This window comes from Coregonus lavaretus, assembly GCF_964263955.1.
Source record: "Coregonus lavaretus genome assembly, chromosome: 2".
Taxonomy (NCBI): Eukaryota; Metazoa; Chordata; class Actinopteri; order Salmoniformes; family Salmonidae; genus Coregonus; species Coregonus lavaretus.
Genome location: NC_139989.1, coordinates 7242856 through 7489870, shown reverse-complemented (window position 1 = coordinate 7489870; position 247015 = coordinate 7242856). Strand labels below are relative to the sequence as shown.

The 247015-nt window shown below is 42.9% G+C and overlaps 2 protein-coding genes across 5 annotated transcripts; one reads left to right on the top strand and one right to left on the bottom strand.

The window, feature by feature from the left end:
• Positions 1-20129: 20129 nt before the first annotated feature.
• Positions 20130-176914, bottom strand: LOC311100152 (sodium channel protein type 2 subunit alpha-like). Its single transcript, XM_084140932.1, has 25 exons — positions 175225-176914; positions 171546-171674; positions 166575-166666; positions 156005-156247; positions 150179-150242; positions 136597-136738; positions 136128-136325; positions 135776-135949; positions 135130-135468; positions 131403-131523; positions 128383-128621; positions 101833-102006; positions 100025-100381; positions 75728-75868; positions 75153-75479; positions 57375-57498; positions 43857-44011; positions 39770-39943; positions 33076-33198; positions 30623-30895; positions 26418-26471; positions 25988-26129; positions 25769-25869; positions 25274-25544; positions 20130-23504 (listed from the first exon to the last, which is right to left on the bottom strand). Exons 1-25 carry the CDS (start codon positions 175443-175445, stop codon positions 22240-22242), a joined length of 5643 nt encoding a protein of 1880 aa, XP_083997058.1. The 5' UTR covers positions 175446-176914; the 3' UTR covers positions 20130-22239.
• Positions 176915-233294: 56380 nt separating this feature from the next.
• wdr48a (WD repeat domain 48a) lies at positions 233295-245097 on the top strand. Of its 4 annotated transcripts, none has more exons than XR_014614616.1 (20): positions 233295-233374; positions 235760-235900; positions 236290-236368; positions 237081-237163; positions 237368-237497; positions 237925-238013; positions 238209-238310; positions 238568-238792; positions 240761-240835; positions 241029-241131; positions 241329-241426; positions 241524-241631; positions 241727-241823; positions 241945-242037; positions 242162-242267; positions 242535-242622; positions 242756-242832; positions 243027-243219; positions 243316-243610; positions 243966-245097. XR_014614616.1 is itself a non-coding variant. In XM_084181844.1 (19 exons), exons 1-19 carry the CDS (start codon positions 233327-233329, stop codon positions 243409-243411), a joined length of 2031 nt encoding a protein of 676 aa, XP_084037970.1. In that variant the 5' UTR covers positions 233303-233326; the 3' UTR covers positions 243412-245097. The 4 variants fall into 4 exon arrangements, 2 of the variants coding, with proteins under 2 accessions (XP_084037970.1, XP_084037969.1); XR_014614617.1 differs by having other exon boundaries at positions 233301-233374; positions 236293-236368; XM_084181844.1 differs by having other exon boundaries at positions 233303-233374; positions 243316-245097.
• The last annotated feature ends 1918 nt before the right edge of the window (positions 245098-247015 follow it).

The window sequence follows — 247015 nt, the reverse complement described above, 5'->3', positions numbered from 1 at the left end:
ATAGTCCAATATTGTGTGTGTGTGTACACAATTGTCTACTGTGTGTATTGTGTATTGCGCATTGTGTGTACATACTGTATACATGTACGTGTGTGTGTGTGTGTGTGTGTGTGTGTGTGTGTGTGTGTGGTGCGGTTCGTTGTCATCTCTGTCTGTGTACGACGGGAGACAAACAGGAGGATTAACCCTGGGAGAGTGAGGTCAGAGCCTTCCACCGGGGAGAACACACTCATCTTCCCGGGCCATCCTGAGACCTCATCAGGACCTGGGTTGTCATGGCAACGCCATACAGCAACACACTGCTCCCCCGGGACCCACCGCAGACACATATCTCTGAACACATGGAGAGAAGGAGGGGAGGGAGGGAGGGAGGGAGGGAGGGAGGGAGGGAGAGAGAGAGAGAGAGAGAGAGAGAGAGAGAGAGAGAGAGAGAGAGAGAGAGAGAGAGAGAGAGAGAGAGAGAGAGAGAGAGAGAGAGAGAGAGAGAGAGAGAGAGAGAGAGAGAGAGAGAGAGAGAGAGAGAGAGAGAGAGAGAGAGAGAGAGAGAGAGAGAGAGAGAGAGAGAGAGAGAGAGAGAGAGAGAGAGAGAGAGAAGAGAGAGAGAGAGAGAGAGGAGAGAGAGAGAGAGAGAGAGAGAGAGAGAGAGAGAGAGAGAAAGAGTCTGACTACTGCTCTGTTCTGCTTCAGCCTGTGTTGGATGGCAGGTTTAGTCAGCTTATTTCAGTTGATTAAGGGTTTTGTATTGACACAGCCAGTTTTAGCTCATGTTTATGGCCATTTGTTTGTTGTAGTGACTTCTTATTAAATCCACAATGCTTTTTGTTGACTTGATATGTTCTGTGTTTATATGCTGATATCGTAATGTATTTGACCCTCAGCTTGGAGTAAGTACTATTCAAGCCTAATCATTGCTGGAGCAAGAGAATAGAATTACATGTCTGGAATAGAATAGAATAGCTAGAATGATGATCAGTTTATGTATAGTAGGATCTGTAACCTTCCCATGAGTTAGACCAGGGGTGTCAAACTCATTTTAGCTCAGGGGCCACATGGAGAAAATCTATTCCCAAGTGGGCCGGACCGGAAAAATCATGGTATATATAACTTAAAAACAACAACTTCAGATTGTTTTCTTTGTTTTAATACGATCAACATACAACATAAAGCTGGAGCCTGAGGACAGTGTGTCCAAAATAGTACAAGCACAACATCACTATTAATCATAAAACACGTCAAGTTTATTTGAAAATTCTAAAGAAAAAGAACACACAAACACACAATGCCTCAGTGATTAACAGAACTGTTTCACAGATCACAGAACTATATCAGGGTGTCATTTCTCAGGCAGAAATGTAGATAAAAATAATGAAATCCTGTTCCCCAAACAAGTGCAAGAACCACAGAGTCAAGAATAGGTTAAATATACAAATAAAATAAAATCAATTAAAAACAATAGCACATCAACATAAAAACATATAAACATAAAGCTGGAGCCTGAGGACAGTGTCCAAAAGCACAACATCACTATTAATCATAAAACACCTCAAGTTATTTGCAAGTTCTGAGGACAAAGAACACACAAACACACAATGCCTCAGTGATTCACAGAAGTATATCAGGGTGTCATTTCTCAGGCAGAAATGTAGATAAAAATAATGAAATCCTGTTCCCCAAACAAGTGCAAGAACCACAGAGTCAAGAATAGGTTAAATATACAAATAAAATAAATTAAAAACAATAGCACATCAACATAAAAACATATAAACATAAATCTGAAAGCGTTGCTCAAACTCCCGTAACAGTCCCGTTATTTTATCTTTGAACCGCTTCATGTCTGCCACATGTTGGGTCGCGCACACATTTTTCAGACAGGGGAAGTGAGCTGCATCACCACCGGCAAGTTGCGTCTCCCACAATGACAGCTTCAACTTGAAAGAACGTATGCTGTCATAATACTGCGTGACAACTTTGTTGCGCCCTTGCAGCTGTTTGTTCAAGTTATTCAGGTGCTCTGTAACATCCACCATAAATGCAAGGTCCTGCATCCATTCTGCGGAATGAAATTCTAACACTGATTTGCCCTTTTCTTCCATGAACTGTTCAATTTCTTCTCGTAAATCAAAGAAACGCCTCAGCACAGCACCTCGGCTTAACCATCTTACCTCAGTGTGGTATGGCAGGCCATAGATGTGGTCTTTCTCTCTGAGAAGGCTGTCAAACTGACGGTGATTCAGGCTTCTGGATCGGATGAAATTAACAGTTTGGATGACCACCTTCATGACGTTATCCATCTTTAATGACTTGCAACACAAAGCCTCCTGGTGCAAGATACAGTGAAAAGTCAAAAAATCACGTCCTCCATTTGCAGATTGCACTTTCTCTCTGAACTTTGTCACAACGCCTGCTTTTTTCCCGATCATTGAGGGCGCACCATCTGTAGCCAGGCTGACAGCGCGGGACCAGTCCACTCCGACCCTGTCCAGCGCGCCGACGAGTGCGGTAAAAATATCAGCTGCTGTCGTTGTATCTGTCATCGGCACCAACTCCACAAACTCCTCGGTGACGGTCAATGTGTCATCAACTCCGCGGATGAAAATGGCCAGTTGTGCAACATCTGTAATGTCCGTGCTTTCATCAATTGCAACCGAAAACGCAATAAAAGACTTTACTTTTTGCTTCAACTGGCTGTCCAAATCCACTGAAAGATCGGAAATCCTGTCTGCAATTGTGTTTCTTGTCAGGCTGATATTTGCAAAAGCCTGCCGCTTTTCAGGGCACACAATCTCCGCTGCCTTCATCATGCATGTTTTTACAAATTCACCCTCACTAAATGGTTTTGAAGCCACTGCGATTTCATTAGCAATGAGGTAGCTAGCTTTCACTGCAGTGTCACTGATGTCTCGGCTGTGAGTAAACACAGACTGCTGTTTCTTCAGACTCGCCAACAGTTCATTCACCTTCTCTCATCTCCGCTGTCCTTGAAAGTTGTCATATTTGTCGGCATGAAGACTCACATAGTGGCGACGAAGGTTATATTCTTTCAGCACTGCAACATGCTCTGAACACACCAAACATACAGCTTTCCCATTCAATTCCGTGAATAAATAGGATGACCATTTTTCTTGGAACACTCTGCACTCTGCGTCCACTTTTCTCTTTTTTGACAGAGACATATTGGGGCAATGAGGGTGCCAAAGCACATAATGTTAAAAGTAGAAGCCGTAATAAATATCGCGGGCAAAACAAAGTAGCTCATTGGCTGCACGTGCTTGACCTACTTGCTCTGCCCCGGTATAAACAGTTTGCTTGCTTAACACAATTGCTATTGCGCCATCCAGTGGACGCAATTGGAACAGCAGTTTATTTTATTGAAAAATTGCAGCGCATTTTTATACTTTACAAAAAAAAATTTTTAATCATCTCGCGGGCCGGATTAAACCCGTTTGCGGGCCTGATCCGGCCCGTGGGCCGGACGTTTGACACCCCTGAGTTAGACTCTACTGTGTGGCCAGCTGTTGCCGTGTGAGCTCCCCATGCCGTGAGGTCTCTCTAACCTCCCCTCCTAACCAACACTAACCTCCAATGTATGAATGTATCTCACCGGAAAAAGCACCCGAGCGACCGAAACAGCGTCCCTCTGTCTCTGTAGTCCATCTATCTGATGCTGTCTGGTCAAGGAGGGTATGATATTGTTGACACCCGTAGCTTTGAATGCAAGGGAAGCCAGCGAGCATTTGGCCTCCCTTTATAAAAAACAGAGCTAAACTGAGCGAGTTCAACTATGAATGGTCCTGCCGCACCAAAAAAAGTGGGAAGCCAGTGGATTTGTCTTCACACCAATCACACAGATAGATATACTTATTTTCCACCATAATTTGCAAATAAATTCATTAAAAATCCTACAATGTGATTTTCTGGATTTTTTTTTCTCAATTTGTCTGTCATAGTTGACGTGTACCTATGATGAAAATTCCAGGCCTCTCTCATCTTTTTAAGTTGGAGAACTTGCACAATTGGTGGCTGACTAAATACTTTTTCCCCCCACTGTATCACAGTGACAAGGCAAATGAACTAACAGGTTATAGAGCAAACAACGCAATTTTCACAACACATAGGTTGTAATATGGCATTTTTTCCTGGCTTCCCCTGTGATTTTAACCCACGCACCGCTACTGCTCATCCCTGCCCGCTACCCTCGTCTCCTCAATCCTTAAATCCCCTTATATTACTGTCCCTACCCCTATCTCCTACCCCTATCTCCTACCTCCTAACTCCTACCTCCTACCCCTAACACCTACCCCTATCTCCTATGCCCTCGGGCAGCGGGCAGCAGGCAGCAGGCAGCGGGCACACACTGGATGAGGCTGGCAGAGCCATGGCAGAGGCATTTAACTGATGCCAATTTAACACCATGGCGCGGCAAGTAGTGACGCGAGGGTTGACTCATATCCATGGGTTGAACAAAGAGAAAACAATACCTTAAAAAATCCATAAATGTATAATTATTGTGCAATTTATATCTATAGGCAACATTGAGGTTTTCTTTCATTATTTTAGGCTATCAGGCATTAGTGCATAAGCCTATAAGCTAGGGGCCTAACTGTATGCGCGTCAAATAGCCGACACGCCTATCTCCAAATGCTTTTGGGAACGCCAGAAAAAGTTAACATTGATCCACTGAGGCAAAAAGGACAATGTCAGAGTTTAATTCAATAAAAGAAAATCTGCAAAATGGAAAGTTGAAAATAAATAGAAGGGAGGGCCAGAAAAGTAATGTTTGGGAAAGATTTGTCAAAGTGGTGAAAGAGGATGATAGCAGTGCCTGCTATGTTGTGTGATGATTGTGAGGTGCTATACAAATTTGACAGTCACAAGATGGAGACTTCAAATAGGCCTATGGAATGTCAAGGGAACTGTAGCCTACTGTTCAGATGGGTTAAATGGAAACAGAAATCGGGACACTGACTGTAGGGCTATAACCTCTCACATAGCCTTAATATTAACTCCTGCAGAATTAAGCATTTCTTGCAGTAAAATGATACACCAAATGTAGGCAAAATTTGGATTCGGGAACCGAAGTGGAGAAATATGATTTCTTTCATTCAGCATCTTGAGAGAATGTGAATGCCAGTTAGATACCATCTGTAGGTGGTATCTTTATCAGCATCATAAAAGCTAATTGTATTTCAACCACATAAAATATGCATCCAAGCCGAACTGAAATCTTATCAGAAACATGTTGGGTCATTTTCACAGCTTACTATTTTCTTACAACCGGTCAAACTGATGTCATTTGCAAATTTTGCACAGAAAATCTTTCCCGTTTTTTTTTTTTTACAAATTGCATTTTCTCCATTGTCCCTAAACATCTTTAGTCCACGAAAAAAGCAGATGACAGAGAAAACTTTACCGATGTCAATTAGATTGAAGCATTCATTCTATCGATTTATGACATTATTCTGGTGAGCAAGGGTTTATTTAGTATTCTAGGGCAACATATAATGACAGAAGAGAAGCTGCATGAGCAGTCATGGTCAAACGTTTTGAGAATGACACAAGTATTGGTCTTCACAAAGTTTGCTGCTTCAGTGTTTTTAGATATTTTTGTCAGATGTTACTATGGTATACTGAAGTATAATTACAAGCATTCCATAAGTGTCAAAGGCTTTTATTGACAATTACATTAAGTTTATGCAAAGAGTCAATATTTGCAGTGTTGACCCTTCTTTTTCAAGACCTCTGCAATCCGCCCTGGCATGCTGTCAATTAACTTCTGGGCCACATCTTGACTGATGGGAGACCATTCTTGCATAATCAATGCTTGGAGTTTGTCAGAATTTGTGGGTTTTTGTTTGTCCACCTGCCTCTTGAGGATTGACCACAAGTTCTCAATGGGATTGTCTGGGGAGTTTCCTGGCCATGGACCCAAAATGTTGATGTTTTGTTCCCCGAGCCACTTAGTTATCACTTTTGCCTTATGGCAAGGTGCTCCATCATGCTGGAAAAGGCATTGTTCGTCACCAAACTGTTCTTGGATGGTTAGGAGAAGTTGCTCTTGGAGGATGTGTTGGTACCATTCTTTATTCATGGCTGTGTTCTTAGGCAAAATTGTGAATGAGCCCACTCCCTTGGCTGAGAAGCAACCCCACACATGAATGGTCTCAGGATACTTCACTGTTGGCATGACACAGGACTGATGGTAGCGCTCACCTTGTCTTCTTCGGACAAACTTTTTTCCGGATGCCCCAAACAATCGGAAAGGGGATTCATCAGAGAAAATGACTTTACCCCAGTCCTCAGCAGTCCAATCCCTGTACCGTTTGCAGAATATCAGTCTATCCCTGATGTTTTTCCTGGAGAGAAGTGGCTTCCTCGCTGCCCCTCTTGACACCAGGCCATCCTCCAAAGGTCTTCGCCTCACTGTGCGTGCAGATGAACTCACACCTGCCTGCTGCCATTCTTGAGCAAGCTCTGCACTGGTGGTGCCCCGATCCCGCAGCTGAATCAACTTTAGGAGACGTCCTGGCTCTTGCTGGACTTTCTTGGGCGCCCTGAAGCCTTCTTCACAACAATTGAACCTCTCTCCTTGAAGTTCTTGATGATCCGATAAATGGTTGATTTAGGTGCAATCTTACTAGCAGCAATATCCTTGCCTGTGAAGCCCTTTTTGTGCAAAGCAATGATGACGGCACGTGTTTCCTTGCAGGTAACCATGGTTAACAGAGGAAGAACAATGATTTCAAGCACCACCCTCCTTTTAAAGCTTTCAGTCTGTTATTCTAACTCAATCAGCATGACAGAGTGATCTCCAGCCTTGTCCTCGTCAACACTCTCACCTGTGTTAACGAGAGAATCACTGACATGATGTCAGCTGGTCCTTTTGTGGCAGGGCTGAAATGCAGTGGAAATGTTTTTTGGGGATTAAGTTCATTTTCATGGCAAAGAGGGACTTTGCAATTAATTGCAATTCATCTGATCACTCTTCATAACATTCTGGAGTATATGCAAATTGCCATCATAAAAACTGAGGCAGCAGACTTTGTGAAAATTAATATTTGTGTCATTCTCAAAACTTTTGACCACGACTGTACAGTATCTAATTATAGACAAGTTTAATGACAAATAGCCTACCAAAATGTCGAAAAGACAAAAAAAAGGCTAAATAATATCCTGCACCCCTGTCAAAAAATCGCTCCGCTGTCTCTGACTGTAGCCTATAGCGTATTTTCTATATTAGTGGGTTAGGGTCGGATGTGGGCCTCAGATTTTCACTTTATCACATATACAGTGGCTTGCGAAAGTATTCACCCCCTTGGCATTTTTCCTATTTTGTTGCCTTACAACCTGGAATTAAAATTGATTTTTTGGGGGTTTGTATCATTTGATTTACACAACATGCCTACCACTTTGAAGATGCAAGACAAGAAAACTGAAAACTTGAGCGTGCATAACTGTTCACCCCCACAAAGTCAATACTTTGTAGAGCCACCTTTTGCAGCAATTACAGCTGCAAGTCTCTTGGGGTATGTCTCTATAAGCTTGGCACACCTAGCCACTGGGATTTTTGCCCATTCTTCAAGGCAAAACTGCTCCAGCTCCTTCAAGTTGGATTGGTTCCGCTGGTGTACAGCAACCTTTAAGTCAGGGGTGTCAAACGTCCGGCCCGCGGGCCGGATCAGGCCCGCAAACGGGTTTAATCCGGCCCGCGAGATGATTTTGTAAAGTATAAAAATGCGCTGCAATTTTTCAATAAAATAAACTGCTGTTCCAATTGCGTCCACTGGATGGCGCAATAGCAATTGTGTTAAGCAAGCAAACTGTTTATACCGGGGCAGAGCAAGTAGGTCAAGCACGTGCAGCCAATGAGCTACTTTGTTTTGCCCGCGATATTTATTACGGCTTCTACTTTTAACATTATGTGCTTTGGCACCCTCATTGCCCCAATATGTCTCTGTCAAAAAAAGAGAAAAGTGGACGCAGAGTGCAGAGTGTTCCAAGAAAAATGGTCATCCTATTTATTCACGGAATTGAATGGGAAAGCTGTATGTTTGGTGTGTTCAGAGCATGTTGCAGTGCTGAAAGAATATAACCTTCGTCGCCACTATGTGAGTCTTCATGCCGACAAATATGACAACTTTCAAGGACAGCGGAGATGAGAGAAGGTGAATGAACTGTTGGCGGGTCTGAAGAAACAGCAGTCTGTGTTTACTCACAGCCGAGACATCAGTGACGCTGCAGTGAAAGCTAGCTACCTCATTGCTAATGAAATCGCAGTGGCTTCAAAACCATTTAGTGAGGGTGAATTTGTAAAAACATGCATGATGAAGGCAGCGGAGATTGTGTGCCCTGAAAAGCGGCAGGCTTTTGCAAATATCAGCCTGACAAGAAACACAGTTGCAGACAGGATTTCCGATCTTTCAGTGGATTTGGACAGCCAGTTGAAGCAAAAAGTAAAGTCATTTATTGCGTTTTCGGTTGCAATTGATGAAAGCACGGACATTACAGATGTTGCACAACTGGCCATTTTCATCCGCGGAGTTGATGACACATTGACCGTCACCGAGGAGTTCGTGGAGTTGGTGCCGATGACAGATACAACGACAGCAGCTGATATTTTTACCGCACTCGTCGGCGCGCTGGACAGGGTCGGAGTGGACTGGTCCCGCGCTGTCAGCCTGGCTACAGATGGTGCGCCCTCAATGATCGGGAAAAAAGCAGGCGTTGTGACAAAGTTCAGAGAGAAAGTGCAATCTGCAAATGGAGGACGTGATTTTTTGACTTTTCACTGTATTTTGCACCAGGAGGCTTTGTGTTGCAAGTCATTAAAGATGGATAACGTCATGAAGGTGGTCATCCAAACTGTTAATTTCATCCGATCCAGAAGCCTGAATCACCGTCAGTTTGACAGCCTTCTCAGAGAGAAAGACCACATCTATGGCCTGCCATACCACACTGAGGTAAGATGGTTAAGCCGAGGTGCTGTGCTGAGGCGTTTCTTTGATTTACGAGAAGAAATTGAACAGTTCATGGAAGAAAAGGGCAAACCAGTGTTAGAATTTCATTCCGCAGAATGGATGCAGGACCTTGCATTTATGGTGGATGTTACAGAGCACCTGAATAACTTGAACAAACAGCTGCAAGGGCGCAACAAAGTTGTCACGCAGTATTATGACAGCATACGTTCTTTCAAGTTGAAGCTGTCATTGTGGGAGACGCAACTTGCCGGTGGTGATGCAGCTCACTTCCCCTGTCTGAAAAATGTGTGCGCGACCCAAAATGTGGCAGACATGAAGCGGTTCAAAGGTAAAATAACGGGACTGTTACGGGAGTTTGAGCAACGCTTTCAGATTTATGTTTATATGTTTTTATGTTGATGTGCTATTGTTTTTAATTTATTTTATTTTATTTGTATATTTAACCTATTCTTGACTCTGTGGTTCTTGCACTTGTTTGGGGAACAGGATTTCATTATTTTTATCTACATTTCTGCCTGAGAAATGACACCCTGATATAGTTCTGTGATCTGTGATATACTTCTGTGAATCACTGAGGCATTGTGTGTTTGTGTGTTCTTTGTCCTCAGAACTTTCAAATAACTTGAGGTGTTTTATGATTAATAGTGATGTTGTGCTTTTGGACACTGTCCTCAGGCTCCAGCTTTATGTTTATATGTTTTTATGTTGATGTGCTATTGTTTTTAATTGATTTTATTTTATTTGTATATTTAACCTATTCTTGACTCTGTGGTTCTTGCACTTGTTTGGGGAACAGGATTTCATTATTTTTATCTACTTTTCTGCCTGAGAAATGACACCCTGATATAGTTCTGTGATCTGTGAAACAGTTCTGTTAATCACTGAGGCATTGTGTGTTTGTGTGTTCTTTTTCTTTAGAATTTTCAAATAAACTTGACGTGTTTTATGATTAATAGTGATGTTGTGCTTGTACTATTTTGGACACACTGTCCTCAGGCTCCAGCTTTATGTTGTATGTTGATCGTATTAAAACAAAGAAAACAATCTGAAGTTGTTGTTTTTAAGTTATATATACACCATGATTTTTCCGGTCCGGCCCACTTGGGAATAGATTTTCCTCCATGTGGCCCCTGAGCTAAAATGAGTTTGACACCCCTGCTTTAAGTCATACCACAGATTCTCAATTGGATTGAGGCATGGGCTTTGACTAGGCCATTCCAAGACATTTAAATGTTATCCCCTTAAACCACTCAAGTGTTGCTTTAGCAGTATGCTTAGGGTCATTGTTCTGCTGGAAGGTGAACCTCCGTCCCAGTCTCAAATCTCTGGAAGACTGAAACAGGTTTCCCTCAAGAATTTCCCTGTATTTAGTGCCATCCATCATTCCTTCAATTTTGACCAGTTTCCCAGTCCCTGCTGATGAAAAACATCCCCACAGCATGATGCTGCCACCACCATGCTTCACTGTGGGGATGATGTTCTCGGTGTGATGAGAGGTGTTGGGTTTGCGCCAGACATAGCGTTTTCCTTGATTGCCAAAAAGCTCAATATTAGTCTCATCTGAACAGAGTACCTTCTTCCATATCTTTGGGGAGTCTCCCACATGCCAAGCGTGTTTGCTTATTTTTTTCTTTAAGCAATGGCTTTTTTCTGGCCACTCTTCCGTAAAGCCCAGCTCTGTGGAGTGTACGGCTTAAAGTTGTCCTATACTCCAATCTCCGCTGTGGAGCTTTGCAGCTCCTTCAGGGTTATCTTTGGTCTCTTTGTTGCCTCTGATTAATGCCCTCCTTGCCTGATCCCTGAGTTTTGGTGGGCGGCCCTCTCTTGCCAGGTTTGTTGTGGTGCCATATTCTTTCCATTTTTTAATAATGGATTTAATGGTGCTCCATGGGATGTTCAAAGTTTCTGATATTTTTTTATAACCCAACCCTGAGCTGTACTTCTCCACAACTTTGTCCCTGACCTGTTTGGAGAGCTCCTTGGTCTTCATGGTGCTGCTTCCTTGGTGGTGCCCCTTGCTTAGTGGTGTTGCAGACTCTGGGGCCTTTCAGAACAGGTGTATATATACTGAGATCATGTGACAGATCATATGACACTTAGATTGCACACCGGTGGACTTTATTTAACTAATTATGTGACTTCTGAAGGTAATTGGTTCCACCAGATTTTATTTAGGGGCTTCATAGCAAAGGGGCTGAATACATATGCACGCACCACTTTTAAGTTATTTTTTTAATTTCACTTCATCAATTTGGACTATTTTGTGTATGTCCATTACATGAAATCCAAATAAAAATCCATTTAAATTACAGGTTGTAATGCAACAAAATAGGAAAAACGCCAAGGGGGATAAATATTTTTGCAAGGCACTGTAGTTGGCCGTTGCAGATGGGTTATTAGCAATTGCGGGTGGGTGTGGGTGAACAAACTGCTGACCCGCGCACCACTAGCGGCTAGCCATCCCCCCTTTAAAATGGCCAACCCTCCTATCCCCAATTCCACCCACATCAACCTTCACTGACAGCCCAAATGAGGCACACAATTTCTCCTAGTCCCCATCCAGTCTCTGACCAAGACGCCACCTCAGTCATATCTCTTTGACATGAGAAAGGACTCCGAGACTGACACAGTGCAGTATGGGATAGATGGCACGTACTGCAGGCCAGCTCTTATGCTATGCAGGCCTACATAATGTAGCCTGAGGCCTTCATGGTTTCTGTTGTCTAAGGTTCATGTTAAAGCATATCACTATATGAAACGCGCACAAATTATTTTGATTTAATGACCATTCAGAGATTAGAACTGACAGGTTGACTTATAATGGAGCCTCATTGACTTGTTAAGCATTTTAACCATCACAGTCATACACAGACTGGTTGGTATGTCAAGTGGGGATACATTTAAATATTGAGATGTTCAGCTATATCCGCTGAGCCCCTCATGCCCCCATTGCTGATTGGTTAAACTCACTGCTCAAGTTGAAATACCCGCGCCATCGAATTGCTAGCTTTCTGTGGCGCAGCTGGCTACCGGTATTTCAAGAGTCACGTGTGTTTGCAAGAAAGATGACCCAAGATCTTGTCTCAGTGCGAGCTCGTGAGGGAGGAAGCTATACTGTTATACTATAGATATTTTATACTGTGGCAGCACGACGCCGGTTACATATGCATGTATGTGTTGTGCGTGGGTGGGGGCGGGGCGATGTTTAGAAACCTGACATAACGAGGATGCATTGTCCTGACTCGTGCTGTGGCAGAGTGTGTGCGACAGCACTGTCTGATTGATAGGAATGAGCCGGGGCAGGTATGGTAATAAGCACCGCGTCTTAACCATAAGACAAACAGGTTACACACTGAGCCAAAGTGACAGCTGTCACTGTGTTTTAATGACAGACACAACCCAAGGTGACCACCAAACAGTCAGGTGAGATGACTACATGGGTAGTGTTTACATTACACACACAAATACGTCATATATACACAGGGCCTGTTTCCTGGACCCAAATTAAGTTTAGTCCTGCATTAAAACGCATTCTCAAGTGAGAATCTGCATTTAAAATGTATTTTAGTCCAGGGCACAAAGTGTCTCATAACATGGTCCTGCATGTGTTTAGAACGTATTGTTTTGACCATTGAAAATGCCTATGAGTGCTGATATAGAATCAGTTTTACCTTTCAGATCATAATGAATAAGACTGGGGGAGCGGTATTAATACAGGTTAATTATTTTATCATTTCATTTCACCTATAGTTAAATAAAGTTGAGTAAACCCGAAAGGGCTTTGTCCTCAGATGATACCAGGTCATCGTGGAGGAACAGCTGATCTCTCTCCTGTACAAACACTAATCTAATAGAAAGCATCAAAGCAACTTCCTTCCCAACGACACTGATGAGGACATACAGTGAGTGGGTTGCCAGGCTAACGTCAACATTTCCGCCTCTGTCTGTCACTTGGCAAGGCTACGCTACATGTCTCCCGTACAGTGTGTGTGTAAAACAGTAATTAAAGCCAGTGATGTTTACTGTAAGATCTTTTAGGTTCAGATTATCCCTGTGGGTGCCATCTGCTCCAGGTTGTGAATCTGGGTATGGGGGCCTTTCTCATTCACTGGAAAACACCCTACACAGGACAATATCTAAATCCCTTTGGGGGTGTTCCAAACTGGGTATTAACCACAGTGTGTGTGTGAGTGCGTGTGTGTGTGCGTGCATGAGTGCATGTCTGTGTGCTTGAATTTCCTGTCGGTTTCTGTGTCTGTGTCCTGCCAGTGGTTGAGTGTGTCATGTACATTCAGTCAGTTCACACAGAGCCCATGTGTTGATGTTGTCCAGGGCATTTAGACATTTACCAGGCCAGGGTCAGATTAGGGCACAGCCAGTCCTTCACATCTTTATTGCAGGGGTGCGTCCAAGCCCTAAGCGAGATTTGGTTGCTCCCCTCCCCACCACCTCGAGGACAAAACATTTCAGTGTTTTTATAACAAATTTCATGCAATTCTACTCATTTTGCCATGGGGCAGAGAGAACATTTTTTGCTGTTTTACAGCTAATTTCCTGCAATTATCCCCATTTTGCCATGAGGGTGGAGAGACATTTTGTAAAAGTTTTGAAGCAATTTCCTGCAATTCTACATATTTTGCCATGACGTATGCTATGTTAATGATATCTGAGTGAGATTGACTAACAAAATCAATGGTGGCCCACTGAAGGTCAGGGCCCCTGGGCACGTGCCTTGCGTACCCGGTCGATATTCGGCCATGATTTCTACAAGTTTAGATAGCTGGCTAGACTAACTTACCAATCAAAACATTGTTAGCTGACATGGCTAATTGAGTGACTGTCAGTGACTGACATAACAAGATACAAATTGCTGATGCACAACCAAATTTTGAACTTGCACCTTGTGTGTTCTACTATTCTAGCTCTCAACAGTAAGTTTCTTTTAAAAAATACATATATACAGTGGGGAGAACAAGTATTTGATACACTGCCGATTTTGCAGGTTTTCCTACTTACAAAGCATGTAGAGGTCTGTAATTTTGTTAATCATAGGTACACTTCAACTGTGAGAGACGGAATCTAAAACAAAAATCCAGAAAATCACATTGTATGATTTTTAAGTAATTAATTTGCATTTTATTGCATGACATAAGTATTTGATCACCTACCAACCAGTAAGAATTCTGGCTCTCACAGACCTGTTAGTTTTTCTATAAGAAGCCCTCCTGTTCGCCACTCATTACCTGTATTAACTGCACCTGTTTGAACTCGTTACCTGTATAAAAGACACCTGTCCACACACTCAATCAAACAGACTCCAACCTCTCCACAATGGCCAAGACCAGAGAGCTGTGTAAGGACATCAGGGATAAAATTGTAGACCTGCACAAGGCTGGGATGGGCTACAGGACAATAGGCAAGCAGCTTGGTGAGAAGGCAACAACTGTTGGCGCAATTATTAGAAAATGGAAGAAGTTCAAGATGACGGTCAATCACCCTCGGTCTGGGGCTCCATGCAAGATCTCACCTTGTGGGGCATCAATGATCATGAGGAAGGTGAGGGATCAGCCCAGAACTACACGGCAGGACCTGGTCAATGACCTGAAGAGAGCTGGGACCACAGTCTCAAAGAAAACCATTAGTAACACACTACGCCGTCCTGGATTAAAATCCTGCAGCGCACGCAAGGTCCCCCTGCTCAAGCCAGCGCATGTCCAGGCCCGTCTGAAGTTTGCCAATGACCATCTGGATGATCCAGAGGAGGAATGGGAGAAGGTCATGTGGTCTGATGAGACAAGAATAGAGCTTTTTGGTCTAAACTCCACTCGCCGTGTTTGGAGGAAGAAGAAGGGTGAAAAAAACCTGCAAAATCGGCAGTGTATCAAATACTTGTTCTCCCCACTGTATATATATATAAATAATAATTGGGGGGGGTTCGAGGGCCCCCTAGCAGCCTGGGGCCCTAAGTGACTGCTCATGTCGCTTATGCCTGGAGCCGGCTCTGGGCGCATCTCAATAGTCTACAGTGGCTTCCTCCAATTTACTTCAACTGCACTGATCTGAAACTACAGGATAGGTGAAAGCAATATGATTGATGCCTTGTAAGGAGTTGTTTTTACCTCACCTGTTCTTTCCCAGCAGTGGAGATTAATGAAAAGAGAAAGGGAGAAGAAACTATTTTTGACTATTGAGATGCACTCCTGGATTAGCCATGGCCTCAAACTAGAAATTGGATCACTGTTGAATTACAAAACTGTCATAATAGTACAATAACAACATAATAATTGATTACACAATTATGCATTCTACAATAACTCCTGTCCTACAGTTAGTTGACAACTCATTATAGACGTCCATGTTCAGACAAATAGATTATTTTAAATATGTTCTCCTCATAACACACCTTATTGCAGAAGACGTGAACATGCTCTGAGAAGCCGACTGCATCAAGGGCATTGGTTTATTTACCTTGGTTGCACAACTAGGTTTCAGGCAAAGAGAGACGCAGATTACTTCACGCTCACAGTGTTTTTTTCTCTGCTCATATGTTGAGGACATCTGCCGTTCTTTAAAAAAAAAAGACCGGGAGAAAGAGAGAGAGAGTTTCTGTGCACTCTTTCTATTGCTTTTTGGGTCTCCATCTCTGTAGAAACAATAGGTGGTGCGTCTGATTTGGCACCATATTCCCTAAACAGTGCTACTTTGGAAGTCCCTCAATCCAGACAAAATACTCCAAGCTCTGTCCCCAGTGGAAGTTGACAGCTGTGTGTATGCATGTGCGTGTGTGTGTGTATCTGCCTGCATGTGTGTAGGGCTGTAAAATTGACAGGACTAGCACACCATAATAATCCTAATTGGATTGTTATAATCCATAATAGTCCTAATTGTCCATCAGATTAGTGCTCAGGGCTATGATCATATCCACCCGCAATTTTTCACCCAAGTTGATATTTAATTGGTATTGACATAGTTTAAAGAAATAAATGGCCAAAAATAGGACCTTACAAAATTGCTGTAAATTATTTATACAAGCTTATTGTGCATTGTAAGATATTACAATTTACTTGCAACCTTTGTGATTTATGTTTGAACTTTGATTCCCAAATCATGAGTTGAAATTCAAATTGAATTTGCAACACCCCACAGGATGTAGAATTTGAATTTGAGTGACAGGAAGTAGAATTTAATTCAGTCCAATTCTAAGAAATTCCACTCAGTACTAGAACATAAGAGTTTCATTGAATCTAACAGGTCACACTTCCAGATACCAAATAATATCTAACTTTTCTCTGGAAACAATGTTCATATACTCTTTTAACCTTCGTGCTTAGAATAGCCAATTATATTTCCAATAACCATTTGATTTGTTTGCCTCAGGGTCAACTTGGTGTCCTGTGGGTTCTTAGGTATGCTCCCTCTAATTCTCCTCTCTCTCTCTCTCTCTCTCTCTCTCTCTCTCTCTCTCTCTCTCTCTCTCTCTCTCTCTCACCTGCTGTCTCGACCTCTGAATGCTCAGCTATAAAAAAGACAACTTTACTCCTGAGGTGCTGACCTGTTGCACCCTCTATAACCACTGTGATTATTATTTGAACCTGCTGGTCATCTATGAAAGTTTAAATATCTTGAAGAACAATCTGGCCTTAATGGCCATGTACCCTTACAATCTCCACCCGGCAGCCTGGTTAGTCTCTAGGTTTCTTCCTAGGTTTCCGTCTTTCTAGGGAGTTTTTCCTAGCCACTGTGCTTCTGCATCTGCATTGCTTGCTCTTTGGGATTTTAGGCTGAGTTTCTGTATAAGCACTTTGTGACAACTGCTGGCTTTATAAATACATTTGATTGATTGATTGATTAAACTAAAGCATTCTGGGAAATGTAGTACTTCCCCCCCATATTGAATACAATTAATTAAATATAATATCTTAGAATATTCGCATACAGGTTTTGTTTTTCTTGATAATTTATAGTTTCAACAATATTGTATATGCATGTATATTATGACAAGTTTGATGTTTTATGTACAAGATGTATACTACCGGTCAAAAGTTTTAGAACACCTACTCATTCAAGGGTTTTTCTTTATTTTTACTATTTTCTACATTGTAGAATAATAGTGAAGATATCAAAACTATGAAATAACACATATGGAATCATGTAGTAACCAAAAAAGTGTTAAACAAATCAAAATATATTTTATATTTGAGATTCTTCAAAGTAGCCACCCTTTGCCTTGATGACAGCTTTGCACACTCTTGGCATTCTCTCAACCAGCTTCACCTGGAATGCTTTTCCAACAGTCTTGAAGGAGTTCCCCCATATGCTGAGCACTTGTTGGCTGCTTTTCCTTCACTCTGTGGTCCGACTCATCCCAAACCATCTCAATTTGGTTGAGGTCGGGGGATTGTGGAGGCCAGGTCATCTGATGCAGCACACGATCTGGAGGTGTGTTGGGTCATTGTCCTGCTGAAAAACAAATGATAGTCCCACTAAGCCCAAACCAGATGGGATGGCGTATCACTGTAGAATGCTGTAGAATGCTGTGGTAGCCATGCTCGTTAAGTGTGCCTTGAATTCTAAATAAATCACAGACAGTGTCACCAGCAAAGCACCCCCACACCATAACTACCTCATGAAGCTGGTTGAGAGAATGCCAAGAGTGTGCAAAGCTGTCATCAAGGCAAAGGGTGGCTATTTGAACTCTGTGTCTTTCTTTCCTGTGGTGGTCCTCATGAGAGCCAGTTTCATCATAGCGCTTGATGGTTTTTGAGACTGCACTTGAAATTTTCCGGATTGACTGGCTTTCATGTCTTAAAGTAATGATGGACTGTCATTTCTCTTTGCTTATTTCAGCTGTTCTTGCCATAATATGGACTATCTTCTGTATACCACCCTTACCTTGTCACAACACAACTGATTGGCTGAAACGCATTAAGAAGGAAGGAAATTCCACAAATTAACTTTAAAAAAGGCACACCTGTTAATTGAAATGCATTCCAGGTGACTACCCCATGAAGCTGGTTGAGAGAATGCCAAGAGTGTGCAAAGCTGTCATCAAGGCAAAGGGTGGCTACTTTGAAGAATCTCAAATATAAAATATATTTTGATTTGTTTAACACTTTTTTGGTTAATACATGATTCCATATGTGTTATTTCATAGTTTTGATGTCTTCAATATTATTCTACAATGTAGAAAATAGTAAAAATAAAGAAAAAGCCTTGAATGAGTAGATGTTCTAAAACTTTTGACCGGTAGTGTATATTTGTATAGACTACACCTAATATAGAATAGAACAGGCATTTGAATTTCATTGAATTTCACTGAATTCAATTATATTTCCTTTAATTGAAATTCGAATTGCAATTCTGTATTCTCTTTGCAACTTCAGTTAATGCAAACATTTTATTGGAATGTATGAGGCATTCTAAATTCAATTCTGAATTGAGCCCAACCCTGGTGTAAACACAGCCAAAGTGTCAGGGAACGTCTCTGTTGAATAGTTGTCAGGCAATATTTTGTTACCCCCTCTGTAAGGTAAAGTGGAACACTGTGAGAACATTCACTCAGAGCTGCACAACAAACCCATCTGCTCCCTTTTGCTTGGCCTCAATCCAAAGTGAATTAACTTACAAAAATGACTACTATGTGCTTACAAACATCCATTATAGAAGTAACAAACAAAATTCATCCGTTTTGACGAAATGAAAATTGTGTGCATTTACGGCAGTGTTACTATAGGCCTTGATCATATAAGGTGTATGCTCTCATGTTGCACAAGTTACTACTCTTCATAAACATCCACATATTACATATATTTTTTAAGAATGGTAATTGTTTAAATGAGAAAAACATAAACAGTGAATTCCTGGTCTCCTTGACTGCAAAGGAAAGAAGTGGAGCCAGAGCGATGTGCTGTTTAACAAAGCAGAAGGGGGCCTTTCTGCCCTGCGTCCAGGTGTCAAAGTCGATCTGCTCCTCTTCTCCGGCACAGAACCCATCTGAAAGCATCAGATCACAGAACCAGCAGCATCGCTCCGCTTTTGTCCTGCTGCACAGACGCAGCGCTGTATACCATGGTACGGTGAAGTCCACATACACAAGCACCTGCAAATGCAAGTACACGAACATACAAGCAAACACAACCACACACACACAACACCCAATACACAATATATACACATACTGTATACTCTTAAAGCACACACCTGAGTGCATGCACATCAGCTCACACACATAATCACACACACACACTTACATAATGAAAGCTCAGGTTGTGTGCGATAGCAATAAGACTTCGGGCTGAATCCAGTCAAACATGCCATGTCTTGCAGTATAAAATCACTGTCCAAACACACGTGTATCGTACTCGGAAAACCATAAGCAATGACGTGTGAAGGTTTTTATTTTGACAGTAATTACAGATGTGCATTCTTATTATCCTCAGAGAACCTCAGAGTCATCCTCTGGCATTAGCCTACATTACATGATAACCGTTCTATGAAGTTTCTGACTACAGTATGAATACTGTGTTTTAAGCTTGATTGAATTGAGCCCGAAGACAGGTTTAGGATCCATTTTGACTGTCTCCTTCTTGTTGCACATAGCAATATGCACAGCACAATGAAAATAGGCTTAGACATTTCCTCTACTGTTTTTAACATCCATGCATGACCAGACTTTAATGTAATGTTTTTTTCTGCATTTTCTGTATTGTTGGCCCTACCTTAGGATTTGATCATCTTAGGTAGCCTAAGTAGGTCCCTTTCAATCTGTGTTGGAAAAAAATGTATTACCAAATTACTGATGCCAGAATTAACCCAACTGATTCCAAATTACATCATCTCTTTTGAGGGTTGGTGGGACATCTGCATTGCAGCACTGGTGGGGTTTCCGTTTCAGTAGCCAATCTTCCTTGTATAACCAAATAGGCTGCGTTTAGACAGGTAGCCCAATTCTGATATTTTCTAAACTAATTGATATTTTGAGTGGCAGGCGGGTTGAATAAAGAGAAAACAATACCTTATAAAAATCCATAAATGTATCATTCTTCTACAATTGATATCTATAGGCAACATCAAGGTTTTCTTTCATTATTTCAGACTATCTGGCACTAGTGCGTAAGCCTATAAGATTTAGGGCCTAACTGTACGTGTGCCAAATAGCCTACACGCCAATCGCCAAATGCTTTGGGAACTGGCAGAAAACGTCGATCCATAGAGGCAAAAGGACAATGTCGGAGTTTAATTCAATAAGAGAAAAGCTGTGAAATGGACAGTTGAATATAAAGAGAAAGGAGGGCCAGAAAAGTAATGTTTGGGAAAGATTTGTCGAAGTGGTTAAAGAAGATCATAGCAATGCCGGCTGTGTTTTGTGTGATGATTGTGAGGTGCTATACAAATGTAACAGTCACAAGATGGGGACTTCAAATAGGCCTATGGCACATCTAGGGAACTGTTCAGATTGGTTAAATGGAAACTGAAATCTGGACACTAGATTAATAATATTTACTGCAATGGGGGCTTTACTGAGGCACTGCATTGTGGTTGAGCAGTGAGAAATGCTCTGAGAATAATCATTATAACAACAAAACAATTATATACTGACTGCTGAGAAGATACCTGTTGTAGGCTATTGCATTTCTGACAGTTTATAAGAATGAAAAATAAGCGTTTTCTGTGCATGTCTTGGTTGTTTTTATGATTAAGCAGCTCTCGTTATGATGAAAACAGTACATTTATGACAGAGATGTGCAGAGTTGACTTTTCACCATGACATTTTTGTGTAAAAATGTCCCACCCAAAAACGAATAGGATTTTAAACATGTTCCCCAATGTTCTCAATACAAAGCATGCAATCAGAAATGTCTTTAGAAAAGTCCCCGTAGACACTGGTAAATAGCAGTGCGATCCCAGTCACACCCATGGAATCTAATGGGGGAACGATGTGAGTAGAGGTCCATTTAGAAACAGGACAGGGGTATATACCAGGCACACACTGGATCTATTGCTACAGAAAACAGCCCTTCAACACACCTGCAACCATAACCTGAAAATATATTTCCTATTAAAGTTGAGCGGTGTCCTTATTATTATTTGAGTAAAATAGAAACCAGTGTCAGTTATATAGTTGAGAGTAGGCCTAAGCTATGGGTAACCAAGAGAAGCTGAAAGGTCTGTAGAGTTCAAGCAAAATAAATGCTATACAAACTTTGACACTTTTATCTTAAAAAGTAGTAAATTATTGCTAAACACAGTTTGTGCAAAATTGATAAATAATTGTTTTTCAGTCTTGAGCGCATCTATATGATGCAGTCAAAACATGCAAAACACACTTTAAATAAAACATAAATAGGACGATTATCCGTCCGATTAATAGTGAATATGATCTCTGATGCTCATATAAAATATGCAGCCATTGGGGCAGTTTTAATCCTAAAGAAGTTATGGAGAAAGAAAAATCTGTCAATCGTAACCATGAGATAGATGTAGGTTTGATTGTCACATACAGATCATGGTTACTGCACTGCTTCTTAGCTTTGTGTAACTAGGACCAGATCGTTATGAAAGAAAAATAACTAAAATGCAGGGCCTCCGGATATCCCGGGACTTCTTTACGTGTAAAAGCAAATGCAAAAATGCTAAAAACTGTTCAAATACAATGTTATTTTAATGTGAAAAGTAATTACCTGCCCTTTCATCTTGTAACAATGTGGTAGTACTGCAATTCAGAAGAGGCCATGTTTTTTTTCTTACTCTAAAAATATAAAAAATAGTAATAATTGTACTGCTATGAAAGACTGGTAACATCAACCATGTTATACTTTACTACGAAATGCTTTATCCCTTTGTTTTTTTCTTTCTCACATCTCACATTTTGAAAACTATTTATTATAAGTAATCACACCAATAATAGTAAGACCTTTAATGAACTCATACTTTGTAAATATTGATAAACTGTATTTCCTTCAGTCTAATAAATTATTTTTACATCAGTGATATAATTGTCGTGACCCTGCAGAGGTCATTCATGCATATTAACTGTGAAGCAAAGTTGACATGAGCAGGGTCAAAGGACATCTAGGATTTACACACGCCACCTTTGTGTACTCCCTCAAAGCATGTTCTCCAAAAATAAATAAATAGTTAGCCTTTTCTCTATGAAAACCCCTGCAGTTTCTCTGGACAACCACAAGTACTAAACCAGTGTCATTTGAGCTATGTTACATTCGGTAAACAAAAAAAGAGGAAAAAAAGCATTTCCTAGTTGCCGTTACAGAAATGTCTCGCAGTCTCTATCTGGTTCTCTGTCGGGGGCGGGGCAATGTTCCCTCAGGTCAGTGTTCCTTGACTGTTCGGAAATCAGAACTTGGAAAAGTTCACTAGTCGCCCGTGTGACACTGTCGTAAGACGGCGGAGAGGAGGTGGAGGACAGGGTCTCCATCAGCTCCATCTCAGGCCCCCCGTAGTTCTCCTTGATCATGGAGGCTATGAGGCCCTCTTTCTCTGGAGCGGTGCCCCCGTCGCCCGTGGGGCTCTGCGTCAGATTGATCTGCATTGATCTGTACAGGAAGGAGGCTTGCTTCATTTGCCTCCGCACCAGGTGCCTGCGGTAGCACCTCTGGATGACAGCGGCTGACACATCCTCCTGCTTGCGCCTCAGCGTGGTGGTGATGGGCTCGTAGGAGATCTTGGACGGATTGGCCATCATGAACTTCTCCTCCATCTGCTGTTTGAGAGCATCCATCTCGCCCGACTCGCCCAGCACGCGCTTGGTGAAGGCGAACAGAATGTCCAGGCAGTGGATCTTATCACCGCTCACCATGGGCAGGTCCATGGAGATCAGCTTGATCTTGTTGGGCTTGCCGATGCGCAGCGGCTCCGACAGCGTGTCTGCAAAGTCTGACAGCTTGGCATACTCGATAAACTGCGTGGCTTCTGGGTCAAACTTCTCCCACACCTCGTAGAACATCTCAAAGTCATCCTCACTCAGCGGCTCCGTGCTCTCCTCGGTGGCCACGCTGAAGTTCTCCAGGATGATGGCGATGTACATGTTTACCACTATGAGGAAGGAGATGATGATGTAGGTGACGAAGAAGGTGATGCCCACCGAGGGGTTGCCACAGTTTCCCCGGGCGTTTGTGCCTGTGTGGATGAGGTTGGGGTTGCACTCTTCCGGAGAGTTGTTGAGGATGGGGCTGAGCAGGCCGTCCCAGCCTGCCGACGTGGTGATCTGGAACAGACAGATCATACTGTTGCCGAATGTCTCGAAGTTGAACATGTCGTCGATGCCTGCCTGCTTCTTGACGTAGGCAAAGTTGGCCATGCCAAAGATGGCGTAGATGAACATTACAAGGAAGAGCAGGAGGCCGATGTTGAACAGGGCAGGAAGGGACATCATTAAGGCAAAGAGTAAGGTCCTTATTCCTTTGGCTCCGCGGATGAGTCGCAATACTCGTCCGATCCTGGCTAATCGGATGACTCGGAACAGAGTGGGCGACACAAAGTACTTTTCTATGATGTCAGCGAGAACGATACCTGGAAGAAAGGAGGGGAAAAAAACATGAATGAGATCTCTGTACTTCTAATAGACCATCATGAACCATTAAATGGCATAGAGTAAGGTCAGCTCTTTCACGTCATTTAGCAGATGCTCGTATCCAGAGTGACCTACAGGAGCGATTAGGACTAAGTGCCATGCTCAAAGGCGATTCGACAGATGTTTCACCTAATCAGCTCAGGGATTCGAACCAGTAACCTTTTGGTTACTGACCCAACACTCTTAACCGTTAGGCTACCTGCCGCCACTTCACACTATGTACACAATATCTTATGGAATTAGGTTGACAATTGGTAACCAGGAGTGAATTAGGCTGAAGGAGAGGGTCTCCTTGCCATCAATATTAAGCTGCCTTCTCCTCCCTGTAAATTCCAGCTTCCTCAATCTCACTCACCAATGAGCCCATGATAAAGGCTTCCACTCTTACTACAGAGTCTGTCTGCCCTCAAATGACATTCATGTTGCCTCCCAGCCCTCTCACCCCCACAACCAATTTACCATCTGTCCCTGATTTGTGACCCTACTCTCCCCATGGAACTAGACTCGCACCTGAGATGGATTGGGGAGGGCGGTTGGGAGCCACCCTTGAGAGCCATATGACAAGACCCCAGCCCTCCCACCATCTACAGTCAGCTGATGCAGCACCTCAATCACGCCCAAATCACCCCCACTGACAGCCCTGATTGCTACAATTACCTTCACCTCAACAGGGGCATCCTTGCCCACACACGTCAGTTAGCATGGGGGCAGCTACTTAGATTCGATCTATGTGCTGGCCCTTTGGTTCGCTTGAGTTCCCCACCGGGGCAATGCAGGACGTATATGTTCACAGAAAGGGAAATCCGTTTGGCGGATACTGAACAGAGGCTATTACCTAGTGTAAGCACAGTGCCCCTGGTTCATCAGATATATTCCCACTTACTTTCAATGACTTGATTGACATGATAGATAACCTTGCCAAATGGACCCTAAAATATTGGATGATGGCCAAGGTATATTGTCCATTGCATTGAAAAACACAATTAAGATTCTGAAATGTGTTCTTTGAGCATGACATTTTTTGGAACTAAATGAAAATAATTTGTAATCTGTTGATTAGATTTTTGTTGGTAAATTTCAAGGTCCCAAGCTAAATGTCATAATCTGTGTACGGGCCAGCTAGTGACATGGAATACCTTGCTTATAGACAAGTTGGTTGTTTAGCAACAAAATCGATGTGTGCGCAAGTATGTGGCAAAACAGTCGGGGTTGGCTTAGATTGTTGACAACTATATTTAGTCTCCAAATGTTTATTGAAAACATAAATACATTTGCACAAGGAGCACTTGTTGTCCCTCAAATACATTGTTACAGTTGTTGGTTAGCTAGCTAGCTAATTTTAGCCATATTAGCGTTGACATGAAATCAGTCAAAACACCACAAAACAAGACATGGTATCAAGAACAAGATAAAACTAGCTGAAACGAGCCACCTACAATTCCCCACATGGCAGCTTCTTGTCATTATTGCTAGCTATCTGACCGTTCAGAATCATAACAAAGCACAGCTTCTGGCCCCATTAATGCGCACACATTATTTTCGTGACATTGTCAGCCAACCCAAGGTCAAACCGTTGGCCAGCCATCAGGTACAAATAGCTACATATAGCAACCTTATTCCAGTATAACTGCCAGTTGACGAACCCATGTAATTACATTGTAATAAGAATAATTGAAAAACCCTGATTAAGCCCAAGCAACAGACTCACCAACGATGGAGAGGATGACCACCACAAAGTCGAAGATGTTCCAGCCAATGGTAAAGAAGTAGCAGCGCAGCGCCACGATCTTGATGAGGCACTCGCAGGAGAAGATGATGATGAAGGCCAGGTTGATTTTGTTGAGGATGTACTCCATATGGGCCGGCTGCTCGTCCGTCTCCACCATCATGGTAATCATGTTGAGCAGGATGAGGACCATGATGATGATGTCGAACGCCTGCTTGCCCACCAGGTCAAAGAAGAAGCCCTGCACTTGGTTCTGGGAGAAGAGAAGTGGAGTGAGGAGTGGGTGAAAAGCTCTTTTGGAACGCAAGACGCTAATACACTAGGGCGAAGAAAATTAAAGGAATAGTTCACTTTTTTTAGGTTTTAACCTATTTTCGACTTATCTGGGGTGTTATCGAAAATAAGCTAATACTTTCAAAAAATGAGCTATCCCTTTAATAAGATCAAGAAAGTAGGGTTCAATTAGCTCCAGCTTACCACTGGCCTTGGAATCGGTTTCTGAGGCTTTTTAGACCCTAGCTTCTTCATGGCGTTGTAATACTTTTTCTGTTCCTCTGTCATGAAGATGTCTTGCCCACCTAAGTAAAGAGATGTCCCTTTTCTGTTATTTTCACTGTGAAAATAACACTTTTTTTTCATGGCAGGTATCTGGTTTGTTCACATCAAACCATTTGTTGGCCATGATGCTTTTGATACTTATCTTTCGTTTCTGCTGGTTGAAGTTGTCGATGATGACCCCGATGAAGAGGTTGAGGGTGAAGAAGGAGCCAAAGATTATGAAGATGACGAAGTAGAGGTACATGTACATGTTGACCTCTCTGATAGGCTGTTCCTCCACCTAGTTCAGCCAGGGAAAAACCATGTTAGAGCGATACATCATTCAGCTACATTTTTATCAGTTGAAATCTGTGTTTTCTGGTAAATGTTATGGTGATATTGCATCAAGGCATGGTTATGACAAAGACAGCCATTAATGAAAATACCAAAGCTCTAAGTACTAAACCCGTTCCAAAATGTTATAAATCAAATCAAATCAAATGTTATTTGCCACATGCGCCGACTACAACAGGTGTAGACATTACAGTGAAATGCTTTCAAAACAAGTACATTGATGTTTAATACTTACAGCACGAGAATCCACTGCTGCATACATGATGTCCATCCAGCCTTTGAATGTAGCCTTGTAACAAAGGACATCAACTTAAATGAGCATGAGGAGGTTATTAGAGGTGGTGTGCCACTATTATCGCCATATAAACACATGCAGAGGACAAAGGATGCATTTGTATAGACAACGTTCATGCAGTAAAAGTTGTTTGGTTTTGAAATCAAATTTGAAGATACACTTCATTACCAAAAGTATGTGGACACTTGCTAGTCGAACATCTCATTCCAAAATCATGGGCATTAATATGGAGATGGTCCCCCCTTTGCTGCTATAACAGCCTCCACTCTTCTGGGAAGGCTTTCCACTAGATGTTGGAACATTGCTGCGGGGACTTGCTTCCATTCAGCCACAAGAACATTAGTGAGGTCGGGCACTGATGTTGGGCGATTAGGCCTGGCTCGCACGGGGCATTGTCCGTTGCATTGCCAGATGGTGAAGCGTGAATCATCACTCTAGAGAACACGTTTCCACTGCTCCAGAGTCCAATGGCGGCAATCTTTACACCACTCCAGCCGACACTTGGCATTGCACAAGGTGATCTTAGGCTTGTGTGCGGCTGCTCGGCAATGGAAATCCATTTCATGAAGCTCCCGACGAACAGTTCTTGTGCTGATGTTGCTTCCAGAGGCAGTTTGGAATTCGGTAGTGAGTGTTGCAACTGAGGACAGACGATTTTTACAAGCTACAGGGTTCAGCACTCGGCGGTCCCATTCTGTGAGCTTGAGTGGCCTACCACTTCGCGGCTGAGCCGTTGTTGCTCCTAGACATTTCCATTTCACAATAACAGCAGTTACAGTTGACCGGGGCAGCTCTAGCAGGGCAGAAATTTGACGAACTGACTAGTTGTAAAGGTGGCATCCTATGACAGTGTCACTGAGCTCTTCAGTAAGGCCATTCTACTGCCAATGTTTCAAATCAATTTATATTTGTCACATGGGCCGAATATAACAGGTAGACCTTACGGTGAAATGCTTACTTACAAGCCCTTAAACAACAATGCAGTTTTCAGAAAATAAGAGTTAAGAAAATATTTACTAAATAACTAAAGTATAAAAAGTAATACAATAAAATAACAATAACGAGGCTATATACAGGGGGCACCGGTACCGAGTCAATGTGCTGGGGTACAGGTTAGTCGAGGTAATTGAGGTAATATGTACAGTACCAGTCAAAAGTTTGGACACACCTACTCATTTGTCTTTATTTTTTACTATTTTCTACATTGTAGAATAATAGTGAAGACATCAAAACGATGAAATAACACATATGGAATCATGTAGTAACCATTTATTTGGGCTGCAATTTCTGAGGTGCAGTTATCTCTAATGAACTTATCCTCTGCAGCAGAGGTAACTCTGTGTCTTTCTTTCCTGTGGTGGTCCTCATGAGAGCCAGTTTCATCATAGCGCTTGATGGTTTTTGCGACTGCACTTGAAATTTTCCAGATTGACTGGCTTTCATGTCTTAAAGTAATGATGGACTGTCATTTCTCTTTGCTTATTTGAGCTGTTCTTGCCATAATATGGCCTATCTTCTGTATACCACCATTCCCTTGTCACAACACAACTGATTGGCTGAAACGCATTAAGAAGGAAAGAAATTCCACAAATTAACTTTAAAAAAGGCACACCTGTTAATTGAAATGCATTCCAGGTGACTACCTCATGAAGCTGGTTGAGAGAATGCCAAGAGTGTGCAAAGCTGTCATCAAGACAAAGGGTGGCTACTTTGAAGAATCTCAAATATAAAATATATTTTGATTTGTTTAACACTTTTTTGGTTACTACATGATTCTATACAGTGAGGGAAAAAAAGTATTTGATCCCCTGCTGATTTTGTACGTTTGCCCACTGACAAAGAAATGATCAGTCTATAATTTTAATGGTAGGTTTATTTGAACAGTGAGAAATAGAATAACAACAAAAAAAATCCAGAAAAACGCATGTCAAAAATGTTATAAATTGATTTGCATTTTAATGAGGGAAATAAGTATTTGACCCCTCTGCAAAACATGACTTAGTACTTGGTGGCAAAACCCTTGTTGGCAATCACAGATGTCAGACGTTTCTTGTAGTTGGCCACCAGGTTTGCACACATTTCAGGAGGGATTTTGTCCCACTTCTCTTTGCAGATCTTCTCCAAGTCATTAAGGTTTCGAGGCTGACGTTTGGCAACTCGAACCTTCAGCTCCCTCTGGCTGGCTAGGCCACTCCAGGACCTTAATGTGCTTATTCTTGAGCCACTCCTTTGTTGCCTTGGCCGTGTGTTTTGGGTCATTGCCATGCTGGAATACCCATCCACGACCCATTTTCAATGCCCTGGCTGAGGGAAGGAGGTTCTCACCCAAGATTTGACGGTACATGGCCCCGTCCATCGTCCCTTTGATGCGGTGAAGTTGTCCTGTCCCCTTAGCAGAAAAACACCCCCAAAGCATAATGTTTCCACCTCCATGTTTGATGGTGGGGATGTTGTTCTTGGGGTCATAGGCAGCATTCCTCCTCCTCCAAACACGGCGAGTTGAGTTGATGCCAAAGAGCTCAATTTTGGTCTCATCTGACCACAACACTTTCACCCAGTTATCCTCTGAATCATTCAGATGTTCACTGGCAAACTTCAGACGGGCATGTATATGTGCTTTCTTGAGCAGGGGGACCTTGCAGGCGCTGCAGGATGTCAGTCCTTCACGGCGTAATGTGTTACCAATTGTTTTCTTGGTGACTATGGTCCCAGCTGCCTTGAGATCATTGACAAGATCCTCCCGTGTAGTTCTGGGCTGATTCCTCACCGTTCACATGATCATTGCAACTCCACGAGGTGAGATCTTGCATGGAGCCCCAGGCCGAGGGAGATTGACAGTTATTTTGTGTTTCTTCCATTTGCGAATAATCGCACCAACTGTTGTCACCTTCTCACCAAGCTGCCTGGCGATGGTCTTGTAGCTCATTCCAGCCTTGTGTAGGTCTACAATCTTGTCCCTGACATCCTTGGAGAGCTCTTTGGTCTTGGCCATGGTGGAGAGTTTGGAATCTGATTGATTGATTGCTTCTGTGGACAGGTGTCTTTTATACAGGTAACAAGCTGAGATTAGGAGCACTCCCTTTAAGAGTGTGCTCCTAATCTCAGCTCGTTACCTGTATAAAAGACACCTGGGAGCCAGAAATCTTTCTGATTGAGAGAGGGTCAAATACTTATTTCCCTCATTAAAATGCAAATCAATTTATAACATTTTTGACATGCGTTTTTCTGGATTTTTTTGTTGTTATTCTGTCTCTCACTGTTCAAATAAACCTACCATTAAAATTATAGACTGATCATTTATTTGTCAGTGGGAAAACGTACAAAATCAGCAGGGGATCAAATACTTTTTTCCCTCACTGTATGTGTTATTTCATAGCTTTGATGTCTTCACTATTATTCTACAATGTAGAAAATAGTAAAAATAAAGAAAAACCTTGGAATGAGTTGGTGTGTCCAAACTTTTGACTGGTACTGTATACTGTATATTTTTGCATTTCCAGCCTCTGGATTTTTCCAAACTCTGAGGCAGAGTGCGGGTATCTATTGTTCCTTTAAAGGAAGACCACATACAGTCTCTACAAAATAAATACTGCACGTGTGCCATGTTAGAGATATATTTTTATGAATGGCAGCAGAAAGGACTTATATGGGCTTCCTCCTGACTGCATGGAGTGTCTTTCTAGAGGGAGGAAAAAGGAGAGTGAGCGGGGAGCCCTACTTCAACACAAGTGAGTTCTTATCAGCGAGAAATCACGGAGGTGGGCCTTTTTGCTTTGGTTACAGGTTATTACTGGCTTTTGTTGAATAACAGAGGTCCAGACTATTTCCAGATGCAAATGGGAGGTTTGCATGGAGGCAAGTCACAAGAAGGTGACAGAAAGGAGTTAAGTGAATTGTTGCTAGGCTACCGCACCAACTAAGTTAAAACGAAGAATGAAGTGCATGCACTCTCGCTGAGCACCCAATTCTCTGTAATGGCCCCCGTTGCTGCTAAAAATAAGAGCCTAGCGACTTGTTGATTGATTCGGGGCTCTCTGGACAGACAAGGTGGGCAGCGACAAAAAGTATAAAGTACAAGTGGGAGGAAAGAACGTCTCAAACTGTGAGGAAAACTTAAAGGAAAGGGAAAAAAATGCCAAACTCACAACTTGTAGGAGTGCAAGGTAACCAGCGCCCACGTTGTCGAAGTTGACCTTGACTTTGGTCCAGTAGAACTGCGTGTCGTTCATGGCCAGGCAGTCGGTCTTGTTGTTGACCACAGACACGTTGTGGATGTAGCCCGTCCGGTTGACGCAGCGGCCGTACTTGCCGGCGAACAGGTTGACCCCCATGATGCTAAAGATGAGCCAGAAGATTAGGCACACCAGCAGGACATTCATGATGGACGGGATGGCGCCGATCAGGGCGTTCACCACAACCTGTTGCCATGGAAACACACATCAAGTCAGGTATCCATCCAGAACCCTTTTGCTGTCACGTGCCACACACGACAGTCAGTCAATCAGAGAAACTCAGTGTCTACATGCTTGTGGTTCAATTCACCTACCCTAAGTGCTTACCCAATCCATATCCCCCCAAACACAAAATATCAAACCACTCAAACAAAAGAGATCCTAATATAAATATAATAATCAAACCCCAAATGTCCAAAGTTCATGCAAACTAGTGAATCTGGCAAATGAGATTATTAAGAGCATGTCTTATATTCAATCAGGAGCAGCAGCATCTTTTCAAACCACCCTGGTAAGAGATTTCCTGGTTGAGAGGAAATGAGTGCTGAGCCAGGAGTTCCTGAGTGTCACAGCTCTAATGGAACCAGTTGATAGGGGGTTTAGCCCCGCACATCCCTCAAGAGGGTGTCACAAAGAAATCTGCTGCTCACACAGACTCGGTGCCTCTGTATAGCCGGGTTGCACTTCCACTTTGTGTTTACCACCGAGTAGCGGACCCAGCCATTTTAAAGCAGCATGACGCCTAATCCCATTTTCCAGATTTACAGTGGCAGAGAGCAGCGAGCTCGGCGGACATCAGCCCCCCATTTCCGACAGCATGCAAATTTCATTGGCAGGAATTCAAATTAATTCCAGTGGAAGTCAGGGGAAATTATATACATATTAGAGGCCACAAGCTAGGCTGACAGGTGTTGACTTAGAAAACGAACACTGTGTAATGGGAGGGAACAATAGCCCAAAATCTTAACTACAGTGTGCATGAAATGTTCAAGAGGGTTTAAGGATGTGCTTTAGGGAATGAATAATGATTATGGAAATGTTACGGGCTAAACATTAATCGGAATATCTGAACACGGGGATGCATGCAAGAGAACGTAATAAGAAAATCAACAGCTAAAACAAACAGTGGAATAGCAAGGAGAATAATATTAATACTGTCAGAAGTGAGCAACAACTTGTAATGTAATATCACAGATGAGTAAAGACAGATTGGAATGAGATAATGGAAATACTCCATACTAAGTGGATTAGGTATGTACATGCATAATACTGTCATATTTATCAGCTTTTCTGATAACACTACATGTATTTGTCCATATTCCTGTGTAATGAGGCTGTAATTTCCTGTAAGAACATTGATTTAGTAAGAACTGGTCTTTGTAACTGAAAACTTGTAATTACAGAAAATGCTCAATTCCATTACCAAGCAACTACTATGTAATTACACTGTTTTTTTCGTTAGACACATACATGTGCAATTTCTCCTTTCAAAAGAATCTATCAAAGAATCTGAAAATAATTTAAGGAAGAAATCGTGTCATGATGTTACATGTTAGAGCCTAGGGTTGAAGAATTTACATGAAATGTAATACTGCTGGAGAGCTCTAAGACTACAGTTGTAGTTCAATCTATTTACTTTATCTACTCTACTCAGGCACTTCAGTCTATTTGGCCATCCTCATAATGATGTGAAGCATTATGTATAGTTAGACATGATAGAACTAGACATGATTTGGTGGATCGAAGATCATGAAAGATTCTAAGGATCCAACACAAATGGATGCTGATGCTGTATTTGACATAAGTGGTACAACAGGTATCTGTCAAGTATTTACTTGGTAATTATGTGGTAACAATAGGCAATTTTCTGTTTTAACTTCAGTATGTTGTACACATTTTATGGTACCTGTTTTGATGATTACAAATGATGATGTAGGGCCTAATTATCATTTCACCATGAAAGCTCTATGTAAATAACAGGTAGAAAAGACTGCAAAATAAAGCTTAATATGAAATAAATCTTATCCAAAGTGATAAGTCAGATAATGAGGTATCATGTCAGGCTGAGGGGAGAGTTGAGGGGAAATATCTCTTCGCGCTAATATTGCCACTTTGTGCTAATATTGCCACTGCCGGCTCCAAGGGAAAGTTTGTTAATGGATTAGTGGCATTAGCTGGAGAATTGGATTTGACAGCATTATAACACTATAAGTGGAGAGATAAAGTGGGAAAATATTTGGAGTATTCTGAATAGAAACTGCTGGTAAGGGAAAGAAAGGGTGGCAACAGAGGTAGAGAGAGTGACGATGAAGATGGTTAGAGGACAATCGGGAGTTGATGAGTCAGAGAGGAGAGATGACTCTTACCCGCATGCCTTCAAATCGGGACAGTGCTCTTAGTGGCCTCAGAGCTCTGAGGGTTCTAAGTGATTTGATGGCAGCGAAGTCCGAGTAGCCCAGCGTGTTAGCTACTAGACTCACCAAAGACACCTAGGTGGGGACAGAAAGCGCAAGGACCCACATGGTTAGCGGAGCTGCCACAACCTATTCAAAGAAATCGCGATACACAGAACCTGAAAGGGAACACTGGACCACCCTGGTGAGTTCCTCCTGTTAGCAACTGCCCTAAGGGAAAGACGGGTAGTAGCTCATTAGACTCAAAGGTGTGTTGATGTCACCCATCGAGGTCGTCCATCTGCTATTCAAGGGGATATAATGTTAAAATGAGTTTATTTCATAGCAGAACAAATTAAGAGGCCTGTTAACAGACTTAGAAATAGAAATTGGACTATTAAGAATAGGTCACAAAACCTCTTCTTGGATCTATGTAAGAGAGGGAGGAAGAGAGGTCAATGAAAAGCCAACCGCAAAGCCAACCAGAAACTACAGCTTAGGTGTCTACTGTGGACGGTCGGTGGCGGTGGTCAGCAGTCAGATCGGGCCTTACCCTTATGCCGGCAAAGCGGGCCACCGCTCTCAGCGGGCGCAATGCTCGCAGGGTCCTGAGGACTCTCATGGTGCCAATTTGCTCTATATTGATGGCACTGGCCAACAGGCCAATCACTGATATCTGTGTGAATCAAATTATAGTTAATTCAGTGAAAACAGATACAGTGAGGGACAAAAGTATTTGATCCCCTGCTGATTTTGTACGTTTGCCCACTGACAAAGAAATGATCAGTCTATAATGGTAGGTTTATTTGAACAGTGAGAGACAGAATAACAACAAAAAAATCCAGAAAAACGCATGTCAAAAATGTTATAAATTGATTTGCATTTTAATGAGGGAAATAAGTATTTGACCCCCTCTCAATCAGAAAGATTTCTGGCTCCCAGGTGTCTTTTATACAGGTATCGAGCTGAGATTAGGAGCACACTCTTAAAGGGAGTGCTCCTAATCTCAGCTTGTTACCTGTATAAAAGAAACCTGTCCACAGAAGCAATCAATCAGATTCCAAACTCTCCACTATGGCCAAGACCAAAGAGCTCTCCAAGGATGTCAGGGAAAAGATTGTAGACCTACACAAGGCTGGAATGGGCTACAAGACCATCGCCAAGCAGCTTGGTGAGAAGGTGACAAATGGAAGAAACACAAAATAACTGTCAATCTCCCTCGGCCTGGGGCTCCATACAAGATCTCACCTCGTGGAGTTGCAATGATCATGAGAAGACCAGAACTACACGGGAGGATCTTGTCAATGATCTCAAGGCAGCTGGGACCATAGTCACCAAGAAAACAATTGGTAACACACCACGCCGTGAAGGACTGAAATCCTGCAGCACCTGCAAGGTCCCCCTGCTCAAGAAAGCACATGTACAGGCCCGTCTGAAGTTTGCCAATGAACATCTGAATGATTCAGAGGAGAACTGGGTGAAAGTGTTGTGGTCAGATGAGACCAAAATGGAGCTCTTTGGCATCAACTCAACTCGCCGTGTTTGGAGGTGGAGGAATGCTGCCTATGACCCCAAGAACACCATCCCCACCGTCAAACATGGAGGTGGAAACATTATGCTTTGGGGGTGTTTTCTGCTAAGGGGACAGCACAACTTCACTGCATCAAAGGGACGATGGACGGGGCCATGTACCGTCAAATCTTGGGTGAGAACCTACTTCCCTCAGCCAGGGCATTGAAAATGGGTCGTGGATGGGTATTCCAGCATGACAATGACCCAAAACACACGGCCAAGGCAACAAAGGAGTGGCTCAAGAAGAAGCACATTAAGGTCCTGGAGTGGCCTAGCCAGTCTCCAGACCTTAATCCCATAGAAAATCTGTGGAGGGAGCTGAAGGTTAGAGTTGCCAAACGTCAGCCTCGAAACCTTAATGACTTGGAGAAGATCTGCAAAGAGGAGTGGGACAAAATCCCTCCTGAGATGTGTGCAAACCTGGTGGCCAACTACAAGAAACGTCTGACCTCTGTGATTGCCAACAAGGGTTCTGCCACCAAGTACTAAGTCATGTTTTACAGAGGGGTCAAATACAGTGGGGAAAAAAATTATTTAGTCAGCCACCAATTGTGCAAGTTCTCCCACTTAAAAAGATGAGAGAGGCCTGTAATTTTCATCATAGGTACACGTCAACTATGACAGACAAAATGGGAAAAGAAAATCCAGAAAATCACATTGTAGGATTTTTAATGAATTTATTTGCAAATTATGGTGGAAAATAAGTATTTGGTCAATAACAAAAGTTTCTCAATACTTTTGTTATTGCTTGTTTGTAGGTGACCAAATACTTGCTTGTTTGTAGGTGACCAAATACTTATTTTCCACCATAATTTGCAAATAAATTCATTAAAAATCCTACAATGTGATTTTCTGGATTTTTTTTTCTCAATTTGTCTGTCATAGTTGACGTGTACCTATGATGAAAATGACAGGCCTCTCTCATCTTTTTAAGTGGGAGAACATGCACAATTGGTGGCTGACTAAATACTTTTTTTCCCCACTGTACTTATTTCCCTCATTAAAATACAAATCAATTTATAACATTTTTAACATGCGTTTTTCTAGATTTTTCTTTTGTTTTTCTATCACTGTTCAAATAAACCATTAAAATTATAGACTGATCATGTCTTTGTCAGTGGGCAAACGTACAAAATCAGCAGGGGATCAAATACTTTTTTCCCTCACTGTATTTATTTACTTACTTACTTGCTTACTTACTTTTAAATTAATATACAGTACAGACTTATCCAATACATACAGGTTTCTACACAAGCAAATGTTGCATGGAGCAAAGCGGGTTGTTTTGTACTTTCAGCCCCCCAAAACCCCTCACAACTTCACATTCAACTGCCCTCCAGACACTATCTGAGACTAATATCACAATCAGATAAATAATATTCTCAAAGGTTCACAGACATCTGCACTTCGTCATGTTATTTTAATGAATCACCAACACAAGAGCAGGGTCTTTTTGTGCTTTTATGCCTCGGCGTGTAAGAAAATTAAAACTTCATGACACTTGTAATCATTTGTTGAACATGACCGGCAGAGCACACTGAGATAAAGGGGATAAACTCACTGGTTATCCTCTTGCCAAAGGGGTTTGGTACTTCAGCACTTGGAGACCTTTTTGCATTACACATGCTATTTCAGGATGCATTAAAACACTTTGTTGAGGCTTTCAAAAGAGTCAGCGAGCGCATGTACACATTGTGATTCCCCCTTCACTTGTCACATCTATATCAGCAATTTAGAATACTGAATCACTTCACTCAGGAGGTAAACTATACAGATGTAGGATCTCAATTTGATCACCCTGTTGCAGGAGAACTTTCCTGCAATGCAGGAAATGTTAAACATGTAGTGAGTTTTAAAAAGGCTTCTAAAATGTGTAATTTCCACTTTAAAATGTCAGACTTGATTTGCTCTAGCGAAAAATGTATCAACCCCTACCAAAATGTACAGTTGAAGTCGGAAGTTTACATACACTTAGGTTGGAGTCATTAAAACTTGTTTTTCAACCGCTCCACAAATGTCTTGTTAACAAACTATAGTTTTGGCAAGTCGGTTAGGACATCTACTTTGTGCATGACACAAGTAATTTTTCCAACAATTGTTTACAGACAGATTATTTCACTTATAATTCACTGTATCACAATTCCAGTGGGTCAGAAGTTTACATACATTATGTTGACTGTGCCTTTAAACAGCTTGGGAAATTCCAGAAAATGATGTCATGGCTTTAGAAACGTCTGATAGGCTAATTTACATCATTTGAGTCAATTGGAGGTGTACCTGTGGATGTATTTCAAGGTCTACCTTCAAACTCAGTGCCTCTTTGCTTGACATCATGGGAAAATCAAAATAAATCAGCCAAGACCTCAGAAAGAAAATTGTAGACCTCCACAAGTCTGGTTCATCCTTGGGAGCAATTTCCAAACGCCTGAAAGTACCACGCTCATCTGTACAAACAATAGTACGCAAGTATAAACACCATGGGACCACGCAGCCGTCATACCGCTCAGGAAGGAGACGCGTTCTGTCTCCTAGAGATGAACATACTTTGGTGCGAAAAGTGCAAATCAATCCCAGAACAACAGCAAAGGACCTTGTGAAGATGCTGGAGGAAACGGGTACAAAAGTATCTATATCCACAGTAAAACGAGTCCTATATCGACATAACCTGAAAGGCCGCTCAGCAAGGAAGAAGACACTGCTCCAAAACCGCCATAAAAAAGTCTGACTACGGTTTGCAACTGCACATGGGGACAAAGATCGTACTTTTTGGAGAAATGTCCTCTGGTCTGATGAAACAAAAATAGAACTGTTTGGCCATAATGACCATCATTATTGTTTGGAGGAAAACGGTGAAGGCTTGCAAGCCGAAGAACACCATCCCAACCGTGAAGCACGGGGGTGGCAGCATCATGCTGTGGGGGTGCTTTGCTGCAGGAGGGGCTGGTGCACTTCACAAAATAGATGGCATCATGAGGAAGGACAATTATGTGGATATATTGAAGCAACATCTCAAGACATCAGTCAGGAAGTTAAAGCTTGGTCGCAAATGGGTCTTCCAAATGGACAATGACCCCAAGCATACTTCCAAAGTTGTGGCAAAATATTGGAGTGGCCATCACAACGCCCTGACCTCATTCCTATAGAAAATGTGTGGCAGAATTGAAAAAGCGTGTGCGAGCAAGGAGGCCTACAAACCTGACTCAGTTACACCAGCTCTGTCAGGAGGAATGGGCCAAAATTCACCCAACTTATTGTGGGAAGCTTGTGGAAGGCTACCCGAAACGTTTGACCCAAGTTAAACAATTTAAAGTCAATGCTTCCAAATACTAATTGAGTGTATGTAAACTTCTGACCCACTGGGAATGTGATGAAATAAATAAAAGCTGAAATAAATAATTCTCTCTGCTATTATTCTGACATTTCACATTCTTAAAATAAAGTGGTGATCCTAACTGACCTAAGACAGGGAATTTATACTAGGATAAATGTCAGGAATTGTGAAAAACTGAGTTTAAATGTATTTGGCTAAGGTGTATGTAAACTTCAGACTTCAACTGTACATGAAGAAAAGGCAATGTATAGCCCTGAAGAAACACAGACAACATGGCAGATTAAATAGAACAACATCTGCTGCAAATCCAAAACAAAGACAAATTAAGGCATAATCTATCATTAGAAATAGACCCAACTAGCTATGTATAGGGAATATGTATTGACTGGGCAGTTTTCATGGCAATAATAAAACATGAAGCCATGCGGGAGACATTTAATTATGTATGCATAGTCACTTTAACTCCACCCACATGTACATATTACCTCAACTACCTCAACTAGCCGGTGCCCCTGCACATTGACTCTGCACCAGTACCCCCCTGTATATAGCCTCCCTACTGTTATTTTATTTTACTTCTGCTCTTTTTTTCTCAACACTTTTTTGTTGTTGTTGTTTTATTTTACTTTTTTATTAAGAAATAAATGCATTGTTGGTTAAGGGCTGTAAGTAAATATTTCACGGTAATGTCTACACCTGTTGTATTCGGCGCATATATAGCCTCCCTACTGTTATTTTATTTTACTTCTGCTCTTTTTTTCTCAACACTTTTTTGTTGTTGTTGTTTTATTTTACTTTTTTATTAAGAAATAAATGCATTGTTGGTTAAGGGCTGTAAGTAAATATTTCACGGTAATGTCTACACCTGTTGTATTCGGCGCATGATTTCCCGGGGAGAAACTGCTGTTTACATCTGTCTAGTCTGCTCTCTCTCTCTCAATTATTTTTCTTCCCTCCCCTGCCTCCCTGTCCCCTCTCTCTCCCTCCCTTTGTGCGGTGTGTCTGTGTGCAGAGAGCAAACACTAATTGCTCAAACCTCTCTCTCTCTGCCCAAAGATTCTCTGCCACAGACCAATATGTCCAAACTACTGACGTGAACTCAGCTCTCATGTTTCTCCCTGAGGATAATGTGGTAACAAACATCATGTAAATAAGTGACGTATGAACCCAGGGCTTTGTGGGGTCGCTAGACTCGCTACAGGGCTGTGCTGTTTGGACAAAGCATTTTTGAGAACCGCAGTAGGTCGGGTGAGAATTCACGAAATGCATCTAGTCCTGCCCAGACAGTATCTACCAGTATACTGTACATTATGAAACGGTTTCCAGCACACAGATTAAGTCTATTCCCGGAAAAGATTCTCCATTGAGCATCCTTATTCGTTCGGGATTAGGCTTCATCTGAATCCGGGAAAATGACCCTATGTCTGTTTGACAAGACAGCTAAACCACCCAGAAAGTGAAGTGGCTCAATAATGTTCAATGTTTTGGAAAACTATTATTGACAAAGTAAGACAAAGACAAATCAGGATTCCACATTGTCCATGTCTCAAAACTAATTCACAGTTTTCAGAATACACAAGACTAACAGATCAAGTTCGATTGATAATGCCTGGACAGATTACACACGACAAACTGATCAAGCTCAATTGATAATGCCTGGACATATTATACAACACAATCAAGGGAAGTGGGCCGCTGCTTAAGCAAATGACATCATCATCTCATCATCATGTCTGAGGGGTTGTAAATAAACGTTGCACTTACATCCACAATCAGGAAATCCAGCCAGCACCAGTAGTTAGTGAAGTACTTCTTGAATCCGTAGGCGATCCACTTAAGGAGCATCTCCAGGATGAAAATGTAGGTGAAGATCTTGTCGGCGTACTCCAGCACCACTTTGATCACTTTTCTCTGTTCGATGTAGATGTCCTCAAAGGCCTTGTGAAAGATACAAGAGAGACGAGTCATGATTAGGGACTGCTTTTTAAATAGTAAATTAGTCTCATATTGTAATACAGTGGAACGCCCCTAGACTCGTATTTACTCGGCAATCAATCGTACATAGCAATCGTACCCATGAGGGAATTTTACATGTTATTGTCCCAAAACCCTTTCAGTGATTTCGGGAAAAAGGGTATGTTTATATGCTACAGTATATAATAATGCTGCAATGTTTGCATCACAATTATAAACATTATTACCTAGATAATAAAGTTGGATGAAAACAGGGTATTTTGCTTATAATAACATTTCACGAATGAGGGACTTTGACCTCTAAAATGTCCAATAATGTATAATGACTCATTTCAAACATGGTGTATGCACATCCAATGACTTGCAGGTGCTGGGTACAAAAATAAACTCATGGTGTAATAGATGAACGCTCCCGTTGTTTATTATGCAACGTTTCAACCCAAAGGTATTTGTCAGGCTTATCCCACATGGAAAATGCAGTGATATTTATAGTTTCAACATAAGCAGGTGATACAGGGTGTGTCATTAATTAGATATTTGTCATATACACACACGTTGCACAATAAAACAACAGGAGCATTCATCAGTGTGTGGCTATTCTTTATATTATAACGACTAACATACTTTATACATAGAATATGCCTCTGCATGGTTTTCTGTAACAGAAGGAAAGTGTTTTCAGAGAGGGGAAAACAACAAGCAAACAAAATTGAGGGATTTTGCTGAACAAGAGCCCTATCCAGCTAGACGCGTCGTCGGAAACTGTTTGCTTTGCTCTCGTGAGCTCGGCCACCACGTGCCCTATATTAACGTCACACGGGCACAGACCGGGCAATACCCAAGAGGGTGAAGGGAGAGGTGGGGAGAGGCAGGCACTGGTAGAACAGCTGAGGTTTGAGCACACGTCTCCCCCCTGGGCTCTGACCAATCCGCTGCTAATTAGGAGGAGAACTGAGAAGGCTTGACCAATCATTGAGCTGACTCCACAATTTGTCTTATATATTTCAATTTCACCTGCTTTAAATTATCAGCTAATTCTACCATGTTGGGCAATTCATGCCTGCCAACCTTGGTGTTAGATTGTAATGGCAGGTGAAAGAGTCATTGACCTTGTTTGTGAGCTGCACCCTGGAACAAATGCTGTCAGTGTTAGTCCTTGGAGGGTTGTAGGGTGCTGTCAGGGAAATAGTGTACGAGGGCTCATGCAAAAACACCCATCAGTGTTAGTGTTATTACAACCTAAGACCAAGGTTGGCACATCACACAAGCTGATCAAGAGTTAGCCATCCATGTTAGCATCCTCCCGACATCAAATATGGGATTTTGTGACTATTATTATTTTTATTGGCTAACCTTCTTTTTGATGAGATTATCTTATTATTATCTTATTTAATAGCCTGGATCTTAGAGTAAATCAATGACTGTGGAGACAAAGAGCAATAAAAAAGAGATGAAGTAACAAACAATGTGCCCTCAATTTTTTTTGTCACTGAGCATATTTCAAGTCTTCTCGCGTTTACTGTGAACACTGAGGCTGTACCTGCTTTAAGTTACAGTTTTAACAGTGGCCAAGTAGGCTACTGTGGCTATTTGATCATAATGTAGGCCTACAATGGAGAAAAACGCATCCCATAACATTTTAACATAGAAATAGCTGTTCTATCATTCAGCCTACAGTAGCAGCCAATGTGTGGTGTTCAATGCCTACATACCATTAGACTTTTGAAAAAAACATGCAGGGCTTCACATTAACCTGTTTATCCACTTGTCCTTCAGATAAGGAGGTGACTGAAAATGTTGTGTTTGATGCAAGAAACCACTTTACAAAATACAATTCATTATTATTCCCATGCCATTATTACAGAGAATCAGACAAATTATGCTCTGCCTATTGGCTACTTAGCTTATTCAAGACTGTCTCAAAATACAACACTTCCACTTTAAGACATAAAAAAGCTCTCTACCTGACTTGCTTTTCAAAGATGGCTAGAAATGTACCCATTTTGTGCTCTTGTTGGAAGCAACCAGTGGCGATTTTAGCATGTAAATCTTGGGGCGGCAAACTCAGATTTTTTTTTAGATGCATGCCAGCAAAGCCACTACACAACACAACACAACACAACACAACACAATACATTCACAATACATTCACTAGTTAGCCAATGATTCCTTCCAAATCACACATGGTTACATTTGCAATTTACAACTTGTTGTGTAATGTTTATGTCCAATGGCCGATGAGCACAATACTTTTTTGCGATTTACAACTTGTTGTGTAACGTCTATGTCCAATAGCCGATGAGCACGATACATTTTTTCTATAATTTCTCTTCATATGACAAGGATTGAAAAGGATTTGCCAGTAGATTGTCGACTTGATTCATGATGATGACTGCTTGTCTAGCTTGCTAGCTAAGATTTTGAAAGTATGATGTTGACATGATCAGTCCAATCAAAGCTACGGTAGATATAACGTGATTTGACGTCATTTTATTTGTGGCCAATGACCTTGAGCCTTTTTGGATGGGCACTTCTAATGTAACTCTATGGCAGCACCAAAGGGGATTTAATTTTTGAGCTCTCCCCGTAGATTTTCGGTGATGTAGTGTCCCCATGAGTGACAGAACACTGAGCCAATCACGGCGCAACTAGAGAACATTACCAACCCCTACGCTCCGCATTTTTCGCTGGCTGCCCCACCACCACAGAAAGCACTGAGCTAGGCTGAAACACCTGCATTTTGGAGCTGCCTTACTCAAGAAAGCAAAAAAGAGACCATGTTTGTATGCGGCTTTATGAACTCAAAGATTTTTTTTTTTACATTGTTTGCAAACTGATATTTTTGATAATGCCAAAATAACATGCAAAACAGGCAACAACAAAACATTTATATATAAAAAAACAAATATATATATATATTTTTTGCTAAAGAGGTGGGGCTCAAAACAGGTGGGTCACCACTGGAAGCAACCACTCCCCCATTGTTGACTAGAAATTGGCTACTTAGCTTATTCAAGACCGTCTCAAAATACAACACTTCCTCTTTAAGACATAAAAAGCTCTTTATCTGACTCGCTTTTCAAAGCTAATAACTCACTAACTAGCAAAGAATATGAACAAATGTACACACGTGGCCACATACAGCTTTCACTTTGAACTCAAAACAAGCGCATCTACTCGCGACCGCTCATACTGTAACCTAAACACAGTCCAGTTCAAAGTGAATGGCACAGATCCATATATGGCAATTACTATTTGCATATAAGCCTACTGCAGCTCTGATTGGTTATGGCGCACCGGTCTGTGTAGAGTACGGGACTGAGTCGTGCCTGTCAATGCAATAGAATCCTACTCCGATGTGCTCTGCCTACAAGAAAATCTCTTGCACAGGTAGTTTTGCATACTAAATCTTGCATACTTCGTTTTGTTTCGGTATATTACATTGAATGTGGCTAATATTGCGTTGATTCGATTACAAATCCCACAGTAGAGCGAAACTAAAGGGGAAAACTGTAGAAAGTTGGGTGAAGTTCAATCTCGTGCTTATGTGCGGGGGCTCATATTTCTTCTGCGCGGCAGTCCAAGGGGAGCTGGGCGCCCATGGATGCACGCAGCTTAGAGGGAACATTGGTAACAAACAACTTGTATGATCAGAGAGATTATTCCTAAGCATCTCACACAGCCTGAAGCCTCTACTTACTGCATATTACAGTGGCCGTCCGTGTCAGACTTCTCTGTGCCAACCTCTCCCCCTGTTTCTTCCCCAGTCTCACCCCACACTGAGTAGCCTAGCCTGGCAGATTTACCAGTCAGCAGGCAGAGCCGACCGCCCGGCGCCACTTCCACACGACCCCTACCCAGCATGCACACTGCTCACCAGAGCGCCGCTGCTCAACAGGATCATGAAGATGATGAACGACTCGAACCAGCTGTGCTCCACGATCTGAAAGCAGGTCTTCCTCAACCGCCACCATGCCTGGCCCAGGCCCTCCGTGGTTTGGATATCACAGCACTGGAAATGACGTACGCACACTGGGGGAGAGAGAGAGAAAAATAAAGAGATAGTAGAGAGATAGAGATAAATAGAAACATCAATGTTTTAAAGAAAGAATGTAAAGTTAATGACAAGTGTAGTGACACGTCATGTCTCTTTCTTCCAATTTGTATTCAAGACTAACATTTTCCAGATGCATTTAAAGTAACTGTCCAGTGAAAATCTGTTAACTCACAATCAAATAATGTTGTTGACAAGTCCTATACTCATATTCGTGGCCAAAGCATAAATTGGAGAAGAGCTGACCAATCAGCGGTCTACTGAATATTTGACCGGTATACGCCCACACCATTCTGTTGTTGTGGTACGTCCACACCATTCAAACACAGAAAAGTTGCTTTTTAACATACTTAATTACAATTTTTGGGAAGGAAAACTATTTCATTTCTAATAATGAATTAATTATAGGTCATATTTCATAGAAATCTGGAAATACTGGACAGTTACTTTAAGATGAGTTTGCATAAATACTAATTGAATCAACCCATTTATTAATACACATGAAGCAGGAAGTAATGCCAGGAAGTAGTGAGCATACAGAGATCATAGCCCCTGCGAGCGTTAGCTAGCACAACTTGCACTACTTATCCATGCTACTGCTTCAGCCTAGCCAGGAGGATAAGGACCCGATGTCTTTGCTAATCACTCGGTAAGAGACTGTGTCTTTGGAGCAACATATTCCTGGTATCAATGACTCTTCAAAAGCTTTCCAGCCAGAACAATGGCTCAGGCTGGCTGCTATGAAATCGCATTTGAGAAGTCGACCCATAATGTCCGGCGAGTCGACCCGGACTCCTCCATTACAGTCATCTGAGCACCCCGTCCAAATGAATGTATTGCCTGTAAACTTAATAATGATGGGATTATGGTAACGGACCACTTGCAACTCAATTTGTAACGACGCTCTCAGGGTCTTTCTTGGAAGCCGCAGACGTTTTAGCACCCTGGCGCTGACGTCTGCCAAGCAATTAACAGCCATCAAGAAGAAATCAAGAGGCCCTATTGACTGTGCATTTACAGTTATCGGCCTGTCGATATACAGTTAGACCTCGGATTAGAGGCATTTCCTATGGGATGTAGATTTTCTGATCTTTGAGCGTACAAAGAATGCAAAATGCCTTTGCTGAAATGCTGCTACCTCTTCTCTGAGTGTATGAAGGGTCCTTCTGGTGATTTAGTCCCTCAAACTATCATTAGACAAGTCCAGAGAGTTGTGGTTTGTTAGGTTGGCGGCCATTTTGTATGAGAAGCCATTAGTCATGGCACTGAGAAAGAGAGACAAAGCTTGACATAACCAATGTGACATGAGTTTGCCTCAAGTGAACGCCTTAAATGAAAACATGGGTCCTCATGTACAGTGGCTTCAGAAAGTATTCACACCCCTTGACTTTTTCCGCATTGAGATTTTTTGTCACTGGCCTCCACACAATACCCCATAATGTCAAAGTGGAATTATGTTTTTTTGAAATATTCACAATTAATACACATTTTAAAGCTGAAATGTCTTGAGTCAATAAGTATTCAACCCCTTTGTTTAACACGTCACATAATAAGTTGCATGTACTCACTCTGTGTGCAATAATAGTGTTTAACATGATTTTTGAATGACTACCTCATCTCTGTACCCCACACATACAATTATCTGTAAGGTCCCTCAGTCGAGCAGTGAATTTTAAACACAGATTCAACCACAAAGACCAGGGAGGTTTTCCACTGCCTCGCAAGGAAGGGTACCTATTGGTAGATGGGTAAAAAAAGCATACATTGAATATCCCTTTGAGCATGGTGAAGTTATTAATTACACTTTGGATGGTGTATCAACACACCCAGTCACTACAAAGATACAGGTGTCCTTCCTAACTCAGTTGCCGGAAAGAAGGAAACCACTCAAGGATTTCACCATGAGGCCAATGGTGACTTTAAAACAGTTGTAGAGTTTAATGGCTGTGATAGAAGAAACTGAGGAGTACCATTGTAGTTACTCTACAATACTAACCTAACTGACAGTGAAAATAAGGAAGGCTGTACAAAATAAAAAATATTCCAAAACATGCATCGTATTTGCAACAAGGCACTAAAGTAATACTGCCAAAAATTCAGCAAAGCAAATTAACTTTTTGTCCTGAATACAAAGTGTTATGTTTGGGGCAAATCCAATACAACACGTTACTGAGTACCACTCTCCATATTTTCAAGCATAGTGGTGGCTGCATCATTTTATGGGTATAAAATAATAAATAATATGCCATTTAGCAGACGCTTTTATCCAATGCGACTTACACTCATGCGTGCATACATTTTTAGGTATGGGTGGTCCCAGGGATCGAACCCACTACTCTGGCATTACAAGCGCCGTGCTCTACCAGCTGAGCTACAGAGGACCACAATGCTTGTAATTGTTAAGGACTGGGGAGTTTTTCAGGATAAAAAATAAACGGAATGGAGCTAAGCACAGGCAAAAACCTGGTTCAGTCTGCTTTCCACCAGACACTGGGAGATTAATTCACCTTTCAGCAGGACAATAACCTAAAACACAAGGCCAAATCTACACTGGAGTTGCTTACCAAGAAGACAGTGAATGTTCCTGAGTGGCTGAGTTACAGTTTTGACTTAAATCTACTTTAGAATGGTAAGACCTGAAAATGGTTGTCTAGCAATGATCAACAACCAATCTGACAGAGCTTGAAGAATTTTGAAAATAATCATTGGCAAATGTTGCACAATCTAGGTGTGTAAAGCTCTTAGAGACTTAGCCAGAAAGACACACAGCTGTAATTACTGCCAAAGGTGCTTTTACAAAGTATTGACTCTGTGGTGTGATTAAGATCCACAATATATACAAAAGTATGTGGACACCCATTCAAATTACTAGATTTGGCTATTTCAGCCACACCCGTTGCTGACAGGTGTATAAAATCGAGCACACAGCCATGCAATCTCCATAGACAAACATTGGCAGTAGAATGGCCTTACTGAAGACCTCATTGACATTCAACATGGCACCGTCATAGGATGCCACCTTTCCAACAAGTCAGTTCGTCAAATTTCTGCCCTGCTAGAGCTGCCCCGGTCAACTGTAAGTGCTGTTATAGTGAAGTGTAAACATCTAGGAGCAACAATGGCTCAGCCATGAAGTGGTAGGTCACACAAGCTCACAGAACGGGACCGCCGAGTGCTGAAGCGTGTAGCTTGTAAAAATCGTCTGTCCTCGGTTGCAACACTCACTAACGAGTTCTAAACTGCCTCTGGAAGCAACGTCAGCACAAGAACTGTTCATCGGGATCTTCATGAAATGGGTTTCCATGGCCGAGCAGCCGCACACAAGCCTAAGATCACCATGTGCAATGCCAAGCAGGCTGGAATGGTGTAAAGCTCGCCGCCATTAGACTCTGGAGCAGTGGAAATGCGTTCTCTGGAGTGATGAATCACGCTTCACCATCTGGCAGTCTGACAGACTAATCTGGGTTTGGCGGATGTGCCAGGAGAATGCTACCTGCCCCAATTCATAGTGCCAACTGTAAAGTTTGGTGGATGAGGAATAATGGTCTGGGGCTGTTTTTCATGGTTCGGGCTAGGCCCCTTAGTTCCAGTGAAGGGAAATCTGTCATAAAGAGCACATGTTCAACTTGATAAAAACCTAGTTTTCCCATCTCAAGAGGTTAAATTAAAAAAATGCTATAGTAAGTGCCTATTAAGTGCCGAATAAAGTAACACTGTTGTCCGTAACAGGGTTGACGATAATCACACTTCATAAATAATAATCTTCAGAAATGACTTTGTCAAAGCAACAAAATAACTAGGGCTTTACAATAATAATAATAATAATAATAATAATAATAATAATAATAATAATAATAATGTATTACATTTCTAAGGCACTTTTTATAGAATTTCAAAGTGCTTCAAGAGCACAAAACTAAGACGCAATATATCATGACAACCAATAGAGGCCAAGTCTCTGAAAGCTGCATCCTACGAAGAGCATGGCGTTTGCAACTGAATGTCTATGATTTTGCTGACGTTTGCAAATGGTGTGATAGATGAACTTTTCTCTGCTTTGCTGAAACATCTGGAAAGCATTACTACATAGGCTTCTTGGAATAGAGGACATTTGGAGATATGGGGAGGCCAGGGATTGGTCTATCAAAAACCACCCATATTATGTTACATAGGATATAAATACCATGTTTTGAACAAAGGACGGGGAGAATAACATATTAGAGATTGGGTCAGTTGTTCTCCAGATTTCTGCAGGAGTCTGTAAATTGATACTGTAATCTTTGATGTAATAAACCATTATAATCAAGGACAGTGTCAGCGGATTTCTTGTCATCACAGCATATCAGCATCGTTGTCTCGACACCACACTCACTAACTGTAAGTCGCTCTGGATAAGAGCGTCTGCTAAATGACTAAAATGTAAATGTAAAATGTCAGTTCATGGCATGAGCGGAGAGAGCTGGTCAGAGGATGGTAGATGTGTTTTGTTGTGTTATTTTGAGGGTTTTATGTCAGTGGGGTGGGGGGACGTTGTTTGCCTTCATTAACCATTTGATTGTTACATATACTACTTCAACAGTATTTTTCGGTACATGCTTTTTCTTTTGTCACAGGATATGATTGGTGGTCTTATACAGGGTTTTCATCTCTATTCCAGTTATAATTTAGTAATCTACATTTTTTATGACTGACAATTCAGATATTGGGGTGGGAGTTGGGGGGTCAGCTATTAGGTTTACAAGCTGGAACGTCAAGGCAATGAACGGTCCGGTTAAATGGGCTAGAGTATTTGCTCATCTTAAGAATTTTAAAACTGATATAGCATTCTTACAAGAAACACATCTGTGTACAGCAGATCATGGTAGACTCCGTAAAGCTTGGGTAGGACAAATATTCCATTCAAAATTAAATGCTAGGGCAAGGTGAACAGCAATACTTATTCATAAGAAAGTACAATTTACTGCTGCTGATATAATATCAGATCCACAGGGGCGTTTTGTTATGGTATCTGGTTCTCTCTTCACACCTCTGTTTTGCTTGTAAATGTGTATGCTCCCAATTGGGATGATGTTGAGTTTATTAACAAATGTATTTCTTTGCTGCCCAATCTTAACTCACACTATTTCATCTTTGGAGGCGACTTGAATTGTGTGATCCACCCACACTTGGACCGCTCGAACCCTAGATCATTATCTCCCTCAAAAATGTCCAGCGCTTTGTCTGCGTTTATGAGCCAGGCGGGATGTGTCGATCCATGGAGATTCCTTTTTCCCAGTCCTTTTCACATGTGCACCACTCTAATTCTACAATAGACTACTTTTTCGTAGATAAAGCCCTTCTCCCCTCTGTTAAGAAGGTAGAATATTAGTGACCATGCTCCTCTGTCGCTCAACCTCTCATTCACATTGAACTATACAGATCACCCCCCCATGGAGACTTAACTCATCTTTACTTTCAAACAATTCATTCTGCACCATTCTATCGAATGCAATTGATGTCTTTATTGAGACAAATAAAACAGAATCGATCTCTCCATCTACACTTTGGGAAACACTTAATGTTGTTCTTAGAGGCGAAATAATTTCCTATTCCTCTCTTCTCAATAAACAAAGGAAAATTAAACAACAACAGCTGATCGACGCAATTCTGGAATTAGACCAACAATACTCCACCTCTCCATCACCAGAACTTTACAAAGAAAGGCTGAGTCTTCAATCTCAGTACAATTTACTATCCACAGATAAGGCTGAGCAGCAGCTACTCCGCGCACACGGTTTTGTTTTACGAACATGGAGAAAAGGCTGGTCGACTTCTAGCTCAACAACTCAAGTGCAAATCTGCCTCGCAGCTGATCCCTCAAATTCACAACACCTCAGGTGTCTTAACAGTTAGTCCCACTGAAATCAATCATACTTTCAAACATTTTTATTCAGATCTTTACACGTCAGAATCACCTGAAGACAATTCAATTATGAATGATTTTCTTGACAACTTGGAAACTCCTACCATTAGTACAGAGAAGAGAGAGGAAATTGATCAACCTTTGCAGTTAGGGGAGATTATTAATTCAATTACAGCAAAGCAAAGTGGGAAATCCCCTGGCCCAGATGGCTACCCAATCGAATTCTACAAGAAGTTTTCTGCCAAAATGGCCCCACTCCTACTTGAAATGTTTGAAAACGCACTGGACCAGGTTGTTTTACCCAAAACCCTGATAGAGGCGTTGATCACACTTTTGTTAAAACCCGGCAAAGATGCGACTGAGTGTGGCTCATACAGACCAATCTCACTTTTAAATGCAATGTTAAAATATTAGCGAAATTGCTTGCCTCTCGAATAGAGTACACTATGACAGACATCATATCGACTGATCAGACAGGGTTTATTAAGGGTCGCCACTCCTTTTCTAACATTCGACATCTGCTTAATGTCATGCACTATCCTGCATCTTCGGATGTTCCTGAAGTAGTTATCTCTTTATATGCGGAGAAGGCATTTGACAGGGTAGAATTTGAATATTTATTCTCTGTACTGGGAAAATTTGGCTTTGGTGCAAACTTCATTTCCTGGGTCCGACTGTTGTACTCATCACCCAAGGCATCACAAACAGACTTCGTTCACAGTATTTCCCATTATCAAGGGCCACACGCCAGGGAAGTCCAATGTCCCCTCTGTTATTTGCCCTGGCGTTAGAACCCCTTTCTATTATGCTGAAGGACACACCCTCAATACATGGTATCTACAGATGGGGACTGGAACACAAAGTTTCCTTGTATGCAGATGATTTGCTTTTATATATCTGTGTCCCTGAGGTAGTGGACCTACTGCGTAGGTTTGGTGAGTTTTCGGGTTATACATTTAATTTCTCAAAAAGTGAATGTTTTCCTATTAATGAATTAGCATAAAAAATTCCAGGGGATACTATTCCATTTCATATGTACAAGTCTGGCTTTAAATATTTAGGGATCAATATCACCCGTTCCTTGTCTTCCCTCCATGATGAGAACTTTACTCCCCTAATTAGCAAACTTAAAGTGGACTTTCAGAGATGGAGTATTCTCCATTTTACTTTAGCTGGTAAAGTGAATTGTATCAAAATGACTGTATTGCCCAGATTTCTGTATTTGTTTCAATGTCTCCGTCTTTTTTCACTTCAGTGGATAAGCTTATATCTTTTATTTTTTTATGGGGCGGTCGGAATCCAAGAATACATCAAGTATTCCTCCAGAGAGATAGAACACACGGAGGACTAGCCCTTCCTAACTTTATGGATTATTACTGGGCAGCAAATATACAAAAGATTGTTTACTGGCTTCACACCCCAGAAACTGACTGGTGTCAAACAGAAGCCAACTCCTGTTTCTCTTCCTCTTTGTCAGCTTTAGTCACCTCCAATCTCCCTCTTTCAGCTTCGCTCTACACATCCAATCCAATTGTTGTCAATACTCTTAAAATTTGGACTCAATTCCGTCAACATTTTAAACTCTGTGATTTCTCTATTCAAGGACCTAATCACCTCTTCCTTCCAGGCAAATTGGATTCAGCTTTCAGGCTGTGGCAGAGGAATGGCCTTACTAAGTTTAATGACCTTTATATTGATGGCACCTTTGCCAATTTCGAAGACCTCGCTATCAAATTTAATCTACCCCATTCAAGTTTATTTAGGTATTTCCAAATCCGCCAGTGTATTCGCACTCAAAGCCCAACCTTTCCAATTCTATCACCCGGATCGGGTCTGGATGCCCTTTTGAAAACACCTTTTCAACTAAAGGGACTCATATCCCGTATTTTTGAGATTATCATGTCCCTTGATAACCCGTCACTCAATAAAATCAGATCTGAGTGGGAAAGGGAACTTGGTGGAGAGATGTCTGATGACGTCTGGAATGGTACCTTACTGAGGGTAAATGGAAGCTCCTCTTGTGCCCGGCTCAGCCTTATACAGTTTAAGGTACTTCACCGTATCCATTTCAGTAAGGCCAGATTGTCCAAATTCTACCCAAATATTGATGGTACATGTGACAGGTGTAAAGGCTCCTTGGGGGACTTGACCCACATGTTCTGGGCCTGTCCCTGTCTGGCAGATTATTGGTCCACTACCCACCACTGTGACCTGTACGCTCTTGTTGGCTGGTCCTCACTACATGTTCGTCGTCAAACCCACTGGCTCCAGGCCATCTATAAATCACTGCTAGGCAAATCCCCGCCTTATCTTAGCTCATTGGTCACCATAGCAGCACCCACCCGTAGTCTGCTCTCCAGCAGGTATATCTCACTGGTCATTCCCAAAGCCAACACCTCCTTTGGCCGCCATTCCTTTCAGTTCTCTGCTGCCAATGACTGGAACGAATTGCAAAAATCTCTGAAGCTGGAGACTCTTATCTCCCTCACTAACTTTAAGCATCAGTTGTCAGAGCACCTTACCGATCACTGCACCTGTACACAGCCCATCTGAAATTAGCCCACCCAACTACCTCATCCCTATATTGTTATTTATTTTGCTCTTTTGCACCCCAGTATCTCTATTTGCACATAATCTCTTGCACATCTAGCATTCCAGTGTTAATACTATTGTAATTATTTTGCACTATAGCCTATTTATTGCCTTACCTCCATAACTTGCTACATTTGCACCACTGTATATATATTTTCTGTTGTATTTTTGACTTTATGTTTTTTTACCCCATATGTAACTCTGTGTTGTTTTTATCGCACTGCTTTGCTTTATCTTGGCCAGGTCGCAGTTGTAAATGAGAACTTGTTCTCAACTGGCTTACCTGGTTAAATAAAGGTGAAATAAAAAAAATAAAAAAAATAAAAACCCTTTCTGAAGCATTTGATATAAAGTTGCAGCCTAGTGCAGAAATTGCTATTTTTGGAGTACCAAACAACAATCCTTCTCTGACCAATGGAGAGCTGGATGCCATTGCCTTTGCCTCCCAGTTAGCCCGCAGAATGATTTTATTTGATTGGAAATCTGTCAATTCTCCCTTAGCCTCTCTTTGGCTCAAAGATCTGATGCTGTACCTCTTGAGATTACTGCTATAGGCCTATAAGATCACCTAATCACCTGAAATTGTTAGGCTAAGGGGGACAGAAAGGGGGAAAAATGTACAATGTCTTTAAATGTTATCTTTCATTCAAATATACAAATATTATATAAAAAAAAGAAAAGAGGATGGTAGATGATGGTGATGGAGTCTGCTAATGATCTTGTATGATAGTGATAATGATAGTAAAACTTAGAGACATGTTTGGGTTAAGTAGGTTAAAATCTTCCTAGAAGTGACAGAGAGTGCACGGAGGGACATTTCAAAATGCAGATGTTTTGCACTTTAGTAAGTCTTTATTCATATAAAAAATCGGATTTATTGAATTCTCCATGTAGTCTATATTAAAATGCACTTCATTTAATATAACAGGCTTTTCAAATTCATATTGTTTCTACTTAAAATACCAAAGGGAACCAAAAGGCACTCTTTTAATGGAATGACCCACATAGCTCCATGATTTATCTATTTTGATTTAATTTGTGTATTATGGCGAAGTGCCGCCATTTTGTCCTTCTTACGCAACCCAGAAATGTGTGAAATATGGCCATGTAAATATGGCCTCTTCATCTACGCTCCAGTGACAGTACTCCTGCTCCATTCCAGGACAGTTTTTCCATTTTGGGGAAGCACAGGAACATGTAGTGTTCTTAGTATTGCCATGGAGACCGTAACAATGGTGTGGAAACAGAATCGCAACCTACTACCTGCCTTTATTGGGCATAACTATACTATATTTAAGCAATAAGGCCCGAGGGGCTGTGGTATATGGCCAATATACAGTGGGGGAAAAAAGTATTTTAGTCAGCCACCAATTGTGCAAGTTCTCCCACTTAAAAAGATGAGAGAGGCCTGTAATTTTCATCATAGGTACATGTCAACTATGACAGACAAAATGAGGAAAAAAAATCCAGAAAATCACATTGTAGGATTTTTAATTAATTAATTTGGAAATGATGGTGGAAAATAAGTATTTGGTCAATAACAAAAGTTTCTCAATACTTTGTTATATACCCTTTGTTGGCAATGACACAGGTCAAACGTTTTCTGTAAGTCTTCACAAGGTTTTCACACACTGTTGCTGGTATTTTGGCCCATTCCTCCATGCAGATCTCCTCTAGAGCAGTGATGTTTTGGGGCTGTCGCTGGGCAACACAGACTTTCAACTCCCTCCAAAGATTTTCTATGGGGTTGAGATCTGGAGACTCGCTAGGCCACTCCAGGACCTTGAAATGCTTCTTACGAAGCCACTCCTTCGTTGCCTGGGCGGTGTGTTTGGGATCATTGTCATGCTGAAAGACCCAGCCACGGTTCATCTTCAATGCCCTTGCTGATGGAAGGAGGTTTTCACTCAAAATATCATGATACCTGGCCCCATTCATTCTTTCCTTTACACGGATCAGTCGTCCTGGTCCCTTTGCAGAAAAACAGCCCCAAAGCATGATGTTTCCACCCCCATGCTTCACAGTAGGTATGGTGTTCTTTGGATGCAACTCAGCATTCTTTGTCCTCCAAACACGACGAGTTGAGTTTTTACCAAAAAGTTCTATTTTGGTTTCATCTGACCATATGACATTCTCCCAATCCTCTTCTGGATCATCCAAATGCACTCTAGCAAACTTCAGACGGGCCTGGACATGTACTGGCTTAAGCAGGGGGACACGTCTGGCACTGCAGGATTTGAGTCCCTGGCGGCGTAGTGTGTTACTGATGGTAGGCTTTGTTACTTTGGTCCCAGCTCTCTGCAGGTCATTCACTAGGTCCCCCCGTGTGGTTCTGGGATTTTTGCTCACCGTTCTTGTGATCATTTTGACCTCACGGGGTGAGATCTTGCGTGGAGCCCCAGATCGAGGGAGATTATCAGTGGTCTTGTATGTCTTCCATTTCCTAATAATTGCTCCCACAGTTGATTTCTTCAAACCAAGTTGCTTACCTATTGCACATTCAGTCTTCCCAGCCTGGTGCAGGTCTACAATTTTGTTTCTGGTGTCCTTTGACAGCTCTTTGGTCTTGGCCATAGTGGAGTTTGGAGTGTGACTGTTTGAGGTTGTGGACAGGTGTCTTTTATACTGATAACAAATTCAAACAGGTGCCATTAATACAGGTAACGAGTGGAGGACAGAGGAGCCTCTTAAAGAAGAATTTACAGCTCTGTGAGAGCCAGAAATCTTGCTTGTTTGTAGGTGACCAAATAGTTATTTTCCACCATAATTTGCCATAATAATAATTAAAAATCCTACAATGTGATTTTCTAGATTTTTTTCTTCTCAATTTGTCTGTCATAGTTGATGTGTACCTATGATGAAAATTACAGGCCTCTCTCATCTTTTTAAGTGGGAGAACTTGCACAATTGGTGGCTGACTAAATAAAAAATTTCCCCACTGTACCACGGCTAAACCGTGAGGTACCTTATTGCTATTATAAACTGGTTACCAAAGTAATTAGAGCAGTAGAAATACATGTTTTGTCATAACCGTGGTATACGGTCTGATATACCATGGCTGTCAGCCAATCAGCATTCAGGGCTCGAACCACCCAGATTATAATGTCTGATATACCACGGCTGTCAGCCAATCAGCATTCAGGGATGGAACCACCCGGTTTATAACTCCCCTTTTGGGCCTTCCATGTTGCCGTGTCAAAGTAGTCTGTGTTGGGGCCACACCTAGCAAACAAGCAGTGACTCATGAAGCATAATGTGAGTATCATATGATTGATAATAAATCATTGTGTCACTAAGAGCCTGCGGTAATGGCGGGATCAGAGTCCTGGTCGCGTCCAAGGAACACAAATGGATTTCCCTGGTGAGGTACCCAAACCATGAGGCTTGCATTTAGGATATTATTATGTAACCTTAAATAAAGCCCCTGTGTACGACCATCCACCATCCACACCCCTGTGTTTACTAGCGTTATGAGGTATTACATTGAAAGGGATAGAAGGTTTCAGCCTCTATTGTAGTCCACATTATTAAAGGAGTTATGGTGCAATGGTTGTTTCTATGGATACTTATGCTCCCTGTGTAGTCAAATGAACACGTACACATAGTAATATGATACCCCATACACAACTCAGACTCTATTCAATAAAAACCTATCAGTGTCAGCATTCAGGAAACACCTTTAAACACGAACCTAGAAACACTAAGAACTAAATTACTTCCCCACCACAACCAGTCAATACGTGTGTAAAAATGGATGCGTCATCAAAGAGCGTGATCCCTTAATCCAATCTTGATTCAAAATATTAGTCAACGTTCACAAGACCTTCAGTAATGATCTTAACGCTCTAACATAAACATGTCAAAAGCTTTTTAGAACAACCCCCAACGACGCTGACCCTTTCAATGTACACTCAGCCACTGCTGACTGTTTCAGTGTACACTCAGACATTTACCACGATTGTCTCGGAGACATCACGTGATTGGTCTAAGTTACCTCAGACCGTCTGAGGGGGTTGATTAGTTGCGACCAAATTTAATTCAGGTAGTCAGTCATCATCAAATTAACCAGAGTCCATTTAGTGCCTGACACGCCTTTTCAAATCTCTGCTGACACAGGACATTCAATTTAATGCGCCATTACCCTTTCAAATGTCACTTAATTGTTTAATGTTTTATATCAAATGGCCTCCACTTGAAGCGAAAGCCAAATGTTTGGGCTAGCCCAGTGTAAATGTTTAGATTCAGGCTTGCAGTGAGAGTGATCCAAACCCTATACTAACGTAAGCTGTTAAAAATATACAAATGTTTAGGCTGGACTGGAAAGTTATCCCCGCCATCATGGCATATTATTATACACATTTAAAGTATGATAGAAACTCATTCATTGACCTGTTTGACCTGTATCTTTCTCTGTTTTCATTTCCACATACAGAATTAATAGAGTAACTTCAGGTCTAATTCCCCATCTTATTTTTTTCTCTCTAAACATGACATTAAATAATATTCCTGAAATGTGCTTGCTTATACATGTATTTTACTTGGTCACGTGTATCATTAGTAATGCATTACTAGTGCATGTATATTGTAAGCTGTATGATTGTTCATGCTGCTACCTCTTGGCGCCACGACTCCCTTGAAAAATAGATTAATTTCTCTGGAGCATGATGTAGTACCGTACAACGTATCCATTTTTATTTTAGTAAAGATGTTCTGAAGCAAACTTAATGGTGTTCTGTCTACTTACCGACATTTGGTGTCAGAAGTGGGATCTAAACCCACCGTTTACCAACACAATCTCCATCGGACTCGCCTAACAGTAATGTAACAATAAAGTCAAATAAACGTACCATCAGGGAAGCAGTTGTCAGGATCCATGGTCTCTTCAGCCATCTCTGAATACTCATCCTCTTCCTCCCCTGGCTTCCTCAGATCCACCGTGCTGCCCTCGGATAGGCTGATGTCATCCTTCACCTGAGGAAAACAACCAATCAGAGACATGCTAGATTAAAATAGTTATTATCAGGTGATTGATGACTGGTGTATTGATATATTGGTGATTTATTGACAATAGAAGGTGATCTGGTAGATATGGAATGAGAAACATTCAGAAGGTCATAATTCTCCCAGTAATAACTACTGCTGTTCTGGTGCATATAAAGCCTGGGTGCAAAGTCTCATATAGAACCTAACCTGGTATTACCTTTGTGGCATTTACCGTATTGTATTTTACAGCACATCTTAATCTTATGCCTGGAAAGCGATCATCTGCAGCATTTGTTTCAATCAAATCTGGCAAAATGAAATCAAACAATCAGCGATCTGGAGTGATATTATAGCATGATAGACACAAGAGGTGTAGTCGGCTGGATATTTAGACAGAATTCAGGCAAGATCCCTAGACTCTTTAGATGGGGATTAATTGTGATATTTGTTTCTCCACACGTACTGTATACTGTGTAAAGCTAGAGGTTACAGTATTCGCCTGTTATAGTAAGCACTGAGGCAATACATCACCAAGCTACTTGAAGACACACTTCAGTAACCCTGCTTAATAATATGCCATCCATTTGACATTGTGTGTCTGTTATGTAATCAGTGTTGGGACTGTGACCCTAAGGGGGCTGAGTGGTGAGAGGGGAGTCGGTGTTGGGACTGTGACCCTGGGGGGGCTGGGTGTGTGTGTGTGTGTGTTGGGACATCTACCCAGAATATTCTGTCTGGTCTCTGGCTCTAGCTCTTCCTTCCTGTTGATGACGCCCTGCAGGCTAACATGTGATCATACTCTGGGTCCTGTCAAGGTGGGGCAGGGGGATACGAGTTCATATTGCCATATGTGTGTATGTGTGTGTGCACACGCGCACACACACACGCAGGGTCACAGTCCCAACACCGACTCCCCTCTCACCACTCAGCCCTCTCAGGGTCACAGTCCCAACAACGACTCCCCTCTCACCACTCAGCCCTCTCAGGGTCACAGTCCCAACACCGACTCCCCTCTCACCACTCAGCCCTCTCAGGGTCACAGTCCCAACACCGACTCCCCTCTCACCACTCAGCCCTCTCAGGGTCACAGTCCCAACACCGACTCCCCTCTCCCCTCTCACCACTCAGCCCCCCCAGGGTCACAGTCCCAACACCGACTCCCCTCTCCCCTCTCACCACTCAGCCCCCCCAGGGTCACAGTCCCAACACCGACTCCCCTCTCACCACTCAGCCCCCTATGGGTCACAGTCCCAACACCGACTCCCCTCTCACCACTCAGCCCCCTATGGGTCACAGTCCCAACACCGACTCCCCTCTCACCACTCAGCCCCCCCAGGGTCACAGTCCCAACACCGACTCCCCTCTCACCACTCAGCCCTCTCAGGGTCACAGTCCCAACACCGACTCCCCTCTCACCACTCAGCCCCCCCAGGGTCACAGTCCCAACACCGACTCCCCTCTCACCACTCAGCCCTCTCAGGGTCACAGTCCCAACACCGACTCCCCTCTCACCACTCAGCCCTCTCAGGGTCACAGTCCCAAAACCGACTCCCCTCTCACCACTCAGCCCTCTCAGGGTCACAGTCCCAAAACCGACTCCCCTCTCACCACTCAGCCCTCTCAGGGTCACAGTCCCAACACTGACATCCATGGCATGATAAAAAGCAATGGACAGTAGTGACAAGTAGTTTGCTGTACAGTACTGAGGTAACAGAAAGAGTGAGAAATGGGGGGTGGTGGGGGTGGAGAGACAATGGAGCGAACCAGAGAGAGAAAGGAAATCTAAGACAAAGCAGATCTCTCTTGACAAGTGGCTGCTGTGCCTTACTTTCAGAGAGACTAACTGTTTAAATGCGTCCTGTCTGGTGACAGCTCTGCACTGAGGAGAAGAAAGCCTTCGCAATTAACCTTCAAATACCACATCTGACCAAATACAAAAGCAAGGCACTGGATGTGAGGAGCGAGAAAGAGTGAGAGAAAACCCCCTGTTTACTTCAAAGGCTCATCTTTGCCAAGCTGTAACATCTCAATTTACCGTAAGAAGCAAACCACAAGGATGTGACCCTATGCCATTGATATTTTGATTAATGTTTAGACCGATTTACCTCCATAAAGATCATGATAATAAATGCATTTAGAGAATATAATGCTCAATTGCACTTGTTTTCAATATGTCTCGCTGCAATTCATTGTTGTAAGGGTAACTCAACCCCATCCAATACTGTATCAAACCGTCCCAAATGTAGGGAAAGTGATGAATATTTCGACAATAGAAAATAACTAGACACTGTTAAATGCTCATGTATACTTTTCAACCAGGTTTTCAGTCTTCAATAGTGTGTGTTTATACACAGAGTATACAAAACATGAGGAACACCTGCTCTTTCCATTACATAGACTGACCAGGTGAAACCAGGTGAAAGATATGATCCCTTATTGATGTCACCTATTAAATCCACTTCAATCAGTGTAGATGAAGGGGAGGAGACAGGTTAATTACGCACCCAATCTAAGTAACATAATAAAAAAATCCCCATCAAAACCTGTCAGTTTCAATCCACCGCAGTCCACCGCATACGCCTTCTGCATCTGCGGTGGAAGGTGGCCGAGCTACAGCGGTGTTTGTCAGACCATGAGACATCCTGAAAATCGGTCTTCTCACGAAAACGTACAGTTGAAGACGGAAGTTTACATACACTTAGGTTGGAGTCATTAAAACCCGTTTTTCAACCACTCCACAAATTTCTTGTTAACAAACTATAGTTTTGGCAAGTCAGTTAGGACATCTACTTTGTGCATGACACAAGTCATTTTTCAAACAATTGTTTACAGACAGATTATTTCACTTATAATTCACTGTATCACAATTCCAGTGGGTCAGAAGTTTACATACACTAAGTTGACTGTGCCTTTAAACAGCTTGGAAAATTCCAGAAAATGATGTCATGGCTTTAGAAACTTCTGATAGGCTAATTGACATCATTTGAGTCAATTGGAGGTGTACCTGTGGATGTATTTCAAGGCCTACCTTCAAACTCAGTGCCTTTGCTTGACATCATGGGAAAATCAAAATAAATCAGCCAAGACCTCAGAAAGAAAATTGTAGACCTCCACAAGTCTGGTTCATCCTTGGGAGCAAATTTCCAAATGCCTAAAAGTACCACGTTCATCTGTACAAACAATAGTACGCAAGTATAAACACCATGGGACCACGCAGCCGTCATACCGCTCAGGAAGGAGACACGTTCTGTCTCCTAGAAATGAACATACTTTGGTGCGAAAAGTGCAAATCAATCCCAGAACAACAGCAAAGGACCTTGTGAAGATGCTGGAGGAAACGGGTACAAAAGTATCTATATCCACAGTAAAACGAGTCCTATATCGACATAACCTGAAAGACCGCTCAGCAAGGAAGAACCACTGCTCCAAAACCGCCATCAAAAAGCCAGACTACTGTTTGCAACTGCACATGGGGACAAAGATCGTACTTTTTGGAGAAATGTCCTCTGGTCTGATGAAACAAAAATAGAACTGTTCGGCCATAATGACCATCATTATGTTTGGAGGAAAAAGGGGAAGGTTTGCAAGCCAAAGAACACCATCCTAACCGTGAAGCACAGGGGTGGCAACATCATGCTGTGGGGGTGCTTTGCTGCAGGAGGGACTGGTGCACTTCACAAAATAGATGGCATCATGAGGAAGGAAAATTATGTGGATATATTGAAGCAACATCTCAAGACATCAGTCAGGAAGTTAAAGCTTGGTCGCAAATGGGTCTTCCAAATGGACAATGACCCCAAGCATACTTCCAAAGTTGTGGCAAAATGGCTTAAGAATAACAAAGTCAAGGTATTGGAGTGGCCATCACAAAGCCCTGACCTCAATCCTATAGAACATTTTTGGGAAGAAGTGAAAAGGCGTGTGTGAGCAAGGAGGCCTACAAACCTGACTCAGTTACACCAGCTCTGTCAGGAGGAATGGGCCAAAATTCACCCAACTTATTGTGGGAAGCTTGTGGAAGGCTACCCAAAACATTTGACCCAAGTTAAACAATTGAAAGGCAATGCTACCAAATACTAATTGAGTGTATGTAAACTTCTGACCCACTGGGAATGTGATGAAAGAAATAAAAGCTGAAATAAATAATTCTCTCTACTATTATTCTGACATTTCACATTCTTAAAATAAAGTGGTGATCCTAACTGACCTAAAACAGGGACTTTTTACTAGGTTAAAATGTCAGGAATTGTGAAAAACTGAGTTTAAATGTATTTGGCTAAGGTGTACGTAAACATCCGACTTCAACTGTATGTAGCGTCCGAACGGTTTGGCCTACAAACTAATATGACCATATGATCTATGAAAGATGAGACTCTCACGAACACGATGGTGCTATCACAAGTGTCACAGGACTCCTGTGAACGTAACCCATACAAATTAAGGTAGTTTTGTGCCAACAAAAATAAGGGGTTAAAAATGTGTAAAAAATATATATATATTTCCTAAGCTTTCGTATATCTAGATATAGGACAGACTCTTCAAAACCTTATTCCTTATGATTAATTTTTTGACTGTCTTTTTTGCCATTTATGAATGTGTTATTCAATGCGTTTCTATGGGCTATAGTAGTAAAGGCCAAATTCAATATTTTATCAAATCATTTTTTACTATATATTTTTTCTACCTAAAGGGTTCCTAAAATGCTAAAACAAATAGCTAAATGATCCATGGTATGACCATCTTAAAACAATTCCATATGTTAACTTAGATTTTTAAGCCTGGAGACAATTGAGACATGGATTGTGTGTGTGTGTGCCATTCAGAGGGTGAATGGGGAAGACAAAATATGTAGGTGCCTTTGAACGGGCTATGGTAGTAGGTGCCAGGCATACCAGTTTAAGCGTGTCAAGAACTGCAACGCTGCTAGTTTTTCACACTCAACAGTTTCCCGTGTGTATCAAGAATGGTCCACCACCCAATGGACATCCAGCCCAACTTGACACAACTGTGGGAAGCATTGGAGTCAACATGGGCCAGCATCCCTGTGGAACACTTTCGACACCTTGTAGAGTCCATGCCCTGACGACTTGAGGCTGTTCTGAGGGCAAAAGGGGGTGCAACGCAATATTAGGAAGGTGTTCCTAATGTTTTATACACTCAGTGTATATCCATTTATTTTCTATTATATACTTTTGGTACCTTGTACATGGAAAAATGCTGCTTCTACTTTTGAACTAAATATTTGCACTGTAGTAACTCTAGTGTCTGTGCAAAAGGTGAGGTGACAACACCAGAGTCAAGAAGACAGTCATGCATAAACACAGAGTAAAGTGTGGGTAGAGGAAGTTCCAGGGTGATGAAAGTCAGCCTTGGGCATAATGAACCCTCAACGTTCTCCATCTTTAAACCATTATTTAATGCATATCCTTCATGTCCATGTGTCATTTAAAAGGGATGGTGCACCCCAAAACTGAAGTATGACTGATGTTTTCATACTTGTAAAGTGGGCTAAAGTGGAGCTCAATCCATACCTTTATTCATCTATTCTGTAAATTAATTTGGAATTTTGGAATTCTGTATGCATTCCCTCCAACTTCAAGAATGCTAGCGTTGGAGAGCACAGCTGAGAGAGAGAGGGATGACTTAACAATACAGTAGATCCTCTCAACTGTCCATCACCAATACAGTCATACAGCCATTCTGTGCAGACAATACAGCAAGGGGGTCCTTCAACAAACAACCTTTACTCCAATTTCACTTTTACATTCTCTTGGCTTTAGAGGATCAGTATCCTATTACCGCAGTCAATAAACCCACAAATGCCCTACGAGAACAATGACATCAATCTAAAGTCTCCTGAGTGGCGCAGTGGTCTAAGGCACTGCATCGCAGTGCTAGCTGTGCCACTAGAGATCCTGGTTTGAATCCAGGCTCTGTCGCGACAGGGAGACTCATGGGCGGCGCACAATTGGCCTAGCGTTGTCCAGGGTAGGGGAGGGAATGGCCGGCAGGGATGTAGCTCAGTTGATAGAGCATGGCGTTTGCAACGCCAGGGTTGTGGGTTCGATTCCCATGGGGGACCAGTTTGAAAAAAATATATATATATGTATTCACTAACTGTAAGTCGCTCTGGATAAGAGCGTCTGCTAAATGACAAAAAAAAAAAAAAAAAACAATACAGTCATTGTCCTGGTCAACTTGATGATTATAAAGCTTTCTTTTGCTGTTCCTTCTAGATACACAGATAAACCTTTTATGTAATCTCATGTCATCTGTTGAGTTTTACTGGTCATACCATACCCATGTCAGGCTTATAACAACATATAATCAGATGTACAGTACCAGTCAAACGTTTCGACACACCTACTCATTCCAGTGTTTTTCTTTATTTTAAAACATTTCTACATTGTAGAATAATAGTGAAGACATCAAAACTATGAAATAACACATATGGAATCATGTAGTAACCAAAAAAGTGTTAAACAAATCAAAATATATTTTATATTTGAGATTCTTCAAAGTAGCCACCCTTTGCCTTGATGACAGTTTTGCACACTCTTGGCATTCTCTCAACCAGCTTCATGAGGTACTCACCTGGAATGCATTTCAATTAACAGGTGTGCCTTGTTAAAAGTTAATTTGTAGATTTCTTTCCATCTTAATGCGTTTGAGCCAATCAGTTGTGTTGTGACAAGGTAGGGGTGGTATACAGAAGATAATCCTATTTGGTAAAAGACCAAGTCCATATTATGGCAAGAACAGCTCGAAATTACTTTAAGACATGAAGGCCAGTCAATACAGAACATTTCAAGAATTTTGAAAGTTTCTTCAAGTGCAATCGCAAAAACCATCAAGCGCTATGATGAAACTGGCTCTCATGAGGACCGCCACAGGAAAGGAAGACCCAGAGTTACCTCTGCTGCAGAAGATAAGTTCATTAGAGTTAACTGCACCTCAGATTGCAGCCCAAATAAATGCTTCACAGAGTTCAAGTAACAGACACATCTCAACATCAACTGTTCAGAGGAGACTGTGTGAATCAGGCCTTCATGGTCGAATTGCTGCAAAGAAACCACTACTAAAGAACACCAATAATAAGAAGAGACTTGCTTGGGCCAAGAAACACGAGCAGTGGACATTAGACCTGTGTAAATCTGTCCTTTTGATTTTTGGTTCCAACCGCCGTGTCTTTGTGAGACGCAGAGTAAGTGAACGGATGATCTCTGCATGTGTGGTTCCCACTGTGAAGCATGGAAGAGGAGGTGTGATGGTGTGGGGGTGCTTTTCTGGTGACACTGTTTGATATTTATTTAGAATTCAAGGAACACTTAACCAGCATGGCTACCACAGCATTCTGCAGCGATACGCCATCCCATCTGGTTTGCGCTTAGTGGGACTATGATTTGTTTTTCAACAGGACAATGACCCCAAACACACCTCCAGGCTGTGTAAGGGCTATTTGACCAAGGAGAGTGATGGAGTGCTGCATCAGATGACCTGGCCTCCACAATCACCCGACCGCAACCCAATTGCGATGGTTTGGGATGAGTTGGACCGCAGAGTGAAGGAAAAGCAGCCAGCAAGTGCTCAGCATATGTGGGAACTCCTTCAAGACTGTTGGAAAAGCATTCCTCATGAAGCTGGTTGAGCGAATGCCAAGAGTGTGCAAAGCTGTCATCAAGGCAAAGGTTGGCTACTTTGGAAAATCTCAAATCTCAAATATATTTTTATTTGTTTAACACTTTTTTTGGTTAATACATGATTCCATATGTGTTATTTCATAGTTTTGATGTCTTCACTATTATTCTACAATGTAGAAAATAGTAAAAATAAAGAAAAACCCTTGAATGAGTAGGTGTGTCCAAACTTTTGACTGGTACTGTATATTACTGCTCCGCCTGTCGAGCGGGCATCCCATGAGTCTTTGTGTTTTACAGGCCCGTTGTGCTCAGCTAAGGGGGTGACAGGGGAGTTGGCATGTCTCGTATCCCTGAACCAATAACACTGGTGGTATACTCCGCCCATGGTCCCAATACACAAATACACTTACATACACCACGCACACACAGTCACACCAGCCTTCGCTTTGGCTCCCCCTCCTGCCTACTCCTCTCTACACCAGTGACACACACCCACCCACCACTTATGGTTCTGACATACTGTTTACTATTATTACAATTTGTATTATTATTATTATTATAATTTGTATTATAATTTGTATTATTATTATTTATCCTGCTACCAGTCACTTTCTCCAGATCCCTGCCTACATGTACATCCCTGCACATTGTACATTTGGTACTGGCACTGACCCTGTACATAGCTTACACTCTTTTGTTATTTTAGTTCTCTCTCTTTCTTATTTCTTGTGTTTTTTTTATGTTGTTTTTGTCATACTATTTTGATATTGAATACTGCCCTGTTGGGAAGGGCTTGCAAGTTAAGCATTTCACTGTACTTGTGCATGTGACAAATTAAACTTGAAACTTGAGACTATCACACATACCAGATGCATTGTCCCCCATATGACAGACCTATAAATAGCCCCTCTGGGGAGAGAATGGGGCACTAAGCAGTGTTGCACAAACACAGACACACACAGACATAGACACACACACAGACACACACACACACACACAGACACACACACACACACACACACACACACACACACACACACACACACACACACACACACACACGCAGGCAGGCAGGCAGGCAGGCAGGCAGGCAGGCAGGCAGACACACACACACACACACACACACACACACAGGCAGACACACACACACAAACACATCTCAAACTCTATGAATCAGGACTCCTTTGAATGCATATACTGTATAACCAGTCCCTCCAGGATTATGCAGATTTTTTTTATATTTGAGGACAAAAATGTTATATTTTGCTGCGAATGTCCTGTGAATGTCCCGCAAAACCATCCTGTTGTCCCTCATTTGGGTATTTTAAACGTGGTCACCCTAGGTTAAGGGTCAGGGGTAATGGGTGTAGTGGCAGACGTTAAGGGTTTCAGGTATTCAAGGAGTCGCAAAGAGCAACACAATAAGCTTGATGAGAAACTCAAAAAGTAATGTGTCACTGCTCGAGTGACACCATCCTTGACCTGGCTAGTCGAAATCGGAGGTGTATGTTTTATAGAACATAAACAATAGGGAGATGTCTGAAAAGTGGCTATAGATGGATGATGAGTAGGTATCTGTAAATGTCTATATGAATGACAACCGTTTTTGTCATCACTGCCCATCTGGGGTGCATAGCAGCCCTTCTTACCGATCACTGCACATGTACACAGCCCATCTGAAATTAGCCCACCCAACTACCTCATCCCTATATTGTTATTTATTTTGCTCTTTTGCACCCCAGTATCTCTATTTGCACATAATCTCTTGCACATCTAGCATTCCAGTGTTAATACTAATTGTAATTATTTTGCACTATAGCCTATTTATTGCCTTACCTCCATAACTTGCTACATTTGCACACACTGTATATATATTTTCTGTTGTATTTTATGACCTTATGTTTTTTTTACCCCATATGTAACTCTGTGTTGTTGTTTTTATCGCAATGCTTTGCTTTATCTTGGCCAGGTCGCAGTTGTAAATGAGAACTTGTTCTCAACTGGCTTACCTGGTTAAATAAAGGTGAAATAAAATAAATAAATAAATAAATTCTCCTGGGGAGCTACCCTCCTGCAGGCTCTCTCCCAATGCTAATCTAGCCCACCTGATTCTGGTTTTAATTAGCTGTTTACCAGGATCTTGATTAGCTGATAAGATGAATCAGGTGTGTTACAGCAGGGTTTGAGGAAAAGCCTGCATACCCATTTCTCCAAGAGGAGGCTTGGCTTTCACCCTTATTTAGACATTATATTAGAGCCATTGATATGCTAGGAGAAAATCCCTGCCAAAACAATTTCAAGCATGTTTTCAGTCAATAAATTATAAATCATGTATCCCATTTCCTCATCAGTCTCAGAGCCTCTGGGATCTGAGGTGGACCCAGTTGTTGCCGTGGCAGCATTGTCGCGGTTGCGCTGTGCACCGCTCGGACACAGCTGTGTGGCGTTACACAACCGTTGGTCCCTGGAGATCCCGAGCCTCTGAGCCTTCCCACCAGCCGCCTGGCTTCTCCCACGGATCACTTCCTGCTCTTCTCCAAGTCCCACAACGTCACTTTGTTGCCCGAGATGTTCTTATCCATACTATTATGACACTTAGAATGCAAGCATCACAACACATAAAGTACAGTAGCTTCATGCTGTGCTATTACTTTCAGAAAGTTCTGAATGACTCAACTGTGAATTTCCAATAACATGCAAATCACATAATTTACTTGTAATAAAATAAACATGCCCAAATTGTCTTTCAAATGAGTTTCATAACAAACCACATGTTGTGGAGTATGCTGAGTTATTCCCTCTAGGATAAAGGCAACTATAAACACATTGGCAGGATGTGTAGCACTGTAACATGAGCATGGTCTCTCTATGTTTAGCTCCACGCTCATCTGAACAAGATTAGCCTTGCACAATAACCCTGTTAGTGGGATAATCAACATAGGCCTCACGCTAAAACAATATCAAGTCATTAGCGACAGAGTTTACTTTACAGTTAGCTTATGATGTACAATGGCTCAATTGCACAATGGTGTGAGGAATGGTCAACAGCAGCTAGGGTTCCAGGCTCCACAAACACTGTACACACACACACGCACATGCACACACACCCTTCCCTCCAAGGTGTAAAAATGGTCCGGGCCTTGGCCCCTGTAGTGATGAATCAGACAGACAGGCCGTTGACTGAAGAAGAGGTAAGGTGGGGGTCAGAGGTGAAAATATCCCATCTAAATTTCCCCAGTCTTTCAGCTGGCGGTGGCATTACAGCTTGTATGGGAGATTTGTCCCGCGTGCGAGCTAACGCAGAGTGCTGCTTTTCCTATCACACCCCCCCAGCCACACTTTGACATTAAGGTGTTGTGAAAGGGACGTGCCCGTGTCTGCCTCGGCTGCACAGTCTCTTCATAGTAAAAACAAGAGCAGAGACGCTTTTTGCCTGCTGCCGTTTGTCCATTCGTTCGTATGTTAGTCACACGCAATATCTCAGACAGTACTGGCCCGATTTTGACGAAACTTGGGTGAATGATGCATCTTGCCATAGAGCTCCGGCATTTACAAAATTACACTGATTAGCCCAAGGCGGAAGCTATAGTAATTAACTGACATTTGTGAGTCAAACCAGAGAGGAAGTGTGTGTGTGTGTGAGCTCCTGAGTGGCGCAGTGGTCTAAGGCACTGCATCGCAGTGCTGACTGTGCCACTAGAGATCCTGGTTCGAATCCAGGCTCTGTCGCAGCCGGCCGCGACCGGGAGACTCATGGGCGGCGCACAATTGGCCCAGCGTCGTCCAGGGTAGGGGAGGGAATGGCCGGCAGGGATGTAGCTCAGTTGATAGAGCATGGCGTTTGCAACGCCAGGGTTGTGGGTTCGATTCCCACGGGGGGCCAGTATAAAAAAAAAAATGTATTCACTAACTGTAAGTCGCTCTGGATAAGAGCGTCTGCTAAATGACTGAAATGTAAATGTAAGAGGCGAAGTGAGAGGGATAACTGGGCCCAAAATCTATCTTCTCCAGCAGGTGGCGTTTTTTTGTGTTTGTATGGAGGTCAATGAGAGAGTGTCTAATTGAATGGCTTTTTTTGTTAGGTGTGGCTTATTTGATCAAATAGAAGTTTCGCAATAATTAGGTTGTCATGAGTGTCCTGATAAGTAGGGCACGTGATATCCAAGCAACTTTAAGAAAAAAACACTTTATATTACGGATTTCACGCATATCTGCCCTCTCATTGGCTAGAATGGTCCCACCTGATCTTGCCTCCTTCCGACTGCCTTCTAGTGAGGGAGTTATTTTATGCTGGCCCAGTTGAAAGTCACGCCATCGGGCAAAAGCAGAGAGGGAAGCGCGGCCTTCTCAAATCGAACAGTAATCTGCGCAGCTCTGTCATGTTGTCAACAAGGCAGAATGGTACATTGTCCAAAAACACGAATGCAATCAACTTTAAGTCGGTGCAAAACACACCTACATGGGCGCCCGGGCGAAATTAATCGAACCCCCTCAGTCTGAGTACCACTCTCTTTAACTAACATTCCACTCCTTGCCACTCGATCCTTGTCATTTCCAAAGAGACTGGCCTTTCGGCAATCTCAACGTTCAATATGCGCTGGATTTACGGCAGAGTTGCTCATTGGTTGTTGGAAATAACATTAATATTTTCCATGACAACATGTGGAGACTCGAAAATAGAATTAGAATTTATAACAAAGTCAAAAACAAACATTAACTATTAGCTAGGCAAGTGGCGGCATGTAGCCTGTGGCGACAGGTATGGTATCTTAGCGGTTAGAGCGTTGGGCACGTAACCCTTGCTCCAGGGGAGCTGTACTACTATGGCTGACCCTGTAAAACTACACAATTCACTGCACCTATCCTGTGTATGTGACAATAAAACATATTTTATTGTTGTTGTATTTTGTGGCTTGAAAACGAAGATGTTTTGTGGTTGGAATTGCAGTATGTATTTACTTTGAGATTATACATCGGGTGGGTCTAATCCTGAATGCTTACTGGTTAAAACCGCATTCCAGCCGGTGTCTATTCCACAAGTTGCCACCGGCTAAATCTATGACGTTAAAATGGCTATTTACTCTGTTCGATCTGACTGCGCAATCCACTGTCTCATCAGCCCAGCCAGGCAATTTATAAACTTGATCTCCACTATAAAAAGCATCTAGACATCTCACATTTATTTTAGACTAACATTTCGTATTCAACAGCGGAGATTTGTATAAACCTTGCTATCTGTCTCTCCGACATTTGCAACATTGTTTCAATATTCAAATTTGATCTCCTACAGTCCCATAGTAATGAATGTGTCGGGAGTCGGGACGAGACAGACAGGCAGCGTTTTTCAGCCAGTCAAAATCATTAATCAGCTGGCATAATTTCTATGGATATATACAAAAAAGTCTCAATTGAAAAAAGGTAAAACGAAACGCAGCTAATTTGCAGTCTTTCCAGCTTCAGTTTGAAGTGATTGTGTTACCGTAGCTGTGTTGTTGGCTAGCTCCTCTGAACAACAGTGTCCTGACGAGTGAGCACATTTTCTATGCCAGGCAAAATCGCGCCTCATTGGCTCATTGTTATGGATGTATCCAAATAAATGTCAATAGAAAACAGCTTAAACAAATGCAAATGAGGCTACTTTGCTGTTATTCTGGCTGCACTTTTTGACGTGACTTAGCAAGCAAGGGACAAGAACGTTGCCAGCCAGTATGGCAATGGAACATTTAGAATGAACGACTGGGTCACGTCCATAGATATAGAACAAAAAGACTGAATGACTGGGTTGCGTCCATAGATACAGAACAAAAAGACTGAACGACTGGGTCTCGTCTCTAGCAACCCTAGATTTGTGTCGGGACTATATCTTGTGGAAGGATGAAATAGTATGAATAAATTAATCAAAATAACATTTTTTTATGAAAATATGTCAATCATTATTTAAATACAGTGGGGAAAAAAAGTATTTAGTCAGCCACCAATTGTGCAAGTTCTCCCACTTAAAAAGATGAGAGAGGCCTGTAATTTTCATCATAGGTACACGTCAACTATGACAGACAAAATGAGAAAAAAAAATCCAGAAAATCACATTGTAGGATTTTTAATGAATTTATTTGCAAATTATGGTGGAAAATAAGTATTTGGTCAATAACAAAAGTTTCTCAATACTTTGTTATATACCCTTTGTTGGCAATGACACAGGTCAAACGTTTTCTGTAAGTCTTCACAAGGTTTTCACACACTGTTGCTGGTATTTTGGCCCATTCCTCCATGCAGATCTCCTCTAGAGCAGTGATGTTTTGGGGCTGTCGCTGGGCAACACAGACTTTCAACTCCCTCCAAAGATTTTCTATGGGGTTGAGATCTGGAGACTGGCTAGGCCACTCCAGGACCTTGAAATGCTTCTTACGAAGCCACTCCTTCGTTGCCCGGGCGGTGTGTTTGGGATCATTGTCATGCTGAAAGACCCAGCCATGTTTCATCTTCAATGCCCTTGCTGATGGAAGGAGGTTTTCACTTAAAATCTCATGATACATGGCCCCATTCATTCTTTCCTTTACACGGATCAGTCGTCCTGGTCCCTTTGCAGAAAAACAGCCCCAAATCATGATGTTTCCACCCCCATGCTTCACAGTAGGTATTGTGTTCTTTGGATGCAACTCAGCATTCTTTGTCCTCCAAACACGACGAGTTGAGTTTTTACCAAAAAGTTCTATTTTGGTTTCATCTGACCATCTGACATTCTCCCAATCCTCTTCTGGATCATCCAAATGCACTCTAGCAAACTTCAGACGGGCCTGGACATGTATTGGCTTAAGCAGGGGGACACGTCTCGCACTGCAGGATTTGAGTCCCTGGCGGCGTAGTGTGTTACTGATGGTAGGCTTTGTTACTTTGGTCCCAGCTCTCTGCAGGTCATTCACTAGGTCCCCCCGTGTGGTTCTGGGATTTTTGCTCACTGTTCTTGTGATCATTTTGACCCCACGGGGTGAGATCTTGCGTGGAGCCCCAGATCGAGGGAGATTATCAGTGGTCTTGTATGTCTTCCATTTCCTAATAATTGCTCCCACAGTTGATTTCTTCAAACCAAGCTGCTTACCTATTGCAGATTCAGCCTTCCCAGACTGGTGCAGGTCTACAATTTTGTTTCTGGTGACCTTTGACAGCTCTTTGGTCTTGGCCATAGTGGAGTTTGGAGTGTGACTGTTTGAGGTTGTGGACAGGTGTCTTTTATACTGATAACAAGTTCAAACAGGTGCCATTAATACAGGTAACGAGTGGAGGACAGAGGAGCCTCTTAAAGAAGAAGTTACAGGTCTGTGAGAGCCAGAAATCTTGCTTGTTTGTAGGTGACCAAATACTTATTTTCCACCATAATTTGCAAATAAATTCATTAAAAATCCTACAATGTGATTTTCTGGATTTTTTTTTTTCAATTTGTCTGTCATAGTTGACGTGTACCTATGATGAAAATTACAGGCCTCTCTCATCTTTTTAAGTGGGAGAACTTGCACAATTGGTGGCTGACTAAATACTTTTTTTCCCCACTGTATGTTGGTAACCCGCTGTATAAAAGTGATAATGCCCTCGAAGCCGGTGTTTGGAGGATATATTGGCTTCGTCCCGGGCCTAACAACACCCGTGCCAAAATATCCTCCAAACACCGGCATATCGGGCATTATCACTTAAATGTACACCTGAGCTAGCAATTTTTTACTGGTTTAATCTGGACAAACAAAAAACGGTTGCTTAGCAACCAGATACCAACTGTGTTCTGTGGAGTTCCAATATTTGCATAATCGTTGTGATTGGAGGATAGCTGTGAGGGTGATCGAATCAGGATCAAATCCTCTGTTCTCCTCGAGCTCATTAATGATAGAATGTTCATATTTGAAGATGGCAGAAAGGCCAGTCTGTTTGGCACATGACATGGAGTACAGGGAGAGGATTAGCTAAAGAGACTGGTACAGTCTAACTGTCTTCCATTTTTGAAGACATTTATTTTCATTGTTAGAGTGGCCACTTGAGTATCTGGTCAATATAATGGATAATATGTGGTCACACACAATAACTGAAATTGGCTCAATCATTCGTGGGGGACAACATGTTTACTGTTGCCTTGTTTTCAATGTACTGAATGTTTCGAATGAACTTTTAGGTGCTAACTAATGTTTCAGGGCAATGTTCTCTTTCGCTGCCCTTTTCCCGATAAAGGATAGCGACCATAATGCATCTGAGGCCACGGTTAGCTGGATAGATGCAGATGGCCGCTCTGTACGGGAGACTGGCTAGGGAAATGGAACCCTGTGTGTACTTCCTGATTATCTACACAGTGAGCTACAGCAAACCTGATACAGCCTCCATGGGTGACATGCATATAACAGGTTGTCTTAAAACAGAGAAAAAGAGAGAAAGAGAGAGAGAAAGAGAGAGACTGAGGGATGAGACAGGGACAGGTGTAGGGATAAAGATAAAACAGAGTGAGTGCGTGGACAGGCAGGTGTACAGAGATGGAGTGTGAAGAGATAAAAGAGAGAAAGAGAGAACAAGGGAAGGTGAGAAGACAGGTGCATAGTAAGATTAAAGCGGGTGGGCAAGACGTGACCGCTCTCTTAAAACTAATTGGAGCACAGGTGTGCAAAGAGACAAACTGACACAGATAAGTCAGCTCTGTTTAGAGGGGCGGAGGGAGAGAGAGAGACAGAGAGAGGGAGGCAGAGGGAACGGAAGAGAATACAGATGTAAACAACTGCTTTTTCTCTCTCTCTCTCTCTCTCTCTCTCTCTCTCTCTCTCTCTCTCTCTCTCTCTATATATATATATATATATATATATATATATATATTTTAACAACCTGTTCTATACATGTTGAGAATGCTATATCATGTTTCCATAAACATTTGCAAAACGTTCCATAAACATTTGCAAACCACGTAGTAGACACTGGTGGTGTGCCAAGCCCGCTCTCCTTCTCCCAGCGCCTCAACCATTTCAGCTTTAACAAAGTTTTACATTTATTCAAGTTTTACATTTATTCATTTCACGTCTCCTCATCAACATAGATTAATCTTTGAAACTAACCCTAACCCCCAGACAACAACGTAATGGCACACGATCTAGCTCAGTTCAATTCAACTCATTTTAATGGATGCAGACAGAGACAGTTAGGTGAAAGACAAATGCAGGCAACAAAATGCACTTTAACCTGAAGGATCTAATTCCATATTCCTGATTGGGCGGCAATATACAGGGCCATTGTTACCAAGTGGAAGAGGGACCCAACTGCAGAAACAGTGGTATAAATCTTTACAAGGGGTAAAATTGGACAGGGCATCCATTTTGGGAAGAGTCCGCTCAGGGCCAAATTGCTCTGGAGGAAGTGAGAAAACAAAACAGGGCATGAAAATAGCCCTTGTGCGTGGGCTTGGAGCGGCTCACTTCAGACGGAGAGAGAGGGAGAGGGATAGGAATGGAATGAGAGAGAGAGAGAGAGAGGAGGGTGGAGGGTGAGAGAAAAAGAGAGAGGGAGATAAGGGCTCTCTTTCCAGTCTGCCCAACAGGCAGTTATTGGACTGCTAAGCAACCTCTCAGGCCAGAGAGAGAAAGAGAGAGAGAGAAAGAAAAAGATGGGGGGAGAGAGAGAGAAGAGAAAAGAGAGGGTGGACCAGAAGACTAGAAGAACTCATACATCAATCGGACCCACATTTAGTAGACACAATGAACAGCACAGTTCTAACATTTCATGAGGGAGACAAGCACACATGACAATGCCTACAGTGTGAGACAAGACCAAATCTGTCATGATTCCGTACCTAGTAGCAGTCCGCCGTCTGAATTCAAACACTAAGTAATGTAGAAAATATTAGCCTCTATGATGTAATGTTTGGGGATAGCAATATCTGATATCTTACGGTGCACATTAATGGCTTGTATCACAAAAATGCGACTGATATAGACTTTCCATATTGGTACCCTTCAATTCCACCAACCCAAACTCCCATCCTACCTGCTTGCTCTCTTCCTCCTCCTCTGAGCTCTCGCTCTCCCCCTCTTCCTCCTCATCCTCATCCTCGGGGAACTCCACGTCCGACTCGCCAGGAGCGATGGGCACACTGATGGTCAGGTTGGGGTTGGTCATGTAGCTGTCGTCCACCTCCGGGACCATAATCTTCTCCCCGTGGTGCCCGAACCCTCCCCCCACCGCCACCGCTGTCCCGTTGCCCACCTCGCCAAGCGGAGCGCCGTGGCTCAGCCTCTTGAGCTTCAGCATTGCCTCGGCTTCTTTGCTCTTCTGCTGCCGCCGCTTGAAGTTGCCGTTGAAGAAGTCGCAGATCTGCAATGAAGTAACAAACTATGTTTAGAAGACGTGATTAACTTTTTTTGCATGTGTTAACATTTTTTGTGATTCATTTGGTTGTTTGGGTGATATTGGTTGTTTAATTTTGACTCATAGCCCATACTACATTTCATGCCATATATTATTTTGAATCTATGTAATTGTCTATGCTAAATAGTCAAAAAAAAGTATAGAATAAATATTAAATAAAACAATGAATAGCTGTTTAAAAACAAGTGCCCGACCTGGCTTCGGAGCCAGCCCATGCCGCTTTTGATGCGGCCAATGGCAATCTGCAGGTTGTTCATCTCGCCGTCATCGTCGGGTGCCGAGAGGTTGTCCGAGCTGAACGAGCTCAGCAGCAAGGCTAGGAAAAGGTTGAGCACCTGGGAGGAGGAGAGAGGGAGACGAGTTTTAATAAAGCCTTGTTGGACAACTAAGATGTTCTTACTTTCACGTTGATTAAAAAGTTAGTGACAAACAACATCTTACAGTACACCAGACTGCTAGATCCAATAGCTAGAAAAACCTAGCCTGCAGGTCTGGTTCCTGTAAGCGGCAGAGTGTGGACGGAGAAGGGCCCTGATGTGTAACACTAGAAATGTAAACAGCAGGTGTGATTTGGACCTGGTTTTAAATGTCAGCCTCCAACAGGAACAGAAGCTCTCCATGTCCATGTTAAACAAGAGAACCTGCTCCTCTGGGCTGTAGGGCTGTGTGTGTTTAGTGTGTGTGGGGGTTGTGAGTGTGTGTGCGTCCGTGCATCCGTGCATCCGTCCGCGTGCCTGCATGCGTGCATGCCGGAATTTGCACACAGCAACCGTAGCCCCTTGGACACAGGGCCACTTTTCCTCAGTTTAGTAAATGTCAACTGTGCATGCAGTTTCATGATGGAATTTCATTACCATCGTGTAATGATTACAAACACCATTTTGTAGTCAAATTGAGATTCTTTCCACATCCTAACACGAGCTTCATAAATTAAACACTGTGATTTAATAGGGCCTATAATAACGAAGCATCCTAGACCTAAAATGCATGTTTTGGGTTTACCTGAGACTGTTCTCTCTGTGTTTCTCCAAAGGCTTATAGTTGTTGTACCAACGCATCAATCATATCAATCCAAATCAATTAATTATCATGTCATTCATCTGTTTCTTGATAACCATCCATTTAATATATCTATGCAGCCAGCATCAATCTATGGTTCTGAGATTTCACACTACTTTTGGCAAAGGGAAAAACATATGTTACGTGTGAGTGTCTAGCGTGTCCCCATATCACCCAGGGGAACAAACTGTCATAGTGCATGTATGCGTCCATACGTGTATGTGTGTGTGTGTGTGTGTGTGTGTGTGTGTGTGTGTGTGTGTGTGTGTGTGTGCATGCGTGCATGTATGTGTGTGTATGTGTGCATGTATGTGTGTGTATGCGTGCATGTGTGTGTTTGAGGATGGGAGTTGGAGGCGACACAGCCCTGGACCCCCTTTGCCAGTTGCGCCACGCTTGGTGCCCGCTGTGACAGGTGTAATTAGGTGCCCGCTGTGACAGGTGTAATTAGGTGCCCGCTGTGACAGGTGTAATTAGGTGTCTGGATTTTCTATTTTCTGCCCCGCTACACTTGTCCTAAAAACACACCACCATGCCATCCTGCCATCTCAGAGAGTGATACAGCAAAACACCAAATTGTCCACTGAATCACCATATTCATCTTGCTTACGCCCATTCAATTATTAAACACCTTGTGGAAAGAGGGTTTCTTCCCATGGGATGCTCTTCATCTGGTGATGAGTCAGTCAGTCAGTCAGTCAATCAGTTAGTTGTCTGTGCAACTAATGACAGAGAGTATATAGGCTTCCCCTGTAGGAGGAGCACTTGTTCAATGCCAAATGTGTATGGATGGACACACACGCACACACACACACACACGCACACACACGCACACACACACACACGCACACAGAGTCCTTGTCTTCAGACCCAGATCTCTCATTAGACTTCCTCCATCCCAGTGTTTTCTTTAACTTCATTATGCTGTAATTATGTTAATCATGTAAGGGCCCTCTTGTTGGCTCTTTAATAATTCTAAGTGTGGTGCTCTTAGCCAAATTGACTGGGAGGTGTGTCCACAGCGGGATGATGGTAGGCGACTGAGTCGAGATCAAATAGCTCAGCTGGCTTCCTCTAACTGTCTAATTACATGTGATGTTATACTGTAGATACAGTAGGTCTGGTAGACTTTACAGACTGTATGCTACTGTTCCTGTATCTCCAAGCATGCTGTTATGAGAGTTATATGATATACTTGGCCCTGTACGGGTGCTTCAGAATGGGATTTACACACACAGAAAAATAAATAAAAAGGCATATATGCATACAGTATACATACGTGTGCACACACACACATTATTATTTTTTATTTTATTTTTTGCATTTGACCTTTCACTTGAGGGCTTTTACCAAATTGGCTATTATTTTTCTCTGACATAACATCAGTCAAACCATTAGCAGTCTACCACGTTATAGTGTCATCTCTAAGAACATAGAAGGCAGCAAATCAATTACAAACCAGGGGGAGTTCATGTTATGGCGTCAACTCTGCCATTACAGCAGTGACATATTTTGTCACATGTAGCCAGGTCAATGACAGATCAATGCCAGGTCAACGACAGGTCAATGCCAGGTCAATGTCACAACATCACTGGTGGTGTACATCACCTCATTGCATAATAACAGAGGGACCAGCCAGAATAAACTGTGCCACTGGGTCAATAACAAAATCACTTCCTGAAATAATCTGATGCTCAGCGTTGGGCCTGGTGCGCCCGTATCTGATTCATTGATATGTTTTTGGATTTGCCTGCGGTGTGTGTGTGTGTGTGTGTATGTGTGTGTGTGCTCTATACATTTTTATAGTGTGTGATCTGTAGTAAAGATCTAGGATGGGTGTCAGTCAGCATCCATATGACCCCTTATTGTTCCCACTATCCTGGGATCTGATTGGTTGTCGCACAAGTTCAACCAGTAACGGATCAATGTGTCACACCATGACCTGACAGTGCCGGGCGGATGATCTCATTCACAGATTTTTTATATCCAATTGTTACAGTCAACCATGCTGCAGCTACTGTACGGGAACAGCACCTCGTCCATCGTTGTAAAATATATATATAAATACTGGGCACTTGATTTATCTTGGAATTTCAACCCCTGGATCCATCTTAACACAAAGGAACAGAAGCTGTCAAATAAGGGACCCTCCCACCCATGTCCTGCCATAGGATGGACACCAGATTTCACAAAACTATTAGCTAAATGTCAACTTTTCAAGTTAATTTCGTTGATCTATCCAGACAGAGAAGAGATTTTGACGTGAGGGGTGTCTGCCAGGGGAAAACAGCAGGGTTTTGATGATAAATGCTGAAGTGGAAGGGGAGGGTGCAGTACTGTTACCTGCAGTAAGGGCCACAGTGAATGACATAGAAATGCACCTTACGTGTGTGTGTGTGTGTGTGTGTGTGTGTGAGACTGTGTGTGACTGTGTGTGTGTGTTTCTGTGTGTGTGGTGGGGGGGGGGGGGAGTTTTGTATGTGTGCGTGTGTGTTTGTGTCATTTTGCATGACAAACACACACACACACACACACACACACACACACACACACACACACACACACACACACACATTGAACCAACATTCCACCTGAAACTGCACCCATCATGTCAAGGTACTGCACTCATAACAACAACAACTTGATGAATTTATGAAATTGCTCCTTCCAATTATTGATAAACATGCACCTGTTAGGAAACTGACTGTTAGAACTGTTAAGGCTCCATGGATTGATGAGGAATTGAAAAACTGTATGGTTGAAAGAGATGGGGCAAAAGGAGTGGCTAGTAAGTCTGGCTGCACATCTGACTGGTTGACTTACTGTAAATTGAGAAATGTTGTAACTAAACTCAACAAAAAGAAGAAGAAATTGTATTATGAAGCCAAGATCAATGATATAAAGACTGATGGAAAAAAAACTTTGCAATACTTTAAATGAAGTTATGGGTAGAAAGACAAATTCAACTCCATCTTTCATCGAATCAGATGGCTTATTCATCACAAAACCATTTGATGTTGCCAATTATTTTAATGATTACATAATTGGCAAAGTGGGCAAACTTAGGCAGGAAATGGCAACAATGAACAGTGAGCCATCGTATTCATGCATAAAAAAACAAATAATGAAAGAAAAGCTTTGCAAGTTAGAATTTTGTAAAGTTAGTGTGGGAGAGGTGGAAAAATGATTGTTATCGATCAATAATGACAAACCTCCTGGCATTGACAACTTAGATGGAAAGCTATTGAGGATGGTAGCTGACTCTATAGCCACTCCTATCTGTCATATATTTAATCTGAGCCTACAGGAAAGTCTTTGTCCTCAGGCCTGGGGGGAAGCCAAAGTAATTCCACTACCCAAGAATGGTAAAGCGGCCTTTACTGGTTCTAACAGTAGACCTATAAGCTTGCTGCCAGCTCTTAGCAAACTATTGGAAAAAATTGTGTTTGACCAAATAGAATGCTATTTCTCTGTAAACAAATTAACAACAGACTTTCAACATGCTTATAGGGAAGGGCACTCAACATGTACAGTGGGGAAAAAAAGTATTTAGTCAGCCACCAATTGTGCAAGTTCTCCCACTTAAAAACATGAGAGAGGCCTGTAATTTTCATCATAGGTACACGTCAACTATGACAGACAAAATTAGAAAAAAAAATCCAGAAAATCACATTGTAGGATTTTTTATGAATTTATTTGCAAATTATGGTGGAAAATAAGTATTTGGTCAATAACAAAAGTTTCTCAATACTTTGTTATATACCCTTTGTTGGCAATGACACAGGTCAAACGTTTTCTGTAAGTCTTCACAAGGTTTTCACACACTGTTGCTGGTATTTTGGCCCATTCCTCCATGCAGATCTCCTCTAGAGCAGTGATGTTTTGGGGCTGTCGCTGGGCAACACGGACTTTCAACTCCAGCCAAAGATTTTCTATGGGGTTGAGATCTGGAGACTGGCTAGGCCACTCCAGGACCTTGAAATGCTTCTTACGAAGCCACTCCTTCGTTGCCCAGGCGGTGTGTTTGGGATCATTGTCATGCTGAAAGACCCAGCCACGTTTCATCTTCAATGCCCTTGCTGATGGAAGGAGGTTTTCACTCAAAATCTCACGATACATGGCCCCATTCATTCTTTCCTTTACACGGATCAGTCGTCCTGGTCCCTTTGCAGAAAAACAGCCCCAAAGCATGATGTTTCCACCCCCATGCTTCACAGTAGGTATGGTGTTCTTTGGATGCAACTCAGCATTCTTTGTCCTCCAAACACGACGAGTTGAGTTTTTACCAAAAAGTTCTATTTTGGTTTCATCTGACCATATGACATTCTCCCAATCCTCTTCTGGACCATCCAAATGCACTCTAGCAAACTTCAGACGGGCCTGGACATGTACTGGCTTAAGCAGGGGGACACATCTGGCACTGCAGGATTTGAGTCCCTGGCGGCGTAGTGTGTTACTGATGGTAGGCTTTGTTACTTTGGTCCCAGCTCTCTGCAGGTCATTCACTAGGTCCCCCCGTGTGGTTCTGGGATTTTTGCTCACCGTTCTTGTGATCATTTTGACCCCACGGGGTGAGATCTTGCGTGGAGCCCCAGATCGAGGGAGATTATCAGTGGTCTTGTATGTCTTCCATTTCCTAATAATTGCTCCCACAGTTGATTTCTTCAAACCAAGCTGCTTACCTATTGCAGATTCAGTCTTCCCAGCCTGGTGCAGGTCTACAATTTTGTTTCTGGTGTCCTTTGACAGCTCTTTGGTCTTGGCCATAGTGGAGTTTGGAGTGTGACTGTTTGAGGTTGTGGACAGGTGTCTTTTATACTGATAACAAGTTCAAACAGGTGCCATTAATACAGGTAACGAGTGGAGGACAGAGGAGCCTCTTAAAGAAGAAGTTACAGGTCTGTGAGAGCCAGAAATCTTGCTTGTTTGTAGGTGACCAAATACTTATTTTCCACCATAATTTGCAATTAAATTCATAAAAAATCCTACAATGTGATTTTCTGGAGAAAAAAAATCTCAATTTGTCTGTCATAGTTGACGTGTACCTATGATGAAAATTACAGGCCTCTCTCATCTTTTTAAGTGGGAGAACTTGCACAATTGGTGGCTGACTAAATACTTTTTTTCCCCACTGTACAGCACTGACACAAATGACTGATGATTGGTTGAAAGAAATTGATAATAAGAAGATTGTGGGAGCTGTACTGTTAGATTTCAGTGCAGCCTTTAATATTATTGACCATAACCTGTTGTTGAAAAAATGTATGTGTTATGGGATGTAGCTCAGTTGGTAGAGCATGGCGTTTGCAACGCCAGGGTTGTGGGTTCGATTCCCACGTATGAAAAATAAATAAGAATAATGGATGCAGTCGCTCTGGATAAGAGCGTCTGCTAAATGACTAAAATGTAAAAATGTTATGGCTTTTCAACCTCTGATTCAGAGCTATGTATCTAATAGAACTCAAATAGTTTTCTTTAATGGAAGCTTATCTAATGTCAAACATGTAAAGTGTGGTGTATCACAGGGCAGCTCTCTAGGCCCTCTACTCTTTTCTATTTTTACCAATGACCTGCCACTGGCATTAAACAAAGCATGTGTGTCCATGTATGCTGATGATTCAACCATATACGCATCAGCAACCACAGCTAATGAAGTCACCGAAACCCTTAACAAAGAGTTGCAGTCTGTTTTGGAATGGGTGGCCACTAATAAACTGGTCCTGAACATCTCTAAAACTAAGAGCATTGTATTTGGTACAAATCATTCCCTAAGTTCTAGACCTGCCATCCAGGACCTCTATACCAGGCGGTGTCAGAGGAAGGCCCTCAAAATTGTCAAAGACTCCAGCCACCCTAGTCATAGACTGTTCTCTCTGCTACCGCACGGCAAGCGGTACCGGAGTGCCAAGTCTAGGTCCAAAAGACTTCTCAACAGCTTCTACCCCCAAGCCATAAGACTCCTGAACAGCTAATCATGGCTACCCGGACTATTTGCACTGCCCCCCCACCCCATCCTTTTTACGCTGCTGCTACTCTGTTAAGTATTTATGCATAGTCACTTTAACTCTACCCACATGTACATATTACCTCAACTACCTCAACTAGCCGGTGCCCCCGCACATTGACTATGCAACGGTACCCCCCTGTATATATAGCCTCCCTACTGTCACTTTATTTTACTGTATATATAGCCTCCCTACTGTCACTTTATTTTACTTCTGCTCTTTTTTTCTCAACACTTTTTTGTTGTTGTTTTATTCTTACTTTTTTGTTTAAAATAAATGCACTGTTGGTTAAGGGCTGTAAGTAAGCATTTCACTGTAATGTCTGCACCTGTTGTATTCGGCGCATGTGACCAATAAAATTTGATTTGATTTGATTTGATTTGATTTGACCTCAGCTGAATCTGGTAATGAATGGTGTGGCTGTTGAACAAGTTGAGGAGACTAAATTACTTGGCGTTACCTTAGATTGTAAACTATCATGGTCAAAACATATAGATTCAATGGTTGTAAAGATGGGAAGAGGTCTGTCCGTAATAAAGAGATGCCCTGCTTTTTTGACACCACACTCCAAAAAGCAAGTTCTGCAGGCTCTAGTTTTGTCTAATCTTGATTAATATCCAGTCGTGTGGTCCAGTGCTGCAAGGAAAGATGTAGTTAAGCTGCAGCTGGCCCAAAACAGAGTGGCATGTCTTGCTCTTCATTGTAATCAGAGGGCTGATATAAATACTATGCATGCCAGTCTCTCTTGGCTAACAGTTGAGGAGAGACTGACTGCATCACTTCTTTTTATAAGAAACATGAATGTGTCGAAAATCCCAAATTGTTTGCATAGTCAACTTACACACAGCTCTGACACACACACTTACCCCACCAGACATGCCACCAGGGGTCTTTTCACAGTCCCCAAATCCAGAACAAATTCAAGAAAGCGTACAGTATTATATAGAGCCATTATTGCATGGAACTCCGTTCCATCTCATATTGCTCAAATGAACAAAAAACAGATAAAGCAACACCTCACGGCACAACGCCTCTCCCTTATTTGACCTAGATAGTTTGTGTGTATGTATTGATATGTAGGCTACGTGTGCTTTAAAAAATTTGTTTATGTAGTTCTGTCCTTGAGCTGTTCTTATCTATTAATGCTCTGTATTATGTCATGTTTCATGTTTTTTTGTGGACCCCAGGAAGAGTAGCTGCTGCTTTTGCAACAGCTAATGGGGATCCTAATAAAATACCAAAATACCAAACAACAAACAGGTTTTTGTCTTTCCGAGCCAAGGCCTGTGTGAAGGATTAAACCCTGTGTTCAGAATAAATCACCTTTAACAGTCAACAGCCACAGCTTCATTAGGAAATGCATTGGTGACTTTGTCCCCACATTGAAGGTTCACTGCTTTCCCAATCAAAAGCCCTGGATTAACACTGAGGTTGGGACAGGGCTACTGCTCACAGTGCTATCACAGACAACCCTGAGGCTACAGCTGAGCACAGGAACAAGTACAAGAAGTTCAGCTACGACCTCCGCAGAGTCATCAAACTAGCAAAAGGACAATATAGGAATAAGGTGGAATCATATTACACAGGCTCCGATGCCCTCCGCATGTGGCAGGGGCAACAGTCCATTACGGATTACAAAGTAAGACCCAGCCGTGATCTGCCCAACTATGCCTCTCTACCAGATGAACTCAATGCATTTTATGCACACTTTGACAATAACAATACCGTGCCATGCGAGAGGGCTCCCACCGACCCAGAGGACTGGGTTGATCTCGCTCTCCGAGGCCGATGTGAGAAAGGTCTTTAATCAGGTCAAAACTTCCAAGGCCGCGGGGCTGGACAGTATTCCAGGGTGTGTTCTCAGAGCATGCGCAGATCAGCTAGCAGACTTATTCATAATAATTTTTAACCTCTCTAATCCCCACATGTTTTAAGCTGACCACCATCATTCCTGTTCCCAAAAACTCTAAGGCTTCATGCCACAATGACTACATCCCTGTAGCACATATGTAATCATGAAGCAATTTGAAAGCCTGGATATGGCACACATCAACTCCATCATCCCAGACACCCTAGACCCACTCCAATTTGCTCACAACCCCAACAGATCCATAGACAACGCAATCTCAATTTCACTCCACACTGCCCTCTCCCACCTAGATAACAGGAATACAGTGCCTTGCAAAAGTATTCATCCCCCTTGGCGTTTTTCCTATTTTGTTGCATTACAACCTGTAATTTAAATTGATTTTTATTTGGATTTCATGTAATGGACATACACAAAATAGTCCAAATTGGTGAAGTGAAATGCAAAAAATTACTTGTTTCAAAAAATTATACAAAATAAATAACAGAAAAGTGCTGCATGCATATGTATTCACCCCCTTTGCTATGAAGCCCCTAAATAAGATCTGGTGAAACCAATTACCTTCAGGCTCACATAATTCGTTAAATAAAGTCCACCGGTGTGCAATCTAAGTGTCATATGATCTGTCACATGATCTCAGTATATACAGTGAGGGAAAAAAGTATTTGATCCCCTGCTGATTTTGTACGTTTGCCCACTGACAAAGAAATAATCAGTCTATAATTTTAATGGTAGGTTTATTTGAACAGTGAGAGACAGAATAACAACAAAGAAATCCAGAAAAACGCATGTCAAAAATTTTATAAATTGATTTGCATTTTAATGAGGGAAATAAGTATTTGACCCCCTCTCAATCAGAAAGATTTCTGGCTCCCAGGTGTCTTTTATACAGGTAACGAGCTGATATTAGGAGCACACTCTTAAAGGGAGTGCTCCTAATCTCAGCTTGTTACCTGTATAAAAGACATCTGTCCACAGAAGCAATCAATCAATCAGATTCCAAACTCTCCACCATGGCCAAGACCAAAGAGCTCTCCAAGGATGTCAGGCACAAGATTGTAGACCTACACAAGACTGGAATGGGCTACAAGACCATCGCCAAGCAGCTTGGTGAGAAGGAGACAACAGTTGATGCGATTATTCGCAAATGGAAGAAACACAAAAAACTGTCAATCTCCCTCGGCCTGGGGCTCCATGCAAGATCTCACCTCGTGGAGTTGCAATGATCATGAGAACGGTGAGGAATCAGCCCAGAACTACACGGGAGGATCTTGTCAATGATCTCAAGGCAGCTGGGACCATAGTCACCAAGAAAACAATTGGTAACACACTACACCGTGAAGGACTGAAATCCTGCAGTGCCCGCAAGGTCCCCCTGCTCAAGAAAGCACATATGCAGGGCCGTCTGAAGTTTGCCAATGAACATCTGAATGATTCAGAGGAGAACTGGGTGAAAGTGTTGTGGTCGGATGAGACCAAAATCGAGCTCTTTGGCATTAACTCAATTCGCCGTGTTTGGAGGAGGAGGAATGCTGCCTATGACCCCAAGAACACCATCCCCACCGTCAAACATGGAGGTGGAAACATTATGCTTTGGGGGTGTTTTTCTGCTAAGGGGACAGGACAACTTCACCGCATCAAAGGGACGATGGACGGGGCCATGTACCGTCAAATCTTGGGTGAGAACCACCTTCCCTCAGCCAGGGCATTGAAAATGGGTCGTGGATGGGTATTGCAGCATGACAATGATCCAAAACACACGGCCAAGGCAACAAAGGAGTGGCTCAAGAAGAAGCACATTAAGGTCCTGGAGTGGCCTAGCCAGTCTCCAGACCTTAATCCCATAGAAAATCTGTGGAGGGAGCTGAAGGTTCGAGTTGCCAAACGTCAGCCTCGAAACCTTAATGACTTGGAAAAGATCTGCGAAGAGGAGTGGAACAAAATTCCTCCTGAGATGTGTGCAAACCTGGTGGCCAACTACAAGAAACGTCTGACCTCTGTGATTGCCAACAAGGGTTTTGCCACCAAGTACTAAGTCATGTTTTGCAGAGGGGTCAAATACTTATTTCCCTCATTAAAATGCAAATCAATTTATAACATTTTTGACATGCGTTTTTCTGGATTTTTTAGTTGTTATTCTGTCTCTCACTGTTCAAATAAACCTACCATTAAAATTATAGACTGATCATGTCTTTGTCAGTGGGCAAATGTACAAAATCAGCAGGGGATCAAATACTTTTTTCCCTCACTGTATACAGTGGGGAGAACAAGTATTTGATACACTGCCGATTTTGCAGGTTTTCCTACTTACAAAGCATGTATAGGTCTGTAATTTTTATCATAGGTACACTTCAACTGTGAGAGACGGAATCTAAAACAAAAATCCAGAAAATCACATTGTATGATTTTTAAGTAATTCATTTGCATTTTATTGCATGACATAAGTATTTGATCACCTACCAACCAGTAAGAATTCCGGCTCTCACAGACCTGTTAGTTTTTCTTTAAGAAGCCCTCCTGTTCTCCACTCATTACCTGTATTAACTGCACCTGTTTGAACTCGTTACCTGTATAAAAGACACCTGTCCACACACTCAAACAGACTCCAACCTCTCCACAATGGCCAAGCCCAGAGAGCTGTGTAAGGACATCAGGGATAAAATTGTAGACCTGCACAAGGCTGGGATGGGCTACAGGACAATAGGCAAGCAGCTTGGTGAGAAGGCAACAACTGTTGGCGCAATTATTAGAAAATGGAAGAAGTTCAAGATGACGGTCAATCACCCTCGTTCTGGGGCTCCATGCAAGATCTCACCTCGTGGGGCATCAATGATCATGAGGAATGTGAGGGATCAGCCCAGAACTACACGGCAGGACCTGGTCAATGACCTGAAGAGAGCTGGGACCACAGTCTCAAAGAAAACCATTAGTAACACACTACGCCGTCATGGATTAAAATCTTGCAGCGCACGCAAGGTCCCCCTGCTCAAGCCAGCGCATGTCCAGGCCCGTCTGAAGTTTGCCAATGACCATCTGGATGATCCAGAGGAGGAATGGGAGAAGGTCATGTGGTCTGATGAGACAAAAATAGAGCTTTTTGGTCTATACTCCACTCGCCGTGTTTGGAGGAAGAAGAAGGATGAGCACAACCCCAAGAACACCATCCCAACCGTGAAGGTGGAAATATCATTCTTTGGGGATGCTTTTCTGCAAAGGGGACAGGACGACTGCACCATATTGAGGGGAGGATGGATGGGGCCATGTATCGTGAGATCTTGGCCAACAACCTCCTTCCCTCAGTAAGAGCATTGAAGATGGGTCGTGGCTGGGTCTTCCAGCATGACAACGACCCGAAACACACAGCCAGGGCAACTAAGGAGTGGCTCCGTAAGAAGCATCTCAAGGTCCTGGAGTGGCCTAGCCAGTCTCCAGACCTGAACCCAATAGAAAATCTTTGGAGGGAGCTGAAAGTCCGTATTGCCCAGCGACAGCCCCGAAACCTGAAGGATCTGGAGAAGGTCTGTATGGAGGAGTGGGCCAAAATCCCTGCTGCAGTGTGTGCAAACCTGGTCAAGACCTACAGGAAACGTATGATCTCTGTAATTGCAAACAAAGGTTTCTGTACCAAATATTAAGTTCTGTTTTTCTGATGTATCAAATACTTATGTCATGCAATAAAATGCAAATTAATTACTTAAAAATCATACAATGTGATTTTCTGGATTTTTGTTTTAGATTCTGTCTCTCACAGTTGAAGTGTACCTATGATAAAAATTACAGACCTCTACATGCTTTGTAAGTAAGAAAACCTGCAAAATCGGCAGTGTATCAAATATTTGTTCTCCCCACTGTACACCTGTTCTGAAAGGCCCCAGAGTCTACAACACCACTAAGCAAGGGGCACCACCAAGCAAGCGGCACCATGAAAACCAAGGAGCTCTCCAAACAGGTCAGGGACAAAGTTGTGGAGAAGTACAGATCAGGGTTGGTTTCTAAAACCGCCCACCAAAACTCACGGACCAGGCAAGGAGGGCATTAATCAGAGAGGCAACAAAGAGACCAAAGATAACCCTGAAGGAGCTGCAAAGCTCCACAGCGGAGATTGGAGTATCTGTCCATAGGACCACTTTAAGCCGTACACTCCACAGAGCTGGACTTTACGGAGTGGCCAGAAAAAAGGCATTGCTTAAAGAAAAAAATAAGCAAACACATTTGGTGTTCGCCAAAAGGCATGTGGGAGATTCCCAAAACATATGGAAGAAGGTATTCTGGTCAGATGAGACTAAAATTGAGCTTTTTGGGGGGGTTTGCGCTATGTCTGGCGCAAACCCAACACCTCTCATCACCCCGAGAACACCATCCCCACAGTGAAGCATGGTGGTGGCAGCATCATGCTGTGGGGATGTTTTTCATCGTTAGGGACTGGGAAACTGGTCAGAATTGAAGGAATGATGGATGGCACTAAATATAGGGAAATTCTTGAGGGAAACCTGTTTCAGTCTTCCAGAGATTTGAGACTGGGACGGAGGTTCACCTTCCAGCAGGACAATGACCCTAAGCATACTGCTAAAGGAACACTCGAGTGGTTTAAGGGGAAACATTTAAATGTCTTGGAATGGCCTAGTCAAAGCTCAGACCTCAATCCAATTGAGAATCTGTGGTATGACTTAAAGATTGCTGTACACCAGCGGAACCCATCCAACTTGAAGGAGCTGGAGCAGTTTTGCCTTGAAGAATGGGCAAAAATCCCAGTGGCTAGATGTGCCAAGTGTATAAAGACATACCTCAAGAGACTTGCAGCTGTAATTGCTGCAAAGGTGGCTCTACAAAGTATTGACTTGGGGGGGGGGGGTGAATAGTTATGCACGCTCAAGTTCTGTTTTTTTGTCTTATTTCTTGTTTGTTTCATAATAAAAAATATTTTGCATCTTCAAAGTGGTAGGCATGTTGTGTAAATCAAATGATACAAACAATCCATTTTAATTCCATGTTGTAAGGCAACAAAATAGGAAAAATGCCAAGGGGGGTGAATACTTTCGCAAGCCACTGTACCTATGTGAGAATGCTGTTCATTGACTACAGTTCAGTGTTCAACACCATAGTCCCCTCCAAGCTCGTCACCAAGCATAGGACCCTGGGACCGAACACCTCCCTCTGCAACTGGATCCTGGACTTCCTGACAGGCCGACCCCAGTCGTTGAGGGTAGGCAACATCACCTCCGCCACGCTGACCCTCAACACGGGGGCCCCACAGGGGCTTTGCTTACCCCCCTCCTGTACTTCCTGTTTACCCACAACACGCATGACTCCAACACCATTATCAAGTTTGCTGATGAGAAAGCCTACAGGGAGGAGGTCAGTGACCTGGCAGTGTATTTGTATTTGTATTTATTAAGGATCCCCATTAGGTCCTGCCAAGGCAGCAGCTACTCTTCCTGGGGTCCAGCAACATTAAGGCAGTTATATACAATTTAAAATATTACATGACATTATGTTTCATAAGACTTTTAACAACACATTAAGTGTGTTCCCTCAGGCCACTACTCTACTACCTAATATCTACAATACAAAATCCATGTGTACGTGTGTGTAGTGTGTGTGTCTTATCATGTGTATGTGTGTCTGTGCCTGTGTGTGTCTCTTCACAGTCCCTGCTGTTCCATAAGGTGTATTTTTATCTGTTTGTTAAATCTAATTGTACTGCTTGCATTAGTTACCTGATGTGGAATAGTGTTCCATGTAGTCATGGCTCTATGTAGGTCTGTGCGCCTCCCATAGTCTGTTCTGGACTTGGGGATTGTGAAGAGACCTCTGGTGTCATGTTTTATGGAGTATGCATGGGTGTCCGAGCTGTGTGCTAGTTGATTAAACAGATACCTCGGTGCATTCAGCATGTCAACACTTCTTACAAAAACAAGTAGTGAAGAAGTCAATCTCTCCTCCACTTTGAGTCATGAGAGATTTACATGCATATTATATTAGTGTGGTGCCAGGACAACAACCTCTCCCTCAACGTCAGTAAGACCAAGGAGCTGATCGTGGACTACAGGAAACTGGTAGGGCGAGCACGCCCCCATCCACATTGACAGGGCTGCAGTGGAATGGGTCGGGAGCTTCAAGTTTCTCGGTGTCCACATCAATAAGGACTTAAAATGGTCCACACACATGCACAGTCGTGAAGAAGGCGCGACAGCGCCTCTTCCCCCTCAGGAGGTTGAAAAGGTTTGGCATAGTCCCTCAAATCCTCAAAAAGTAATACAGCTGCACCATTGAGAGCATCTTGACTGGCTGCATCACTGCTTGGTATGGCAACAGCACCGCCCTTGATCGCATGGCACTACAGAGGGTGGTGCGGACAGCCCAGTACATCACTTACGTCGAGTTCCCTGCCATCCAGGACCTCTATATCAGGCGGTGTAAAAGGAAGGCCCAGAAAATTGTTAAGACTCCAGCCACCCAACCCATAGACTGTTCTCTTTGCTTCTTCACGGCAAGCGATTGACTCTTGTATATTTTGCACTGTCTCTATGCATACTCACAGGACTCTACACACTAACGCACACTGACACTCCAACACACACGCGCACGCACACACACACACTTAATTTTCTCACACACACATAACATTTATACTGACTCTACACACACACACACACTCACATACAATCATCATATATGCTGCTGCTACTCTGTTTATCATAAATCCTGATGCCTAGTCACCTTACCCCTAGACATACTGTATCTACCTCTATCACTCCAGTATCCCTGCACATTGTAAGTATGGTATTGGAACTGACCCTGTATATAGCTTACTTACTTCTTGTGTTCTTCTTATGTCTTCTTTTTATTTATTGTGTGTGTTTGTTCTACCTTATATTATTTTTAGTACTACATTGATATTGATTACTGCATTGCTGGGTTTAGAGCTTGCAAGAAAGGCATTTCACTGTACTTGTGCACGTCACATTAAAACCTGAAACTTGACATTTTCAATATGAACGGTGCCCTTCCCCTTTCCCCAGCCTGCAACCTTGGACCCCTGACACTGTTCGAGACCAGAGGCAATATCGCCAAATGAAGACCTCAACCCACAAACGCTCACAGAACACCGGGGTAAGGCACGGAAACTGTGATGCATTCATCCCACCTGAGCCCAACTCATTTAGTACCAATTAGTTTAGATCGGGTCCGGCATTTGCTCTAGATCATCAGTTCCCAAAGTGGTACAACACAATGGTATTCCCCAGAAATGTTGTTTTGAACATAAATGCACTGTAATTTAAGCTCCAAAACTGCAACATTTTCTCTCTGGCCCATAGCCAAATGTATAGAATTGCACAGAATTAGCTTTAAAACCGCTAAAAAAAAAGATTTGAGAGGGGCCTTTACACTGCAGAAGTAATAGTAAAACTGCTTGTATGCTATTTGTATGGCACTCTTAAAGGAAAACTCCACCCAAAAACTATATTTCGGTATTTGTTTCATTAGTCCATTGTTGACATAGTCCCCAAATGTTTTACTTGTCAGCAATGGACTAATGAAACAAATACCAAAAGATCGTTTTTGGGTGGAATTTTCTTTAAGTAGGAGTTGTATTCTGATATTATGAGGGGGTCCCTGATGAATTTGCTATCACAAAAGGGGTCCCTGACGCCAGGGGTGGACTTGCATTTCTAACACACTGGCCCATTGTCACGTTCGTTTAAGGACGGGTCAGACCAAGGCGCAGCGTGAAATGCGTACATGTTTATTTAAATGATAAACACACGACAAAACAACAAACCAACGAAACGTGAAGTCCTAAGGCTACACACAAAACAAGCCTACCCACGGAACAAGATCCCACAACTAACGAGTGCCAATAGGCTGCCTAACTATGATCCCCAATCAGAGACGAGTGACAGCTGCCTCTGATTGGGAACCACACCGGCCAACATAGATCTACACATACTAGAACATACACATAGATATACACAACATGGAAAACCACACCCTGACTCAACATATAAAGAGTCCCCTGAGTCAGGGCGTGACACCCATTTTTTTCTTGAGGCCCCCATTATTAGCTAAATAATGATAATTGTGCAAAAATTTTTATAAAATAGTTAGACAGGCTCACTGGGCTAAAAATGGACCAGCCCATCTAGCATTTACCAGAAATGCCAGATGGCCAGTCCGTCCCTGCCCGACACAAAAAAGTTTGGATTAGCTACATGGATACTCTCATATAGACCCTAAAACATTCTGTATAACAACAAACTGGGGCTCAAACCAAACCACTTACTTGCTGTATTGGGGCAAAGAAACAGAACGAACCAAGCAAGGACCGTGCATCACAAGAGGTTAGCTCAGGACTAGGCAAGAATACAGAGAAAATAGACATGTTGTGGTAGCCTTCGAGGCCTTGGAGGTGCTGAGGCCTGAACGACAAGGCAGCAGTGTAGCCCCATAGCTCCCTAAGGAAGCAGCAGTCAACACTCTTAGAAAAAAGTGCTGGCTAGAACCTAAGAGGGTTCTTTGGCTGTCCCCATAGGATAACCCTTTTTGGGTAGAACCCTTTTTGGTTCCAGGTAGAACTCTGTGGAAAGAGTTCTACATTCAACCCAAAGGGGTTTTCCCTGGAACTAAAAGTGTTCTAATTGGAACCAAAAATGGTTTTTCAAAGGGTTCTCCTATGGGGAGACCTTACCTGGAACCCTTTTTTCTAAGAGTGTAGCCCCATGCCTGCCTGCTACCCTCTCTGAGACCCAGGGCCTCCCTGCTTCCCTCTCTGAGACCCAGGGCCTCCCTGCTTCCCTCTCTGAGACCCAGGGCCTCCCTGCTTCCCTCTCTGAGACCCAGGGCCTCCCTGCTTCCCTCTCTGAGACCCAGGGCCTCCCTGCTTCCCTATCTGAGACCCAGGGCCTCCCTGCTTCCCTATCTGAGACCCAGGGCCTGCCTGCTACCCTCTCTGAGACCCAGGGCCTCCCTGCTTCCCTCTCTGAGACCCAGGGCCTCCATGCTTCCCTCTCTGAGACCCAGGGCCTCCCTGCTTCCCTCTCTGAGACCCAGGGCCTCCCTACTTCCCTCTCTGAGACCCAGGGCCTGTCTGCTTCCCTCTCTGAGACTCAGAGCAGCATAAATATCACCTGAACTAATTCGCTCATCACAGCGTGCAGTCATGCTTCCCCACCACAAAACACTTTGACTGGATCATGTTAGAAATATATGTTAGAAAGACCTTAAATAAACCCTGATTTACCAAGGCAGAATATTTAAGGTTGTCTGACTATAAAGACATGACTTGTATCTTTCTGTTGTATCGATGTTGCTCAAAATTGGCCATCTGTTGAGTAACAAGCTACCAAGCTAAAGCTCACTAGCCCTCTTGTCAGTTCTCTCTCTCTCTCTCTCTCTCTCTCTCTCTCTCTCTCTCTCTCTCTCTCTCTCTCTCTCTCTCAAAGACTGAAACAACTCTCCATAATTTTATTTAGAATAATCAGTGAGCTCAATGAGCTCAAACAAAGTCATAACATAAAAACTTTTCATAACAGAAAACATGAACATTGTCATATCATTATAGTTCAGGCCACATGACAGTGAATAATGTGTGTGTCACAGTACTAACCATATCCCATCCTTTTTTGGGACACATCCCTCTGGATATTGTGGTCATGTTCTTGCTATATCATTCATGCAATGCTTATTGCATTACACACACTTGTGTCTCCAGTCCACACCGACTCTGGAGCAATGTGACTCAGGGCGCCTAGGGCATCCGTGTCTGCTCCGAGATACAGGGCACACAAGGCCTTGATGGTCACACACACAGGCGTGTGTGCTGTGTGTGTTTGTGTATGTGTGTGTGTGTACAGCATGTTTAGTGTGTGTGTGGTGTATGTGTGTGTGTGTGTGGGGGGGGGGGGGGGGGGTAGGAAAGGTTGCCTTGCGCAACCCGAGTGAACCTAGCCAATATGAAAGAGTGACGATGCGCTGCTTACCTCACGGATGACTCTGGGTTGAACCTGTTTAGTCACAGGACTGACATTTTACCTGTTTAGTCACAGGACTGACATTTTACCTGTTTAGACACAGGACTGACATTTTACTTGTTTAGTCACAGACATCATAATTATAAGCAAGACATTTTCGCCTTAAAGCTTTATTTTAAGCTTTCATTAAACAGTGCTGTTTTGTTTTTCAAGATTCAACATTTTCTTTGAGTTCTTTGTAATTAATTAAACCAAATACAATTCCGGGGATTTGACACGTATTATGTGTAAAATGCTAGCTCTCTCTTGACAAAGAGGTTCTCAACCTCAAGAGGTTACACACAGGCACAACCTCACATCCTCCCCCACCATCACCTCCGCCAACACCCACCGATACACACGTGCGTTCTAAGACCTAAAAATAGGTGAACATGTATTGATCCGTGTTCATTAGTGTCCAGTCTGCAGCACCCAGTGGGTATTATAATACCGTATTAGTATTAAGACCCAGCCACCACCACAGTCCCAGCCACCACCACAGTCCCAGCCACCACAGCCACCACCTGGGTCCAGGCCTTCAGGAGATTTACGTCCTAACCCTTATTAGACGCAGACGGGGACATTTAATTAGCGCTTTAATAATATCCCATACACTTCGCCAGTCCTCACCCCTCCACCTCTCCCTGTCCCACTCTCATTCTCAACTGTCTGTTTACCTTCACCAAGTACATCAATGTATAGTGAAGCAAGCGCTCAATGTAGAAGATGCTCCTATTACCACAGGTCTAGAGTCATATTACTCTACTCTCAACCTTTACCATTATGGGAATAACAAATATCTGACAGTGTATCAGTGGTCAGGCAACTAAGGGCAACTTCCACCTACTCTGAAGCCTGGGCGGCCATCTTGGATGAGGTCAGATTAGTATGAGCTCACTGAGCAGGTAGCTCTGGGGTCATAGTGTCATCTGTTCTGCATAGCTAAATAGCTGAATACCTCCCCTGGCTCTAGGTGGGGAGCAACATGAGTTGACTACTCACTATAAATAGACCATTGTCTCTACAGGCCCAGCACACACACACACACACACACACACACACACACACACAAATATCTCACCCTTTGTCAACATAGAAAAAGCCTTTTGTGTTCTCTTATTTATATTATATAAAGCCTTAAACCAACAGAACTGGAGCAAATATTGTTTTCATGCCTCCCACTCTCTCGATGGCTAGTGGCATCTTGACAGAGAGGAGAAACAGCAAAATGTCAAGGGCAAAATACCAAAAGGGTTGACTTTCATGCACTGTTGATTGGTATTTCATCAACTCATACATAGTCCTCTACGTCCAGACACTGTCTAGCCAATACGACCAACCAATACCTTTGACCACAGACATTTTAGGATATCTTGCCAAACTAAATCTCAATATTGTGTTTGATAACGTTTGACGTTTGACATTTGACTTGACATTTAAAGCTGCTCCCGAGTCCAAAAAATAGTCAGAAACCCTGTCGTCTGTATCCAAGCAAAGACTGTTATGGCAACTGAATATGAAACTGCAACCAAATGCACACGCACGCACACCCAAGCGCACGCACGCACACCCGCGCACACACTAACCTTCACACCCTGCGTGGTTACATTGCCCATCCATGCAAAATGAGAGCATTTTTGTGTGGATAAATCACATGAATGGTGGAAGGCATAAGCCTCAGGACAGTGTGGCCCACATTCTCACTGATTAACAGAACCCTTTCTATCCAAAACCTCCTCAAAACAGGACTAGTTCTACTATGAATCCTACCGTTACAGTGAGAACCAGTCTTAGCCTGTGGCTAGCCTATGGAATGATTTGAGACACATGATTCAGGATCAAAGTTATTCAAATACCTTTCGCCAATGAATTTCAATGCTTTATTTGGTAGTATTCATTAAACCACTGTGTTATTTGATTAGACTATAGTGAGACTACACTGGCAGTACATTCTCACAGTAGTTAAATTCTAATTAAAATTTGGTAATTACTTGGTGAGGGCTTTTTCTACTCTATTATATTCTGCTTGGATCAAAACACAACAACAACAACAACAACAAATCCCCTGAAACTATTACCATCGGAGGCTTGCGTGTAAAGGAATAAAGGAATTTGGAACGAGAGCGGTGTACTGTAGCAGGCTCCTGGTTGTTACACAGTTAGTGAGGTGCTAACTGCTGCCAGTTGTGCCTAGGTATTAACACCTGGCATGCTTAAGTTAAACAGTGCAATGGTCCAATGGAAGGGCACCACCTGACATGGAGCTTTAAAAAGAGACACTGGAGTCACACACATACATAAAGTAGCAGCCAGGTCACCTGTGATACAAGTCAGTATCGACGTCGGGAGATGACATGGAAATCGGCCACTAGGGGCAACAGTGAGCATTGTTACCTTCATGTAGGTTTTGGTTTTGCTAGGGCATTGTGGAAAGGGATGGACGTAAGCATCTGCCTCTGATTTCAAAGGTTACAAGTTCAAATCCAGCAATAGAAAGTTGTTTTTGAGATTTTTGTTTTAAGCCTATCCCAAACCTTAACCCTTACGTTAACCATTTGGAGTTAATGCCTAAACTTAACCCTAACCATAAAAACGTGGAGTTAATGCCTGAACTTAAACTTAAACACTTGAAATTTGACCCTTGCAACATTATCTCTACTCCAAATAGCTCGTTCCATCTCATCCCACAGATGCTCAATTGGATTGAGATCTGGTGACTGGGCAGGCCACTGCAGTAAACTGAATTCACTGTCATGTTTGTGGAACCATTCCTGGACAATCCTAGCCTTGTGGTATGGGGCATTATCCTGCTGAAAAAATCAATTTGCAGATGGATACACTGCTGCTATGAAGGGATGCACCTGATTGGCAATGATGCCATGACCCAGCCAGGCTTAAAGATTAAGAGCAACCTGACCCAGACCCATGCAGGTCTTGTCCATGGTCCGACACACACACACAGCCCAGGCGAAATATCCAAATAAATGTCACTAGAAAACAGCTTAAACAATCGCAAATGCAGCTACTTTGCTGTTATTTTGGCTGCACTGTTTGACCTGACTGTAAGCCGTTGTTGGCTAGCTAGCAAGCAAGGGAAAATAATGTTGCCAGGCAGCATGGCAACAAAACATTTAGAACGAACGACTGGGTTGAGTCCATAGATTTAGAACAAAAAGCCTTCAAGACTGGGTCGCATCTCTGGCAACCTAACCGATAGAATGAATGATCCAGACAGCTTGGTAGCAACCCTAGATTTGTGTCGGGACTATATCTCGTGGAAGGATAACTTAGTATGAATAAATTCATCAAAAGAAAGTTTGTTATGAAAATATGTCAATCATTATTTGAATATGTTGGTAACCCATTGTATAAAAGCGACAATGCCCTCAAAGCTGGTGTTTAGAAGATATATTGGCACGGTTTGCCGGCCCGAGATGCTAATAACACCCGTGCGAAAATATTCTCCAAACACCGGCTTTGAGGGCATTATCACTTAATTAAGTATAAAATGTTTCTCCCCTATTTATCCCACGATGCTATGCAATCATAATAATGCTTAGTCATGCATCTGGATCCGTTAACACGCCGTCCCACATCAGACATTCAGCAGCCATGTTATTTTACACAACACGACATCTCACAGCCCAGGCAGATTTCAGTCTCAACCGACTTCCTTTGACTGCTCAGCCAAAATAAATAAGACAGGGGACGCAGAAGGAGAGAGAGAGAGAGAAGAGGAGGTGGAGGGGGAAGGAGGGGGGTAGGAGCAGGGATGGAGGAGGGAGAGAAGAGGATGGGGAAGAGGAAGAGGAGGAGGGAGAGAGAGGAGGAGAGGGAGGAGGCCTCTAACACAAGTGTGTAAGCAAATGACAGGCACTGACTTGACTGACTTGACTGAGGGACTGGGGCGACCCTGCAGAGAAAGATAATATTAGCGGATGTATTTAGCTGGGGCAGGCTGGGTAATTGCGACTTCATCGCTTGTCTGCCCCGCGGATTAGAACAGTACTGGCGCATGTAGTGAAGGACAGAGATGATACTGTGTGTAGAGAGTGTTACTGGCAAGGCTGAGTACCACTCCATATAGTAGAGCTCCTCTACCCATTCAGTCTCTAATTAAGTTGCTCAGTGGGTTGGGGTAGGGCACCGGCAGTGGCAAGAATGTAGGTTCCCCTCCCGCACAGGAATCATGAGACATTTTGTATTTCAACATCCCTAACACATACAGTAAGGAGACTTATGCAGTAACCCTCAGTATGTCATCGTGCTGCCCAACAATGCCAGTGTAAACTACAGCATGTGTCTACGTGTCAGTTAGTGTGGAAAACCCCTCACCCCTGACAGCCTTAAGGACATGGCATTATGTCTGCCAGGACAAAGTGTGTGTGTGTGTGTGTGTGTGTGTGTGTGTGTGTGTGCGCGTGCATGCATGCGTGTGTGTGTGTGAGAGCAGAAATACAGACAAGGAAGACAGTCTTGGAAGTGTGCAAATATCCCCATAACCTAGCAAAACTACTGAAGTGTCATGACATGCAACCATGCAACACAGCTCAAAAACACTGCATAGGTTTCTTTGACAAACGGTATCTAGACCAACTGGGGCCCAGGACCCTGTTTCCTTCATTATCACGGTTAGTTTCACCAGCTGACCACCTGACCTGGCCCACAGTTCAACACTACCAGTCTTGAACTAATCAATAAACAGCTTCATTCTAAAATGATATAGGATGTTAAGGGCGTCTTTTAATTACTATACATGCCTAGGGGGACCCGTTACATCTGTAGAATCTATAGGGAGCAGGACCGTAAAACTCGATCCATTTCTAACGGACACAAAACGGTCCCAAAACAGAACTGTGTGACATTCCAACAATTCGTCCCTGTGTGTTCTTTTTGCCAAGGCTAACAAGGCTAAAGTGGTGGACGGTGGGGCGTACAACGAGGGCCACCATCAGGGTCATGTTGTCATTCCACTACCAAAACAATTCATGGAGATTAGCTCGCCCCCCATCTCCTCCCACCCACATAAATCCCCATATACCACTGCCCACCCTGCCAAAAGCTCCAATCATGGCAGATATGGAGGCCATTGGCAGGAAGGGGGTAAAGTGGAAGGGCAGAGAGCTAGAGGAGGAACTCACCCCCCACACCATCCCTTCTCCCAGCAAACCCCCACCACCACAGTGGGCTCGTGACAGACATGAATGAACCATGCTTGTGTCCTGCTCAAAACTGAGCTAAGTTGACGTAAGGGGGGGGGGGGGGGGGGCAACCTTTTACAGGGTCAAATAGCAGAGGGAAATGTTCAGCTTAATACATTTGATTCCTAATTTCACAATTTTAAGACAGGATTACACACGTTGATTTTAAATTTGAGTAGCCTCTAAGCACTGAAATTACACAAAATATAGAGGCCACACACACTTTAGTGGTGCATGCAAAAGTCAAAATTATAGTTTCAGTCTGAAAAGCAGTTTTTCGTCAACAGCAACCAAAACATAAACCTTACTGCCCACACTACCCAAGAGTGAGAGTGGAAGAATGACTTACCACCAGGTTCCCGATCACCATGACCTGCATGAAGACCAGTAGGCAGAGAGGCTGCCCTGCCACCTCCATACAGTCCCACATGGTCTCGATCCACTCGCCGCACAGCACCCGGAACACAATGAGGAACGAGTGGAAGAAGTCCTTCATGTGCCAGCGCGGCAGCGTACAGTCCTTGGAGATCTTACACACGCAGTCCTGGTAGTTCTTGCCGAACAGCTGCATGCCCACCACGGCAAAGATGAAGACTATGATGGCTAGCACCAGGGTCAGGTTTCCCAGGGCGCCCACTGAGTTGCCGATGATCTTGATGAGCGTGTTGAGGGTGGGCCATGACTTGGCCAACTTGAACACCCTCAGCTGTGGGAGGGGGGAGGGGGGGGGGGGTGGTATAGTGAGACCTGCTGTTTGTTCGTTATCTGAGACATGGTCAGTATGTGTGTTTTAGAAATTAATGTTATCTATAAGTTATCAATGTATTCTTCCATGTTGTTATTTATTTGACTTTATCCTATTCTCATCTTTAAGTTTAAACCTTTAAAGTGAATAAATGTCTATTCAAAATAAAGAAGTGGCTACTGGCTACAATTCAAATAATTGTGTCAATGGAGATTATGTACTAAGAAGGGGTTAACTCAATCAGGCTGGTTTAGGGTCTATTCTCATTGTCGAGAATTAAGGAGAATTTCAAGAGATTCTCGAGAGGTATCAATTCTCGAGAGACATAACTGTAATGTAAACTTGCGTATTTCTCACGTCTCGAATGCTACCTCCAGAGGTCACACACAACATTTGCCCGACAGTTGCCCCCCTCTAAGCAGGGCAGTGTAAACAGAATTGTCTCGTTGAGCCCAACATTCGTACAGTAAAAATACTAATAGCAGAGCAGTGTTTTTGAAACAGCTTAAATGTATAGACCTTTTCATTATATTTTCAACCTATTTTTATTGAGTTTTCACCTGAAATTGCAGTTACAGCCTGTTACATTCTGAAATTGTCTCCGTAGCTTTAAGAAAGGGAAGCTCAAAGATGGTGAGCCACCATCTAGGCACGAAGAATGCAACAAGAAGCTGATCAACTCATCAGGGAAATTATCAACGTTTTCAGTCGAGATTTTGCGTTTACCTCATATAATGACTTCCATGATATTGATAAAATGAAACCTGGTTTGTTCTAAGGTATCTTTAATATGCTGAAACTATATTTTTATATAATCGTATGAGAGGGGAAAAACGTTCATGTTTGATATGCTAACATTACTAGCTAGCATAGATAGTGGTGTTATTGTGTGTACGAACAAGAAAATAAACCCTTTAACGGTCAGCACATGCTTGTGAATTGTTGCATTATTTAAGAGTGTAATATGATTTGGTTACATTATTCAAGAGTATATCTAATATGTTTTAGAGGAAAAGTTGCTCGCATTGTTGAATAGTTTGCAAGCTTACTGGCTAGTGGCTACTGTGATACTGGTATTTACTGTACATTTGGAGTTGCAGAGCAATAGTGTCATGTAAATTGAAAAGTTTATGTACATTAATGTACATTTAAATCTCATCGCGCTGCCTCACCTTAAATGTTCGTCAATAGGAATAGCCTCTAAGTAACTGTTGAGAAGGACTTGCCAAGCTCACAGTTAGGGGGACTTACAGTATTCGTACATTAGCATCGGGAGAGCGAGCTAACCAGTCACACTGTCAAACAGTGCAGCCAGCAACACTTACATCCAGACAACCATCATCTACTAACACACAGACAGCACACAGAGAGACAGATAGGCCGGAGAGGCGACATGCTTAATGCTTAAATACCAGTCTGAAGGATCGGAGAACAGACAGTCCTTCCACGTCGGACAGGCCCAGCTCCATGAGGCTGAGGCACACGATGATGCTGTCAAAGATGTTCCAACCTTGCTGGAAATAGTAGTAGGGGTCCAGAGCGATGATCTTTAAGACCATCTCAGCTGTGAAGATCCCGGAGAATACCTAGGAAACGCAGACACACACAGACACACAGAGAGAGGGAGTGCTTAGCCTGGGGGTAGGACACTTAGAGTCAGAATCAGGCCCGGCTTCCCTTGCACATGAAGCATTGCAATAGAACAAGGCTGTCTGTCGCTTTGCCTCCCAATCTACTGATGTTATCCACGTGGAACTATCTGGAAGGCAGGGCTGTACAATGTTTCCACTTAAAACTAACTTGAAGGACTAATGGTAGATGACGATAAACTTTTTGAAATAAGATCTAAGGTATTGTAGACGTTGCCCAAAACCATCCTTCTAGAAAACTCTGTTGACTTTTTTGCCAATACCTACCCATACTAACACAGCAGCTCTACTTGGGCTGGGAATTAATAAAATGTGCATTGCTGACAAGCAAACTACAGTTGTCCTGGTAATTTACGCTTGAGCGTTAACCGTGAATGGGATTTCAGCGAACTTCAGGGAAATTGCCAGTGCAGTGCGCTTGTCAACAATGCACTTTTGATTCAATCCCTGTCTTGGTGTTTTCTTCATTGGAGTGTCTGGAACTACGACTGCAATGCTTATGAATCAGTTTTCAGATGCTGTTTAGGGAGCATCCTCATCTCTTTCTATTTCTCCATTCGCTGGACTCCTGTGGAGATGGTCTCTTGCTCTGTGTTTGTGTGGTAAAAGCTGAAGCAGCTGACAGGTCTGCAGTTTAGGTGTGTGTGTACGTGCGAGTGTGTGTGCTTCAGTAATCTGGTGTTTTCATCTTGCAGCTCCAGAAGTGCCTCTCTGCTAGTTGTTCCTGGGAGACGCGCTCCTCGATGTGACACGGAGTACGTGACACACAGGCGGGAGGCGAGAGGGTGGTGGGACAAGGCGAAAGCGTCAGAGTGCGCGTCTGGGTAGCCTTTGCGGTGACACCAGGCCACTGATGTCCATTTTTTTTGTCCCCATGCGACCGGGGACTCTTGAAAGGATCTGATCTGGAGTCTGTTTAGACTCGTAGGCCATGTCCGCACACACACACACACACAAACACACACAGTGAGTAGTTGAGTGAGCGGGACAGCGTGATTACAGCTGGGATATTGACTGGCACTTTCAGCTGCCTGGAGTGGCCCAATGTCAGTGTGTGTGTGTGTGTGTGTGTGTGTGTGTGTGTGTGTGTGTGTGTGTGTGTGTGTGTGTGTGTGTGTGTGTGTGTGTGTGTGTGTGTGTGTGTGTGTGTGTGTGTGTGTGTGTGTGTGTGCGTTTGCGTGTGTGTGTGTGTGTGTGTGTGCCTGCTGCTTTGGCGTGTGTCTCCATTCTCATTTACATGGGGCTCATTAGGCTCGGCTCACAGCTCGTTATCGATGATGAGGTTCTTCACAATCATACCGTTATTACGCTGTCAGGACCCGAGGACGAGACGGGCCGCTCATTATGATTGGGCGGAGAATTTATCGCAGAGATCATGTGACAACATTGACATGGCACAGCCCCAGAGAAGGACAAGACATGGACATACACTACATGAATTGACTGGGTTTGTGTACTGCACTGTGCAGTACTGGTTTGCGGGGAGATATGGTGCAGGAGACCATTATTTAATGTATTTAGGAAGATGTTGATGATGTTGATGTTGCCCAGAGTGATGCAAAAGTTAATGTGAGTTAATAGTTCCGGTTTACTTAATTGAGTGGTCTATCGCACAGCATTGGGTGTGTTGAAAAATGAATTTATTGTGTTGCAATGTAATTATAATGTCTGTACTTCAGCAAACACAACATTTTCAGTTTGTAAGTTGATCTCAAGTACTTTATTGGAAATATATTTTCCATTCAGCATTGGAATGCAAATTCAACTTATTATCACAAGTACTTTATTGGAATGCAAATGCAACGTATTAATCTTGTGTGAAATTTTCCATAGGGTCAGTATGGTCAGCATTATTTTTTATGAATGTGTTTCATATCAAATGAAATTAGCATCTCTGTAATTCTAATTCGGATAGTGAGCAGCACACTGTACTAACACCTGTGTGGGCAAACCTTAAAAAGGGGAAGGCTACATCAGCACTGGGTCAGTCAGTATGGTACACAATATCACACCAAACTGTGTCACAAATGGCAACCTATTCCCTCTATAGTGCACTACTTTTGTCCAGGGCCAATAGGACTCTGTTCAAAAGCAGTGCACTATTCGGGAGTAGGGTGCCATTTGGGACAAAGGCATGCTGGGTAATTATTTTTGTCAGGCCAAAGCATAAGTAATGAGTAAGCGTTTGGGATCCCCAGGCAAACATGGTAATTGAGGAATCCTTATGTGTTGGTCTGAGCATGTCACGGCATCATGGCAACACGATTCATATCTCCAGTGATAATCATAAGAAAGTGTCCAGGTTGTGTGTGAAGTCTATTCTCTTCAGCGTATGAGCTGCTCCAGCTAAGTAAACTGAGGCACGACTGAATAGGTTAAGCGAAACACTGAAATGGCACCCTATTCCCTAGGGCAGAAGTGCTCTATTTTTGACCAGGCTCTGGTAAACAAAAGTACACTACACTCTATATGGAATAGGATGCCATTTCAGATGCCCCCATTCTGTTTTCTGTAGAAAACAATATTGTTACTGGGTAGGCCTATACTGTATTGAATATCCCACAGCTTCTAAACAAATTAGCTTGGTTTCCAGACAAAATGGGATTATTAAAAGTATATATTCCAACAGATGAACCCAACTAAAAGACAGAAAGAACACAAATATGTGTCGCCCAACAGTGTAAATACAAGCTAGTAGAGAGTCTGAAAATGCTTATCTGCTGATTACTCACATATTATTAATCTAACCGCTGCCTTAGACGACCTGTCTGTCACCCTCCCACCCCAAACTTGTCTGTCACTCTCCCACTCCAAACCTGTCTGTCACTCTCCCACTCCAAACCTGTCTGTCACTCTCCCACCCCAAACCTGTCTGTCACCCTCCCACCCCAAACCTGTCTGTCACTCTCCCACCCCAAACCTGTCTGTCACTCTCCCACAACCAAACCTGTCTGTCACTCTCCCACCCCAAACCTGTCTGTCACTCTCCCAACCTAAACCTGTCTGTCACTCTCCCACTCTAAACCTGTCTGTCACTCTCCCACTCCAAACCTGTCTGTCACTCTCCCACCCCAAACCTGTCTGTCACTTTCCCACTCCAAACCTGTCTGTCACTCTCCCACTCCAAACCTGTCTGTCACTCTCCCACCCCAAACCTGTCTGCCACTCTCCCACCCCAAACCTGTCTGTCACTCTCCCACTCCAAACCTGTCTGTCACTCTCCCACTCCAAACCTGTCTGTCACTCTCCCACCCCAAACCTGTCTGTCACTCTCCCACTCCAAATCTGTCTGTCACTCTACCACTCCAAACCTGTCTGTCACTCTCCCACCCCAAACCTGTGTGTCACTCTCCCACCCCAAACCTGTCGGTCACTCTCCCACCCCAAACTTGTCTGTCACTCTCCCACTCCAAACCTGTCTGTCACTCTCCCACCCCAAACTTGTCTGTCACTCTCCCACCCCAAACCTGTCTGTCACTCTCCCACCCCAAACCTGTCTGTCACTCTCCCACCCCAAACCTGCCTGTCACTCTCCCAACCTAAACCTTGTCTGTCACTCTCCCACCCCAAACCTGTCTGTCACTCTCCCACTCTAAACCTGTCTGTCACTCTCCCACTCCAAACCTGTCTGTCACTCTCCCACCCCAAACCTGTCTGTCACTCTCCCACCCCAAACCTGTCTGTCACTTTCCCACTCCAAACCTGTCTGTCACTCTCCCACTCCAAACCTGTCTGTCACTCTCCCACTCCAAACCTGTCTGTCACACTCCCACCCCAAACCTGTCTGCCACTCTCCCACCCCAAACCTGTCTGTCACTCTCCCACTCCAAACCTGTCTGTCACTCTCCCACTCCAAACCTGTTTGTCACTCTCCCACCCCAAACCTGTCTGTCACTCTCCCACTCCAAATCTGTCTGTCACTCTACCACTCCAAACCTGTCTGTCACTCTCCCACCCCAAACCTGTCTGTCACTCTCCCACCCCAAACCTGTCTGTCACTCTCCCAACCTAAACAATGTACTCCTGTCTTCTCTCACATAGAGACATACAGATGTGCAGTGCACGCACATTTCTGAAAATAAAAACATGCCAGCAACCGACACACTCGTGTTTATCTAACAGGCCTGACCCGGAGGGGTTTGTCCGTACGTCTGTCCAGCTATGTCTTTGTGGTTGAGGGGTAGCTGAGGGGCGCGAGAGGATGGGTCATTGCTGTGTAAACTAGGGCCTGTGCTCTGCTGACTGTGGCCATGTTGGCAATATCAGACATCTATGGCTCAGCATATATTGTATGAAGGTACACTCACATGCATACACCAGCACACACACACACACACACAAAAAAAACACATACATGCGTATGCAGACAGACACACAACCACACACAGAGCAGAGTGAGGCTCATGCGAGTGGAAGGGCGGTGAGGGCAGGCTCAACGGGGAGGGGAGCAGAGAGGAGATGCCCAGCGACAAGCTCTCTCTGGGAAGCATGACACTGCACACAGAGGGGCGTCAACAAGGTTTCACTCCCACAGTTAACATACTCCACGGGACGACACACGCCCAACTAGCCTCGGGTGAACAGCCCCACACATGTACACATACGCTCATGCACACACAGGCTCACACACACGCACACACACACACACACACACACATAAGCATGCTCAGAGAGAGAGACAATATACACTACATGACCAGAAGTATGTGGACACCTGCTCATCAAACATCTCATACCAAAATCATGGGCATTAATATGCACTCTTCTGGGAAGGCTTTCCACTAGATGTTGGAACATTGCTGCGGGGACTTGCTTCCATTCAGCCACAAGAGCATTAGTGAGGTCGGGCACTGATGTTTGGCGATTAGGCCTGGCTCGCAGTCAGCGTTCCAAGTCAAAACAAAGGTGTTTGATGGGGTTGATGTCAGGGCTCTGTGCAGGCCAGTCAAGTTCTTCCCCACCGATCTCGACAAACCATTTCTGTATGGACCTCGCTTTGTGTACAAGGGCACTGTCATGCTGAAACAGGAAAGGGCCTTACCCAAACTGTTGCCACAAAGTTGGAAGCACAGAATCGTCTAGAATGTCATTGTATGCTGTAGCGTTAAGATTTCCCTTCACTGGACCTAAGGGGCCTAGCTCGAACCATGAAAAACAGCCCCCGACCATTATTCCTCATCCACCAAACTTTACAGTTGGCACTATGCATTGGGGCAAGTAGCGTTCTCCTGGCATCCGCCAAACCCAGATTCGTCCGTCGGACTGCCAGATGTTGAAGCGCCATTCATCACTCCAGAGAACGCGTTTCCACTGCTCCAGTCCAATGGCGGCGAGCTTTATACCACTCCAGCCGACGCTTGCCTTTGTGCATGGTGATCTTAGGCTTGTGTGCTCGGCCATGTAAATCCATTTCATTAAGTTTTTCTTCAGTTATTGTGCTGAAATTGCTTCCAGAGGCAGTTTGGAACTTGGTAGTGAGTGTTGCAACCGAGGACAGACGATTTTTATGAGCTACGCACTTCAGCACTCAGCCGTCCAATTCTGTGAGCTTGTGTGGCCTACCATTTCACCGCTGAGCCATTGTTGTTCCTTGACGTTTCCACTTCACAATAACAGCACTTACAGTTGACCGGGACAGCTCTAGCAGGGCAGAAATTTGACAAACTGACTTATTGGAAAGGTGGCATCCTATGACGGTGCCATATTGAAAGTCAATGAGCTCTTCAGTAAGGCCATTCTACTGCCTATGTGTGTCTATGGAGATTGCATGGCTGTGTGCTCGATTTTATACACCTGTCAGCAACGGGTGTAGCTGAAATAGCCGAATCCTCTAATTTGAAGGGGTGTCCAAATGCTTTTGTATATATATAGTGTATTTACTTTATTTTTACCGCAACTTTAGGCAAAGCGCAAATGTGTTTTTGGTAATAAATGTATAGACAATCTCCATCATGTCCATAGACCTGGTGGCGCAGCAGGAACTTCAGGTAGCTAGCAACTAATATGTTGTGAGTTCAAATCCCAAGTGAGGTTGACTTCCAAGTAATCAGCATACTAACATGAACACCTTAATTTAGCTGTAAAAATACAGTAACTAGTTGTAGATTTACCATATTTTCACCACAACTAGACAAAAACCTCAAGCGGACCATGACACACTGTTCTGAGAATGTCCTTGGCGTGTGGCTGAAATAGCCGAATCCACTAATTTGAAGGGGTGTCCACATACTTTTGTATATATAGTGTACGTAGTTATTTTTACAAAGTAAAAAAACATCCACTATACGAGGGATGAGAGAAATATCCTCCAAACAGAGACAGAGACAGAGACAGAGACAGGGACAGGGACAGGGACAGAGACAGAGACAGAGACAGAGACAGAGACAGAGACAGAGACAGGGACAGGGACAGGGACAGGGACAGGGACAGGGACAGGGACAGGGACAGAGACAGGGACAGGGACAGGGACAGGGACAGGGACAGGGACAGGGACAGGGACAGGGACAGAGACAGAGACAGAGACAGAGACAGAGACAGAGACAGAGACAGAACCAGAGACAGAGACAGAGACAGAGACAGAGACAGAGACAGAGAAAGGGACAGAACCAGAGACAGAATCAGAACCAGAGACAGAGACAGGGACAGAGACAGAGACAGAGACAGAGACAGAGACAGAGACAGAGACAGAGACAGAGACAGAGACAGAGACAGAGACAGAACCAGAGACAGAGACAGAGACAGAGACAGGGACAGGGACAGGGACAGGGACAGGGACAGGGACAGGGACAGGGACAGGGACAGGGACAGGGACAGAGACAGAGACAGAGACAGAGACAGAGACAGAGACAGAGACAGAACCAGAGACAGAGACAGAGACAGAGACAGAGACAGAGACAGAGAAAGGGACAGAACCAGAGACAGAATCAGAACCAGAGACAGAGACAGGGACAGAGACAGAGACAGAGACAGAGACAGAGACAGAGACAGAGACAGAGACAGAGACAGAGACAGAGACAGAGACAGAACCAGAGACAGAGACAGAGACAGGGACAGAATAGTGTTTTGTGTGTGATGCTGCATCCAGTGAGCTGACAGTTAGCATGCTGTGTCCGACTGATCACTGGAAATAGACTGCGATTTCGGACATTTGAAAAGGTTCCCAGAACGTCGATATATACAGTGAGGGAAAAAATTATTTTATCCCCTGCTGATTTTGTACGTTTGCCCACTGACAAAGACATGATCAGTCTATAATTTTAATGGTAGGTTTATTTGAACAGTGAACCCCAAACATGGTTAGTTTATTGTTGTTTCGGTTATTTCTAATTGTACTATATCACTGTAGACCCCCCAGCCTAGCTAAACCTGCCTTAGACAGCTCCTTTGTCCCTCCCCCCATACACTCAGAGACCGACTCAATTGATGCCTCTAGAGATACTATCTCTTTCATTGTTACCCAACGCTTAGGTTTACCTCCACTTTACTCATATCCTTCCATATCCTTGTCTGTACATAATGCCCTGAATCTTTTCTATAACACCCGGAAATCTGCCCCCTTTATTCTCTGTACCCAACGCACTAGAAGACCAGTTCCTAAAGCCTTTAGCCGTATCCTTATTCTAGTCCTCCTCTGTTCCTCTGGTGATGTAGAGGCTAACCCAGGCCCTGCAGCCCTCAGTATCACTCCTACTCCCCAGGCGCTATCATTTGATGACTTCTGTAATCGCAAAAGTCTTGGCTTCTTGCACATAAATATCAGAAGTCTACTTCCTAAGTTTGAGTTATTCACTGCGTTAGCACACTCTGCCAACCCTGATGTTCTAGCAGTGTCTGAATCCTGGCTCAGGAAGGCCACCAAAAATTCTGAAATTTCCATCCCCAACTATAACATTTTCCGTCTAGATAGAACTGCCAAAGGGGGTGGAGTTGCAATCTACTGTAGAGATAGCCTGCAGAGCTCCATCATACTATCCAGGTCTGTGCCCAAACAGTTTGAGCTTCTACTTCTAAAAATCCACCTTTCCAGAAATAAGTCTCTCACTGTTGCCGCTTGCTACAGACCCCCCTCAGCCCCCAGCTGTGCCCTGGACACCATATGTGAATTGATTGCCCCCCATTTATCCTCAGAGTTTGTACTGCTTGGTGACCTAAATTGGGATATGCTTAATACCCCAGCCATCCTACAATCCAAGCTAGATGCCCTCAACCTCACGCAAATTATCAACGAACCTACCAGGTACAACCCTAAATCCGTAAACATGGGTACCCTCATAGATATCATCCTGACTAACATACCCTCTAAATACACCTCAGCTGTCTTCAACCAGGATCTCAGCGATCACTGCCTTATTGCCTGCGTCCGTAACGGGTCCGCGGTCAAACGACCACCCCTCATCACTGTCAAACGCTCCCTAAAACACTTTAGCGAGGAGGCCTTCCTAATTGACCTGGCCCAGGTATCCTGGATGGATATAGATCTCATTCCGTCAGTAGAGGATGCCTGGTTGTTCCTTAAAAGTAATTTCCTCTCAATCTTAAATAAACATGCCCCATTCAAAAAATACAGAACTAAGAACCGATATAGCCCCTGGTTCTCCTCAGACTTGACTGCCCTTGACCAGCACAAAAACATCCTGTGGCGTACAGCATTAGCATCAAATAGCCCCCGCGATATGCAACTTTTCAGGGAAGTTAGGAACCAATATACACAAGCAGTCAGGAAAGCAAAGGCTAACTTTTTCAAACAGAAATTTGCATCCTGTAGCACTAACTCCAAAAAGTTTTGGGACACTGTAAAGTCCATGGAGAATAAGAGCACTTCCTCCCAGCTGCCCACTGCACTGAGGCTAGGAAACACTATCACCACCGATAAATCTACAATAATCGAGAATTTCAACAAGCATTTTGCTACAGCTGGCCATGCTTTCCATCTGGCTACCACTAACCCGGCCACCAACTCTGCACCCTCTGCTGCAACTTGCCCATGCCCCCCCCGCTTCTCCTTCACACAAATTCAGACAGCTGATGTTTTGAAAGCGCTGCAAAATCTGGACCCCTACAAATCAGCTGGGCTAGACAATCTGGACCCTTTCTTTCTAAAACTAGCCGCCGAAATTGTCGCAACCCCTATTACTAGTCTGTTCAACCTCTCTTTCATAACGTCTGAGATCCCCAGAGATTGGAAAGCTGCCGCGGTCATCCCCCTCTTCAAAGGGGGTGACACTCTAGATCCAAACTGCTACAGACCTATATCCATCCTGCCCTGCCTTTCGAAAGTATTCGAAAGCCAAGTTAACAAACAGATCATCGACCATTTCGAATACCACCGTACCTTCTCCGCTATGCAATCCGGTTTCCGGGCTGGTCACGGGTGCACTTCAGCCACGCTCAAGGTCCTAAACGATATTATAACCGCGATTGATAATAGACAGTACTGTGCAGCCGTCTTCATCGACCTGGCCAAGGCTTTCGACTCTGTCAACCACCGCATTCTTATTGGCAGACTAAATAGCCTTGGTTTCTCAAATGACTGCCTCGCCTGGTTCACCAACTACTTCTCAGATAGAGTTCAGTGTGTCAAATCGGAGGGCCTGTTGTCTGGACCTATGGCAGTCTCTATGGGGGTGCCACAGGGTTCAATTCTTGGGCCGACACTTTTCTCTGTGTATATCAATGATGTCGCTCTTGCTGCTGGTGACTCTCAGATCCACCTCTACGCAGACGACACCATTTTGTATACATCTGGCCCTTCATTGGACACTGTGTTAACAAACCTCCAAACGAGCTTCAATGCCATACAACAATCCTTCAGTAGCCTTCAACTGCTCTTAAACACTAGTAAAACTAAATGCATGCTTTTCAATCGAACGCTGCTAGCACCCGCCCACCCGACTAGAATCACCACTCTCGACGGGTCTGACCTAGAGTATGTGGACAACTACAAATATCTAGGTGTCTGGTTAGACTGTAAACTCAACTTCCAGACTCACATAAAGAATCTCCAATCCAAAGTTAAATCTAGAATCGGCTTCCTATTTCGCAACAAAGCCTCCTTCACTCATGCTGCCAAACATGCCCTCGTAAAACTGACTATCCTACCGATCCTTGACTTCGGCGATGTCATTTACAAAATAGCCTCCAACACTCTACTCAGCAAATTGGATGTAGTCTATCACAGTGCCATCCGTTTTGTCTCCAAAGCCCCATACACTACCCACCACTGTGACCTGTACGCTCTTGTTGGCTGGTCCTCACTACATGTTCGTCGTCAAACCCACTGGCTCCAGGCCATCTATAAATCACTGCTAGGCAAATCCCCGCCTTATCTTAGCTCATTGGTCACCATAGCAGCACCCACCCGTAGTCTGCGCTCCAGCAGGTATATCTCTCTGGTCATTCCCAAAGCCAACACCTCCTTTGGCCGCCATTCCTTCCAGTTCTCTGCTGCCAATGACTGGAACGAATTGCAAAAATCTCTGGAGCTGGAGACTCTTATCTCCCTCAATAACTTTAAGCATCAGTTGTCAGAGCACCTTACCGATCACTGCACCTGTACACAGCCCATCTGAAATTAGCCCACCCAACTACCTCATCCCTATATTGTTATTTATTTTGCTCTTTTGCACCCCAGTATCTCTATTTGCACATAATCTCTTGCACATCTAGCATTCCAGTGTTAATACTATTGTAATTATTCTGCACTATAGCCTATTTATTGCCTTACCTCCATAACTTGCTACATTTGCACACACTGTATATATATTTTCTGTTGTATTTCTGACTTTATGTTTTTTTTTTACCCCATATGTAACTCTGTGTTGTTTTTATTGCACTACTTTGCTTTATCTTGGCCAGGTCGCAGTTGTAAATGAGAACCTGTTCTCAACTGGCTTACCTGGTTAAATAAAGGTGAAATAAAAATTTTAAAAAAAATAATAATTTTAATGGTAGGTTTATTTGAACAGTGAGAGACAGAATAACAACAAAAAAATCCAGAAAGACGCATGTCAAAAATTATATAAATTGATTTGCATTTTAATGAGGGAAATAAATATCTGACCCCTCTGCAAAACATGACTTAGTACTTGGTGGCAAAACCCTTGTTGGCAATCACAGAGGTCAGACGTTTCTTGTAGTTGGCCACCAGGTTTGCACACATCTCAGGAGGGATTTTGTCCCACTCCTCTTTGCAGATCTTCTCCAAGTCATTAAGGTTTCGAGGCTGACGTTTGGCAACTCGAACCTTCAGCTCCCTCCACAGATTTTCTATGGGATTAAGGTCTGGAGACTGGCTAGGCCACTCCAGGACCTTAATGTGCTTCTTCTTGAGCCACTCCTTTGTTGCCTTGGCCGTGTGTTTTGGGTCATTGTCATGCTGGAATACCCATCCACGACCCATTTTCAATGCCCTGGCTGAGGGAAGGAGGTTCTCACCCAAGATTTGACGGTACATGGCCCCGTCCATCGTCCCTTTGATGCGGTGAAGTTGTCCTGTCCGTTTAGCAGAAAAACACCCCCAAAGCAAAATGTTTCCACCTCCATGTTTGACGGTGGGGATGGTGTTCTTGGGGTCATAGGCAGCATTCCTCCTCCTCCAAACACGGCGAGTTGAGTTGATGCCAAAGAGCTCGATTTTGGTCTCATCTGACCACAACACTTTCACCCAGTTCTCCTCTGAATCATTCAGATGTTCATTGGCAAACTTCAGACGGCCCTGTATATGTGCTTTCTTGAGCAGGGGGACCTTGCGGGCGCTGCAGGATTTCAGTCCTTCACGGCGTAGTGTGTTACCAATTGTTTTCTTGGTGACTATGGTCCCAGCTGCCTTGAGATCATTGACAAGATCCTCCCGTGTAGTTCTGGGCTGATTCCTCACTGTTCTCATGATCATTGCAACTCCACGATGTGAGATCTTGCATGGAGCCCCAGGCCGAGGGAGATTGACAGTTCTTTTGTGTTTCTTCCATTTGCGAATAATCGCACCAACTGTTGTCACCTTCTCACCAAGCTGCTTGGCGATAGTCTTGTAGCCCATTCCAGCCTTGTGTAGGTCTACAATCTTGTCCCTGACATCCTTGGAGAGCTCTTTGGTCTTGGCCATGGTGGAGAGTTTGGAATCTGATTGATTGATTGCTTCTGTGGACAGGTGTCTTTTATACAGGTAACAAACTGAGATTAGGAGCACTCCCTTTAAGACTGTGCTCCTAATCTCAGCTTGTTACCTGTATAAAAGACACCTGGGAGCCAGAAATCTTTCTGATTGAGAGGGGGTCAAATACTTATTTCCCTCATTAAAATGCAAATCAATGTATACAATTTTTGACATGCGTTTTTCTGGATTTTTTTGTTGTTATTCTGTCTCTCACTGTTCAAATAAACCTACCATTAAAATTATAGACTGATCATTTCTTTGTCAGTGGGCAAACGTACAACATCAGCAGGGGATCAAATACTTTTTTCCCTCACTGTACCTTCCTTGGCACTAAAAAAATAACATGTAAATATGTCATAATATTTAAGAAATCGGGGGGAAAGAACATATTAAAAAAAGGTGGCCCAGCACTGGGAGCGAACTCATGATCCTCTGTGACGGCGCTGCTTAGACCACTGCGCTATCACAGTTCACAATGCTCTAGCAAGCCGCAAGAATACTTGATGATACTTATTGGTAATGAATTAACCCTGTAACTGCACATCAACATTTCGAAGGGAAACTATGAGATCTTGTTGCTCTATGCATCCAACTCAGCCACCACTCCACAATAGTTCAGACTCAAGTGACCAAGGTGATAATGGCAGGTCTTGCTAAAAGCTGGGCAGGACAAGAGAGGGATGAGACAGCATATGCTGTATCTGCTGTGGTCACACACAGACACACACATGCACACACACACACACCAACCGGAGTGTTCACTGTAGCATACTGTGACCAGCCAAGTGGAGGAAAAGCTCTATTGATTTTGGCACCGTTGGCCTGAAATGACTTCCTTGTTGGACCACTCCTGGTACAACACAACAAATTACATAACACTAACACCACCTGTGTCCCAAATGGCACCATATTCCCTATACCAGGGGTACTCAACTACTATTTTAGAAGGTTCAGTGACACAAACTTCCTAGGTGTCAAAAGTCTGGATGGATATCGTCCTTTATCAGCTCTCTGGTACAGCGTAGAAACAAACGTAGTTGTCTACGACTTAGGAAACATGTTGTTATATAAAATGTACATTAAATACATTAAATGAGACTAAGAATTTGAATTAATTACAACTTCATTCTTTTGAATGTAAACATTGCATCAGCATTGCTGAAGATCAAAAGTGGTTGCATAATTGACTATGCAAAAAGCACTGTGAACCATTGTACATGGGCCTTAAATTATTATAATACTTTTTTAAATCAAATAAAGTGCATGTTTTCTGGAGAACAAAGGAGAGTTGAACAAAAATAATAATCTGAATGCACAGAACGTCATTGTGGGCCATGCAATATTCATGTATAAGTCACTCTGGGCCCTGCCCTTACATCAATGAGAGAAATTACACTTTCTGTCTCCTGCCAATGCTTTGAACTTTGTGAGAGCAACTCTGAGACACTGGTGCAGGTGTTCATTGGTGAGCCTGGTGAGGTATTTGTTTTTAATAAAGTTCATTGTGGAGAAGGCTGATTCACAGCTGCCAAACATGGTCAGGATGTCTAGTGGCAGTTTCTTGAGAACAGGGACTACAGCTGCAGGCACCATCTATCCCCAGAAACTGACAGGGTCACAATCACCAGCCTGCTCCTTCAAAGCCACATTTTCTTTCAGCTCAATTAACTCCATTTGCAGTGATGCAACATCTACCGATCTGAAGATCTGTTTTGCTTCTTCTGACAACTTTGTCACAGTTGTGACCAAGAAGGGGTTCTGGATGAGCAGCAGCAGTTCTCTCCCAACAGTGAAGTCATCAAAGTGAGCCTTGAAGTTATCCATCAGCTTCTGGATGAAATTAACATGGTTGGGAACATCTTTGTCTCCCTGCGTTTGCACCAGAAGATTGGGGAAGTGGACAAGTTCTCCCTGGAGATCATACATGAAAAGCTCAAATTTATTCTGGAAAGCCCGGACTGCTGTTATCATATCACACACTGTGTTGTCCCGTCCCTGCAGCATAACATTCAGTTGATTAAGGTGTGATGTAATGTCTGTTAAAAATGCAACTGTTTCCATCTTCTCCTCATCTTCCAAAAACTCCGAAAACTGAGTTACCTTGTCACTCTTTTTCTCTAATAAGAAAGCTTTGATTTCCTCTTGAATGGCCCAAAAGCGTTCCAAAACCCTGCCTTTGCTGAGCCATCTGACATTGTTGTGCAGTAGTAAGTCATCAAAACTGGCATTGGCCTCTGTCAGAATGCCTCGTAGCAGGTGGTGTTGTAGGGATGATGTTGCTCTCAAAAAGTTGATCAGTTTCATCATCGTTGTCATGACCTCAGAATACTCCTTTCCCAGACTGGCACACAGGACAGATTGGTGGATGATGCAGTGATATGATGTCAGGCGGGTGGTACACTTTCAAACATGCAACCAGTCCCCTCCCTCTTCCTATCATGGCTGGAGCTCCATCTGTGGTGAAGGAGACCATTGACTTCAGATCTATCCCCCTTTTTGTCAGCATCCCTTTGATGGCCTCATGGATATCCTCTCCCCGTGTCTGTGCTTCTAGATTTGTTAAGCCCAATTGCTCCTCACAGAATTCCTTCTTTGTTTCGTTATAAAATCTGACAAACACCAGAAGCTGGGCATTATCAGTGTTATCTGTTGATTCATCCACAGATAATGAAATGCATTGTGCATTCTGAATGGCCTCATCAAGTTGTGAAGTTAAATCTTCAGCTAATATTTTAGTTCTCCTCATTGCTCTGGAATGTGACAGTGGGATCTGTTTGATCTTTTCCTTGAGCTTATCTTTTTGTTTACCTTCAAGCAAGGTGTCAGCAACTTCACACATGCATTATTTTACCATCTCAGCTTCTGAAAATGTTTTTTTATGTTTTCCCAAAACCCAAGCTATCCTCATTGAATCCTCCATTGCACGTTGTTGGGCTGTCAGGGAATTGACAAGGACTTTGGTGGACCTCTAATATTGGGATTTGAGTTGGTTAATCTTGTTTGTTCTCACCTCCGTGTTCAGGGGATACGTCTGATCGAATTTACTATGCCTGGTGTCATAATGGCACTTAACATTGGCACTTTTTACAAGAGCTACGGACTCACTGCATATCAGGCACATTGGTTTTGTGTTAGTTGCGGGGAGAATGAATACATACTGTTCCGTCCACTCGTCTTTGAATATACGGTTTTCAGAGTCAACTCATTATTTTTTTAACAAGTCATATTAACACAGATACTGGTAACTAAGCTCCTTCTATCTGTGATATTAACAGTTGAACCGTGGTCAAATATTTTTGTTTCTTTCTGCCTGCTTGTCCCAAGGTTCCTCTGAGGATATTTGTATTGATGTGATTGGGTAAGACACGGCCTCTTGTATTTGCATATACGCTATTGGATTAGACGGAGCACTAGTAGAGGTGGGCGTTGCTTTGAGAGAGAGAGAGAGAGAGAGAGAGAGAGAGAGAGAGAGAGAGAGAGAGAGAGAGAGAGAGAGAGAGAGAGAGAGAGAGAGAGAGAGAGAGAGAGAGAGAGAGAGAGAGACAGAGACAGAGAGACAGAGAGAGAGAGAGAGAGAGAGAGAGAGAGAGAGAGAGAGAGAGAGAGAGAGAGAGAGAGAGAGAGAGAGAGAGAGAGAGAGAGAGAGAGAGAGAGAGAGAGAGAGAGAGAGAGAGAGAGAGAGAGAGAGAGAGAGAGAGGTTGCTGAGTTAAAGAGGCCACTATGCCCGGTTGATTTTTTAAAGCTGTCAAAAAAAATAATTGATTGACTTTTATATAACAAAATGCGATGTTGTCCGGTCCGGATTGACCCTTCTCTGGGCCCGTACCAGGACCGCGGTCCGCCAGTTGAGTTTGGCTGAACCTGTTCTGTATAGGGCTCTACAGTGCTCGACTTTTGACCAGGGCTCATACTCAGCACTATAGAGAACCTGCAGATAACATCCAAACACACATAACTGGGTTCACTGACTTGTAATTCATGGAACATCATATTTCTTTGAGACCAACTCTTTTTTATTTTTTTTGAGGGGGGGGTACAGGTACAAAAACAATCAAACAAATGCATACAAAGATAACCTCAACCCATTCCCCCCTCAGTCCCCATCCACCCATCCCGCCTCCTCCCTCCCCACCAGGAAACCATGTTTCCCACCCCGCCTAGGCCTCAATTGTTCTTTGACTAGCACTCTTCATTCTCGCTTTCGGTAATTCTAATGTTATAGTAATGTAGTCCCCTGTAGCTCAGTTGGTAGAGCATGGCGCTTGCAACGCCAGGGTTGTGGGTTCATTTCCCACGGGAGGCCAGTATGAAAATGTATGCACTCACTAAATGTAAGTCGCTCTGGATAAGAGCATCTGCTAAATGACTAAAATGTAAATGTAATAAATTCTAACAGTAACTGTATCCACTGGTTAAATGGGAGAGGTGGTTGCCAACATTTGTTTCGCAGCAGTGCTGCCTGCCAGCAGTAATATTCTCTGATTGATTGAGAGATTCAAGGAGCTATCATCATTAAGTAACATAATAGATGCAAAGCATTGAATATTTAAATTCATGCTGTTCAAAATTTATTTTGTAACTTTTCCCCAGAAGCATTTAACTGCAGGACACTCCCACATTATATGAAGGAATGTACCTACCTGATTTAGGGGACACAGTGAACAGTTGGCCAATTTCATCGTACATTTTTTTCCTTGGTGTTAAATACAATCTATGAACAAACTTAAAATGTATAAATTGATGGTTTGGCTTATGGGATGCCAAAGTCATATTTTTCCATATTCTGTTCCAGTTAAAGGGTTGTTCAGATTCAATTAGATCTGTGGATCATACTTTTTTCATGGCTAGCTCAGAATATGAGCTTTCCAAAAGTTGTTTATATATTATAGTCCTTTCGGGAGCCCAGATTATTTATTTATAAATCCCATCATTGGATGGTTCGGTAGTTGGATTTCCCAAGGTAGTCCATAGGCCAGCATAGCTGACCTAAGTTGTAAATATAGAAAAAAGGAGTTGCCTGGTAATGTGTATGTATTAGGCTTGGGCGATATACCGTTTATACAGTATACCGGGGTATTTCAAAATACAGACAGTATGATTTTCAATACCTTTTTAAAATATATTCTTTTGATTTTTGATTAGTGGGGGGAGTTGGGGGCATCCCTGCCTCGCTATAAGTTATTAAGTATAACTATAAAAAATCTAAGATGTGTAAAATAAATGATATCGAGCTCAAGGCTTCAGCTATGCATTTGGTTTGCTAACTTGCTAGCTGTCAAGATGCCCCAATGGTTTTGTGCATAAAAAAAACATGTATTTATTTATTTTAAATAGTGCCCCTTGTGTGCACATTCAGTAATACAGTATACCCCGGTATGGTACAGAAACAATATGACGGTATGAAAATTTGGATATAGCCCAACCCTAGTATGTATCTTTCAAACCTTGGAATGTTCTCAAAGCATTACTGCCCATGATATCGGTAAAGGTATGAATTCCACATTTGGACCATTGGGGGATGTAAAAGGCCGCCCTCCAGATCCCAAGGCATTATTGTGAAATATTGGAGTATGATCATGCCATTTTTTATTCCCAGTTACGTTGTTTTCAATTTTGCGCCAAACTGAAATTGTGTGAGCAATAATAGGACCAAAGCCTAGTTAATATTGTTTAAGGGATATACTGTATCAGTGAAGACCACCTCTTCCAGGGCAATAGGAGACACCATATTTCTCTCTTACTATATAAGCACAATGTCCAAACCGATTTAGGCTGGGGTGAAATGCTAGTGCCTGGACATACAATTTAAAGTTGGGTATGGATAGTCCTCCTACTTTCCCTCATTGTAAATGTGTTAATTTTATCCGGGATCGTTTAAATTGTCATATACATTTTGAATCTGCACTCTGAATTTCATCCCAATAGCCAGAAAGGGGAGACATTGAACTACAGAAATTCAGCCGTGGTAATATGTTCATTTTGACAATAGATACAGTGAGGGAAAAAAGTATTTGATCCCCTGCTGATTTTGTAAGTTTGCCCACTGACAAAGAAATGATCAGTCTATAATTTTTATGGTAGGTTTATTTGAACAGTGAGAGACAGAATAACAACAAAAAAATCCAGAAAAACGCATGTCAAAAATGTTATAAATTGATTTGCATTTTAATGAGGGAAATAAGTATTTGACCCCCTCTCAATCAGAAAGATTTCTGGCTCCCAGGTGTCTTTTATACAAGTAACGAGCTGAGATTAGGAGCACACTCTTAAAGGGAGTGCTCCTAATCTCAGCTTGTTACCTGTATAAAAGACACCTGTCCACAGAAGCAATCAATCAATCAGATTCCAAACTCTCCACCATGGCCAAGACCAAAGAGCTCTCCAAGGATGTCAGGGACAAGATTGTAGACCTACACAAGGCTGGAATGGGCTACAAGTCCATCGCCAAGCATCTTGGTGAGAAGGTGACAACAGTTGGTGCGATTATTCGCAAATGGAAGAAACACAAAATAACTGTCAATCTCCCTCGGCCTGGGGCTCCATGCAAGATCTCACCTCGTGGAGTTGCAATGATCATGAGAACGGTGAGGAATCAGCCCAGAACTACACGGAAGGATCTTGTCAATGATCTCAAGGCAGCTGGGACCATAGTCACCAAGAAAACAATTGGTAACACACTACGCCATGAAGGACTGAAATCCTGCAGCGCCCGCAAGGTCCCCCTGCTCAAGAAAGCACATATACAGGGCCGTCTGAAGTTTGCCAATGAACATCTGAATGATTCAGAGGAGAACTGGGTGAAAGTGTTGTGTTCAGATGAGACCAAAATCGAGCTCTTTGGCATCAACTCAACTCGCCGTGTTTGGAGGAGGAGGAATGCTGCCTATGACCCCAAGAACACCATCCCCACCGTCAAACATGGAGGTGGAAACATTATGCTTTGGGGGTGTTTTTCTGCTAAGGGGACAGGACAACATCACCGCATCAAAGGGACGATGGACGGGGCCATGTACCGTCAAATCTTGGGTGAGAACCTCCTTCCCTCAGCCAGGGCATTGAAAATGGGTCGTGGATGGGTATTCCAGCATGACAATGACCCAAAACACACGGCCAAGGCAACAAAGGAGTGGCTCAAGAAGAAGCACATTAAGGTCCTGGAGTGGCCTAGCCAGTCTCCAGACCTTAATCTCATAGAAAATCTGTGGAGGGAGCTGAAGGTTCGAGTTGCCAAACGTTAGCTTCGAAACCATAATGACTTGGAGAAGATCTGCAAAGAGGAGTGGGATAAAATCCCTCCTGAGATGTGTGCAAACCTGGTGGCCAACTACAAGAAACGTCTGACCTCTGTGATTGCCAACAAGGGTTTTGCCACCAAGTACTAAGTCATGTTTTGCAGAGGGGTCAAATACTCATTTCCCTCAAAATGCAAATCAATTTATAACATTTTTGACATGCGTTTTCCTGGATTTTGTTGTTGTTATTCTGTCTCTCACTGTTCAAATAAACATACCATTAAAATTATAGACTGATCATGTCTTTGTCAGTGGGCAAACGTACAAAATCAGTAGGGGATCAAATACTTTTTTCCCTCACTGTATTCTGCCGGTTAAAGGTCTATTGAGGTCGGATTGAATTGATTTGAGCATTCTGTTAAAGTTTCTGCCAATGGTTTTATCTAAGGAAAGAAATATATCTACTCCCAAATATTTAAAATGAGAAACGATTGGGATTGCATAAGTAGAGATGGAGTCCTCCACTGGGGTCTTGAGAGGCAGTAGGGCAGATTTGGTTAGATTCATTTTATAACTTGAGATGAAGCTGAATTTATCTTTGATCTTTAATGCGTTTGGGAGCAATTGAGATACATTATCTAGATATAGTAAAATATTGTCTGCATATAATGAGATGAAGTGATCAGCAGATTTTAAGGAAATGTGTGTTATCTCCTTTGATTGAAGAATTGCCTGGGCCAGGGGTTCCATGGATAATAAGAATAGCAAAGGCAAAATTGGATCACCATCTCTGCTGCTCCTAGTGATTCTGAACGGAGCAGAGCAGATATAGCCTGTTATAACTATGGCTGAGGGATTGGCATATATTATTTTAATCATATTAATGATATTGGAGCCAATTCGCATATGTTCCAAGAGTGACCAGTGATACTACCATTCTAGTCTATCAAAAGCTTTTTCTGCATCGAGAGATTATTTTATTTTACCAGGAAAGCTGACTGAGAACACATTCTCATTTACAGCAACAACCTTGGGAATAGTTACAGGGGAGAGGAATGAGCCAATTGGAAGCTAGGGATGATTAGGTGGCCATGATGATATGAGGGCCAGATTGGGAATTTAGCCAGGACACCAGGGTTAACACCCCTACTCTTACGATAAGTGCCATGGGCGCTTTAGTGACCACAAAGAGCCATAACACTTGTTTAACTTCCCATCCGAAAGACAGCACCCTACACAGGGCAACGTCCCCAATCACTGCCCTGGGGCAATGGGATTTTTGGGGGGGACCAGAGGAAAGAGTGCCTCCTACTGGCCATTCAACACCACTTCCAGCAGCACCTGGTTTCCCATCCAGGGACCAACCAGGACCAACCATGCTTAGATTCAGAGACCAGGCAGCAGTGGGATGCAGGGTGGTATGCTGCTGGCAATAATACAGCCCAAGGAGCTGTTGTTTCTGATTAAGCATCTAAGCTATGTAATAGTCGACAGAGGTTTTCCGAGAATAATCTATTTTTAACAAATCCGCTCTGGTCCGTGTGGACCAATTTGGGTAAATGTAATATCTGTGTTTATCAAAGATAGGGGGCGATAGTGAGAACACTGGGTGGCATCCTTACCTTTTTTTAATAAAAGCTAAATTAGTGCTGTATTCACATCTCTCCCAAATGAATGTGAGCGTTAGTGGACCTAATTGATTTCAAAAATGTAAATAGACCTGAGGAGGAATACCGTCCCATCCAGGTGATTTGCCTTCATTCCACCACCATATTGACTTTTTACTGTGATTGTAAACTCATTGCTGTGAATGATGTCTATTGAGGTGTGATTAACAGGTTGTTGCACTGTTGTTATCCCAAATGAACCCTTAGCCCCTACGCCCTATGCACTTGTGAGGATATGAGACCGATTTTCAGGGGTAATCAATATCCCCAAAGTTCCACCTAGCACGGTGGAACTATAAGACTTTTTACACATTTTGTTATGTTACAAAGTGGGATTAAAATGTATTTAATGGTCATTTTTTGTCAATGATCTGCACACAATACTCACACAATATACAATATTTTTAAATCATGATAAATAAACACTAATATATCTTGATTAGATAAGTATTCAACCCCCTGAGTCAACACATCTTAGAATCACCTTTGGTAGCGATTACAGTTGTGAGTGTTTTTGAGTAAATCTCTAAGGGCTTTGCATACCTGGATTGTACAATATTTGCCCATTATTCTTTAAGGAATTCTTCAGATTCTGTCAAGTTGGTTGTTGATCATTGCTAGACAGCCATTTTCAAGCCAATTTAAGTCCAAACTCAACTGTAACTAGGACACTCAGGAACATTCATTATCGTCTTGGTAAGCAGCTCCAGTGTATATTTGGCCTTTTGTTTTCGGTTATTGTCCTACTGAAAGGTGAATTTGTCTCCCAGTGTATTTTGGAAAGCAGACTGAACCAGTTTTTACTCTAGGATTTTGCTTGTGCTCTATTCTATTAATTTTTTATCCCACAACAAACTACCAAGTCCTTGCCGATGACAAGCATACCCATAACATGATGCAGCCACCACCATGCTTGAAAATATGAAGAGTGGTACTCAGTGATGTATTGTGTTGGATTTGCCCCAAACATAATGCTTTGAATTGAGGCCAAAAAGTTAATTTCTTTGCCACATTTTTTGCAGTATTACTTTAGTGTCTTATTGCAAACAGGAAGTTTGTTTTGGAATACAATGTTGTAACTACAATGTTGTTGATCCATCCTCAGTTTTGTCCTATCACAGCCATTAAACTCTGTAACTAAAATGACATTTGGCCTCACAGTGAAATCCTTGAGTGGTTTCCTTCCTCTCCGGCAACTGAGTTAGGAAGGACGCATGTATCTTTGTAGTGACTGGGTGTATTGATACACCATCAAAAGTGTAATTAATAACTTCACCATGCTCAAAGGGATATTCAATGTCTGTTTTATTTTATTTTAAACTATCTACTAATAGGTGCCCTTCTTTGTGGGGCAATGCAAAACCTTCCTGGTCTTTGTGGTTGAATCTGTGCCTGAAATTCACTTCTCGACTGAGGGACCTTACAGATAATTGTATGTGTGTGGTTCAGAGATGAGGTAGTCATGCAAAGATCATGTTAACCACTATTATTGCACACATAGTGAGTCCAAGCAACTTATTATGTGACTTATTATGTCACATTTTTACTCCTGAACTTATTTAGGCCTGACATAACAAATGGGTTAAATACTTATTGACTGAAAACATTTCAGCTTTGTTTACAAAAAATTATACTTTGACTTTATGGGGTATTTTGTATGATCAGTGACACAAAATCTGAATTTACTCCATTTTAACTTCAGGCTGTAACAAAACAAAATGTGAAAAAGGTCAAGGTGTGTGAACACTTTCTGAAGGCACTGTACATGTAACAGTCTTCTCAGATCTCCACACAAACCCATTCTAGAAAACAGTTTTCATGATTTCTGGTAGATCATCAAAATAAATAAAAATGTTGGCCTCATTCAGCAGTTATTACCTAATTTAGTAGAATACTATTGGAATTTCATGTTGAAGGTTCCATTTATATTCTTAAAACATACGTTGAAAATGATGCTGTTGCTGGTTCCCGTTGACAATAGCTTTTGATAAATAGCCCAATATCAAAACACAGTTTTTAAGTGTCCAAATCAATAAGCAATATGCAGAAACAGTTTATGATATATTGAAAACCTAATCATAAAATGTATTACCTACACATACAGTGGGGAAAAAAAGTATTTAGTCAGCCACCAATTGTACAAATGCTCCCGTTTAAAAATTTTCATCATAGGTACATGTCAACTATGACAGACAAAATGAGAAGAAAAAAAATCCAGAAAATCACATTGTAGGATTTGTAATGAATTTATATGCAAATTATGGTGGAAAATAAGTATTTGGTCAATAACAAAAGTTTCTCAATACTTTGTTATATACCCTTTGTTGGCAATGACACAGGTCAAACGTTTTCTGTAAGTCTTCACAAGGTTTTCACACACTGTTGCTGGTATTTTGGCCCATTCCTCTATGCAGATCTCCTCTAGAGCAGTGATGTTTTGGGGCTGTCGCTGGGCAACACAGACTTTCAACTCCCTCCAAAGATTTTCTATGGGGTTGAGATCTGGAGACTGGCTAGGCCACTCCAGGACCTTGAAATGCTTCTTACGAAGCCACTCCTTCGTTGCCCGGGCGGTGTGTTTGGGATCATTGTCATGCTGAAAGACCCAGCCACGTTTCATCTTCAATGCCCTTGCTGATGGAAGGAGGTTTTCACTCAAAATCTCACGATACATGGCCCCATTCATTCTTTCCTTTACACGGATCAGTCGTCCTGGTCCCTTTGCAGAAAAACAGCCCTAAAGCATGATGTTTCCACCCCCATGCTTCACAGTAGGTATGGTGTTCTTTGGATGCAACTCAGCATTCTTTGTCCTCCAAACACGACGAGTTGAGTTTTTACCAAAAAGTTATATTTTGGTTTCATCTGACCATATGACATTCTCCCAATCCTCTTCTGGATCATCCAAATGCACTCTAGCAAACTTCAGACGGGCCTGGACATGTACTGGCTTAAGCAGGGGTACACGTCTGGCACTGCAGGATTTGAGTCCCTGGCGGCGTAGTGTGTTACTGATGGTAGGCTTTATTACTTTGGTCCCAGCTCTCTGCAGGTCATTCACTAGGTCCCCCCGTGTGGTTCTGGGATTTTTGCTCACCGTTTTTGTGATCATTTTGACCCCACGGGGTGAGATCTTGCGAGCCCCAGATCGAGGGAGATTATCATTGGTCTTGTATGTCTTCCATTTCCTAATAATTGCTCCCACAGTTGATTTCTTCAAACCAAGCTGCTTACCTATTGCAGATTCAGTCTTCCCAGCCTGGTGCAGGTCTACCATTTTGTTTCTGGTGTCCTTTGACAGTTCTTTGGTCTTGGCCATAGTGGAGTTTGGAGTGTGACTGTTTGAGTTTGTGGACAGGTGTCTTTTATACTGATAACAAGTTCAAACCGGTGCCATTAATACAGGTAACGAGTGGAGGACAGAGGAGCCTCTTAAAGAAGAAGTTACAGGTCTGTGAGAGCCAGAAATCTTGCTTGTTTGTAGGTGACCAAATACTTATTTTCCACCATAATTTGCAAATAAATGCATTAAAAATCCTACAATGTGATTTTCTGGAGAAAAAAAATCTCAATTTGTCTGTCATAGTTGACGTGTACCTATGATGAAAATTACAGGCCTCTCTCATCTTTTTAAGTGGGAGAACTTGCACAATTGGTGGCTGACTAAATACTTTTTTTTCCCACAATAGTAATCATATTACTTGTATTTAGTTTTGCGAGCACCAAAACATTTGTGGCAATAGTTCACTCATATTGATTATGGGGAAATCAGGTTGTATGTGCTGTTGAAACTAAAACAACTCAAAAACCACATGGCAACTAGAAATATTGTTAACATTACTCGTTAGAGGACAACCTGCTGAAGACAACCAGCTATATTTTGAAGTGATTAATTTTGATTTGGAGGTCGGCAAAAACGCAACACTTTTTTATCAATCACTCTTATCAATATCACATTAAATTAATAGAATGAGAGGAGGGAGTCAGGTTACACGTCCTGTTCAAACTAACACTACTGAAAAAGCACACAGAATCTGGGAAATAACATGTATATCACTGGTTAGAGGACAACTTGTAGAAGACAGCCAGCTATATTTTGGATTGTTGCATTTTGTTTGAAGTGGGTCGCCAACACGGAAAGGTAAACGCAACATTATTTTGTCAATTACTCATATCGATATCAATTTGAAATAAAATAGAGCGGGGGCAAACGTTTGGGTTGTATGCGCTGATTAAACTAACACTATTCAAATGCCACACTGAATCTGAGAATATTTTTGACATCACTGGTTGGAAGAGAATTTGCTGAAGACAGTCATCTAAATTGTAGAATGTCGGAGGGACGTTTTGGGAGGCTGCCGAAAAAAGGAAGGGAACAAATCAATTGATTTGTTATTTAACGACGAATCACGACCCACCATAGGATATCAACAGTGACAAGGGTTGGCTGTTATTTGAGTGATAGTTTGCCTCTGAAATCTGTGTATTGGTGTGAGGCCAGCGACTTTTATACAGACAGTGCCCTGAATTTTCCCTGCAATTTGAGTTTGAAAATGAAAGCAGAATTCTAAGTCCTAACCGCGTATGACAAAATCAACGGTTCAAAACCAATGATATTGATCTGTTTTAAGCAATCGATTGTGCCATCGTGATTATATATCAACTTTTATACAAACATCCCTAACCAGAGGTAATGATTAATTATGTCACACAGTTATGCCACATTTATGAACCCTTTATAAAGCATGACGTATGGTTATAGATGCTTTGTAACACATTTATGTAGTGCTTATGAAGGCATTATGAAGGCTTTATGAAGCCTTTACTAGCTGAACGTCATTTAAAGCGGGACCAAACTTCACTGATCTGAGGTAAAAAGGTAATTCCTCTCATTTCCATGTGGTCAAAACGTCAGCTTGTGTAATGTAATAACACATACTATACTATCCACATATGTCCACGTACATGAAATTAGCGCAATATAAAATAATAGAATATGTAAAAATAAATCAACATTTAATTTTAGGCTGATAGTGTCTGTGCAGCAGCTCATTCATTCCCTGCCGACCTATGAGCATGCATCTCAGTGACAGCACAGGACATAGTGGAGCAAATAGTTTTTTTTTTCTGACTAACTGATCTGGAACCTTGACTAAGACCCTCCAAAGAGGGTGGTGGGCAAAAAACAACAACAACAACAACAAAAACGCATACCTGTGACCGCCAAGGTTGACCCCTGAGCCCTCTCCAGTTTCCACTTACCAGATTGCCTATGGACAGCATACCATTGAACTCGTCGGTCATGGGGTAGTGCTCCATGGCCATGAACAGGGTGTTGAGCACGATGCAGATGGTAATGGCTAGGTCCAGGAAGGGATCCATCACCATCACCTTGACCAGCGCCTTCAACCGCAGCCAGCGTGGACTGCTTTCCCAGATCAGGTACTTGTGGGCAAACTCATACCAGCAGGGGTGGCATTTCTGATGCGACTCCTCCAGTTCTAGGAGGGGGGGGGGGAGAGAGAGGTGGTCACATAACTTTTTTTTAAATCAACCTTTGTGGTATAAGAGACTGTTCTGTGTCTAAGTAATGTACTCTGCTACTTTAGGAAGGTTAGCACAATATGCCTTTTCCAGATGTTGGTTGGTAGGGCCTATGCTTGGGTGCAGGCATGCGTACTGAGGAGTTTGATGAAGATTGACGGTAGCTCAATGGAGGCTGAGGATGAGGCTGCGAGGCCCTCTAACGCGTGATACCTCTAATTTGTTTACCTGTTGGTGTCGTGTTGCACTGTGGCTTCTGCCGCACTGTCACCCTCTATCTAGTCCATAGGTACAGACGGTGTACAATTGAGGACAGCCTCAAGCCTCAGTAGATACGAGGAGATCCTGTGCTCACACAATGGTCACCTTGATGGTCCACAGAGAGCAGTGGCTGAGAACCTTGGGTGAACTTGGGGAACACCAATAAATTGTCTGCTGAACATTAATCGTTTTGCAAGTCGTTTTTAACCGAGGTGCGATAAAGTAGCTTTCGAATGACTAGGATTTGGGATTCAGGAATGAGGTTTGTCCTAAAAATGAGCTTGGGTGAAGATCTGATTTACAGTGTTTCTTTGAATCATAGAGACGTTCAAACGAGGAGGAGTAACTGTATGATGTTTATGATTCAGCAAAAAAGCTGCAGCACGTTCAGTTTGTTTATTTCCTCATCTATCAGAGTTTGTGGGAACATTATCATAATATGATCATCAATCAATAATGCACTTATATTTGTTTCAAAATCTAAGTTACACATGTTTGTTTCAAGGGATTATTTGTCCCTCAATGAGGCAGTGAGGTGAACAATAGAGTACAGAGCAGTGTCATCGACAAATACAGTGACAAATATTCGTCAAACACCTATACTGAACAAAAATATACAGTACCAGTCAAAAATTTTGACACACCTACTCATTCAAGGGTTTTTCTTTATTTTTACTGAGAGAATGCCAAGAGTGTGCAAAGCTGTCATCAAGGCAAAGGGTGGCTATTTTGAAGAATCTCAAATATAAAATATATTTGGATTTGTTTAACACTTTTTTGGTTACTACATGACTCCATATGTGTTATTTCATAGTTTTGATGTCTTCACTATTATTCTACAATGTAGAAAATAGTACAAAATAAAGAAAAACCTTTGAATGAGTAGGTTTGTCCAAACGTTTGACTGGTACTGTACTTAAGTATCAAAAGTAAATGTAATCGCTGAAATGTACTTAAGTATCAAAAGTAAAAGTATAAATAATGTAAAATTCCTTATATTAAGCAAACCAGACGGCACCATTTTCTACTTTTTTTTATTTACGGATGTCCAACATTCAGACATAATTTACAAACGAAGCATGTGTGTTTAATGAGTCCGCCAGATCAGAGGCAGTAGGGATGACCAGGGATGTTCTTTTGATAAGTGCGTGAATGGACCATTTTCCTGTGCTGCTAAGCATTCAAAATGTAACAAGTATTTTGGTGTGTCAGGAAAAATGTTATATACAATATTTTCTTAAGGAATGTAGTGAAGTAAAAGTAAAAGTTGTCAAAAATATAAATAGTAAAGTAAAGTACAGATACCCCAAAAAAATACTTAAGTAGTACTTAAAAAGTATTTTTACTTAAGTACTTTACACCACTAGTATATAGTGTGCTTACTTACTTACTTATTCAGTTCTTCCTATTGCTTCTTATTTCTCGTGTGTTTTTTCTAGTATTACTTTGTTATTGATTATTGCATTGTTGGGTTTTGAGTTTGCAAGAAATGTACTTGTGCATGTGACATTAAAACTTTAACCTCAAAACATGAAACTTGAAACTTATCTCTGTGACTCAAATCTGACTATTAAGTGGACGGGACAAGAGTTTTTGGAGAGATTGAGAGCTTTTCAGAGATATTTGTTTGTTCCAATCAAAAGCATGCATGACATTAGCAGAATTGTAAGGCTTTCTCATTGCAACGTAGCAATGCTGTTATTGGTGGAAAATAAATACCATGCCCAGGTCATTCACGAGTCACCTCTCTGCCCGGCAACCGTTCTCCAATCTGGCGGTAACAAATCATTGATGCAAATAAGGCACACGCCATGGCTACTCTCCCTTTGGTACAAGCTCCCGGTAGAAAAGGGGGCGATGTTTGGAGCCACTTTACTTATCGTGTCGATTCAAACAAGACCGAATGCAACGTTTCCACAGGAGAAGACAGCATTTGCACCCACAAGTTGACGGGGAAAAATACTACCAGCCTCAAGAGACATCTGAAAGATCCCAACATATATGCTCAGGTAATAACATATTGATAATGCTAGCTAGTTAGTTGCTGCAACCTATCAGACCCCTACTTATGACAGAACTTTGATTACAATATATTGTAGCTACAGTATGTCAATGGGTGTGATTTTTGATCTGCTGCAGAGTAATGTGTTCTTCTGCCAAATTGGCTGTTGGGAAGAGATCATGCGATAGGATGATATGAAGAAAAAGGCTATGTATGTGTGTGCACATGGAAGTCAGTGATTTATGTTTACTATAGGTTAATGAGGCAAAGCAAATGTGATGTGACTAAAATGTGACTAAAATGAAAGGGCATTTAGTTGACTAAAATGGCCCACTGTTTTCGTCATTTTGACAATAACTAGACTAAATACTTATTCAAATGACAAGAATGTGACTTAATTCTATTTTTTCAAAATGACTAAAACTAGAGTAAATAATAAAAAATTAACACTGGTACAGAGGCCTCTTGCCCTTACCCTCCAAGGCGTCTGTGAGGTAGCTGGCCCCGCTCAGAGCTCGGCCCCGCCGCACGAGCTCTTCTCTGGACACCGGGCGAGGCAGCAGCATGGTGCTCAGCTCAGTGCTGGAGTTAGGCCCCTGGAGGAGACAGAATGGTAGGTATATTGGTAAGGGAGAGGCAGCCATATTGGAGAGGGGAGGCGGCCATATTGGTGAGGGGAGGCGGCCATATTGGTGAGGAGAGGCAGCCATATTGGACGTTAGAGGCAGCCATATTGGCGAGAAGAGGTGTTGTATTGGTGAGGAGAGGCAGCCATTTTGGTGAGGAGAGGCAGCCATATTGGTGAGGACAGGCTGCCATATTGGTGAGGCATATTTTGATGATTCTATGCAGTCAAATGTAATCTACATTCTCAGCAGAGTCAGGGTTGCAGCTTCAACAACATATTTTCCTCTATATTAATTGTACATTTATTTAAAGTATTTGTATTTCCTTCAGTTCAGTCTCTGCATAATAATTTCAGGACATAATTTCCTCTATATTAATTGTACATTTATTTAAATACTACATGATTCTAACTTGGAAACCACACCTGAAGAAATATACTACACTTCTAGTACAAGTGTTGTAATTATGTTTTTATACTTATATGATTATTAATTTAAAATGTGTCTTATCCGATTACCATGGAAACAGCACGAGTAAGACAAATTCAAAGATGACAGATAGAGAATTACAATCTCTAACCAGATAATACTAATGGATGTCTCTATTGGCTAAAAACATCACTTATATCGTACGCCGTAAAGCTCTCTCTGTCTGCCCGCAGGCTTATCATTGTCTACTACTCATACAAAATGGGATCAATAAGTCAATGAAACAAACACAGCAGCCACGGAGAGAGGACCATAAATATTTCAGCATCAAAATGTCCTATTTTTTAAACATCAGTTGTCATCCCCTTATCAGTCAAGCCGCCTCCCAGAGGGCAGGCTGATGGAGACGTGCACACACACACACGCACACACGCACACACACACATGCTGTGGTTCAGGCAGGGTTGAACACAGCAGTCACTTAGGCAAGGCTATGCTAACACACACATATCTCACATTGATTCCACAGACATGTTTTCCAATTTATGTTGGGTCAATGGCAGGAGCATGATTCAAGATAGAGGCAGGGTGGTGACAGTTATCTAAGACAATCCCACACACACACACACACAAACACACACATACGCATGCACGCACGCACACACACACACAAACACACACACACAAACACATGCACACACACCCACACACCCACACAAATCATCCCTAGAGCCATGTGATTAGCCTCCTGTAGCTCAGTTGGTAGAGCATGGCGCTTGCAACGCCAGGGTTGTGGGTTCGATTCCCACGGGGGGCCAGTATGAAAAATGTATGCACTCACTAACTGTAAGTCGCTCTGGATAAGAGCGTCTGCTAAATGACAAAAATGTTTTCGTAAATGTGATATCCCTGTAACTAGTTACCTCCCAGCTGTATGCATCCATGTGGTGTGAATGACAGGGGTTAAAGGGAGTCCAATCAAAGCCTCCCTGACACAAATCAGCCTCCCTCTATGATTACATAACGTCTCATTGGTCTCCCAGGTAGTCAGGCTGGCAGGCATGAGTGACGCACATCCCCAGTGTCGGAGCTCACATAAAACCACCCACTCACTGTTTGGCAAGTAGGGAACCCACCACAAGGCCATTCACCGTTTCTCTACTCCTCGGCCCCACCACCACCAACGTTAATTTAGCATCTGTTGCCATGGTTGCGTTTCCAAGACAACTAGGCGTCTGTGCCACACACAAGCACACGCACGCACAGGCACGTGCACACACACTCCTCAACATCCTTCCACCACTATTCATCTGTATTAGCAGCAACACAGAGGTTTTAGTGCCTTTCCTGGTCAGTCCTTTGGGTGTGATATTGCAGTGTACTGTATTGACCTCCAGAGCACAATAAAGCTGGTTATAAATGAACTGTGCTTGTTTTTTTGGTTTGGGGTAAATAGACAAACATGTTGTTCAAATTCCTTTGAAATAGAATCTATTCTTTAGATTTTTATCTTTCTTTTTCGAGCATGTTCATCATTTGTTTACATGACACACTTTTGCTAGTTGTGTGTGTGTGTGCATGCATGTGTGTGTGTGCGTTTGTGTGCACGTGTGTGTGAGAGAATGAACAAGAGATATATAGAATAGTAATAGAGATAGGATCATTGGAGTGCACCGACACCCATGCTGTTCTGGGAGCAGTCTGTTCTGAGAGCAGTATGTTTCCTGGGAGAGAGGAGCATCATGTTCTTTATTTGTGCACACAGACAGATACACACACAGACACACACACACACACACACACACACACACACACATTTACTATCCTTGTGGGGACCAAAACATTTATTCCCATTCAAAATCATATTTTCCCTAACTCTTAACCCTAAATCTAAACCTAACCCAAACTGCTAACCCTAAACCTAACGCCTAACCCTAATTCTAACCCTAACCCTAATTGTAACCCAGCCCCTAAGCCTAAAATAGATGTTTTCCTTGTGGGGACCGGCAAAATGTTTCGTTGTTTTATTATCCTTATGAGGACTTCTGGTCCCCACAAGGATAGTAAAACCAAACCACACACACACACAAGCACATATGCACACATGCACACACACAAACACAAACACAAGGCAGCGATAGCATGGCAAGCGATTCATTGAGTATTAGAGAAAATGCAATTGCATTTATGCTATTCCCTCTTCCGTTCCTACACAGTTGCTAACATCCCTGCGGGGTAGTGTGAATCATCTGTTTTGAAACAGCAAATCAAACAGTGTGTTGTGTTAATGTTGAGGAGCCTAGCAGGGAAGAGGGAGCTGTTGTCAGGTCACAGAGGTCTTGGCCGGTGACTCCAGGCAGCCAGGGGCTACTAAGTCTACTCTACAGGATATGAGCTGGGGACATTCCTTTGATACAGGCTTTTGCCATAGTAGTATCACCAGTTATCCACCGGGTGATTTCCCATGATGCACGCACATATGTAACCACACACACGGACACACACACACGCACACACAGTCTTGCACAGCTAACCTTGTGGGGACATACAATTCAGTCCCATTCAAAATCCTATTTTCCCTAACCCCTAACCCCAAACCTAACCCGTACCCTTACCCTAACCCTAACCTTAACCCTAACCCTAACCTTAACCCAAAAACCTAACCTTATCTCCTAACCCTAAAACTAACCCTATCTCCTTAGAAATAGCATTTGACATTTACATTACATTTACGTCATTTAGCAGACGCTCTTATCCAGAGCGACTTACATGAGCAATTAGGGTTAAGTGCCTTGCTCAAGGGCACATCGGCAGATTTTTAACCTAGTCGGCTCGGGGATTAGAACCAGCGACCTTTCGATTACTGGCACAACGCTCTTAACCACTAAGCTACCTGCCGCCCCCTTGTGTGGACCAACAAAATGTCCCCAGTTGGTCAAACTTTTCTTGGTTTACTATTCTTGTGGGGACTTCTGGTCCCCACAAGTATAGTTAAACACGTCCACACACACACACACACACACACACACACACACACACACACACACACACACACACACACACACACACACACACACACACACACACACACACACACACACACATGCTTACAAAGCTACACACTCAACTCAGTAACCCAGTACTCACACTCTCCTCCTTGACCTTCTCCATGGTGCAGGCTGGGAGTCCCTGCGGGGCGACCCCATTCTGGTCCATGGCCACAAACAGCTTCCCATTGACGTTGAGGAAGACCTGCGAACCCCGGCTGCCGGTGCTGTAGGTACTGGGCCTGCGTCTGGTGCTCCATGGGATCACCAGGGACCCAGCACGACTGTGTGTTCCCTCATTGTCCCCATGGATGCTGAACTCGTCATCGGCGAAGTCGCCCTCCGAGTCTTTGTTCCGGGGACGGAAGCTGAAGATGCTGACGTTGCTGCCTCGTCTGGTGCGTGTGGAGATGGTGCGGACGAGGAGTGGATGTGTCGGCTGGTGGGGGAGTGGAGAAAAAGTTTAAGTGGGCTATATGGTAGGGAAGTCCTCTGTTCGAAAAGAGGAAGATACTTGACTCAAACCCTGGAAATCAGATAATCCTTTCACAAATTAGGCTTGCCATTGATCTCTGTAGTTTCAGACTGGTAACGGTATTAGGGGAGAAAAATCGATGTCCCAAAATATATACCTATATACAAAACCTGAAAGCATACTATTAGATTCAGAATGTTTTTATTTATCCATGGTGTTTTATCCATGATGAAATATGAAACCATTAAGAATGCATAATGATGATATTTACCCTGCCCCCATCCACTGTATCCACCTTCAACATCTTCACGTATCCCTTCTCCACGTCTCCCCCGTTCTCTACCTCCTCCACCAGCCCCTCCAGACTTATCCTCCTGCTCTGCAGTTCCTTGTCATCAGGGAGAGCCAGGCCCGGGGACATCAATGATTCTGTATCCTGAGCTTTCTGAGTAGGAAATGCAAAGGGTCAGCTCAAATAGCCATAGTCCTTTTCAGAATATTGTGTCATTCAAAATGTACTAAACTCCCATACCAGCTAACCAATTGAAAGAAATGTCTACGGTCCAAATTCCCAACATCGAAAGCATCAATTAAATTCCATGACGTAAAACCTTACGTCTTACCTGCGCTTCCCTCTTGAGGCGCTCCATGGCCAGCTGGAACTCTTTCTCTTTCTGCCAGGCCTCCTGGATGGTGGCCTGGTTCTGTTCCTCGTAGGCCATGGCCACAACAGCTAGGATCAGGTTGACCAGGTAGAAGGAACCCAGGAAGATGACCACCACAAAGAACACCATGTAGGTCTTCCCTGCTGACCGCAGAGTCTGGGGAGGGATGGATGGAGGGATGGATGGATGGATGGATGGATGGTTTGGCAAAAAGTATGTTATAAAAGACACAGGGTTTGATTTTTGCAAGTTAATGTTGGTTTAAGCTTAGGCTTAAGATTGTGGAAGATTGTAGAAGACCTCTAAGACCTTAAATATATTACTGTAAGCAAATATACTTATTTTCTTCGTATGGTCTTTCAGACTATGACCTGTATGTGGATATGGTTTGAAATTAACCTGGTCATTTCCTGGTGTCCATACTGACCTGGTGATAGAGGTTTTCCCAGTAGTCTTGTGTCATGAGCCGGAAGAGGGACAGGAATGCCCAGCCGAAGCTGTCGAAGCTGGTGTAACCATAGTTAGGGTTCCTTCCTGCCTTCAAACATTGAAACCCATCTGGGCAATGCCTGTGAAGAAAACAGAAAGAAAACGTCAAGAAAATTAAACGTTAGGCCCTAGTCCAGATGCATGTTGCATTTTTGTTCTGTCAGTAGACCCAAATATGTCCCTTTGCCACAAAAAAAACGTAGACAAGGTCATTCTGTATAAAATGATGCTGCAGATTGGATCCCATGCCAATATGCTACCTCCTTAGTGTGTACAGTTCATGCACATTCACTGGCTTGTCATTGCCGCACAGCGAGCTCATCCCACGCCTGTTATCTTAGCGAAGCGGGGCCATTAAGATAAATAACCGTGTCCACAGGCCTTGAGCTTTATCCATGCGACAAGGTCCCGTACCAGTCATCCCCGTCATGTGGTACAGATAATACTAATTCAATAAGCTGAAATTTAACGCATCTAATTTACAGTTTATAAGCTTACCAGTGTATTTTGTGATTGTTGTTCAAATGTACATGACATAGTGGAACTAGTTTAGATACATTTCTATGAGTAACCCTTTCCATGACTAACTGCACTGCAATGCCACTGCATGCCACCCCACGTTAGAAACACCCCCCACATTCTTGTGACAAAAAGGTGAGTCACTCCGACACCCGGCTTCTTCAGACACGGACCGGGTTAGGGGGGCTGGGGTGAAATAGGTGGGCGTCAGGAAGAGCGAGGCGGGGGAGTTGAAAGGACATGATGCCACCAACCTGCTATCATGCCAGTCACTCTCCCCCTCACACCACCCCAGCCCTTCACCCATCCCTGCAATGCCCATCACACCCGCAGCCTGCTTGCCAGGCCAGGCAACACCTGTCTCTCAGCGGCCTTGACCGTGGCCTTGGCATGCGGAGGGAGGGTGTGAGGGTGTGGGGTGATGGGCGCTATCACCCACCAGACACCTCTCTCTGTATCTGGAGGACGTGTTAATGGACAGGCCCCACTTCAGACCCCGGGAGGCCGCTAACGGGAGGCCCCAAACCCACCACACCACACACACACAATTCCCATACGGTGGCATGACAAAACATGTCTGAACTGCAGAATATCATTTATCATCGTTTTTAAGATGCATTTCCTAGATTTACAATTTCCAATTCTAAGTACACCCTTTTTGTGTTTTCTGTAATTGTTATCATGGGTGCATGTACACGTCCATAGTAACCCACTAAAATATGGTAGCTGAATAATGTTTTGTTATTTTTCTAGGGGCATAAATTCTTATGACCTTTCCGGAAAGAGTGCCAGGGAATGCTATAATTTAACAATGCCACACACTGTAATTAAAAGTACCAAGTTTGGTAAATGAATGCTCTCACCCTATGTCTAATTTAACTGCACAGAAAATGTCACTAAAGCAGTCACACAAACGTAGCTGTTGTTGAGCCCCAAACATGCAACATCCACAGAATCAGATCACTTTTGTAGGACACAAGCAATCAAAACCCTGCCTGCGGTTTGTGTTGTGATGAGTAACGTGTTGTATTGTTGTCAGACAGAGAGAGAGATGAGCCCTGGCACGGAGAAGTCACTGAGAGTATCTGTCAGAGTAACTGCTTTCTCTCAGCACTCCGGCAGCTGGGGGTGCGATGGACCGCTATCCTATCTCTCGCCAGGGCACTGGGCATTCTGACATGGAGCTATTTTGGGCACCAGCAGTGAGCTCCGGTAACTATCCCTTTAAGAGGATCTGGGAAGGGGCGGGTGGGTTGTGGGAGGGTTGGTGGATGATGAACTATATCCCTGGGAGGATAGTGACTACCTGACGGTTCATCCCAACACACTGTTGAAAAGTTAGCTGTAATATAAAGTTGGGTCTATACTGTAGACCTAATACCAGGGAAACTGTCAAGGAAGCAACAGTACACCACTGACAACAGTACAGAGAACAAGAGAGGCCAAACAGATTGGCAGCAGCAAAACAGTGTTGGTGGTCTACTTGGAATACAAGGTAGTAGGCTATTAAAAGTATCAAATCACCTGGCGAGGATTAATTGAAAGATCAGATCGCTATATCTGAGCACATCGCCCATGTGGCAAACAACAGTTCAGATGTGTGTTCATCAGATCAGACATGACCCCTCCTCCCCTCGCCCCCATCCCTCTCCCTCTTATCCCAGCCACAGATGAGATCCAATAGTTGATTGGATACAACATAAAAGTGAACAGAAGCGTGAACAGGGGAGGGTTCCCTAGAGTCACTCTGTGGAGGGAACATTGGCTTGGCTGTGAGTTGAGTCACCCCTTCCAACTCTTCCACCCTGTGAAACAACAAAGCCCGGCGGGGAAGGCTTCAAAGACTGGTGGGGAGAGGAAGGTGCCCTCCTAGACCTGGTGTTCTCACAGCTCAGATTTATGCCCAGGTTTACCAAATCAGTGTTCGTTAGGCACCAAATGGAAGAAAACAAACTGAAACAGGGAGGGACTACCTAGACTTGTCCAACAAGAAATGTTCATTTTAGTTTACAATTGTGTGCCCTAATGAATATGATCCAGGATTCTGCCCAGGCTGCTTCACCAAGTGACCAACCACAGGCTAGGAATAGCAAGGGTTGAGTCGTTCATTAAAGCTTGCAAATGAAAACATTTTTGAACATTTTGCAGTGGAAAACGTAAATGTTTCTTATTGGCCAAGTCCAGGTTGTCCCTCCCTGTTTTAGTCAATTTTCTTCTGTTTGGTGTATGAACAGGATTGTGATGAAGAACTCTGCAATAGGCTTCAGCTCTTACACAACCATGCTTCCTCCTGAGGCACTCATACAGGCAGAGTGAACACATCAGCAAAAGAGGACGACAATCAGCAAAAACAAAGTTTGCAATGTGTACGTCAAGAATGAAAATGAATAGTTTGGGTATGTATTTTGTCATTACATAAGACGTGTTTTAACAAAATTACAATATTCACTGGATTTTTTATTTATTCTGAATTATATGTCTATCTACTCAAGGCATCCATAACACTAGGCCCCCTCATCTCACAAAAACATTATGTCATCATCCCAAACCATTAAGAAAAATAAAAGTTCAAATTACAACCAGTTAGCCTAATATTAGAGAGGTCTAGAACTGAGGTCTATGAGAATGAAAGTACTTAACATTAATATACAGTGAGGGAAAAAAGTATTTGATCCCCTGCTGATTTTGTATGTTTGCCCACTGACAAAGACATGATCAGTCTATAATTTTAATGGTAGGTTTATTTGAACAGTGAGAGACAGAATAACAACAACAAAAATCCAGAAAAACGCATGTCAAAAATATTATAAATTGATTTGCATTTTAATGAGGGAAATAAGTATTTGACCCCTCTGCAAAACATCAAATCAAATCAAAATCAAATTGTATTGGTCACATGCGCCGAATACAACAGGTGCAGACATTACAGTGAAATGCTTACTTACAGCACTTAACCAACAGTGAATTTATTTTTAACAAAAAGGTAAAAATAAAACAACAACAAAAAAAGTGTTGAGAAAAAAAAGAGCAGAAGTAAAATAAAATAACAGTAGGGAGGCTATATATACAGGGGGGTACCGGTGCAGAGTCAATGTGCGGGGGCACCGGCTAGTTGAGATAGTTGAAGTAATATGTACATGTGGGTAGAGTTAAAGTGACTATGCATAAATAATTAACAGAGTAGCAGCAGCGTAAAAAGGATGGGGTGGGGGGGCAGTGCAAATAGTCCGGGTAGCCATGATTAGCTGTTCAGGAGTCTTATGGCTTGGGGGTAGAAGCTGTTGAGAAGTCTTTTGGACCTAGACTTGGCACTCCGGTACCGCTTGCCGTGCGGTAGCATGGAGAACAGTCTATGACTAGGGTGGCTGGAGTCTTTGACAATTTTGAGGGCCTTCCTCTGACACCGCCTGGTATAGAGGTCCTGGATGGCAGGAAGCTTGGCCCCAGTGATGTACTGGGCCGTACGCACTACCCTCTGTAGTGCCTTGCGGTCGGAGGCCAAGCAGTTGCCATACCAGGCGGTGATGCAACCAGTCAGGATGCTCTCGATGGTGCAGCTGTATAATTTTTTGAGGATCTGAGGACCCATGCCAAATCTTTTCAGTCTCCTGAGGGGGAATAGGCTTTGTCGTGCCCTCTTCACGACTGTCTTGGTGTGTTTGGACCATGATAGTTCGTTGGTGATGTGGACACCAAGGAACTTGAAGCTCTCAACCTGTTCCACTACAGCCCCGTCGATGAGAATGGGGGCGTGCTCAGTCCTCTTTTTTTTCCTGTAGTCCACAATCATCTCCTTTGTCTTGGTCACGTTGAGGGAGAGGTTGTTGTCCTGGCACCACACGGCCAGGTCTCTGACCTCCTCCCTATAGGCTGTCTCATCGTTGTCGGTGATCAGGCCTACCACTGTTGTGTCGTCGGCAAACTTAATGATGGTGTTGGAGTCATGCCTGGCCATGCAGTCATGGGTGAACAGAGAGTACAGGAGGGGACTGAGCGCGCACCCCTGAGGGGCCCCCGTGTTGAGGATCAGTGTGGCAGATGTGTTGTTACCTACCCTTACCACCTGGGGGCGGCCCGTCAGGAAGTCCAGGAGTCAAAACATGACTTAGTACTTGGTGGCAAAACCCTTGTTGGCAATCACAGAGGTCAGACGTTTCTTGTAGTTGGCCACCAGGTTTGCACACATCTCAGGAGGGATTTTGTCCCACTCCTCTTTGCAGATCGTCTCCAAGTCATTAAGGTTTCGAGGCTGACGTTTGGCAACTCGAACCTTCAGCTCCCTCCACAGATTTTCTATGGGATTAAGGTCTGGAGACTGGCTAGGCCACTCCAGGACCTTAATGTGCTTCTTCTTGAGCCACTCCTTTGTTGCCTTGGCCGTGTGTTTTGGGTCATTGTCATGCTGGAATACCCATCCACGACCCAGTTTCAATGCCCTGGCTGAGGGAAGGAGGTTCTCACCCAAGATTTGACGGTACATGGCCCCGTCCATCGTCCCTTTGATGCGGTGAAGTTGTCCTGTCCCCTTAGCAGAAAAACACCCCCAAAGCATAATGTTTCCACCTCCATGTTTGACAGTGGGGATGGTGTTCTTGGGGTCATAGGCAGCATTCCTCCTCCTCCAAACACGGCGAGTTGAGTTGATGCCAAAGAGCTCCATTTTGGTCTCATCTGACCACAACATTTTCACCCAGTTCTCCTCTGAATCATTCAGATGTTCATTAGCAAACTTCAGACGGGCCTGTATATGTGTTTTCTTGAGCAGGGGGACCTTGCGGGCGCTGCAGGATTTTAGTCCTACACGGCGTAGTGTGTTACCAATTGTTTTTTTGGTGACTATGGTCCCAGCTGCCTTGAGATCATTGACAAGATCCTCCCGTGTAGTTCTGGGCTGATTCCTCACCGTTCTCATGATCATTGCAACTCCACGAGGTGAGATATTGCATGGAGCCCCAGGCCGAGGGAGATTGACAGTTATTTTGTGTTTCTTCCATTTGCGAATAATCGCACCAACTGTTGTCACCTTTTCACCAAGCTGCTTGGCGATGGACTTGTAGCCCATTCCAGCCTTGTGTAGGTCTACAATCTTGTCCCTGACATCCTTGGAGAGCTCTTTGGTCTTGGCCATGGTGAGGAGTTTGGAATCTGATTGATGGATTGCTTCTGTGGACAGGTGTCTTTTATACAGGTAACAAGATGAGATTAGGAGCACTCCATTTAAGAGTGTGCTCCTAATCTCAGCTCGTTACCTGTATAAAAGAGACATGGGAGCCAGAAATCTTTCTAATTGAGAGGGGGTCAAATACTTATTTCCCTCATTAAAATGCAAATCAATTTATAACATTTTTGACATGCGTTTTTCTGAATTTTTTTGTTGTTATTCTGTCTCTCACTGTTCAAATAAACCTACCATTAAAATTATAGACTGATCATTTCTTTGTCAGTGGGCAAACGTACAAAATCAGCAGGGGATCAAATACTTTTTTCCCTCACTGTAGCAACAGTATCCAGGAGGTTGTTGCCCATGGAGATTCTGAGGATGTGCATTGGTCTCTCAGGGATTGGAGGAGTTCAGTGGAGGCTGGTAATATGATTGGTTTGTCATGATTTATGTGGTATTTTATGCCTTTTTTTGTTTCCAGTGTAGCTCGTGTAGACAGATTGTCTGATTAGGTAAAAATGCAATACAATATTTCCTATGTTATTCATGTATTTACAAAAAAGTTTAGTTTCCTTGCATAATTAATTCATAGATTTTTGAGTTAATAAATTGATAGACTGTTTATGCCAAGTATTCAGTCTGCTTATAACCTTCAGAATCCATAATAACTTGATAAATGGAAATCTCTGATCAATATTTATCTTAGATCAATTAGCAGTAAAGTAAAAGGTCTGGAGAATCAAACAAACAATCAAGCATCATACGACTATATGACTATATGACTGATATATACAGTGGGGGAAAAAAGTATTTAGTCAGCCACCAATTGTGCATGTTCTCCCACTTAAAAAGATGAGAGAGGCCTGTAATTTTCATCATAGGTACACGTCAACTATGACAGACAAAATGAGGAAAAAAAATCCAGAAAATCACATTGTAGGATTTTTTATGAATTTATTTGCAAATTATGGTGGAAAATAAGTATTTGGTCAATAACAAAAGTTTCTCAATACTTTGTTATATACCCTTTGTTGGCAATGACACAGGTCAAACGTTTTCTGTAAGTCTTCACAAGGTTTTCACACACTGTTGCTGGTATTTTGGCCCATTCCTCCATGCAGATCTCCTCTAGAGTAGTGATGTTTTGGGGCTGTCGCTGGGCAACACGGACTTTCAACTCCCTCCAAAGATTTTCTATGGGGTTGAGATCTGGAGACTAGCTAGGCCACTCCAGGACCTTGAAATGCTTCTTACGAAGCCACTCCTTCGTTGCCCAGGCGGTGTGTTTGGGATCATTGTCATGCTGAAAGACCCAGCCACGTTTAATCTTCAATGCCCTTGCTGATGGAAGGAGATTTTCACTCAAAATCTCACGATACATGGCCCCATTCATTCTTTCCTTTACACGGATCAGTCGTCCTGGTCCCTTTGCAGAAAAACAGCCCCAAAGCATGATGTTTCCACCCCCATGCTTCACAGTAGGTATGGTGTTCTTTGGATGCAACTCAGCATTATTTGTCCTCCAAACACGGTGAGTTGAGTTTTTACCAAAAAGTTATATTTTGGTTTCATCTGACCATATGACATTCTCCCAATGATCTTCTGGATCATCCAAATGCACTCTAGCAAACTTCAGACGGGCCTGGACATGTACTGGCTTAAGCAGGGGGAAATGTCTTGCACTGCAGGATTTGAGTCCCTAGCGGCGTAGTGTGTTACTGATTGTAGGCTTTGTTACTTTGGTCCCAGCTCTCTGCAGGTCATTCACTACGTCCCCCCGTGTGGTTCTGGGATATTTGCTCACCGTTCTTGTGATCATTTTGACCCCACGGGGTGAGATCTTGCGTGGAGCCCCAGATCGAGGGAGATTATCAGTAGTCTTGTATGTCTTCCATTTCCTAATAATTGCTCCCACAGTTGATTTCTTCAAACCAAGCTGCTTACCTATTGCAGATTCAGTCTTCCCAGCCTGGTGCAGGTCTACAATTTTGTTTCTGGTGCCCTTTGACAGCTCTTTGGTCTTGGCCATAGTGGAGTTTGGAGTGTGACTGTTTGAGGTTGTGGACAGGTGTCTTTTATACTGATAACAAGCTCAAACAGGTGCCATTAATACCGGTAACGAGTGGAGGACAGAGGAGCCTCTTAAAGAAGAAGTTACAGGTCTGTGAGAGCCAGAAATCTTGCTTGTTTGTAGGTGACCAAATACTTATTTTCCACCATAATTTGCAAATAAATTCATTAAAAATCCTACAATGTGATTTTCTGGATTTTTTTTTCTCAATTTGTCTCTCATAGTTGACGTGTACCTATGATGAAAATTACAGGCCTCTCTCATCTTTTTAAGTGGGAGAACTTGCACAATTGGTGGCTGACTAAATACTTTTTTTCCCCACTGTAGATCATATGACTATGCTGTTTCCAATGGGATATTTTGAGGTGAACCGGGTCAAATAATAGGAGGCGGACATACTCATGTAACCTTCAGAGCATCTAAAATACATCCTACTTACAGTTTATTTATACTGTCTCTCATCTTAATTAACATTGTTTTACACTGTAATTACCAGTGTAATACATGCTTGCTGATGGGTTTTTATAATAAGAATATTTACAGTACTAAGAAAAGACCAGATCATCAAAGGAGTCCTTTAGCTGGTATCATAACTGGGCAATGTTGGCACAATTGTTAGCATACCCTTGGACTATCTTAAAGTATTCTGTGAAGTTGCTCTGAATCGCCACCCTAATGATATAGGCCAGTGATAATGTCATTCCAAAAAATGTTAACAGCAAAGCTAGCCAGCATTAATAACGACAAAAATAAAGGCCCTTCAACTTGCACTTGATATAAATGCAATTAGCGAGCTGTTACATTCAATTTGATGACTCATGAAGTAGAACTGGAGTCAGGGAAATAAAAGGAGTTAAGAACACTTCAACTTTTCTATAGAACATGGCACATGCAGAGAGCCTAGGGTGGATGAGAGAAAAAAGGTGGATCGTAAGTGAGAGGCAATCATCTTCACTTTGCAGTCAGGGTAGCCATTAGCAAACCCATTAGAGTGAAGCCAAAAAGCTTAAAAAGGATCAAATGTGACTATAGTGGAGAAAAAAATAGAGAAAAAACACCCGCCGCCTCTCCACGCCCCGCCCCCACCCCCCCCACACCCCCATTTGGAATGCTAGATATAACTGCTCATGTCGATTGTATTTGTAGTGAGTGAGACCAGCCTAAATGCATGTGCCAATCTATGTAACAGTGGGTAACACACAGGGAACAAGAAATTCTCTCCCACTCTCTAGTACAGTTCAGTTCTGACAGAGATTTTGTCTTGGAAGGGATATTAAATAGAATGTTTCTTTTTTCAGTTTGATAAGGGACAGAATTCGTTCTGATGCATTTTGTCCCTTGATTTCTAAATTAGTAGTTCTAAAGAAGACCTGGGCCATAGTCATCAAGCATCTCCTAAACCAGCTTCTTACAGGATTCTTAAGATTTTTGTCTCAGAAGTTTGATAAATATCGGCTCAGATCCAGTCCATTTTGATTGACAGCAAAAGGTTCCAGTGAGTGACAGCCAGTGACCAGCTGAATGTGGGACGAGCCTATGGGAGCATTGATTTCTACAGACCTTTATTGACACTATGAGACAGAGGCAGCCAGACCAATAAACAAACACCACAGAGACAAACAAATACCATTGTCTGCCATGTATTTATCATAAAGGGTGTTGTGTCAATACAACCTCTAAGTTCATCTCTACAGAAAAATAAAATATATTATATACACTACATGACCAAAAGTATGTGGACACCCACTCGTCGAACAGCTCATTCCAAAATCATGGGCATTTATATGGAGTTGGTCCCCCCTTTGCTGATACAACAGCCTCCACTCTTCTGGTAAGGCTTTCCACTAGATGTTGGAAAATTGCTGCGGGGACATGCTTCCATTCAGCCACAAGTGCATTAGTGAGGTCGGGCACTGATGTTGGGCGATTAGGCCTGGCTCGCAGTGTTCGATGGGGTTGAGGTCAGGGCTCTGTGCAGGCCAGTCAGGTTCTTCCACCGATCTCAACAAACCATTTCTGTATGGACCTCGCTTTGCGCATGGGGGCATTGTCATGCTGAAACAGGAAAGGGCCTACCCCAAACTGTTGCCACAAAGTTGGAAGCACAGAATCATCTAGACTGTCATTGTATGCTGTAGTGTTAAGATTTCCCTTCACTGGAACTAAGGGGCCTAGCCTGAACCATAAAAAACAGCCCCCGACCATTAGTCCTCCTCCACCAAACTTTATAGTTGGCACTATGCATTCGGGCAGGTAGCGCTGTCCTGACATCTGGCAAACCCAGATTCGTCCGTTGGACTGCCAGATGGTGAAGCATGATTCATCACTCCAGAGAACGCCTTTCCACTGCTCCAGAGTCCAATGGCGGCGAGCTCCAGCCGACGCTTGGCATTGCGCATGGTGATCTTAGGCTAGTGTGCAGCTGCTCGGCCATGGAATCCCTTTTCATGAAGCTCCTGACGAACAGTTCTGACTTTGCTTCCAGAGGCAGTTTGGAACTCGGTAGTGAGTGTTGCAACCGAGGCCTACTACATTGCGGCTGAGCCGTTGTTGCTCCTAGACGTTTCCACTTCACAATAACAGAACTTACAGTTGACCGGGCAGCTCTAGCAGGGCATAAATATGACGAACTGACTTGTCGGAAAGGTGGCATCCTATGACGGTGCCACGTTGAAAGTCACTGAGCTCTTCAGTAAGATAATTCTACTGCCAGTGTTTGTCTATGGAGATTGCATGGATGTGTGCTTGATTTTATACACCTGTCAGCATGGGTGTGGCTGAAATAGCCGAATCCACTAATTGGAAGGGATGTCCACATACTTTTGTATATATAGTGTATTTCATTCAACATTTTTGAGGCAGTTCCATCCTCTGACCACTTAGATGGGTGTTTGACATTTTGTTAAGAGTAAAAAATCATAGCAATTAAGGTGAGACATCATTTAAGGCCATGTACAGCCACAGTATTTAAAACCCTTATTGTTCCATTTCAATTTCATCAATGGCTAAAATATGGCGACTAATTTGTCACCAAACTCCAAAGCTCTGATTTATGCCGCGTTCACGTGCTAGTCGGAACCAGAAAACTTGAACATTTCCGACTTGCTAACTGGTTGAACGTGGAACGTATATAACTACAACTAGTTAGCAAGTCGGAGTTTCATAGTTCCGACTAGTACGTGAATGCAGCATAAATCAGAGCTTTGGAGTTTGGTGACCAATCACCATGCACCAGACAGACAAAGCTTGGAGCCTGGCTGTTTTTTCATTCGTGGAAACAAGCTGGAGCGTGCGATTTCATTGGTCATTATCTCTCAGAGAGACAAACAGATATGTCCTTTGTCTCCGTGTGGCTGGAGGCAGATGTTACATTTACCGTGTCCCCAGCCCGTCATAACTCACCCCAAAGGACCATTACACTCTCTCTTTAGGCATCCGCCCAATAACTCACAACCCGCATGTCTTTCCTACTTTCCATTATATCTTCAACAGATTCTCACAGGAATGAAACAAAGAAAAGAGGAGATTAGAATGTTGAAATATCACGGTATCGATTACAGCAGCTTTTCAAAGATAATGTTTTAACCATATGTGGTGGGGGGAATGTTGAAAGCATGAGCTAGCATCACGCCACATTGAGGGCATTGGAAGAGGCTTGCATTTGACAGTGCATGCTTTGCTCATAAAAGATGGAGACTGCCTGTGTGATTGCCTTTGTGAGTTCCTGGAAAAGACATGGGTGCAATGTCGTTCGTATTCATTTTCCATATTTCTTTTGTAAGTATAAAAGCAGGAGAACTGAAAGTGTGGAATATTTTGTCTGTGTTTGTGGTTGGAGCAAAATGGAAACCGTGGGGCACATTATCGCTTGGCACCCAACAGAATACAGATGGGTATTATTTACTTTTGTAAAACCCTAGATCTTAGCCCTGGCAGCGTTGGCATCAGGCACTCCTCTCCTGCCACTCCAAAATCACTTGGCGTTACAGGATTAGATTGTCGGCAGGACGGGTCGTGCTAGTGTTGAGGGCATTCATTAATTCCTTGTCTATGTAAAGTACAGACATTTGATGAGTAGTTGGGCTGAGAATGGGATTGAGAATGTCTCAGAACAACATCAGAAGGATTGGGAAAGTTGCCATCTGATGTTTACTTGACGACTATCAAAGATGCCCCTTTTATCCGTCCTGAAAGGGACTATCATGTTGTTGTTTAATGACTAAGAAAGATGCCACACTTCATGGACACATTTTTCACTGTTGCATTCTCAGTGTAGTTGTGTTCAGGCTCTCCTCCTTCCTTTCTGTGGATACAACTGCCACTGGGTGTCCTAAAATGTATACAGTACACTTTAAGTGATGTCAGAGGTCAAATGTTGATATGCTAACTGCAGTCTCCCATGGCTCAACCCCTCATACTGTCATGCGGAGGGCAGCCGTGTACTAGCTTGTACTAGCATGTCACATTCATTGCCAGGGTGATGAGCCGACACGTTTGGGTATTTACCCCCAGCCATGCAACATGCATGTTCTCCCAATTGCCATTCCAGATCTTGGTCCAAAATACATCAGGTTTGGGTTGAGGTCAATGTCGTTTCACTTCAGTGAATGTGGAAGATATATTCAGGAATTGTAAATTGACCATTATTTTCTGAGATATATATATTTTTTAAATATCACCTACTGTAAAATAGACTTGGCCCCAATCCTTAAAACCCAAAGATTACCCAATGTCAAAGTGACACACACCAAAGTTATTAGTTACACAAAATGACTATTTATCCCAGTACAAACCAGGCCCGACCCTGAACAGGCGTGTCCAGGGTGGTATGGCCACAAGCATATTTGTTTACCCCGTTTTCTCCCTGAATTAGGTCCCTTGGCTCATCTTTGTAACTCCTCAATTGGCTCGAGAGAGGCGTAGCTGGGCGTACTTCTATCCACATTCCTCCAACTGTGCTATAATAACTTGGGGTGCACGCATTATGACAGCAAAAATATCTACAAAAACTGTGGGATTCAGTCCTTCTTGGACCTGCAAGCCTACTGTGTAGTGCACCAGTGTCAATCCGCATGACTCAAAAACGCATTATCCCTCTGAGCTAAAGCCTAAACACAGCATTAGTGCTAACACGTCTTCCCGTCCAAGGCAAGGTTACTCATCAAGCATAGTTTGGGGAAACCAATTCTGGCACGTTAGCAACGCTACCATAGTTAACGTCACTGTCAAGGCCCACTCGCTTGTTAAAGCCTATTGGCTCTCACAGGATGGATGGTGGTTGATAAGCCCATGGTGTCATCTCCCTACAGCCTGAGGGCAGCTGAGTCACCATCGGTCGCCATCACTCCGTCTTGCTGACTCACACCCTCAGAGCCGGGCTATCTCTGTTGACTTAGCCACAAGGCGACAGGCATCATCTCAGCCACCTAAACCCTAACCTCAGGGCCCCTTTGTGACGTCCTCTGGTACTGCTCAACAGCATGTCCTAGACTAGAGCATACAACATGAGGCTATGGATCATGAGGCTATGGTTGAACCATCTACAAGCCACCGTCACACTTGGCTGGTGGTGCGGTCTGTTTGGGATTTCGCCAACCCCTCTCTGTTTTTCTTCCTTACCAAACAAGATCAACAAGAGGGGAGCTGGCTACAGCACATACAGAATGGGACTAGCCTATCATCACACTGATGCACATTCATAATCATTGGCTATTGTTCACTGACATTTTCTATAGCAATAGAAGGAGGAGAAAGAGTAGTGTCACTTACCCAGCATCACTCCCGTCCCCGCATATTAAGGCATCCTTAGCTCCCTCCACTTTGTAGTAGTTGTCTGAAAAAGGAGAAAGAAAAAAATGGATGAGTGATTTGATCATTTCATTTGATTACATTGCCCCAGTATTGCTGAATGTGCCCAAAAGCATTAGCATTTCAAGGTTAAAAGTCTTTCAGTGGTACTCAGACCTTTGACCAGAACTCCTTGTCCTGAAAAGGCAGCCTGCCCTGCTTGGGGAAAGTTGTTTATTGACTGTATTATATTAATCATAAGTGCCATCATTGATCTCAAATCAGCCACCCTTAAATAACCCACTGGACGTATGATTCTAACCGTTTATCAAATTAAGAAAATGGTATCGTTTTGTGTTTCACCCGAGCTTTTAGCTTTTAGGGACCAATACGGAGGCCTGCCTGGGACATTTTTCCTATTTTTAAGGTGATGTATAGCAGAGCCTGCTTGAAGTTGAAGGGGGGGGGGGGGGGGGGATTAATGAATGAATGAATAGCAATAGCAGAACCCAGTGACTGTGTTCAAATCAAACCAAATCAAATGTTATTGGTCACATACACGTGTTTAGCAAATGTTATTGCGGGTGTAGTGAAATGCTTGTGCTTCTAGCTCCGACAGTGCAGTAATATCTACAAGTATGGATCATGAGGCTATGGTTGAACCATCTACAAGCCACCGTCACACTAGCCTGGTGGTCCGGTCTGTTTGGGATTTCGCCAACCCCTCTCTGTTTTCGTTCCAGTGCAGTGTTGCTGCCGACTCCCACAAAAAAGACGAGTCTTATATTTTGACAAGTCTGTTTTGTGTTTTTTTAAATGAGCTATACATCGTTGCTGTGTTAAAGAAAAAATAATAGATGCAATCTCAGGAATAAATATTGAGCTGTTCTTTGTTTTTGCCTTGTTTGTTTGGCTGTGGTTTTTACTGTCATTCCATCATGAAGCATGTCGGGATGGTCAGGCGTCATGCAGTCTCATCATGTGACAACCATTCACGATTAGAGGAACGTCAGTCCATTTAAACATCAGTGTTGTGAAGCAAAGGTTAGCACGCAATAATCTGTGTTGGTGAGGGTTGACCCTAGTAGGCCAATCGCTGCAGGGCTGTCTCTGTTATTGCCTGTTTGGATAGTACGGTACAGATGACAATGGAACAGAACACTGCCATGTCCTGTGTGTCCCTAATGAGCCTCAAACAACTGCTGTGTGAGCATTTTTCTAGGGTACACATTATCCCCTGCAAACATGTTATGCTATGGCTGCATGTAATGTTTGGTTGATGTCACTGTCACACAACAACTGCGAGACTCACCCAAAGCTAACAGACCCACGACCAACAACGTGACCATATTAGTGCAGTTAAGAAACATCAATCACTACGACAGCATGTGAGCCAGACCTGGGTTCAACTAGTTGAAATCGTTCAAACACTTTAGCTGTGTTTGATTGAGCTTGGCTGGTGCAATGGAATCAATGGAATAGTCCCAAAAGTGTAAACTCTGCCCAAGTGGCACTCCAGGCAGGCTAAAGCAAACGCTGAGAGTATTTGAAAGATTTCAAATACTGTTTGAAACCAGGTCTATATTACAGCATGTTAATCTTATACGCTAACATATAAGCTACTGCTCTATCGTTGTTCATTTATTCATATTTCAAGGATACTTCACATATCATATCACACTTTAATAACACACGTAGCCATGAGTAAAAACTCAACGTCACAAAAACTTGAAGCAGGCCCACGCCATTTCATACGTCTAATTAGATTGTGTCAGTGGCAGGGAATATAGAGTATTCTAATTTTGGCAAAAAGCTATCCAGTACAGGAAATCTCCAATAGACGAGAGGTCTGGAATTTGATGCCAAATGTCTATTTTTTGACAAGGTTTTGGTAACATTTATATATGTGCATACTGGCTATCCTTAGGCAAACACATTTTGAAGGGAAATGTACAGTGGGGAAAAAAAGTATTTAGTCAGCCACCAATTGTGCAAGTTCTCCCACTTAAAAAGATGAGAGAGGCTTGTAATTTTCATCATAGGTACACGTCAACTATGACAGACAAATGGAAGGAAAAAAATCCAGAAAATCACATTGTAGGATTTTTAATGAATTTATTTGCAAATTATGGTGAAAAATAAGTATTTGGTCACCTACAAACAAGCAAGATTTCTGGCTCTCACAGACCTGTAACTTCTTCTTTAAGAGGCTCCTCTGTCCTCCACTCGTTACCTGTATTAATGGCACCTGTTTGAACTTGTTATCAGTATAAAAGACACCTGTCCACAACCTCAAACAGTCACACTCCAAACTCCACTATGGCCAAGACCAAAGAGCTGTCAAAGGACACCAGAAACAAAATTGTAGACCTGCACCAGGCTGGGAAGACTGAATCTGCAATAGGTAAGCAGCTTGGTTTGAAGAAATCAACTGTGGGAGCAATTATTAGGAAATGGAAGACATACAAGACCACTGATAATCTCCCTCGATCTGGGGCTCCACGCAAGATCTCACCCCGTGGGGTCAAAATGATCACAAGAACGGTGAGCAAAAATCCCAGAACCACACGGGGGGACCTAGTGAATGACCTGCAGAGAGCTGGGACCAAAGTAACAAAGCCTACCATCAGTAACACACTACGCTGCCAGGGACTCAAATCCTGCAGTGCCAGACGTGTCCCCCTGCTTAAGCCAGTACATGTCCAGGCCCGTCTGAAGTTTGCTAGAGTGTATTTTGATGATCCAGAAGAGGATTGGGAGAATGTCATATGGTCAGATGAAACCAAAATAGAACTTTTTGGTAAAAACTCAACTCGTCGTGTTTGGAGGACAAAGAATGCTGAGTTGCATCCAAAGAACACCATACCTACTGTGAAGCATGGGGGTGGAAACATCATGCTTTGGGGCTGTTTTTCTGTAAAGGGACCAGGACGACTGATCCGTGTAAAGGAAAGAATGAATGGGGCCATGTATCGTGAGATTTTGAGTGAAAACCTCCTTCCATCAGCAAGGGCATTGAAGATGAAACGTGGCTGGGTCTTTCAGCATGACAATGATCCCAAACACACCGCCCGGGCAACGAAGGAGTGGCTTCGTAAGAAGCATTTCAAGGTCCTGGAGTGGCCTAGCCAGTCTCCAGATCTCAACCCCATAGAAAATCTTTGGAGGGAGTTGAAAGTCCGTGTTGCCCAGCGACAGCCCCAAAACATCACTGCTCTAGAGGAGATCTGCATGGAGGAATGGGCCAAAATACCAGCAACAGTGTGTGAAAACCTTGTGAAGACTTACAGAAAACGTTTGACCTGTGTCATTGCCAACAAAGGGTATATAACAAAGTATTGAGAAACTTTTGTTATTGACCAAATACTTATTTTCCACCATAATTTGCAAATAAATTCATAAAAAATCCTACAATGTGATTTTCTGGAGAAAAAAAATCTCATTTTGTCTGTCATAGTTGACGTGTACCTATGATGAAAATTACAGGCCTCTCTCATCTTTTTAAGTGGGAGAACTTGCACAATTGGTGGCTGACTAAATACTTTTTTTCCCCACTGTATATATTTTTTGTAATTCAATAAAAACAGAAATTTTAGAAAGGAGGCATTTTGCCCCACTATTGGGGCCCCAAACATACTCACTTAAAATCGTACTACTTTATTAAAAACTGGTTACAATATTTCTCTCTAACCAAGTGGATTATTTATCTTTATGCTCCCCTGTTCATTTGCCCATCTTAATCTTTTACTTTTATTGGCCAGTCTGAGATATGGCTTTTTCTTTGCAACTCTGCCTAGAAGGTCAGCATCCCGGAGTCGCCTCTTCACTGTTGACGGTGAGACTGGTGTTTTGCGGGTCCTGTTTAATGAAGCTGCCAAGTTGAGGACCTGTGAGGCGTCTGTTTCTCAAACTAGACACTCTCATGTATTTGTCCTCTTGCTCAGTTGTGCACCGGAGCCTCCCACTCCTCTTTCTATTCTGGTTAGAGCCAGTTTGCGCTGTTCTGTGAAGGGAGTAGTACACAGCGTTGTACGAGATTTTCAGTTTCTTGGCAATTACTCGCATGGAATAGCCTTCATTTCTCAGAACAAGAATAGACTGACGAGTTTCAGAAGAAAGTCATTTGTTTCTGGCCATTTTGAGCCTGTAATCGAACCCACAATTGCTGATGGTCCAGATACTCAACTAGTCTCAAGAAGGCCAGTTTTATTGCTTCTTTAATCAGCACAACAGTTTTCTGCTGTGCTAACATAATTGCAAAAGAGTTTTCTAATGATCAATTAGCCTTTTAAAATGATAAACTTGGATTAGCAAACACAAAGTGTCATTGGAACACAGGACTGATGGTTGCTGATAATGGGCCTCTGTACGCCTATGTAGATATTCCATAAAAAAATCAGCCGTTTCCAGCTACAATAGCCATTTACAACATTAACAATGTCTACACTGTATTTCTGATCAATTTGATGTTATTTTAATAGGACAAAAAAATTGCTTTTCTTTCGAAAACAAGGACATTTCTAAGTCACCCCAAACTTTTGAACGGTAGTGTATATATATGAAAAGTTTATAGACCTAACTTCATTAAAGTATATACTGTATATATAACTTTTTCTAAATGACAAAATATTAGATCAATGTACCTCAACATTGTTTTGTTGGGATGACTTATAAAGTTGAGATGAGACAGATTACATTTTTAGACTAGTGGCATCCAGGGAAAGACTAGTGGCATCCAGGGAAAGACTAGTGGCATCCAGGGAAAGACTAGTGGCATCCAGGGAAAGACTAGTGGCATCCAGGAAAAGACTAGTGGCATCCAGGGAAAGTGTTGGGGGAAAAAGTGGTTTCTGTGAGAATTACAGGAGGGGGGTGTTTAACCCTGGGGGGTGTTTAGCCCTAAGCCACCCTATACAACAAGTCTCTTTCGCAAAAGGGATCTTTGATCTCAATAGGGTCAGCCTTTTTAACTAAAAGATACATTAATTAATTAATTAAACGGCCGTTTAAGGGGGCGCTAGTGAGCAAGCCATGGAGTAGGTCACGTTTTTCCGAGCTCCTGCTGAAATTGCATTTATTTAATACTTTCTTCGCGCTTTGACCCAAAAAGAAATAGGAAACACAGCCTTTGAATGATGTGCTTTACTTTGTTCAACTTTAATTTTTGGTTTTAATGCGTAAATCAACAGTTTAAGTTCAGCGAAGTCACTGACAAAAGAGAAAACACTAGGCCCAAGATGAGGAGCTCGAGTTCTTCAACAAGTGGGAGCAGCGGCTCCTCCCCTCGGCTTGGCGAAAAAATGAACACAGAGGATTTGAAGGCCGAGATTCTTGCTGCCCTCAGAGCGGACATTTAATCTATTCTCAAGTCGGAACTCAAGGAGGCGCTCAGTGAGGACTCTAATTTTATTAAGTCGGAGTTACAAGCAGTCAAGAAAGAACTCGCAAAGCATACAGCAATGGTTCGTACTGAACTGGATACAGTTAAGAAAACTGTCTACGACATGGAACAAGGCTTGTCAACATGCTCAGACGACAAGACTACGCTATAAACCACGGTTAAGAAGCTCAAAACTGATGTGGAACAATGCATACATTTTAACTTTTTGTTTTATAACATCTTTGTATTTTTTTTACTATTTGATTATATTACTCATTGTATATCATGCCTGCTTTAAGTCTGGTTTTGGGGTGGGGCTCCGTTTGATTTGGTAGGGGATCCGTGTGTGTTCTGCCCTCTACCTGTTCTGTCTGTTATTTGTATAATCATAAAAAATGCCAAATAAAAAACTGACGCACAGCGCTCACCTTCGTCTGCGATGAAGTCTTTGAGCGAGGGCCACGTCCGGTTGTTGCAGAAGAAGGTGGTGTTGGTGTTGAGGGTGCTGTTGATGCAGTGCGCCGTGCTGCGGACGCACTTCTGCCGCAGGTTACCCATGAAGAGCTGCAGGCCAATGAGGGCAAACACACTGAGGCAGAACACGGTCAGGATCATCACGTCTGCTAGCTTCTTCACCGACTGGATCAGCGCGCCCACGATGGTCTTCAGGCCTGCCCAAGGTGAATAGGTCAGCACGCACACACATGGTCATAGAAATGGACACAGGGTAAATATAAGCTATCTTTGCTTAGCTAGCTCTGTCTAATCATAAGGAGCTGTTTTAGATCTAATAACTGAAAATTGTTATTATGTACAGTGGGGAAAAAAAGTATTTAGTCAGCCACCAATTGTGCAAGTTCTCCCACTTAAAAAGATGAGAGAGGCCTGTAATTTTCATCATAGGTACACGTCAACTATGACAGACAAAATGAGAAAAAAAAATCCAGAAAATCACATTGTAGGATTTTTAATGAATTTATTTTCAAATTATGGTGGAAAATAAGTATTTGGTCAATAACAAAAGTTTCTCAATACTTTGTTATATACCCTTTGTTGGCAATGACACAGGTCAAAAGTTTTCTGTAAGTCTTCACAAGGTTTTCACACACTGTTGCTGGTATTTTGGCCCATTCCTCTATGCAGATCTCCTCTAGAGCAGTGATGTTTTGGGGCTGTCGCTGGGCAACACGGACTTTCAATTCCCTCCAAAGATTTTCTATGGGGTTGAGATCTGGAGACTGGCTAGGCCACTCCAGGACCTTGAAATGCTTCTTACGAAGCCACTCCTTCGTTGCCCGGGCGGTGTGTTTGGGATCATTGTCATGCTGAAAGACCCAGCCACGTTTCATCTTCAATGCCCTTGCTGATGGAAGGAGGTTTTCACTCAAAGTCTCACGATACATGGCCCCATTCATTCTTTCCTTTACACGGATCAGTCGTCCTGGTCCCTTTACAGAAAAACAGCCCCAAAGCATGATGTTTCCACCCCCATGCTTCACAGTAGGTATGGTGTTCTTTGGATGCAACTCAGCATTCGTTGTCCTCCAAACACGACGAGTTGAGTCTTTACCAAAAGTTCTATTTTGGTTTCATCTGACCATATGACATTCTCCCAATCCTCTTCTGGATCAACCAAATGCACTCTAGCAAACTTCAGACGGGCCTGGACATGTACTGGCTTAAGCAGGGGGACACGTCTGGCACTGCAGGATTTGAGTCCCTGGCGGCGTAGTGTGTTACTGATGGTAGGCTTTGTTACTTTGGTCCCAGCTCTCTGCAGGTCATTCACTAGGTCCCCCCGTGTGGTTCTGGGATTTTTGCTCACCGTTCTTGTGATCATTTTGACCCCACGGGGTGAGATCTTGCGTGGAGCCCCAGATCGAGGGAGATTATCAGTGGTCTTGTATGTCTTCCATTTCCTAATAATTGCTCCCACAGTTGATTTCTTCAAACCAAGCTGCTTACCTATTGCAGATTCAGTCTTCCCAGCCTGGTGCAGGTCTACAATTTTGTTTCTGGTGTCCTTTGACAGCTCTTTGGTCTTGGCCATAGTGGAGTTTGGAGTGTGACTGTTTGAGGTTGTGGACAGGTGTCTTTTATACTGATAACAAGTTCAAACAGGTGCCATTAATACAGGTAACGAGTGGAGGACAGAGGAGCCTCTTAAAGAAGAAGTTACAGGTCTGTGAGAGCCAGAAATCTTGCTTGTTTGTAGGTGACCAAATACTTATTTTTCACCATAATTTGCAAATAAATTCAAAAAAAATCCTACAATGTGATTTTCTGGAAAAAAAATTCTCAATTTGTCTGTCATAGTTGACGTGTACCTATGATGAAAATTACAGGCCTCTCTCATCTTTTTAAGTGGGAGAACTTGCACAATTGGTGGCTGACTAAATACTGTTTTTCCCCACTGTATATGTCATTTAAACATTTAACAGAAATAATTACAATAATTCTGGAAGTTAGTGGTCTCTTACTTTTTACAATTACATACTGTACAGTAGGGTTTGTTAACAGTGACTTAACTACAGTGCATTACTATGTATAACAAGTTACAAAAATCATATAAGGAACAATACAACGACTCACTATCCATAATAATTAGTGGTGGGCATCAATATCGATAATTCAACATGATATCAATATAGTTTGATATCGATATGAGCAAGGCACATCGTGATATCGGTTTATACTTGCTATTAACCCACACATTTATGTAAAAGAGGAAACATTACTGTTTCTGCAGGCACAAAACCCTCTCACAGGCTCTCAACTTAGCATAACTGCCTGCTGATGGGCCATCAACGGGATTCCCATTGTGTTCAAACTGGTTGGGTAGGTTAGGCCCCCAGAACATTCACCCTTGGCCCAATGGGCAATAAGCAAGAAGTTGTCTGAACTTCACAAAGCCGTAGAAGTGAAGTCCATACAGTTGCAATCTTCGATATCGGTTTGAAAAAATGCAACTGATATTGATATCGATTTTTCATATCAGTGCCCATCACTAATAATACTAACCATGACATGGATTAAATAAACTGTACAGTTACAAATTCAGAACATCAAAGCAAGAAAGCCACACAGAAACTGAAGACACCGCAGTCAAGACACAAAGAAAGCTAACAAAAACGAACTAACCTCTACAGAAAGAAACATTGTCTTGTTTCTTTCGAGAGATCAAAAATGCACCGCAAATTCACAATGTACGGTCATTGACAACAGACGCTTCCCAAATAATGACTGACTGACTGACAAACTAACTGACTGGCTGACAAACTAACTGGCTGACTGACTGGCTGGCTGACAAACTAACTGACTGATTAACTGACTGACTGACTGGCTGACAAACTAATTGGATAACTGACTCGCTGACTGGCTGACAAACTAACTGGCTGATTGACTGGCTGACAAACTATCTGACTGACTGACTGGTTGATTGACTGGCTGGCTGACATACTAACTGACTGGCTGACAAACTAACTGACTGGCTGACAAACTAACTGACTTGCTGACTGACTGACAAACTAACTGAGTGACTGACCGGCTGACAAACTAACTGACTGGCTGACAAACTAACTGAGTGACTGAGTGACTGAGTGGCTGACTGGCTGACAAACGAAATGACTGACTGACTGGCTGACAAACTAACTGACTGACTGGCTCACAAACTAACTGACTGACTGACTGACTGACTGGCTGACAAACAAACAAACTAACTAACTGACTGACTGGCTGACAAACTGACTGACTGACTAACTGACTGACTAACTGACTGACTGACAGTCTCAGAGTGTGCCCAAAGCATTTCCTAGCATTTTGTTTGCTAGCTAACTATATTTAGCTCACCTAATCCTATGCTATTACCTCACTATCCTGATTCCTATTTGGCCAGGATTTGTATTGGATTTAAGGTAGTGTGGGGGTCCAGACTGCTGTACAGTATGAACACAGAGAGGAATGCAGACAGCCTCTAAACCGTCGCTTCCACTCTGGCATTTCCAGAAGACGGCATGGGCCAAAGGAGGTCAGCCATGAAGAACCTGACACACCATGTCTCTGAACAGCAGTGTACATGGGCCATGACTGATGGAAGTTAGCCCCCACAGAGTAGATACCAGGTAGCTATGGTACAGATCATCCCAAAGTGACCTACCAGGTAAATCTAGGAGTCTAGGTCCTATAGCGTAAAGTAAAAAGTAGGGTCCAAGGTTTTTCCCTGGCCAGGTCAAGTGGACAGGTTATGTACTGTAGGTTTACATATAGGGCCCTGCTCAGAAATATACTACACTATATGTTTCTAAGGGTACTACACCTGTTTCATCTAAACAAGGGATTTAGTCCTATTTGAGTAGAGATCCATTCTGAATGGACTGTATGTCCTGATTCCTATGGGAGCGTCTGTTGTGAATGGAGTCAGATAACAAGGTAATATAATCCTTGGGTTTAAGGCCAGATATTGATGTCTATAGCGAAGTGTTTGCATATACCAGGTGGATGCAAGCATTGATGCATGACTATGCCTTGAAAGAAACTAAATTTTTATTTTTAATTAATGAATGGCATACATCCATAACCTTACATCTAAATATAAAACTATTTTGAAGTCACAACAAACTGTGGCAAACATATTCTTTGAGGATCTAAAATGTAATAATCCTCCATTTTGAATCAGAGGTTGCCCTCATAAGGATCTGTTTTAGATCTTAAAACAGAAGTTTTGGTTATTGTGTATATGTATTTATTTTTCATTTTTAGCAAAAATAATTCCAATAATTCTGGAAGTTAGTGGTCTGTTAACTTTTTACAATCACATACTGTATAGTAGTGTTCGCTAACAGTGACTTAACTACAGTGCATTACTATGTTTAATAAGGCCTAGATTCAATCAGATCAAGCGGTAACCGGTGATAGCAGACACCCGCATAGTGGATGTTTTGGCGGTGTCGGATGTGGAAATGCGTTGGAGCTGTTAAATCGGCGAGCAGCTACTCTTGTGATCGTTGTCATGAAGCCACACCGGCCCCACTCATGTTAGAAGTTCAGAACGAGAAAGTGTAGGCTATACAGAAATAATGACACTCAAATGACGCTCAAATCAAGATTTCTCTTAAAGCAACTCCGTGTAGCCAATGGCAATATCCATTTTAGGTATGATGCCGGAAGCCGCTTCTGGGGTTTGACAGCTCTATCGTAGTTCCACCTCCAACACCGCCAAAACAACCGCAATGTATTTTAGATGTTGGCTAAAGCAGCGCTGATTGAATAGAGCCCTGGGTTACAAAAATGACAACAATTGTATAACGAACAATACAATAATTTGTGGTGGGCACTAATATCAATAATTCGATACGAAATCAATATAGTTTGATATATCGATATGAGCATGGCATATCGTCATATCAGTTTATCCTTGCTGTTAACCGACACTTTATTTAAAAGAGCAAACATTACTGTTTCTGCAGGCACAAAACCCTCTCACAGGCTCTCAACTTAGCATAACTGCCTGCTGATGGGCCATCAACGGGATTCCCATTGTGTTCAAACTGGTTGGGTAGGTTAGGCCCCCAGAACATTCACCCTTGGCCTAATGAGAAATCAGCAAGAAGTTGTCTGAATTTCACAAAGCCTTAAAAGTTAAGTCCATACAGTTACAAATTATATTGATATAGATTTTCCATATCAGTGTCCATCACTAATAACACTACACAAAGAAAACTAACAAATACGAACAAACCTCTACAGAAAGAAACATTGTCTTGTTTCTTTTTGAGAGATAAAAAATGCACCGCAAATTCACAATGTATGGTCATTTACAACAGACGCTTCCCAAATAATGAGTTTAAAAAATAAAATTGATCTATTCTATGCTGTACGTATTTGAATAAACCAACTAACTGACTGACTGACTGACAAACTACCTGACTGGCTGAAACATTTACTGACTGGCTGACTGACTGACTGACAAACTAACTGACTGACTGACTGACTGGCTGACAAACTAACTGATTGGCTGACTGACTGACAAGCTAACTAAATAACTGCCTGACAAACTAACTGACTGGCTGACTGACTGAAACTAACTGAATGACTGAAAAACAAACTAACTGACTGACTGGCTGACTGGCTGACAAACTAACCAACTAACTGGCTGGATGACTGACTGGCTGACAAACTAACTGACTGGCTGGCTGACTGACAGCTAACTGACTGGTTGACTGGCTGACTGGCTGATGAACTAACTGATTGGCTGACTGGCTGACCAACAAACAAACTGACTGGCTGACTGACTGACTGGCTGACAACATAACTGACTGACTGACTGGCTGGCTGACTGGCTGAAAAACTAACTGGCTGACTGACTGGCTGACAAACCAACTGACTGACTGACTGACTGGCTGACTAACTAACTAACTAACTAACTAACTAACTAACTGACTGACTAACTGACTGGCTGACTGGCTGACAAACTAACTGACTGACTGGCTGGCTGACTGGCTGACAAACTGTCTGACAAACTAACTGACTGGCTGACTGGCTGACAAACTAACTGACTGACTGACTGGCTGACAAACAAACTAAAGGACTGACTGACTGACTGGCTGACAAACTAACTGACTGGCTGACTGGCTGACAAAATAACTAACCCACTGACTGGCTGACAAACTAACTGACTGCCTGGCTGATAAGCTAACTGACTGGCTGACTGACTATCTGGCTGACAAACTAACTGCTTTACTGGCTGACAAATTAACTGACTAGCTGACTGGCTGACACACTAACTGACTGACTGACTGGCTGACAAACTAACTAACTGACTGACTGACAAACTGACTGGCAGACTGACTGTATGGCTGACAAACTAACTGACTCATTGGCTGACTGGCTGACAAACTAACTGACTGACTGGCTGACTGACTGACACATTAACTGACTGATTGGCGGACTGGCTGACTGCCTGACAAACTAACTGACTGATTGACTGACTGGCTGAGAAACTAACTGACTGACTGACTGGCTGACAAACTAACTGACTGACTTACTGGCTGACATGCTAACTAACTAACTTACTGACTGACTAACTGACTGGCTGACAAACTAACTGACTGACTGAGTGGCTGACTTACTAACTATCTGACTGACTGACAAACTACCTGACTTACTGACTGACTAACTGACTGACTGGCTGACAAACTAACTGACTGGCTGACTGGCTGACAAACTAACTAAATGACTGAATGACAAACTGACTGACTGACTGGCTGACAAACTAACTGACTGGCTGACTGGCTGACAAACTAACTAAATGACTGAATGACAAACTGACTGACTGACTGACTGACTGGCTGACAAACTAACTAACTGACTGACTGGCTGACTGGCTGACAAACTAAACAACTAACTGACTGGATGACTGACTGACTGGCTGACAAACTAACTCACTGGCTGGCTGACTGACAGCTAACTGACTGGTTGACTGGCTTACTGGCTGATGAACTAACTGATTGGCTGACTGGCTGACAAACAAACAAACTGACTGGCTGACTGACTGACTGGCTGACAACATAACTGACTGACTGACTGGCTGGCTGACTGGCTGAAAAACTAACTGGCTGACTGACTGGCTGACAAACCAACTGACTGACTGACTGACTGACTAGCTGACTAACTAACTAACTAACTGACTGACTAACTGACTGGCTGACTGGCTGACAAACTAACTGACTGACTGGCTGGCTGACTGGCTGACAAACTGGCTGACAAACTAACTGACTGACTAACTGACTGGCTGACTGGCTGACAAACTAACTGACTGACTGGCTGGCTGACTGGCTGACAAACTGTCTGACAAACTAACTGACTGGCTGACGGCTGACAAACTAACTGACTGGCTGACTGGCTGACAAACTACCTGACTGACTGACTGGCTGACAAACAAACTAAAGGACTGACTGACTGACTGGCTGACAAACTAACTGACTGGCTGACTGGCTGACAAACTAACTAACCCACTGACTGGCTGACAAACTAACTGACTGCCTGGCTGATAAGCTAACTGACTGGCTGACTGACTATCTGGCTGACAAACTAACTGCTTTACTGGCTGACAAATTAACTGACTGGCTGACTGGCTGACAAACTAACTGACTGACTGACTGGCTGACAAACTAACTAACTGACTGACTGACAAACTGACTGGCAGACTGACTGTCTGGCTGACAAACTAACTGACTCATTGGCTGACTGACTGACTGGCTGACAAACTAACTGACTGACTGGCTGACTGACTGACACATTAACTGACTGATTGGCTGACTGGCTGACTGCCTGACAAACTAACTGACTGATTGACTGACTGGCTGAGAAACTAACTGACTGACTGACTGGCTGACAAACTAACTGACTGACTTACTGGCTGACATGCTAACTAACTTACTGACTGACTAACTGACTGGCTGACAAACTAACTGACTGACTGACTGGCTGACAAACTAACTAAATGACTGAATGACAAACTGACTGACTGACTGGCTGACAAACTAACTGACTGACTGACTGGTTGACAAACTAACTAACTGACTGACTGACTGACAAACTGACTGACTGACTGGCTGACAAACTAACTAACTGACTGACTGACTGACTGACTAACTGACTGACTGGCTGACAAATTAACTGACTGGCTGACAAACTGACTGACTGGCTGACTGGCTGAAAAACTAATTGACTGACTGACTGACAAACTAACTAACTAACTGACTGATTGACTGGCTGACAAACTAACTAACTAACTGACTGACTGACTGACAAACTAACTGACTGACTGGCTGAAAAATTAACTGACTGGCTGACAAACTGACTGACTGGCTGACTGGCTGAAAAATGAATTGACTGACTGACTTACAGACAAACTAACTAACTAACTGACTGATTGACTGGCTGACAAACTAACTAACTAACTGACTGACAAACTGACTGACTGACAAACTAACTAACTGAATGACTGACTGACTGACTAACTAACTGACTGAATGACTGGCTGACAAACTAACTGACTGACTGGATGACAAACTAACTGACTGACTGGCTGACAAATTAACTGACTGGCTGACAAACTGACTGACTGGCTGACTGGCTGAAAACTAATTGACTGACTGACTGACAAACAAACTAACTAACTGACTGATTGACTGGCTGACAAATTGACTGACTGACAAATTGACTTACTGATGTACTGGCTGACAAACTAACTGACTGACTGCCTGACAAACTAACTGACTGACTGGCTGACAAATTAACTAGCTGGCTGACAAACTGACTGACTGGCTGAGAAACTGACTGACTGACTGACTGGCTGACTGGCTGACAAACTAACTGACTTACTGGCTGACAAACTAACTAACTGACTGGCTGACTAACTGACTGACTGACTGACTGACTGACTGACTGTCTCAGAGTGTGCCCAAAGCATTTCCTAAGATTTCCTAGCATTTTGTTTGCTAGCTAACTATATATAGCTCATCTGATCCTATGCTATTACCTCACTATCCTGATTCCTATTTGGCCAGGATTTGTATTGGATTTAAGGTAGTGTGGGGGGCCAGACTGCTATACAGTATGAACACAGAGAGGAATGCAGACAGCCTCTAAACCGTCACTTCCACTCTGGCATTTCCAGAAGACGGCATGGGCCAAAGGAGGTCAGCCATGAAGAGCCTGACGCACCATGTCTCTGAACAGCAGTGTAGTGGAATACATGGGCCATGACTGATGGAAGTTAGCCCCCACAGAGTAGATACCGGGTAGCTATGGTACAGATCATCCCAAAGTGACCTACCAGGTAAATCTAGGAGTCTAGGTCCTATAGCGTAAAGTAAAAAGTAGGGTTCAGGGTTTTTCCCTGGGCAGGTCAAGTGGACATGTTATGTACTGTAGAATGACTAAAATGTAAATGTTTACATATAGGGCCCTGCTCAGAAATATACTGCACTATATGTTTCTAAGGGTACTACATCTGTTTCATCCAAACAAGGGATTTAGTCCTATTTGAGTAGAGATCCATTCTGAATGGACTGTATGTCCTGCTTCCTATGGGAGCGTCTGTTGTGAATGGAGATATTATTACCATACAAAGTAGTATTTGACTATACCCATGCCTGTTAAACACTAAGGGTGAATGAGACCTGTTGAGTCAGATAACGAGGTAACATAATCCTTGGGCTTAAGGCCAGATGTCATGTTGAAACTTTATCCGTGGACTATACATTCACTTTGTTGATGTCTAAAGTGAAGTGTTTGCATATAGCAGGTGGATGCAAGCATTGTTGCATGACTATGCCATTTTTAATAAATGAATGGCATTCATACATCTAAATACAAAACTAATTTGAAGTCACAACACAACGGCTGCTACCAGACTCTTATTATTCTGCTCAGGTTATACACTGACCCCCCCCCCCCCCCCCTTCCCCAATACATGTGTTAATATTGGACTATAAATTGTGCCTTCCTTTATCATACTCATGCTAAAATGTTTGTTCTATTCTACTGAGCCATTGACTTTATGTTTGTTTTCTTATCTTTTCTTATTTATTATTGTTGTTGCGTTGTCGAGAAGGAACCTGCAAGTACGCATTTCGTAGGGAGATGTAAACCATGCGTATCCCGTACATACGACTAATAAAACTTGAAACAAACTATGGGCAAACATATTCTTTGAGAATCTAAAATGTGAGAATCCTCCATTTTAAATCAGACGTTGCCCAACTCAAAGGTCTCATTTCCACTCACTGGTCAGTTTGATTACCAGAAACAAAAACGAAATGACAAGGGACTCTGTTCCAATACCCACACTAGCAGGCCACTGTGAATGCATGCCCAATACATTGCTTCATCCTAAGTACAGTAGGGTGCTAGTATGGACATAATTGGAATGTAGCTGGGGTTTAGCTCTTCCAGCGGTGGGTGGTGTCTTAGTGTTTGAAACTCCCTTCTCACCTGGGATGACTGAGATAGTTTTCAGTGCTCGTAGGACTCTGAACGTCCGTAAGGCTGAGACATTGCCCAGGTCCACAAACTCAGTAACATATCTGCAACAAGTGAAAGTCAAGCAGACACAATGACAAAGCACCGACAACAGGCAAAACACAACAGTTGAATGGGCTGGGATTGGAAGAGAGGGGAGGGTGGGAGGGCATGGCTAGAGGTCAAGGGTAAAAAAGGGTGGCTTTGGATTGGACAGAGAGGAGGAAGGGGGGGAAGGGGCATGTACAGTACAGTAACAGTATGTGGACTGGACGATAGACAATGTAACCCATTTTTCGGTAACACTGCAGCAGCAGGGGAGACTCCCTCTTACCTGGGATTACTGAAATAGTTTTCAATGCTCTGAGGACCCTGAATGTTCGAAGTGCTTGGAGATTGCCTACTTTAACAAATTCGGTTAGCAACCTGCAGGATCAAATTACAGTTATTTGGTCAAACACCAAAAAGAAAAAGGAAAGACAACTGTAGGCTAAGCACTTAAGGACTGCTCACTGCCTCTTAGTAAAGCTTTACATGGAGAACAGGACAGTGCTGCTCATATGAGGTATTTTAAGTCTTCTGGACCTAAGTGGTTCCATTCCGTATTACATTTCTGAGGTGAGTTTTCCAAAAGCTTCATAGCTAACATGGCATGCACTCTGTTTCCATGGGAACCCCCAGGGTTGGGGGTGTGGATATTTATCAGCGTGGGGGGGGGGGGGGGGTCATCAGTCTGGATTTAATAAAGCCAGCGGTGGGAAGGAAGGTGGCCTGTCTGTCAACACTAGTGGGAGGGCAGCGGAAGTCGATGACTGATGTGTCCCTGTCCTGCTAAATATCCATCTGACCCCACAGAGGCATCCAGTTCAAGGTCGACTGGCCCTCTGGAAAGAGGGAGAAATAAAGCTGCAAAAGCCAAATGAGAAATCAACACTTCATCAGGGGAGGAGGGGGGGGGGTGGACTTCATCCAATCTCTGGAGGCATCCTTAATGGCTAAATGGTAAAATAAAAAAATATAACCTGCTCCTGTGGTTAAGGTCCTCTATCAGATGATCTGTCATTGGTTTAGAGGCTGTTATGGGTGGCTGGGAAACTGTCTGAGCCTTACCTACAGTCTACTCCTACTTCAAACACGGTTTTCTCACAGGGGAGACAGTTAATGCATGGTGGGGATGTTCAAAATTGTTCCCTTAGAAAAAAGGTGCCGTATGTCCTCCGTGTTTAGACCATCCACAGTAGAAGGTCAGGAGCAAAATATATTATTCAAAAGCAACTTAAGGTGGTTTCTACACCCACACAACCAAAGCCAAATATAACATTTGAAGAGTAAGAAAATCGGTAATGGGTATTCAATTCAGGATACATTCTAAAATGTTGGAAGTAAAAGTTTGCTCTGCAACTGTTGGCTAAAAAAGCAAGAGGATTGAAGTATAGTGAAGTAAAACAGGGTTTTCCAGTATGTCTCACAACATTGTCCCTGTACAGTGGCTTGTGAAAGTATTCACCCCATTTGGCATTTTTCCTATTTTGTTGCCTTACAACCTGGAATTAAAATGGATTTTTTGGGGGTTTGTATAATTTGATTTACACAACATGCCTACCACTTTGAAGATGCAAAATAATTTTTTTTGTGAAACAAACAAGAAATAAGACAAAAAAAAACTGAAAACTTGCTGCAAGTCTCTTGGGGTATGTCTCTATAAGCTTGGCACATCTAGCCACTGGGATTTTTGCCCATTCTTCAAGGCAAAACTGCTCCAGCTCCTTCAAGTTGGATGGGTTACGCTGGTGTACAGCAATCTTTAAGTCATACCACAGATTCTCAATTGGATTGAGGTCTGAGCTTTGACTAGGCCATTCCAAGACATTTAAATGTTTCCCCTTAAACCACTTGAGTGTTGCTTTAGGAGTATGCTTAGGGTCATTGTCCAGCTGGAAGGTGAACCTCCATCCCAGTCTCAAATCTCTTAAAGACTGAAACAAGTTTCCCTCAAGAATTTCCCTGTATTTAGTGCCATACATCATTCCTTCAATTCTGACCAGTTTCCCAGTCCCTGCCAATGAAAAACATCCCCACAGCATGATGCTGCCACCACCATGCTTCACTGTGGGGATGGTGTTCTTGGGGTGATGAGAGGTGTTGGGTTTGTGCCAGACATAGAATTTTCCTTGATGGCCAAAAAGCTCGATTTTAGTCTCATCTGACCAGAGTACCTTCTTCCATATGTTTGGGGAGTCTCCCACATGCCTTTTGGTGAACACCAAACGTGTTTGCTTATTTTTTTCTTGAAACAATGGCTTTTTTCTGGCCACTCTTCCGTAAAGCCCAGCTCTGTGGAGTGTACAGCTTAAAGTGGTTCTATGGACAGATATCTCCGCTGTGGAGCTGTTCAGCTCCTTCAGGGTTATCTTTGGTCTCTTTGTTGCCTCTCTGATTAATGCCCCCCTTGCCTGATCCGTGAGTTTGGTGGGCGGCCCTCTCTTGGCAGGTTTGATGTGGTGCCATATTCTTTACATTTTTTTATAATGGATTTAATGGTGCTCCGTGGGATGTTCAAAGTTTCGGATGTTTTAAAAAACCCAACCCTGATCTGTATTTCTCCACAACTTTGTCCCTGACCTGTTTGGAGAGCTCCTTGGTCTTCATGGTGCCGCTTGCTTGGTGGTGCCCCTTGCTTACTGGTGTTGCAGACTCTGGGGCCTTTCAGAACAGGTGTATATATACTGAGATCATGTGACAGATCATATGACACTTAGATTGCACACAGGTGGACTTTATTTAACTAATTATGTGACTTATGAAGGTAATTGGTTGCACCAGATCTTATTTAGGGGCTTCATAGCGAAGGGGGTGAAAACATATGCACGCACCACTTTTCCGTTATTTATTTTGTATAATTTTTTGAAATAAGTTATTTTTTTCATTTCACTTCACCAATTTGGACTATTTTGTGTATGTCCATTACATGCAATCCAAATCAAATCCATTTAAATTACAGGTTGTAATGCAACAAAATAGTAAAAACGCCAAAGTGGATGAATACTTTTGCAAGGCACTGTATTACAGTAATACAAATGTCACATTATTTTGTTTTACATTCATAAAGAGCAGCCCTCCATATTGACGTCAAATATTGATTTATGCTTCAGAATTGAGGATCATTCATCTCATCTGAGTCATACAACACTTGATCTCCAATTGGACTGTCAGTAACTAATCCTGATGTTATTGATTTTCAGTTAACCTCCCATCAAAATCCATCAGTTTAAACTAGAGATATCTGTATTTTTTTTGTCTCAATCCACCACATCTGCCAGTGTCGCACTTCCGCATCTGCGGTGAAAGGTGGCAGAGCTAGAGCGACGTTTATCAGACCATGAGACATCCCGAAAATCGGTCTTCTCACAAAAACGCCTGTAGCGTCCGAACGGTTTTACCTACAAACTATTATGGAAAGGGAAGACTCTCACGAACACGATGGTGGTCTCAGTTTGACTGTCTTTTATGCCATTTATGAATGTGTTATTCAATGCGTTTCTATGGGTTTTTGTAGTAAAGGCCAAAATCAATATTTTATCAATTAACATTTTCATATATTTTTTATGGGTCCTAAAAATCCAAATCAAATAGCTAAATGATCCATAGTATGACCATCTTAAAACAATTCTATATGTTAGCTTAGCACCACCCCCCCCCCCCCCCCCCCCCCGTAATATGGATGCATCAAAAAGACGTTAGGTCAACTTCAAACAGCTGAGTAGTTTTCATAGAACTGTACTCTCCTCCAATGTATAAAAAAGAGGAGGTAAGAAAAGCATTCCGCAAACTTGTACTTCCAGTGACATTTTTCTGTCGAACATTAAGGGATTTGATTAAGGAGTAAAGAGGAGCGATAGAGGGAAGTCACAATACAGCTTGTCAGACAACAAATATAATACAATACACTTTTCACACTATTCTGCCAACCCAAACCGTACTTTGCCTGCTCAGATGTTTTCCTTTCACATTTTCCATTCCATCATGGTTCCAGTAACTATGGTGGATCCATAACCAGGCCAGCACAGTACAGCTTGGCTCGGCTCAGTAGTGTGAAAAGAGTATTAGAGGAGTAATCAAAAGGGCATCCATTGCTTTGAGAGTGTAGATTGGATTACAGGTTAAAAGGAAGTAGAGGGCAGGTTAAAAGGATGTAGAGGGCAGGTTAAAGGGAAGTAGAGGGCAGGTTAAAAGGAAGTAGAGGGCAGGTTAAAAGGAAGTAGAGGGCAGGTTAAAAGAAAGTAGAGGGCAGGTTAAAAGGAAGTAGAGACAGGTTAAAAGGAAGTAGAGGGCAGGTTAAAAGGATGTAGAATGCAGGTTAAAAGGAAGTAGAGGGCAGGTTAAAAGGAAGGAGAGGGCAGGTTAAAAGGAAGGAGGGGGCAGGTTAAAAGGAAGGAGAGGGCAGGTTAAAAGGAAGGAGGGGGCAGGTTAAAAGGAAGGAGAGGGCAGGTTAAAAGGAAGGAGAGGGCAGGTTAAAAGGAAGGAGAGGGCAGGTTAAAAGGAAGGAGAGGGCAGGTTAAAAGGAAGGAGAGGGCAGGTTAAAAGGAAGGAGAGGGCAGGTTAAAAGGAAGGAGAGGGCAGGTTAAAAGGAAGGAGAGGGCAGGTTAAAAGGAAGGAGGGGGCAGGTTAAAAGGAAGGAGGGGGCAGGTTAAAAGGAAGGAGAGGGCAGGTTAAAAGGAAGTAGAGGGCAGGTTAAAAGGAGGAGAGGACAGGTTAAAAGGAAGTAGGTTAAAAGGAAGGAGAGCGCATGTTAAAAGGAAGGAGGGAGCAGGTTAAAAGGAAGTAGAGGACAGGTTAAAAGGAAGTAGGTTAAAAGGAAGGAGAGGGCAGGTTAAAAGGAAGTAGATGGTCACATAGTAACAGGAGAGATACAGAGAGGTCTACTGTAACAAGAGAGATACTTACGCCATGACAATCACACTGAAATCCAGCCAGTTCCACGGGTCCCGCAGGAAGGTAAATGGCCCCACACAGAATCCCCTCGCCAGAATCTTTATCAACGACTCAAACGTGTAAATGCCAGTGAAAGTGTACCTGGGCGGGTGTACGGGGTAAGGGAAGGGGTCAAAAGGTCAAAACATTAGCAGGCAATGGCATAAGCTAGGGTGAGGGGCAAAACATCCCTCTTCTTCCTCCACATGGTTCCCCGACTTCGAGTGCAGTTCAAATAAAACATATATTTTTAAGAAGAAATAAACCAAGAGGAAAGGGACAGAGACAGAGATAGACATGTAGCAGCTTTAGGGAGAGACAGAGACATGTAGCCGCTTTAGGAAGAGACAGAGACATGTAGCAGCTTTAGGAAGAGACAGAGACATGTAGCAGCTTTAGGGAGAGACAGAGACATGTAGCAGCTTTAGGAAGAGACAGGGACATGTAGCAGCTTTAGGAAGAGACAGAGACATGTAGCAGCTTTAGGAAGAGACAGAGACATGTAGCAGCTTTAGGGAGAGACAGAGACAGACATGTAGCAGCTTTAGGGAGATACAGAGACATGTAGCAGCTTTAGGAAGAGACAGAGACATGTAGCAGCTTTAGGGAGAGACAGAGACATGTAGCAGCTTTAGGGAGAGACAGAGACAGACATGTAGCAGCTTTAGGGAGAGACAGAGACATGTAGCAGCTTTAGGAAGAGACAGAGACATGTAGCAGCTTTAGGGAGAGACAGAGACATGTAGCAGCTTTAGGAAGAGACAGAGACATGTAGCAGCTTTAGGAAGAGACAGAGACATGTAGCAGCTTTAGGGAGAGACAGAGACATGTAGAAGCTTTATGGAGAGACAGAGACATGTAGCAGCTTTAGGGAGAGACAGAGACATGTAGCAGCTTTAGGGAGAGACAGAGACATGTAGCAGCTTTAGGGAGAGACAGAGACATGTAGCAGCTTTAGGAAGAGGCAGAGACATGTAGCAGCTTTAGGGAGAGACAGGGACATGTAGCAGCTTTAGGGAGAGACAGAGACATGTAGCAGCTTTAGGAAGAAACAGAGACATGTAGCAGCTTTAGGGAGAGACAGAGACATGTAGCAGCTTTAGGGAGAGACAGAGACATGTAGCAGCTTTAGGGAGAGACAGAGACATGTAGCAGCTTTAGGAAGTGACAGAGACATGTAGCAGCTTTAGGGAGAGACAGAGACATGTAGCAGCTTTAGGGAGAGACAGAGACATGTAGCAGCTTTAGGGAGAGACAGAGACATGTAGCAGCTTTAGGGAGAGACAGAGACATGTAGCAGCTTTAGGGAGAGACAGAGACATGTAGCAGCTTTAGGAAGAGACAGAGACATGTAGCAGCTTTAGGGAGAGACAGAGACATGTAGCAGCTTTAGGGAGAGACAGAGACATGTAGCAGCTTTAGGAAGAAACAGAGACATGTAGCAGCTTTAGGGAGAGACAGAGACATGTAGCAGCTTTAGGGAGAGACAGAGACATGTAGCAGCTTTAGGGAGAGACAGAGACATGTAGCAGCTTTAGGAAGTGACAGAGACATGTAGCAGCTTTAGGAAGAGACAGAGACATGTAGCAGCTTTAGGAAGAGACAGAGACATGTAGCAGCTTTAGGGAGAGACAGAGACATGTAGCAGCTTTAGGAAGAGACAGAGACATGTAGCAGCTTTAGGAAGAGACAGAGACATGTAGCAGCTTTAGGGAGAGACAGAGACATGTAGAAGCTTTATGGAGAGACAGAGACATGTAGCAGCTTTAGGGAGAGACAGAGACATGTAGCGGCTTTAGGGAGAGACAGAGACATGTAGCAGCTTTAGGAAGAGACAGAGACATGTAGCAGCTTTAGGGAGAGACAGAGACATGTAGCAGCTTTAGGGAGAGACAGAGACATGTAGCAGCTTTAGGGAGAGACAGAGACATGTAGCAGCTTTAGGGAGAGACAGAGACATGTAGCAGCTTTAGGGAGAGACAGAGACATGTAGCAGCTTTAGGGAGAGACAGAGACATGTAGCAGCTTTAGGGAGAGACAGAGACATGTAGCAGCTTTAGGGAGAGACAGAGACATGTAGCAGCTTTAGGGAGAGACAGAGACATGTAGCAGCTTTAGGAAGAGACAGAGACATGTAGCAGCTTTAGGAAGAGACAGAGACATGTAGCAGCTTTAGGGAGAGACTGAGTCACAGGACAGTAAGAATGAGAAGCATGTGGACAGTACAGCCCCGAGGGAATGAAACAGACAACAAGCTCTTTGACAGCAGTGCTCCTTGATGAGTTAAGCAGGTCATCAAGACAAGAATGGGCATTAAAATCCAGGGGGTCACTTAATTGTAATATAATATAAATTAAAAGAGAGAGAGCGAGAGAGAGAGACACTCTTCAGAGTCAGAGGCAACAGAGACTGGGATGGAGGATGCAGCATTTGGAGGAAGTGCACAGCCATATTCCTTTTAGTCTTTGTCATTGTTCCTGACTGTAAGGTTAAGAAGGGAGACTGTGACTGGTTGGGAGTCATTGCATGCTACAGATCGTGCCGATTAGTAGTGTGTTGTTGACTGCGCAGATTCCATTGGCAGAAAGACTGACATAGGATAACCCTTTTTGGTTCCAGGTAGAAACACTTTTAGTTCCAGGTAGAACCCTTTTGGGTTCCATGTAGAACCCTCTGTCGAAAAGATTTTTACATGGAACCCAAAAAGGTTCTACCTGGAGCCAAAAAGGGTTATTCAAAGGGTTATCCTATGGAGACAGCTGAAGAACCCTTTTAGGTTCTAGATGGCACCTTTTTTTCTAAGAGTGTACTCTGGTTTTAGACTCAGAAAGTTTCAAAGAAAGGGCAGTTGCTTCTCACAACATAGCAGACTAGACTATGTTGGTTACATGTCTGTGGGTCAAATCCGCTCTATCCATATGACACATGCCTCTGCCTAACAGCAAATCAGTGTGTGAGATGGACTTATACTGTGAATGATTGACTAAGAGAGAATAGTGACAGAGACAGAGACAGAGACAGAGACAGAGACAGAGACAGAGACAGAGACAGATAGACAGATAGACAGATAGACAGATAGACAGATAGACAGATAGATATATAGATAGATAGATAGATAGATAGATAGATAGATAGATAGATAGATAGATAGATAGATAGATAGATAGATAGATAGATAGATAGATAGATAGATAGATAGATAGATAGATAGATAGATAGATAGATAGATAGATAGATAGATAGATAGATAGATAGAGATTCAACTGAATGATAATTCCCATTCCATCATTGATTTAGCTTTCAATTGTTTGTTTATCACAGTGTTTGGTTGGAATATGAATCCCTTTAATGAAAATTTAAGAATGCATAAACGGTATGTGACACCCATACCATGGTTGTTCATTCCGATGTAGCATAGCAAGAGTGCAATTAGCAAATTAGCCGGGTACACTAAAATCGTGAACTTACTTGCAAATTGTGGTTGGCAAGGCAACAAACACCTGGCAAAGCGTTACATCAGGACACATAGGGCACAGAGGATCAATACAGTCAAAGAGGGTTGAGGGAACAGAAAGAAGAACACAGAGAGAATTCACAGAAGCTAGCGTCAATGCTGAGAGACAGAGATGATGGGCGAATAAGGCATACTTACTCGACATACTTGGCCCAATACGCTGGTTCCGACATGGCCATGAAGCAACAGTTGGTCAAAATAGTGCACATTATGAACAGACTGAATAACGTGCACGTGGTTAAGGAAAATGGTGGCATCAATAACAACATATACATATATTGCAACAGTACTATTCTGAATATTAATACGTAGTGATTATGCCCAAGTATCCCGTTTAGGTTTGTTTTGCCTGCTGTCATATCACTCTACTGAGCACAGTGAATAGAAGAAAGAAAAACATTTTCAAACACTTTGTGTAATATTGTTCTTATCCCTGTTTAGTAACACTAAAATAACCCCAAGTAATAACATTGTTGTTACATACTATTTCAGTGATCAAAAGCTACATTGGCACAGAATTATACACTATGTGAAGCTTTGCCACTAGGCTGAGGAACCATCTCTGCATGTAGGCGTGTAGTGTATATTTTAATCGTTTTAAATATTTTCAATGTTTAGGAAACCAAATTATCTGAAATAATAAATATACTGTCGAAAATATCTGTCCAAAGTAAGATGTATATCACTTTTAAATACTCACAGTGCATCATTGCAGTGCATTTAAATTATAGGGGCAAAGAGCAAGCACAGAACAAATATTCAAAGTATTTGCTGGGGCAAAAGCTAATTAAAAGCTAATTAACGGCAAAGATTATACCTCAGCTGTTGGTTAGACTTGGCCACCATGGTGCTAATAGCATTATCCTCCCCCTCCCCCCTCCCTTCTCATTTCATGGGCAAAATTAGAACATCCGCCTTGCTGTGTGGAGAGTGGCATGTGGAACCCAAACTGCCTATTAAAAAGCATATTAAATATGCAACTTCAACACAGCCAGTGAGGTGGAATTGAGGAGGTGTTTTGGAAAGTTGGTGACTTGGCCTATATTTTAAAAGATTTTGATCAGTTGATATCCCTCTGTATTTCAATGTTGATCCGTTGATATCTGTCTATCGAAAATCTCTCAATAAAATAAATAGTCCCTCATTTGCATTTACAGTTGGAAATGGCTTGCTGTAGGCTACGCCAAATGCGCTGGGCTATTCGTACGGGAGAACGTCCTGTGTTCTTATTTTTGCTTGTATTTACAGATGGTTCGGAAAAACCCTTGTGATGAGTAACCTTGTGCTTAGGCTTTAGGTCAGAGGGCTACCAGCAGGCAACTAGAGTTTGAATCACTGGTCAGTTATACAATCAAATGACTCCCCTGCCAAAACTGAGGTGTCAAAATAATGGCTGCCGTGTCATAAGTCGCTTTGCCTGAGCAAGCATTACTATGACGGCTTGTTCAAATTCCCACACTCACAGACAGCACTTTACTCAAATAAGTCACCATAACGATAAGCACCCTGGCTCTACAGAGTCTTCCAGAGCACCCACACTAGAGAAAGTCAACTTCAGCATTATGTACAAATCATACTCCTTCCAAAAGCTGCTAGGGCCTGGAATCACAGGGTTTGTTAATAAATCGCTAGACAAATGTACACAGACTGTTTTTTTACGCACCAACTGCGAGTCGTCAAAGCATATCTCGGCGGAAGCTTTTGCATGAATTCTCATCCTTTTATAGAATGCTTACTTAGGTCTCTGACGGCTTAATCTACAGGCTATATTATATAGTCTCGCTTTGATGACTTCAATCACATTTTTGTAGTGCTGTACCCACTTTAAAGTAAGTGTGTTCTGGCTACAACCTCATTGATCCTTAGTTAATAATCAAACATGTACCCTGGCCCAAGGACCCCTGGGTAATCAGCTATCGTGAGGACACATGGCATCTCTGACGCCGCCTCAAAGTGAGCGCTTTTCACCACTCTGTCAGCTCACACATGCACACATACAGGCGTGACACTGGCATGAACAGAGAGATAGGCACACGCATAAAAGGACGAGCCGACGCAGAATCGTGTGTGTGCACGTGTTCTGTGTATATGGTTGATGTACGGTACATATTTTAGTATGTGATTGCTCATGCTGCCGTCTTGACAGCTATCAGGCAGAGTAGTCATACGGTCCTACATCCTAAATCCCAGCCCTCGTATTTAATCGCAGAGCTATGACATCTCATATTGGGAAGACTCCGCCCCCGCCTGGCGCCATAGCGACACACCAAGGTGTCAGGTGGGTGGACTGGAGGCAGACCCTCGCATGGGGCCCATGGGTTGTATGAGAAGAGGGTTATCTCTTGCCCCTCCACCCCGCCCCACCCCATCCTAACCACCCCCCCCTCCGCCCCCACCCACACAACACCTTTAGAGACGACCTATTCCACCCGCTTATCAGGCTGACAAGAGCAAAGTGTCCTGCAGCCTAGTATTTCTCAACACCCGCAAACGCCGCTCCCGATATTTATAGCAGGTCTCAGCGGAGGAGGATAGGAATAGGGGGAGTTTGGCGGAGGAGGGGTGGGGTGGGGGGGCAACCTTCCTATAATGTGTCGGTGGACAAAACAAAACTAAAGCTCTGGTCAATATCATGTAAAAAATCTAGTCACATTTTTTTCAGGCAGATTCAGTCACTTCCTGGCTTCCACTGGATGATGGGTAACTGTGTGTCATAGCTACAGGAACCATCAACATTCCCATACCGTTCCCATAACTATGGATACCTTATACAATGGCCTTGGTCACTACAGCAAAATCCCATTCCTATAGGGGCTTCCCGAATCCTCTGAGAAAAGAACATGGTGTTGTTAGCTTGTGATTTACAGCATCACTTGACTGAGCTTACAGTAACCATCCAGTCTATACATAACCTAACAGTAACCATCCAGTCTATACATAACCTAACAGTAACCATCCAGTCTATACATAACCTAACAGTGACCATCCAGTCTACTACATAACCTAACAGTAACCATCCAGTCTATTAATAACCTAACAGTAACCATCCAGTCTATACATAACCTAACAGTAACCATCCAGTCTATTACATAACCTAACAGTAACCATATGTCAATACATAACCTAACAGTAACCATCCAGTCTATACATAACCTAAGAGTAACCATCCAGTCTATTACATAACCTAACAGTAACCATCCAGTCTATACATAACCTAACAGTAACCATCCAGTCTATACATAACCTAACAGTAACCATCCAGTCTATTACATAACCTAACAGTAACCATCCAGTCTATACATAACCTAACAGTAACCATCCAGTCTATACATAACCTAACAGTAACCATCCTGTCTATACATAACCTAACAGTAACCATCCAGTCTATTACATAACCTAACAGTAACCATCCAGTCTATACATAACCTAACAGTAACCATCCAGTCTATACATAACCTAACAGTAACCATCCAGTCTATTACATAACCTAACAGTAACCATCCAGTCTATACATAACCTAACAGTAACCATCTAGTCTATACATAACCTAACAGTAACCATCCAGTCTATTACATAACCTAACAGTAGCCATCCAGTCTATTGCATAACCTAACAGTAACCATCCAGTCTATACATAACTTAACAGTAACCATCCAGTCTATTACATAACCTAACAGTAACCATCCAGTCTATACATAACCTAACAGTAACCATCCAGTCTATACATAACCTAACAGTAACCATCCAGTCTATAACATAACCTAACAGTAACCATCCAGTCTATTACATAACCTAACAGTAACCATCCAGTCTATTACATAACCTAACAGTAACCATCCAGTCTATACATAACCTAACAGTAACCATCCAGTCTATAACATAACCTAACAGTAACCATCCAGTCTATACATAACCTAACAGTAACCATCCAGTCTATACATAACCTAACAGTAACCATCCAGTCTATACATAACCTAACAGTAACCATTCCAGTCTATTACATAACCTAACAGTAACCATCCAGTCTATACATAAACTAATAGTAAACATCCAGTCTATACATAACCTAACAGTAACCATCCAGTCTATTACATAACCTAACAGTGACCATCCTGTCTATTACATAACCTAACAGTAACCATCCAGTCTATTACATAACCTAACAGTGACCACCATGGTTGCTGGAGGGTTCATTACTGTTTGAGTCTATGAGTCAGTGACAGCTTGAGATTAAATCTGTTTTGGAGTATGACCTCTAAAATGAGTCTAACGCACATAAGGCAGGGGACAATTCTTGAAGAGTTCCATCTGTGTTGAGACATTTTGAAGAGATACTAAAATACTAAAGGTCCTGTGTAGACTCCTCTCATTCATTGATTTTGCGTAATAAAACAGTACAATACAAACTAATAGTGGGACTGACATTTCCTCTCTTCACTGATAGTGAGAGACAGCAGGCAATACCAACGGCTCAATTCTGAGCAGCTCAGCTCCCTCCCCTGTCTCTATTTACCCCCATCAGTACACAATGTCAACATGATTACAACGAGAACGACATGATTACAACTAGACAAACTGAACTAGAGTACATTCTAAGGCTTTGGTTCCCTCCCAAATGTTGTTCAATCTCTGCTCATTGATTTTCAAGTGTTGGTGGTGTTGTGAGCGTTCCATCAGAAAGGATATGAGTGTACTAAAACCTTTATTGATGCTCTTCTAACAGGATGAAAGGGGCTAAAAATATAGAGTGCAGATGTGGCACTAAATCGGAAGATGGCCTTCCCTTTGTTCAGTACTATAAATGTCTGTGGAGAAACAGGAAGTGAGAGAGACAGAGAGAGAGAGGAAGAATGTGAGAGGGTGGGTGGGGGGGGGGGGGGGGGTGAGAGATCGAAAGAACCAGAGAGATGCATCATGGTTAAGGACAATATGGCATGGCAATAAACATGTACAATAAACTTGCGGTGGCACCAACCACACACTTACAGTACATCTACACACACACACACACACACCCAAACATAAGCACTGATTACATGGCAAGCCCCCCGTGCTGGTGCTCTCTGCTCTGTAAAGAGACATTACACTCGTGTCCGATGTAGGGTTGCATAATTTCAGTAACTTTCCCAGCCCATATTTTCCAGAAATACTGAATTTCCTGCCTATTACATCCTGATTCCGGGAATGTTACAACAGAGATTCCTGGAAAACCTAGGAATTTTGGGAAAGTTACTGGAATTTTGCAACCCTGGTCCGATGTATTCAGACCTCTAAACAGACTAATGATGAGTCCACATCCCAAGCTTTCATAGTCATCTGAAAACATCTCTTAAAATGTAGTTCATATAGTACCAGCAGGTCTATCCACTCTCTGTCGGTGTGGGCTTGCATAGACCTATTGGATTATCAGATGGCCTGTGCCGGTTAAGGTAAACAATGAGGTTGGTTTGGTTTGGTTTATTTGTTCCATTCCCCTACAAAACCTTTGGGAAATTAGCAGGAGCTCTTATCCTCTGGAGGAGAGAGAGAGAGAGAGAGAGAGAGAGAGAGAGAGAGAGAGAGAGAGAGAGAGAGAGAGAGAGAGAGAGACAGAGAAAGGGGTGCAGGAGGGATGGGGAGAGAGAGATTGAGGGAGAGTTAGAGAGAGAGAGAGAAAGAGACAGACAGAGAGAGGGGGGGTGCAGGAGGGATGGGGAGAGAGAGAGTGAGGGGAGGGGGGGAAGAGGCAGAAACATTGAGGAAGAGAGAGGAAAGTGAGGAGAGGACCCACAACTGTATCCACCTGACATGTCCTCTATCCCCAGGAAAACTATCTATCCCCAGGAGAACTAGCTCTACAGACCTCAGCCTCCCTCTGTATCCACCAACCAAAGCTCCTGACTGATGAATTTTGAAAGGCCAATTTTAAAACTGAGCACCTTTGTCACGTTCGTTGAAGGACGGGTCAGACCAAGGCGCAGCGTGATATACGTACATGTTTATTTACTGATAAACACCACAACAAAACAACAAATGAAACGTGACGTCCAAGGTAGCACACACAACATACCTTACACGGAACAAGATCCCACAACTAGACAGTGCCAATAGGCTGCCTAAGTATGGTCCCCAATCAGAGACAACGAGCGACAGCTGCCTCTGATTGGGAACCACACCGGCCAACATAGATCCACACATACTAGATCGACAACATAGAAAAAGCACAACAAGGAAATATACACACCCTGACTCAACATATAAGCGTCCCCTGAGTCAGGGCGTGACAACCTTAAAACCAGTACTCTAGCCTCTGTCCTTTTCACATACTGTAACGGTACAATTTCCACTCCCTGGGCAACTGATTAAATCAAATCAAATGTTATGTCCTCAATTGCTACACACTCAAATCACTTAAATCCAACTCATGCCAAACCAACTACGGCCATAGCTGTCAGTTCAATTAGATTTATCCACCAGCTTAAAAGCTTAATATTCACATCCTGGAATACATGTTATTCTCAACTACTGTCCTACAGTACCCCCAGGGTTGCACATTCTTGTTCCAGCCCAGCACTAACACACCTAATTCAACTTATCAAGCGGCTTGACGATTAATTGAGTAGTTCAATATGGATGTGCTGGTGCTGGGCTGGAACAAAAATGTGCCATTCTGGGAGATATACTGTATAGAATGACTTGATGAGGCACCCTCCAGTCTACACAGTTGGGGACACACAACCCCATTTCAAAACTGTTATTAAGGAAGAAGGACTGTGTGAGAAACTGATAGTGGAGGCAACACTAAACCATCATCAGTCTGTCTGTCTGTCTGACTTATCCTTTCATTCATAAGTCAGTCCTACCTTTTGCATCCTGCGAACACACATACGTGCACGCGCGCGCACGTGCACGTACACACACACATATCCTGAATCATCAGCCCAAACAGGCCCAGTCACAGGGCCCAAACATGGACATGGGGAATCCTTTCAACCCGTCCTCAAAGGCCACAGACAGTTTCCATTAAGAATGATGACACACACACGCACATGCACACACACACACACACACACCATTTCAGAGCTATAAGGATGGTCACTGTGAGTACATCAGAGATGTGTTTCAGAAGGGGAAATTGGTTCAGATGAATAAAAGAACACAGGAAGATGTTCCAGTAATTGGAACGGTACTAAAGACGAAATCCTTCTAGGAGGTCCAATAGACAAAGGAAAGCAATGTCAGTGATGATATAAGAGGTGACATGTTCTTAGATACACATTCAACACTCACAGGCATTCGAACACAAGTACAAGGACACTTGAGAGAGAGACACCCACCACCTCACGCACACACACAAACACACACACACCCACACACCCACACACACACACACACACACACACACACACAGCTCCTCCCATTCTCCCACCACCATCACCCCCCAGAGCTCACTCTGTGGTTCTTGAAGTAGAACGGGTCAAAGTCCTCCAGTGGGACGCCCACCAGGCCGGCGGGGATGTCGCCGAAGATGCGCGGCAGCTGTTTGCCAGCCTCCAGGTCGGCCCGGGGCCGGGGCAGCTCCACGTCTCCCAGGTCCTCCTGGTAGTGCTTGGTGCGCCGGGCCTCTTCCTCTGCGATCCGCTGCTCCACGGCAGCCAGAGACTCCCGGGAGAACCGGTGCAAGCTGTCAGGACCCGGTGGTAGCAGCAGGGTGGCCATCTTCTCATCCTGAGTCTCCTGTCCTAGGGTTGACTTCACCAGCTACCAGGGGGGAGAGGGGAGGGAAAGAGAGAGATAGAGAGAGGGAGGGAGAGTAGGGAGTAGGGAGGAGGTGATAGGGAGAGGGAGTAGGGTGTGGGAGATAGAAAGACATAGAGAGAGGTAATCAACAGGGCAGTCACACAGGGGTATCACTCCTAAAAGCAGACCTCAGTTAACGTAGAACCCTTTCCTGCAGTCAAATAACCAAATCGCCCTCTAGTGGCCTCATGGGTGGAATGTTATTAATATTTTTCATAATTTCATAATTATACACTTTTTTTGTTTTTGTTTTATCCCTCATCAATCTCCACACAATACCCAATAATGACAAAGCAAAAACGTTTTTTTTTTTTTGGGGGGGGGGGGGGGGGGGGGGGGGGGGAATTATTAAAGATAAAAACCAGATATATTCAATTTACATAAGTATTCAGACCCTTTACTCAGTACTTTGTTGAAGCACCTTTGGCAGCGATTAAAGCCTCAAGTCTTATTGGGTATGACGCTACAAGCTTGGCACACCTGTATTTGGGGAGTTTCTCCCATTCTTCTCTGTAGAACCTCTCACGCTCTGTCAGGTTGGATAGGGAGAGTCGCTGCACAGCTATTTTCAGGTCTCTCTAGACATGTTTGATCTGGTTCAAGTCCGGGCTCTGGCTGGGCCACTCAAGGACATTCAGAGACTTGTCCCGAAGCCACTCCTGCGTTGTCTTGGCTTAGGGTCGTTGTCCTGTGGAAGGAAGGTGAACCTTCATCCCTGTCTGAGGTCCTGAGAACTCTGGAGCAGGTTTTCCACAAGGATCTCTCTGTACTTTGCTCCATTCATCTTTAGCTCGATCCTGACTAGTCTCCCAGTCCCTGCCGCTGAAAAACATCTCCACAGCATGATGCTGCCACCACCATGCTTCACCGTAGGGACCATCAGGTTCTTGGTCACCTCTCTGACCAAGGCCCTTCTCCCCCGATTGCTCAGTTTGGCCGGGCGGCCAGCTCTAGGAAGAGTCTTGGTGGTTCCAAAATTCTTCCATTTAAGCATGATGGAGGCCACTGTGTTCTTGGGGACCTTCAATGCTGCAGAAATGTTTTGGTACCCTTCCCCAGATCTGTGCCTTGACACAATCCTCTCTCGGAACTCTACGGACAATTCCTTCAACCTCGTGGCTTGGTTTTTGCTCTGACGTGCACTGTCAACTGTGGGACCTTATATAGACTGGTGTGTGCCTCTCCAAATCATGTCCAATCAATTGAATTTATCACAGGTAGACTCCAATCAAGTTGTTGAAACATCTCAAGGATGATCAATGGAAACAGGATGCACCTGAGCTCAATTTCAAGTCTTATAACAAAGGGTCTTAATACTTATGTAAATAAGGTATTTCTGTTTTTTATTTGTAATACATTTGCAGAAATTTCAAATAAACTTTTTTTGCTTTGTCATTATGCAGTATTGTGTGTAGATTAACGAGGAACATTGTTTATTTAATCAATTTTAGAAAAAGGCTGTAAGGTAACAAAATGTGGAAAAAGTCAAGGGGTCTGAATACTTTTCGAATGCACTGTATATAAAGTGTAATATTGGGATCTAAACTCCAAATGTAATACATTTCAACTCTACATCTGACATGGTACAGGGGTCTTCTTTTTTTTGTGTGTGAGGTGTAGACTTTTGTTTCAAAGTAGATTTGTTTAAGACTACCAAGAAACACTGTGTGACCCTGATTTAGCCCACTGCAGTAAAAGGTTTAATGTCCTATTTGGCTGCTATCGTACTGTACAGATAGACCAAGCTTGGGGGGGTTATCATAATGAAACAGTTGTCATTGTCATTGATATTGCCTCCCATTCACTCACATCATCACTTCAGACGAGGACAGTTATTCTGTCGCCAAAATAGATTGTGCCACTATTGTCTTAATGCTTGGTGTGGGTGTGTAATGGTGTGTGTGTGTGTGTGTGTGTGTGTGTGTGTGTGTGTGTATGCATGTGTATGTGTGTGAATGCCTGTACGCGTGTTTGTGTGGGTGCACAAACTTCCGTGCACAGACTACGGCATCTGTTTTGTATTCTAATTGAATGATTGGACAGGCCTCATTTTTCATCCATTCATGCGTTTCTTCATGTTGTTCCTTGTGAGAGTCCACATCAAAAGAGCACCTGATGTCCCATTTATCTCAGCTTACAACCTCAGTCCATCAGAGTCTGGAGACTTATACAGTCTTTCAATCAGGTAGCAACCTGCTCACTAGAGAATAAAATATCAAAATAATCACTATAGCCACTTTAGACCTGCCTAAGGCCTTACCTATAAGTTTCCATATTAATACAGGCTCAGAAGATGACAACTTCATTGAAAATATAAAACTATCTGGTAACACATCCCATGAATACCCTCTTCATATAATGCAAACACATTCATAACGCCTTATTGTACTGCACAACATACGTGACAATAACTGCTCATAAAGTGTTACTGAATATGTTTAATCAGAAATCACTTTCTGGGTCAATACCCCCATGAAAAGAGTTATCAAATGCAGTATTTCAATGAGTGTCAATCGCACATTAAGATATTATACATGTTATACAATATATCAGGCCTGACCTGCATTAAAGCCTATGACATAAATATCCCTTCGTGTTTTGCAGCTTTATAAACGGGTTAAATCAATCTGTGTGGGATTCCATGGCCTTTGTGTGGCCCCCTGCACCTGTATACCATGCATGTGAAGTCTCCCCTTTTACTTCCATACCATTTCGGCTATTAACTGCATCCGGGTGGCCTGCAATGCCCCGGACCCTGATGCAATGGACATTGTGAAGGGCTGAACAAAATGCCAGTACGCTTGGGTTGCTTTTCTCTCTCTCGCAGCATAATCTCAACCTTTGCTTTGACAGAATCCTGCCTCTCTCATGTGTCCATGTTTTCACATCCAGCTCTGGTTATTCACGTTCCTATTTGACCCCATTTTTATAACCTAGATAATTATCTTAGTAACCACCAGTACAGGATTCATGTGTATTTGGGAAAATATTCGAGATGAAGATAATTCAATGAGCGCTTCAGTTAATAATGTGTTTTTGTGTATCATAAATCAAATTGTTATGTGTGTGCATGTACAGTGTATATCAATGAATGCCTCAGCTTCTAATGCTTTGTAGTTATGGAGCCCAGAGATGCTATTTGAAGAGACAAGACACCTAACAGAGCGAAGAGAATAGGCATCCCGGACTCGGATATCCTGATAACACATCACCACTGATGCAGAATGACTGTACTGTAATGTACTGTACTGTACTGTACTGTACTGTACTGTACTGTACTGTAATGTACTGTAATGTACTGTAATGTACTGTAATGTACTGTAATATACTGTACTGTACATTCAACACAAGCAACAAATGCACAGCTTATTTCCTTTCTCCTGTCATTTGTCATGTCTACACTTAGAAAAAAATGGTTCCAAAAGGGTTCTTCAGCTGTCACCATAGGATAACTATTTTTGGTTCCAGGTAGAACCCTTTTGGTTTCCATGTAGAACCCTCTGTAGAAAGGGTTCTACATGGAAGCCAAAAGGGGTCTACCTGGAACCAAAAAGGGTTCTTCAAAGGGTTCTCCTATGGGGACAGCCCGAAGAACCCTTTGAGGTTCTAGATAGCACCTTGTTTTTATAGTGCAGTCAAAAATATATATAGTACCGTGGATAGGCATTTTGACCTTGTATGTGTGATTGTGCGCATGTAGTCATCACTCTAACATCACAACACAAAGTCAAGCAGAAGGGAGAACCAGGGTCAGTAGTCACCAAATGGAAGAAAACGGATAGAAACAGGGAGGGACTACTTGGACTCATCCAATAAGAAACACTTATTTTCAATTTCTGTTGCAAAACATTTATAGTACACTATCAACAACGGTACACTTAACAAGAAGGACCAAGGCGCAGCGTGATATGTATTCATATTTATTCACGTACTGAACACACGACAAAACAACAAACGAAACGTGAAGTCCAAGGTAGCACACAAACAACATACCTTACACGGAACAAGATCCCACACAGACTGGTGCCAAACGGCTGCCTAAGTATGGTCCCCAATCAGAGACAACGAGCTACAGCTGCCTCTGATTGGGAACCACCCTGGCCAACATAGATCTAAACGATCTAGAAACTAAACATAGAAATAAACACAACACGAAATATACACACCCTGACTCAACAAATAACCGTCCCCTGAGTCAGGGCGTGACAAATGTATTATTTACATTGATTGTCTCTAGTGCCTGGTGGTCAGGGCTGCCATTGTTCTCGACACAAATCAGAGACCTGGTAACCCTGGTAACCCTGGTAACCATGCTACACAGTCACAGGTCACCCCCAAGGAGGTTACAGAGCACAGACACAGAGAAAGACACACACACACATACACACACACACACACACACACACACACACACACAAACACACAAAAACATACATAAACACAACCTCTGTATTCATTATTTGGGAAGCTACCGCTAGGCCAGTCCAGATGATTGAATCCTGTAAGTATACCACAACACTTTGTTTTTACTGCATTATAAAAACAGCGTTATTTCTGCTCTGTAAGTGTAAAGTCTAGCAACATGTAGTCTAGAACCCTGTAGTCTAGCACCCTGTAGTCAATAACCCTGTAGTCTAGTGACATGTAGTCTAGCACCCTGTAGTCTAGCTCCCTGTAGTCTAGTGACCTGTAGTCTAGTGACCTGTAGTCTAGCACCGTGTAGTCTAGTGACCTGTAGTCTAGTGAACTGTAGTCTAGCACACTGTAGTCTAGTGACATGTAGTCTAGTGACCTGTAGTCTAGCACCCTGTAGTCTAGTGACCTGTAGTCTAGCACCGTGTAGTCTAGTGACCTGTAGTCTAGTGAACTGTAGTCTAGCACACTGTAGTCTAGTGACATGTAGTCTAGTGACCTGTAGTCTAGCACCCTGTAGTCTAGCACCCTGCAGTCTAGTGACCTGTAGTCTAGTGAACTGTAGTCTAGCACCCTGTAGTCTAGTGACCTGTAGTCTAGAACCCTGTAGTCTAGCACCCCGTAAGCAACCTGTAGTCTAGCACCCTGTAGTCTAGCACCCTGTAGTCTCGTGACCTGAAGTCTAGCACCCTGTAGTCTAGCACCCTGTAGTCTAGTGACCTGAAGTCTAGCACCCTGTAGTCTAGCACCCTATAAGCAACCTGTAGTCTAGCACCCTGTAGTCTAGCATCCTGTAGTTTAGTGACCTGTAGTCTAGCACCCTGTAGTCTAGCACCCTGTAGTCTAGTGACCTGTAGTGTAGTGACCTGTAGTCCAGCGAACTGTAGTCTAGCACCCTGTAGTCTAACACCCTGTAGTCTAGCACCCTGTAGTCTAACACCCTGTAGTCTAGTGACCTGTAGTCTAGCCCCATGTAGTCTAACACCCTGTAGTCTAGTGACCTGTAGTCTAGCACCCTGTAGTATAGTGACCTGTAGTCTAACACCCTGTAGTCTAGTGACCTGTAGTCTAACACCCAGTAGTCTAGCACCCTGTAGTCTAGTGACCTGTAGTCTAACACCCAGTAGTCTAACACCCTGTAGTCTAGTGACCTGTAGTCTAGTGACCTGTAGTCTAGCACCCTGTAGTCTAGCACCCTGTAGTCTAGTGACCTGTAGTCTAGTGAACTGTAGTCTAGCACCCTGTAGTCTAGTGACCTGTAGTCTAGCACCCTGTAGTCTAGCACCGCGTAAGCAACCTGTAGTCTAGCACCCTGTAGTCTAGCACCCTGTAGTCTAGGGACCTGAAGTCTAGCACCCTGTAGTCTAGCACCATGCAGTCTAGTGACCTGAAGTCTAGTGACCTGTAGTCTAGTGACCTGTAGTCCAGCGACCTGTAGTCTAGCACCCTGTAGTCTAACACCCTGTAGTCTAGCACCCTGTAGTCTAACACCCTGTAGTCTAGTGACCTGTAGTCTAGCCCCATGTAGTCTAACACCCTGTAGTCTAGTGACCTGTAGTCTAGCACCCTGTAGTATAGTGACCTGTAGTCTAGTGAAATGTAGTCTCACACCCTGTAGTCTAGTGAAATGTAGTCTAACACCCTGTAGTCTAGTGACCTGTAGTCTACACCCTGTAGTATAGTGACCTGTAGTCTAACACCCAGTAGTCTAGCACCCTGTAGTCTAGTGACCTGTAGTCTAACACCCAGTAGTCTAACACCCTGTAGTCTAGTGACCTGTAGTCTAGTGACCTGTAGTCTAGCACTCTGTAGTCTAGTGACCTGTTGTCTAGTGACCTGTAGTCTAGCACCCTGTAGTCTAGTGACCTGTAGTCTAGCACACTGTAGTCTAGTGACCTGTAGTCTAGTGAACTGTAGTCTAGTGACCTGTAGTCTAGCACCCTGTAGTCTAGTGACCTGTAGTCTAGTGACCTGTAGTCTAGCACCCTGTAGTCTAGTGACCTGTAGTCTAGCACCCTGTAGTCTAGTAACCTGTAGTCTAGTGAACTGTAGTCTAGTGACCTGTAGTCCAGCACCCTGTAGTCTAGTGACCTGTAGTCTAGCACCCTGTAGTCTAGTGACATGTAGTCTAGCACCCTGTAGTCTAGCACCCTGCAGTCTAGTGACCTGTAGTCTAGCACCCTGTAGTCTAGTGACCTGTAGTCTAGCACCCTGTAGTCTAGTGACCTGTAGTCTAACACCCAGTAGTCTAACACCCTGTAGTCTAGTGACCTGTAGTCTAGTGACCTGTAGTCCAGCGACCTGTAGTCGAGCACCCTATAGTCTAACACGCTTTAGTCTAATGACCTGTAGTCTAGTGACCTGTAGTCTAACACCCAGTAGTCTAGCACCCTGTAGTCTAGTGACCTGTAGTCTAACACCCAGTAGTCGAGCACCCTATAGTCTAGTGACCTGTAGTCTAACACCCTGTAGTCTAGCACCCTGTAGGACCAGCACTCAGCATATCTGGAGTTAATTAAATGTAAAGGACAGCTCGTCAGGCTTGACCAAGAGCCCGTTTAGGCAAATGCAATTCCCTCCAAAAATAGGGTTGATCCACTAAAGTGCACTATGTATGTCACTAGGGGTATTGAACAAGTTAAATGGGCCTCTGATTCATTTCAAAGGCTCGCTGCCTGCGCCGCTCTGGTCTTTCAGCTGCAGCACTTGAGTGCAGACGTCTAAAGAGAATCCTGAACAAAAGGGGGGGGGGGGGTACCTGAGGATAGGAGCATGTAGCTTGTGGGCCTGATGTGAGCCCTGATGTTGATGATTTATAACAGCTTGCCCACTGCACACACACACATACACACACACATACACGTGTGTGTTCTCTCTGTTTCTTTCTCTCTCTCTTTCTCTCTCTCCGTCTCTCTCACACAAACACATTCATACACAGACACACACACACACACACACAGAAGTACACTCACAAAAACAACTGGGCAAGAGCAGAGAATATCAGATGGATGCTTCTTTGCATGGAAAAACCCGGTGCGACAACAAACAGGACTGGGCCAGTTTCAGCATTATGGGGCGGCAGATAGAGAGACAGGAGGGAAATATATAGTGGAAGCAGAGAGCCTATCAGAACTCATTTCAAGGAGAGATCCTGTGTCTATTTCTTGGCTCTGTAATACAATCCTCTCATACTGGCATTTCTATACTTCTGATGCAACACAATCCACATACCATATGTAATTGATGTTTAGTTTATCTTGTATGATTCCGACCCCGATTGACAAAAGTGACATAAAGACCTCAGTCCTGGTCAAGAACATTACACAAGTCATGCAGGTTGACTGACGTTGAAACTATCTAATGGGATGAAAAATAGAAATAGAAAGACATAGAAATATATTGTAAAGAGCAGATACGATTGTCTGTTCAGTAGAATTAGAATGTTATGAACATTTCACCTCATTGAACACAACCTAGCTATTGTTCCATAACCCAGGAATCCCTATTAAATAAGACATAAACCTCAGACATAAATTAATTATTTATCTAATCATTATTTTAACAGGCTGTCCCATCGAGGTCAAAATACCGCTTTTGCAAGGGAGACCTGGCCCCTAACTTCAGCGCTGGGGTCAAGCCCACCACCCCACTACCCCACCACCCTCTGCCCCCACCCCAAACTCCTCTATCCTGGGACTGGGGATTGACCTGGTATCCCTTTGGGAAATCAGCAGTAAAGAGCAACACATGGAGGAGCAGTGTACCAGCGGTGCCAGAGGCTATGGCAGCTAAGGGCTCAGTCAGGGCCTCAATCCAGCATATCCAGCTGAAGCATAGAGTCACTTTACAGGCTGTCAGCATTATTCCTCTAGGTTTCCTATTAGAACATTACAACTGGGATGTAAGAAGAGCCATAAGCCTGAGGGGACTGAATGGTGCTGTAGCATGACTCGTCTTTAGACCTTTAGATGTTCACGTCTTACCATCGTATGGTAGCCTGGAAGGGGATGCGTTTGATATAAACCGTTCAATCCGGAAATGTGAAAAAAGAATGTTTGTAGATAAGAACCATTATTTGTAGTGTTATTGTGCAATTGCCGATTTATTCTATTATTCAAACAGAGTAAACTACTCCAGATATCTCTTGAGATGGATGGGCAATGGACAGAGGCATGGGTGCATGTGATCACATTCTCACACTCACATACCACGGTCAACATAGATTGGCAGAGGCGATATTCTTCATCATAAGTGTGTGGTGCACCTCTAACCTTGATGCTCAGTTTTCAAAGAAAACAGTAACTAGGAAAAACACTGCCTTTCACAAAATACAGGCTTTGTTAAATTGATTCCATAGTCACCGTGATAAGGGGAAAAAAGGGATTATGCTTAATCAATGTTGCTGGCATCTTAACCGAAGGCTTCTTTATCATCAGTTAGTTATTATTGAGACCTTAAATCCCTATAGGATTACAGTTTGTCTTTAATCTAGCTCCCTTCTTTCAAGACACACACGCACACATGCATACTGTACACACACACACACACAAATGCACACAAATATGTGCACAGTGCACACACCCTGACCCTCCCCCAAAGCCGTTACATGCTTAACTAACAAGGGGATGGAGGCAAAACACTGTCATCGATGACTGGTGACCCCCTCGTTCCACCTCGTGACAGATTATTCATCTGGGCAAGACAACTGCACCCGAACTGAACCCTCTGTCTAATCAACTCCCTCGCTGTGACCACAGGGGAAGAGAATAAAATAAATAAAGAGGCTTGAAGGGCAGCCTGGCCTCAGAGCCATACGAAACATACTTTACGTATTGCTGGCGCCTCCAAGATGTATAATACCTACTAATGGTCTAGTTACTTTAGACAGAAATGAAAGAAGGGAGGTTGGTCGGGGAGGATGGGTGGGCGTAATTCATGACCGTCTAGCAATCCAAAGGTTGCGTGTTCGAGTCGCGGACAAATATAGCATTTTAGCTAACATTTCCCCTAACCCTTATTCTAAACTTAACCCAATTCACCTAATCTTTGTCGTTTTAGATCTCCTAACCTTTTACGTAAATGATCCTAACCATTGTTGTTAGTTCCCCTAACCGGCAACGTAAATTCTCCCTGTAATTCTCCTTGGTTGTTATGACGCAACAAGCAACCTGGTCTCAGAGAAAGCTGCAATACAATACGTCGTCCAAGACGTATGTTAAATTACATCATCCAATTCGTATGCTATTGTACGACCGGGTAAGACGTATGATACTATACACTAACTATACCAAACATAAGGAACACCTTCCTAATATTGAGTTGCACCCTCCCCACCCCCTTTGCCCTCAAAACAGCCTCAATTTGTCGGGGCATGGACTCTACAAGGTGTCGAAAGCGTTCCACAGGGATGCTGGCCCATGTTGACTCCAATACTTCCCACAGTTCTGTCAAATTGGCTGGATGTCCTTTGGGTGGTGGACCATTCTTGATACACACGGGAAACTGTTGAGTGTGAAAAACCCAGCAGCGTTGCAGTTCTTGACACAAACCGGTGCAACTGGCACCTACTACCATACCTCGTTCAAAGGCACTTAAATATTTTGTCTTGCCCATTCACCCTCTGAATGGCACAAATACACAATCCATGTTTCAATTGCCTCAAGGCTTAAAAATCATTATTTAACCTGTCTCCTCCCCTTCATCTACACTGATTGAAGTGGATTTAACAAGTGACATCAATAAGGGATCATAGCTTTCACCTGGATTCACCTGGTCAGTCTGTTTCATGGAAAGATTTCTTAATGTTTTGTATACTCAGTGTACGTCCTCTAATTCGTATGACATTGCACGACCGCTATTCCATTCATGATATAACCTAACGTACCGGATTTGCATACAGGATAATATGAAATGCCCTGAGACCATGTTGTAAATGGAGGGGGGGGGGGGGGGGGGTTCACGTAGGGGTAGTTGATTTGGTGCGTCAGACTCTCTCAAATTTGGCCTCCGACGCAGCTTGTGTGTGCGTTTATAATCACTGTTTGATTATTCAAATGTGTCCTGTTTGATTATTAAAATGTGCCAATATGTTGCTTCATTGTTGATTGTTGATTTGTTTGAGGGTTTTTTTTCCTTATTTTTTTCAGCTTGCTTGATCCCATGAGGCTTTGGGAGGCTGAGTTGTTGTGTAACGATGGGGGAAGATTTTGCCCCACGTGTTTTTATTACTTCCATCTCTGTCTTTCACCATCCATGACTGTTTCTCTCTCTCTTTATCTCTCTCTCCCTCACTCAAGATGTCCATGGTGTTGGCTCAAGATGCCCATGGTGTTTGCTTAAGATGCCCATGGTGTTGGCTCAATATGTCCATGGTGTTGATTCAAGATGTCCATGGTGTTAGTTCAAGATGTCCATGGTGTTGGCTCAAGATGTCCATGGTGTTGGCTCAAGATGTCCATGGTGTTGGCTCAAGATGTCCATGGTGTTGGCTCAAGATGTCCATGTGTACACTACAAGAGGAGATTAACGAGAAAAGGGGGACCCAACACAATACAGGCCCTTCACCAAGGGGACAACCGTGACAAAGTAGGTAGCCACATCTGACAACCAAATGAACTGGCAACCTAATACTTAAGCTGTGTATTTGTGAAGTGTGTATTTCCAAAACGTCATATCCAAAATGGTTTACCCATATGCAGTTGAAGTCGGAAGTTTACATACACTTAGGTTGGAGTCATTAGAACTTGTTTTTCAACCACTCCACAAATTTTGCGTTAACAAACTAAGATTTTGTGCATGACACAAGTCATTTTTCCAACAATTGTTTACAGACAGATTATTTCACTTATAATTCACTGTATCACAATTCCAGTGGGTCAGAAGTTTACATACACTAAGTTGACTGTGCCTTTAAACAGCTTGGAAAATTCAAGAAAATGATGTCATGGCTTTAGAAGCTTCTGATAGGCTAATTGACATAATTTGAGTCAATTGGAGGTGTACCTGTGGATGTATTTCAAGGCCTACCTTCAAACTCAGTGCCTCTTTGCTTGACATCATGGGAAAATCAAAAGAAATCAGCCAAGACCTCAGAAAAAAATGGTAGACCTCCACAAGTCTGGTTCATCCTTGGGAGCAATTTCCAAACGCCTGAAGGTACCACGTTCATCTGTACAAACAATAGCATGCAAATATAAACACCATGGGACCACGCAGCCGTCATACCGCTTAACGTACTTTGGTGCGAAAAGTGCAAATCAATCCCTGAACAACAGCAAAGGACCTTGTGAAGATGCTGGAGGAAACAGGTACAAAAGTATCTATATCCACAGTAAAACAAGTCCTATATCGACATAACCTGAAAGGCCGCTCAGCAAGGAAGAAGCCACTGCTCCAAAACCGCCATAAAAAAGCCAGACTACGGTTTGCAACTGCACATGGGGACAAAGATCGTACTTTTTGGAGAAATGTCCTCTGGTCTGATGAAACAAAAATAGAACTGTTTGGCCATAATGACCATCATTATGTTTGGAGGAAAAAGGGGGTGCTTGCAAGCCTAAGAACACTATCCCAACCGTGAAGCACAGGGGTTGCAGCATCTGTGGGGGTGCTTTGCTGCAGGAGGGACTGGTGCACTTCACAAAATAGATGGCATCATGAGGAAGGAAAATTATGTGGATATACTGAAGCAACATCTCAAGACATCAGTCAGGAAGTTAAAGCTTGGTCGCAAATGGGTCTTCCAAATGGACAATGATCCCAAGCATACTTCCAAAGTTGTGGCAAAATGGCTTAAGGACAACAAAGTCAAGTTATTGGAGTGGCCATCACAAAGCCCTGACCTCAATCCTATAGAAAATGTGTGGGCAGAACTGAAAAAGGGTGTGCGAGCAAGGAGGCCTACAAACCTGACTCAGTTACACCAGCTCTGTCAGGAGGAATGGGCCAAAATTCACCCAACTTATTCTGGGAAGCTTGTGGAAGGCTACCCGAAACGTTTGACCCAAGTTAAACAATTTAAAGGCAATGCTACCAAATACTAATTGAGTGTATGTAAACTTCTGACCCACTGGGAATGTGATGAAAGAAATAAAAGCTGAAATAAATCATTCTCTCTGCTATTATTCTGACATTTCACATTCTTAAAATAAAGTGGTGATCCTAACTGACCTAAGACAGGGAATTTCTACTAGGATTAAATGTCAGGAATTGTGAAAAACTGAGTTTAAATGTATTTGGCTAAGGTGTATGTAAACTTCCGACTTCAACTGTATATTCATGATTTCTTATGGGTACCTTTGTGTGTGTAAAATATTGATGTTCTCAGATTTTTTATTCATAGATTTTAGATGTGTATGAAAGTGTTTTTTGCAAAATGGTATATGTCCATTGTTTATCTGGAATGGAATGTTCGTATCCTGTATATTTGACTGTGATATGTGGTTGTCTCACCTAGCTATCTTAAAATGAATGCACTTGCTGTAAATTGCTCTGGATAAAATAATCTGCTAAATTAAATACTGATGTCACAAATGTAGCATTTGAACATTTCTTTATAAAAATTGTAGTTATTTGTTACATTTAACTGTGTAAAACCTACTAATTTCTCTGAGAGTGATGCGGCTATATAGCATTTAGCAAAAAAAAACATGATTATTTGTCTCTGAAATTAAACCATCAAGTGATAGATTTTAAAGAAATACATATCTGTCATTGAGCAACCCCATGTAAAAACACAGCAATCTCTTTCATAACCCCCTAGAGTCGATGTGCGTGCCCTCATATACATATAATTAGCATAATAAAATAATCCCCATCAAAATCCATCTGTTTAAGATAGAGATATCTGTTTTTACATGGGCAAAATCCACCGCATCTGCCAATGTCGGCCTTCCGCATCTGCGGTGGAAGGTGGCAGAGCTACAGCGGTGTTTTCCGACCAGGAGACATTCTGAAAATCGGTCTTCTCTCGAAAACGTCTGTAGCGTTCAAACCGTTTGGGCTACAAACTAGGTGTTGATAGCAACTGTCTGACTCACGCAGTGCTAACGTAACGTTAGCAGGTTGGTAGGGCTAACATTAACAGGCTAGTAGGGCTAACGTTAGCAGGCTAGTTGGGTGGCAACCTTGCAAGCTGATAAAGTATTTGCTTGTAAGTTGGCTGAAAATTAAACTAAAACCAGTAGTCATGAGCGCAAACGATTTGGTTCAATTTGAAGTTATACATTTGAAGTTATTTCTGTTAGAGTTTACATTATAGGCAACTTTTTTTTCCGGCATGATTTCATAATTCTCGAATACTCGAAAAATAGGAAAATGAGGTGTAATTTTGCATTGGGACTTTTGATGTGTATTCTAATGCAAATCCATTTGTTACATGTGGTTAGGTATATGCTACCTACCCTTTCAATATGGGTAAGAAGAAAAAAAACTCTGATATAGGACAGACACTTCAAAACAAACTTTTTATACATTTTTTGCTATCTGTTTTGCCATGTATGAATATTTTATTCAATGTGTTTCTATGGGCTAATAGCAGGCCAAATTCTATGTTTTATCAAATATTTGATAAATGATCCATGTTATGACCGTCATAAAACAATTCCATATGTTAGCTTAGTAGAATTTAGTAGAAACTTTCTCACGTGTGAATAATTTGAAAAATATGTGCTTTTAATAGAATAGGTAGGCTAACGCATACAAAGCAGAAAGAGGACCGTTTCAAAATAAGGATCAGATGGTGACAGGGGTCCCAGCAGGGTCAGACAGCCAGGGATGACCAATCTACGGAGCTCAGGTGAATTTTGCCATATATTAACAATATCAGTGAATGATACAAAGTTCCATCTTGAATTGATGGGTAGACCTACAGTAGCTACAGGACAGCAGCTTAAGCTTAAAGCTACAGTCTGGGATCTGGGAATAATGGTCATTTCAATTATTGAACCATTGATTCTATTCTTGGATAATATAATGTGTAAATGTACACCAAGGTAATTCTTTGTCATGCCTCATTTTAGGAGGATCAGATGGTGACAGGGGTCTCCGCAGGGTCAGGCAGCCAGGGAAGACCAGTTTGTGACGGAGGTGAGGGGAATTTTTGCAGATACAACACTTTATTCTCTCTGTGCAGCAAACATTGGCCAAGCCAGATGCTATTTTAAGGCAGTCTGACAAACCTCCAAAGTTGATTTCCAAACTGTATCAAGGGTTGATAGAGGCTTCCCGATGACACAAAACATGTAAAACAAAAATATGTGGAAGACCTGGTAGAAGTTATTGATGATGATGAATGGATACAGATATGTTTAAATGCCCAGTCATGTTCAGTTTAAGTTCATCCATAGAAAGTACTACAGTTGAAGTCGGAAGTTTACATACACCTTAGCCAAATACATTTAAACTCAGTTTTTCACAATTCCTGACATTTAATCCTAGTAAAACTTCCCTGTCTTAGGTCAGTTAGGACCACCACTTGATTTTAAGAATGTGAAATGTCAGAATAATACTAGAGACAATTATTTATTTCAGCTTTTATTTCTTTCATCACATTCCCAGTATGTCAGAAGTTTACATACACTCAATTAGTATTTGGTAGCATTGGCTTTAAATTGTTTAACTTGGGTCAAACGTTTCGGGTAGCCTTCCACAAGCTTCCCACAATAAATTGGGTGAATTTTGGCCCTTTGGCACATTTTCTATAGGATTGAGGTCAGGGATTTGTGATGGCCACTCCAATACCTTGACTTTGTTGTCCTTAAGCCATTTTGCCACAACTTTGGAAGTATGCTTGGGGTCATTGTCCATTTGGAAGACTCATTTGCGACCAAGCTTTAACTTCCTGACTGATGTCTTGAGATGTTGCTTCAATATATCCACATAATTTTCCTTCCTCATGATGCCATCTATTTTGTGAAGTGCACCAGTCCCTCCTGCAGCAAAGCACCCCCACAGCATGATGCTGCCACCCCCATGCTTCACGGTTGGGATGGTGTTCTTCCACTTGCATGCTGCCCCCTTTTTCCTCCAAACATTACGATGGTCATTACGGCCAAACAGTTCTATTTTTGTTTCATCAGACCAGAGGACATTTCTCCAAAAAGTATGATCTTTGTCCCCATGTGCAGTTGCAAACCGTAGTCTGGCTTTTTTATGGCGGTTTTGGAGCAGTGGCTTCTTCATTGCTGAGCGGCCTTTCAGGTTATGTCGATATAGGACTTGTTTTACTGTGGATATAGATACTTTTGTACCTGTTTCCTCCAGCATCTTCAAAACGTCCTTTGCTGTTGTTCTGGGATTGATTTACACTTATCGCACCAAAGTACGTTCATCTCTAGGAGACAGAACGTGTCTCCTTCCTGAGCGGTATGACGGCTGCGTAGTCCTATGGTGTGTATACTTGCGTACTATTGTTTGTACAGATGAACGTGGCAATTTTTTTTCTGAGGTCTTGGCTGATTTCTTTTGATTTTCCCATGATGTCAAGCAAAGTGGCACTGAGTTTCAAGGTAGGCCTTGAAATACATCCACAGGTACACCTCCAATTGACTCAAATTATGTCAATTAGCCTATCAGAAGCTTCTAAAGCCATGACATCATTTTCTGGAATTTTCCAAGCTGTTTAAAGGCACAGTCAACTTAGTGTATGTAAACTTCTGACCCACTGGAATTGTGATACAGTGAATTATAAGTGAAATAATCTGTCTGTAAACAATTGTTGGAAAAATTACTTGTGTCATGCACAAAGTAGATGTCCTAACCGACTTGCCAAAACTATAGTTTGTTAACGCAAAATTTGTGGAGTGGTTGAAAAACAAGTTTTAATGACTCCAACCTAAGTGTATGTAAACTTCCGACTTCAACTGTATATGCAAGTGAAACTGAATTATATGCACTCAGAAATGTCATTCCTCTGCTGGAGGTGTAAAACACAAAAGGGGACATATTTGCAGGTGTTATGGTCTTGTGAAGGCTGGCTGAATTCTGGCAAAGAGTTTCTCCTTTTATCTCAGCATGTCTACAGATTCTCCCTTCTCCCTGTTTTTGTTTGCTTGGAAATGTTGATACTGGAGACTGTTATATAACGAAACTTTGTAACCAAGCATTTATAGCGGCTAAGGAATCCATTGCCATTAATTGGAAGGTTGGTTATCCTCACACAATGTCAAGTTATGTATCACTAGATTTGATTAAGGGTATACTGGGCAAGTTTCATAAGTTCTGGATGCCTTATATGGAATACAATATGACTAAAGGAGTCTGTATTGGAAACATGCCCAAGTCAGGGGAGATACCTATTTAGGCAATCCCTAGCTGCTAGGCTGCTCAGTCCTGGCCCTGGGGGTCTGCCGTCCTGTAGGTTGTCACTCTGGCATTGGCCTAACACACCCGAAAACAATAATTAATGTTTTACTAAGATCCTAAAGCTGAGTGGGGTGTGTTGGGTTGGGGGGGCTGCAGGGTGGTGGACCCCTAGGGACAGGATTGGGCGACCCAGCTATAATGTGTGCAAGTAAAAAGAGCTCTACAGTACTATTAGTCCTATGATATAAGCTATATGGAGGATTTGCTGTTTCTGTGTGTTAATGTATATTTTTACATTTACATTCAAGTCATTTAGCAGACGCTCTTATCCAGAGCGACTTACAAATTAGATTTTTGAGGTGTATGTGGGATTTTTTGGTTTTGTTTTTTGTTTCCAAAACTTTCCCTTAGGAATTAAAAGAATGTAAGGTCTGAACTGGGAAGGAAATTGTGTTGGGAGAGAGTTGAGTTATTGACTAGACTGGTGGGGTCGGGCGTGCAGGCGGCTCGGGTTGGCTGGTCGGTCTGCCTGAAATTTGATATAGAGGATGTCTTAATAAAGACAATCAAAAGTCTTTGTATTCTTTCAAGAGCTGTTCATTTGTTAGGCTATTGGTTATTTATTATTGAATTACCTTTGATCTAGTTCGGTCTTATTAATCACTTACAGTAAACATATTTAATAATGATCTCTTATCTAGCTTGATCACTGTGGGCATTTTTGCTTACTTTTTGTTCTAAATAGAGATGGCATCTTGGATTGTGTAAAAATGCAGGAAATTAGCTTTAGATGCCCCAAATAATTCTGGGGGAGAACCCCCAGACCACCCGCCAGGTTATGTCCGCCCCACTTCTAAAACCAAATAAGCTTTTCCCTGGTAGAAAGGGATATGGTGTTGGAAAGCCTCTGTTTCACGCCTCACAGACCTCCCTCATTTACTGTTTCACTCACAGGATTAGGTCAACCAAAATTATTGGCTGATAGGCAGGTTGTGCACTGTGGATGGTGTCACTTGATACACAAACAAAGAATGTATACTTTAAGTCACCTATTTACTGTATTTACGTATGCCTCGCTTGCCTTCATGTCTTATGTGATCTCTATGTCTGTTTTATATGCCAAGTATGCATGTGTTTTGTTGCAAATCGAATTTCCCTATTTCAAATACATTTTGTATTATATTCTGCACATCTATCTGATGATGGAAGCATGTAATATATTTATTGATTTATATAATAAAGAATGTATTTCCCAAACGTCTTGATGACGTCACAGAAAAGTCTGGTTGTAGTCTGTTTGTAATCCGACACCTTTAAAACCAGACAAACAAAGCATTATGCAACCAAAAAACAACCAAATGCCAAATGTTACACGCTGGGATTTATTTATTTATTTTTATTTAACCTTTATTTAACCAGGTAAGCCAGTTGAGAACAAGTTCTCATTTACAACTGCGACCTGGCCAAGATAAAGCAAAGCAGTGCGATAAAAACAACAACACAGAGTTACATATGGGGTAAACAAAACATAAAGTCAAAAATACAACAGAAAATATATATACAGTGTGTGCGAATGTAGTAAATTATGGAGGTAAGGAAATAAATAGGCCATAGTGCAAAATAGTTACAATTTTGTATTAACACTGGAATGATAGATGTGCAAAAGATGATGTGCAAATAGAGATACTGGGGTGCAAATTAGCAAAATAAATAACAATATTAGGATGAGGTAGTTGGATGGGCTAATTACAGATGGGCTGTGTACAGGTGTAGTGATCGGTAAGCTGCTCTGACAACTGACGCCTAAAGTTAGTGAGGGAGATAAGAGTCTCCAGCTTCAGAGATTTTTGCAGTTCGTTCCAGTCATTGGCAGCAGAGAACTGGAAGGAATGGCGGCCAAAGGAGGTGTTGGCTTTGGGGATGACCAGTGAGATATACCTGCTGGAGCGCAGACTACGGGTGGGTGTTGCTATGGTGACCCGTGAACTAAGATAAGACGGGGATTTGCCTAGCAGTGATTTATAGATGACCTGGAGCCAGTGGGTTTGCCGACGAATATGTAGTGAGGGCCAGCCAACAAGAGCTTACAGGTCACAATGGTGGGTAGTATATGGGGCTTTGGTGACAAAACGGATGGCACTGTGATAGATTATATCCAATTTGCTGAGTAGAGTGTTGGAGGCTATTTTGTAAATGACATCGCCGAAGTCAAGGATCGGTAGGATAGTCAGTTTTACGAGGGCATGTTTGGCAGCATGAGTGAAGGAGGCTTTGTTGCGAAATAGGAAGCCGATTCTAGATCTAACTTTTGATTGGAGATGCTTAATGTGAGTCTGGAAGGAGAGTTTACAGTCTAACCAGACACCTAGGTATTTGTAGTTGTCCACATACTCTAGGTCAGACCCGCCGAGAGTAGTGATTCTAGTCAGGTGGGCGGGTGCAAGCAGCGTTCGGTTGAAGAGCATGCATTTAGTTTTACTAGTGTTTAAGAGCAGTTGGAGGCTACAGAAGGAGTGTTGTATGGCGTTGAAGCTCGTTTGGAGGTTTGTTAACACAGTGTCTAATGAAGGGCCAGATGTATACAAAATTGAGTCGTCCGCATAGAGGTGGATCCGAGCGTCACCAGCAGCAAGAGCGACATCATTGATATACACAGAGAATAGTCGGCCCGAGAATTGAACACTGTGGCACCCCCATAGAGACTGCCAGAGGTCCAGACAACAGGCCCTCCGATTTGACACATTGAACTCTATCTGAGAAGTAGTTGGTGAACCAGGTGAGGCAGTCATTTGAGTAACCAAGGCTATTTAGTCTGCCAATAAGAATGCGGTGGTTGATAGAGTGGAAAGCCTTGGCCAGGTCGATGAAGACGGCTGCGCTGTACTGTCTTTTATCGATCGTGGTTATAATATCGTTTAGGACCTTGAGCGTGGCTGAGGTGCACCCATGACCAGCTCGGAAACCGGATTGCATAGCGGAGAAGGTACGGTGGGATTCGAAATGGTCGGTGATCTGTTTGTTAACTTGGCTTTCAAAAACTTTCGAAAGGCAGGGCAGGTTGGATATAGGTATGTAACAGTTTGGATCTAGAGTGTCACCCCCTTTGAAGAGGGGGATGACCGCGGCAGATTTCCAATCTCTGGGGATCTCAGACATTATGAAAGAGAGGTTGAACAGGGTAGTAATAGGGGTTGCGACAATTTCGGCGGCTCATTTTAGAAAGATAGGGTCCAGATTGTCTAGCCCAGCTGATTTGTAGGGGTCCAGATTTTTCAGCTCTTTCAGAACATCAGCTGTCTGAATTTGTGTAAAGGAGAAGCGGGGGGGGGGGGGGGGGGGGGGGGGCATGGGCAAGTTGCAGCGGAGGGTGCAGAGCTGGTGGCCGGGGTAGTGGTAGCCAGGTGGAAAGCATGGCCAGCCGTAGCAAAATGCTTGTTGAAATTCTCGATGATTGTACATTTATCGGTGGTGACAGTGTTTCCTAGCCTCAGTGCAGTGGGCAGTTGGGAGGAGGTGCTCTTATTCTCCACGGACTTTACAGTGTCCCAAAACATTTTGGAGTTAGTGCTACAGGATGCACATTTCTGTTTGAAAAAGCTAGCCTTTGCTTTCCTACCTGATTGTGTATATTGGTTCCTGACTTCCCTGAAAAGTTGCATATCGCAGGGGCTGTTCGATGCTAATGCAGTATGCCACAGGATGTTTTTGTGCTGGTCAAGGGCAGTCAAGTCTGAGGAGAAACAGGGGCTATATTTGTTCTTAGTTCTGAATTTTTTGAATGGGGCATGCTTATATGAGATTGAGAGGAAAGCACTTTTAAAGAACAACCAGGCATCCTCTACTGACGGAATGAGGTCAATATCCTTCCAGGATACCCGGGCCAGGTCAATTAGAAAGGCCTGCTCGCTAAAGTGTTTTAGGGAGCGTTTGACAGTGATGAGGGGTGGTCGTTTGACTGCGGACCCATTACGGACGCAGGCAATAAGGCAGTGATCGCTGAGATCCTGGTTGAAGACAGCGGAGGTGTATTTAGAGGGTAAATTTGTCAGGATGAAATCTATGAGGGTGCCCATGTTTACAGATTTTGGGTTGTACCTGGTAGGTTCGTTGATAATTTGTGTGAGATTGAGGACATCTAGTTTAGATTGTAGGTTGGCCGGGGTGTTAAGCATATCCCAGTTTAGGTCACCAAGCTGTACGAACTCTGAGGATAGATGGGGGGCAATCAGTTCACATATGGTGTCCAGGGCACAGCTCGGGGCTGAGGGGGGTCTGTAGCAAGCGGCAACAGTGAGAGACTTATTTCTGGAAAGGTGCATTTTTAGAAGTAGAAGCTCAAGCTGTTTGGGCACAGACCTGGATAGTATGATAGAGCTCTGCAGGCTCTCTCTACAGTAGATTGCAACCCCACCCCCTTTGGCAGTTCTATCGAGATGGAAAATATTGTCGTTGGGGATGGACATTTCTGAATTTTTGGTGGCCTTCCTAAGCCAGGATTCAGACACTGCTAGAACATCAGGGTTGGTGGAGTGTGCTAACGCAGTGAATAACTCAAACTTAGGGAGGAGGCTTTGGATGTTAACGTGCAAGAAACCAAGGCTTTTACGGTTACAGAAGTCAACAAATGATAACGCCTGGAGAGTAGGAGTGATACTGGGGGCTACAGGGCCTGTGTTAACCTCTACATCACCAGAGGAACAGAGGAGGAGTAGAATAAGGATACGGCTAAAGGCTTTAAGAACTGGTCTTCTAGTGCGTTGGGTACAGAGAAAAAAAGTGGCAGATTTCCGGGCGTTGTAGAATAGATTCAGGGCATTATGTACAGACAAGGATATGGAAGGATATGAGTACAGTGGAGGTAAACCTAAGCGTTAGGTAACGATGAAAGAGATAGCATCACTGGAGGCACCGATTGAGTCGGTCTCCGCATGTATGGGGGGTGGGAGAAAGGAGCTGTCTAAGGCAGGTTGAGCTGGGCTGGGGGCTCTACAGTGAAATAGTACAATAAGAAATAACTGAAACAGCAATAAGCAAGGCATATTGACATGGGAGAGAGGCATAAAGCAATCACAGGTGTTATTCGAGAGAGCTACGACAACAGCTGGTAATGGCGACAAAGTTTGGGCTGAGGCTAAACATAAACAGGATGCGGTACCGTATAAAGGAACAGTCCAGCAGGTATCAGCTGTATAGCTGAGTTATCATAAGGTCCGGTGAACAGCAATAGGAGAGTTTGGAGGTAGTTCGGGGGCTGCTACAGCACTGGCGAGCAAGAGGCCCGGCTTGCGTGTGCTAGCGGGCCGGGGCTCGCAGATGGATCTTCGTGGTCGACGTCGTAATGGGAAGGCTGTTGAAACCACATCAGACGGTTTCGTCGGCAAACCAGTCGTGTTGGATCGGCAGGGCTCCGTGTCAACACTAGGAGGTCCCGTCCGGTTGACAGAGAGGTAGATAGCCGGGAGATGGGCCTGGCTCGAGGCTAGCTCAAGGCTAACTGGTGCTTGCTAAGGGGCAATGGTAATTAGCCAACGACAACAGCCATTTGGTTGCAGCTAGCTGGTTGCGATGATCCGGCGCTAGGGTCCAGTGATTCCGGCAGAAAATCCGATATGCTCTGGGTCGATAGCGCGCTATGCAGACTGGCCGACAAATTGTCCAGGCTAGAGCTAGAGCTGGCTGGTGGGTAGTGCAGGCCACAGACAATGATGAAGACGCTAACGGTGGCTAATAGAAAGTAGCCATTCGGTTGCAGCTAGACTAGTTTCAGCTTAAGGTTCTTGATAAAAGTTATAAAGAAATATGAGGGATGAGCCAGCAGTGGAATACTCCAGCAGTCCTGTCATTAATATATCATACAGAGGCAGTGGCAGGGCCTGGGAGTTGGCCAGTGACCATGGGAAGAGAGGATTAATTAATAGGTGCTGTAGCCGGTGTGTGTGTGTGTGTATTAGTTTATGCCAACGTGTGTGTGTGTGTGTATGTGTGAGTGTGCGTGTGTGTTTGTTAGCTGAGTCATTAAGGTCGCCTGCCGTCTGACTGACTGACAGGGATATTCACAGCTCAGGGGGGCAGCTTGGGCTTCGCCGCAACTTCGTTTGGTTAAACATGTGAGCCATCCATCTCACCGCTAAAGAAATTACCGCTGTCAGAGCGGGGAACAGGGACAGTAAATAATGAAGACTACCTGAGCAGATGGTTGGGTTGGTTTGATCTCCTTCCACTCTGGAGGTCCTTAAATATGATTTTTGTTTCACACAATTATATGGTGATATGAATGCTGCCGCATAATTTTGCTCTGATTAATTTGACTGTTATTCACAAATTTCGAAAGGGTGACTGTGCTTAGAGGTGAAAACACATTAGAATAAAAAATGGGGTGAATCACGGCAATAAAAAACACAGCACCCCAGTCAATCCCCAGTCAGTGTGTAGAAATAGAGAGAGAGAGAGAGAGAGAGAGAGAGAGAGAGAGAGAGAGAGAGAGAGAGAGAGAGAGAGAGAGAGAGAGAGAGAGAGAGAGAGAGCGAGAGAGAGAGAGAGAGAGAGAGAGAGAGGAAAAAGAAGAGAGACAACCGTAGAGGGAGAAGGACGGAGAGAGAGGCAGAGAGGGAGAGAGGGAGAGAGAGAGGGAGAGAGTGAGCAAGCGTTTACATGCCTATAGTTCTGTGATTACGACCAATCAACCTTCTTAACCCAGAGCATCCCAGCACATCATTCCCTGCCTGCTCTCTCTCACCCCTCTCTCTCTCTTACCTCCCACCCTCCCTTTTCCCCTCTCCCACAGACAGACACCCAGCGTTTGGGCATGTGCAGGGAGGCAATTAGTGATGAATATGCTGATTAGAGCATGGAGGCTCCCAGCTGCAGCTGGGAGTCAGACCACAGACCAGACGGATTGCCATGGAGCCAGAGAAGGATGTCACGAGCCACGGATGCCCCGCCACTGTACAGGGACTGTTGTGCTGCCATCTGGATCTGTTTGGCTGCTCCTACATGATGGAAGCTAATGTAAATGTCAGTGCATTTTGGTGAAAGTCGCTCATTGACTCAAGGAGGGGTGAGGCATGAGGCATGAGGCGTGAGGCTGAGGGTGTCCTAAAATTTACACCGTACAAGTGGCAGCAGGTTGTGAGGGGGACGTGTAGATCAGGGGTTTTCTAACCTCCCCAGCCGCTCCAAATCACCAAGCCGTTCCATGTATTTGAACTATTCCACAGTTAGAACACCTGATTCAACTTTTCATTAAGCCCTTGAATAGGTGAGCTAGTTCAGGGCTACAACTAAATTGTGAAACGTCCGAGAAGAGGTTTGAAAACCACTGGTGTAGATATGGATGTGCTCTCCGTAGTGGTGCCTGATTTGAAAGTTTAGTATGTCTGTCTGTCTGTTGAGTGTTGAAAGGAATTGGGTCAGCCCTAACTCAAGCCTTATATCCTCAGCCTTATAGTTCCATCTCGCCTGTGGCAGCGCTCCATCACTCAGCTGTCACTTTCAAAGTAGGACGCAACAGCAGCCCCCTTGTCAAAAGATTATCAACCAGCGGCTCACCCGCCGCCCGCGACCTGCGCCTTTCAGGGGGGTGTTGTTTCAGCCACTCTCACACCATGCCTGGCCAAAGCCACCCACGAGTTATCTCAGGACCTCTGTGGTGGACAAGGCAAACTCTTGATATTATTAGACATGCTGTTAGAGCCTTGCTGAACACAACAGAGACTGCATGTGCTAGCTACAGTAAATAACACACACACACACAGTTGCTGCGGGGTCGGTTGGAGTACAGTGACAGGTGTCATTCAGGTTGGAGGGGTCATGCACGGTGCACACTCTTATTGTCCATTTTCATTGGCTCTGTTCCAATAGAGCAGGGGGCCTTTTCCAATGGAACACAACACAGTCTGTTCCAATAACAGCACTAGCATATAACTTAGAATGCATGCCCAATACGTTGCTTGTTCCAAGTGTATATGGTATGCTAGTATTGACAATGAAACACAGCCATTGTCTCACCGACTCTTACCCTCAGGCCTCTAGGAGTCTCTTTTAAATTCTACGCAAGACAAAGCCTACTCAAGAATAAAACGATGGGCTATCTCAAAATGTGCCGGCCAGTTAAGAATGGTAAAAGTGAGAGAGATTGAACTGGCTAGGTCCAATTTTCATATAGATGAAGCACTACCTATAGCTATATATTTCTGCAATATATTCCTTCCATTTTCTCCTCTTCCTGACGTCCATCCAGCTCAAATGAGTAGCTCTCTCCCTTTCTCTCGCTCTCTCTCTCTTTCTCTCTCTCGCGTGCGAGCGCAAATGGTCCAGGCAGCGACAGTGATACATCTAATCAGACTATCAGTTAGGAAACGCTGATGGAATAATTTCAAATCCATAATCTCCTTCCTGTCCACAGATGGCAGTTTACAGCAGTTTATATTTTTCCCTTGGCATGCCAGATATGGCCTAGAAAATCACAATAGTGCTGGTCTATGGTGCTGCTTCAGACTTAGGCCTAGGTTGTAGTTTCCAATACCTGGACTCAAGCATCCCGAAAACAGCTTTAGGGTTGTTCCTCAAAACTGCCAATACAGTGTATGATACACAATTTTGAATGTCCTTAAAATAACAGCAAAAAAGAAAATCAACTAATCAGATTTTGAGCCCTATTTAAGACGGTTGGTCACATATAGTGGTTTTATGAGGCCTTCCCCGCAATGCAGAATACTTTACTAATTTAATCAAAAATGAATGGTGACAAATGGCTCTCAGACTCCCACACATACTTGTAGATCAGTAATTTTGCAGAGTGCTCCACTTTAAGCCTCCTCTGTACAGTACCAGTTCATTAGGCATCAATGTTCAGATTCATTTTAATTTAGCTTGAAAAGAGGTCAGAAAGGATGGGTTGTTTTTTGCTATTTTGTCTTCATTGTCCATGTGTGGGATCCACACTCCACAGTCATTTAGTTCTAATTCCACAGATATGGATACCGTGTGTGCTATATGAATCATCGTTCAACGTTCCCTGTCTTTGCCAATTACTTGTGCAACCTTGAACGTCAACTAGGCAGCAGAGTGATAGTGTAATGGGAAGAAACCCTGTCAGCCCCTCTGCTGTAGTTCAGGATGAGTCTCCACCACAGGAGGCTGCTGAGGGGAGAACGGCATATAATAATGACGGAACGGTGCAAATGGAATGGAATTAAACACCTGGAATCCATGTGTTTGATGTATTTGTTACCATTCCACTAATTCCGCTCCAGTTATTACGACGAGCCTGTTCTCCCCAATTAAGGTGCCACCAACCTCATGTGGTCTCCACTCAACATCACAGTATTTTGAGAGCTACGGGGAAACATTGAGATCAAAGTTCAGACTCTGCAGTAGACAGATGGAGAGAGAGAAAACAGAAGAGTCAACCGTAATAACACATCTATCACAGTAAATCTAAACAAGCAAATCAGCATACTGTACACAGCAATGGCTCCTGTTAGTCCTGACTCCAGAATGAGTAACCTTTCCTGAGACATATACACTTGCCTTATACACTGCTCAAAAAAATAAAGGGAACACTAAAATAACACATCCTAGATCTGAATGAATGAAATAATCTTATTAGATACTTTTTTCTTTACATAGTTGAATGTGCTGACAACAAAATCACACAAAAATTATCAATGGAAATCAAATTTATCAACCCATGGAGGTCTGGATTTGGAGTCACCCTCAAAATTAAAGTGGAAAACCACACTACAGGCTGATCCAACTTGATGTAATGTCCTTAAAACAAGTCAAAATGAGGCTCAGTAGTGTGTGTGGCCTCCACGTGCCTGTATGACCTCCCTACAACGCCTGGGCATGCTCCTGATGAGGTGGCGGATGGTCTCCTGAGGGATCTCCTCCCAGACCTGGACTAAAGCATCCGCCAACTCCTGGACAGTCTGTGGTGCAACGTGGCGTTGGTGGATGGAGCGAGACATGATGTCCCAGATGTGCTCAATTGGATTCAAGTCTGGGGAACGGGCGGGCCAGTCCATAGCATCAATGCCTTCCTCTTGCAGGAACTGCTGACACACTCCAGCCACATGAGGTCTAGCATTGTCTTGCATTAGGAGGAACCCAGGGCCAACCGCACCAGCATATGGTCTCACAAGGCGTCTGAGGATCTCATCTCGGTACCTAATGGCAGTCAGGCTACCTCTGGCGAGCACATGGAGGGCTGTGCGGCCCCCCAAAGAAATGCCACCCCACACCATGACTGACCCACCGCCAAACCGGTCATGCTGGAGGATGTTGCAGGCAGCAGAACGTTCTCCACGGTGTCTCCAGACTCTGTCACGTCTGTCACATGTGCTCAGTGTGAACCTGCTTTCATCTGTGAAGAGCACAGGGCACCAGTGGCGAATTTGCCAATCTTGGTGTTCTCTGGCAAATGCCAAACGTCCTGCACGGTGTTGGGCTGTAAGCACAACCCCCACCTGTGGACGTCGGGCCCTCATACCACCCTCATGGAGTCTGTTTCTGACCGTTTGAGCAGACACATGCACATTTGTGGCCTGCTGGAGGTCATTTTGCAGGGCTCTGGCAGTCCTGCTGCTGGGTTGTTGCCCTCCTACGGCCTCCTCCACGTCTCCTGTTGTACTGGCCTGTCTCCTGGTAGTGCCTCCATGCTCTGGACACTACGCTGACAGACACAGCAAACCTTCTTGCCATCCTGGATGAGCTGCACTACCTGAGCCACTTGTGTGGGTTGTAGACTCCGTCTCATGCTACCACTAGAGTGAAAGCACCGCCAGCATTCAAAAGTGACCAAAACATCAGCCAGGAAGCATAGGAACTGAGAAGTGGTCTGTGGTCACCACCTGCAAAACCAGTCCTTTATTGGGGGTGTCTTGCTAATTGCTTATAATTTCCACCTGTTGTCTATTCCATTTGCACAACAGCATGTGAAATGTATTGTCAATCAGTGTTGCTTCCTAAGTGGACAGTTTGATTTCACAGAAGTGTGATTGACTTGGAATCTTTTTGAGCAGTGTATATAGACGCAGGAGACCCAGGTTCGAACCACCGTCTGTCACATTGGTGTTCTATAAGGGATGACAATATGGACTGTGTACAGGTAGGGTTGTGTACAGGTAGGGTTGTGTAGGGTTGTGTACAGGTAGGGTTGTGTACAGGTAGGGTTGTGTACAGGTAGGGTTGTGAGAAGGGGAAGTGGGTACTGTTAATATAGGTTTGCATAGCCAAGACCAGAGTTACATTTTATTACCATCTTTGTTGCCATTGGTTGATACGCCTTCTCATTACTTAATTACCAAATAAGACCAGAGACATGACCACACAGACACACAGACACGACTACTGTGAGGGAAATGTCCAGTCACCTGCCGACACACACACACACACACACGACTACTGTGAGGGAAATGTCCAGTCACCTGCCGACACACACACACACGTTCAAGCACTCAAAGGGTGTATTTTTATAGACCAGTTAGTCATCTATTTATCAATGCTTATCTACCATAGAGAAGGTGACAGGAGGGAAAACATTCCGTCATATTCTGAGCTTACATGGAAAAGCTTACACGGGCGATAGCTAACTTGAAAGCATACCTTTCGCTGCCTCCCATGTGGCAGAGCAATATGTTCTGTAAGTGAAGCGGCACAGCATGTTCAGATTTTCCCCCCTTTGATATCCTTATTCCTTATTCTCTTTATGTAATGTGATAATAAAGCACGCACTTCACTTTGAGGCAATTCATAATCCTTTTCATTAGAAATTATTAAATTGTGCATCTTAGTAATAATGTTTTATTGGATTCCCCCAAGGCTAGAACGAGGCCTACTAAGCCAATGTTGAATCAAACAAAGCTCACTGCTATTTAGTTATGTTCATTTCCTTTGCCCAACATCGTTACACATAGTCAAACGCCACTACATACAGATCGAATACATATTTAGAGTTGGTAATAGCTGAAAAATACAGTAAATTCAAACCCCAATATTAAATTTGACCTAATATGTGCATATTTGAGACAAAGCAACAGTGCAGAAAGCCTTGCCTATTCAACAGACTCTGTTTTGGCCCCGATCTGGCCCTAAAATGACATGATCTTCATCATCCTAATAGCCTTTACATTGATTCACTCCCTTTCCGTCTGTTTTATGGATGCAGAATTGCCTCACGCTCTCGCGACCCACTTAGATTCATCTTGTTTGAGATCCTCTCCTCCCTGCACCTTGTCACATTTGTTTCCTGCTAAAAGAGCAGCGTCGCCTCTTTAATAGAACTCAGTGGCTTGGTAAAGCTCATGCGGGGCTTTGTGCACTGTCATGAGGCTCGGTCTCACGCTGTTTTTCTGTTTTTTGGTGGTTGTTCAATCTACTCATTTGGTCTTCTGCATGACTTGACATTTGTCATTTGCATCTGCAGTATGAATACATTTGTAATAGATACGCCACGTGTTAAAAATACTTCCTGGTCAAACACACATTCTTGCAACACTGAACACGCACGCGCACACGCACGCCCACACACACTCACTCTCACATACACACAGGATACTCATACATTGCTGTTGCACTTTTCTACAGAATTTAGGATTTCTAGTATTGACGTCTAACCACCTCCAGTCACTGTCAGATATGGTAAAGAGCTTGACAAAAGACTGTTGGAGCGCAGCACAGCTAGCTACTACAAGTGTGATACCCATATTGCCCCAGAGGCTACGGCCCAAATAGGCCAGGGTTAATGCCAGAATCAATGTGTGTGTAATTCATAATGCATCCAAACAGGCCTCCAATAATAGTTGTGTTGTCTCCGCTCCTGCACAATGGAGGTGATGTCACAATCTATGGAGAGCTATGTACGGTCAAAGGGACGGACGGCCAGAAGATATTTTAGGATTTTTCCCCCCTCACGTTCCTGCTTCATTTGACTCTGTTCAAAGTATGTGCTGTATGTTTGATAGCTTACGCCGACAAAACATTCCTCCTTTGCTCTTCATAACCCTCAATTATCCTTCAATTTCTGAAAAAGAAAAAAAAGAAATGCTTCTCAAAATAAACATAGTTTTGTAAGATAAACTTAAAGAGATACATGTGGTGTAGTGAAATGTCTGATGAATTAAAAACTAAAATAAATATCCTGTTGAAAAGGACCTATTCAAAGGGAAACTGCATAACTAGCACAACTGAACCACAACTAGTAATGGAGCTGGGAATATCTGATAGCACACTAGCAGTCACAAGGGCATCCTGTCGGTAAACCAGTGATGTGTAGATTGAAAGCTAAGTGTCCTCTCTGCTCCTCGTTGTAACTTGCTTTCAACATCAATATGGGTACCGAGAAATGATTTACTGAAGAGGGAACCATTGAAACCTCAAGGACAGCCTTTTAATTCACTCCAAAAAGATATTTGGCTCAATCTTGCGTGTCAGTGGTACATCAAAATGTATTTTCTTATTTTTATTCTGTTGGCATTCGGTAAACCACACAGGGAATTACTCAATGGACTTCCTCTGTTGACACAGATTGCTGCGTCTTATGTTGATGTTTCATTACCATTCATTTATAGCACATTATCACTCCCTTTGAGTATTATCAATGCCACCAATCTCCAACTCATTCTTGTAAGGTCATACCATGCTTGAACCTTCTGACTGAATGCCGGTCTGCCTGCCAATCTCAAATGAAAAGGCAGGGGACTTTGATTGCTGTTACTGCTGGTGAGACTTGGCCATTTCCCAAAGACATTACATTCCCAACACCGGTTAGAACAGTGGTAGCACATCTCTTGCTGTCTGACACCCAGTGTTTATTCAGTCTTGGGCTCTTATGGGACTGAGTTAAACAAAAACTCTATTTTTTCAAATCCCAACTCCATTTGTATACACAGGCAAAAAGGTCTACTTATATCTTCCTTCATCTCATGAGACCATATTAGACTCATATGGTCTCATGGGACGAAGTGAGATATGATTTTGTGCTATACCCTAAATACCGCATCGAAACACTGCTATGTAAGTTTTATTTTCTGGTAAAAAGCACCTTTCTTTGTCCCTTGACAAAGACCTGTCTCTTAAAAAAGGACTTGGGAAGCTGCATGATCAATATACACACAGATAGAGCAGTCTGCCACCGGCGGCCATGTTCCCAGGGGGAACCATTAAAATTCTAGATTACCGCGTGGCCATTGGCTAATGGGTGCTCTCAGCCACTGAGAGACCCATAACTAAATTTAAGCTGCTGACAAATCCCTTGACATGGGGGTCACCTCAGGCAAATGAGATGGGTATCAAGGTCCCATCACCCAAAACATCCACCCAAAACATCGCCGGCGGAGGAGAGGCACTCGGAGCGGCCTGCTGGTTCGACTTAGGAGGCGCGCACACCACCCACCACTTCCAAGTATACTACTCGCTAATGTTCAGTCTTTGGATAACAAGTTCGACGAGCTCAGAGCAAGGATTTCTTTCCAGAGAGACATCAGGGTCTGTAACATACTTTGTTTCATGGAAACATGGCTCTCTGGGGTTATTCTGTCGAAATCTGTCCAGCCAGATGGGTTCTCAGTTCATCGCACAGACAGAAATAAATATCTCTCCGGGAAGCAGAAGGGCAGAGGTGTGTGTTTCATGATTAACGACTCATGGTGTAATTGTCGTAACATACAGGAACTCAAGTCCTTCTGTTCACCCAATCTACAATACCTCACAATCAAATGCCGACCGTATTATCTCCAAAGATAATTTTCTTCGGTTATAGTCACGGCCGTGTATATCCCCCTTCAAGCCGATACCACGACGGCCCTCAAAGAACTTCACTGGACTTTATGCAAACTGGAAACCACATATCCTGAGGCTGCATTTACTGTAGCCAGGGATTTTAACAAAGCAAATTTGAGGACTAGGCTGCCGAAGTTCTATCAACATATCGACTGTTGTACTCGGGCTGCTAAAATCCTCGACCATTGCTATTCGAACTTCCGGGATCGTTATAAGGACCTCCCCTGCCCTCCTTTCGGCAAATCTAACCATGACTCCATTTTGCTCCTCCCTTCCTATAGGCAGAAACTCAAACAGGAAGTACCCGTGCTAAGGACTATTCAACGCTGGTCTGACCAATCGGAATCGACGTTTCAAGATTGTTTTGATCATGCGGACTGGGATATGTTCCGGGTAGCTTGCGAAAATAATTTAGACTAATACACTGAAACGGTGACTGAGTTTATCAGGAAGTGTATAAGTGATGTTGTGCCCACTGTGACTATTAAAACCTACCCTAACCAGAAGCCGTCGATAGATGGCAGCATTCGCACAAAACTGAAAGCGCGAACCACCGCATTTAACCATGGCAAGGTGACTGGGAATATAGCAGAATACAAACAGTGTAGCTACTCACTCCGCAAGGCAATTAAAATGGCAAAACATCAGTATAGAGACAAAGTGGAATCGCAATTCAACAGCTCAGACACAAGATATATGTGGCAGGGTCTACAGACAATCACGGACTACAAAAGGAAAACCAGCCACGTCGCCGACACCGACGTCTCGCTTCCAGACAAGCTAAACACCTTCTTCGCCCGCTTTGAGGATAACAAAGTGCCACCGACGAGGCCCACTACCAAGGACTGTGGCCTCTCCTTCTCCGTGGCCGACGTGAGTAAAACATTTAAGCATGTTAACCCCCGCAAGGCTGCCGGCCCAGACGGCATCCCTAGCCGCGTCCTCAGAGAATGCACAGTCCAGCTGGCTGGTGTGTTTACGGACATATTCAATCTCTCCCTTTCCCAGTCTGGCACCTAAAACCCTCACAAACTTTTACAGATGCACAATTGAGAGCATCCTGTCAGTCTGTATCACCGCCTGGTACGGCAACTGCACCACCCACAACCGCAGGGCTCTCCAGAGGGTGGTGCGGTTTGCCGAAAGCATTACCGGGGGCAAACTACCCGCCCTCCAGGACACCTACAGCCCCCGATGTCACAGGAAGGCCAAAAGGATCATCAAGGACATCAACCACCCGAGCCACTGCCTGTTCACTCCGCTATCATCCAGAAGGCGAGGTCAGTACAGGTGCATCAAAGCTGGGACCGAGAGAATGAAAAACAGCTTCTATCTCAAGGCCATCAGACTGTTAAATAGCCATCACTAGCACATTAGAGGCTGCTGCTGCATATTGAAATCACTGGTCACTTTAAGAAATGGAACACTAGTCACTTTAATAATGTTTACATATCTTGCACTACTCATCTCATATGTATATACTATATTCTATAATATTCTACTATATCTTAGTCCATGCCGCTCTATCATTGCTTGTCCATATATGTATTTTTAAATTCCATTCCTTACTTAGATTTGTGTGTATTGGGTATATGTTGTGAAATTGTTAGATATTACTTGTTAGATATTACTGCACTGTCGGAGCTAGAAGCACAAGCATTTTGCTACACCCTCAATAACATCTGCTAAACACGTGTATTTGACAAATAACATTTGATTTGATTTGATCCTTTAAACCATTCATCATGTCAACCCCCTGAGGCCCCTCCAGACGGCACATGTCAAAACACTGACACTCCATTTGGGCTTTAAATGGGTCTCTTTTATTTATTTATTTATTGGCCACCCAAAAGATATGGGGTCATTACAGAAGAGCAACAAAGATAGAGGGTGTTGACAAATAAGACAAGGAGTTGTTTACAATCATGTCCCAGGCAATTAGTGACAGGTCAACAATGCAATGGCCCCACCATAATTGGTGTGGGTTACACCACAATACACCACACCCCAACCCAGTAGAAAATATAGATGTCATTGTGTAGCATGAAGGCAAAAGTTGCAACAGAGGGGAAAATGCTCAAATCCATTTCAAAGTATTGAAAATCTATAAATGCAAATGTTGTTCTTGATATGGTGTACTGCTAATTATAGCAATGTGGGTTGTGAAGAAAGATCTGCTGACAGCTTGTGTAACCTACAGTATATGACCCAGAGCAGCTGAAGTCAGTACATCATATGGTGATAGCAGCCAATGAAGGGCTCACAGTGTTCCAAAAAGCAGAGTCAGACCTATAGTTTGGGGCATACATCTAGGCAGCTGTGAAATACTAAGACAGCGCTAAAAAATATATATATATTTAGGCATTTCACCGGAATAGAAATAGGCCTAACTAGAGGAAAGATTTCTGTTAAAGGCCCAATGCAGATGTTTTTTCTTCTCAATATCAAATCATTTCTAGGTAACAATTAAGTACCTTACTGTGATTGTTTTCAATCAAAATGGTACAAAATACAAATAAAAATAGCTTCTTAGCAAGAGACATTTCTCAAGCTGGGAGTGGGAGTGGTCTGAGTGGGGAGGGGAAACCTGAAAACTAGCTGTTATTGGCAGAGAGGTTTGGAACTCTCTTTCTTATTGGTCTATTAACTAATTTTCCACCTGGTGATGTCACCAGGCTGGCCAAAACTCCTTCCCACCAAAACAGGCAGACATTTCAGGCAGTCTTTTCAAACAGCTCTTACACTAAAAATACATTATCATAATTTTCACAATATCATTCCAACCGCGTAGTGTGGACATACAGTGCCTATAGAAAGCATACATCCCCCTTGGATTTCTTCAAATTATATTGTGTTACAAAGTGGGATTCAAATTGATTTAATTGTCATTTTTTTGTCAACGATCTACACAAAATACTCTGTAATGTCAAAGTGGAAGAAAAATTATATATTTTTTTATAGATGAATGAAAAATAAAACACTAATATACCTTGATTAGATAAGTATTCACCCCCTGAGTGTTAGAAACACATTTGGCAGTGATTACAGCTGTGAGTCTTCTAGGGTAAGTCTCATAAGAGCTTTGCACACCTTTATTGCCCATTATTCTTTTCAAAATTCTTCAAGCTCTGTCAATGTGTTGGGGCTAGAGAGCCATTTTCAATTCTTAGACCATAGATTTTCAAGCAGATGGAAGTCAAATGTGTAACTTGGCCACTCAGGAACATTCACTGTCTTGTTGGTAAGCAACTCCAGTGTAGATCTGTCTTTGTGTTGTAGGTTATTGTCCTGCTGAAAGGTGAATTCCTCTCCCAGTGTCTGGTGTAAAGCAGACTGAAGCAGGTTTTCCTCTAGGATTTTGCCTGTGCTTAGCTCCATCCTGTTTCTTTACATCCTGAAAAACTCCCCAGTGTTTGCCAATGTCAAGCATACCCATACCATGATGCAGCCACCACCATCCTTGAAAATAAGGAGGCAGTTACTCAGTGTTGTGTTGGATTTGCCATGAACATAGGCTTTGCATTTAGGTCAAAAAGTGTATTCCTTTGCTGTGTTTTTGTTTTTCAGTATTACTTTAGTACCTTGTTGCATACAAGATGCATGTTTTGGATTATGTTTATTCTGTATATTTGTATTCTTCTTTTCACTCTGTCATTTAGGTCATTATTGTGGAGACAGAGGAAGGGGTAGTCATTCAAAAATAATGTCAACCCCTATTATTTCACACAGAGTGAGTCCATTTAACTTATGTGATTTCACTTATGAACTAATTTAGCCTTGCCTAAACAAAGGGGGTGAATACTTATGCAAAAACCATACTTTAGTTATTTAATTCGTATTAATTTGTAGAAATGTATAGAATTTAATTTTCACTTTGACATTATGGAATATTTTCTGTAGATCAATGACAAAAAATTACAATTAAATCTATTTCAATCCCACTTTGTAACGCAACAAAATATGAAAAAAGTTCAAGGGGGTGTAAACTTTTTCTAGGCACTGTATATATAAAACACAGGAAAATCTTGTTTTTGAAAGCACTGGGCTTTTAAAAGGAAATACAGAGGGACAACAAGGAAAACCAAGCATTGTCCAATAAATGACAGTAAAATGTCTGTATTATTCAAACATTCACTCCCACTTCACACCATTGGTGGCTATGAATATAACATAAAGACAAACCATTTTAGTTAAACTGTGGAGAGAGGCGTTGAGACAGAGGCAGTAGGGGAAAAAACCCATGAGCTCAAATTGCTTTCAGAGAGAAGATGGGGCACTGACATAAGGGCACTTGTCAAATAAATGATGAGCTGCAAAACAAATAATGAACCCAAGGTCTTCGGTGGTATACAGTGGGGGAAAAAAGTATTTAGTCAGCCACCAATTGTGCAAGTTCTCCCACTTAAAAAGATGAGAGAGGCCTGTAATTTTCATCATAGGTACACGTCAACTATGACAGACAAAATGAGAAAAAAAATCCAGAAAATCACATTGTAGGATTTTTTATGAATTTATTTGCAAATTATGGTGGAAAATAAGTATTTGGTCAATAACAAAAGTTTCTCAATACTTTGTTATATACCCTTTGTTGGCAATGACACAGGTCAAACGTTTTCTGTAAGTCTTCACAAGGTTTTCACACACTGTTGCTGGTATTTTGGCCCATTCCTCCATGCAGATCTCCTCTAGAGCAGTGATGTTTTGGGGCTGTCGCTGGGCAACACTGACTTTCAACTCCCTCCCAAGATTTCCTATGGGGTTGAGATCTGGAGATTGGCTAGGCCACTCCAGGACCTTGAAATGCTTCTTACGAAGCCACTCCTTCGTTGCCCGGGCGGTGTGTTTGGGATCATTGTCATGCTGAAAGACCCAGCCACGTTTCATCTTCAATGCCCTTGCTGATGGAAGGAGGTTTTCACTCAAAATCTCACGATACATGGCCCCATTCATTCTTTCCTTTACACGGATCAGTCGTCCTGGTCCCTTTGCAGAAAAACAGCCCCAAAGCATGATGTTTCCACCCCCATGCTTCACAGTAGGTATGGTGTTCTTTGGATGCAACTCAGCATTCTTTGTCCTCCAAACACGACTAGTTGAGTTTTTACCAAAAAGTTCTATTTTGGTTTCATCTGACCATATGACATTCTCCCAATCCTCTTCTGGATCATCCAAATGCACTCTAGCAAACTTCAGACGGGCCTGGACATGTACTGGCTTAAGCAGGGGGACACGTCTTGCACTGCAGGATTTGAGTCCCTGGCGGCGTAGTGTGTTACTGATGGTAGGCTTTGTTACTTTGGTCCCAGCTCTCTGCAGGTCATTCACTAGGTCCCCCCGTGTGGTTCTGGGATTTTTGCTCACCGTTCTTGTGATCATTTTGACCCCACGGGGTGAGATCTTGCGTGGAGCCCCAGATCGAGGGAGATTATCAGTGGTCTTGTATGTCTTCCATTTCCTAATAATTGCTCCCGCAGTTGATTTCTTCAAACCAAGCTGCTTACCTATTGCAGATTCAGTCTTCCCAGCCTGGTGCAGGTCTACAATTTTGTTTCTGGTGTCCTTTGACAGCTCTTTGGTCTTGGCCATAGTGGAGTTTGGAGTGTGACTGTTTGAGGTTGTGGACAGGTGTCTTTTATACTGATAACAAGTTCAAACAGGTGCCATTAATACAGGTAACGAGTGGAGGACAGAGGAGCCTCTTAAAGAAGAAGTTACAGGTCTGTGAGAGCCAGAAATCTTGCTTGTTTGTAGGTGACCAAATACTTTTTTTCCACCATAATTTGCAAATAAATTCATTAAAAATCCTACAATGTGATTTTCTGGATTTTTTTCTTCTCAATTTGTCTGTCGTAGTTGACGTGTACCTATGATGAAAATTACAGGCCTCTCTCATCTTTTTAAGTGGGAGAACTTGCACAATTGGTGGCTGACTAAATACTTTTTTCCCCCACTGTATCTGCTAGTAGAGTCATCCCACTGGGCAAAGACTGGTTGAATCAACATTGTTTCCACGTCATTTCAACTCCAAAACTCTATGTGATACCTTTGAATCAACGTGGAAACTATTTGGATTTGCAAAAAGTCATCAATGTAAGGGCATTTTGTATTTTCTTCACCCAACTTTTAACCTAAATCCAATGACATGGTGAAATGTTTCGTTGATTTACGTTGAATTCACGTTAGTTGACAACTCAACCAAATGTAAATCAAAACTTGACGTTGAACTGACGTCTGTGCGAAGTGGGATGGCTTGCTTTGCTTTAGCGAAACAGCCGCTGGTCAAGTCAAAATCATGAGTATTATGTTTCTACCATTGAAAACCACAACAAACACATCAATGTGGGATAGAATGTTTCACAACAACCAGGCCTAGTCTGTCGTCCATGTATTCTATCCAGAAGCCTTACAATATTACCCATAAATCAGTTAATCTGAACTTGACATGTAGGTGGATTGATACTGACATAAGTCTTGGAATGTAGGCCTTACACCAAAAAACATAATTATTTCATTATATGTTATATCAAGATCGGTTTATAATTGTAATAACACTATTTCCCCAAAAATGGGAATTGGGGATATCTCAAGGTATCAAGATAGGTCAAAGACACTTGAGCGGGTTATATTATATAAATGTTCAGAGATTCTGTGAAGGGGAGATGTGATGTAGGCATTCACATTATATGTGATTGATTGGACTCCCGTGCGTCACCAGAGCCATAAAGCATTAGCCTATCAGCACACTGATGCCTTTGGAAAAACAACAATAGGGACCCTGATGAAACCTCTACACTTGGATGAATCCTCCCCATAGGCTACAGCCCTGATATAGGCTATAGACAAACCATAGGCTACAATGATAAGTGATATTCATTTAAATTGTTCAATAGCAATGAAATGAGAGTATGAGACTGCATTTGCCCTCATTTCGATAACAAGACAAGCTTTGAGATAATATTCCAGTTGCGCTTATTGCTGATAATAACACTTCAACAGAGCAAAGCTTTTGCTTAGAATTCATAACTATCTCTCTATATATACAGTGCCTTCAGAAAGTATTCATACCCCTTGACTTTATTCCACATGTTGATGGGTTACAGCCTGAATTCAAAATGGATTAAACTGATTTTTATTTCACCCATCTACACACAATACCCCATAATGACAAAGTTAAAACATGTTTTTAGAAATGTTTGCAAATGTATTGAAAATGAAATACAGAAAATCTCATTTACATAAGTATTCACACCCCTGAGTCAATACATTGTAGAAGCACCTTTCTGGGTAAGTCTCTAAGAGCTTTCCACACCTGGATTGTGCAACATTTGCCCATTATTCTTTTCATAATTCTTCAAGCTGTGTCAAATTGGTTGTTGATCATTGCTATACCACCATTTTCAGGTCTTGCCATATATTTCCAAGTAAATTTAAGTCAAAACTGTAACTCGGCCACTCAGAAACATTCACTGTCTTCTTGGTAAGCAACTCCAGTGTAGATTTGGCCTTGTGTTTTAGGTTATTGTCCTTCTGAAAGGTGAATTCATCTCCCAGTGTCTAGTGGAAAGCAGACTGAACCAGATTTTCCTCTAGGATTTTGCCCGTGGTTAGCTCTATTCCTTTTCTTTTTTAATCCTGAAAAACTCCCTAGTCCTTAACAATTACAAGCATACCCATAACATGATGCAGCCGCCACTATGCTTGAAAATATGGAGAGTGGTACTCAGTAATTGTGTTGTATTGGATTTGCCCCAAACATAACACTTTGTATTTAGGACAAAAGGTTAATTGCTTTGCCACATTTTTTTGCAGTAATATTTTATTGCCTTGTTGCAAACAGGATGCATGTTTTGGAATATTTTTATTCTATGGTCAAATCTATGGTAAAATCCCTGAGCGGTTTCCTTCCTCTCTGGCAACTGAGTTAGGAAGGACGCCTGTATCTTTGTAGTGACTGGGTGTATTGATACACCATCCAAAGTGTAATTAATAACTTCACCATGCTCAAAGGGATATTCAATGTCTGCTTTTTTTTATTTTTACCCATCTACCAATAGGTGCCCTTCTTTGCGAGACATCGGAAAACCTCCCTGGTCTTTGTTGTTGAATCTGTGTTTGAAATTCACTGCTTGACTGAGGGACCTTACAGACAATTGTATGTGTGGTGTACAGAGATGAGGTAGTCATTCAAAAATCATGTTAAACACTATTATTACATTTTACATTTTAGTCATTTAGCAGACGCTCTTATCCAGAGAGACTTACAGTTAGTGAGTGAATACGTTTTCATACTTATTGCACACAAAGTGAGTCCATACAACTTATTATGTGACTTGTTAAGCACATTTTTACTCCTGAACTTATTTAGGCTTGCCATAACAAAGGGGTTGAATACTTATTGACACAAGACATTTCTGCTTTTCATTTTTTATTAATTTGTAAAAATTTCTAAAAACATCATTATACTTTGACATTATGGGGTATTGTGAATAGGCCAGTGACACAAAATCTCAATTAAATCAATGTTAAATACAGGCTGTAACACAACAAACTGTGGAACAATTCAAGGGATGTGAATACTTTCTGAAGGCACTGTACACAGTCAAATGAGGCAGTGTGAGTTGTGGCTCTCTTGATAAAGACTTAGATTATGTTTCGACAGTTTTATGTAAATTGTAAGGCTGTTAATTACGTGCAGCCACATAGCATGCATACATGAGCCTGGCATGTTATATAACCAACAAACCCCCCTCATAGCCCAGTCAGAGGCTCCACTTCTGGCTACCTGACTTAGGGGCAACATGGTGTGTGTTTGAAGGAATACAAGCAAAAGCCATAACATCCATCTGATGTGTGGTCTGTTGTCATCATACTGGAAAATGCTCTAGACATAGCACATCCAAACTTGTTGCACTTTTCTGTTTATAATTCCAAATGTCTTAGATAATCTCTGCGGTATCATTATGTACTATTATCATCAAATAAATACGAAATATAATTGGGATAATAATATTAAAAAGTCTAATATATATATTGGATGTATATATATACTGCAGGCCTATATATATATATACACACACAAGCACACACACGTGTGTGTGTGTGTGTGTGTGTGTGTGTGTGTGTGTGTGTGTGTGTGTGTTTAACATTGATGAGGCCTTGTTTTTCCTCTCTTTTTATCTTCATTAAACCCTGTATTATTTTGCTGCTGTTGGAGCAAATGCTTTTTGCAAGTGCGGTAGAAAAAACAATATTCCTCCCAGTTCTGTTAGGCCTATATAAACGTATTTACACTTTAAAGTGCTTTAACGTAGTTCGAAATTAGACTTTAACCGAATCACCAGTTTATTGTTTTGACTTTCAGGACCTTGGACAAGCGCGCAGCGGTCCGCGTTGCTGATCAAAACCATCGCGCGCTCTGAGCCCTGACAGCTTCCGCGTCTGCTTAGCCAACTACATCTCGAAAGGTCAGTTATTCGGGAGAATAGTACGCTAGTACCCAGAACAAACATCTCAGCGCCCGTGGCTTTTGAACTGCGACGATAGGCCTACTCTCAGATGTATCCTGGCTATTGCATGCGAGGCATAGCCTGCGGACACCTGTTGTCCCTGGGTTAAAGTAGTCTTGCGCATTGTATTACATTTTAGTCATTTAGCAGACGCTCTTATCCAGAGCGACTTACAGTTAGTGCATACTAATGCTGCTCTTATTTGATGTTTGCTAATTTAAGAATACTGTAGCCTATATAGTTTGGAATCATTCTTTGGATTACATAAAGACAAAGGACACAGGGGTTTAGAGCTGGCCTACATTGAAAACACTGACAAGGGGCAAAGTGTAACACAAACCTAACCAACACAAATCCTAACTAATATTTTAGCCAAATGTGAAAAGAACAACCACGAAAATTCCCGGAAGACTTGCTCCTAATGTTATAACTCCGCGCCCTAATAATTTCAACCCAAGTAATCAACCAAAGAGTTGTTCTAAACATGATTACCAAGTGGGGGAACTAATCCCTGGTGCGCGCGCCACCGTGATTTCCAAACAACATATGCAAAGCATTAAAGCACAAGTTCTGTTTCACAACTGCATATGCCAAGTCAACTACGTAATACAGGACATATGACATATGAATTATAGGCTTAGGCTATAATGAAAAAGCAAAAATATATTAGCCGAAGTATAATACCATGAACTCAACCCTATATTATATATTAATTAGCCTATTTGAAAATATAAAATAGCCTATTGGCCCCTCCAAAAAGTTAAAACTAGGCTATCAGTCAACTACAATCAATATTTTGTTAACGGTAGCCTATACACTTTAGCTATATTGTACAGGTTAAATGGGCTGTGTTTGATTAAAGAAAAATTGTAAGGCCAGTAGGCATCTTATGACATCTTTTGTTGAGGTTAGGAACCGGTACTGGACAACAAAGGTAGATGAAAATAGACTACTTACATGTGAAACTCCTTTATTTACAGCATTGCGTCCTCCAGTCTAATTCAATACATTTAGGAATTTCCATCCACTGGTAGAGCTACGCAAAGTAAGACCTTGTCAAATACTCTTTAGACAATTCCAGACCATCCGAAACACCTTATTTCAAAAGCATTATAATTAGTTGAAAGAAATTAAAAAAAAGTATTAATGCAAGGTGCATCCCGTGTTGGATGAAAAAAAAAAACGCGCGTAGTCTATCCTACCAGTTGTTAACCCAACTCCTTATTAGGCTTCTTTTTTACGGTTCTGAGTTGACCAATTTATATTTTATAGCACTTTCCAATAAATGTACTCAAAATAAATGATTTCATGTGCTCCGTCCAGAAGCAGTCGTTGTGCACACAGCTGTTGATTTAGTCCAAGTAGGCTGTAACAACTTCATAAGCGCGCCGGTTTATCACAAGAAGCGCCCGTGAGAGATTGAACGTTTTGAACATCTTCTGTAACCTCTCTCCGAAAAACGCGTCCGAACCGTTTTGAATGCCCTTGAGCCGCGAAGTGAGGAACTCAGATTTCCCAAGGTAACGCCTACTCAGATTCGTCTGTACTTTTCGGACAGCACATCACATCACCGGCTGTGCTTCTCACGAGGGCATCATAAAATGATAGTCGAGCATGCAATAATATGCTATTGCTACTACGTTTAAACAATGTAGAGACAGAATGAGGATGAGCAAAGGTGTCTGGATAATGAGACAGTATTATTAAAAACTCATTGTTTGACGAGTCTAATCTTTCTGTCTTTAGACATGTCACACATTGTCACACATGATGTGCTACAGCACATTATGCTCTCAAATAGGCCTAGGTTAGTCAATTATGCTTTTAAATAACCTACAGTCGAAATGTAGGCTATCCCTATGGGATTAAAGGATTAGGACATTTTATTGATTTTTTAAATATTATTATTAACTCAACTATTAGTGAGTGTATGCCTCATCCTGATGGAGACTGTATAGTGACTTATGGAATCCATTTTCCCCATTTAATTAGCTAGCTAACCACTTAACTAGCCTATTTATGTAACCACCTGTTCTTCAGAAAGTGAACATTAGGATGTTGTTTTGAAAAGCTAGACTCAATAGGGTCATGAGTCTAATGGGGATTATGATGCTTTCATTACAACAAAACGCTTTGTTTTTAATCCTGGGTTGATTTAAAGTAGGTCTATAGCTTAGTTTAAATGGTTAGGACAATATGAGTCAATAATACAATGTTTTATTGAGTTCACCCACCCATCTGGTAGCCTATAAGGTGTGTTGATGCCTTGCATTGTCTCAACTCCATTGAAATGTATTCCAAACCTGGGTTCATTGCCCCCTCTGCTGGTAAACAGTAAGAACAACCTTTTGTATATTGCACTGACTAGCATACATTACAGCAGGCCTACTACTAAGACTACTTGTTGGGTTAATATCGAATAAACACTGTGTTGTTTAGAACAGCTACACTTGTTAATCTGGCATGCAGAATAAGGAATGGCTAGTTATTACTATCAGCAAAGGTCTAAATGTTGCAGGCCTACCCTCCTGAGTCTACATCATTACCACTCTGGTCCTAAGAGGCTGTCGAGACACCTGCAAAACGGAGATACTTTGCTCCCAGACCCCGAGGTAGCCTACCACATAGTAATTTGGTCACAGAATAAATCAAGCATACCCAGACAGCAAATGTGTTGCAGTTCAGATCCAGTCCACATTTCTGCCCAGTTCCCTCAAAAGTTCCCTCAAAAGGCATTGTTCGTCTCAGCCACATTAGTTTTGTAAGACAGGTTAACCTCACTTGACTGTGGTCTATCTAAAGCGGCACACATTAAAAACACCCCATTCATTTACATTTAGCAGATGCTTTTACCCAGAGCGACTTACAGTTAGTGGATTCATCTTAAGATACAGTGAGGGAAAAAAGTATTTGATCCCCTGCTGATTTTGTATGTTTGCCCACTGACAAAGAAATGATCAGTCTATAATTTTAATGGTAGGTTTATTTGAACAGTGAGAGACAGAATAACAACAAAAAAATCCAGAAAAACGCATGTCAAAAATGTTATAAATTGATTTGCATTTTAATGAGGGAAATAAGTATTTGACCCCTCTGCAAAACATGACTTAGTACTTGGTGGCAAAACCCTTGTTGGCAATCACAGAGGTCAGACGTTTCTTGTAGTTGGCCACCAGGTTTGCACACATCTCAGGAGGGATTTTGTCCCACTCCTCTTTGCAGATCTTCTCCAAGTCATTAAGGGTTCGAGGCTGACGTTTGGCAACTCAAACCTTCAGCTCCCTCCACAGATTTTCTATGGGATTAAGGTCTGGAGACTGGCTAGGCCACTCCAGGACCTTAATGTGCTTCTTCTTGAGCCACTCCTTTGTTGCCTTGGCCTGTCACGCCCTGATCGAGAGAACTCTTGTTGGCTGGGTCAGGGTGTGAGTTTTCTGTTTAGATTCTATGTTTAGAGTCTAGTATTTGGCCGGGTGTGATTCCCAATCAGAGGCAGCTGTCGCTCGTTGTCTCTGATTGGGGATCATACTTAGGCAGCCAGTTTTCCTGCCTGGGTTGTGGGATCTTGTTTGGGTTCCGTGTAGGCTTGTATTGTGTATAGCCTTGGACTTCACGTTACGTTGTTGTTTTGGTTTTGTGTTTAATATAAATAAACATGTTCGCATACCACGCTGCACCTTGGTCTGACCCGTCTCTCAACGATCGTGACATGGCCGTGTGTTTTGGGTCATTGTCATGCTGGAATACCCATCCACGACCCATTTTCAATGCCCTGGCTGAGGGAAGGAGGTTCTCACCCAAGATTTGACGGTTCATGGCCCCGTCCATCGTCCCTTTGATGCAGTGAAGTTGTCATGTCCCCTTAGCAGAAAAACACCCCCAAAGCATAATGTTTCCACCTCCATGTTTGACGGTAGGGATGGTGTTCTTGAGGTCATAGGCAGCATTCCTCCTCCTCCAAACACGGCGAGTTGAGTTGATGCCAAAGAGCTCAATTTTGGTCTCATCTGACCACAACACTTTCACCCAGTTCTCCTCTGAATCATTCAGATGTTCATTGGCAAACTTCAGACGGCCCTGTATATGTGCTTTCTTGAGCAGGGGGACCTTGCGGGCGCTGCAGGATTTCAGTCCTTCACGGCGTAGTGTGTTACCAATTGTTTTCTTGGTGACTATGGTCCCAGCTGCCTTGAGATCATTGACAAGATCCTCCTGTGTAGTTCGGGGCTGATTCCTCACCGTTCTCATGATCTTTGCAACTCCACAAGGTGAGATCTTGCATGGAGCCCCAGGCCGAGGAAAATTGACAGTTCTTTTGTGTTTCTTCCATTTGCGAATAATCACACCAACTGTTGTCACCTTCTCACCAAGCTGTTTGGCGATGGTCTTGTAGCCCATTCCAGCCTTGTGTAGGTCTATAATCTTGTCCCTGACATCCTTGGAGAGCTCTTTGGTCTTGGCCATGGTGGAGAGTTTGGAATCCGATTGATTGATTGCTTCTGTGGACAGGTGTCTTTTATACAGGTAACAAGCTGAGATTAGGACCACTCCCTTTAAGAGTGTGCTCCTAATCTCAGCTCGTTACCTGTATAAAAGACACCTGGGAGTCAGAAATCTTTCTCATTGAGAGGGGGTCAAACACTTATTTCCCTCATTAAAATGCAAATCAATATATAACATTTTTGACATGCGTTTTTCTGGATTTTTTTGTTGTTATTCTGTCTCTCACTGTTCAAATAAACCTACCATTAACATTATAGACTGATCATTTCTTTGTCAGTGGGCAAACGTACAAAATCAGCAGGGGATCAAATACTTTTTTCCCTCACTGTAGGTGAGACAACCACATATCACAGTCGTAGTAAGTTAATTTGTTCCTCAATAAAGAAGTTATCAGCAAAGTTAGTGCTAGTAGGAAAAGTGAAGTGGGGGGGGGGGGGGGGGGGGGGGGGAGAGAGATGGGCAGGGACTCTGCTGTCCTAGCATCAGGGGGAAGCTGGTTCCACCATTGGGGTGCCAGGACAGAGAAGAACTTTGACTGGGCTGAGCGGGAGCTGACCTCCCGTAGGGGTGGGACGGCCAATAGACCAGAGGCGGCAGAACGGAGTGCTCGGGTTGGGATATAGGGTTTGAGCATAGCCTGAAGGTAGGGAGGGGCAGTTCCCCTTGCTACTCCGTAGGCAAGCACCATGGTCTTGTAGTGGATGCGAGCTTCGACAGGAAGCCAGTGGAGTGTGCAGAGGATCGGGGTGATATGGGAGAACTTGGGAAGGTTGAACACCAGGTGGGCTGCGGCATTCTGGATAAGTTGCAGGGGTTTGATGGCACAAGCGAGGAGCCCAGCCAACAGAGAGTTGCAGCAGTCCAGACGGGAGATGACAAGTGCCTGGATTAGGACCGGCGCCGCTTCCTGTGTGAAGAAAGGGCGTACTCTACTGATGTTGTAGAGCATGAACCTGTAGGAGCGTGTCACTGCTTTGATGTTTTCAGAGAACGACAGGGTGTTGTCCAGGGTCACGCCAAGGTTCTTTGCACTCTGGGAGGGGGACACTGTGGAGTTGTTGACTGTGATGGAGAGGTCTTTGAGCGGGCAGGCCTTCCCCGGGAGGAAGAACAGCTCTGTCTTGTCGATGTTGAGCTTGAGGTGGTGGACAGACATTTCAAAGAATGTTGTGTGGTGGGTTCTAATACCAAGCAAATAAAACACCACTGTGGATGGTTTCATTATAGAGTACAAAATGCACCACCATTTTGTAGGAAACAGGTGCATTCTCCAGAGTTACATCTGCAACCTTTTATAACACACAAACAATGAATTGAATAGGACCAATACCTTTAAATTCCAATTCACTTACAGTAATAGAGGCACCTCTATAGTCTCGAAAACCCAGACCTTGGAGCCATTGGTACATTGTGGGAGGCAATCCGTCTGGCTAGAGAGACTAGCACCTCTACACTGTTACACTAAATTCATGCTTTATTGTGATAGAAGCAGGGGCGGACTTGAAGAGTAACACAGTCATCTTGCATCACAAAAAAAGTTTTCAAGCTGAATTCCTGGTAATTTTACAGTGACATGTTCCCAGAATGATTTTCCTCTAAACCCACCCATTGATCCAAGGGAGGCTAAACATTAGTCTCTGTCACTAGCAGTATAATCTGCTGAAAAAAACAGCATAGACCAGCCTAAATTTCAAGCTGGTTAGGCCGGCCGACCAGCTGGTCAAGCTGGTGATGCTAGTGACCAGTTTATGCTGGAATGCTGGTGACGCTGGTATGCTGGTGACCAGTTTATGCTGGAATGCTGGTGACGCTGGTATACTGGTGACCAGTTTATGCTGGAATGCTGGTGACGCTGGTATGCTGGTGACCAGTTTATGCTGGAATGCTGGTGATACTGGTATGCTGGTGACCAAGCTGGTCCAGCATGGTAGCTGGTCAAGGTAGTCTGGCAAAACCACGCCCATCATTATCATATTTCCCAGCATGCTCTATTGCAGTTAGATTTTTTTAAAATGATTTGTTTCAATATCTTTTTTGTTTGTTGTATTTTTGCATGTACATTGCTTGATTAATTAATGTTATGCTACACAAAGATAAATAAGATACATTTTTCTAAACTAATCCAATCTGTTAGTTGGACTTATTGCACCTGTAACTGAAATGGTTGTTCCAGTTTAGATGGATTAGGTAGTGTCATTCATTCTTCTTTCTAACCCTGGCAGTCATTCTGAATGCATATTGTGGGTGACTAAAAGTTCACATTTTTGGATATCCCCAGTCTGGCTGGATTCCGATAGGAATTAAACATCACTTTGCAAGCCAGCATAATGTGACTTGCAGGTCTGAGGGGAAAACTAGGCCCTCAAGTACTTTGATGCTGGTTTAACTGGTGACCAGTATACCAGCATATGTTTGTCACCATTGTCCAAAACAGATGCTGGTCACCAGTGTCAAAAACACAGCGAAGGTTGGTCACCAGCAAAAACACAGCAAAGGCTGGTGACCTATGCTGGCCTAGACTGTTTTTGTCAACAGGGTAGGCTACTGAACAGCAGGATACTGAAGCAAGTGCACAGGAAACTCAGAGACAACTAGGGCCAAATATGTCAGACAGGTGGATAAATAACAAAACAATGCACCCTTGACCAGTTGTCAGGGCAAGGGGTGGAGGTAAGTACATTTATGGTCACTAAATTCCCAGTACCCTTTGAGATCTTACAGGGACTGGATAAATAATCCTAGAAAGAAATTCATAGACAGATATCTGTGATAAAATCCAGACAGGACACAGACAATGTAGTCATTTTGTTGAGATTGCAAACCAGGCATGATTCCAGGATAGTTTCATGCCCGAAATGATTCCTTGTTAATCTTTGTGTTTTGATTGTTGTGTGGTGAAAGTGCCCATCTGTCACCACTCAGCTCTGCATCAGACTGCTAAAATTAAAGTTCCGCAAAATAATACTAAAAAAATGTTAGGTAACTTACAATAACACTGTAATTACATTGCTTTTCACCACGCATGTATCTCATGATAATATATGTACACTGAACAAAAATATAAAAGCAATATGCAACAATTTAAAAGATATGGTTAAAGTTCATATAAGGAAATCAGTCAATTGAAATAAACTCATTAGGTCCTAATCTATGGATTTCACATGACTGGGTATACAGATATGTATCTCTTGGTCACAGATACCTTTAAAAAAAAGTAGGGGCATGGATCAGAAAACCAGTCAGTATTTGGTGTGATCACCATTTGCCTCATGCAGTGCAACACATCTCCTTCGCATAAAGTTGATCAGGCTGTTGATTGTGTAATGTTGTCCCACTCCTCTTCAATGGCTGTGTGAAGTTGCTGGATTTTGGCGGGAACTGGAACATGCTGTCGTACACATCGATCCAGAGCATCGCAAATATGCTCAATGGGTGACATGTCTGGTGAGTATGCAGGGACATTTGCAGCTTCCAGGAATTGTGTACAAATCCTTGCATCATGGGGCCGTGAATTATCATGCTGAAACATGAGGCATGACAATGGGCCTCAGGATCTCGTCACGGTAGCTCTGTGTTTGTTGTCCGGATCTTATGCCTGCCCATACCATAACCCCACCACCACCATGTTGACATCAGCAAACCGCTCGCCCACACGACGCCATACCGGGTTTAGTGGGCAAATGCTCACCTTCGATGGCCAATGGCACGCTGGAGAAGTACTGCCATCTGCCCAGTACAGTTGAAACCGGGATTCATCCGTGAAGAGCACACTTCTCCAGCGTGCCATTGGCCATCGAAGGTGAGCATTTGCCCACTAAACCCGGTTACGACCCTGGTGAAGACAAAGAGCACGCAGATGAGCTTCCCTGAGATGGTTTGTGCAGAAATGCATCAGTTGTGCAAACCCACAGTTTCATCAGCTGTCCGGGTGACTGGTCTCAGACGATCCAGCAGGTGATGAAGCAGGATCTATATCTCACTGGTCATCCCCAAAGCCAACACCTCCTTTGGCCGCAATTCCTTCCAGTTCTCTGCTGCCAATGACTGGAACAAATTGCAAAAATCTCTGAAGCTGGAGACACTTATCTCCCTCACTAACTTTAAGCATCAGTTGTCAGAGCACCTTACCGATCACTGCACCTGTACACAGCCCATCTGAAATTAGCCCGCCCAACTACCTCATCCCTATATTGTTATTTATTTTGCTCATTTGTACCCCAGTATCTCTATTTGCACATCATCTCTTGCACATCATTCCAGTGTTAATACTAAATTGTAATTATTTTGCACTATAGCCTATTTTATTGCCTTACCTCCATAACTTGCTAAATTTGCACACTGTATATTATATGTATTTCTGTTGTATTTTTGACTTTGTTTTGTTTTACCCCATATGTAACTCTGTGTTGTTGTTTTTATCGCACTGCTTTGCTTTATCTTGGCCAGGTCGCAGTTGTAAATGAGAACTTGTTCTCAACTGGTTTACCTGGTTAAATAAAGGTGAAATAAAATAAATAAAAAGGATGTGGAGGTCCTGGGCTGGCGTGGTTACACTTGGTCTGCGGTTGTGAGGCCGGTTGGACGTACTGCCAAATTCTCTAAAACGACATTGGAGGCGGCTTATGGTAGAGAAATTACAATTTAATTTAATTTATATTTATATTTATCCCGTCAATAAATCTATCAGATTTATGCAGCAACAGAATGCTCGTTTTTTTTATTATCTCGGACAGTCACCAGTTGAAGTATCCTGGGGTAAGGAATGTTTTTTGGACTTTACATGTTGCGTTTATAGTTTTGTTTAGTGTTAAAAAAAAAATTCTGTACGATAGGGCTGTTATCAATTTTGTAGGCGGAGCCTCGAAGATTGGGCCCGCTTTCCGGAAGTATCCTCCTTTGCGGAAGTATCCTCCTTTGCGCCTTATGGAAGTGACGTCAAGCTGTCAACATGTAAGATGGCGACTCTTCACAGGCAGAATGCTGCTGGGCGGAGAAAAGTCCAGGTAAATGTATCTATATTGTCATGCAGATTAAGGATTTTTCAAGTTGCATTCATGGCTGCGGAAATGTATCCTTTGCCTGCTTATCCATGGATGTCTTTAAACCCTCAACGTGTGGCGGGCAAGTGCAGCCGGTCACTCCCAGGCTCTGGCATCGCCAGAGAGAGAGCTAACGTTAGCTAGCTTAGCTTGCAGCTACTCAAAAGATTCTGCGGCCCGCTGCAAATTACTCAGTTCGGTTGACCGAGACTGTGTCTCGTGTTTAATGGGTTGTCAAGATATTTGTATGTGAAAGTGGGATTATAGGGTGTTATTGCGGCTAGAGATGGAAGAATTCCCCCCGCGCCCACTCTCACGTTACGAGATAGAAAATCACGTCCTTCTGTTAGCTAGCTAGCTTGGCTATCTAGTATGCAACCAGTTGGAAGGTGCAATTATCTTTGTCTGATTACAATTTTATAGGCTTGATCTTATTTTGCCCGACGTCATCAAACTGTAGTCACACATATGCAATACTAATGATGGCATGCAGTGTGTTCAGTGCTGCATTACAGTAGATGGTCAACAAGTGTCCTTGTCCCCTGTTGATGCAATATAATGTTTGTATGTAGATATCTGCAAATTTGTATTCTGCACCTGGAAAACCATTAGCATCGAATTTAACCAGATATGCATTGCAGAGCCACTCAATTAGCATATAGTGCAATAAAAAACAATTACACTGTCTGTCAGCAGGCTATGGTCTCCCAGAACATACATTTAGGCTGTGTTTAATAGGACGGCTATTATTTACACAACTCTCGAAAACTTTAGGCGGCATTGTGCCTTCTCCCTGCAGTTCTCAGCCATAGAGAGAAATGGTAATGGTCGTTTTTTTGTAGGCACTAACTCCGCCATGGTTCATTGGACAAAGCCTATGGGAAAAATGAATGGCGTTTTTGGATAAATGCCGAAAATAAGGTCTGTGGTAAACACATGCTTAGGAGATTTTATACGTTTTGTTCTATGAGATAATCTTCATCAGCTAACGTCACTTTTTCTAAGCACAAAGCACATAAAGGCTTCATAGCTCATAAAGGTCATGTTAACTGACTGCTATTATTAAATAGAACAAAACGTATAAAATCTCCTAAGCCTGTGTTAACCTCAGACCTTATTTTCCGCGTTTTATTCCGAAACCCAATTTTTCCCATAGGGATGGGTGAACGAACCAGAGGTAACTAATTTCCGGGTTTTAGGACTACAAGCTGGTGAGCTCTATTAGCTTTGCCCATGACTGCCTCATGTGAACTAAAATCCCAACGCTGTGTTTTAATGTTTAGAAACGTCAATGATCATCACTTGCGATACGGCTTTCGAAACATATGGCCCTTATTTTTCATCAGCGAGAAAGAATCCTTCAAATAAAAAAGATACACTTACTGTAGCAGTTACAGATCCATACAGCTATGAGTGCCTCCATCCGACGAAACTACACTTCTGCTACACTTCCCGAGTTACGCTTTACACACTGGTGTTCGGAGCATGCTAGATAGCTAATTATAAACTGGGTGGTTCAAGCCCTGAATGCTGATGTGCTGACAGCGTGGTATATCAGACCGTATACCACGGGTATGACAAAACATGTATTTTTACTGCTCTAATTACGTTGGTAACCAGTTTTATAATAGCAATAAGGCACCTCGGGGGTTGTGGTATATGGCCAATATACCACGGCTAAGGGCTGTATCCAGGCACTCTGATTTGCGTCGTGCCAGAGAACAGCCCTTAGCCGTGGTATATTGACCATATACCACACCCGCTCGGGCCTTATTGCTTAATTAGCACAGGTGGTCGCCTCGACTTCTGTCTGTTTTCTGTAAACAAGCGCTGTAACACGGAGATATGGCTGTGTGGGAACACTAAACCTATCAAGGTGTGTATCAATTTAACTATTTTTGTATTATTATTTCTCGCAGATATGAAAGATAAGGTCGTTATGCTTCCAATACCGTACCGCAAGCGACGCGTGTTAATGTTCAGATTGAGTGTTGGAGTTGTTAACAAAACTCCCTCCTACAGAAGACACCTTCGTCCAATTACTCTTATGTGTAATGGAACTGAGAGTCATGATCAAGGGCTAGTATTTACAGGACTCACCTGACACTCCTGCTGTAGCATCATTAGTTTACACAAGTACCATTTCAACATATATCCTTGACCAATATACATTACCGGTGTTTACAAGCCATTTATGACACTTGAAAGGTTTCAGCTACAGTGCCAACACCAGTGCCTCTATGTTATTATAGGACATGTCAATGTCAAGGATTCACCAGAAACAACGCCAATCTATCTTCATTTTATTGTAATACGGTTCAAATTGCACTCATCCAATTCTCTCTGCAGGTATCCTATGTGATTAGGGATGAGGTGGAGAAGTATAACCGCAATGGGGTGAACGCTCTGCAGCTCGACCCGGCCTTGAACCGCCTCTTCACGGCTGGCCGAGACTCCATCATTAGGATATGGAGCGTCAACCAGCACAAGGTAACCTGTCCGTCACCTACACACTCCACCTGGCAGAATGCCATAATATCATCATGACCCCTTTCCCTCAAGGTCACACTGTTGATGGCTCTAGCGCTCGTCTTTTCTTGATTCCTGACATCCTATCGTCTCCTTCTCAACTGTATTGGAGGAGAAGGTCCCTCCCCTGTTTCGAGAAGGAGGCAAGAGAGAGGATGTTAAGGGTGTTGAGGAAAGAATTATTGAGAAAGAGCTGATATTGTAGATGCATAGATGTACAGACCAATGCCTATGGTCAATGTTCAAATGAAAAGATCCAGACGTATTTGTTGTGCTGTTATTGTAATTGATTGTCATAGAATACTTGCATAAACCCACTGATATTGCAGCGTATGCCCACTTTATTGCAGCAGGACCCATACATTGCGTCGATGGAACACCACACAGATTGGGTCAATGACATTGTCCTCTGTTGCAATGGGAAGACATGTGAGTCAGTGTAATGTATTAATCCAGAGCTGAAAGGGTTAAACTGTCCGACAACAGTGTGGAACAGTGCCCTACACCTCAGAATGGAAAGCATACATTTTTATTAAATAATTATCACAGAAAAGCAATCAGATTTTATGACATTTCCATCACGTGCAAATTGGCAAAACCCTGTTTATGGATATTTGCTCCTATATATTTTTGTATGTTTTGCAGTCTGTCAAGTAACTGTCCAGGGAAAATCGCACTTTTAAAAGTTCATATTCTGTTAACTCATACCCAAATAATGTTGTTGACTCATCCTATACTCATATTTGTGGCCAAAGCATAAATTGGAGAAAAAACTCTTAAAAAATCCCCACCTCAAACTTGTACCTCAAACAGACCATTTCAAAAATACTTTATATTTTGTAATCCTCCTGAGCTGGCCAATCAGCGGTCTACTCGCATGAATATTATTAATGAACGGTATGCAGTATGCCCACACCATTCCAACACAGAAAAGCTGCTTTTTAACATTTAAAAAAATGTGGAAGGAAAACTATTTCACTCATAGTGTAATTAATTATAGGTAATATTTCATAGAAATCTGGAAACACTGGACAGTTACTTTAAGCCTGCAAGCCATTTGGTATAAATAGTTGTTGTTTTTTACTTTGAAAATGTATATTTTTAATGGCATATTGTCTGTTCCATATACTCTGTATTCCAGTGATATCTGCTTCCTCAGACACCACAGTGAAAGTCTGGAATGCGCATAAGGGATTCTGCATGTCCACATTGCGAACACATAAGGTATGTAATAGCATACTGTGTACTGAGCTCTAAAATCATCACAAAGACCAAACTTAAGATATGTACGCATAACGTTACTGCTACATTAGAGTTAACATGCACATCTCAAGGTATAGGCTGAAACACAATCAGAACCCAAATCTTACTCAAAAGCATGGACTTGGCATCAGATTTATGTGACCCCCTATGGTTTTGTCTGTACAGGACTATGTCAAAGCCTTAGCCTATGCCAAGGACAAGGAACTGGTGGCCTCAGCAGGGCTGGACAGACAGATCTTTCTATGGGACGTCAACACACTAACGGCACTGACCGCCTCCAATAATACTGTCACCAGTAAGTATGCGTTCTCATCTGGGTCCTGTTCAGACATTAGGCACCGAACTGAAGAAAAGGAACTGAAACAGGGAGGGACTATCTGGAAAGATAATTTTCTTTTCCTGTTGCGTAAAGTATTTTCCATTGCATGCCCTAATGAACATGGCCCTGCTATATCATGTCACAGGCACATCCCGGACTGAGTATCGTAAATGTTTACTGCACTACTTGGAATGAAAACATGAGATAGATGTGTATCTGGAGAACCATCATTGAAGACAATGTTCTTGTTTCTGTAGTACACATCAATTTGAAGGATGGACATGGATATCTTAAATATGTAAAATACACTGTGTCTCAGTGGGACTTTCCTGGTTGCTGACCAGTAGACTGTTGAGACAGACCTGAGTGTTGTGGTGACTATGCTGTTGTTGTCGTCTCCCAGCCTCCTCACTGAGTGGGAACAAAGACTCTATCTACAGTCTGGCTATGAATCAGATGGGCACCGTCATTGTGTCAGGGTCCACTGAAAAGGTGGGTTTTTTAAATCACATTTTTATTGATATATTCTTAATGTTTCTAGTGGTGTGATGAGATTGGTATAATACTTCCAGCTAACTGAACCTGAGTTACTTCACCTCCATTTTCTAAAGTAAGATGTGTGTAAGAACAAAAAGCTAAACCTGTGTTTTCATATACCTCATAGAGAGTGAATGTGTCCTGTTACAGGTGCTGAGAGTTTGGGATCCTCGAACCTGTGCCAAGCTGATGAAGTTAAAAGGTCACACAGACAACGTCAAATCATTACTGCTAAACAGGGATGGCACTCAGGTATGGATGGCCCTTAGAAATCTCATCTCATTCCTCACCCTTAAAAATGTCAGCCGCAATGTCTCTCTTGTTTAAGCCTCATATTTCATAGGAGGGAGAGGAATTTTTCAGTCATTTCTGGAATCAGCAGGAAATAAGCTGCGAGGGAAGTCTCCAACCTGGAATTTTTCAACTTGGATTTCGAACAACCCGGACATTTTTGGGAAAGCTTTGAAAATGTTTTATTCCTAATGTTACATCTTGCTTTTTCCCACCAGTGTCTCTCGGGCAGCTCAGACGGGACCATCCGTCTGTGGTCGCTGGGGCAGCAGCGGTGCATCGCTACCTACCGGGTGCACGATGAGGGCGTGTGGGCCCTGCAGGTCAACGAAGCCTTCACGCATGTCTACTCCGGCGGACGCGACCGCAAGATCTACTGCACCGACCTGAGGAATCCAGACCTCCGCGTTCTCATCTGCGAGGAGAAGGCCCCCGTCCTCAAGGTGAGAGGGGTGGGGTTACTGCGATATGCCGAGCAGACGGCATGCTGGGGAACGTAGTTGAAAACGTTGTAACTTGTAGATATTAGGCCTAGATGTTTATTGGATTTACAGTGGGGAGAACAAGTATTTGATACACTGCCAATTTTGCAGGTTTTCCTATTTACAAAGCATGTAGAGGTCTGTAATTTTTATCATAGGTACACTTCAACTGTGAGAGACTGAATCTAAAACAAAATTCCAGAAAATCACATTGTATGATTTTTAAGTAATTAATTTGCATTTTATTGCATGACATAAGTATTTGATCACCTACCAACCAGTAAGAATTCCGGCTCTCACAGACCTGTTAGTTTTTCTTTAAGAAGCCCTCCTGTTCTCCACTCATTACCTGTATTAACTGCACCTGTTTGAACTCGTTACCTGTATAAAAGACACCTGTCCACACACTCAATCAAACAGACTCCAACCTCTCCACAATGGCCAAGACCAGAGAGCCGTGTAAGGACATCAGGGATAAAATAGTAGACCTGTACAAGGCTGGGATGGGCTACAGGACAATAGGCAAGCAGCTTGGCGCAATTATTAGAAAATGGAAGAAGTTCAAGATGACGGTCAATCACCCTCGGTCTCGGGCTCCATGCAAGATCTCACCTCGTGGGGCATCAATGATCATGAGGAGGGTGAGGGATCAGCCCAGAACTACACGGCAGGACCTGGTCAATGACCTGAAGAGAGCTGGGACCACAGTCTCAAAGAAAACCATTAGTAACACACTTGCCGTCATGGATTCAAATCCTGCAGTGCACGCAAGGTCCCCCTGCTCAAGCCAGCGCATGTCCAGGCCCGTCTGAAGTTTGCCAATGACCATCTGGATGATCCAGAGGAGGAATGGGAGAAGGTCATGTGGTCTGATGAGACAAAAATAGAGCTTTTTGGTCTAAACTCCACTCGCCGTGTTTGGAGGAAGAAGAAGGATGAGTACAACCCCAACAACACCATCCCAACCGTGAAGCATGGAGGTGGAAACATCTTTCTTTTGGGGATGCTTTTCTGCAAAGGGGCAGGACGACTGCACTGTATTGAGGGGAGGATGGGTGGGGCCATGTATCGCGAGATCTTGGCCAACAACCTCCTTCCCTCAGTAAGAGCATTGAAGATGGGTTGTGGCTGGGTCTTCCAGCATGACAACGACCCGAAACACACAGCCAGGGCAACTAAGGAGTGGCTTCGTAAGAAGCATCTCAAGGTCCTGGAGTGGCCTAGCCAGTCTCCAGACCTGAACCCAATAGAACATATTTGGAGGGAGCTGAAAGTCCGTATTGCCCAGCGACAGCCCCGAAACCTGAAGGATCTGGAGAAGGTCTGTATGGAGGAGTGGGCCAAAATCCCTGCTGCAGTGTGTGCAAACCTGGTCAAGACCTACAGGAAACGTATGATCTCTGTAATTGCAAACAAAGGTTTCTGTACCAAATATTAAGTTCTGCTTTTCTGATGTATCAAATACTTATGTCATGCAATAAAATTCAAATGAATTACTTAAAAATCATACAATGTGATTTTCTGGATTTTTGTTTTAGATTCCGTCTCTCACAGTTGAAGTGTACCTATGATAAAAATTACAGACCTCTACATGCTTTGTAAGTAGGAAAACCTGCAAATTCGGCAGTGTATCAAATACTTGTTCTCCCCACTGTAAGTATTTTGTAACATTAACTTAAATGTTTTTTTAAGACTGTTGTATATATGAAAGTAGGCTAGTATAATGATTAGTAGAGTCAGGATCGCATTAATGAGAAATCTTAAAGATAATCAGCAAGTAATATCAAGGTGAAGTGATCCTAAAGTGTTTCTATCAACAACAAATCTGCCCATCACAGTTCTCCTGTCTGAATGACCTCTTGTCCTGTCTGAATGACCTCTTGTCCTATCTGAATGACCCTATCTGTTGTCTGTGTCTCCCTGGTTCAGATGGAGCTGGACCGCTCGGCAGACCCCCCCACGGCCCTCTGGGTCTCCACCACCAAGTCCACCGTCAACAAATGGGTAAGCAGCATAGCTGAAGTAGAACAACAGGGGTTTTATATGAGTAATGGATATGTTAATATTAAGTAGACATAGAATTACACTGTAGATAATATAACAGAAAAAACAGGATTCAGTGAGGCCTGTGTGTTTCTGTATACTTTTAATGCAATGTTCACTCCCTGATTATGTTTCCCGTCATGACTCATTGCAGTCTCTGAAGGGCATTCATAATTTCCGAGCATCTGGCGATTACGACAACGACTGCACTGCTCCCCTGACGCCTCTCTGTACACAACCCGAGCAGGTCGTTACAGGTAAAAACACCACACACACTCTTCTTATTTTTGTATGATCAATTAATCATTAAATATGATTGATTGAATTCTTGTTTTTTATTGAATATATCTTCATACATTTCCCAATAAACTGCGTTGCAAATACAGAAGGTGTTTAAAATAGAATAGATATGTTCTAGGCCTAAATGAGTGTTCTGTGTATTTCTGTCCACTAGGCGGAGCCAGCATTATCCAGTGCCACATTCTGAACGACAAGAGACACATACTAACCAAAGACACCAACAACAATGTTGCATACTGGGATGTTTTAAAGGTGTGTGCCCTTTGCTCTCTCTTCTATCTATCATTTATCTTCCATCTCTCCATTGTTTGTCAAATTGTTTGATTGAATACCTCTTGTCCCCATCCAGGCGTGTAAAGGGGAAGACCTGGGAAAGATGGAGTTTGACGAAGAGATTAAAAAGAGGTTTAAAATGGTGTATGTGCCAAACTGGTTCTCAGTGGATCTTAAAACTGGGGTAAGATGATCCTGCCCAGTTTTACATTGTAAGCTTTGGACAGTCGGTAGAACAGTGATTTGTCCTCATTCTAATACACATATTCTGTTGGGTAGATGTTGACCATCACCCTGGATGAGAGCGACTGCTTTGCTGCGTGGGTGTCAGCCAAGGATGCAGGCTTCTCCAGTCCTGATGGGTCTGACCCGAAGTGTGAGTGCTTTTTTTTTTTTTTTTTTTTACTGCCCTGTAAGATAGGGTTGACTTTAATTTTTACCCAGACAGTGTTACCATACATGCAGTATCGTTCCTACAGAGTTCTGTTCTCTTCTAGTGAACCTTGGTGGACTGCTGCTGCAGGCCTTACTGGAGTATTGGCCCCGGACCCACATCAACCCCATGGACGAAGAAACAGAGATGAACCACAGTGAGCTGCTATACCCACATACATTATAATGCGGATGTTATTAAGTTGAATGAAATCTATCAGTGATGTTCTGATGGTGTGTGTGTGTGTGTGTGTGTGTGTGTGTGTGTGTGTGTGTCTACAGTGAATGGGGAGCATGAGAGCAGGATACAGAAAGGGAACGGCTACTTCCTGGTTCCCCCTCACACGCCAGTCATCTTTGGAGAGACAGGGGGAAGGACCTTGTTCAGGTAGAATACACAATCCTATCTCTATGTATCACAGTGTAGCATTGCTTAGAGTACATGAAATGTGACCAGCTGCTATTGAAGTCTGTGCTAAGACGCCGTGTCATAGTCGGTCATGTGTTGAAATAGTATTTGTTTTCGTTCAAATACTTAAGCTGCACTCGATTGAGCTTTCCCGGTGCAATGGAACCAATGGAATAGTACTAAAAGTGCAAACCCCACCCACCTGGCCCTCCCGGCAGGCTTAATCAAGACTCTCTCTCTCTCCAGGTTGTTGTGTCGAGACTCAGGTGGTGAGACTGAGTCCATGTTGCTTAACGAGACCGTGCCACAGTGGGTCATCGACATCACCGTGGATGTGAGCTCTCGTCCTTTAATTTAATGATAAATATACATATCTTTCGACAGTAATGTATTATAGCTAATTGTATAGTGTTTATACACTATGATTCTCATGTATGATTTTCAGCTTTTTCTTCCCTGTCTTTTAGAAAAACATGCCCAAATTCAACAAAATCCCGTTCTACCTCCAGCCTCATTCTTCCTCTGGTGCAAAAACCTTAAAGAAGTAAGTGAAACACTAAAGCCACTTATAACGATTGAACCAGTTTCTCTCTTCCTATTAGTGTTGCATGTTCATTCTTCCCTGCAAACCACATTTTGCTAAAGGGATCATTCATTTCATTCATTTGGAACTATTTCGCTCGCCGTTCAATGTTCCAAGCTTGCGGTTATATTCCAACGTTGTGGTTCTTCCAATAGGGACCGCCTGTCGGCCAGTGACATGCTCCAGGTGAGGAAGGTGATGGAGCATGTATACGAGAAGATCATCAACCTGGACAACGAGTCTCAGACGGGGACCTCGGGGAACAACGAGAAGCCCAGCGAGCAGAAGGAGGAGGAGGACGTGGCCGTGCTGGCCGAGGAGAAGATTGAGCTGCTCTGTCAGGACCAGGTACTGTACGCTTATACGGTACGGTCCCCATGTTTTGCCTTTGTGTTACGTCTTGTATTAATATATGTTCCCACGATCGCTTTTCGTTGTCTGTAGGTATTGGATCCCAACATGGACCTGCGGACGGTCAAGCATTTTATCTGGAAGAGCGGCGGAGACCTAACCCTTCACTACCGGCAGAAGTCCACGTGAGGTCGGCGGTGTCGGCGATGAAGGCTCATCTTCTGCTAGCCTGCCCTCCTCTTCCTCCTCCTTTCTTCTTCCTCTGGCACCAAACCTGGACCATTCAACTCATCCCACCAGATCCATGTGTTAGTAACACAAACCTGTGCTCAACGACTCCTTATAAGATCTTATAAGAGGTCACAACACCTTAACAACCCCTCAAAAGGTCCGTAGCCTGAGCATCACACAAAGTCACCATTCTACACCCAGCCATGTAGAGAGGCATGAGAACGCAAGGAGAAAGACGAGAAAATATTGTTGCTGTGTACTGTGAATGGACTGAGGACAATTCCAGGGAATTTTAAAGTTTTTGTCATTTAGGTTAATTTTTATTCCATTTCTTTGCCTCCTTTAGTTTATTTTTGTAAGAAAGATGTTTTATTACCATGTCTATCTTCAGAGAGAGAAGGCGTGCCCGTCCATCTTGAGAACGTCGCTATGCTTGGGGGTTCACTTTGTGACGTGATTGGTAGACTGCACACATTAAATTATTTTATTTTTTCTCCCCCTATACATTCCAGGAACGCGCTTGGTTTCCAACCACCTATCACTACCCTTCATCCCCATCCATTTTTAGGAAACGGTTCATTGTGGAAGATTTTCTGGATTGTCAGGCGACCATTCAAACCAATCAAGGACTTGACAGAATGTAAAGACATGACTCTATAGTATGCATGTGTGATATCCCTCAGTTTGGTAACTGACTGATGTATTGAAGGCTGCTGGGTGAAGTTTTTCTCTCGCCAAATGGACACATACAAGGACACATTCCCCAACCTGTATCTCTTTAGCTAACGAACGCTGATATTAAATTACTGACCCAATCTTTCTTTTTGTAAATAGACTGTAATTATTTTGTAGGCAACTTTGGCACAAGTTGTACGCCTCATCAGGAACATTTTATTTCTTTTTTTTTGCAAACCCTAGGTTATTTTCAAAAGGGTGCTTTCTCATGTTAAAAAGAGAGGAAAGACAAATCAAGTGTGAAGAAGCAACAGATATGTACGATTTTAAAGGATCTCACCCACGGAATCAGGATGTTTATAGGCTACTGTACTGTATTTGAGAGGAAAGCTAAATTGTTGTCATAGTCCCGTGTAGCTCAGTTGGTAGAGCATGGCGTTTGCAACGCCAGGGTTGTGGGTTTGATTCCCACGGGGGGCCAGTATGAAAAAAAATGTATGCACTCACTAACTGTAAGTCGCTCTGGATAAGCGTGTCTGCTAAATGACTAAAATGTAAAAAAATTACATTACCCATTACAGCCTGCAGCTAAATCTTCTTCAGATACAATGACGAAAGTCTAGGGGGAGATATTCTTGAGGGAATCACAAAACATTTAAAATTTATTTATGCAAACAAAATGAAGACTGTGCTCTACAACTCTAAATGGAACACTCCAACAATGTGAATTACACAGTGCTATAGCAAATGTATTATAATAAATCATTTATTTGGTTTTAGTCGAAAGATAAGCTTTGTCTGGTTGTTGAAAAGCTCTACATGAAAATAGCTACTACAGAATTATGTTTCCATATCCACAACCCATGTGCTCCCACGTGTTGATGTAATTAAATGTAGTATATTTTGGGTAAATAAGTGCTTAATAAATTAACCAACATGACAATGAGAATAAAATGCTTTTGAGTTTCAGAGGAAGATGAATTGCATTGATCAGAGACTTGCGGTCACAAATCATATTGCATAATTCCAGGACACAACAAGCTACCAATTGCAATGTTAATGTGATATTTGTGTGATGATGATGAAGAGTGTTTCTTCTCCATCACCCTATTCTGTAGTGTAGTTGACCGAGTTGGAATACAAATGCTGCTGGAAGCAGGCCTGCAGTTGTCATGGTCTGAGCCCTGTCATCTATGGGTCTGTACAAGGCTGGTTCCAGGCATAAGCAACATAAACTCAGTCGGGGTCTCAATTTACTATTGAGGGTAAGAATGGTAGAATACACCAGGTGCAATTTCGAAATGTGATTGTGCGTCAGCAGTTTTTCTCATGTTATGTCAGTCACTGATAGTCACTCAATTAGCCATGTCAGCAAAAAAAAAAATGGGCGAATACCGACCGGGCACGCAGGGAATGTGCCCAGGGGCCCTGACCTCCAGGGGGCCCCCCATTGATTTAGTTATTCTCACTCCGATATCATAGTAACATGGCATAAGTCGTCACAAATGTGTAGAATTGCAGGAAATTAGCTTTAAAACTAAAATGTTTCTCTACACTAAAATGTTTTTCCACTAGGTTGAGGGCCCCCCAACCAAATCTCGTTTAGGGCCACCAAATGGCTAGAGCCGGCCCTGGGTCTGTACACCTGCATGTATGTGAAATGCAACATTATTTATCAGGAAAACCTCAAATGCTGAACTATAAAAAACTATATATATACACTACCGGTCAAAAGTTTTAGAACACCTACTCATTCAAGTGTTAAACAAATCAAAATATATTTTATATTTGAGATTCTTCAAATAGTCACCCTTTGCCTTGATGACAGCTTTGCACACTCTTGGCATTCTCTCAACCAGCTTCATGAGGTCACCTGGAATGCATTTCAATTAACAGGTGGAATTTCTTTCCTTCTTAATGCATTTGAGCCAATCAGTTGTTTTGTGACAAGGTGGGGGGGTATACAGAAGATAGCCATAAGTCCATATTATGGCAAGAACAGCTCAAATAAGCAAAGAGAAACGACAGTCCATCATTACTTTAAGACATGAAGGTCAGTCAATACAGAACATTTCAAGAACTTTGAAGGTTTCTTCAAGTGCAGTTGCAAAAACCATCAAGCGCTATGATGGTGGCGCAGTGGTCTAAGGCACTGCTTTGCAGTGCTAACTGTGCCACTAGAGATCCTGGTTCGAATCCAGGCTCTGTCGCAGCCGGCCGCGACCGGGAGACTCATGGGCGGCGCACAATTGGCCCAGCGTCGTCCAGGGTAGGGGAGGGAATGGCCGGCAGGGATGTAGCTCAGTTGATAGAGCATGGCGTTTGCAACGCCAGGGTTGTGGGTTCGATTCCCACGGGGGGCCAGTATAAAAAAAAAAAAATGTATTCACTAACTGTAAGTCGCTCTGGATAAGAGCGTCTGCTAAATGACTTAAATGTAAATGTAAATGTATAATGAAACTGGCTCTCATGAGGACTGCCACAGGAATGGAAAACCCAGAGTTACCTCTGCTGCAGAGGATAAGTTCATTAGAGTTACCAGCCTCAGAAATTGCAGCCCAAATAAATGCTTCACAGAGTTCAAGTAACAGACACATCTCAATATCAACTGTTCAGAGGAGACTGTGTGAATCAGGCCTTCATGGTCGAATTGCTGCAAAGAAACCACTACTAAAGGACACCAATAAGAAGAGACTTGCTTGGGCCAAGAAACACAAGCAATGGACATTAGACTGGTGGAAATTTGTCCTTTGGTCTGATGAGTCCAAATTTGAGATTTTTGGTTCCAACCGCCGTGTCTTTGTGAGACGCGGTGTGGGTGAACGGATGATCTCGCATGTGTATTTCCCATCGTAAAACATGGAGGAGGTGTTATGGTGTGGGGGTG

Bases quoted from the DNA above. Each gene is read 5' to 3' on its own strand.
- LOC311100152 (XM_084140932.1), bottom strand. From the start codon at position 175,445: ATGACAGCAGGCAAAACAAACCTAAACGGGATACTTGGGCATAATCAC. The intron at 75,480-75,727 runs GTCGGGCACTTG...ACTTCATTGCAG, and splicing joins TGGGCTGGCTCCGAAGCCAG to ATCTGCGACTTCTTCAACGG. The intron at 26,472-30,622 runs GTGAGTTTGGCA...CTTTGTTACAAG, and splicing joins ACCTTGCACTCCTACAAGTT to GCTACATTCAAAGGCTGGAT.
- wdr48a (XM_084181844.1), top strand. From the start codon at position 233,327: ATGGCGACTCTTCACAGGCAGAATGCTGCTGGGCGGAGAAAAGTCCAG. The intron at 238,793-240,760 runs GTGAGAGGGGTG...TCCCTGGTTCAG, and splicing joins AGAAGGCCCCCGTCCTCAAG to ATGGAGCTGGACCGCTCGGC. The intron at 242,268-242,534 runs GTAGAATACACA...CTCTCTCTCCAG, and splicing joins GGGGGAAGGACCTTGTTCAG to GTTGTTGTGTCGAGACTCAG.